General features: G+C 38.3%; 2 protein-coding genes and 2 pseudogenes across 3 annotated transcripts; 2 read left to right on the top strand and 2 right to left on the bottom strand.

The window, feature by feature from the left end:
* Positions 1-100,043: 100,043 nt before the first annotated feature.
* Positions 100,044-236,049, bottom strand: ZDHHC17 (zinc finger DHHC-type palmitoyltransferase 17). Of its 2 annotated transcripts, none has more exons than XM_060025291.1 (17): positions 235,957-236,029; positions 199,445-199,548; positions 193,756-193,878; positions 186,221-186,298; positions 185,483-185,627; positions 180,359-180,423; positions 179,548-179,710; positions 171,779-171,904; positions 152,124-152,266; positions 150,644-150,744; positions 143,512-143,636; positions 142,191-142,253; positions 138,484-138,577; positions 137,509-137,592; positions 136,129-136,286; positions 135,377-135,471; positions 100,044-100,119 (listed from the first exon to the last, which is right to left on the bottom strand). In XM_060025291.1, the coding sequence occupies exons 1-17, from the start codon at positions 236,017-236,019 to the stop codon at positions 100,104-100,106; spliced, it is 1,746 nt and encodes a 581-aa protein (XP_059881274.1). In that variant the 5' UTR covers positions 236,020-236,029; the 3' UTR covers positions 100,044-100,103. The 2 variants fall into 2 exon arrangements, with proteins under 2 accessions (XP_059881274.1, XP_059881273.1); XM_060025290.1 differs by lacking the exon at positions 100,044-100,119 and adding an exon at positions 128,060-132,687 and having other exon boundaries at positions 235,957-236,049.
* On the top strand, positions 106,513-124,953 carry CSRP2 (cysteine and glycine rich protein 2). The gene is made up of 6 exons (XM_060025289.1): positions 106,513-106,650; positions 116,677-116,789; positions 119,519-119,687; positions 123,173-123,302; positions 123,981-124,074; positions 124,647-124,953. The coding sequence occupies exons 2-6, from the start codon at positions 116,678-116,680 to the stop codon at positions 124,721-124,723; spliced, it is 582 nt and encodes a 193-aa protein (XP_059881272.1). The 5' UTR covers positions 106,513-106,650; position 116,677; the 3' UTR covers positions 124,724-124,953.
* LOC132433250 (small ribosomal subunit protein uS10-like) lies at positions 208,465-208,964 on the top strand (annotated as a pseudogene).
* A 16-nt stretch (positions 236,050-236,065) lies between the features above and the next one.
* Positions 236,066-283,801, bottom strand: LOC138414220 (tigger transposable element-derived protein 1-like; annotated as a pseudogene).
* Positions 283,802-288,358: the final 4,557 nt, after the last annotated feature.

The raw sequence follows: 288,358 nt of genomic DNA, 5'->3' as shown, positions 1-288,358 counted from the left end.
TGAGCGTTGGTGAACCCAGGTGTAAAGTGGAGATGATAATAACCACCTAAGGTTTTGTCAGGATTGGATGATATCATAACATAAAGTGCTCAGCACAATTAATAGATTCTATGACAATAATCATATCAAAATGCCATCCGATTGGGTGAGAAAGTTTCCACCAGCTGGTCAGAGCACGCTTGCTAAAAGACAGCGATATGGTGACATGTAGACAGTTCTTACTCTTCAGGCTGTCCTTCTTGTCTCCGGTTTAACTTACTCATCCTCCTTGCTCCAAGGGTAGTCTTTCAGATGTAACAGTAACATTAGGTAGGGTACCACTTTCTCTCACATTCCATCTAGATTTGATTTCCAGTCCTTGCCATTCTTCCTTTTGACCTATGACATTTCCTTTTTTTTTAATGCTATTTTACCAATTTAACTTAGACTAAGAGAGCAACAGTATTTCCCTGTTTCCAAGGTTGAATGCACTCGTTCCTCTGAGCCCCAAGTACTAATCACAGATATTCAATTCTAGGCTCACCTTGCCCGCTCATCGGTGGGAGGAAACTCAGATAAAGAAAGAATATCTTCACAGGCCAGCCCGGCCACTCCACGGAATGAAAAGAACGCCCAGATCCACTTACAACTGACAAGTAGCATTCATCACTGGAAAATAGCCCCACTGAAATTTTCTACATCAGCTGAGGCAATGACACCATCTGTGTGGGCTTGCGTCACGTGACAAAGGACGCATAGTTACCATCCACCCTCATTTATCCTGATGAGGTGAGAATCTTGGGATCTGCCCAAAAACCAGAGAGACAACCTCAAAGGGGCAGGTGGCCCCTCACTGAGGTGGCGGCTGCCATGAGGAGAATGTCCTGGGTCTTGAAAACCATCTTGTGTCTAAATTTCACTTCTTGCCGAAAGCTTGGGGCAAGGCGGTTGCATAGCAATCTGCGCCGCAGGCCAGGAGGGTTAGATCATTTATTTATCCCCTTTCCATTGCCTTCCACCCATCCCCTAAATCCCACTAGTGCTACAGCTCTTCAGGGTGTTTGGTTGTATGTCATTCTCCAAAGGGAAAATTCCCCTCCCTCTAAGTCTCACCCTTGCCATTTAATGATTTTTCTTTAAGATTTTTTTGATGAGGACCATTTTTAAAGTCTTTATTGAATTTGTTACAATACTGCTTCTGTTTTATGTTTTTTGGCCGCGAGGCATGCGGGATCTTAGCTCCCCGACCAGGGATCGAACCCTCACCCCCTGCACTGGAAGGTGAAGTCTTAACCACTGGACTGCCAGGGAAGTCCCCATTTAATGTTGTTTAAGCATTTCTACTTTGTCTTGTCTTAATATTTCTTGTAATGGACTACATTCAACAAATATGAGTGCTGATTATTCCTAAGACAATCTGCTCAGTCTATATTTCCAAGTTTCTAGTAAAATCCCTTTGGCTTCTCTTGGGTCCAGTCACCATGATCATAACCAGACTACCAAGTTCATAAAAATCTTCCATAACACATTAAGTTGCACTCTAGTGCACCATTTTTCAGTTGACTAAATTGGTGCTACTTGGCTACAGCTGTATGACCGTTACAGTATTTCCTGGAATAACATTTACTTTATTGCAAAATACTACAAACCACATTGTTTCACAGTAATATTCAGCTAGTATTTTAACTCCAGTATGTCTGGCACACCTAAACTTTTTCCTCCTTTTCTCCTGTTCTAATGTTCTTCAGTATCTGAGACAAATGGGCAAGTAGGAGTTATTCAAGAAGTGGATACAATTCTTTGGAAAATGTTATTTTTTTCCGAACCACAATTCAACCAGTGTTACTGGAATTTCTACCAATGTAGGAATTTAAGCAGCTGTATATATTCTCTCTCTCTCTTTTTTTTGATAGCAGTTTCTCAGTGCTATAGATTAGGAGTTGGCAAACTATAAGCCCCAGCAAATCCAGCCTGTAATCTGCTTTTGTAAGTGAAGTTTTACTGGAACATAGTCATGATCGCTTGTTTTGTATTGTTTGTGAATGCTTTCACGCTACAACGGAAGAGTTGATGGCCCACAAAGACTAAGATGTTTATCATCTGATCCTTTACAGAAAAAGTTTGCTGACTCCTACTGTAAATGAAACACTTAAGTGAATCAATTTGTATCTGTGAGGTTGGGGATGGGATGGAAGAGATGAATTCCACATGATCGGCAGGAAGGTTATATTTAGGATTTCCCCTCCATAAGGGGTTGAATAGCTTCCCCCCAAAATTCATGTCTATCCAGAACCTGTGAATGTGACCTTGTTTGGAAATAGGGTCTTTGCAGATGTAATCAAGTTAAGATGAGGTTATATTATGCATTAGGGTGGGCCCTAAATTCAGTGACTGGCATCCTTATAAGGAGACGGAGGTTCGGAGACACACATAAAAGAAGGCCATGTGCCAACAGAGGCATAGATTGAAGTGATACTATTATAGCCAAGGAACGCCAAGGATTGCCACAGCTACAAGAAGCCAGGAAGGGGAAAGGAAAGATTCTTTCCTAGAACCTTCAGAGGGAGAATGGCCCTGCTGACATCTTGATTTCACGTTTTTCGCCTCTGGAAATGCGAGAGAATAAATTTCTGTTGTTTTAAGCCACCTTGCTGACAGTAATTTGTTACAGCAGCCCCAGGAAATTAATACACCCTCTATTCGGGTTTCAGCTGTAAAGTCCTTTGACTAGCTTTCTCTTCACCATGAAAGGACGACCAAGCAGCTAATGCAAATGCAGGTCACAGGTGCACAGAAAATTTTACATACATGTAAAAATGACTTAAAATATTTTTTCAACTATGTAAGCTAGGACTGTGTTAGAGTAGAGATGAGAAAGTAAGGGAGTTAAATCAGATAACTAAGAAAGTATATGCTCTTACAGTGCTCACATTTTTCACTTTAGCCTGTAGAAAAAGATTATTACCTCTGTCAATTCTCAGAGCCACATATTAAACATTTTCTTTCCCTCTAATTTGAGCACTCTTTTTCCTATAGCCACATTGCTCACTCCCTCGTTTCCTTCAGGTCTCTGCTCAAGTGATACTTTATCAAAGCCTTCTCCTGCCACCTTACATAAAACACACACACACACACACACACACACACACACACACACACACACACACACACATCTTTGCTCAGTCTCTTTGTATCCTCTTCAACCTGACTTTTCTTCCAAGCACTTATATTCATTTATTGTCATCTCCCCTCACTAGACTATAAGCTCTGTGAGTTCAGGGACTTTGTTCTCCTTTGTTCACTTATGTATCTCCAATGTTTGTCTTTATGAAGCAGGAACATGGGGAGATAGGGAGAGTGGCCTGGGTTCAAATTTTGGAACTAGCATCTCCTAGCTGTGTGATCTTGGGTAAGTTTTTCATCTCTCTGAGCCTAACTGGCCTCACCTATAAAGCAGAAATCAGAAGACTGGTAACAATACATGCTGAACACATTGTAGCTTCTGATATAACATTATAGTCCATGTGGAAACACCAGACTTTAAGGTAGAGTAATTCCAGTCTTCATTCTCCATTTTCTGGAGCAAGTGGGGCACTAGTGGCTTCACAATTGAGACACATATGAAATTGACCTTTAAAAATAACTTTTCATACTCAGAATATGCAATATAACCAAAATGTCTTCAAAGTCGTAAGATACATAAGAATTGGTTTGCCATTTTATCTTTGAGAAGGATAAGAAAAAGAGACGACTGTTCAGTTAGTTTAAACTAAAAGGGGATATTTTAAAACTAGGTAAGAACGTGATATCCAAGATGAGGACTCAGAAGGGTCTATCTGCGAACCAGGAAGTCAGGAACCAAGGCATCTTCTCTCTTCTTTTCTGCTCTGCCCCTCCCTCCCTCTGCCTCCCTCTCTCCTTCTCCCTCATGCTAGCTTATTTAGAGCAACAGACTCACTTTTCTCTGTTTCTGCAGGCACACAACGGTGGCTGTAGTCCTGGCTCCACACAGTCCTGGCTCTCAGCTGACCTGCCCAGCAAGCATCTAGGGCCAAGTTTCAAAGTGTGATTTGCATCAGAATCTCATGGAGGTGCTGGTAGAATATGGACATTTCTGGGACCCACCAGAAGGGGAGCAACTGGACTCTTCCTTCTTCACAAGCGCTTCATGACCCTTATGCACCTGAAACTTGAGGGCCACAGAACTGAAATCTGTGTTCTAATTCTAAATCACAGGAGACAGAGACTGATTGGCCTAACTGAACATATGCACTGGTCTCTAGTCATCTATGGGCAGAAGGGGACAGAGTCACAGAATATGAGTGGCCGCAAAGGCCCATATCTGAAATAGGACGTCAGCCTCACAAATAGGAATGACTTTTGCAAAAGTTACATCTGCCTCTAAACACCCAGAAAGGACTTCCCTGATGGCGCAGTGGTTAAGAATCCACCTGCCAACGCAGGGCACATGGGTTCGAGCCCTGGTCCAGGAAGATCCCACATGCCGCGGAGCAACTAAGCCTGTGCACCTCAACTACTGAGCCTGCGCTCTAGAGCCCACGAGCCACAACTACTGAAGCTCGGGTGCCTAGAGCCTGTGCTCCGCAACAAGAGAAGCCACTGCAATGAGAAGCCCACACACCACAACCAAGAGTAGCCCCTGCTCACCACAACTAGAGAAAGCCCACATGCAGCAACAAAGACCCAATGCAGCCTAAAATAAATAAATTAATTAATTAAAAAAATAAACAAACACCCAGAAAGCTGGAGACTGGACCTTGGAATGCTGCTGTGTGAAAGGTTCACACATCCAGAAACTTACATGCTAGAAGCAATGGCCAAGAACCACAGGAAGAGGGTTTCTACCTTATTTCCACCTTTCAGATCTCTCTTGGGTGCATTAATTAGCAGAAACAAATTAACGTTCAGAACCCTAGCTGCAAGGGAGTCTAGAAAATGTAGTTTTATCTTTTCAACCTCTCCAACTGGAAGAAATGGAGGTTGAGTGAGCTAAAGTATAGTATCTAACATAAGTGACATCCTTTACTATTTTTGTACTTCTGTAGCATGGTAAGAATCAAGTCACCATTTTATCTTTAGATTTTCTTCTATTTAGATTGATGTTTAGATCCCCCCCATTTAGAAGAGGAAAACTAAAACACGTTCAAAAACAGTCTGACATCTTAGTAATAAAAGTACACTGTTAGGACTTTAAAGCAAATTTGGCCAATTTGCTTTAAAGTCATTGGATTAAACACATGCAATCCAAATGTCATAAAGAAACCTTCCAACCCCCAAACCCCAGTAAAACCAGTTTAAACCCCAACCCTAAATACCACAACTTGTGCCAGCATAGAGCCCACCCCCAAATTCTCATGCACTCCACATGGACTTAGGTTCCCAAAATCAGTTTGATCTTGGGGCTCCTGCTTCCACATATGGTCTCTCTGTTATGCACCTTTTTGATCCAGGTGAGGAATTTAACCCTTGCTAATTTCCGCAAGATTTCATTCACAAAATATTAAACAAGCAAATAGGTTTTACTACAATAACACAGCATTGCAAACAACTTTGAACAATAGGCACTGTAATTATTGAAAGATCCTCTGTCCACTCCAGTGCCATGAGGTTTAATGACCTTAGTCTCTACTTAGTTTCAACCATACTCCATCTCGTCAGCTGAGTCATCTGTTCTTTGGAGCAGGGGGGAAATCTCACCCAGAAGGCTTTAGTCTTATTAATTGACAGGAATAGTATTTATCTGCAAGTAAAGAAACAGAACTACAATGACCTAAACAAATAGGAGTTTATTTTTCTGATATAACAAGGTGTGCTACAGAGAGAGGCAGTCCAGGGCTAATATAATTTAGTCAGTGATTGCATACGTGTCCCAGGCTCTGCCAGTCTTTCTGCTCCACTATTATTAGACACTGTCATTTGTTCTCATGTATATGGCCTCCTGGTTACAAGATGCCTGCTGCGTTTTCAAGCATCAGGTTATTCTCTAAGTGATTCTAAGGCTCAAGTTCAGATACGTGTTAACTATGGTATTCATTATGTATTTTTAACTACATGAACCACACTATACACAAAATTTCAGAAACTAACACAGAATTAGATTTTTAGTATATAATTGCCTGAGCACATGCCAATGGATGTCCTGGTACAGAGATAAGACAATAAAAATATTTAAAATTATAAGAGCTCCTCTATCTTAAATGTCTCTGTGTTATGTACCAGATAGGCATTTTACATTTTATTTAATTGTCATGACTCATCATTTTACAGATAAAAAGACTGAGGTTAAGTGTTGTTAAATGAGTTGCAGAAGGTCACACAAATCCCACGCCTGGTGAGCCTAATTCCAAATTTCATGCTGTACCTCCAGGGCGTGGAGCCTGCCTTCTTTTTTCCACCAAAATCCGAAAGCACCCAAGCCACAGTCCCTGAGGACTTCCAATGCATGTTTGTGCCCTGCGATTTTTAAAATACATGAAAGAAATGAAATATATTTTATGAATGTTCTACTTTAAGATACGTTAGTGGTAGTGTGAAGGTCGTTATATTAACGACCTTAAAATACACCCACAACATTTACTTATGATGAGATAGGTTGTGGATCTAGTCTTTGACTACATTCTGTGGCCCAGATGTTACACCATACTATAACGGTGCCTCCATTACAAAATCCTCTGGAAAAAAGTTGTGTTTAAGAAAAATGTATGTTATGCAAAAGAGCTGGCTGTGTTTGCAGCTGTGTGAAAAATGACCCTTCTATAGGGCTCCAAAGGGCACAGGGCCAATGGAAAGAACACAGTCAATCAGAGCTAGACACAGTGTTTAGTTAGTATGGCATCTTCAGTACTCTTTCTACAACTTATCCATCCTCATGGATTTCCTTCCTTTGTTTTAAATATGGTAAGAGCTCTAGTTTTCCTCACTACTTCACTCCACCAAAACAAGGAAGGATCTATTAAGTGGGTATGTGCGTTTGTTACAGCTGACTAACGACACTTTGCTGAAACATATTCAAACTAAACATTACTTCATCTAGACATTTGCATTCTGTTTTTCACATTAAATTGCAGTGTGAAAGATTGCTGCTAGTAAAGGAAATTGGCATGTGCAAGTACACAAGGAAATATGCAGAGAGAATGAGCAGAGGGACAATTAAAATAGAGTAGATCTCTTCTGTTAAACCTGAAGGCAAACTTAATTAACTCCTGTTAAGGAGATTTGGGGATGAAAATAGGAGGAACTGGTAACCTCCTCTTTCTTCTCCTCCTTACGATACCGATTTCAAAACAGAAGGTACCAGAATATTGATCAGCATCAACATCTTTGTCATCGTCATCATCATCCTAGCACACTGTGTCCCTGCATCTGCAATATCATCTGATATCTGACACTCCTCTCACTCTGCCCTGACCCAGGTCCATCTCTGCAACACAGAAAGAGACAAGAGCTGCCCTTCTGTCCACCAATCATGTGCCAGGCCTGTGCTCAGTGTTTCACAGGCATGATCTCCTCACCTCTCCTATGAGACAGAATTAAGTATTTCCCAAAGGAAATTGGATTGTGTCAGAATTACTTGAGGTGCTTATTTAAAATGAAGATTCCTGGGCCCTGCACCAGTTTTATTGCATCACAACCTTCCAGCAATCTTATGCACACCAAATTTGGGGTATAGCTAGGTGCAATCACTAGCCCAGTTTTACAGCACAGAAGTATATAAAGAAGTTCAGTAACCTACTCACAGACACCTGGTTACTAAGTGGCAGGGGTCTGGCTCCATAGTCCCTGCCCTTAAACTCTAAGCAGTCTTTTTTTTTTAAAACATATTTATTGGAGTATAATTGCTTTACAATGGTGCGTTAGTTTCTGCTGTATAACAAAGTGAATCAGCTATACATATACATATATCCCCATATCTCCTCCCTCTTGCATCTCTCTCCCACCCTCCCTATCCCACCCTCTAGGTGGTCACAAAGCAACGAGCTTATCTCCCTTTGCTATGTGGCTGCTTCCCACTAGCTATCTATTTTACATTTGGTAGTGTATATATGTCCATGCCACTCTCTTACTTCATCCCAGCTAACCCTTCCCCTCCCCATGTCCTCAATACCATTCTCTGTCTGCGTCTTTATTCCTGTCCTGCCCCCAGGTTCTTCACAACCTTTTTTTTTTTTTTAGATTCCATATATATATGTGTTAGCATATGGTATTTGTTTTTCTCTTTCTGACTTACTTCACTCTGTGTGACAGACTCCAGGTCCATCCACCTCACTACAAATAACTCAATTTCATTTATTTTTATGGTTAATATTCCATTGTATATATGTGCCACATCTTCTTTATCCATTCATCTGTTGATGGACACGTAGGTTGCTTCCATGTCCTGGCTATTGTAAATAGAGCTGCAATGAATATTGTGGTACATGACTCATTTTGAAATATGGTTTTCTAAGGATATATGCCCAGTAGTTGGATTGCTGGGTCGTATGGTATTTCTGTTTTTAGTTTTTTAAGGAACCTCCATACTGTTCTCCGTAGTGGCTGTATCAACTTATATTGCCACCAACAGTGCAAGAGGGTTCCCTTTTCTCCACACCCTCTCCAGCATTTATTGTTTGTAGATTTTTTGATGATAGCCATTCTGACTGGTATGAGGTGATACCTCATTGTAGTTTTGATTTGCTTTTCTCTAATGATTAGTGATGATGTGTTTGTTGGCAATCTGTATATCTTCTTCGGAGAAATGTCTATTTAGGTCTTCTGCCCATTTCTGGATTGGGTTGATTGTTTTTTTGATATTGAGCTGCATGAGCTGCTTGTAAATTTTGGAGATTAATCCCTTGTCAGTTACTTCATTAGCAAATATTTTCTCCCATTCTGAGGGTTGTCTTTTCGTCTTGTTTATGGTTTCCTTTGCTTTGCAAAAGCTTTTAAATTTCATTAGGTCCCATTTGTTTATTTTCATTTTTATTTCCATTTCTCTAGGAGGTGGGTCCAAAAGGATCTTGCTGTGATTTATGTCATGGAGTGTTCTGCCTATGTTTTCCTCTAAGAGTTTTATAGTGTCCGGACTTACATTTAGGTGTTTAATCCATTTTGAGTTTATTTTTGTGTATGGTGTTAGGGCATGTTCTAATTTCATTCTTTTACATGTAGCTGTCCAGTTTTCCCAGCACCACTTATTGAAGAGGCTGTCTTTTCTCCACTGTATATTCTTGCCTCCTTTAACAAAAATAAGGTGACCATATGTGCATGTGTTTATCTCTGGCCTTTCTATACGGTTCCATTGATCTATATTTCTGTTTCTGTGCCAGTACCATACTGTCTTGATTACTGTAGCTTTGTAGTATACTCTGAAGTCAGGGAGCCAGATTCCTCCAGCTCCGTTTTTCTTTCTCAAGATTGCTTTGACTATTCGGGGTCTTTTGTGTTTCCATACAAATTGTGAAATTTTGTGTTCTGGTTCTGTGAAAAATGCTGTTGGTAGTTTGATAGGGATTGCAATCTGTAGATTGCTTTGGGTAGTAGAGTCATTTTCACATTGTTGATCTCTCCAGCTGCTTGTATCATCTTTAATTTCTTTCATAAGTGTCTTATAATTTTCTGCATACAGGTCTTTTGTCTCCTTAGGTAGGTTTATTCCTAGGTAGTCTATTCTTTTTGCTGCAGTGGTGAATGGGAGTGTTTCCTTAATTTCCCTTTCAGATTTTTCATCATTAGCGTACAGGAATGTAAGAGATTTCTGTGCATTAATATTGTATTCTGCTACTTTACCAAATTCATTGATTAGTTCTAGTAGTTTTCTGGTAGAGTCTTTAGGATTTTCTATGTATAGTATCATGTCATCTGCAACAGGGACAGCTTTACTTCTTTTCTGATTTGGATTCCTTTTATTTCTTTTTCTTCTCTGATTGCTGTGACTAAAACTTCCAAAACTATGTTGAATAAGAGTGGTGAGAGTGGGCAACCTTGTCTTGTTCCTGATCTTAGTGGAAATGGTTTCAGTTTTTCGCCATTGAGAACGAAGTTGGCTGTGGGTTTGTCACATATGGCCTTTATTATGTTGAAATAAGTTCCCTCTATGCCTACTTTCTGGAGGGTTTTTATCATAAATGGATGTTGAATTTTGTTGAAAGCTTTTTCTGCATCTATTGAGATGATCATATGGTTTTTCTCCTTCAGTTTGTTAATATGGTGTATCACATTGTTTGATTTGCGTATATTGAAGAATCCTTGCATTCCTGGGATAAACCCCACTTGATCATGGTGTATGATCCTTTTAATGTGCTGTTGGATTCTGTTTGCTAGTATTTTGTTGAGGATTTTTGCATCTATGTTCATCAGTGATATTGGCCTGTAGTTTTCTTTCTTTGTGGCATCTTTGTCTGGTTTTGGTATCAGGGTGACGGTGACCTCGTAGAATGAGTTTGGGAGCATTCCTCCCTCTGCTATATTTTGGAAGAGTTTGAGAAGGATAGGTTTTAACTGTTGTCTAAATGTTTGATAGAATTCATCTATGAAGTCATCTGGTCCTGCGCTTTTGTTTGTTGGAAGATTTTTAATCACATTCTTAATTTTAGTGCTTGTGATTGATTTGTTTATATTTTCTATTTCTCCCTGGTTCAATCTCGGAAGGTTGTGGTTTTCTAAGAATTTGTCCATTTCTTCCAGATTGTCCATTTTATTGGCATATAATTTCTTGTAGTAATCTCTCATGATCCTCTGTACTTCTGCAGTGTCAGTTGTTACTTCTCTGTTTTCATTTCTAAGCAGTCTTGCATCTAACACCACGTTACTAAAGATTCTGTGTATAGCAGGGGCTATCCTCTCAGACAGCTATCCCAGCACATTCAGGGTCAAGTTCTTCAGTGTTTGAGGATATGACAACTTCTATCAAATTGCCTGGGTTCAAATGTTGGCCCCATCCATTATCAGCTATGTCATCTTTTACTTAATTTTGCTGTATCTCAGTTCTTCTATCTACAAAATGGGAATAAAAGTACCTACTTCATAGGGTTCTTGTAAGGCTTAAACAAATTACTACACAGAAAATACTTAGAACAATGCCTAATATATTGTAAGTACTCAATGCATTGTGTGTAAGCATTTCCTGGCCAGACAGCACCTCTAAGTTGAGGCATATTTAATACCTTTTGGTTCACTTAATCTTTTTAGATTGTATCTAATTTTTTTTTTTAATTCTATAGCTCTGATCTAGCTGACTACTGGAAGGTGTTACTCTTACATTAATTCTACCCTTGTGTTTCTGACTAAGGGGATTATTTGATATTTTTAAACTTGGAAAAGCAGCCAGCTCAACGTTATTTTAGAGCATGGTTTATATTGAGATTTATGGATAAATATCACCATTCAGAAATAATTAATGCCTGCAAGAGCTTGACCTTTATGCTAGTATGTTGTAGACATTTTGGAAGAACTTGAAGACATCAAAATACACAAGATAGCCTATTTATCACTTGCTACCATTTCCCTAAAAGTGTGTCCAAAAAGGAAAAAAATAAGACCTCTGTTGGAATATATGGATGATGGATGTTCTTCTTCTTGGTGTCTTCACTGTATTTATTCTTCCATCGGACTCTTAGACTGAATAAACTGATGTAAACAAGATTAACTAGATTAGGAAACTGTTTGGTTAAAGTTTCAGCATGAGAAAAGTCACTAAACATTAAAGTGAAGTGTGTTAATTCTTTTAGGCAGAAGCACTTGAATTTAAAAAAAAAAAGAGAGAGAGAGTTTTGAGGTTAAGTTTCAACTAAAAATTATCTTTGCTAGTTCCTAAAGCCACCTGATTTTTCCACATTAGTAACAGTTTTCCTTCCGTATGGCTAGATTCTTACCTCAGAATCCAGTCATTCTTGATACTTTTACAATTTGTCCATAATTATTTAAAGTAAAATGCTTTTAAGATTACGCCAACTGAGCAACAATTGGTGAACTTTCCAATCTTGTGACCAAAATATCATATTCTCTTACTCACTAACCAACTCACTTTTGTGAAACTTTGCTGTGACCAATTTAAAATAATGGGTGGTGAAGGTAAGCTTTCAAGTTGAGTGAGTCTACTTCAATGAATAAACATCAGTTGAATCAAGAGCTACACTGTTTTTGTTGGAGTTAAGAGTGCTATGGTTGGCACTAACTGTATGGCAAGCAAGAATTGCCCAAGGAGAGGTTCCACAGTAGAGAGCTGGCCTCCAAGGACAAGCCCTGCACTTCTTTGCAGATCCCTGTTACTCTTTAAGCTGTCACCTCATACCACTTCACCAATTGGCTCATATGATCAGCATCAGTCAGTCAGATAACTTATCTTCCATTGGTTTGGGAAAAGGCACCTTACTTTATCTAGCCAATGAGAGGTAAGTAAATATTTGCACTGGGAGGATTTCTGGTAAAGGTTTATCTACTCCTTAAAAATAGAATTGGATGAGAAGATTCCTCTTCTTTTTCTAGATGTTGTCAAACCATGAAATTCTGAAGATGAAGCTAACAGAATCAGGCAGAGCCCAGAGGTTACAGAGAAGCAGAGGAAGAGCCAAAGCATTGATACAATGTGCCTGGAGCCCACTGTGACTCTGAATTTCTCATTGTAGAATACATTTACTATTATTTTAGCTAGTTTGAATAAGAGTTTACCATTACTTGAAGATGAAATCATCCTAAATACAGTCTCCTTAGTCCAGTGAATTGCTCCAGCTTTGGTTTGCTTATGCTCATCCTCTATCTCTGTGCTGGGGCAGGGAAACGTGAAGTACAACTGATGAATTGTTGAAGGTTCAGTGTGGTTTTGATCTGAGAGATAAAAACTCTGGGGGCACCTAGTCATCAGGAGGCTCCCACACTTATCTGAGTTTTAATATCAGAGAAAAATATCCCCAAGCTTCTGGTGGAGGGAGGGGAAAAGGAACCACTTTTTTTTTTTTTTTTTTTTTGCGGTACACAGGCCTCTCACTGTTGTGGATTCTCCCGTTGCGGAGCACAGGCTCCGGACATGCAGGCTCAGCGGCCATGGCTCACGGGCCCAGCCGCTCCGCGGCATGTGGGATCTTCCCGGACCGGGGCACGAACCCGCGTCCCCTGCATCGGCAGGCGGACTCTCAACCACTGCGCCACCAGGGAAGCCCAGGAACCACTTTTAAATACAACAGAGCACTCTATTCTTAACGAGTTCTGCCCTCAGGAGAAACTATATAACCTAAGCCCAAACTGTTGGAGTTTTATCAGAGCCTAACTGACTTGGGGGAAGGGAAATACACAGTTCCATCTCCCTCTAGCCTTCCACGTGGGAGAAGGGAAATATCCAACTCTAGCCATCCTGTCCCACCTAAAGGGGGCATGGGGAACAACAAAGAAATACCTGTGAGGTTCACAGTCCAGGGGCATAGCGTCACTAAAAGAATGCGATCTAATCATAGGACTGTAGAACACTTTCGCCCCGCCAACAACTCATTACCACATTACTAAAAACCTATTTACAGCAATTCCTTTTACCTGGTATAGTAAGTCCAGTTGTCAGGAAAAATTTACAAGGTATATAAAAAGGGGGAAAAAAACACAGTTTGAAGAGACAGAGCAAGCATCATAAGCAGACGCAGATATGGCAGGGATATTGGAGTTATCAGACCAGGAATTTAAAACAACTATGATTAATATGCTAAGGGCTCTAATGAATAAAGTAGACAGCATGTAGGAACAGATGGGCAATGTAAGCAGAGAGATGGAAATTCCAAGCAAGAACCAAAAAGAAATGCTAGAGGAAAAAACAAATCTAACAGAAATGAAAAAAGCCTTGGATAGCCTTATTAGTAGACTAGAAACAGCTGAGGAAAGGAACTCTGACCTTGAGGATATCTCAATAGAAACCTCCAAAACTGAAAAGCAAAAAAAAAAAAAAAAAAAGGACGAAAAATCCTCTCCAGAATATAGAAGATCATCTATGGGACAGCTTCAAAAGGTGTAACAAATGTGTAATAGGGATACCACAAGGAGAAGAATGAGGAACATCAGGAGAAATGTTTGAAACAATGGTGACTGAGGATTTCTCCAAATTAACATCAGACACAAAACCACAGATCCAGGAAGCTCAGAGAAGAAAAGACAGGATAAATGCCAAAACAAACAAACAAACTACACCGAGACATATCATATTCAAATTACAGAAAATCAATGATAAAGGAAAAAATCCTGAAAGAAGCCAGAGAGACAAAACATCTTACCTATAGAGGAGTAAAGATAAGAATAAAACATGACTTCTTCTTCAAAACCATTCAAGCAAGAAAAGAGTGGGATGAGATATTTAAAGTGTTAAGAGAAAAAACCCATCAACCTAGAATTCTGTACCTGCAAAATTGTCCTTTCAAAAGTGAAGAAGCGGGCTTCCCTGGTGGCACAGTGGTTGAGAGTCCGCCTGCCGATGCAGGGGACGTGGGTTTGTGCCCCGGTTCGGGAGGATCCCGCATGCCGCGGAGTGGCTGGGACCGTGAGCCACGGCTGCTGAGCCTGCGCGTCCGGAGCCTGCGCGTCCGGAGCCTGCGCGTCCGGAGCCTGCGCGTCCGGAGCCTGTGCTCCGCAGCGGGAGAGGCCACAGCAGTGAGAGGCCCGTGTACCGCAAAAAAAAAAAAAAAAAAAAAAAAAAAAAGTGAAGAAGCAATAAAAACTTTCTCAAACAAATAAAACTGAGGGAAATTTATCACCAGTAGACTTGCCTTGCAAGAAATGTTAAAAGAAGCTCTTTAGAGAGAAGGAAAACAATACAAGTCAGAAAACTGGGTCTACATAAAGAAAGGAATAAATGAAGGTAAAATAAAAACTTTTGGTTTTTGTATTTTTCACTGATATAACAAACAACAATTTGTTCAAAATAATGAAAGAAACAATGTATTTGATTATGTATGATTATGTGTACATATATGTATCCTGCATATATACACACATATACTTATGAAATGAATGACAGCAATGATACAAGAGATTGGAGGAAGGAATTAGAATTATTTTGTTATTAAAAGTTATTTACGCTACCTGTAAAATGATATTGTGTTATTTGAAAGTGACATTGCATACTGCAAATTGTAGGGCAATCACTAGAAAAAGTAAAAACAGAAGTATAACTGATATGCTAAGAAATGAGAGAAGATGGAATCATACAAAATGCTCATTAAAATTACAAAAGGCAGAAAAAGTGGAAGACAAAAATAGGAAGAATAAAGGCAACAAACAGAAAACGGTAACAGATAAGTACATATTAATCCAACTATATGAATGATTACCTTGACTGTTAATTGTCTAAATTCACCAATTAAAACACAGAGGTTATCAGAGTGGATCAAGAATATAAGATCCAACTATATGCTGTCTACAAGAAACACACCTTAAATATAAAGACACATACAGATTAAAAGTAAATGGATGGAGAAAGATACACCATGCTAACACTAATCAAAACAGAGCAAGAGTAGCTATACTAATTTCAGACAGAGCAGACTTCAGAAAGTTATCAAGGATAAGGAGGTTAATTCTCCAAGACAACATAACAATCTTTAACATGCATGTACCTAACGACAGAGCATAAAATACCATAAAGCAAAAACTAGAATTGCAAGGAGACATAGATTAATCTGCTACTATTGTTGGGGACTCCAACACCCCATTATCACAAATGGACAGATCTAGCAGGCAGAAGATAAGTAAGGACATAGCTGAACGTAACAACATTAATCAACTGGATATAATGGACATCTATAGACTACTTCATCCAAACCGCAGCAAAATACACATTCTTCTCAAGTTCACATATAGAACACTCACCAAGATAAACCACATTCTAGGCCATTAAACACACCTTAACAAATTTAAAATAATAAAAAATTTACAATGTCTGCTCTCAGACCACAATGGAATTAAACTAGAAATCAATAACAGAAAGATAGCTGGAAAATCCCCAAATACTTGGAAACTAAACAATATACTTCTAAATAATATATAGGTCCAAGTAGAAGTCTCAAGAGAAATTTTAAAATACTTTGAACTTAATGAAAAGGAAGACATCAAATGCTAGTGAGGGTGTGGAGCAGTAAGAACTCTCATTTATTGCTAATGAGAATGTAAAATGGTATCGTTACTTTGGAAGGCAGTTTGGCAGGTTTTTTTACAAAATTAAATGTACTCTTACCATATGATCCAGCAATCATGCTCCTTGGTAGTTACCCAAAGGAGCTGCAAACTTATGTTCATTCAAAAATCTGCACATGGATGTTTAAAGCAGCTTTATTTATAATTGCCAAAACTTGGAAACAACAAAGATTTCCTTCAGTAGATGAATGGGTAAACAGACTGTGGTACATCCAGACAACAGAATATTATTTAGCAATAAAGTAAATGAGGTATCAAGCCATTAAAAGACATAAAGGAAACTTAAATGCATACTACTGATTGAAAGAAACCAACCTGAAAAGGCTACATATTGTATGATTCCAACTATATGACATTCTGGAAAGCCAAAACTATAGACAGTAAAAAGGTCAGTGGTTTCCAGGGGCTGGAGGAGGGGTAATATGAACAGGTGGAGCATAGAGAATTTTCAGGGCAGTGAAAATACTCTGGCTGATGGTGGATACGTGTCATTATAGATGGTCCCTGACTTACCACATTTCAACCTAATGATTTTTCAACTTTATGGTGGTGTGAAAGCAATACACATTCAGTAGAAACCGTACTTCAAATTTTGAATTCTGACCTTGTCCTGGGTTAGCGATACAGTACTCTCTCCTGATGCTAGGCAGCAGTAGTGTGCCACAGCTCCCATTCAGCCATGTGATCAAGAGGGTAAACAACTTGATACAATGATTCTGTACACATATAACCATCCTGTTTTTCACTTTTAGTACAGTATTCAGTTAATTACATGAGATATTCAACATTTTATTGTAAAATAGGCTTCGTGTTAGATGATTTTGCCCAACAGTAGGCTAATGTCAGTGTTCTGAGCATGTTTAAGGTAGGCTAGGGTATGATGTTCAGTAGGTGTATTAAAAGCATTTTTGACTTACAATATTTGCAACTTACAATGGGCTTATCTGGACATAAACCCTGTAAGTCAAGGAAAATCTGTATATATTTGTCCAAACCCATGGAATGTACACCAAGAATGAACCATGAAGTAGACTATGGGCTTTGGGTGATATGATTTGTCAATGCAGGTTAATAAATTATAATAAATGTATCATTCTGGTGAGGGGTGTTTATAATGCAGAAGCTGTTCATGTGTGGGGACAGAAGATATATGGTAAATCTTTGTACCTTGCACCCAATTTTGCTGTGAATCTAAAACTGCTCTAAAAAAAGTCTGTTTTTTTAAACGAATGATGATGATATAGGTTCATAATCTCTTATCCATAATTACAAAATCAAAAGATCTCTAAAAACCAAACGTTTAAAAAGAATTTTTCCATGACACAATCTGACCTGAATTAACATGAGACTATTTATGATATACTTTATATGAATATTCATGTGTTTCACTACAGAAATACGAATGTATTTAATTTGGAAGTGCTGGCGAAATTGTGCAAGATACTGTATATCTCTCTTATTTCTATTTTAAACATCTAAAAAAAATTGAATTCCAAAATACATCTGATACCAAGCATTTCAGAGAAAGAATTATTGGCTTATAACGTAACTGGTATTTACTAGGAGCTATTCTAAGCATTTTGTGTTTGTTAAAGCAGTTCATATAATTAGTGTAATTGTGGTGTTTCCAAAACTAGGGCACCTCCAGAAAAACATGCAATCCAAGAGTACATGAAAAAAGAAAATGTTTCGTGTACACCAGTCTTTTGGAGAACTTTGATCACTCTCTCCATGTCACCTGGCAGAACTCAAATCTCAGGGATCCAACTTTAGAAATGATGTGCTGCCAATCCCCTCTTGCAGGTGGAGATGAATTTCAAAACCTTTAATCTACATATTAATTCATTGAAACTTAGAGAAGAAAGAAAAGAGCTCTTTCAATGTTAGGTCTTATTTTTTTGACAACAACTGGTGAAAAATAAGTGTGAAGGGGAAAAAATGAAGCAAACAAGAATGAAAATCTAAAATATATTTCCATTTACAGTAAAATCATTAGACAAATTTTACTCCATAGCTCTGACCAGTTACTTCTTGAGAAAATATATACTGGAGGTATGAAAATTACTTATGGAAATGAAATTTTTTATCTGATGAGAAGATTTCATTTTTCAACAGAGTACTGAATAAATATTTATTGGTTTCTAAGGATGAATGACTAAGGAAACTGCATTGAATTAATACTGTAATTCCTTTCTTTAGTTATCTACTTCCTGATGCACAGAACTAAATCAAATCAATGGGAAATTGATTTCATGCTGGGCTTGAATAGTAAAATATAACCAGTTAACCTAATATTCCATGTTACTTACTACACCTCCATTATATAGAAAAGAAAGGCTAAATAGGCCTCAGTTAGATGACATATCATCATATTACATTGATTACAAGCTTACAAGCTTGACTTCTACAGCACACGGCCTCCAATTTCAAGAACTATGCAAATGAAGCTAAATTAAAAAGCAACAAAAAGAACACTCCCCTTGCTAACACAATATAAAAAAAAAAAGGCAATTTATCATACCTGAGCGAAGAAGTGGTAACTGCCCTATTCACCTAATTCTTTGAACTTTTTCAAAAAAGTTCAAGGAGGAATGCATCTTTGTCATCTAGCCCTTAATAGTGGTTTACAGAAGTAAAGCATTTCTTGTCTGGGAATATCAGACTAGTTTATCCACAGGAATTATAATGAGAGATGCAGAATTTTCACTTAATATGTCTAGATGAAATCTCAAATAAAATGACAACTGACCCTATAGCTTCCATTTATTCACTAATTTAGCTGACTTGGTATAAACCTTACTTCCAGGTTCAATAAAGAATAAGATAAAGCATCAGAATAAGCTATGACTCCTGCTTATCTTCAAAGAGCAAAGAGCTTTTAGTCTATTGCAGAAGATAACAATATTATGTTGTTGAATTCAATTTTTCAAAATCATTGAGTCTTTGGAAAGCAATATTTGACCTATTATCTTAGTTGGAGTCCCCAGAAGCAGACCCTGAGGTGAGGGTTTGTGTGCAAGGAAGTGCTCCCAGAAGAAAATGGTAAGGAAGAGAGAGAGACACAACAAAGAAGAAAGTAAATCAAGAAGGTTTTAATTTCAGCAAATTCCTGGGAGAGCAGTTTCAGCCTGATTCCACATGATGTTTCTGGAGTATAAGTTACAGCCTCAGAGCTGTGGTACCTTAAGGCTAGGGGCCGGACTCTCATCTCCCAATGTGATCATTCATTAGCTAACCGTTACTTTAGGGAATCATAAATTCCCAGGCCCTTCCAGTTCTCTGTGTCTGTGGGCAAAGCTGCTGCAGTAGTCTGAGGACAGTCCTTTGAGGAAGAGTAGCAGCTGAGGAAGTTGAAAGCAAAAGCACATTAAAACTGGGAGAAGGTACACGGAAGAGGTAAAAGGAGTCTGAGGGTACCTGTGCAGAAAATGGCAATGTCCACTATCAAGATATGTGGGAAAAAATTTGAGAAAAGATTTCCTATGTAATTACCTCCCCCCACAAAAAACAAAACCCACATAGATTGAGTGAGATACAGGTGTTTCTTCCAGAAAGGTATCTAATGCAGGGATTTAGGTGTTTACCCCATTATTACAAGAACTAGAGGAGCAGCCATAGACTGGGAGTCCAGGAATGGTTCCCAGTAGGAAGGACCTAGAGGGAAAAAAGAACAGCTTCTATCTCAGCCACAGTTAGGAAGCTGACGAATCAAAACTGCTATTGCAGCTGTTGCTGGAGGAACACATCTCAGCTGCGCTCTAGGGAAGTGCTGCTGCAACTGTGGGTTCCAGAGCCACGCTGCCCCTGCTGGAGCCTTGCCAGAAAAATACATGAGTAAATGAATAAATGAATCAATCAAGTAGCAGTGAAAGCGTTTTCCATGATTTTTTTTAAATCACAAAAATGTATTACCTTGTAAGATTTTTACTTAAAATAAAATCAAATACTGGGAAAATAATGAACTATAAAATACAGAAACGTACATTGCTCTGCATGGGAAGTAAATAAGCAAATAAGTAGCTTTGTTTTATAACAATCTTCTTTTTTTTTTAATCTCCTTTACCTATTTCTCCTACCCCTTATCCCCCATCTCTGGCAACCACCAATCTCTTCTCTGTGTCTATGAGCTTGGGGTTTTGTTTGTTTGTTTTAAGAATCCACATATAAGAGAGTGCATATGGTATTTGTATTTCTCCGACTTTTTCCCTTAGCATAATGCTCTCAAGGTCCGTCCATATTGTTGCAAATGGCAAGATTTTGTTCATTTTTTATGACTGAATAATATTCCACTGTTTATATATATACATATATATATACACACACATAATGTGTATACATATATATATACCACATCTTCTTTATCCATTCATCTATTAATGGGCATTTAGGTTGCTTCCATATCTTGGCCATTGTATATAATGCTTCAGGGAATATGGGGGTGCAGGTATCTTTCTGAGTTAGTGTTTTCATTTTCTCATGATAAATACCTAGAAGTAAAATTTGTGAATCATACGATAGCTCTATTTTTAGTTTTTTGAGGAACCTCCATATGGTTTTCCATAGTGGCTATACAATTTACATTCCCACTAACAATGCACAAGAGTTCCATTTTCTCTGCATGCTTGCCAACACTTGTTATTTCTTGTCTTTTTGATAATAGCCATTCCAACATATGTGAGGTGATATCTTATTGTGGTTTTGATTTGCATTTCCCTGATAATTAATTATATTGAGCATCTTTTCATGTATCTGTTGGCCATCTGTATGTCTTCTTTGGAAAAATGTCTATTCAGACCTTCTGCCCATTTTTTAATTGGATTTTTTGTATTTTTGCATTGAGTAATATGAGTTCTTTGTGTATTTTGGATATTAGCCCCTTATCAGATGTATGATTTGCAAATATTTTCTTCCATTCAGTAGGTTGCCTTTCATTGTATTGATTGTTTGCTTTGCTGTGCAGAAGCTTTTTAGTTTGATGTAGTCCCACTTCTTTATTCTCGCTTTTGTTGCTTTGGGTGTCAGATTTTAAAAATCATCACCAAATCGCTTACTGCCTATGCTTTCTTGTAGGATTTTTATGGTTTCAGCTTTTTTTTCTTTCTAAGTGCTCTAAGACTATAGTTCTGAATGTACCATGGAATCCTCCTTGTAGAATGTGCATATCTTTCATGGTCTTCCTTATAGTAGTTGGATAGTTTTTCTCAACTTACGTTTCTCAAACTTAGTTCGTGAGGTCGTTCCTGGAAGTTTGTGTTAAAAGTGTAGTAACAACAGTTTCAATCTTTACCTATAGCAATCAAGCAATAAAATGATTATTCATTTCTTTGCATTTAAAACTGTACATTTTAAGAGCTTCCAAATATGTATATAATGAGCATGTGTAGCAACCAGTGGCAATCAGAGGAGCAAGTTTATCAATCAGCTGAGCACTGCTCACCACGAGAAAAGGTTTGAGCGCTGGGGGTTTTCTTCTGTTCCAATACCAGAACATGCTTCCAGGGTGTCCCCAGTTCATTGCTAGGTATCAAATGAGCCAGCTCTAAAACATTCATATGAAGGATTATTTTCATGAGAAGGTATTGGAAGTGAAAAGATTTTTAGAATTCTAGGAATATTATTGTTTTTAAATGTATCTTCTTCCAGATTGGGTTTAAATGACATACTATGTCATATTGTTTAGATCATCTTTTTAAATGCTTTTTAAAATTTTATTTCCATGAAGAAATTATATGTTAGTATTTAACATTTTCTTCTTATATTAAACAAACTGATGCCAAATTGACTACAGTTAGATAGGGCTAAATAGTATATATTCTATTAGATTGTACTACATTATAAGGTATTCATCTATGAATTTATGTTGTTTTTATTAAAATTATATACACACACAATAGAAACTTAAAAACCAAAAAATGCCCAGAAAAAAATTAACAAAATCCCATTATCTATAAATAACCACAAATAACATTTCAGTGAATATCTTTCTTAAGAGAAAAAGATAAGTTTACATAAATGAGATCCTGCTTAGAGCACTTTTCACCTTTTTTTTTTTCACTCAACAGTATGTCACAAACATCTCTGGGGCAATAAATATTGAGCTACGTCAAGTTTAATAACTGAAGAATAGTATTGCATTTATGTGCAATATGTTACTTCATCAGACCACTATTGGTGGATGTCTAGGATGTTTCCAATTTTTGTACATTAAAAACAGATTTATAAGAAACATTCACATGCCTGTATCTTTTCATTCTTATGTTATATCTGCGTCAGAGTCTGATTTTTATGCATTGCTAAACTGTGTTCCAGAATGGATTTGCAGCATCCTTCCTTCCATTCAATGCATAACCCTAAATGTGACTAAAAAAAACCTTTATTCCTTGAGGAATATAGAGAGACATTATTCTTTATTTTCTCTAAATCATTTCTCATTAAAATGAGAGTCTCTAAAAACTAAAATAAATAATTCCCACAAAATTTGTTCTCAACAAGTTTTAATTTTGTGGTAGTTGTAAAATGATGTATTTAGGTTTCAAGAAAAATAAAAATTGATTGCTTTCCCCACTAGCATTTAAAAGTTTTGTTACGTAGGAAAGATCTAAAATGCATTCACTCTGAGAATATCCATTTTTCTGTTATTAAAGCAACTGAAACATGAATGTAAAATATAGTGATTAATTTTAGAAAAATGTGCAAATCACCAGTTATTTTCAGGACAAGAGCTATTTTATTAAAGCAAGGAATAGGCATGAAATTACCATTTTTAGTGACAAAATTGAAAGTGATTCTGTCATCCCATCCAAGTTTAATTGAGACAAGAAGTTTGCTGTGCTTAAATACAGACCCTGAAACTTAATAGTTCGTACATGTTAGAAAGCCTAGTCCCAGAGCACTTGAAATGAGGAAGATCTTATTTGTGGGAAGAAGAAATAAGAAAACTTTATTTGCCCTCTAGGTATGAAACATAGATCTGTCTTCCATTTATATGACTGACTTAGAGGTAAAATCAATGATTGTCCCTCACTCCTGGACATGTACTAGTCAGTGTCTACCAGCTCTGATATCTGGTGTGTCTGGGGATCCATATTCTCTATGGAAACAGCACAGTCAGTGCTGGTGAGGTTTGCAATGTCTCTATTCCTTTTAAAGGCCAAGAGTGAACATGTGCAGTAATGACTATGCAAGGTTCATAGGAAGACTGCTGCTTTGGGAGAATAATTTTGCAAACAGGCATCAAAACCCTTAATTTATTTTCCTTTACTATGAAAAATTCATAAGCACCACCCCTCTCTCTTTGCTCTGTATATGCATGGTTTATGCTACATTTTCACTCTTTATTTTCCTACTTGAATTAAATCTCTATTATCATTCATTTACATCATTTCATTATATGTTTATTGAAAACCTACTAGAGGCTAGAAATGGTTCCAAACATTGAGGAAATAGTAGTCAATATAACAAATTCTCTTTCCTAAAGAAGCTTAAATTCTAGTTGGAGAGATAGACAATAATCAATTAAATGCGTAAATAAATATATGGTGATACCAGCTTCTCATGGAAAAATAAGTTAGGTAAGGGAGATAAAGGATAGCAAGCAGGGATGGCGGGGAGCGTTACGTCAGATACCATGGTCAAGGTGAGCCTCTCTGTAGAGGTTATATTTGAGCAGGGGCCAAGGAAATGAGGAGTGAGTCATGCCAATATATGGAGTAAGAGAGTAACATTCCAGGCAAAGTAAACACGAGGTAAGATGAGAAGATGTAGAAGAGTTTTCAAATAATTATTCTGACAGCTCTGTAGAGGGGCCATTGACTGGTATAAAGAAGATCATTGGATGAGCAGGATTGGAAGAAGAAATCAAGGGTTTGCTGTTAGATGTGTTGGATTGGAGACATCCAAGTGAAGATGTCAAGTAGGCAGTTTGATATACATTGTATGAAGTCCAGAAGAGACACCTAAAGATGTGTATCATAAAATGAATCATACTATCTCAGGATTAGATGATTTAAATATTGTCTATCCCAAACACCTATCAGATGCTTGAATCTCCCTAAAATATTCCTGCCCATTGATTATACAACCTAACTCAAACCTTTCCAGCAATGGGTAATTCATTATCCCCATGGCCATGAAGCAGCCCACTCCATGCCAAGACCGTTTGGACCAGCAGAAAATTCTTCTTGATAGTAAAAAAAATCAGTCTCTCTGTAAATTCTACTCACCAGTCCTAGCTCCATCCCTTTGATTCCTACAGAAAGTGTCTAGGCAAAGTAGTATCTAGCCAAATATAAAGGACTTTCAGCTCCTTGTAAGAAAGAACTATTCAACTTTTAGAGCTATCCTAAATTTAGATTCGGCATTTCATAAGGGGATAAAGTTACAGAGTGCCGTAATTTAGGGAGAAGTTGGATACAGATTCCAAGGATTCCTGCATCAACTAGAGTTTTGAGATCCTTTCTGAGGTTAATGTTCTAACTCTGATAAATTGTCTGTTTACAGTATGTCAAGTCAATATATCATAACCTATATTTAATGTTGGTTTGGGAGAATAGATCGCTCTCTATGAAAGTGCTGTGTGCCTGCTCAACAAATCTCAACTCCATATGTTGAACCCTATTTTTATCATTGATGCATTTGAAAGTCAGAAATATTATCAGTAGTCTGGTTCCCTCTAGAGACATAATCTCTTTAAGAGCTGTGTTCCAGTAACAGACATCTGGAGGGAGGAATAAATTCTCCAGCTTGGCTCCTATTTCAAAGTGGTCATTTTTACAGAAAGTAGGGGGAAGGATTCTACCTCCTATGGGGGCACCTTAGGGCCCTAAAGGGTTAAACTAAATCAAAAATAAACACACTTCGGGCTTCCCTGGTGGCGCAGTGGTTGAGAGTCTGCCTGCCGATGCAGGGGACACGGGTTCGTGCCCCGGTCTGGGAAGATCCCACGTGCCGCGGAGCGACTAGGCCCATGAGCCATGGCCGCTGAGCCTGCGCGTCCGGAGCCTGTGCTTCGCAACGGGAGAGGCCACAACAGTGAGAGGCCTGCGTACCGCAAAAAAAAAAAATAAATAAAAAAATAAACACACTTCAAATCGGACAAATGTAAAAATTGATAGAGCAAGTTAGACATTGCACATTTGCACTGACCTATTTCAGTTTTATGTCTAAGTTTAAACTTCAAGAGGTTTATGGTTCATGTCAAAATAACCTGTTGTTTCTTCCATAAATTTAACAGAATCAGTGGGAATAAAGTGTGAGAATTTCTATGCTTACCCAGAGTTATGAAATGTCACCAAACTCAGAAAATGGAATTCTATTTCAAAAGTACTGAAGTAGTGGACTTCAAATAAATGCTCCAACCTGCTCATTTTCAGAGTACTGTGAAATGCCTACATTCATTTTTTTATTCAGCAAACATTTCTAGAGTTTACTATGAGTCGTTACAGGGCCAGGCACTGAGAAATTCATTTTCTACCTCTTTGAAGGAAAAATAGGCTGCAGAATAGAAAAATAGTGTAAAAAAAAAAAATAGAGAAACTGTTGGCCTGATAATTACTGGATATCAACTTGGAAACATAAAAAGATCATTTCAGTAACTACATCCTGTGCAAGACAACCCAACCGTGGGAACAGAATATATTATTATGAAATAACTTTTGTTACTACTCTAACAAATGAAAGGTAAGCAGATTCTTCCCAGTGGTTTAAGTTCTGAAATATGCCGAGAGTTCTTTATCCTAAAGTTAACATTTTAGGCAACATTCACAAGGCACCTGTCGAGCTCATTATTTAAAAATGTAAATAAGTATTTACACACTCGTGTCACTACATTTTATCCTGGACTCATAAAACGCTCAGTTGGAAAAGTGCTTAGCCAGGTGATAAAATCATTTCACTTTTGTATCTGCACATAATTTCTTCCTCTTTAAATATAATTTTCACTGCTAAAATGGGGACGGGAGCAAAGGCTTATGGGAATCCTAAGGTGATGTTGCTCTCACAGTTTTGAAAGCAAAGCAGCTGTCACAGCAGAATTCCTCACCCCCGGACCACCCTAAATCTACAAGGCCTGGCAGGGCTTCAGAATGAACCACAATCCCTTTGGCGAATCAGAATTTCATGTGGCCCCAATAAATCACACCACTGCTCTGTGTGGAGGTACTTGACCTTTTTAAACTACCAATAACAGAAAGAGCTGGGATTTGTTTTTAATTTTTATTTTTAACCACAGAGAAAACAGAAACAATGAAAGACAATAGAAAGCATTTAAAGGAGGGTTTTGTTTATCCTGGTACTTCAAAAGAAGAACGTGAAAAAAACATTTCAAAGGCATCCTTGCCAGGAAGTCAACCTCTGTCCAGAAGGCAGAGGGAACAGGGCCTCTGTGTTGGTCCTTGTCAAAATATACTATCCTGTTTACAGAATCCCCATGAGGCCGAAGCCTGAATTATGTCCTCCCTGGGCCCCAACACACTCAACCCAAAAAGGGAAGAGGAAGGAATATCAATAATGGCTCTCTGGATTTGGGATTTTCTTTTTTTTTTTTTTTAAGAGCACCAGAACACTTTCTTCAAAAGAAATCGCACCAGGGAGTCCAAAATGAAAAACAAATAAAACGACAAAAGTAGAGGTGCTTTCCGCTTCAAAGGTGGGTGCTGAGAGGGGGGGCCTAGGTAGCTGATTTCACACTTGTTCCTGTTCTAATTGTGAATCATCTCTTAATGAATCATCATTATTTGAATTTAGATCATACAGACAGGCAAGCTTTCCTACATTTTGCTACATGTGACATCAAATCTAATCATTACCTGGTTAGTTCTGATCCTGATTTTGGCCCAGAGCCTGATAGATGTGTCCCCTGATTCAGTGAGCAAAAACTGAAGAAATTATAGTTATATTTTAAAAAAGGAAAACGACATGAACACACTGTGCTTAAGGTGGGAAAAAGGGCTCTTTTCCACTTGAACCCAACATCATTGGTTGATTCTGGAGCCATTAAGTTCATGACTTTTGGAATCATAATGCCTTGGTTCAAATCCAGCCTCTATATTTGTTATCTGTATAAAGCAGTTAACCCTTTCAAAGACTCTGTTATGGCCACTATAAAATGTGAATAATAATAGTGCCCACCTCACAGAGCTGTTATGAGTATTAAGCTCTCATAGTAAATTGAGTAAAGTTCTTAGCATATAGTATGTGCTCAGCAAATATTAGTTACTACTATTTGTGGAGGAGGATGCTGCATTCTGCCCTATGGGGATGGTACCAGTACAAGTAGTATCCCAGCTTCAGCACAGCAAACTGGTGTGGAGCTGGCTTTAGTGAATAATAGTCAACTTTGGCACATCAAAGACTCCAGCAACCAAAACTCTGGCAGCCATCTGGCCTACCACCCACCACCAGACCAGACTCTCTGGTTCTCACAGTAACAGGACACGGTGTCTGCTGGTGGTGGCTTGGTGGTGGACTCTAGTAGTAGTGAAGAACTTCTGCACACAGCTTTGAGGGTGCTAGAGGCCTCTTTCCTCAGGCAAGCCAAGGTCCCTGAGACAGTCAAGAGTTCAGCATGTTCAAAGAACAAAAAGATGAGCAGTGTAACTAGAGTGGAGTAAGCAGGGGAAGACAGAAGGAGGTGAAGCAAGAGAGGCAACAGGACCAGATCATGGCGGGAGGGGTGTGCCTTATAGGTTACCCTACAACTTTTGATTTTTAATCTGAAGGCGATGGAAAGCCACTGCAGGTATCTGAGAAGTGAAAAATCATCAGCTTGGTTGAAGTAAATGTCTTAGACAAGACTTGGAGCCAAGTGGTCCATCAGTTTTAAGAGACTAAGTAGCCATACAAGGCCAAATGAACTGGATATGCTTTGATCTTGGTAATCAAGCAAACTACACACAGGTCATTCATTGTGATCTCAAAGTCGATTTTTCAGGTATTTAATAGTATCCAAATGATTGTAGAAATCATTAGAAGTATCTGGATAACTGTCAAACTTCCTTTAGATGCTGTGTTATTACTGTATTATTTGCTGAATTATCGAACTGTGAAATACATATCAAGTCTAATTACCACAAAGTCTGAATCTGAACTCTGAAGCAATTGGAAGTTGGTGTTTGTGCCAGCCACGGGTCACTGAAAGTGCTAATCCACACTGGAATAGTCCAAATTTGATAAAACCAGAAACAAGGAAAAGCCTATAAATATCAGGAAACTTTCAGTGACAACCGCTCCCAAACCAGAGATTGTGTATACATAACTCAAGTTTACAACACTCAAGCCCTCTGCAAGGTTGGCTCCCTCACGCATAGCAAATAACCGCTCAATGGGTTTTATTTCAGTTTTAATGTAATGTGTCAGCGTTTCCTACTCTCTGGATCTAAAGCCAATCCCATCAATCATGTTTGAGGCCAGCTCTGTCATAAACACCCCAATGAGCTGAGGTAGTATTTTCCAAGAACCAGCAGTTACATGCCCCTTTACTCTCTCTGTTGTAGAAAATTTTCTAATATCTGGTCACCCCACCCAAGAGATGAGCTACAGAGTAAATGTTCAGCCAAGTAAATGTTCAGTATCTGGAATATTTACAGCACATGGTGTGTTGAAACATCAAGTGAAACTTCTATAAAAGTTCTTACATTAATTAGAATGTTGTTATTTCCTGATTGTGGTCCCTAACCAATAACAACGTGATTCATGGAATCACAGTTAAAAAAAATGGAATCTTTAATGTTATCTGGTCTATTGTCTTCACAGAGGAGGAAATTAAAGTCCTAAGAGGTTAAGGGATTTTTCTTAACCTCTTAACTCACTAAGCAAGTGAGTCGCAAAGCCACAACTACAGCTCATGCCCTATGACTCCTAGCTCAGGGTTTCTGCTACTTCATGATGCTTCCACCCAGGCTGAGTGAATTAGTTAATGTTCTATGGTAGCAAGCAACAGAAACTGTCTTGGGAAACATAAACGCAAAGGGAAGGATTAATTGAAAGGATATGGGGGAACCACAAATTGGAAGAAAGAGAAGAAAAATCAGTCTTGAACGAGACTAAATCAAGTGACTCCAGAAGGTCTTTGTAGTTGAAACTGCTGTCAATCATGCCCAGATTGTACCATTGGCATTCAGGAGCTCCAACAATAATATTTTCCAACCTGGCATAATTCCACTCAAGACTTAAAGCTGCATGAGACTCTGATATTATCACATGCCTACATCTAGGTGGTTCTTGAATGATAAGATAAAGGATCCGATAGAAGGAGCCTCTAGAAATCACTTTACAGTCCATAATGGCAGAGCAAATACCTGGGTTTACCACCAGACCAAGACACAATGGAGAGAATTAATTTCCCTAAATACAATCAGAGTGTAGGTAGGAAGAGGTATTGGTGCTGAGTCGTCAATAACTGACAAATGTCACTACAAGATGAAATAATACATGAGATCTTGCACAACTTGAAAAGGAAACTAAATTTTAGAAAGCAGAGACCTCCTAGAAAATTAGACAGTTGAGCAAAATATTTTTCTAAGTTGATAAAATTGTATATCAATTCAAGGAGTGACATGAATAGTTAAGGATTGATTTATTGGATGATACTGTGTTGAATGAGAAACATGGTTAGAACACTCAACTCAATTTCCATAACTCTTGGACATGAAAGGGAAGAAGTACTGATAAACTTATAGCCTCCATTAACTATTTCAACTACTGAAGAGAATTAAGTCATTCTTAATAGAGCAAGGCAGTAAATGTTTTGAAGATTTACTTACAAAATTAGTAAGAAATGACAATCTAGAAGTGAGTATGTGTGGGGTTATGATTGTGGGGTTAATCCATAAGACAAGTGGATTTGATCTCAGCGGCCAAGATACTTGTTTGTTAAAAATACCATTAATAAAATGTTACTATAATTGCATTCAGTAAATATTTATTGGGTCCCTACTTTATGGCAGACACTAATACAACTTTGAATAAAGCCTAATCCTTGTCTTCAAAAATATTATACACTTTTGGTGAACACACACACACAGAAATGAATTTCACCACTTGCATGGGTAAATGAGAGTTCAGCTTTTCAGCTACAGCCATCATTGCCCCTCTGGGGGTTAATGTTCATAGTCTCCACTGTGGCATTTCCAAAGGTATGGGGATTTTGAGATGGTGGTTGGCCCTCTTCAACCAGTTGATTAGGTATTGAGCAAAGTTTTGTGCAGATGGATATCACTCTGTCACTCTGTCAGATAATCAGTAAGTGGTGTGCTGATTCCTGACTCTTAGGGGGGACAGCCTCTCCCTCATCCCTGATTTTCCTTTAATGTCAAGAGCAGCACAACTAATGTAACACTGCTGGCTCTCCAGCCCAATTGTGTGAGAGAGGTAAGTATAATCATTTCTATATCTGATAAAAGTGGGAAGAACAAACTGGGCATGTTCATATCATCTCCCTTTTTCCTCTCTAGAGCAAACTTGCTTACCAGGATGAGCAGTGGGAGTGGCCAATAACTTCACGGGACACCCCATCACCTCCCGGAGAGAGGTCCTGCCCTTCCTGCAGCACTGCCAGCGAGGAGAGAAGGTGCATCTAGCTCATCTGGGGTTCTATAACACATACTCTACATCTTCAACCTAGGATTTATCAATAATAAGGGTGATGTTGTGGTTCTTGTTTGCCACTTCTTGGTTTTACTTCTGAATTTGTTTAGAGCTCAGGCATATCCCATCATCCCAGATCTCACCTGTCTCTGCCTCTCAGTAGGTTATATTCCCTCTATCTCCACCCCTCCCCCATACTAGGGGACCCCACACTAATGAGCAGGACAGCTAAGGTGACATAAAATCCACACTGGAATGAGACTGGACTTTCTCATACAGTTCCCTGGTGCTGGTGCCAAATAGCGCTCACTCTAGAGGATGGTCAGATGTGAGCAAGCTCTCTCTGGAGACTGTTGCAGGCCTATCTGTGTGAACCCTCCGGACCTGGTGTATCATCCTGGATCCCATCAATCTCTGCTCCCACTAGGCTCTCTTCCCTCCATCTCATCCCTGTCTCCCATACTCCAACTCAGGGAATCCTAGCTATGGGTTAATTCTTCTCTAAGTCATCACACCTTTATCAAATCTATTGTCTCTACATGGGTCCTTTCTACTTCCGTGATGCCCAGGCTCTAAAACTCAAAGGTCAAACATCGACTTCTTTTTTGTGTCTATGCATCTACTCTACCACCCCTGCCCTGAGGCAATGAACAAAAACTGCTCAGCTGGCTGAATGAGGTAAAGGGCAAGGGATAAGAGTAAAGATGCGAAACAAAAAGCTTATTCAGAAATATTATTCCACTCCACAGGTGACTAAGCAATTACAACTTGATGTTAAAAACAGGAGGACTGGGCTTCCCTGGTGGCGCAGTGGTTGAGAGTCCGCCTGCAGATGCAGGGGACACGGGTTCGTGCCCCGGTCTGGGATGATCCCACATGCCGCGGAGCGGCTACGCCCGTGAGCCGTGGCCGCTGAGCCTGCGTGTCCGGAGCCTGTGCTCCGCAACGGGAGAAGCCACAACAGAGAGTGGCCGCGAACCGCAAAAAAACAAAAAACAAAAAATAAACCAGGAGGACTAAGCACAGAGAACTATACATGGATACAAATGAAGACCAGATCATCCAGTAGGCTTTGGGGAAGACATGAAGAAAAACTTTGGGGAAAAGAGCACTCCAGGTCAAGGCTTGAAATTGTCAGAATAAAATCTGAGCTCTTACAAAGGTGTGTGTATTTGTGTGTATGTTTGTGCTGTAATGATTTTTAAATTTTGGTTGTTTACTTTTGGAAAATTCCAACATAAAGGTAGAAAAATACCATGAATCTCCAATACCAAGTGCATCACCAAGTTGCATTAATTATCAACTCATGGCCATTCTTATTTCATTTAAACCACCCATCTCCCCCCACCCAAATTATTTTGAAGCAAATTCTAGACATCTTAAAAGGTAAGGACTTATAACATTCAATCACAATGCACATTAAAATCACGGATATTTCTTTAATATTATTAAATAACCAGTTAATCAGCGTACAGATTTCCCCAATTGTATCCAAATCAGATTCCAAACAAGGAGGTTCATACATTGTTTTTGTCTGACATTAATGTTAAGTCTCTTTTCACCTATAGCTTCCCCCTCCTTTTTTTCTTGGCAATTCATTTGTCAAAGAAACCAGACTGTTTGTCCTGTAGAGTTTCTCACGTTCTGATTTTGATGAATAAATTCCTGTGTCATCTTTTTATACATTTCTCTATCCCGTCTACTCACTATAAACTGGTAGTTAGACTTAAAGCTTAATCTGATAAAACTTTGGATTTTTTTTGACCAAAAAATACATTACGGGTGATATTGTAAACTTCCAATAGGAGTCACATAATTTTCTATTGCCCCTCTGTGATGTTAATAACCATTGAAAATGATTACCTAGATTCATTATTTCATTAGGGCTTTTTATTTGTATTTTAAAGGTTTATAGCAAATTCCACAAAAAGGATTCATATTCCACTGTGATATGAGGGAGGGTATTTTGTGCTGTCATACAGTTTCTAACACTGTGGGGCTAGAGTCAAAAGAGTGGGGAAGAGGAGTCCTCAACAGCTTCACCAGCTACTGTGAAATAAAGCTTTATAATGTTTCAAAGTGCAGTAATAAATCTCACTTGACAGAAGGACTGTGATACCCAAAAATTGATGCTTACATTGAAAATAGATTTAAATGCAGTTTCTAGAGCAATTCTACCATGAAATAGAATTCTGGAATTCTGATTTCACTTCCCCTGTGCTCACCATTCAATCACTTTCCCTTAGATTCACTAAATAAGAATAAAAAACAATTTATTCCATTTGTATCCATTCACATTTTCTTCCTTCACTGACAGATTTCCCTCCCTCTAGTTGAAATTCTCCATGTCATAAATAAAAAATCATTTGGATTTATTTACAGACAGTCCTGCCAAGGATAAAAGATCACTAAACATGAAAAGCCAAGACAACACTACGAAACAAAAGCAGCATGTATTTCCATACCCAGGACATCTGCAAGTAGTTAAGGTGTGGTAATAATTCTTTTCCTTTATGCATCAATTGCTAAGCCACCTGTTAAGTTTTCAGTACTACTCACTTCACAATGCAGACTGAGAATTTACTCTAAATGAAGAATCGCTCCCAAGACTAACTCTTTTTAAAATAAGGCATGGCTAGATTCATTTCTTATCTAACAATCAGTAATGAAAAGCAATGTTTATTTCACATTTGTTTCATAAATCCCAATCAATCCTACAAAAAGAATTCTTACTTTCCTATATATCTAATTGAAGGCAAAAATTCAAATGAAATAATAATCATACATTTTAATCACCCAAGGAGTATTAGGGTGAATGTTGGGGGAGGGTGGGTTGGCAATTGTGAAAATAACAGATTTCCCCATCATAAATATGAACACCATATGAGGTGCCTAAACTCACAGCTTGGCATTATGTTACAAACCACCATTGCACTTACAATGTGTCACATTTCAAAGAAGCCTAGATATGTTTTCAAGTGTAATCTTTAACACTTTGAATTCCCTTTGATGTGAGTTCTATCAGGTTTTGTGCCTGTTTCTGAATATGTTTAATTAAAAACACAAATCATTTCAGCTCTTCATTTCAGAAATGGGCATAGAAAATAGTACCATGCCTGATCACTAACTAGTTGTTTATATCCTGCCTTACTCATGATGGATATAGACGGCTCTTAAGATACACAAAATACGGTGAGAAAAAAAGAAGCAAAGAGACAACAATGAAGACATAAAACGGAGGTGAAAATGAGGCTAGTCCACAAAAGGTGTGCCTGTATTCTTCCAGAGGGTACTGCCCATGCATGAAGAGACTTTCTAAGATTCAAGGACATCACTGAATGAAGGCAAGTGGGATTGACCTCATGTGGACATTGCCACTCAGGCCATAATCTTGTGGTAACTTTCTCCCAAATTATCATCAGTTCTATGACTTTAAAACTTTTAGGTTCAAAAACAAATAAGTCTTTAGATGACACATACAATAGAAAGCCACAATTTTATCCAGTTCAGATCATCAATTCCTCCAGATTTCTTTAGCAATATTTCCCTTATCCTGCAGCTAGTATAACTATAAAGATCATACAACTAACAAACATCATAGTATACCCTTTGAGCCTTTTGTAAAAAATTAATAAACAGAAACCTCAATCAAATAGTCCTGAGACCAGAACTGGGAGCTCTCATGCCCCAGGACGATAGCAGAGCCCAACAGGAAGAAGACAGACTCCTCTTCTTTCCTGACAAGGACTCAGCCAATGAAAATTCATGGACATTTTGTTTACTGTAGCCTTCCCAACTTCCTTGTTCCTTCTATAAACGTGTTCTCCTTCCCTTGCACGTGGCTATCCACAGTTGTAGACCCTGAATTGCAATTCTCTGCTGATCCTGAATGTACCAATCTTTGCTGGAGAAATATCTGGCAGTCTACTTGTTTTAGGTCAACACTTTCTAAGCCTTTTGAAGAGTTTCTAAAAATCAGAGTCTGGATTATTTAAACCATTTTCTCCTAATTTCAGCATGGAAAATTTTTTGCACCACATTCTAACTCCAATCAGTCTTGTAAAGAGTACTCCATAAACCATCCTACACTGTTGGCGGGAATGTAAATTGGTGCAGCCGCTGTGGAAGACAGTATAGAGCTTTCTTAAAAAACTAAAATTAAGGCTACCATATGATCCAGCAACCCCACTCCTGGGCATATATCCAGAGAAAACTCTCATTTGAAAAGATACATGCACCCCAATGATCATAGCAGCACTATTTACAATAGCCAAGACATGGAAGCAACCTAAATGTCTATCGACAGATGAATGGATAAAGATGTGGTATATATATACAATGGAATACTACTCGGTCATAAAAAATGAAATAATGCTATTTGCGTCAACATGGATGGATCTACAAATTATCATACTAAGTGAAGTAAGTCAGAAAGAGAAAGACAAATACCATATAATATCACTTATATGTGGAACCTAAAATATGATACAAATGAACTTATTTAGAAAACAGAAATAGACTCATAGACATAGAAAACAAACTTATGGTTACCAAAGGGGACTGGGGGGGGGAGGGGGGATAAATTAGGAGTTTGGGATTAGCAGATGCAAACTACTATATATGAAATAGATAAACAACAAGGTCGTACCATACAGTACAGGGAACTATACTCAATATCTTATAATAAACTATAATGGAAAAGAATGTGAACAAAAATTATATATGTGTGTGTGTGTATAACTGAATCACTTTGCTGTACACCAGAAACGGACACAACATTGTAAATCAAGTATACTTCAATTAAAAAAAAAAAAAGAATATTCCCTAAAGCCTAATGTGCCCTTGGCGGCTGAAAGTCATTCATCCACTCTTTTATTTATTCATAAATTCATCAATTTAACAGATATTTATTGAGCACTTTCTATGTTCCAGAAGTGGCACTAGGCAAAACGAAGTAGGATTGAACAGGATATATGTTCTGTCTTTAAGGAACAGGCAGATGTGAGGCCTGATCCCAACCCCCTTTCTTCGTATTCCCCTCCCCTATGGAGTTTCTCAGCTCCCAGGCTTCCTGAAGCTTGGTGTTGTCACTTGACATTGTTTAATGAGATATACAAAAATATCTGCTCAAATTTCCGGGAAAGCTTTCTTGATGAAATGGAAGACTTAGCTGAGCAGAGACTTTGGCTCTGCAAAGATCAGCTGTAAACCAATGCCAGCAGCTGGTTTCTTTCATCTTGACATACTGTATGTAAGAAAAACAACCTCTGTTTAAGGCACCCTGAGTCAAATTTGTGTTAATTGCAGCCTAAAGCATTCCTAACTAAATCAATGAACTCACAGTCTATTTGAAAAATTAGACACAGATAACCATAAAATATAAGACAAAAAGAAAAAAAAGGCTGTTAGAGAAGTTCCAGTAGAGTATTATTAGCTTTGAGGAATATAAGTCATTTCCTTCTAAGAAATAATTGAATAGAAAGAGATGAATGGGGAAAAAACGGGGAGGAAGGGGAAAAAACGGGGAGGAAGGGGAAAAAATGGGGAGGAAGAGAAAAAAAGGGAAGCTTTTTGCTTTTGCATGTATTTGTCCCAGCAAATCTACTTTAGAAATTATTTGAGGCAACGCTTCAATCAAACTCAGACAACAGAACAGTTATCCTGCAGACCTGGGTAACATGACAGTCAGGCTGGGACATTAGGGAGAGAGAGAAATTAGGAAGAATTAATATTTTTGGACAGAATTGGGATAGCTGCACTGTGAACCATAATTTGGGGAGAAGTGCACTTTTAGGAAGTTTTGATAGATGTTGAATGGGATTGCTCCTTTCTCTTTTAGATGCTCCATAATGATTTGTATTGTTTCTTAGGGCTTTTGGAAATGGATGTATGTTCTATTAACTGAAACACTGTACAAAGCAGAAACTTTAGGCAACTTAACAAGGGCCAGCATATTCAAGTTTCCCACGCATTATCATATTTAATCATTACAGCTACTCTATGAAAAAGCTAATTTCTTTTAAATATGAGGAACTGGGGCTCAAAGGACTAAGGTATTTGCCTCAGCTCTTATCTTCGGAAGGTTGCATAATGAAAATTGAATAGACTTTGCCCATTTCCAAAATCCTTTCTCTTTCTACTATACTTTGTGGCCTGGAGAAAAAAAAAAAAGGGAAGTCGAGAAAAATAGGAAGGAGGTAGATACAAACAGGGCTGAGAGAAAAAAATTCCTTACACAGGAATTTCCCTGAAATTCCATAGTAGATAACCAGAAGCCAAAAGGAAGGTTCGAAGGCAAAAAAAAAGTAAAACCAAAAAAACCCACAGAGTTTTTTTGTTAGGTGAAAGGTAGCTACACTGCTAACTATCTGGGTGAACTTGGAGGACATACTTAACGTCTCTGGCTCATTTGCAGCAACATGGATGGACCTAGAGATTGTCATACTAAGTGAAGTAAGCCAGACAGAGAAAGACAAATACCATATGATATTACTTATATGTCGAATCTAAAAAAGATGATACATATGAACTTATTTATAAAACAGAAATACACTCACAGATATAGAAAACAAACATATGGTTACCAAAGGGGGAAGGGGGGGAATGAATTGGGGATTTGGGATTAACATATACACACTGTTACATATAAAGTAGATAATGACAAGGACCTACTGTATTGCACAGGGAACTGGATTCAATGTGTTGTGATAACCTATAATGGAAAAGAATCTGAAAAAGAATATATATATATGTATGTATACGTATAACTGAATCGCTTTGTTATATACCTGAAACATTGTAAATCGACTGTACTTCAAAAACTAAACAAAACAAAATCTCTGGCTCTCAGTTTTCTCATCTGTAAGACCGGTCACTCTGAGGATTCAATGAGATAATGCATATAAAGTACTTTGCTATAGTGCCTGGTATGTTTAAGTTTCAAAGCTGTGAACTATTGCTTTTACCACGATTCCTCTATTTCTTTTTCCTGGTCCCAATCACTGCTCAGCTGCAAGTGAGAATTTGTCATTGTATTCCTCTTCTGTTAAGGTATGTTAAGTTTTCAGTACTACTCACTTCACAATGCAGACTGAGAATTTACTCTAAATGAAGAATCGCTCCCAAGACTAACTCTTTTTAAAATAAGGCATGGCTAGATTCATTTCTTATCTAACAATCAGTAATGGAAAGCAATGTTTATTTCACATTTGTTTCATAAATCCCAATCAATCCTGGAATTCTGAAACTAAAGAAGATTGGTTTCCAAGAGGTCAAAAAAGGAAACAAGAGGTGCCTACAAGCAATGGAAAAAAGTAATATCCGAAGAACATTCTGCAACATGAATGATCCTGGACCAACACCAAGATCAGCAGGACCTCACTCCACAGCCGATAAATACCGTTCACACCACTCTTATATGGAGCAAGGCTTCTGGAATGTCAAAGCAGCCGGTCTTCTGTGGCTGGAACGGAAGTTTTCATGGAGGGAGACTAAAAGCAAAACCAGAAGGTCACAAAGGAAGGGGCCTCCCACTCTCTAAGAAAGATGAAATCAGACTGTTTATCCCTTGATGTTAAAAACACAGAGTGAACTCAGTGTTTTTAAAAGCATTTGGACATGCCGTAATTTTTTTGCCTGCTGGTACACCTGAAACGTTTTCCTAAAAATTTCTAAGCTGGATTTCCCAAAAATGTCTAACACTTTTTTTCCCCCTAAAAATGCCTAAACTTGTAGCAGTTATAAAGAAACCCTGTCGGAATCCTAGGAATTGATTCTTAAAACTTTAATATAGCTGTAGGTAATGGTTTATAAACTGTTGAAGAGCCAGACCAAAAATGTCTACTAAGCAACCAAGGGGATCCAGGAGGGTAAACAGTTGAAGGCAGGTGCATAGCTTCATCTACACCAAGCTGGGAAAAGGGCCTTAAGAAGATAAATTAAGCCTGAGAGGAAATCCCCGGTGAGTGAAATATGAGACACAAAGGAATTTTGCAGTAGGAAACCCCTGAGAATAAGAACAGGCTCTTTGACTGAGTGTCTCTGGGTTCCAAATACGACTTGTGGGGAACAGACTACCCAATGATGGAAGAAGAAACAACTGGCCTTGTACAGCCTTTAATCTGTTCCACCTCTAGACCGTTGTCTCGTCTTTCAGTTTTACTTCTCTCCCTTGGTTTCAGTCTCTGAGTTTGGGACTCAGTGTGAACACAGCAGTTTATTAATGTACAAGTCTTTTAGATTTCAGATACATAATTTTAGCTGGGAAGGATTTGAGGAGGGTTGATCTGGTCCAGACTGGATCAACAGTCTCCTCACTTGGATACTACCAACACAGCGAGGAAAACCCCAGGAGTGCCACCCTCAGGCCATGGGACAGTTGTAGAACTGGGAAAACTGGCTGAAAAGGAAAGTAAGAGGAGGGGAAGGCAGAGAAAGAACAACAGAATAGAAATGCAGCGGGGAGTGGCAGCTACAATTGCCCTACGACTTTGTCATAGCACCTATGACGGAAAGTCTGGTCTTCTCCTGGCCTAGACTTTACCTAAGCCATTCCATATATGACTGGAAAGGAGAGATATAAAAGAACAGTGGTTGGAGGGAAACTCAGTCTACCCTTTTGTGAGCCTACACCCCCAAGCAGTGTTTTGGTAATAGGCAATCAAATCCTCCCAGACTCTCAGCTTAGGCAAATGGGACACGAGCTTTTCCCATATACCACCATAATCTCCTAAATGACACATGAGAATTATTATTTACTTAGTATTTTATAGTTTGCAAAGCAATAAAGTTTCCTGGTTAAGGCTTTGGAATCAGAGAGCCTGAGATCAAATCTTCTCTCTTACTGGTTGTGTGACACAGGGGTGCAAGTTAGTTCATTCATTCAGCCAGTATTTACTGAGCCATAATATGCCAACTAGAGACATAGCAATAAACACAGAAGTCTCTCCTTATCGCATGGAACCTATGTGCCAGTTGGGGAGAGAGACAATGAACAAATAAGTAACTGTATGAATATTAGACCATGATAGGTGCTAAAGGGAAACTATAAAGCAGAGTGCCTGCTGTATCTTAGAGTAGACTGAGCAGAGAGAAGGGTGGAAAAAGGTAGACCAGTCAGGAATCTATTGCAATATTCCAGGCAAGAAAGATGATGGCTTATATTAATCAACATCTCCATGTGTCTTCTCCCTCATCTACAAAATGGGTGTAGTAATGCTCACTGTTTGTGTTAGTCCGTGAGATGTTGCATTAACTTATGTAACAGATATAGCAAACACTCAACTATTCACTCTTACGTGGTCTTCTTCGAATTTCTCAATTAGCCCCCTTTGATGGACACAGAAACTGAAGCGTAGGAAATTTAAAGGACCCCTCTCAATATCTGGAAAGGATTACAGGCAGAACTTGAACATGGGACTTAAGCCTGTGTGCTTTACAGTGTGACATGTTTTGCTACTTTCAGAGGAGTGATTCACTCAACCTCATTCTAGCCAGTGTTTGCTCTGACTCTGTTCTTCAGATCAACCAGTCACCCAATATGGTCCTGAGGTAACCCTGGACCACAGAACACATAGCTCTGATGGATGGAAAGAGATGGGGGCGGTTCAGAGCATAGAGTCACTCCTAGTTAGAGCACGCCCACCCTGAGAATATAGGGAGGATTAACAGGAGATACCTTATGGATAAGGCAAAAGAAAAATAGAGAAAGAAGATTAAACATGGGCACACAGGAAAAGCAAAAGAAGAAAAAGAAAAGTCTACAGAGAGAGAAAATTAAATCCCAGAGGCAAATTTTACCGTTTTCAAAATCCTATTCAGGGCTGTCCCTACAGTCCTTTTTAGACCTTACAATTTTCTTGAATGACTTTGCTTTTGACCTGCCCCAAGTTTTCCACAACTCTCTTTAGCATCAATAAAATGCAGACAGCTAGGGTCAGTGGGAGGGATAGATTGGGAGTTTGGGATTGACATGTACACACTGCTATATTTAAAATAGATAACCAGGGACTTCCCTGGTGGCACAGTGGTTAAGAATCTGCCTGTCAATGCAGGGGACACGGGTTCGAGCCCCGGTCTGGGAAGATCCCACATGCTGCGGAACAGCTAAACCCGCGCACCACAACTACCGAGCCTGCACTCTAGAGCCCATGAGCCACAATTATTGAAGGCCGCACACCTAGAGCCCGTGCTCCGCAACAAGAGAAGCCACCACAATGAGAAGCCCGCGCACCGCAACGAAGAGTAGCCCTCGCTCTCAGCAACTAGAGAAAACCTATGCGCAGCAACAAAGACCCAACGCAGCCATAAATAAATAAATAAATTTAAATAAATAAATAAATAAAATAGATAACCAACAAGGACCTACTGTACAGCACAGGGAACTCTGCTCAGTATTCTGTAATAACCCAAATGGGAAAAGAATAGATACATGTGTATGTATAACTGAATCACTTTGCTGTACACCTGAAACACAACATTGTTAATCAACTATGTTCCAAAATAAAACTTTTAAAAAAGGAAAAAATACATTTAAAAAAATGCAGGCAGCCAATCATACTGAAAACCCATTACTGGGGCTGAAGAAACACAGAAGGAAAGTCCACCTAAAATTAAGGTCAATTGAAGAGCATGCCCATTGTAACCAGGAGCCAATTAAGAACAAAGAGGGATTTCTCCTTGGGATGAGTTATTCATGTTAATTTTATAGCAGAACAGGAGACATTCTTTTCCTGTCAAACCCCTCTTTCTTCAAGGGAAAGATGTCTCCTGTTCTTTTGCTTTAGTTGGTCCAAAAAAAAATCTAGACTAACAAAAATATTCTTAATATAAATGAGCCATCCTTGTGTTGTGAAATATCACAACATGAGTTTAGTTCCACCAGCCCCTATAGCATAGTGTCTTCACCACAAGTGTGCACCCTGCTCTTCATTGGAAAGCTTAATGTGTGCTTATATTCATTAACAAAGGTAATCCTGGCTTAATTAGCATCCAAATTTATATGTCCTGTAGAGATAAGCCCTCGGAAATTAACAAAAATGTCTTCTAATTTATGCAAATCACCATAATCAGATTTGTCGTTAATTTTATGTGCATTAAGTTTCTATTTAGAAAATGAAGAGAGCTTGGTTAAGGCCAGAACACACACAGATCCAAGCCAGAAAAAAAGAACTTTTCATTCCCAATAAAAATGCGGAGAATAGGGGGGATGCACACAGGGGTGAGACCTTTTATTAATTTGACAGCATAAGATGCTAACAAGGCCATCTTCAAGTTATTTCATTTCTTCTCTGGTTAAATGGACTCTGGAAGATAGAGTCAGAGACCTGGGGGTTGTAAAAACATCAAAGGATGAGCCAAAGAGCAAAGCCAGCTTTAGTAAGGGCAAGTTCATTTTTGTTGGACTGAGAAAATTAATGGAATGTCCCCTTTCCCCCTGCAAAAAAAAAAACCTTGACAGCTAAAGAAGTAAGAGTCATAGTAACTGACATTTAATCATTTTGACTTCATCTTTAATGGACTGTTAGATAATATCTTCCAAACCTTTGCCAATAAAACAGCAGTCGTGTTTTTTTGTTTTTAATGATTTGCTTTAGTAAATGTAATTAGGGGACTTAAGTAGGAAGCCCCAAACATCCAGCCCCATTTTCATTTTGGTAACAGAGGCAATGGTTCCCCAAAGTTCTTGCCTCTAAGCAGTTACATCTGCTCACCTAATTGACAATGCAGGAGGGAATTGTCGTAATTTGTTTTCTTTGGACTATATCAAAAATATTCATAACCACATGGTGTCAGGGACAGTAACTATATAAATCCATACCAGTTATTCTGATGAGAACTTATAATTTCAAATAACAGACTGCCTTTTTCCGTGCTGCTTACAGTACACTAATATCTGTAAATCTGATACGTATTCCCTTATGGTGTTTGTCTAAGCAGGTCTGGGAAACTGTATCTTTTCTATAGGGGAGACTCAACCGGAGTAAGTTAGAATGAACAGGCAAGAGGAGAAAAATACCTTCTGTTTGTTGAACCAGATTGACGCAAGTCAGCCATTCTATGTCTTGTTTTCAAAGAATATCAAATAAGAATTATCAAGAAAAAAATGCTCTCATTTTCGTTTCCACTTGATCAGTGAGTTTGTATTAACTTGACAGCCTACTCTACCAACTTTAAAAAATAATTAAATTTAGGTAAATAATGTTTCCAATCATTTGCACATGTAAATGTTAACTTTTTGATCCTGTTATTCTCATCTGTTTTATATTTTTAAAACGAGCAAATATAATTAAGCAGAGTTTGAGTAATTCGAAGCATACCCTAGCTGGAAAATCTTATTTCTCTGAATTGTAATGAAAGATATCAAGAGAATTATTTCAACCAAATCCAACCAATTTTCCCCAGGACTCTTTCACCGAACAGCTCCCAGAGGTGTTATTCACATCATTAGCTATGGGAATGGCACCCCCCTGAGTTGTGCAGTGCACAGCCTGTGCAGACCTACACTCTGTGGCTTGGGTTTTCCCTAGGCTGCTACTGTCAGATTGCAGACTTCATGAACCAGTTCCTGAGTCTTGACTACTCATTGTGCAAAGCAAAACTTCCATTCAGAGACTGCATGCCATCATAAAGTCAAATTAGTCATTTGTTCCATTTTGCCGTATCTTATATTACTGATCCCATTTCCCATCTATGAATAGGAATCATAACTGAAGGCAGTAGGTTTACCCATTAATATTTATTGAGAAACTGCTATATACTAAGCACTCTTATTTTAATTAATCCTCACAATAAATCTGTGTAATAACATTATCGCCATCTCCACAGGATGATTCAGTTAACAAATTAGAACATGGATTTAAATCCAGATCTCTTTAGTCCCAAAGCACATACTATTTCCCCTTCATAATTTTACCATGTTGCTATTATAAAAGCAGGCTTTGATAAATGGCTATGGGAAACTCCCCAAAATGTGATCAATTGTCATAAAGATGATGCTACAATGTAAAAGGGAGTTTTAAAGTACTGTCTAGACTTCTTAGGGGAAAAGGTGCTGCAGTTAACATGAAGAAGTATATGGAAAGTCCTCCCAATGGAGAGATTGCAAAAAAGGATAGAGTGAACTGAATGCAAATGATCCGGTGCAGAGGAGTAGAGGGGTGATAGAGCCATACAAAGCTAATGCAGACATGATGTGAGGAGTCAGGGATATGAGAAATACAGGTGAAAGGCACCAGCTATTAGACGAAACCATGACCAAGACCAGGGAATCAATGTCGGAGGCTCAGAGGCATTGAAATGAACGTTTAATAAATACACCAAGAACATTGCCTGGCTAAAAGCAAATGAAAGCAAACAGGATTTTGGGGGGTAGGGGGAGCATCCCAGAGGAGCACCAGCTGATTGAATCAGGACCTACAACCAGAGGTGATCCCAAAAGGAAGGTTCTGGTTCTTTAAGAAGAGTTTGGAGCATAGCTAGAGGTGGGGGAGAGAGGGCAGTCTTTCCTCAAGGATTATGCTGTGTGTTTTTAAAGGATAAACTAAGGCATACTCAAATTTTTTAGAGTTTATTGGAACAAAAATTGACTAGAATCTCAGTGCCAAACCACAAGTGGTTAGGAGAGCTCCACAGGCAGGAGCAGGGGAAAGCCTTAAACAGAGAAAATGTGGAAGCAAAGAAAGGAAATTATTTGATTGACTGTAGTTAAAGCCTAGTTGGCTGTTTGTAATTGGTTGTCCTTAGTGTTTTGATTTCATAACCTTGGGGCATTTACAGGCTTAGATTTTGGTTGCCTTTGGGGGCCCCTACGGCATTGGAGCACCTCAGTCTAATGGGCTCCTTGTTGAATTAATTTAACAGCATTCATCAAATCCTACTTCCTTTTCTCCTGGCTCACAGCTCGACTCCTTTCCCTAGTCCCTCTGGCAGTCACACGTGGCCTATATGGTTGAATTTGGCCAATGGAACGAGAGTGAGGTGACAGGTACCACATGGTGGATGAAATCGTTAAGATGCATGTCTGTCTTCTCCAGTCTCCTTCCCCACCTGTTGACTAAATGAAGACAGCAGCAATTTCTAGAAGTAGGTAGAGCCACAAGATGGAAGGAGCCTAGGTCCGCAGATGAGCACATGAAAGTCAATCAGCCATAAATACACACTGTAGTGTGATAAGAGCAAAAAATAAACTTGTGTCGTGAGCCACTGAGATTATAGAGTTTCTCTCTTATAACTGTTAAGAGGTCTCTTACTCTTACAATGGTAAGTTTAACTCTTACCCTGACTAATACAGGCTAACAAATTGCTTAGGATTAGGGCCTACAGGAAGGCTGTATAGATTGATAAATGAGTGATAAAAGTGCCTCTGAAACCATTTAATGCTTTAATAGTTTTCCTAGCTCATTGAGCCTCAACTCACTCAGTTATCCTAGTTTCACTCTGCACCAGGCATTGACGTAAGTGCTGGGGTCAATGCGACAAGATAGAGAAGTCCTTACCCTCATGAGGCTTTTATGCAAGACGTTCAGGTAGGAGGGCTGGAGATAGACGTTAATAAGTATCTAAAAAGTAATTCATTTCAGATAATTAAAAGTGCTACGAAGGAAATAAAATTGGGTGATTGGATGGAGGTGACAGGAGGGCTAGCTACTTCAGTTACGGTGGCCAGGAAGTCCTCTCTGGGAAGCAGTTTCTGAGATGAGAACTAAATGATGAAAACCAGCCAGTCACATAAAGATCACGGAAAAGAGGAAACAGCAAGAACAAAAGCCCTGAGGTGAGAACAAGCTTCATATGTTCCGTTAACAGAAAGAAAGCCAGTATCGCTACAGCACAGGGAAGGAGATGCAGAAGGTGAGGTGAACATGGCAAGTCACATGGGACCTTGCCGGCCGTGATCCAGAGTTGAGGTTTTCTTTTTAAACTTATTCTAAATACAACAGGAAGCAGTGAGAGGTTTTCTAATATTCTGAATTTTATACTCAGTGTAATGGAACTTAGCTTAGCTGTATATGATTATATGTATTGAACGTCTTACACTCTGTAGCAAAGTTTGTTGTACTTTGAATTGGATGAATGGGTAGAGACAAAGAAATATCCCTGATTTTAAGGGGAAAAAAAAAGTCCAGATGGAACCCCACCCCCCCCTTTATCCTGGGTGGTGGTAAAGTTGAATATGACATCTCCTAAAGATGGCAAGTTAACCCCACAGCAGACTTTGAATACATTTGCCATCATTGTCAATGCCTGTATTGCTTCTTGTGTTATTTAAAAAAAAATCACCAGTCAGATATTGGAAAATATGTATTGGTGGGGGGAATTTGTTCCCAGTCTTTCTCCAGGCCATCGTATAACTTACTTCATATCATTATTCTTTCCCCTGGAGTGTCATTAAAAGAACAACAACAATTCAGAAGCCTTGACATTTGTGTGGATGGATGTGAAATACCACAGTATGTTTTAAATTGCAAATAAAGAAACAAGATATTTTAGTCGAAAGGACAAATATGTTAGTGGCACTCTCCCTTCTAGCCAGTCTGATGATCTTGAATGCCAAGGTTCTAAGCTTCCCACAGATGGCTGTTAGGGTCAGTTGTCTGTAGGATTCATTCTTGTAATGAGAGAATTGTGATGTCGAAATTTATATGCACCAAGCCATGGTAAGGCCCTGCTAGCAAGAACAGAGAGTTTCCTTGTGTGCCAGGGACTGCCCTTGGTGGCTGTGCGTCAGGAAGCAAATTCAGCAGCACAGACTGTCCACCTGACGTGCCTTGCTGTGCAGCCTGGAAATCTGTCTTGCTGCTACCAAGCACCGGACAAAGCAACCAGAGGTGGGTCTCAGACTGTCCAGAGCACGGAGGATGATAACGAACATCTGAAATGGTTTTTTATATGCTAGAATTACCCATTTATACATATGTACATTTATACAATGTGCTTTGTACATTTATAACTGTGATTTTACTAGCAGCCTTATTGTGTGTCCAGCCTAACACACATGAGGTATCAGAATTCTTACCAGAATGTCTTCCTTATAAATTTTCCTAGGACTAACCAAAGTCTGAGAGAGATGTGAACCAACCCTTATCAAGAAAGGTACACCTTGCCTGCTCTACACCAATTCTCCATACGGTAGGATGGATCTGTTAATGTACTTTGAAGGATGAGCTCTCCTAGGAGGCTCTAAAATGTTTGTTGTGAAAGAAAGGATTATAAAACCACAAGATTCTTCAAAGCATGCCCCAATAAATATCCTGTGATACATTTTTCTTTTTGTCCTTTCCCAGTTAGATTCAAACTCAAACTTCTTTCAAATTTTTCCAATATTTGCTATTTTCCCTCTTTTGCTCTCTTCAGAATTAAATCACTGCAAAGAAATTTCCAACAGTTTAACCCAAGTTCTGCAGCAAATTACCCTTCAAGTCACAGAAAAGTGCTAAACCATTTGAAAAGATGCCATTACACTTCCAAGATATTTATCCTTGATACAATTTATATTTCCTGCAAAAATATGTATGGTGCCTATTGCTGCCTTCAGAAATATGAGTAATTTGATTAATATAAAAGGCTTTAAAGAATGAGTCTGGAAGTCTTGATTATTAATTACACCTAACACAAAGTTAATTCTCTCTAATGATTTATTAACCACTGCAGTTAGCCCAAAATGAGTTCCTGCAGAAATTGGGTAAAATTACATGGGATATTACTATTCTGCATAAATTAGATAAACTATCCCTAGGTTATATATGTGCCCAAGTAAATTACATCAAGAAAGCAGCAAGTAATGTAACTCATCACTCTTCCAACATGTGGTTTTGATTTTCATATTTTAATCGAAGGGAGATGATAGACAAGAAATTTTTTAAAAATTACACTGGGTTTTCATGTAAGTATATCTAGTAATTTATTTTATTGAGGATATGTAATTTCTTCTGTAACCTTCTAAACATTGTCTTCATTATCTATGAATACAAATTTTCTAGGATGAAAAATAGCCTTTTACACAAACATTTTTGTTTTCTCTAATTTTCTAATTGAAGAAAATGAAGTCTGATTCCATTGTTTACTAATTTTAAAGAACTGCTTTAAAACATATTAAGGTGGTATCTAAATTTTTATAGGGAAAATTAAAGATATTCTGCATGATTGTTTTCTTTTCATTAAAAAATGGTGAGCATAAAGTATCATACCATGTTAACGAAGTACGATGCACACACTATTCACATGCTACAGAATTTCATACTGAAAAATTTTTTCTGGTGTCAGAGACAATTCAAAGGAGTGCTAAAGATATGCTTCCTATAGTTCAAATATCATCAGGATTTAATATAAAAGTATCTATAAATTTTGTTTGTCTATAAATTCATTTAATGATTAAAAATGCATTTCACAGAAAAGAAGGAAGGCTCAGATTATTAAAAGGTATGAATAATAAGGTTCTGGGGTGACAATTAGATTTTAAACATACCAAGGCTAGAGTTCACTGTGAAGATAAAATAAATAAACTTGTTTTTGTCAATTATAAAGTCTCTATAAATGTTGATTATTTCCTGCCCAACAAAATTTATAGGATTCTTAGGAGGATTACAAACATAGTATTAAAAATGACCATCCCAGGGCTTCCCTGGTGGCGCAGTGGTTGAGAATCTGCCTGCTAATGCAGGGCACACGGGTTCGAGCCCTGGTCTGGGAAGATCCCACATGCCGCGGAGCAACTGGGCCCGTGAGCCACAACTGCTGAGCCTGCGCATCTGGAGCCTGTGCTCCGCAACAAGAGAGGCTGCGATAGTGAGAGGCCCGCGCACCGTGATAAAGAGTGGCTCCCACTTGCCACAATTAGAGAAAGCCCTCGCACAGAAATGAAGACCCAACACAGCAAAAATAAATAAATAAATAAACTCCTACCCCCAACATCATCTTTAAAAAAGAAAATGACCATCACTTTTCACTATGAAAGTGATGTATTTCTTTTTTATAAATTTATTTTATTTATTTTTGGCTGTGTTGGGTCTTCATTGCTGTGCATGCAGGCTTTCTCTAGTTGCAGTGAGTGGGGGCTACTCTTCGTTGCGGTGTGTGGGCTTCTCATTGCGGTGGCTTCTCTTGCTGCAGAGCACGGGCTCTAGGTGCACGGGCTTCAATAGTTGTGGCATGTGGGCTCAGTAGTTGTGGCTTGTGGGCTCTAGAGTGCAGGCTCAATAGTTGTGGCATATGGGCTTCAGTAGTTGTGGCACACGGGCTCAGTAGTTGTGGCTCGCGGGCTCTAGAGTGCAGGCTCTGTAGGTGTGGTGCATGGGCTCAGTTGTTCTGTGGCATGTGGGATCTTCCCAGACCAGGGCTCTAACCTGTGTCCCCTGCATTGGCAGGCGGATTCTTAACCACTGCGCCACCAGGAAAGTCCCAAAAGTGCTGTATTAACATTACTTGGCATTATACTTCCTTCCCAAATTATCATTTGGGAAGGAAGTGGAACGTGCCAATTAAAGTCTGGTGGAACTTTAATTGGAACGTGCCAATTAAAGTCTGGTGGCACTGACTTACTGTGTGGAAACCCACTTAAGCTCCCCAGGAGTCAGCTTCCACCCAGCAGTAAAATGAGAACCATTAGCTCTACCAGCCTTACAAATGTATTGTCACTTATCAAAAGAGACCATGAAGGTGAGTCCATTTTGAAAAAATCAATATTAAAATTAAATGGATTATGAATAATTGATGATTGTATTGGCCCTCTTGGATTGAAATAAATCTTTTCCACAGCTTGTTTTGTGTGGCCCAGAAGCTGTGAATGGTTTTCACATTTTTAATGTGTTGAAAGGAAGGAAGAAAGGAAGGAAGGAAGGGGGGAAGGGAGGAAGGGAGGAAGGGGGGAAGGGGGGAAGGGAGGAAGGGAGGAAGGGAGGAAGGGGGGAAGGGGGAAGGGAGGAAGGGGGGAAGGGAGGAAGGGGGAAGGGGGAAGGGGGAAGGGGGAAGGGAGGAAGGGAGGAAGGGAGGAAAGGGGGAAGGGAGGAAGGGGGAGGGGAGGAAGGGGGAGGGGAGGAAGGGGGAGGGGAGGAAGGGAGGAAGGAAGGGAGGAAGGAAGGAAGGAAGGGGGGAAGGGGGGAAGGAAGGAAAAAGGAAAGGAAAAATATGCTACAGAAGCTGCATGTGGTCTGCCTAAAATATATACTACCTGGCTCTTTATAGAAAATTTTGCAGTTTATGATCTAGTTACCACAATTACAGGCAAAGTTGTTTCTTGTCCCTCAATTTAATAAAGGTGCTAAATATATATTTCCATTGGTGGATATTTGGAATTTTAATTTTTAATACTTTACTGACATACACTTTGAATGCAATAAACTGCATATATTTAAAGTATATGATTTATGAGTTTTTGAATGAAACTGTCATCCCAAACAAGATAAATATTTAAATACTAAATATTTCTATCACCTCGAAAAGTTTGTTCATGCGTCTTTGAAATTAATCCCTCCCGCCACTCCTTTCCCCAGACAACTACTGATTTGCTTTCTGTTGTCATAGGTTGGTTTGAATTTTATATAAATAAAACCACAGTACATAAGCTTTTTCAACTGGCTTTCATGCAATATGATTTTGAGATTCATCTGTCTGTGGTGGGTATTTGTACTTTGTTCCATTTTAATGCTGAGTAGGATTCCACTGTATGGATGTACCAGTCTGTTCACCCATTCATTTTTTGATGGGCATTTTTTGGGGGTAAAAATACAAAAGCAAAATTTCTCAGTAATAATGGCAATTATATGCTTTACTTTACAAGAAACTGGCCAACTGTTTTGCAAAGTATTTGTACCACTTCAGATTCCCCCACAGCAATCCTTGCCGCACACCTTTAACGTTTGCTATTGTCATATTTTTCTAAAGCAATTCTAGCTGTGTAACGTTATCTCATTGAAGTGCTAGTTTGCATTTTCCTAATGACTAATGATAAAGACTCCCTCCTTGACCACACTCTAGTCAGGCTTCTCTGAGCCCTTTCTTGACTAGGCCTCTCCCTTGGTGTATAAAAACTGCAGAGTCCCCGCACAAATGATTTTCTCCACCCACACACACAGACACTCGAACCAACACTAGCCTAGTTTCTAACATCTCAAGCCCTTATCCGCTGGATGACCCCAGCCCCCACCTTAACATGGTGATAGGCAAATAGGCCCATGAGTCTTCTCTTACAGAAGTTTCTTTAGAAACTTTGCAACAACAAATCCTTTCTCTACCCTTTGAAATATAAATCTACCACCTAAAATTGTTTTCTCAAGGACCCAAGAGCCATTTCTTTGAAAGGCAAACTTTCAGGGGGATAACTCACATCTTGCTCCCGGTCCCTGTGGGAGGATTGGACCCAGCTTTACTGGGTTCCTTGGTCTAATGGACATCACCGCCTCCTGTCGTAAAGACGCAGAAGGCTGCTTCTCCTCCAGATGAGGGCTGATCAACAGAGCCAGATGACGTGGTCCTGTTCACTAACCTCCTCTTCGTGCTCTTTCTGAATTCCTACCTCCATGACCTGCTCAAGCCCCCACTGTTTGCCCTCCCTGCTCCTCCACGCTCCCTTGAAAACGCCCTACACCTCTGCACAAGTCAGTGTTGACTTCAGTTCACACTGGACTCTTCCCTACTGCAGTAGTATCGCTGGATAAGATCTGTCCCCACCGCTCTGAGTGTCTGGCTTTGTTTATCTTTGACACGAATAACATTATCTTTTTTCTTTTTCTTTTTTAGTGTTGAATATCTTTTGATGTGCTTATTGGTCACTCACATACCTTCTTTTGTGAAGTGCCCGTTCAGATCTTGGTCACTTATTATTGCCTTCTTATTACTGAGTTATAAGATTCTTTATATATTCTGAATGTAAGAATTCAGAATGTATATACATATATATGTATGTATGTACATATATAATGTACATATTTAATGTATATACATATATATGTATACACACATACACACACACATCAATAGATATAATAATTTCTGCCAGTCTGTGGGATGACTTTCATTTTCTTCATGGTATCTTTCAAAGAGTAAAAGTTTTCATTTTGATGAAATTTAATTTATACATTTTTCTTTTATGATTTTACGTTAGGATTCTCCACAGAAAACAAAACCAATAGGATGTGTGTATGTGTAGAGATATAGATTTATAGATAAAGTTATATAGAAGAGAAAGTGTCCTGATAATTCTATATATATCTATACACACATACGTCTTGTTGGTTCTATATCTATCTCTACATATCTATACATCTACATCTGTATATATGTATAGATATATCTCTATATCTAATATAATCTGTATATCTATAACTACATATCTACATAATACAGAGGTATAGATATATTTTATTTTAATTAACTCCCACAACTGTGGGGACTTGACGAGTCCAAAATCTGTAGGGTAGAAAGTAAAACAGAAGGTATCTTTAAAAAGCTTAATGGTTATACCAAGTCGGGTCAAAGTGAATTAACTGGATAACGAATTTATATATGTATAATCAGTCTAACTCTATGAAGGTCGTTTTCCTGGGAGCTGTACACACTGAAGTAAATGAGCCTTTGCTCCCTTGTCACCTGACCAAACTCACATTTGGCTGAAGAGTGACAGCCAAGTTGAGGCACAAAGGAGGTATAAAAGGGAGAGGGGCCGCAGGGCTCCGGTACTGAGTGGAGATGCTGTGAAGGCCTTGGAGAGAGGCAACAGGAAGTCAACAGGGAAAGAATGAGGAGGAAGCAGCTTTCTATCTGGTGGTATCCAGAGCCCATTCCATCACATAAACACCTCAAGCACATTAAGTACTGGCGCTCCATGAAAGCACTCGTTTCCTTACTTCAAGTAATATGAGAATAGGAAAAGTAAGTGGCTTCTGGGAAGAAATCCAAAAAGTACATTTCATAAGAGGGCTATTTTCTCAAATCATAACCTTAGATATTCCAGAAAAGGAATATTAATCAAAGATACATCCTTTTAAAAATACTTTAAAAGATTTGAGCTGCACAAATGTGGTAACATGGAAGGTTTTCCTCATTGAATGATGGGTAAATGTTCTACAGAGCAGAGTCATTCTGGGGGAAATGCAATTTAATTTAGTAAGAGAATTTTCTTCCAATACATTATTGGCTGTCAGCACAGACAGGCTGGACTAGGACACTTGGTCTTAAGGTTTTAGTCCTAGTTGTGCTATAGAGCAAGCTACTGAAGGAGGACAAAACATCTGACCCCCTCCCCAACCTCCTTTCTTAGCTAATCCCTCCACAAAGCACTTTCACATTTATTATCTTAATAAACTGAGAATACATAATAAAAGTAAAAATCTTGAAAGAAAGGTTTTTAACAAATTATAAAAAAAAGAAAACTTTGAAAGGTAGGTATTAGTATCCCCACTCTACTGATGAGAATTACTTTCGGATGAGTTAAGTGGTTTCTCAAAGTCACACAGCTAATGGCAAGCACAGGAGTAGAACTTAAGTCTCATTTCCAAGCGGTGTTTTACCATTACCTTATCTTTGTAACTAACTCACACATCCATCCAACCATTCATTAAACCTTATTAAACCTACTATATTCTAGGAATTATGCCAGGAGGTAGAAACACAAGGATGAATTAGACATAATCCTTGCCCCCCCCAGGGAGCTCACCATCTTACCAGGAAGAAGACGTACGACTAAATATCACTGGTTCTTACCCACGGGTACAATTTTAAGAACCAAGTGCCTTGCAAGGACATCTCCCAAATCATCAAGTATTTCTAAGACCCTCACAAGTCTCATGAATACATGTTTGTTTGGTTTTTTTTTTTTTGGCTGCACTGGGTCTTGGTTGCTGCGCGAGGGCTTTCTCTAATTGCAGCAAGCGGAGGCTACTCTTCGTTGCGGTGCGCGGGCTTCTCATTGTGGTGGCTTCTCTTGCTGTAGAGCTCAGGCCCTAGGCGTGCGGGCTTCAGTTGTTGTAGCACGCGGGCTCAGTAGTTGTAGCACGCGGGCTCTGTAGTTGTGGCTCGCGAGCTCTAGAGTGCAGGCTCAGTAGTCGTGGCGCAGAGGCTTAGTTGCTCCGCGGCATGTGGGATCTTCCCGGACCAGGGATCAAACCCGTGTCCCCTACATTGGCAAGAGGATTCTTAACCACTGCACCAACCAGGGAAGGCCCTCATGAATAAATTTTATTAGCTCCTGCAGATTTGAGAAATAGTGACCAATGGTCTATAAGGATATAAAGATATTGTTGGATGTGCATAGTATTGACCTGCATGGTTATCGTTATTTTAAAAAAATTTGAATTAGTTGCTAACTAATTTTACCTAAAAATATCGATTTTGAGCTTTCTTAAAAATGTAGAGATCCAGACCCCACATTCTCATGCAGCAGTGATAGGCTAGAACCGCATAGTAGTTGTCCCTGATTGACAAGGTAATCGGTCTCCAGTTTACCAAGGACCCACCTCTCTCGGTTCACTGACCTAACCTACTTTAGCATTTACTTTACCTGCCTGGTCATCAGCCAAACTTTCCTCTCCTCCAGCCCTGACCTTCTCAACTGGTTACTGCTGTATTAAAGTCTAAAAACTCTTAGTGAGTCCACAGAGTCCCACAAGAGATTTCTTCTGCAGGAGACTCTGGGGAAGATGCTGTGGTCAAATGGAGAGAACAGGCTCATTTTTGTGCCATGCTCTCTAGGAGGGATACAAAACACTACTGTTTCTGCAGAAAATCATCTTCCAATTTTTTACTTCCATCCTCTCAGATTCATATATAGGTCCACGGAGAACTGAGTGGAAGTGTGTATCAGTCAGGTCCAGTGGGAAAATAGCAGCCATCTTAGTGATTTTAACAGAATTTATAATAGGGAATTGGTTAAACAGGTATTGGAAGACCAAAAAGCAAAAGGGCACACCAAGGTAACAGAGTAGTAACTGCCAAAAACAGCCATTGTCCATAACCAGGGGAATAAACAAGAAAGGTTGGGATTTTTACAACCTAGGAGCTTGGAGGAGACCCTCAAAGCTGGGATTCGACCTTTGATGAAGGGTGCCGCCCCAATGCCCCTGGCACCTCTGAGGGCGATTGGTAATCAGATGTACCTGGTGAGATGCTATTACTTAGACACAGAATAGAGAACAAACTGGAACAATCTTTCTTGTCTACTTTTGCATCCCCATCTCCCTCTAGTGCTTTCTATTGGCAAAGCAGAATCCCAGCCCCAGCGTCAGGAAGAGTACAGAACACGGATTCGGAGGTGAAGAGGAAGAGCTAAGAATCAGCACACAGACATCAGGTCAAAATAACCTGCTTTGTAACAGCGGAGAATGTTTTATAGGACAACTTGTTATCCTTGGCTTTTCTGCCCTCAAGTTGAGTTTTCTCCCAGAACGGTCCGCAGTCCCTTATACAAACACATTTCTGGAAGATCCGCCTGCCCCATAGGGTTATCAGACATTCTGACTCCCAGAGTATGAACAGCGAAATCTCAGGTTGGAGAGCTTGCTACACAAATAATTATGTGCAATTAATATTAGTCAAAGGTATATACAGCATGCAGCAGTGAAAAAAAAAATCAAGGAAGAGGTGACATTTGACTAGCATCTTGAAGGACAGTTAGAGAGTTACCAGGAGGAGAGAGAAGAGTCTTGTGGATAAATGAAGCAACCTCATCTCCTTCTATATCCTCCCTCCTCTACTTCTCATCTCCTTCTATATCCTCCCAAAAGGATGTATTGCTGTGTTGCTGCCTATAGCCATCAAGCTGGATTGCACTGCCCTGCCTGTGCATATGCCTGGAATGCTCTCCCAGACTCTCCCTTGTCTGCCTCTTCATCCTCTTTTAAAACCCCACTTACGGACTTCCCTGGTGGCGCAGTGGTTGAGAGTCCGCCTGCCAATGCAGGGGACACGGGTTCGTGCCTCGGTCCCTAGGATCCACATTACCCAGGCCCCTTTGCTTCCTGACTTTAAATCAGCTTTGACCTATAGGGGGAACTGGTAGGAGCTCAGAGGTCAGAAGGAGAGAGAGGTTAGAGTATTTCTTCCCTATCCTTCCTTGCCTTTTCACCAAAGTGCCTCAACCTCACTGTTGGTCCCCTTACCCTGACTACACCTGTATAAATAGATACTCTTCTAAATTCTTGTTTTAGTCTCATTCGAGTGTTCCTTCTGTCTTTAGACACTGTCTTTTCTGCGCCTATTTTATACAGTTTGATTATGGCAGTTTGAGTATGTTTTAACATGTACCCAATTTATTATCTGACTGAAATACTCTTCTACTCTTATTCTCCAGTATTCTTCTATGTTTTCAATATTTTCTTGGAAATTTTAACATGTTCATTTTTCCACATGAGATAAAGTAATCTGGTCAGTTCAAAAAAATTGCACCTATGATTAAAATGTATTGAGTTTCGATGTCAGTTGGGTAGCGATCATCAGTCTTATGATGTGGGTTTTCCCACCACTGAACAGGGTACTGCTCCAGATGTTCAAATGTCGATTGCAAACCTCAACTCAATATACACAAAACTAATCACTGCCTTTTCAAAAATCTGTTTTTATTTTTAATTCTCTCTCACTTAATGGTATTCACACCATTGCACATGCTTAAACCTAATGTCATTTTCACTCACTCTTTCTTACACCCAATGGTCGCCAAGTCCTACACATACTAACTGGAAAATATCTATCAAATCCTTTCCTCAACCATCTCAAAACTGCAGAACCAAGTTCTCATCATCGCTTGAATGAACTGTCATTTATGTCCCTTAATTGGCCTCCAATCTCCAACCCTCCTTAAACCTATTTCTCACACTGCCTCCAGAATTAGAGTTCTAAAATACAGATGTGAAAATGTCATTCTTCTGCTGAAAATTTTCAATGGTTCAAATGTCATGAAGTCAAACATATTTCATATTCTTGCCCCAATTTATCTTTCTGGTTCCTTTTCTTCAATTCACCAACCCCTTCCAAAACATATACATACACACATACACACACACACACACATCATGCTCTAACCACACAGGTCTACTTGTAGTTTCCCAGACATCCTGCTTCGTGCCTTTGAAAATGCTGTATTCCTGCACTGCCCAATATGGTAGTCACTAGCTACATGTGGCTACAGAGCATGTGAAACGTGGCTAGTCCAAATTGAGATGTACTATGCATGTAAAATGCACACTGGGGGAATTCCCCGGCAGTCCAGTAGTCAGGACTCCGCACTTCCACTGCAGGGGCCTCGGTTTGATCCCTGGTCAGGGAAGATCCTGCAAGCTGCATGGCATGGTTAAACAAAACAAAACAAAACAAAACATGCACACTGGATTTCAAATGTTTTTTACCAAAAAGTAATGCAAATATCTCATTAATAATATTTTATTAAAAATTATTATACATTGATAATAAGTAGAAAATAGAGTGGCACTAATAATTTATTGGATATCCTGGGTTAAGATGTATTATTAAAATTAATTTTATCTGTTTCTTTGTACTTTCTTTATGTGGCTACGCATTGTTTTCTGTTGGACAGCACTGCACTACTCTGTTTTTCTCCTTCTGATAAAATCTTCTTTGTGCTTAAAATCTTACTTCAGATGTCACCTTCTTTGTGAAGGCTTCCCAGGTCCCCCACTCTAGGGAAAATTAATGATTTCCACCTATGTCCCCTAACCACTTTGTCCATACCTCTATCACAGCACTGACCTCACTATAATGTGATTGTTTATATGTCTGTCTTTACCATTTTTTCAAATCTTTGTATCATTTGTTTCCTTCCTCTCCAAATAGGCTTAGTGCTCAATTTGTGCTTGTTACCTTAGAGGAATAAATAGTTATATCACAAACGGACACTAAGGATCATCACTAAAAAGAATCACAAGATTTACCCTTAAGCTTAGTGCACATAAGACAGGAAAGGAAAATATTTTATATAATTCCAATAAGAGAAAGTTTTTGGTTTGTCGGGAAACCAAACATTTTCCCAGCACTAACTCTAGGAGGGATTTATTGCCTGAAACCTTATATGAGACATTGAACCACATAGTACGTCAGGTCTTTAATCAGGGGTCTACAGATAATACAGAAAAATTCCTTATATGGCTGTTTCTTATATCAACCATGCTGCAAGCAGACAACATAATATTATAGCTCTGCAGAAAGCAAGCATTTTATAGACTGGAGTAAGATGGTCCAAATTGAGTTCTCTGGTGATCTCACTTGATGAAAAGAAAGAATCCAGAGAATACAGCTGGGTTTTTAAAAATCCACTCTGACAATCTTTGTCTTTTACTTGGAATGTGAATTACAATTTATTAAAATTATTGATATTGTTGGGTTCAAATTTCTCATCATACGCTTTGTTTTCCATTTGTGCTATTTGTTCTTTGTTCCTTTATTCCTCACTTTTCTTCTCTTGAATTAAACAAGTATTTTTATTATTCCATTTTTCTCCTATATTAGCTCTTCAGTTATATAGTCTTTCATTTTTCCTTTAGTGATTATCTCATTAACAGATAAAACTTTAATTGTGCTTAAATATATGGTGTTGACAAGAGAAAATATTTAAACACAAAGGACATAGAGAAATTCAGAGAAAGGGGGTTGGAAAAGACAGAAATACATAGTAACCAGAAGAAAGCTGCTGCAGCTATATTAATATCATATAAAGATGATTTTAGGACAAAAATGTTACATAATGACAAAGAAACAATTCACTTAAAGATATAACAAACCTGAACATGTCAGTTAACAACATGGTTAAAATATATGTTTAAAATATGGACAAAATTAAAAGAAATTTATAAATCCTTAATCGTAATGGATGATTTTAGCATCCTTCTCTCAGCAATTTATACATAAAGCAAACCCAAAGTAGTAAGAATATCAAGAATTTAAACAAAATAATGATGAAGCTTGCTCTAATGGTAATATATGTATAAACCCTGAGCAGAGTATTTATAAAATCTGACGTTACAGTAAGTCACAAAGCAAATCTCAATACTACCCCAAAAATCAGCAAAATACTCACAAGTCATTAAAAATAGAACATATTAACAAAAAGATAACTTCCCAAAATACCCACATTTGGAAAAGTTAAACTATAATTGTAGGATTTCTGTGGATCAAGAAGTAAGCCAGGGGCAGAGACTGGGAGCAGCCGGAGCACAGGGTGCGGATACCTCAAGTCGGTGCCTGGCAGATCAGAGTCCGAAAGTTGGAGCCGGGGCCTGGAGCCGTGTGGCTAACAGGGCCTTGGTGCTCCGGCTGGGTGACAGGCCTGTGCTCTGAGGTGGGAGAGCCGAGTTCAGGACATTGGTCCACCACAGACCTCCCAACTCCACGTAATATCAAATGGTGAAAGCTCTCCCATAGATCTCCATCTCAACCCTAAGACCCAGCTCCACACAATGACCAGAAAGCTACCCTATGCCAAACAACTAGCAAGAGAGGAACACAACTCCACTCATTAGCAGAGAGGCTGCATAAAACCATAATAAGGTCAAAAACACACCAAAACACACCACTGGACATGGTCCTGCCACCAGAAAGACAAGAACCAGCCCCATCCACCAGAACACAGGTACCAGTTCCCTCCAACAGGAAGGCTACACAACCCACTGAACCAACCTTAGTCACTTGGGGCAGACACCAAAAACAATAGGAACTAAGAACCTGCAGCCTGCGAAAAGGAGACCTCAAATACAGTAAGTTAAGCAAAATGAGAAGACAGAGAAGTACACAGCAGATGAAACAGCAAGGCAAAAACACACCAGACCAAACAAATGAAGAGGAAATAGGCAGTCTACCTGAAAAAGAATTCAGAGTAATGATAGTAAAGATGATCTAAAATCTTGGAAATAGAATGGAGAAAATACAAGAAACATTTAACAAGGATCTACAAGAACTAAAGAGCAAACAAACAATGATGAACAACACAATAAATGAAATTAAAAATTCTCTAGAAGGGATCAATAGCAGAATAACTGAGGCAGAAGAACGAATAAGTGACCTGGAAGATAAAATCGTGGAAATAACTACTGCAGAGCAGAATAACAAAAAAGATTGAAAAGAATTGAGGACACTCTCAGAGACCTCTGGGACAACATTAAATGCACCAACATTCGAATTATAGGGGTCCCAGTACAAGAAGAGAAAAAAAGAGGGACTGAGAAAATATTTGAAGAGATTATAGTTGAAAAATTCCCTAATATGGGAAAGGAAATAGTCAAGCAAGTCCAGGAAGCACAGAGACTCCCATACAGGATAAATCCAAGGAGAAACATGTCAAGACACATACTAATCAAACTATCAAAAATTAAATACAAAGAAAAATATTAGAAGCAGCAAGGAAAAAACAACAAATAACATACAAGGGACTCTCCATAAGGTTAACAGCTGATCTTTCAGCAGAAACTCTGCAAGCCAGAAGGGAGTGGCAGGACATATTTAAAGTGATGAAAGGGAAAAACCTACAGCCAAGATTACTCAACCTAGCAAGGATCTCATTCAGATTTGACGGAGAAATTAAAATCTTTACAGACAAGCAAAATCTAAGAGAATTCAGCACCACCAAACCAGCTTTACAACAAATGCTAAAGGAACTTCTCTAGGCAGGAAACACAAGAGAAGGAAAAGACCTACAACAAGAAACCCCAAAAAATTAAGAATATGGTAATAGGAACATACATATCAATAATTACCTTAAATGTAAATGGATAAAATGCTCTAACCAAAAGACACAGACTGGCTGAACGGATACAAAAACAAGACATGTATACATGCTGTCTACAAGAGTCCCACTTCAGACCTAGGGACACATACAGACTGAAAATGAGGGGATGGAAAAAGATATTCCATACACATGGAAATCAAAAGAAAGCTGGAGTAGCCATTCTCATATCAGACAAAACAGACTTTAAAATAAAAACTATTACAAGAGACAAAGAAGGACACTACATAATTATCAAGGGATCAACCCAAGAAAAAGATATAACAATTGTAAATATTTATACAACAAACACAGGAGCACCTCAATACATAAGGCAAATGCTAACAGCCATAAGTGGGGAAATCGACAGTAATACAATCATAGTAGGGGACTTTAACACCCCACTTTTACCAATGTACAGATCATCCAAAATGAAAATAAATAAGGAAACACCAGCTTTAAATGATACAATAAATAAGATGGACTTAACTGATATTTGTAGGACATTCTATCCAAAAAAAACAGAATACACTTTCTTCTCAGGTGTTCATGGAACATTCCCCAGGATAGATCATATCTTGGGTCACAAATCAAGCCTTGGTAAATTTAAGAAAATTGAAATCGTATCAAGTATCTTTTCTGACCACAACGCTATGAGACTAGTTATCAATTACAGGAAGAAACCTGTAAAAAAAAACAAGCACGTGGAGGCTAAACAATACACTACTTAATAACCAACAGATCACTGAAGAAATCAAAGAGGATATCAAAAAATACCTAGAAACAAATGACAATGAAAACACGATGACCCAAAACCTATGGGATGCAGCAAAAGCAGTTCTAAGAGGGAAGTTTATAGCAATAAAATCCTACCTCAAGAAACAAGAAACATCCCAAATAAACAACCTAACCTTACACCTAAAGCAATTAGAGAAAGAAGACAAAAAAAAACACCCAAAGTTAGCAGAAGGAAATAAATCATAAAGATTAGATCAGAAATAAATGAAAAAGAAATGAAGGATACAATAGCAAAGATCAATAAAACTAAAAGCTGGTTCTTTGAGAAGATAAACAAAATTGATAAACAATTAGCAAGACTCATCAAGAGAGAGAACTCAAATAAACAGAATTAGAAATGAAAAAGGAGTAACAACTGACACTGCAGAAATACAAAGGATCACGAGAGATTACTACAAACAACTCTATGCCAATAAAATGATCAAACTGGAAGAAAGGGACAAATTCTTAGAAAGGCACAACCTTCCTAGACTGAACCAGGAAGAAGTAGAAAATATAAACAGACCAATCACAGGCACTGAAATTCAGACTGTGATTAAAAATCTTCCAACAAACAAAAGTCCATGACCAGATGCCTTCACAGGCCAATTCTATGAAACATTTAGAGAACAGCTAACGCCTATCCTTCTCAAACTCTTCCAAAATATAGCAAAGGGAGGAACACTCCCAAACTCATTCTACTATCACCCTGATATCAAAACCAGACAAAGATGTCACAAAGAAAGAAAACTACAGGCCAATATCACTGATGAACATAGATGTGAAAATCCTCAACAAAATACTAGCAAACAGAATCCAACAGCACATTAAAAGGATCATACACCATGATCAAGTGGGGTTTATCCCAGGAATGCAAGGATTCTTCAATAGATGCAAATCAATCAATGTGATACACTATATTAACAAATTGAAGGATAAAAACCATATGATCATCTCAATAGATGCAGAAAAAGCTTTTGACAAAATTCAACACCAATTTATGATAAAAACCCTCCAGAAAGCAGGCATAGAGGGAACTTACCTCAACGTAATAAAGGCCATATATGACAAACCCACAGCTAACATCATTCTCAATGGTGAAAAACTGAAACCATTTCCCCTAAGATCAGGAACAAGACAAGGTTGCCCACTCTCACCACTATTATTCAACATAGTTTTGGAAGTTTTAGTCACAGCAATCAGAGAAGAAAAGGAAATAAAAGGAATCCAAATTGGAAAAGAAGAAGTAAAACTGTCACTGTTTGCAGATGACATGATACTACACATAGAGAATGCTAAAGACTCTACCAGAAAACTACTAGAGCTAATCAATGAACTTGGTAAAGTAGCAGGATACAAAATTAATACACAGAAATCTCTTGCATTCCTATAATGATGAAAAATCTGAAAGAGAAATTAAGAAAACACTCCCATTCACCACTGCAACGAAAGGAAAAAAATACCCAGGAATAAACATACCTAATGAGACTGAAGACCTGTATGCACAAAACTATAAGACACTGATGAAAGAAATTAAAGATGATACAGAGAGATGGAGAGATATACCATGTTCTTAGATTAGCCAAAGCCGTCTTGAGACAGAAAAATGAAGCTGGAGGAATCAGGCTCCCTGACTTCAGACTATACTACAATGCTACAGTAATCAAGACAGTATGGTACTGGCACAAAAACAGAAATATAGATCAATGGAACAGTATAGAAAGGCCAGACATAAACCCACGCACATATGGTCACCTTATTTTTGATAAAGGAGGCAAGAATATACAATGGAGAAAAGACAGCCTCTTCAGTAAGTGGTGTGGGGAAAACTGAACAGGTACATGTAAAAGAATGAAATTAGAACACTCCCTAACACCACACACAAAAATAAACTCAAAATGGATTAAAGACCTAAATGTAAGGCCAGACACTATAAAACTCTTAGAGGAAAACATAGGCAGAACACTCTATGACATAAATCACAACAATATCCTTTTGGACCCACCTCCTAGAGATATGGAAATAAAAACAAAAATAAACAAATGGGACCTAATGAAACTTAAAAGCTTTTACACAGCAAAGGAAACCATAAACAAGACAAAAAGACAACTCTCAGAATGGGAGAAAATATTTGCAAATGAAGCAACTGCCAAAGGATTAATCTCCAAAATTTACAAGCAGCTCATGAAGTTCAATATCAAAAAAACAAACAACCCAATCCAAAAATGGGCAGAAGACCTAAATAGACATTTCTCCAAAGAAGATATACAGATTGCCAACAAACACATGAAAGAATGCTCAGCATCACTAATCATTAGAGAAATGCAAATCAAATCTACAATGAGGTATCACCTCACACCAGTCAGAATGGCCATCATCAAAAAATCTACAAACAATAAATGCTGGAGAGGGTGTGGAGAAAAGGGAACCTTCTTGCCTGTTGGTGGGAATGTAAATTGATACAGCCACTATGGAGAACAGTATGGAGGGTCCTCAAAAAACTAAAAATAGAACTACCATACAACCCAGCAATCCCACTACTGGGCATATACCCTGAGAAAACCATAATTCAAAAAGAGTCATGGGGGCTTCCCTGGTGGCGCAGTGGTTGAGAATCTGCCTGCTAATGCAGGGGACACGGGTTCCAGCCCTGGTCTGGGAAGATCCCACATGCCGCGGAGCAACTACACCCGTGAGCCACAACTGCTGAGCCCGCGCATCTGGAGCCTGTGCTCCGCAACAAGAGAGGCCGCGACAGTGAGAGGCCCGCGTACCGCGATGAAGAGTGGCCCCCGCTTGCCACAACTAGAGAAAGCCCTCGCACAGAAACGAAGACCCAACACAGCAAAAATAAATAAATTAATAAACTCCTACCCCCCCCCCCAAAAAAAGAGTCATGTACCACAATGTTCATTGCAGCACTATTTACAATAGCCAGGACAGAGAAGCAACCTAAGTGTCCATCAACAGATGACTGGATAAAGAAGATGTGGCACATATATACAATGGAATATTACTCAGCCATAAAAAGAAACAAAATTGAGTTATTTGTAGTGAGGTGGATGGACCTAGAGTCTGTCATACATAGTGAAGTAAGTCAGAAAGTGAAAAACAAATACCGTATGCTAACACATATATATGGAATCTAAAAAAAAACAAACAAAACTGGTTATGAAGAACCTAAGGGCAGGACAGGAATAAAGACACAGACTGGGAATGGACTCTAGGACAGGGAGTGGGAAGAGGAAGCTGGGACGAAGTGAGAGAGTGGCATGGACTTATATAAACTACCAAATGTAAAATAGATAGCTAGTGGGAAGCAGCCGCATAGCATAGGGAGATCAGCTCCATGCTTTGTGACTACCTAGAGGGGTGAGATATGGAGGGTGTGAGGGAGACCCAAGAGGGAGGAGATATGGAGATATATGTATATGTATAGCTGATTCACTTTGTTATAAAGCAGAAACTAATCCACCACTGTAAAGCAGTTATACTCCAATAAAGATGTTAAAAAATAAAAAGCCAAATGGAAATTAGAAAACATTTTAGAATTGAAAAACATGAAAATATTATGTATTAAAATCTATGGGATTCAGCTAAAGTAGTACTCAGAATGTTATCTACACTGTTAAATGCATAGACTAGAAACGACAAAGGACAGAAAATTAATTCTTTCAACACAGGTAATGGACAAAAAGGCACAAAAGAGAAGTTTTGGCCAAAAGAAAGGCCAAGAGAAGTACAAGAGATAGTAAGAATATAATTTATTAAAACTGGAAACAAAGAAATACCAGAGAATCACACACAAAAAACCAAAAGTCAGTAATTTTTGAAAAGCTAAGAAAACAGAAAAAAATTCCTGGCAAGTTTGATCAGGGCACCAAAAAAAAGGCACAAATATATTAGGAATAAAAAAAGGGATTCAGTATTCAGTAGACTTTTTTTTTTCTAACCATATGTATTAGTTTTAACCCTTTTTGGTCATAAAGGATCAAAAACCCAACATAAACTGACTTAAATAAATATTGAGTTTATTGGCTCATATTAAAGTCCAGAGATAGACATGGCTTTAGGTAAAGACTCATCAAGGGTTTAAATTATATTACCATGACCCAAATTCAACCCCATTTCTCTGTCTCTCAAGTCTACTCTCCTCCATGTTAGTGTCATTATTATCAAACACACTCTCCTCTCATATGGCAACACAGCTAGACCCAGTAGCCTCATAACTATACTCAGGAGCAAAAGGGGAAGGATCCCCTTCCCATTGTCTCAGTAGATGTATTGTTGCATTTTATTGGCTTTGATTGTCTCATGAGCCCATCCCTAATCCAGTAACTGTAGCCCAGGGAATGAGCTGCTCTGATTGGCTGAGCTGGAATCACATATCTCTACTGCAGTAGGCAGCATGATGGGTAGTACAGCAACCAAAATCAAGGTGCAGTTAGAGAAGCATGGTGAATGGCTGTGCTGGGGTAAAAAAAAAAAAAAAAAAACTGGATGTGAACTATACCACAACTTCATGTGGTATTTTAAATGCGACTCCAACCCTATGAGCTCACCAAGATGAATTAATTGCCAAATATCCCTTCATATAACAAAAAATTTAATCTGTTGCGCGCAGTGATTCAATACTACCCAATGCACCTGAATGCTATGGGCCATTCGCCAGAACTGACTATTCAGATTTGGGCACATTTGGTACCGATTTGTTCTTTTTGACAGATACTAGCCAACAGATTCAACAACTTCTCGGCATCCATTCCTAAATCACTTGGCTCCTTTCAGGTAGGTTTTTATCAACTGAGTATCTTGTCTTAAAAATACCCCAATGCTCTGTATAAAGCTTGTTCTTTATTCTTTTATTTAAGAAATATTTATTGGGTGCTGACTAGGCATTTCATTTCCTGCAAGGGAAACAAGAGCAAACAACAAAGACTCGTATCCCTGCCCTCATGGAGTTGACAGCAGTGAGCCTAAGAGTAGAATAAAATTTCAACTACTACACTGAAGTATAATGGTTCAAGAGCATGAGTTAATTTTATATCCTTTTTAAAGGATTTTGCACTGCAGATTTCACAGGCCATTAATTTGGCCAAGCAAGGAGAATATTTTGCTCTTGTGGAAATGTTCTCTGGGCACTGGGGAATGTATCACTAGCGTTTAGACGGGGCTTTAAGGTGAAAGGACAAGAGAAACTGGAACAATTTGTCCAGCCTGTCATCTAGACCCCATTCCCTGCCCAACTACAACCTGGCAGACTTTTAAGGGTCGGGGGTTTGGAGGAAGGGAGCAGAGTGTAACAGAAGAAAGGAGCAGAAGCATAAAAAGAGGAAGAGAAAGTTAGGAAAGAGTTGGGGGTGGGGAGAAGAATAATGATACAGGTTGAGTTGTGCCTTCCAGAGCACAAATAAATATTTGTCCATTAATTGTTGCCAGCACTTATTTACAGTTCTGGGAAAGATGCCTTCTCTGAATGATTCACTGACTTTATTTCAAGTGATCTTCAAAACTTTGAACAAAACCACTATTGACTGAAAACCCAGAAAACTAATTTTATACCATCCTGACTTAATTATGGCAAAGAATAACTGATTTCATATAAAAGTTCATGTTATATTCATGTCCTACCTCTTAGCTAAAACAGTTCAGTTTAGATTTCACTTACATACTTGGCTAACAAGAAAATGATATTTGATTGGAAAACAAAGGAAAGAAAATCAAAATGCAGATTTGAATGGGTGGAAACTATGCATTTTCAAACAACGAGAATAATTATGTATACAACATCATAAGCTAGTTTGCAACGAATGTAGGCAGGGATTGATGTAAAGTATTTCTATGAGTAAACAAAAGACCTCTTTCGAATAAAGACAATAGCATATGTAATTTACATTTATTGCTGAATAAAAATGTATTTCAAAAAGGATTTTTAACCAAGAAATTAAAGAGTATCATACCAATGTTAGGAGTAAAGTTTGAACAGCTTACCAAATAAAAAAAGTTAGAAAGTTCTATTTGAAAGCCAGGAGAAAGAACTAGGAAAACTGGTTAAGTCTGTGGTACCCAGCTGGACAGCTTTCCATATGCAAGGCTCTGTTGCCTCTGGAAATCAAAGAGCAAGTCACTCTTTTGCAGAAAATCTGCCAATGTTTCCCTTGTAAACACCAAAGTTCTGATAGTATCTTTTTTGTTCCTACTCGATTTGGCCTTGCTTCTCTACCTCATCTCCTATAATTCTGTCCTTGACCACTGCCCTCCAGTTGTGCTGGTTCCGAGCTGCTTCCAAACCACAGTCAGGCCTATATCACCCCAGGGCTTTTGTATTTGTCCTTGCCTTTGATTAGAACCCTCTTCTCTCAAGTTTCTACATGGTTCCCTCTGTCCTTCAAGTCTGTTCAAATGAGGCTATTCCTTTTTTTGGCCCTTTTTGGGGGGAATCTTAATTCCCTGACCTGGGATCGAACCCGTGCTGCCTGCTGTGGAAGAGCAGAGTCTTAATCACTGGACTGCCAGGCAAGGCCCCTTAAGTGAGGCCATTCCTAACACCCGATTTAAAATTACAGACATCAAAAAAGAAAAAAAAAAAAGGGCTTCCCTGGTGGTGCAGTGGTTTAGAGTCCGCCTGCCGATGCAGGGGACACGGGTTCGTGCCCCGGTCCGGGAAGATCCCACATGCCGCGGGGCAGCTGGGCCCGTGAACCATGGCCGCTGAGCCTGCGCGTCCGGAGCCTGTGCTCCGCAACGGGAGAGGCCACAACAGTGAGAGGCCCGCGTGCCGCAAAAAAAAAAAAAAAAAAAATTACAGACCTCCTCTCACATTCACAACTTCCTCCCCTGCTTGCTTTCTCTCCATAACACTCTTCATATGAGCACCGCCAAGGCACAAACTTGGGTGTTTGGTTTCCCATTATTCTGTGCCTGGCACAGAGTAAGCGCTCAATGAATATTTGTTGAATGAATGAATGTTGGTATCTGAAAATGGAGCTACCATCATGGTTAGAGGTCTAGTTAACCAGCGGGTGAGTAAAATTAGCCTAATCAAAAAAATCACATCTTCAAGCAGTGTACTAACTGTTAGAATCTCGGTTCTCTTGAAAGCAGAGCCTGAGACGAAGGCAGCCATGCAGATATTTTATTTGCCAAGTGATACCAGGCATCAGGAATGAGGCACAAAGGGGGTGAAATAAGTAAGAGTTCGTGAAATGGCAACAGAGGAAGGTCAATACACAGGGTTAATTGATAAAGGCGGGGTGATAGCCTCAAAGCAAGCAGTGTTAGCACACAGGCAAGGGGAAGTGGCATCCAAGACTGAGGCCCATAAACCTCGCAGAGGCAGTTCTGAGGAGAGTGGAGGGAGGCTGATGTGGGACAGGGTCACAAAGCCAGGCAGGGCAGTGGAGACTGTTGAGTTCTAACTTTGTAATCTCTGATTTCAGGGTTGGAGCAGCTGTTCAGAAAGGCCTAATCATCAGGGCTGTCCTCGTGGGCATGTCATCGGTGCCTTTACACAGGGCTGCACTTGGTTTAATGCTATGTTCTGCTGTCTTAAAATTCTTAATATTTGATCTGTGAACTTGTGTTCTGTAGAAAAGTCTGATGAGAAAATGGAGCGTGGGCATGAGCAGAGGAGAAACCTGCAAGCGGTCACGGTCCAGCAGCAGCCCCTGCACACAAGAGCTCAGATGCATGGCCATGGTTGGCAGCAGGCATGCAGAGCAGTCTCAGGGCAGTCCTGGGGGGCCACAGGGCCTGAGGAAGTGGCTGGGCAGGCACCTGGGCCTAGACTGACAATGCAACAGCTACAGCAGCTGCAGCAAAAGTGGCAGCAGCAATGTCAACAGCCACAGGAGAGAGAAGAGGCTTTGGATGTGAGACAGGCTGGGACCTGGGACCCTTTGCTGCAGGGCTTGTACCTGGACAAACGTCTCCTCCAGCAACAAAATACAAAGAAACTCTAAGGGACTAAAGCGAACTGTGTGCATGCACAGTTGGGGCAAATTATGGACAAAAGGTTACAAGAAGACCAAAATTCCCAACTGCCACTTCTGAAGAGCCAGGAGCAAAAACAGGGTGTTGGGAGCAAAAGCAGGGTACTGCGCATGCCCCCGGCACACACCACCACCAAAGGGGTGGGCAAATCACCTAAGCTAACCCTCCTCTGGCCAAATCCTGGACCCGCCCCTCCCCTCACCCCATATAAGGAACCAGCTTGCCCCCCTCCACCCCCCTCAGGGAGCGAACGAGCAAGGAAACATACTGTTTGTTCTCTCTCCCTCCTACTGCAGCAGGGGCCCCAAGAAAGCCTTACCTGAATTTCTTGTCTGGCATCTTAGCAATTTCTATTGATTAAGGAGGCCAAGAACCCTAGTCGGTGACAGATGGAGGGAGCACCAGGCCCTGCAATGGAGGCCAGCTTGCCCATCTGTCCCAGAGCCCATCCTTGCCATATCTGCACAAATATTAACTCTCCCTCTAGCTGGGGCACTGAGATCATAATTGCCTGCCCTCAGGTGGTAAATCTTGTGGGTAAATTATTACAAAATAAAAGTGTACACATGTACAGGGAAATAAAGCATATCAGGGAATTATTAGAATTCTTCAAAGAGTTTAGAAACTCTGGTCTGAAAACTGCAGTACTGCAAAGCAAATATCTACAGGCTTAGAAATGTAAATAAAATTTAAAAATTGTCACATTCAATGAGAAAGATCACTATTTTTTTATCAAGCTTTTGCTGAACTAAATATTAACAAGGAAAACAATTTTTATATTATATTTTGTTTTTGTAATCGAAGATACACCACAGAATTAATAAATGTTTTCAATGATACACAGATCATTAAGCCTTTTTTGGTTTCTTGGATGACCTCTACAAGTTATAGGAAATCCCAGAGGAAAACTTAAAATGCCATTGTATAAATTTACATTTAACACTAAATTCAGAATTATACAAAACTGATTTGTATAAAGTTAAATTTTTGAGAAATTGCTCTAAAGATTTTTCTTTTTTAGAAAAATCAGTACATCAGCCCCACATGTACTAAAATTTATATCAAGGTAACTTATCAGAAACTTATCCCACTGTTGTCACTTTCTATAAAATACTCTTAACGGCTCCAGTTGCATCAGCAGAAAGATCCTTCTCAAAATTACAAATAAAAATTATTTACAATCTTGCATTTGGCAAGAGTGACTAACATCACTTTAAAATACATTGATGTAAAAGGATAAATTTTGGTGATCTAATAAATGAATTTGCAGAGCAGTATGACAGAAAAATTGTATGATCAATCAAGATATCACATTAATAAAGTATTATTTTAGTATGTAAAATTATGACACCAAAAGATATTTTTTGCAATTTATAATTTTATGCCGTTACTCATGTATCACTATTACCCCTATTATGTTTTATAAATAATAAAATCCTTTGAAAGAAAACGTTATATTTTAGTATCTTTAATGGCACTTCCCCACCAATTTCTTTTGGCTGCGCTATGCGTCTTGTGGGATTTTATTGATAGTTCCCTGACCAGGTATCAAGCCCTGGGCCCTTGGTAGTGAGAACGCAGAGTCCTAACCGCTGGACCTCCAGGGAATTCCCACTTCCTCTATTTTTTGAGCAAAGCGTCCCACATTTTCATTTTGCACAGGACTGCACAAATAATGCGGCTGGCCCGTCCTGATAATAGTCATTTGAGGCTTCACCATTTGAATCTGAACATTAATTTGAAACAAAAGGAGATCCTTTCACTGTGAAGAAAATTAAAAGTATGGCGTGTAGACAGAGACTAGCATCTGGCAGTGGTCCTTTCTGATTATCTTTCCCATAGGAGAAGATGACTAACTGATGAGAAGGAGGGAGGAAAGAAAGTCTTTCGTTGAATATGCATCTTATGAAGCCAAACTCAACACCTTGAAGAAGAAACAGAACTGGTAGTTGAATTCAAGAATGCACGTGGAAAAACACATGAGTCCCTACCTAAAAACACATTGTTATATTGGCAAAACTAGAGTTAAATTCATAAAACAAAACAAAATCAGATGAAATGGCATACTTGAGAGTTAAATTAAATATCAACATAAACCAAGAGGCAGAATATATATTATAGTAATGAGGACTCTGATGAGAGAGTAGCCAATGTTTTAAATCAAAAAGGAGCTCCTAAGTGCTAAGATTCAAGGAAATTTTCCATATGGCTCAAGATGGAAAGGAGCTGGTAGCCGGCACAGAAGGAATACAGACTGTTATTTTCCTCAAATATTAAAATGCTAGCTGGTTGGCCATAATCATCACTCTTTTGTTATGTCAACATGCAGAAAGTTGGTTGATAGGCAAAGTGGGACTTTGTTAGGGTTCTTGGTCTGCCACTAATTATCTAGATGACACAGGGCAAATGTAGCCTCTCTTTTTCCTAATCTGAGAACTGGAGGAATTGTAGATAAGATAATCTTCCCACTCATAGGATTATAGAGATCATATATGTGAAAGTGATTTTGAAAAATAAAAAGTAGTAGTCAAAGCCTTAAATTACACATTCCAGCAGTTAGAAGAGCTGTTTTATGTCAAAAAACAAAACAAAAAAACCCCAATGGTTTTCCTATGATTTAAGAAAGACTGTAATTTCAGTGAAGTGAACATCAGTAGTATTATCTCCTTAAGCGTTCCTGAAAAAGTATCTATCAAATGCTGAATAGCAAAGATACCAATAATTACTGAGTTGTCCTCCTCAAATCTCTCCTAAACTGAACACGGTCATGATAAACAGCTAACATAGAAGTAGCTGACCAATGGAAAACTGCAGTGGTAAACAAACTCTGGATTAGAGTCCAAAATAAATACCAAATCTTTTAAAAATAGCTGCATGATTTCGTAAACACTAAAATACAAACACACAAAACTCTTCAAGTTATTTGGGTAAATTGTGATAAACGTGATAAAAATATCCTGAATTTTAAAATCAGATATGAACTTTCCCAACTTCTGTCTTCAGTCTTTAGCAAAGTTTCCCTCTAGAGAATCTATAGAATCTAAATGGAACTGTGGAAACTGTTTCTGCGACACAGTTATGTAGCCTTGTATATATTTCTATATCTTCAAAGATTCAGTTTAACCATTTGTAAAATAGGATAATAATTTCTCCTCTGCCCACTGCATGGTGCTTTAAAAGGGTGAAATGTCTTGAAAATGATGAGGATGTTTACAGGGAGACATATTTCTACCAGTTTTCACTATGATCCAAGGCTCTGGAATTTTATCTGGAAAAAGCCAGAGGTGGTGAGTAGGGAGGAATCTAAAGAATCCTTCATTTAAGGCCACAATCAATAATAAAAGGACAGAATCCTCTTTAGTGGACTTTGTTAGAAATGATGCAAAAAGGAACTAAAATTAATGAACCGGTAATCTCTAAGCAACCAACTCCTGGTTAGCAGGAATCTCTGTCCAGCCAAAAATTAAGTGTTACATTGCAGGGGGGAGGGAGGGATAAATTAGGAGTTTGGGATTAACAGAGACACATTACTATTTTATAAAATAGATAAACAACAAGGACATACTGTATAGCACAGGGAACTATATTCAAAATTTTGTTATAGCCTATAATGGAAAAGAATCTGAAGAGAATATATATATATATATATATATATATATATATATATATAAAACTGAATCACTTTGCTATACACCTGAAACTTACAACATTGTAAGTCAACTATATTTCAATTTTAAAACTATATTTTAAAAATGAACAAAGTGTTATATTGCATACATGAAACAGATTTATAGCAAATATATTGGAATATATTTATTCAAATAAAATGTTTTCTCCCTCAAAACAGCCACACTTATTTTTTTCAAAATAGACAACTCTCCCTTTCCCCAGTTCAAAACATTTTTAGATTTCTTTCACATTTTATTTGTAAACCCAAATGGTATTATAAAGAATTGGCACCCCCCCCAAAGAGTTTTGGTTCCTGCCAAAAACCACATGTGTCATTAAAGCCTGACATTTTCCTATCATTGGGGTTATTCAAAAGCAAGGGCCATAGGTCTTCAATCACAGGTTATCACAAAAGTCAGTTTTCAAACTGCTTTAGCAAAGGCAGCTTCAGCGTTAATACTTGTATAACTTTACCTATAGTTGTACAGGTAACTTCCTTGAAAGGACTGAGCGAGTTCTGGTTTTGTTCTATTGTTAATCGGTCACGTTACATCATAATAACACTTCATGCATTTGCATCTGTGTGCTCAAGTGTGCTGATATGTATCTGTATGCTTGTGTCTGTCAATCACAGCAGGCATTCTTTACTATCATTGAGACTGCTGACTTTTTACCTGGAGCAGTTCATAAAAATTTGACCCTCTAACCAATGCTTTATTAGAGTGAAAAACTAGTTTGACATACTGGTAATTACTCTTTATCTCATTACCCTGTTTTCATTTTCATCATACCACTGATTACTTATCTCAAATTAACCATATTTGTTTCTCAAATTATATTATTTGTTGCTTTTTCTCCCTGTTAGACTCTAAGCCCCACTTGAGTAGGGTCTTCTGGGTCCTGTTCAGCTCCAAAGCCTGGAATGTAATAATTGTTAATAAATATTGGGGGAGGGAGGGTTCCCAGGCCTGGGCTGAGATTTTATTCACTTCTCTGTGAAGGGCCTTGGCTGGTGGTTCAGTCTACACAATCAGAAACAGGTGAGGGAGGCAAGGATCTTGTAGGAATCCTTGCCAAGGATCTGCTCTTTCCTACCCAAACCCCTCCATCCCCACCTGATCATCTATGTCATTTCCTACACGACTCACATCTGCATACTTTGATAAATGTTCCCAATCTTAAAGTACTTTGCAAATACAACTTTAATCCAAAGATTCCAGCCATTGTCTTTGCCCTTTCTGCACAGAAATTATGGAGCTGCCCAGGAAACCCAAAGTTTTTGGTGTTTTATTTTGGGGCAGGTGCTACACTATCAGCCTGGCTCTGGCTCTGTCTTTGGCTCTCTGGCTCCTGCAGTGGCTGTGTGTGTGTTTATATATGTGTTTATATGTGTGTGTGTGTGTGTGTGTGTGTCTCCCCTCCCCCTCTGTCCACCCCTCTGTCCCCCTCTCTTTCCCTGTCCCTCTCCCTCCCCTTCCCCCATCCTCTTCCCCATCTCCTCCTCCTCCTTTACCCAAGAACCAGGGCTCAAAACCCCCTCCACCAAGGTCAGGGGTCACCCACAAAGACAAGGTACCCTGGCCCTCATATTCACTAAAGTCTGAAATGTAGATATTTGACATTATCTCCAAGTGAGCTTATACTTATAGTCATCTTTGGGGGTGGGGGTCATGTTAAAAACATGGTTTGTTAAATGTAAACATTTAAAATAAATGTGATCCTGTTTGGACATTTCTCCATTTTTAAAGTTATTGGGAGTCCCAAGAAATAGAACCGGCTTGGGCATTCTTAACCTCTAAAAAGGTCCTGAATATCACGAAGAACTCTGGCCTCTAGTTATTTGACCCTGAATATATTTTGGAACATTGGAGACCGAGTTTAACGATTTATAACATGAGATAATAATCCCTACCCCGCCCATTGCACCGTACTGTTAAAAGGACCAAATATAGAAATACCTGCAAAGCTATGAGGAGCTTCACGGTAGGGGGACGTCAGAACACGTGGGTGAGGATGTAGCACCTCCCCCAGCAGCTGTGCGACCTGGGTCGAGTCACCACCCCACGTAGTAAAAAGAATTGCACACCCAGCTCTGTTATTATCCCCACCAGCTATCCAATTCCAGGATGTTAAAAATGATAACTATTATCACCACTTCCTTTTCACCTTTGGTAGCTGCTGCTATGTTTACAACACAAGAGGCTAAAATAAACTGGCCTTTTTGAATATCAATTTTATTACATGGAATTAAGGGTTTACCATTAACAAACCTCAGGGAAGTGAACAGAGGGTGGAGCTGAAAGGAAAACAGCAGTAGATTCACTGAAAAATTGCGTTTTTGCAAGTCAGCAGCTAATGAATTAAAAAAAAAAGACTCGATGTTTCTAGCCACCGTGGATCACAGGTGACTGACTCATCTCAACTGTCTTCGGAACTAGTCAGCTGTAGCCAGTGTGTATTATTACATGTAATTAAAAGCATCTGACACAAAGGAAACGAAAATTGGAAGGGGGACGGTAAGGATGTCAGCCAGTGAATTTGGTGTACACGTGCTTCCAAATAAGCAATGAAGAAAAAAGGAACGTCTGCTTTGAGTTTGGTAGATAACAACTAGAATAAAGCAAGAGACAAAAGTATTTATAAAAATGGAACTCTAAAATTCCTCCATTCTTATCAAAACCTCTTTTAAGTACATTTCACCAGTTCCCCTCACATAGATACAAACTTGGTTTTCCTGGGTTCTCAACCCTTTGCTCACTTTTACACCCTGTCCCTCAACATAGCATTTTAAACTTTTTTTGAGCAGACATTAAATTTTATATACACATGACACTTAAAAAGGCCTGATTTCTAGCTTCTCAAAAAATTGGAAGAGCTGGCAACAATGGACACCCTATATTCTTTCTGTTCTCTCTCCCCCGCCCTCTGATCTCCCTCCCATTTCCCCCACTTCTCCCTGCCCACCCCCCTTCTCGCTCTCCTTTTCTGGAGTGGGGGCATTCTCTCCCCTCCTTTGCTGTTCTCTCCCCCCCTTTGCTGTTCTCTCTCCCACTTTCTCTCCCCCACTCCCTTGTTTTCTCGCCCTCTTTCCCACTCTCTCTTTAAAAACCCGACTCCATTTTATTTATTTAGATCTCCTGCCTGGCCCAATGACACTTGAGTTTTCTACCCCAGACCACAAGGGCAGTAGTGTCTTTGTTTGGATTTCCTTTATTTACACTACATTTTAAAAGGTTTTCCTGCTTCCGAGTATTTGTCTTAATGTCAATATAATATGACCACCTTAATAGTAAAAGACTAGAAAGACAGACAAACACGTCTCAGTGATAATAAATAGAGAAGGTACAAATAGCAAAGGCATTAGAATTGTGAACGGAAGAAATGTATACTAAGAAAAAAGTTAGGAAATTTCACCAGCAAACTCAGAAGTCCAAAATCCATTAAAATTAATCTGTAGTTAAGAGAACCTGATCTCATTAGGCTTCTAACCTTGAGGAACTAATTTTATAGTGATAGTGTATAATAAACTAGTTTTTTAAAAGATGTGCTTGTGTAATTGAGTATTACAGGCTGGGGCTATCACTACCACAAATGATGTCCCTGGATGCAGATCAGGAGCTCCTAAACTCAGAATCACCTTGGAAGCTTTAAAAAAAAAAAAAATACTGATGTTTGTCTAAATCCACTATAAGAGTTTAGGATTTAATTGGTGTGCAGTGTGCCCTGGACACTGGGATTTTTAAAAGTTCTCCAGATAGGCGCCTTTAAGATGGCGGAGGAGTAAGAAGTGGAGAACACCTTCCTCCCCACAAATACATCAGAACTACATCTACATGTGGAACAACTCCTACAGAAAACCTACGGAATGCTGGCAGAAGACCTGAGACTTCCCCAAAGGCAAGAAACTCCCCACATACCTGGGTAGGGCAAAAGAAAAAAGACAAAACAGACACAAAGAATAGGCACAGGACCTGCACCTCTGGGAGGGAGCTGTGAAGGAGGGAAAGTTTCCACACACTAGGAAGCCCCTTCGCGGGCGGAGACTGCGGGTGGCGGAGGGGGAAGCTTCAGAGCCGCGGAGGAGAGTGCAGCAACAGGGGTGCAGAGGGCAAAGCGGAGAGATTCCCGCACAGAGGATCGGTGCCAACCAGCACTCACCAGCCCGAGAGGCTTGTCTGCTCACCTGCCCGCGCAGGCGGGGGCTGGGAGCTGAGGCTCGGGCTTCAGATATCGGATCCCAGGGAGAGGACTGGGGTTGGCTGTGTGAACACAGCCTGAAGGGGGCTAGTGTGCCACAGCTAGCCGAGAGGTAGTCTGGGGAAAAGTCTAGAACTGCCTAAGAGGGAAGAGACCATTGTTTCAGGGTGCACGAGGAGAGGGGATTCAGAGCACCACCTAAACGAGCTCCAGGGGCAGGCGCTAGACGCAGCTATCAGCACAATCACCAGAGACGGGACTAAGATGCTCAGGCTGCTGCTGCTGCCACCAAGAAGCCTGTGTGCAGGCACAGGTCACTAGCCACACCTAGCCTCCTGGGAGCCTGTGTAGCCCGCCACTGCCAGGGTCCCGTGATCCAGGGACAACTTCCCTGGGAGAACACAAGGTGTGCCTCAGGCTGTTGCAATGTCAAGCCAGCCTCTGCCGCTGCAGGCCCGCCCCGCATTCCATACCCCTCCCTCCCCCTAGCTTGAGTGAGCCAGAGCCCCCTAATCAGCCGCTCCTTTAACCCCGTCCTGTCTGGGCAGAGAACAGACGCCCTCAGGCGACCTACATGCAGAGGTGGGGCCAAATCCAAAGCTGAACCCCAGGAGCTGTGCAAACAAAGAAGAGAAAGGGAAATTTCTCCCAGCAGCCTCAGGAGCAGCAGATTAAAGCTCCACAATCAACTTGAGGTACCCTGCATCTGTGGAATACATGAATAGACAACGAATCATCCCAAATTGAGGTAGTGGACTTTGAGAGCAACTATACACTTGGGGTTTGCTTTCTGCATCTAATTTGTTTCTGGTTTTATGTTTATCTTAGTTTAGTATTTAGAGCTTATCATTGGTAGATTTGTTTATTGATTTCGTTGCTTTCTTCATATATATATATATATATATATGTTTTTCCTTTTTCTCTTTTTGTGTGTATGTGTGTGCTTCTTTGTGTGATTTTATCTGTACAGCTTTGCTTTTATCATTTATCCTAGGGTCCTGTTTTTTTTTTTTAGTATAGTTTTTAGCGCATGTTATCATTGGTGGATTTGTCTTTTTGTTTGGTTGCTCTCTTCTTTCTTTCTATTACTTTTTTTTTTAATAATTCTTTTCTATTTTAATGATTTTATTTTTTCTTTCGCTCCTCTTTTATTTCTCCCTTTTCTTCTGAGCCGTGTGGCTGATGGGATCTTGGTATCTGGCCAGGTGTCAGACCTGAGCCCCTGAAGTGGGAGAGCTGAGCTCAGGACACTGGTCCACCAGAGACCTCCCAACCCCACATAATATCAAATGACAAAAACTCTCCCTGAGATCTCCATCTCAACACCAAGACCCAGCTCCACTCAACGACCAGCAAGCTACAGTGCTAGACACCCTATGCCAAACAACTAGCAAGACAGAAACACAACTCCATCCATTAGCAGAGAGGCTGCCTAATATCATAATAAGGTCACAGACACCCCAAAACATTCCACCAGACACTGTCCTGCCCACCAGAAAGACAAGACACACAGTCTCATCCACCAGAACACAGGTACCAGTTCCCCCCACCAGGAAGCCTACACAAACCACTGAAACAACCTTAGTCACTGAGGGCAGACATCAAAAACAACAGGAACTATGAACCTACAGCCTGCAAAAAGGAGACCCCAAACACAGTAAGTTAAGCAAAATGAGAAGACAGAGAAATACACAGCAGATGAAGGAGCAAGGTAAAAACCCACCAGACAAAACAAATGAAGAGGAAATAGGCAAGCTACCTGAAAAAGAATTTAGAATAATGATAGTAAAGATGATCAAAAATCTTGGAAATGGAATGGAGAAAATACAAAAAACGTTTAACAAGGAGCTACAAGAACTAAAGAGCAAACAAACAATGATGAACAACACAAGAAATGAAATTAAAAATACTCTAGAAGAAATCTATAGCAGAATAGCTGAGGCAGAAAAAAGGATAAGTGACCTGGAAGATAAAATAGTGGAAAGAACTACTGCAGAGCAGAAAAAAGAAAAAAGAATGAAAAGAATTGAGGACAGTCTCAAAGACCTCTGGAACAACATTAAATGCACCAACATTCAAATGATATGGGTCCCAGAACAAGAAGAGAAAAAAAAAAGGGACTGAGAAAATATTTGAAGAGATTATAGTTGAAAAATTCCCTAATATGGGAAAGAAAATAGTCAATCAAGTCCAGGAAGCACAGAGAGTCACACACAGGATAAATCCAAGGAGAAACATGCCAAGACACATATTAATCAAACTATCAAAAATTAAATACACAGAAAAGTATTAAAAGCAGCAAGGGAAAAGCAACAATTAACATACAAGGGAATCCCCATAAGGTTAACAGCTGATCTTTCAGCAGAAACTCTGCAAGCCAGAACGGAGTGGCAGGACATATTTAAAGTGATGAAAGGGAAAAACCTACAGCCAAGATTACTCAACCCAGCAAGGATCTCATTCAGATTTGATGGAGAAATTAAAACCTTTACAAAGAAGCAAAAGCTAAGAGAATTCAGCACCACCAAACCAGCTCTACAACAAATGCTAAAGGAACTTCTCTAGGCAGAAAACATATGAGAAGGAAAAGACCTCTGATAACAAACCCAAAACAATTAAGAAAATGGTAATAGGAACATACATACAGATAACATATTGATAATATACATATAGATATATGCTGTCTACAAGACACCCACTTCAGACCTAGGGACACATACAGACTGAAAGTGAGGACATGGAAAAAGATATTCCATGCAACTGGAAATCAAAAGAAAGCTGGAGTAGCAATTCTCATATTAGACAAAATAGACTTTAAAATGAAGACTATTACAAGAGACAAAGAAGGACACTATATAATGATCAAGGGATCAATCCAAGAAAAAGATATAACTGTTATAAATATTTATGCACCCAACATAGGAGCACCTCAATACATAAGGCAAATGCTAACAGCCATAAAAGGGGAAATCAACAGTAACACAATCATAGTAGGGGACTTTAACACCCCACTTTCACCAATGGACAGATCATCCAAAATGAAAATCAATAACGACACAAGCTTTAAATGATACATTAAACAATATGGACTTAATTGATATTTATAGGACATTCCATCCAAAAACAGCAGATTACATTTTCTTCTCAAGTGCTTATGTAACACTCTGCAGGATAGATCATATATTGGGTCACAAATCAAGCCTTGGTAAATATAATAAATTGAAATTGTATCAAGCATCTTTTCTGACCACAATGCTGTGAGACTAGATATCAATTACAGGGAAATATCGGTAAAAAATAAAGACACATGGAGGCTAAACAATACTAAAGAACCAAGAGATCAGATGAAGTAATAAAAGGGAAATAAAAAAATACCTAGAAAAAAATGACAATGAAAACAAGACGACCCAAAACCTACGGGATGCAGCAAAAGCAGTTCTAAGAGGGAAGTTTATAGCAATAAAATCCTACCTCAAGAAACAAGAAACATCTCAAATAAACAACCTAACCTTACACCTAAAGCAATTAGAGAAAGAAGAACAAAAAACGCCCAAAGTTAGCAGAAGGAAAGAAATCATAAAGATAAGATCAGAAATAAATGAAAAAGAAATGAAGGAAAACAAGAGCAAAGATCAATAAAACTAAACTATCTTCTTTGAGAAAATAAACAAAATTGATAAACCATTAGCCAGATTCATCAAGAAAAAAAGGGAGAAGACTCAAATCAATAGAATTAGAAATGAAAAAGGAGAAGTAACAACTGACACTGCAGAAACACAAAGGATCATGAGAGATTACTACAAGCAACACTATGCCAATAAAATGGATAACCTGGAAGAAATGGACAAATTCTTAGAAAAGCACAACCTTCCTAAACTGAACCAGGAAGAAATAGAAAATATAAACATCCAATCACAAGCACTGAAGTTGAGACTGTGATTAAAAATCTTCCAACAAACAAAAGCCCAGGACCAGATGGCTTCACAGGCGAATTCTATCAAACATTTAGAGAACAGCTAACATCTACCCTTCTCAAACTCTTCCAAAATACAGCAGAGGGGGGAACACTCCCAAACTCATTCTACGAGGCCACCATCACCCTGATACCAAAATCACACAAAGATGTCACAAAGAAAGAAAATTACAGGCCAATATCACTGATGAACACAGATGTGAAAATCCTCAACAACATACTAGCAAACAGAATCCAACAGCACATTAAAAGGATCATACACCATGATCAAGTGGGGTTTATCCCAGGAATGCAAGGATTCTTCAATAGATGCAAATCAATCAATGTGATACACCATATTAACAAACTGAAGAATAAAAACCATAAGATCATCTCAATAGATGCTGAAAAAAACTTTTGACAAAATTCAACACCAATTTATGAAAAGAACTCTGCAGAAAGTAGGCATAGAGGGAACTTACCTCAACGTAATAAAGGCCATATATGACAAACCCACAGCTAACATCGTTCTCAATGGTGAAAAACTGAAACCATTTCCACTAAGATCAGGAACAAGACAAGGTTGCCCACTCTCACCACTATTATTCAACATAGTTTTAGAAGTTTTAGCCACAGCAATCACAGAAGAAACAAACGGAATCCAAATCGGAAAAGAAGAAATAAAACTGTCACTGTTTGCAGATGACATGATACTATACATAGAGAATGCTAAAGACTCTACCAGAAAACTACTAGAGCTAATCAATGAACTTGGTAAAGTAGCAGGATACAAAATTAATACACAGAAATCTCTTGAATTCCTACACACTAATGATGAAAAACCTGAAAGAGAAATAAAGGAAACACTTCTATTTACCATTGCAACAAAAAGAATAAAATACCTAGGAATAAACCTACCTAAGGAGACAAAAGACCTGTATGCAGAAAACTATAAGACACTGATGAAAGAAATTAAAGATGATACAAACAGATCATCATGATTCTTGGATTGGAAGAATCAACATTGTGAAAATGACTATACTACCCAAAGCAATCTACAGATTCAATGCAATCCTTATCAAACTACCAATGGCATTTTTCACAGAACTAGAACAAAAACTTCCACAATTTGTATGGAAACAACAAGGACCCCAAATAGCCAAAGTAATCTTGAGACAGAAAAACGGAGCAGGAGGAATCAGGCTCCCTGGCTTCAGACTATACTACAAACCTACAGTAATCAAGACAGTATGGTATTGACACAAAAACAGAAACATAGATCAATGGAACAGGATAGAAAGCCCAGAGATAAACCCACACACATATGGTCACATTATCTTTGATAAAGAAGGCAAGAATATACAATGGAGAAAAAACAGCCTCTTCAATAAATGTGCTGGGAACACTGGACAGCTACATGTAAAAGAGTGAAATTAGAATACTCCTTAACACCATACACAAAATTAAACTCAAAATGGATTAAAGACCTTAAATGTAAGGCCAGACACTATAAAACTCTTAGAGGAAAACACAGGCAGAACATTCTATGACATAAATCACAGCAAGATCCTTTTTGACCCACCTCCCAGAGAAATGGAAATAAAAACAAAAATAAACATATGGGACCTAATGAAACTTAAAAGCTTTTACACAGCAAAGGAAACCATAAACAAAATGAAAAGAGAACGCTCGGAATGGGAGAAAATATTTGCAAATGAAGCAACTGACAAAGAATTAATCTCCAAAATATACAAGCAGCTCATGCAGCTCAATATGGAAAAAACAAACCACCCAATACCAAAATGGGCAGAAGACCTAAACAGACATTTCTCTGAAGAAGATATACAGATTGCCAACAAACACATGAAAGGATGCTCAGCATCACTAATCATTAGAGAAATTCAAATCAAAACTACAATGAGGTATCACCTCACATCAGTCAGAATGGCCATCATCAAAAAAATCTACAAACCATAAATGCTGGAGAGGGTGTGGAGAAAAGGGAACCCTCTTGCCCTGTTGGTGGGAATGTAATCTGATAGAGCCACTATGGAGAACAGTATGGAGGATCCTCAAAAAACTAAAAATAGAACTACCATACGACCCAGAAATCCCATTACTGTGCATATATCCTGAGAAAACTATAATTCAAAAAGAGTCATGTACCACAATGTTCAATGCAGCTCTATTTACAATAGCCAGGACAAGGAAGCAACCTAAGTGCCCATCAACAGATGAATGGATAAAGAAGATGTGGCACATATATACAATGGAATATTAGCCATAAAAAGAAACGAAATTGAGATATTTGTAGTGAGGTGGATGGACCTAGAATCTGTCATACAGAGTGAAGTGGCACATATATACAATGGGTACTACTCAGCCATAAAAAGAAATGAAATTGAGTTGTTTGTAGTGAGGTGGATGGACCTAGAATCTATCATACAGAGTGAAGTAAGTCAGAAGGAGAAAAACAAATACCATATGCTAACACATATATATGGAATCTTAAAAAAAAAAAATGTTCTGAAGAACCTAGGGGTAGGACAGGAATAAAGATGCAGATGCAGAGAATGGACTTGAGGACACCGGGAGGGAGAAGGGTAAGCTGGGACGAAGTGAGAGAGAGGCATGGACATATATACACTACCAAATGTAAAATAGATTGCTAATGGGAAGCAGCCACGTAGCACAGGGAGATCAGCTCGGTGCTTCGTGTCCACCTAGTGGGGTGGGATAGGGAGGGTGGGAGGGAGGCGCAAGAGGGAGGGGATATGGGGATATATGTATATGTATAGCTGATTCACTTTGTTATACAGCAGAAACTAACACACCATTGTAAAGCAATTATACTCCAATAAAGATATTAAAAAAGAAAAAGTTCTACAGGTGCTTCTAAAATGTGGGAAAATTTTAGAATTATTGCTGCAGATATTGCTTTGGCTATAATTAAATATTAGTGCTATTGCCTCGTAAAGTCAATCTTCGTTCTTGAAAGTAAGGAGAATCATCTGTATATCCCCATAGCTGGAGGGAGAGGGTCAGCAGGTAACTCCTCCAAAAGGTGCATCATGTCATTAAGCTCAGAATTTGAGAAAATAGCAGGCTAGAGGGCACGGCTTTTTACCCCAGAAGACTGATCTATCAAGGGAACTTCCACAGTCCTACTGATAGTCTGACAAGTTAATTCCTGGACTGAGCCTCAATATCCACATTTGTAAAATGGAAACAATAATTTCTCCCTTTGAAGGTTGTTCTAAAGATTAAATGAGATCATGTATATGAAGCAATAGTTGGTACTTAATAAATGGTAACTATTTTTAAAAATTCAATACTAGTGGGCTTCCCTGGTGGCGCACTGGTTGAGAGGCCGCCTACCGATGCAGGGGACACGGGTTCGTGCCCCGGTATGGGAGGATCCCACGTGCCGCGGAGCGGCTGTGCCCGTGAGCCATGGACGCTGAGCCTGCGCATCCGGAGCCTGTGCTCCGCAACGGGAGAGGCCACAGCGGTGAGAGGCCCGCGTACCGCAAAAAAAAAAAAAAAAAAAAAAAATCAATACTAGTGATTTTAGTTGTTCCTCAAAGCCATCACCAATAATTCTATTTAATATTAATCTCTCCTCCTTTACATTACAAAACACAGCAATTTCAAATGATTTTGTATTGTTCAATGACTTTGAATTATTTGAAAGAAAGGGATATTAAACACATCATTTATCAGCAATGATAAAGCCTGCTTGCTGCCCACACAATTGAAAACAACATATTAACTTGAGATATTTGACCCTAAAATTGTTAGAAGAAACTGGCCATGAATTGTCAAGTCGTATCCAGAAAACCAATGAGTCAGGAGTTGGGGAGAGAGCTGTAGAACGGCATTTTCCTTTTCAAAGGTAGGCTAACCCGTATTTTGTGTATTATGTTTTCATTGCAGCTGTAACAAATTACCACAAACTTGGTGGCTTACGCAACACAAATTCATTATCTTACAGTTCTGTATGTTATGAAAGGTAACAGTATGCCTCCCCCAAATATGCCACTTTGGCATACCGGTTATTTTGAGCTGTAGGCACATGAAAAACGACAAATGCTGAGAGCCTTTCTCTGAACTCCCCTTCTCTGCCTAAAGACAGAACCTCCAAAAGGAACTCAGTTGTCATAATTCCCCTCCCCAGGGGTTTCCTCAAACAGGGAAGAGACTAGCAGCTGCCATCATACCCAGACAAACTTTGTCACAAAATGTCCTATCTTCCATCTGTACTTCCAAAGCCCCTTTCATCTTTCATAAGAATCCTTTGCTCTCCCCTAGGAGGTATACACCCCCCTTCTCATTTCCCTATTAAGATGGTATTTAATCCTGAATTGTAAAGCTACCTCTATGAGTTACTCATTTTCCTGGGTATCTCCCGTGTATACCTGAGGTATACACGTTAATAAACTTCTGCTTGTTTTTCTCCTGTTAATGTCTCCTGTTAATACAGGAGGTATTTTCTCCTGTTAATGCAGGAGGTCTCAGGCAAGAGCTCTAAGATAGAGGGAAAATTATTTTCTCTTCCCTACAGTTAGAAATAGGACATGGATCCCACTGGGCTAAGAGCAGGGTGCTGGCAGGGTGCATTAATTTCTGGGGGCTCAAGGGGAGCATCCTTTACCTTGCCTTTTCCAGTTTCTTCAATCCGCTTTCCTTTGCTCTCGGCTCCCTTTCTGCATCTTCAAAGCTGACAATTTCTTCATGCTGCCAACTCTCTGGTTCTCCTTTCCAGAGCCAGAGCTCCCTCTGACTCTGTCTCTCCTGCCTCTCTCTTCCATTTTGAAGAACGCTTGTGATTAAAATGGGCCCACCTGGATAATCCTGGAGCCACTCCCTCTTTTAAGGCTAGCTGATTAGCAATTTATTCCATCTGCTCCCTAATTCCCCTTTGCCATGTGACATAACATATTCACATAGCAACACACTATGTGGAGAGAAGTCCAACTAGATTGCCAGGTAGGGTGCAATCAGTGATCATCTTATCTCTCAGCTCAGTCGAAATTGACTGTTATCCCAATTCCCAGGATTAGGATGTAGACCTCTTTGGGGGACATTATTCTGCCTATAACATTTTGAACTCACCCTGAGAAGCTAATTAGGACCAAGAGTTTGTAAGAAGTAGGTCCCGCTACAAGATGGTTACCGTAACAGTAACTGACCAAGTTGTTCACTCACAAGGCAACCAGGCCCCTTCTTCTCTATACTGATCCATGGCAGACATTGTTAGTCAACCAGGCATAATCATAACCTTAGGATCCTTCTCCACACAGCATAGTAGGTAATCACCAGTACAGTCAATCAGACTTGGCCAGCAAACTGAAATGTATTTTCCATACTAAATCTGAACAATTGTAGTGGAAAGAAACTTTCAGGGCCTTTTTTGGCATAAGGTACTGATCCAATGTTTTTAAATTGGCAGACAAAAGGAGTCCCAGCTGAGCTAAATAAAGAGATCATAATAAGACAGTAAAATAAGTGGAATAACTTATTCAATTCTTGACAGAAATCTGTGTTTCGGTGATACCTTGTAAAGCGCCCATATAGTAACTAAAAAAGTCTGCATTTATTACTGGTCCTGTCCACACAATGCAAAGCCTTCTCTTGAGATTTTTTTAAAATAATGAGTCATTTTTTTTCCTAAGAGGAATTTTGCTTACATAAATATTTAAATATGTTTATATGTAGGTATTTGAAAGCTTTTATTATTCTAAAATAAAACACCATGATCTTTTACAAGCAATCCATGATTGTGGTAGCAAATTTAGGAAAAACAAAGAAGAAACAAAAAAGAAAAACCACACAGAATTCTACCTGTCAGAAGTAAGTTTTGGCTCTCATTCTGCCAGATGTGTTTACATTCATTTATTCATTCAACATATTTTTATTGAGCCTTTGTGCCAGGCACTATTCTAGGCTTTGAGGGTATAGCATGAAAAAACAAACAACAGCAAAAAAAAAGACAGACCAAAATATATGCTGTCAATGAGCACAGTTATGTACCCCCCAAAAAAAAATTACACCAAAAATGATACTCTATTTTTCATATTGTTTTTAACTAGTTTTTTCTATATGCTAGTTTTTTTTAAGCATTCCTCTAATTTTGTCAGGCTTTTCTAGTTTTCCCAACAGTCCTGATTGCCCTGAGAGATAAGATGATCACTCTTTGCTATGGAATTGGCAGTCCAGTGTGACTTGTCTTTCCAAGGTTTGATGCTATGTGATCAGGGAGAAACCTCCCTCAAGAAGCATGGGAAGAACCATGAGCTAACTTTGTCATCAAAGGCTATTAAAATTATATGTAAGTTAATAAGTGTTTAAATGTAATGTTAAGAAGGCTGTTAAATATGTTCCAGACATCTGTGGGATCTCCATGTACGTCACTGGGAAGGGATAAACACATTAAATCACATCAGGTTACCCTTACCAAAAAAGCCAGATAAGAATTTAGAGAAATTATTAATACTTGCTAAAACAACTATTTACAATAGCCAAGACATGGAAGCAACCTAAATGTCCATCGACAGATGAATGGATAAAGAAAATATGGTATATATTGGGTTGGCCTAAAGTTCGTTCATAAGATGTTACGGAAAATCCTGAACAAACTTTGGCCAACCCAATATATGCAATGGAATACTACTCAGCCATAAAAAGAGAACGAAACAATGCCATTTGCAAAAACATGGAAAGACCCAGAGATTATCATACTAAGAAAAGAAAGTCAGAAAGAGAAAGATGAATACCATATGATATCACTTATATGTGGAATCTAAAAAAAACCAAAATACAATTGAACTTATTTACAAAACAGAAATAGACCCATAGATGCAGAAAACCAATTTATGGTTACCAGAGGGGAAAGAGGGGGAGGGATAAATTAGGAGTTTGGGGTTAACATATACACACTACCATATATAAAATAGACAACAAACAAGGACCTACTGTGCAGCACAAGGAACTATACTCAATATTTTGTAATAACCTCTAAAGGAAAATAATCTGAAAAAGAATACGAATATTCATATGTATGTATAACTGAATCACTTTGCTATATACCTGAAACTAACACAAGATTGTACATCAAGTATACTTCAAGGAAAATAAATAAATAACTAAAAAATACTTGCTAAAACAAATCAACATTTTATCCTTTTACTTCAGTACTTAATGAGCACCTATGAGATATGTGGTACAAACAATTACTATGTACTCATGGTATACTAGCTATTTAGGAAATATATAAAGTAATATTAAAATGATTTATACTGAGTTTAATAGTACTAATAAAATCCTATTATAGTAAATACGCTTATGAAGAAGGATTCTATAGAGCAGATATATAAATACCATAGCAGAATAACCACAACATCAGTGTGCTATTGATCTAATCTCAACACATTTTTCCTGTTATCCAGCAAATACTTTTTCAACTCTCTAAAAAAAAGTTACTTTACAGGTTCGTAATTGTTTCCTGTGGAGGAAAGAGTCAAGCTGGATGGTAGCTGAAAGTCACACATTTCTCTTGTCCTGATGTCAAAGAAGCACTTACTTCTTCCCATGTTGTATGAATTCTCAGTCCTCACTCTAGAAGTCAACATAAAGAAGGAAACGTTTCCTTCTTTCCGAGTTCAATCCTTTCGCCTTGTTAATTCACCACAAAATGAATATTGTTTCTTTCAGACATGTTTTCTAACCATGAGTTCATTAAGACTGAAGTTCTTGTTTTAAAACTTCTTCCGTTCTCTAGAGTTCATTAAAATGCGAGTTGACTCCTGTGATCTCCAAGAACATCGTGTATTAATTAGTTGATAAAATCAGCCTAAGAAATCTGAGATTCTTATGCATGACATACTCAACTGTGTGAATTTAAATGGGTCATTTCACTTAACAAGGGGAAAAAAAGGAGGAACAGATGAGAGAAAACTATCACGAACCAGCAAAGTTTTGTTCTCTATTGTTTTTTGTTTCTGAGGTTTGGGTTTGGTCTTGCTGGGGAAAGGCAAGTTTTCACTCATATCAGGAGCTGGCTCACCAGCACTTCCCTGACAAAAAGATGCCCAGGCAAAACCCATTTTCCTGGAATTTCAGCCTTTTCTCCCCATCACAGAAGATGGTTTAGGGAACTCACACCGTCCAGGTTTTTTCCAGAAAACTCCGTTTTCTTTGGTGAATCATATACTTAAACAGGTAGAGGAAATGATGAAAAAGTTTTCCTCCTGTTCTCAGGATACAGTCATTGCTTGTATGGGTCCATGAGTGGGGATTGGAATCACTTGTGGGCATTCTAGGGTCTTTAGTGGATATTTATGACTATGTCTTTTATTAGTTAGAATTTAAAACGATCTAGAAATATAGTTCACGTAGCTTGAATTTTTGCCTTAATTTTTAATATTGTAACTACCATAGTGACCAATTGTTTTCCTCCAGATACTGCAAATGTATAAACTACATGAAAATGATATGTTAACCCTCCTTTTTCCTTCTTTAAGTCTTATACACATGCTTATGCCTTCTTAGGTCAAAGAAGCGTAACAGTCTAGTAAGACAAAAGTCATCATTTCTTTTGATGGCATAAAATAGTGGAGAAGAAAGAATAGTAGTTATGACTGATTCATTCCTAGTTTTCCAAATCTGTCATAAGAATCAAGGTTTCACTTCATAGGCATTCAATATATATATCTGGGAAATCAATTTATAAAAACCGAGTAAACTGACCTTTCATGATGGGCCTTGTTCTGGTTTGGCTTCGTATTTTTTTCTTGTACTTATTCATTCATTCTGCCAACATTCAAGAAGCACCTAATATATTCCAAGCCTTGTGCATCAGGCTGGGAGCTCAAGACAAGCGAAACAAACAAAAATCCTGGCCCTCAAAGAGTTTAAAAGCTAGCAGGGAAACAAACAATAACCAGTCACAAAACAATCTGTTTATACAGGATGCACTTAATGGTTTATGCAACAAATATTCCACATACTGTACAAAGTGGTAGGAATAGAGTAGACAACAGCAACAACAACAAAAAGACACAGACCCTGTCTTTATGAAGTTTAGTCGTGGAGATAGGCCTGAATCAAATGTAACACAAGTCGAATGTTATATAATTTAGAACTCTTTCAATTCCAAGTGCCCAAAAACCCAGCTCACACTGGCATAAGCAAAAATAAAGGGTGTTTATTGATTCACGTAATGAAAAAGCAAGGGCCAGTTGAGGTGGGATTGGTGTAGGGGCTCAAACAATATCACTGGGACCTGGGACCTCTCCTTATTTCAGCCCTGTTTACCTGTGCTTTGGTTTCATTCTCACTCAAATCCAGTAGTAAAAGAAGAGTGTTTCTCTTCTGCCAACAAATATCCTGGGCATGAAGCTCACTGGTCCACAAAAGAACACATGCGCCTTTCCCAAACTCCTCCTGGTCAGGAGAATGGGGCGCCATGATGGGCCAGGCCTGCGTCACATGCTCAGCCTTAGACGTGGGGTGGACCAGTTCCGGGAGAAGCCTGTGCATCGCTGAGTGAAGGAGGCTCAGTTCCCAGAGGAAACTGGGGATGCCTTACCACAAGGAGGGGAAGTGGACATTGACAGCCAAAGTGCGCTAGCCACAGTCCACCTCAACTTCCCATGCTGTCCAGTCCCCATGTGCCCCCCCACTCCTGGAGACAAACACAGCAACCAAAATGCCACCAAAAGCAATTTCTATCCTTAATGGTGCCTCTCAAAGGTTGCCAAATGTGATTCAATTCACAGCCCACAGACACACATCCTGATACTCTCTTTTCCCTTTCCTCTCACTCTTTCTCTCATATCCAATATTGTCCCAGTGCCTCTCTGCAACCCTGTTATCCAGTCCCTACCCAGATTCCTCCCAACCCTAGCTCACACCCCTGCTGCCCTTCCCTCATTTTTTGTGCCTCAGCTTCTTTGGGATCCGCTTTCTCATCACCTCTAGTACTTTCCACCCCCCAGCGTGGATCTTCTAGGCTTACCCATCTCTCAAGTTTTCCCTCCACTGATTACCCCAACCTGCATAATAAAGTTCAGGAATTCCCTTAACAAGTAGGGGGTGGCTGGGTGGAAGGTACCACTTAGCTATGAAAGACTGGACTATTTTCATCTGAAGAGGTGGAAAATACAAACACTTCTAATGTCTTTTTTCTGTCTCTGCCATCCAAATGATCACACCCCATGGTATATAATTTCAAAATGTGACAAGAATCTGGGATGAGGGTAGAGGGGACAGTGGTGGACTTTTGAATTAAGATCTAAAGAAAATGAACTAAGTGAAGAGCTCAGGGGGTGAGAAGGTGTTCTGAGAAGGAGAGACATCACTGGACAAGATGAGCCTGGGTAAGGTAGGAACTGAAAAGCAGCAGGTTTGTTCAGAGCGAGGGGATCAGGACACGGGATGAGGCCAGGTAATCTCCGAGCAGCGACAGCGAAGCAGCAGACACCAGTGACCAAACAGGAGGGTCTGGCCCAAAAGGTCTGCAGAGTTTCCTTGAGTCTCAGGTAGACAAAGGAAAGTACTTTTAATAGTGTGGCTAAGCCCCAGGCTTGAGAGAAAGAAATCCCTGTCAAACGCTCCGTTCCTGGATTGCTACACTATGGTGATCTGAGTTATGTAAGTGCTCCGAGAAGAAAGAAAGAAAAGCGCCTTCAGCGCAGTGTCTCTTGGCTGAACTTCTTAGGCATCTTTCTGTGATATGCTTAAGTCAGAAAAGGAACCACTGCCAAGATCGTTTTGCTGTTATGATTAGTTCAAGTTTCTAATCTTTCACTGTACAGTTTTTGGAGAGAAATGTAATGCTAATGGGAGAGAAAAGTTAACTTGTTTATTTGTCTAAGAGTATAGGGGGAAAAAAACCTGGTTTATTTGCCCAAGTGTTTACAGAGATGGTTGGGTTTAGATCTATCATCTTGCAATTTGTGTTCTATATGACCCATCTGTTCTGTGGTCCTTTTTAAAAAAGATTTTTCTGCTTTCTTTTGGATTGAGTATTTTTATGGTTCCATTTTATTTCCTTTGATGGCTTGTTAAGGGTTACTTTAGGGTTTGTAGTATATGTCTATTACAGTCAACTTTCAAGTGATAAGGTACCACTTCACATATAGTATAAAAACCTTACCATAGGACACTTCGTTTTCCCACCTCCAGGCCTTCATGCTATTGTCATACATGTTACTTCTATTTACATTATAAACCCTACCATACATCATATACATTGCACTGTTTTCTTGTTAAACAGCTGATGATTTTTCAGACATATTTTTTAAAATAAGGAAAAAAAGGTCTTTTCTACTCACCTATGTACTATTTCTAGAGCTCTTCATTCCTTTAAGTAGCTCCAGATTTCTTTCTAGTATTTTCCTTCTGTCTGAAGAACTTTTCAAACATTTCTTTTGGTTCAAGTCTGCTGTGACAAATTCTTTCAGCTCTTGTGTGCCTGAAAGTAACTTTATTTAACCTTCATTTTTGAAAGATTTTTTTTTCTTCTTGCTAGTTTTTGAATTCTAGGTTGACAGATTTTTTCTCTCTATACTTTCAAGATATTGATCCACTGTCTTGTGGCTTGCATTGTTTTCCATACAAAATCTGATGTCATTCTTACATTTGTTTTCCCCTCTGCATAGATTGTGGTATTTTTCTCTCTGACTGCTTTTAAGATTTTTTCATTATCACTGGTTTTAAGCAATCTAATTATGATATGCCTTGGTGTAGTTTTCATGTTTCTTATTCTTAGAGTTTGTTGAATTTCTTGGATTTGTAGATTTATAGTTTTAAATGAAATTTGGAAAATTTCTGGTCATTATTTTAAAATATTCTTTCTGCCCTTCTCTTCCAGGGACTCTAAGTCATGTATTTGATCACTCAAAGTTGTCCTGAAGCTCACTAATGCTCTACTCATTTTTTCAGTCTTTTTTTTTTTCTGAGTTTCATTTTGGATACTTTGTTGCTATGTCTTTAAGTTATTTAATCTTTTATCCTGTGAGTCTAACAGATTGCAGTTTTCACCTTAGACATTATATCTTTTATCTCTAGAAGTTCAGTTTGGGCTTTTAAAATATTTTCCACATCTCCATTTAACATGCTCAAGCATTTCTCTACTTTGTCATGAACTTACGGAATATGGTTATAATTGTGTTAATGTCCTTCCTAATTTTATTATCTGTCATATTTGGATCTGTTTCTATTGACTGATTTTTTTCTTCTTCATTTTTGACTGTATTTTCCTGCTTCTTTGCATGCCTGGTAAATTTTGACTAGATACCAGTTATTGTGAATTTTCCTATCAATATTCTAGAGCTTTGTTCTGGGATTCAGTTGTCATTTGTAAATACAACTGACCCTTGAACAACCCAGGAGTTAGGGACACTGACCCGCTGCACTGTTGAAAATCCACCTATAACTTATAATTGGTCCTCTGTGTCCTAGGTTCCTCCACATTCTCTGGTTCTGCATCCTCAGGGTGAATCAACTACGGATCGTGTCATATTGTAGCATTTACTATTGAAAAAAATCCACACGAGTGGACTCATGCATTTCAAACCTCTGTTGTTCAAGGGTCAACTGTAGTTTGATCCTTTCAAGGTTTGCTTTTAAGCTTCATTAGTCAGGACCAGAGTAGCTTTTAGTTGAGGGCCACTACTGGGTCAATACCTTCTGAGTATTCTACTAATGCTCTGTGAATTAGAAGGTTCTTCCTCTCCGGCTGGTCGGAGCACAACCTGTTGTCAGCCCTGTGTGAGCTGTATGGATTGTTTCCTCTGTCCCATTTGGGTAGATCTTTCCCTTGCTTCAGGTAGTTTCCTCACACTCATGCTCTGATCAGTTTTCAACTGAAGACTTCAGGAGGACCATCTGCAGTTCTCTGGGTACTTCTTTCTGTGTAGTTTTCCCTTATCTGGTGTTCTACCATGAAAGTCCTAGCCACCTTGGTCTCCCTGGACCCCCAACTCCATCTCCATAACTCAAAGAGATAACCAGGCCCTACCTGGGGTCCCTCCCCTTCCTTCTACCCAGAAACTCTCTCTAGGTGCTAAGCTGGAGCAGCCATAGGGATCATTACATTTATTTTCCACTTCTCAGGGATGACTGTCCTGAGCTGCCTGATGTCCAATGTCTGAGAACTATTGTTTCAGATATTTTGTCCAGTTTTTCAATTTTTTTCAGGTAGGAGGATAAATCTGGTGCCTGTTACACCTTCTGAGCCAAAAGCAGAAGTTTTAAACTATATGAAACTGGTGGTTCTCAAACTTCAGTATGCATCAGCATTAACTGGTAAATGTTAAAACACAGATTGTTAACATGCAATTGCTGGACCCTCCCTAAGTAAGTGGGTGTGGGACCTGAGAATTTGCATTTCTAACAAATTCTCAGATAATGCTGAAGCCTCTGGTTCAGGGGGTCCCACTTTGAGAACGTCTGTGTTAAACTAGGCAGCTAAATATCTCAGATGATATTCATCTACAAATCAGCAATATGGTGTGAACAATATTGATAATCAAGACAAAACCTGTCAGTCATAGAAACTCAATCATAAGTACTTAACATAGTGTAGTTTGAATCCATTGGGAGACATATACAAGAAGAACTAAAGAGCTGTTCATGCCATCTTATCTGGGTAAATCCAGGAAATAAACTCTCTAGAAATCATGGAGACGAATCTTTCCCAAGGGATATTTCTTAGACCATTAGTACTCTGTGACTTGTTGATAGGTGTTTTGTGAAAGATTTTTATACTCAAATAAAGTTAGGAACCTTTAACATGTTAATGTATTTTATGAATCTTCGAAGGGGAAAATAAGAAGAAGTGTTTCCCAAACGTATTTGACCACAGAACAATTTATTTTGCAAAACATCTATTAGTAACTTTAATGCTCCTTGGAAGCCAGTTTGGGAAATACTGGAGCAGACCCTTTGCTTTGTAAGTTTATTATTTTCAACGTTAGCTATTTGTCAGAAGAAATTTGATTGCTGTAATAAGCTGTGGCTTTGCTGGAGCAAGGTGCCATTCCCAGGGCGTAAGTCACTCAGCTAATGAATGAACCCAGCCCACTGCCCACAGTCCATGCCTTAATGTGCCTTTGCTGCTCATCACGCAGTAGCTTTGGCAGCAATAAAAATGTGTTTGGGGGCTTCCCTGGTGGCGCAGTGGTTGAGAGTCCGCCTGCCGATGCAGGGGACACAGGTTCGTGCCCCGGTCCGGGAAGATCCCACATGCCGCGGAGCGGCTAGGCCTGTGAGCCATGGCCACTGAGCCTGCGCGTCTGGAGCCTGTGCTCCGCAACGGGAGAGGCCGCAACAGTGAGAGGCCCGTGTACCGCAAAAAAAAAAAAAAAGTGTTTGATTTGTGAAAATGGCCCTGAAAAAAAAAGTCAACTATTGGTTTTGGTGGTAGAAAGAAATTAAGAGAAGAAGAAAAAGGAGTTGATGGAGGTGGAGGTGATATTTAAAAGGGCATCTTAGCAAGAAAATAGAAGTTTGGGGATAAATTTTAAAGGCAGTCTCCTAACTTTGTCAGGGACTTGGCTCTATATGCAAATGAGCTCATCCTATAACCTACACGGAAACCATCAAAAGTGATTCATGAACTGCCTTAGTGAGAGAAAAAAGCTGGCAAGATAAAATGTTGCACAAGCAATCGCCGACCGAAGTGTAATTCAAGAGAAAGCCAAAAGCCTGGGCAGGTGTTTCTGTGAAGCCACAGGAGGCGAAGACACTCGTACAGTAAATAAAGTTGGCTTCTAGAATTTAAAGAGGAGTTTTTCCTTGCATGTTATGATGTTAATAAGGGGGGTATGGCCTTGGCTGACTATATTCCAAGGAAATGGAATATGTTTCATCCTAAGCTAAAGACCCTGTAGAAGAAAATACCTGAGAAATTTCATGCCTCAGGACCTACGGAAGGCTGTAGAGGAAAAGAGTGCTGCTAGTCACAATGATTCTTTTACAAGAACCTAAATTCATGTTCTCCAATTGCCCCTTTCACACTCAACTTAAGGATTTTCTCCATTAACTTAACGAATGTTACCCAGTATTTATTAAGCGCCAGGTGGTATGACAGTTATAGGGGTTATAAGTATAAAGAAGCCGCAGCCCTGCCTGCAAGGAACTCATGGGTGGAGGCCTTTTGAATTACTGACCCACCACAGCTGCGTTCCAGTAGACTCCCTCACTAAAAAGTCGACTCCATAAGGGCAGATATTTGATGTGCCTTTGTTTGTGGAATACACTTTAATTGATTAAATGAATATGCCTTATAATAAAGTTTGAAAACAACCTAGATGTTTAAATATAGAATATTGACTCAAGCAAAGAGTTAACACAGTGAAATACTAGGCAGCTATAAAAATAAGAATTAAATAACGTCAAAGGGGAAAACCAAATAGATAGAGTTATACCAATTAGTTATCTAAAGTATCCTGAACTTTGCCTTTTCTAGGTTTATGCTCCAGCTATTCCCTGGAATGGCTCTTCCCTGCCCACATCTGTAGATGCCCTACCTCTTTAAGGCTCAGTTGAAGCACCACATCTTCCCTGAGGTAGCAAGACTTCTGAATCGTTCCATTCTCAAAATTAACCTCCTAGAAGATGCTGGTAATTCTCACCCATATGCCTGTAGTTCCACCTTCAATGTTCACAGGTGGATTTCCGACTGCTAGTAGCGGTGTGTCTTTGGTTGAGGACCTTCTCCAAACCTGGAGAACACTTGTGTCCACTTGCTTGGCAGGTCAGAATGCTGGAGAAGTAACTCCCTCCAGAAAAGTCCCTGCTCCGAGACTGATGGAAGTTGGTTGTTTCAGTGAGCTTGGGCTGCCATAACAAAACGCCATAGACGGGGCGGCTTTTAAACCACAAATGTGTCTCTCATAGTTCTGGAGGAGCTGTGAGGTCCAGAATCAAGGCGTCTGCCACTTAGGTCCCTAGTGAGTCTCTCCTCCCAGCTGGCAGACCAGGAAGTCTTCTTGCTGTGTCCTTACATAGCAGGGGGAGAGAGAGAGAGAGAGAGAGAGAGAGAGAGAGAGACAAAGCCCTCTGGTGCCTCTTATCCTATCATGAGGACACTACCCTCCTGACCTCATCTAAACCTAATTGCTTCCTAATTTAGGCCCCATCTCCTAATACCATCACACTGGGGTTGAGACATCAACATAAGGATTTGAGGAGGACACAAAATTCAGTCCATAATATTGGTGAATAAGCATCTCAGCTCCTTTGCTCTGTGGGTGGAATAACTCTGAGGTTGTGTCCATATCATTTCCCAGTTTCCCCAGGGGATGAAGCTCCTATTCCCCACTGTGGCAACTGGTTTGATAATGTGTCTTCTGTCGGCCACCTTCTCTTATCTGTCTCACTTCTGCACTTACCTTCCTTCCTACACCTTCCAGAGAAAACTATCGGTTCTCGCATCCTTGCGTCAGGATCTGCTCCCCACCTGGGCTCCTGTATTGTAATGTGTCTCACATTATGCTCTTTACTGTGGGGCTTTGTGAATGTCTTGGCTCTTATAACTAAACTGCAAACTGTTTGAGAAGAGAAACCTTTAAATACTGTATCCCCCAGAGCCTAACAAAGTACCTTGCATATAGAAAGTGCTTTAAAAAGAAACTAGATTAACTACATTAATCAAATTGAGTATTTTTAGGAGAAAAGCACTATAGAAATCTAATACCTAAATAGTTCAGAGCATTCTCTGTGGCACTAAATAAATCAAATTATTTAAACCAGTTTTTATGAATCATAGTTATTGACTTAAAAATCTTATAAGCTATTGTTTCAAGTTCGAAGTTGGGCTTCAAGTTTTATACTGAATATATTTTAACATTTTCTGGTTGAAAAAGCTCAGCATCCATTGAGGGAATTAGAGGGGACATGATTTGAATTGGGTCCGTATTTTTCTTTTTTGGCTGTGCCACACGGCTTGCGGGATCTTAGTTCCCCGACCAGGGATCAAACCCGGGCCCCCTGCAGTGGAAGCTCAGAGTCCTAACCACTAGACCAACAGGAAATTCCCTGTATTTCTTTTTTAAAAATTATTTATTTTTGCCTTTATTGGGTCTTTGTTGCTGCGCACGGGCTTTCTCTAGTTGCGGGGAGCAGGGGCTACTCTTGTTGCAAAGCATGGACTCTAGGCACGCAGGCTCAGTAGTTGTGGCTCACGGGCTCTAGAGCGCAGGCTCGGTAGTTGCGGCGCACAGGGCTTAGTTGCTCCGCGGCATGTGGGATCTTCCTGGACCAGGGCTCGAACCCATGTCCCCTGCATTGGCAGGTGGATTCTTAACCACTGTGCCACCAGGGAAGCCCGTTCCTGTATTTCTTAACATAGCATTCAGAAACACACATGGTCTAGCCCCCACTGCCCTTTCTAGCTTTATCTTCCATTCTCTGTCATCATTCCTATATATACAGTTGTGTGATCTTCATGCAGAAGATTTGTAGTTGATTTATCTTTGCTTGTTAACAACACTGCATAATGCCACAGATCTCACTTCATAAGAAAAATTATCATTGTTTGAAAAATGGCAATGAAAGTTGTGATACGAGGAGAAAAAAACAACTCCAAATAATAATGCTTCTTGAGACCCCACTTTTCTTCCCTGTCATAATTATATTATCTTTGAGTCTTCATTAACAAATTTATTCAAATATCTAGGAATTTGATAACACGACCTGAATTTGAATAATGGTTTACACACCTTTCAAGTTATTTCCAAGGTCTAATTCCGTGGCCAGTATCTTGAAGACAGATATCTACAGGACACAAAAAGACAAGGGCACCGCGTCTACGTCATGTAGAATCATAGGAACATAAACAATAAGCATCATTCATTTAAGAAAAAATACAAGTAATATTCATTCACGGTAGAAATATCAGCCAATATAGAGAAATGAAAAGACGATAAGAACACAGTAATACTTCTGATCAAAGAAAAATATTACTAAAATTTTAGTGTATACGGCTTCAGACTTTTTTGTACAGTATTTTTAACATAGGTACTTAAAGGGCTCATGGTGTGCCCATGTTTTTCCCCTCTTTTTGCACTCAGCAATGTAACACACTGTGGCAGACACTACACACAGGCTCACTCAATACCCACTCATCTTCTAACATGGCCTCCATCCTCCGGAGGCTAGAAAGTCAAACACTTCCAAGACTCCCTTGAAGCTTGGCTTCCACAGGTAACTGAGTTTCACCATGCCCTGATGGAAGATACATTCCCTGAGCCAGATTTGGAAGGCAAATGAGTGACACGAGGTGATAGCCATGATCAGGGATGACAGATCTTCTGGTAGCTGAGGTAGAAAGTCTACTCTCAGGCTCTAAGATAATAGCCTAGGGGTGGGCATGGGCAGCAGTGGGACCTCCTTTCACACTGTGCCACACTGGAGTCAGCCACTGATCCTGGCTCTGTAGCATCATTTGCCTCCCTGCTCCTCTCGGGAACTCTGTTGTCTGCAACTAAGAACCCTAATAAATACATGTGAACACCTTTCCATGTCAAAAAATATCATATAATTGCTACTCGTAGAATCATAGAATTTTAGAGCTCCATGGGAACTTAGCAGTTAGCTAGAGTTAGGAAAACTACGCTCAAAGACGTTAAATAACTCACGTTTCCTCAGATGGACAGCGGTGGAGGTAACACCACATGCATATCTCCTTATTCCCACTGTGTGTAAGGAATTTATTCTGTGTTTGTGTCCCAATGAGGAGATGGGACAAAAATGGCTGTGCTCCAAGTTAAACTTTGGTGTTTTGTGTTGCGAACACATTCATCCGTCATCTGGCATGCTTTAGCCCAAAGACGATAGTCAAGAGTGTGATGCCTTTTTAATGTGCTGCTTCCTCTTCACATTCCATCTCCATTTCTACCCCACGCCCACCCCCCAGCACAGGCCCATCCCCAGACCTGCTCCGCTGGATGAAGACCAGCTGGCTTAGTCATGGTGCCACCTCTAAACACTGTAGCCTTCACTCCAGTCGGCGATGGTGTTGAGCGTCTCCTCAGACTACAGAGGTTTCTGTTTGGTTTGTTTGAATGAACACTTGTTCCCAAGGAGCTAGTGGTCTTTAGTGCTGTAAAACAGAGATACTTTTTTAAAAAAAACTCTTCTTAGGTGACAGAAAAGAATCATTGTTGAAAGGCCCCATTTGGGAATGGAAAGAGTGTGAGCTTTGGATCCAGACTGGATTTGAATCCCAGCTCTGCCACTTACTAGCTACATGGCTGTGGGAAAAGTTATTCAGTTTCTACAAGTCTCTCACTTTACTGAACTGGAAAATGGAAAGAAAGATAATGCCCTTACAAGCCTGTTCTTTGGACCAGAAGAAATATTCCTATAATGTTTGATGTACAAGGGACATTCAATAAATAGTTTCTGTTACTGAGTTGCAATATATGCTGTTGGCTTGAAGACCAGCCAACGGTGTATATGTTGGCTCTTCCCCACTTACGATTTTACAGCTGAATTTGGACAGAAGAGTAAGATCACTCCAGGGGAGCCCACTGCTATTTCACAGAGGACTCAGATGGCTGTGTAAGTCCATATAAACATATATATTTGAGCTCATACGCAGCCATTAACAGGTCAGTGGAGTTTGCTTCTGCTGCAGCCCTCCAAGTCTCCACTGAAGTGAACATAGGGACAGATAAATCAAAAGCTTGGGTCTTTGAACATAGGACATTATTTAAGGATTAGGAATGGGAATTAGGTATTCCCACAATCTTTTTGGAACAGTGTAAGTCAATAATGTTTAAAGTAAAATCTAAGTCAGCTTTCCTTATAAACATATAAGTACAGAATTTATAGGAGCTGTTTTTTTTAGGTTTTAACCTTTTTTCTATAGCTCAACACTTTGCTTATGACGTGAGAGCTGCAGGAACATGACAGTTTTTACTTTCTTTTACAAGAAGAGGTTCATTTTACAAATGACATTTAATTCCATATGTGAGGATTACAAAAAAATCCTGGCAGGCATATACTGTAAGTAATTAAGTGCCTGTCGATTATAGCATTGTGCATTGTTTCCAAAATCCTGTTAACTTTCCTTACATCATTTCCCAGAGAAGCATTACATATATATGATGTTTTAACTGGAAATTTTTATGAGGTTTTCTCTGAAGCTTTGTTCGATGATCAAAACACATATGGAAATATTGTTTAACTACATTTGAAATGAAATATACACCCAAATGATAATTCTTAAATCCCAAACTGGACTAATTTTCTTCTCAGTCTTTTTCTGAACAGAAGGGAAAAAACCAGAGTAATTTGATAAGCACTATTGCAGATTCTAAAATTTTTTTCTTGAGATTTAGCGGATAAATATACATTTACAATCTGTAGCAGGAAAAAAAATTATATAAAAGTTAGAATATATATATTTTTATTTTCCTGGAAGTATCTGGTGTTTCTTATCACACATGAGATAATAAAAAATTATTTAATGCATCCTCTAGTTTGCTCTGTTCCTCATATTACAGTTTTTTTGGGGAAAGAAATAAGTTTCCTAGTGGTTGTGGCTTTGAGAATTTATTCCCATCTCTCACCAAAACAGTATCTTAAGACAGAAGTTAACATTTGTGCAAAACTTCAGAATTGTGACCTTTCTTAGGAAATTCCATTTTGCGAGTGTACACACAATCATATATTTATCTGACATTGTCTCATAACCAAGAAGTCAAGTAGGGTAAGCACTGAAAGATGGTGACTGGTTTGGCAATCAGGGACTCTCTGATGACCGCAGTGAGAGGCCTGGTGTCTCTCATGAGGGTGCCGTCAAACTTGTAGCAAGGGTTGGAGTCATTTCAAGCTTGACAGGACCGTGGAATCTCCTTCCAAGCTCACTAATGTTTTTGTTGGCAAAAGGCTTCAACTCCCCGGGGGACTGTTGGCTGGAGGTCTCTGTTCCTCACCATGTGGGCCCTTCATAGGCTGCTTGAGTGTCCTCCTGATATGGCTGCTGGCTTCCCCAGAGCAAGTGATCCATCCGAGAGAGAGAGAGAGAGAGAGAGAGAGACAGACAGACAGACAGACAGACAGACAGAGAGAAAGAGAGACAGAGAGAGACAGAGAGAGACAGAGAGACAGAGCTGGAGAGGGAGAGAGAGAAGGGAGTCGGGGGAAAATAAGGAGGAAATCACAACGCCTTTTATGATTTAGTCTTAGAATCATACACTTTATTCTATTTTCTGGAAACCAGTCACACACTCAAGGAGAGGGGAATTAAATGCCGCAGGATGCAGGGAGGAGTATCAAAGAATTTGTGGACATAGTTTTAAACCATAACAATCAGTTGGGAGTCCTAGTGGCAAGTAACAGAAAACCCATTTCAAAAGGGAATAAACATCAGTGGGAATTCATTTGCTCCCCAAATGAAAAGATCCTGCAGGTAGACAAACTCTGTGAGTCATTTGTTCAGAGCTCTGGCTCCATTTCTCTGTCCTTTCTGTGCTGCATCCTTCTCAGGCTGGCTTCCTACCATCAAAAAATGACTGTAGCAACTCTAGACCTCATGTACACACACAGCACCTTCCAGACAGGAGAACACAGCTCCGGCTCAACATCCCAGCAGAGTTCAGAGACTCCCTCTGATTGGATGACTCCCCCATCCAAACCAGGGATTGGAAGGCCTAGATTGGCTCCAGGGCTCTACCCCAAATCAGGGCTGTAAAGGTGTTTCCCTAAAGGCATATGGACCCCCCCAAAACCTGGGCCTCTTAAGTACCTACTACAAAATTCAGGGAAGTTTCTCTCAGCTTTTTAAAATATGGGGTAGATAGCATTTTTGTAATCTGAAAGGAAAGGAAGCAGTAGAGACAGAGAAATTGAAGAGCAAAGGAATATAACAAAGAATGCCCAAATGAATCAGAAGCACAAGCAGAGTGAATATTCTTGGTAAGGGTTGGAGAACCACCTGTTCCCCTGAGGTCAGGGACAGCAAGTGTAAACATGGGAGAAAATATGGGCCATTCGAGGCAAAGAGGAGGAAGGCTGAGGGCAATGTTGGCTGGTGGCTGGGAATTCGAATGAAAGAGAAGGTGATGTCATCAACTGCAAAGAAGAGAGAAAAGTGGGATAGGGCATTTAAGGGGTTAAGATGGATGAAACGGACTGATTCGGAGGTTAAAGTTAATGGTATTTTTCATACTAGTAGAGCTAGAAAAACTCCGCTGTAATAAGCAAGCATAAGCAGAGCTAGAAAAGCCAGAAAGCTCCGGTAGAAAAGAAAACCTAAACAACACTGTAAGAGAAGATAAAGCACTGAAGACAAAGAGTACTCGTTAAAGAAAAGGTTAAGAAATAATGCAGGTTATAAGAAAGTGGGAGTTTGAAGCAAGTTAAAAAAAAGCAACTATGGCAAGTATAAAAAATGATACTTTAATCTACCTTTCAGGCTTTAAGCATATATAACTTATTCTATTCTCTGCCAGAAAATGCCTCACAGAGTATCAGGGTTGAGTCTGAGTAATTTTTAATTCCCACCACTGCTGCTAAATCTTTGCTAAGAAATAAGATGGGAACAGCTGCTTCTTTATTATTAAGCATGTACGTAAGCAAAATGAGAGAATTTATTTTTTCCTTTATTTAACGTATACTAAAAGATTCCTCTCCACCTAGTTGGCTTCTGGGAAGAAATCCTTGCCCTAAAATAAAATAAAGAAGCCCTGTGTTTATATTCACACTCATCTGGTTCAGAGTTTTGTTAAGAAAAAGTAGCATGAAATAAAAAGAATAAAAATATTTGAAAAATCTGACCTTGGAGCACAAGGTCACGAAGAAAGGCAACCTTGGTTCAGCTTGCCTTAGGACAGCAACGTTGACAAAGGACTTGGATTCAAAATTGGTTAATGGGTTCCAGAGACTGAAGGTGCTGTTACAAGTATAATGTGCGTTTCTTGGGAAAAAGAAACATCCTCTGGACATATTTAACCTTCAATTTTGCCTCTGATAATAAGGTTGAAGGAGTCAAACAGACTAGGACCATATGGAATTAAGAAAGGCTTATTCTTCTCCAGGAGCGCACATTTCTCCCACTAGCTCTTCCCCAGGCACGCAATTTACTTTCTACTGGCAGGCTCTTAACTGTTTTGGAAAACACGTAATACTTTGTTACTACCAAACCCTTCAGTAGTCAGCATAAGATGAATGCTCAGCAAAGACCAGTTTCTACTTCTTTCTCAAGTCAGAAGAGGACATCAAGATACGCTTGCTTAACATAACAATCATCATTTATGGAGTATTTACCAGGTGCCACGTGCTATACTTGGCATTTTACATACATCGTCTGATTTAATCCTCCCAACAATACTACAAGGTGTGTACTGTCATCATTTTACAGATAAAGAAACAGATACAAAGAAGTCAAGCATTAGGTCACGCTCACAGAGCTAGTAGGCGTCAGAGCTGTATGCTGAAACCACATCTGTTTGTTTCCAAAGTTCACACTCTTTCTTTTGCACCACTCTGTCTAAATAAACTGAAAGGATTTCCTAACATTTATAATGAAAAGAGTCAACAGTTTAAAGAAATGTTTAAAGAGAAATAAAATATTTTTTAACTGTGGGTAATTAGATACAAATATAGATTTATTCAAAATTAAATGCTGCACATTATCCCCAGACTCACTGTAAAATACACTCAGGCAAAGACATAGAGGGACAGATAGACAGATAGCAGAAATACTTTCAGGTCAGGAGCAAGCCCAACGTCAAATGCTAGGAGGTGGCTGTGCAATTTAGGGACAACATGAGCATGTCAGAAAGCAAACAGGTCAGGTCATGGAAGCATCAAAAAGAACCCAAGGGTGGGAGAGAAAGGACAACAGTGTGCTGAAAACCAGTGCGGCATCAAAATTCACCAATAGTTTCATTCAGTAGAAACACGACATAAACCAATGCAAGAAAAAGTAAGTACTGTAAGCAGCAGAGATAAAGGGAATGTCGAATCAGAAGGACAGAATTTTCATGCTGGCTCTTACATTAGCTGATGTCATGAAAACATGGACTGCCCATATTTAGCAAAGCTCACAGCAGGCAGGAATACTTCCAGACTCCTGCCACAATATCAGGAGATGTCAATCACCACTATGTGTTTTTGTACAGTACTGGGTGGACAGAGAATAAGGCTGCTCTTATAATGGGTTTATCCTGGATTGGCCCCAGCATATAAAATAAAACAATAATAATATTATAAGCCACTTCTGCAATTTATCATGCAGATATATACCAGGGCAGTGGTCCTCAACCAATGCCCTCTGCCCCCTCCCCAAGAGGGCATTTGGCACTGTCTGGAGACTTTTTGACTGTTACAGTGTGGAGGGAGGGATGCTATTGGCATCTAGTGGCTGTAGGCATCCTACAACACCCAGGACAGCCCCCATAGGTAAGAATTACCCAGCCCCAAAGGTCTACAGTGTGGAGTTTGAGAAGCTCTGCACTAGAGGAGGCTATTGCATTTGTGGCCTGAGGGAAAGCCTTGGTCACTGTCTTTCTTGAGTGTTCCACTTTCCCAAACATCAACTCTCAGGGATCCTCACTTCTGGCACAGAGGTCATCAGTCGGCCTAGAATGTGAACAAGATAAAGATGGCATTGTTTGTTTTTCTTTTCATCTAAAACAATAAATCAGCCTGTAGTTCAGGTATTAGGTCCCCTCGGCTGTCACTGCTGTCCCTGGGCTTTTCTGATACCGACAAATGTAATCCCAAGGCCCTTTGGCGCCCGGGTTTCTGGGTGTGTTTCTCCGCACCCCCTGCACCCCTTCGGCAGCGTGTGCAGCCATGCCCCCCGATGGTGGGAAAGGCAAAACACTTGAGTAATGAGGCTTTTTTGGTAACGTCGTTTATTTAATCTAGATGAGAAATTTTGCTCTTTAAGAACAGGAATGTTGCGGATTCCCAGAAGCTGGAAATCGGGCCAGCGGATACTTGTCCACTGGGGAAGTTAATCACGTTGAGTTTACTTATAAGGGAAAGGCAACGGACGGTGTGGTGGAAACTCCCGATCCGGCCGGTTTTCTACTGCTGGAAACTCGACCTTGGACTGTTCCCTCCTAAAGGAGAATTGGCAACCGCGGTCGGAAGGGCACGTAGCAGGGCGGCGAGGGCTGTTTCCCGACGGGACAGCCCCGCCGTCCGGCCTCTCTGCAGGGCGAGGAAGCCTCCTTTCCCGACTCCGGTTAACCACTTCTAGAAACTGCGGGCTCCCGTTGCGAGCGAGAGGAGTAAAGTCGGCGGGAGCGGTCCCGCTACGTGGGAAGATGCTGGCCGCGCGGGAAGCAGCAGGAAGAGGCGGGATTCTGCCTTTGTCTCTCTGTCTTTACCCCGGAGCCCGGCCGCGAGCAGCTCCCCCCTCCCGTCCTCCGAGCCGGTCCGGGAATCGGCCAGGCGCGGCGCGGCGCGGCGCGGCGCGGCGCGGCGCGGCGCCGCGAGGCGAGGCGGGGCGGGGCGCGGAGGAGTGGGGGCGGGGCACCCACTGGCCACGCCCACAGGGGGCTTGAAAAGGTACCGGCGCTCCCTGCGTCCTGGCTCCCGGACTCCCGCCGCGCTCTCACCGACTGCTTCTCGCTAGTTCTGCCCGCGGTGCGTGGTCCTGCTTGCGACTCGAGTGAGTAGGGAGGTGCGGGCGTCTCCGCCGACCCCGGGGGTGGGGGTTCCCTCAGCCTCCTGGGATGCGGAGGCCGCCCTGCCGGCGCCCCCTCTCATATCCTCCGATGTCCCCATCTTGGTCCCCATTTGGTCCCCCTAGCCATCCTCCTCACCCCTGCGCCCCGATCTCCACACACCTGCCCCGTTCCCCGTGGCCGCCTCAGCCCTGCTCTCGGATCCCGGGTCCGCTGCGCAGAGAAATAATCGTGCGCGACCTCCATCACGGTTTCTCTGGGAGAGAGAGGTGGGATCCAGAGTTTCGCGGGGCTGCTAATCCGCCTTTTAGTAGCCTAGGGCCCCCTCCTCCAGTGGCGCGTTCTCTCTTCGCAAAGGGGAGGGCGGGATCCGAGTCTCGGGGTCTCCTGTGCCCCGAGTGTGCTGCACGCCGAGGGCGACCTTCCCAGCTGGTTCGGAGCCCTGGGGGTGCTGAGGGGGCTCCCCCAGCCTGTCGAGCCCGAAATCCTTCCCCTGCTGCGGTACAGAGCTCCTGGTATCCCCATTGTTTGGTGGTCTCTGCCCACCGAGCGCTGAACCTTAAATGTTGAAGGCACAGCAGTGAAACGTCATATTGATCACTCCCAGCTTTTTCCGGAACTTTCTACCATTCAGGTACAAACCGGGAAAGCAAGAATGCTTGGTTGTAAATTCTGCAACAGGTCCTGCAAATCACGTCCTCGGTTCCAAAGCTCCACGTAGGCAGTTCCCGGTGGGGGGGGGGCAGGGTGGGTTTTCTGAGTCGGGAGACACCCACGTCTGGTCTGCCCTGCCCGCCCCCCCACACAGCCAGGACGTTTGTAGAACGATATTTCTTTAAATGGTTACCCCACATGTTCAACCTGTTTTATTTGCAGTCTGCAGACCAGACTTTTTCCTTTTCCTTTTCCTTTTCTAAATACTTTTTATTTTGGGTAGTTTTTTTAACTCGGCAGTAAAAATGGTCTCTTTAGTTCTTAACTTTTCTAGTTAACCTGTTTTAAAACTCTACTTATAAAAAATGCCAAGAATTCAAATAGGACAGCCACAGAGTTGGCTATAATTTGACTCAAATTTTCAGGAAAGATGGGCAGTGGATTCCTAAAGGGTGAGTTGCACATACGTTAAAAACTGCATACCAAACGAGAACAAATTTTATTAAGTCTTTCGTGGTCTCCCTCCACAGTCTCCTTGGTCATTGCCCTCTGAAGTTGACTGCCACTTATACTTTGCCAATATTTCTCAAGGTTCTTTTTACCCTGGATTCGTTTCCTTTGCTCTTTCAGAGTGAAGTTAGGTAGACACGGGGGGTCTGTATCCCATGAGTCTTTGAAATTCACAGTGCTTGGCTTGGGTGTCTTAAACACACCGTTGGACCAGAGCCAATGCTGGTTAATTGAATGAATGAATGAAGGAATGAGTAAGATTGCAATTGTAGAGAACAAAGATTTCATTGGACTCAAACAATAGAAATATTAGCAGATTTGATCTACAGTTTCTATCATGAGTTTTTTTAATGGATTCCTCCAAATGTATTCACGAATATTGATTGATACTGGTATATGCCAAATACTGGGCTGAAAGCAGTACTCATTGGAGGTCTGTCCTGATGAAATTGCCAACTCACTTGGATTTTGAGGAAACTGTATTTTATACTAAAATAGCAAGAATGTTGGCATAGATTAGAGGGGGCAGTAATAAATGAGCTTTAGAAGCCTGGGTCCAGCCTTGACGCCGCCACTAAATGTGGACATCTGGGCCTCTAATTTTTCTTCTCTGTCAAAAATCAGGTAAATCAGATGAGCGGGGGAGAGCAAGCCCACAGTGGGAGAGGAGGCATAGCATGGTGAGAAGGACAGGACTGACCAGTTGGGCCCAAATTCACATCCCAGCTTCAGCAGCCACTGGTTTGATGACCTTAGGCAAGTTATTTTACTCTCTGGTCTCAGTTACTTCATCTTGTAAAATGGGTGTAATAGCACATACCTTGCAGGGGTTCTCGGAAGGCATGCTGTTCCTTGTATAAAACCCAGCCCAGTTTGGGAGAGGTTCCTTGTAATTAGACTCTGTTCTGCTCTTTGTTGAATATAGGGGGAAACGGCTATCAGTGAAAGCCTCTTCCAGAAGATTGCTGACTCTGAACAGTATTGCCTAGGCCTTGCCTGGAGGCCAGCTTTCTTCCCTTTGCAGATATTCACAGGTTTCCTCAACTGTATCATTTCCTGGGCTGGTATTTGCGTGGCATCCCTTGTGTTCTATTGGGTGGGGTTCCCTACACTTGGGGTCTTGATTACCTAGGATGGTAATACCTAACTTTTTTGTGTCATGGAACTTTTTGGCAGTCTGGTGAAGCCTCTGGACCCCTTCTCAAACTGTTTTTGGTGCATAAAATAAAGTACATGGTACCAAGTTCAGCGATCCCCAGAATTTCAAGGAATCTGTGGACCCCAGGTTAAGAACCCTGACTGACTTACGGGAGTTTTCTCAAACTGGATTGTGGAGGAGCCAGGCACAAATTCTGATTATAAAAATTGTACATTTTAGTGTAAGTCTTAGAGGAAGAAGCAAAAGAAGTATATTGTGAGTCATTTGCAAAGGCTATCAGGTTCCTTGCTTTTTTGTTTGTACCAACAGTACTACTAATTGTCCTTGACTAATAAGAGGACACATACCATTTAATACATTAGGGGCACATGACTTCCCAGTTAGGTTTCATGGTGGCTTCTCCTCCAGAAGAGGAAAGCGAAGACAGAATCAAATCTGCATACCCCCCACAGCAGGACAGAAAATACCCAATTTAAAAGAACCTGTGCTAGAGCCACATCAGTCACTGCTGTGTTTGTGTTGCTAGCAGTGTTTTAGTTTTAGTGAAACATCAGTCAAATAAACTCAGTATAGTCTATTTGAGTTTCTCTGGTATTTTTAAGTTGAATTGGTAATTGTGTTTTGGTTTTACAGTTACGAGCCACTTAATAATCTACACCTCAGCTTTCCCACCCATGCAGCGAGGATAATGCCTACCTCAGCTGTTATGAGGATTAAGTTCATATAAGTAGACTACTTAACATAGGTATAGTAAGCTTTACGTAAGTACTTCTAATTACTGTTATTTATCATGTGGCAGGCATTATTCGAAGGGCTTTACATGTATTGTTCAATCTCAAAACTGCCTTACGATATAAATAAGCAGTATCTCCGTTTTTAAAATGAGAAAGCGAACAGATCAGATAACAGCCTAAGATCTTTTGGCAAATAAACAGTAGTCTTGGCATATAAGTCTCAGTCTGACTCCATGTAAAAATCACACAAACATTAAATTGCTTGAATAATTGAATAGCTCGTAGTTTGCACAGATTGTGGCTATCTGGGGCTGGCAGGTGGAGGTCAGAGTGCCCGAGCTGAGAGCGCAGTTGTGTTCTAACGTGTGATTTGACAGCCTCCAAATCTGGGTCAAGGTGTCCTCCGAGTTGAAGACATGAGTGGCAACAGGATACAGAATTACTAATGAATGGTGAGGGTGAGGTACACAAAGGACAGCTTATTAGATAGAAGGGAGGCTTCCCTCAGTAGGAGGATGGACTTCGGTTGGCAGAGAGGAGTGGTAGAGAGTACGTTTTGGTTGAAAGTAGCAGTTTGGGTATGCGATTAGCACATAGAGGACACTTGCTAACTGCTAGGTGGGTGGATGAAAACTGGCCAGAGAGGAAGGTGTTCCTGCGTGTAAGTTGATAGCTCAAGGATTGATCACGCTCAGGTGGTTTGAATGTTCTCGACCCTTCAATCAGATATGGGAGTTTGGGGGACAGCTTGTGGTTCTGGAGTCAGACATGAGTGGTTGAGCCTAGATCTGCATCTTTGGAGGTCAGTGACCTGAGCAAGTCACTTAACCGCTGAACGTTTGGTAACCATTAATCCGGCCCGCTAGCGCTCCTGAAGGAAAAGGAAACCAATATTTGTGGAGCACAGGCTTCTGCCAGGTACTTTACGAATGTTATCTCGTTAACCAACCATCCTACGGCAGAGCGCTCATCCATTTCCAAGTTATAGCTGAAGACGTGGAGGCTCAGATGTTAAGGAACTTGGCCATGATCACAGAGCTGGTAACTGACTTGCAAGCTTACATCTGTCTCATTCTGAGTTCACACTCTTTCTCTTATCCCTGGAATGTCTTAGAGGTGGTGCGTGCACTGCAGTTTCTATGGCAGACATTATTAACCCCAGTGATCTTTAATGTGGAACCTTGACTGGTCTCCAGAATCTTTTCCAACATAGTTCCAGGAATCCACTATCAATCAATCAATAAGATGAAACTGTTTTGGCGTCCCTCCATCAACAGACCATACAGACTTCCCAAAGCCCCTTCTACACGCTTCTGTGATTTGGGTTACTTTGCTGTTATTTGTTTACATACTTCTACCACCAAAGTAGAACTCCCTGAGAAACAGGCGCCCTTCCTTTACCCTTTTATCCTCAGCTCCCAACCCAGGATATGGCTTATAAGATGTTGAATTAATAGATTTATAGGAGAGCTTCATAAACAGTACAGCATTACAGTGTTTATTAGCTGCCCCTACCCTGGAAGAATTACTTGAGATTCAGAAATGAAGTCAGGAGTTAGCTGGGTGAGGGTGGGAGGGAGGGAGGTAAGTCAGTTTTCCTGATGTAGAGGGATTAGGGACATAATGAAGGAATGGATGGACTGAGATGGGTAGGAGAAGATAAGTATTGATAACAAAGACTGAACATTGCTAAATACTGATGATAAAGGCGGCCAATAATTGAATGCCAACTGTAAGCATTTTCTCATCTCATTTTCTTAACAACTCTGAAAGAAAGGTTGTAAGCATTTTCTCATCTCATTTTCTTAACAACTCTGAAAGAAAGGTTCTGCTACCCTTATTTTGCATATGAGGGAAATGAGACTGTGTGGACTCCAAAATCCATCTTCTTAGTTCATCCTGAGGCCGAGCTCTCTTGAAGACCAGCTTGAGGATTTACCTTTGGTAGAAGAAGCCAAATGGAACTTGGAGCCCATCACTAAGACACAGAGAGTCCTATCCTTGGCTCAGTGGTATTCACTCAGATAAGGGAAGTAGACTAAGCGGGTAGTTTGGGTTGCAGAAGAAAACCTTTCTAGAATGGGCATTGAGTGCAGCTTAATTTCCAATTAATTACAGCTCTCAAACTCTGGCCTCTTTAAAAATCATTGTAATTGGGGACAGTTACATATTCTTTAACAAGTGACCCCCTCTGGATGTGGCTCAAGATGAAACTGTTTTATAGTAGATTCTCTCCTTTTGGGAAGTTATAGCATAATAACAAAGATTCTGTATAATAACAAAGCCCTGCATGTAGTCATAAGATGTCAAATCTTCTGGAAGCATTTAGAATCTGGGTTTATAGACGGATTCACTCGGCATCAGACCAGTTAATTTAAATTACAAGCGGCGGCACATAGGCTCAAAATTCATGGGTTTGAGTCATTCAGATTCTAAAATAAGGCAGGCAGTCAGCGCAGCACAGGTGAGGAGAATGATCCCTGTGGTCACTGGTTATCTAGAGAATGACCTAACTTTACCGCAAGGTGACTCAGATGTAGACTACAGTGATTTTCTTCTTGGGCTAAGCCTTACTGATTCTGGGTGGTGTCTTAGACTGGGGAGAAGCCGCAAAGAGAAACTGCACATGGGTGTTTGGATGTAAACCAAGCTTTTTAATCCAACACAGTGGATAAATCCTAGTGCTGGAGCTCTTTCAGGCAATGAGCACCAAAGAACAAGACAAAAAAACTGAATTGGCCCATGTTTGGCCTCTTTTGCGAGGTGTATGTAACGTGGGGTTTTATTTCTCCTCTTACCATTTTGTAAATTAATGCATAGGATCGGGGAAAGGCATGCAGCCCAGATTGCTCAGTGCAAATCCAGTTTGCTGTGATTAATGTCAGCTGTTGTGGAGTAGTGCAGCCAAGGGCTTGTAGGAAAAATGAAGCTTTGGGTTTTTGTGTGTATGTTTTTTTTTTTTAATATATGCATAGCAATGCTAGGAGTGACAGAAATGGAAGATGGTCCCATTTCCCTCTGCCAAATTCAGCAGACACGCATAGGGGTTCACCCTAAAAGTGTAAATTTGAACTTCATTTCTTAGTCCCCGCAAGTGCAACTGTTGTTATACTTGCAGTGCATTGTAATGTTCCAGAGAAAGGTTTATGAGTGACTAATCAGATAACTTTTTCCTTTACTGTTTGTTGCTCTGAGCTGTGTTCTATAGATGCTAGTCAGTGGGTTTCCTATAGGAGTACCGATAGCAGGATGGACCGCATGAGATGCCCCTCCCATCCTCAAGCCACCAGTTATTGGATGTCTGCCAAGGCATTTATTTACTGTGTTTTATCTTCACAATATCTCTGTGAGGTACGGAGAGCTACCTTTCCCCCCTTTTTTGCAGATAAGAAAATTAAGCCCAACATTGCACAACCATTATAATAGTGAAGTTAACCCAGGTCTAAATCAGTGTCTTCCTCCATCTCTCCTTTCCTTCCTTCCTTCCCTCCTTCTTTCCTTCCATTACGAAATATTTCAGACATACAAGATAGAGAATAACATAAGGAACACCCAACTATCCACTATCCTGCTTAAAAAATAAAACGTAAACCCATCTGAAGCTTTCTGAGGATGCTCGACTACACCATTAGCCTGGCCCACAGAGAGCGTTATTCAGAAATCCTTAGGAAAGCCTTTAAACTGAGTGGAACTTTTAAAAAGGTAATGACTTGGAAATTTTACTGAGAATCCAAGAATGTGACGGAGAAGTAGGACAGTGCTACCTTTGTCTTTATAAGCATAAGATCAAATTGGGAAGAGTAAAGACAAGTTGAAAAAGGAAGGATTCCTTAAAATAATAGAAATGAAATATTTTGACATATGCCAAGCACTCTGGTTGATGGTGTGGGAGAAGATAGAGCTGTGGTCCCCACCCTCAAAGGAAGGAAGCTCTTAAAATGGCAAGCTGAAAAGGTATTGGATAGGTGTTTCCCGAAAAGATGACCTATTCACATTCGGCTGGCGTGGCAAGTACAGTAAGAATCAGACTTGACTTTACAAGGGGTGAATTCAACCCTGAATTACACAAGGAAAGGGAAGATATTCTTCCTTTTTTAAAAGTCCAAGTTGCTCTATCGTAGAGAGAGAGTAACACAGAGTGATGAGTTAGTTTTTATATATTTTTAAATGTTATTTAGAGACAACCGAGGATAGTGTTTGTCTTGATAGAAAGTCTGGCTCCTTATTGGTGATTGCTCCAAAGTAATTGTGATACGGGCTGGTGGTACGATGACCCTTTCCAACATGATGAGAAATGCCTTGATGATAAAAGTATTTTAAAAGCCAGCTGGGCTGTTGATGGTTGGGATCTGATTTTAAGTCACTGTGACGTCATTACCTGCAAGTCTGGGTTTGGTGTTTGGTTTCCTCAGAAATCATGGGATACTTCCAGCAGATGTCTGTTGTATCTGTGAGCATTCCAGAACACGGGTAGCTTTGGAGCCATGGGGCAAAGTCAATATCATTAACTGCCCTCCAAACTCAAGCCAGTGCAGGCGCTGAAGCCAAGTTTTGTGTCAGGTTCTATAGCCGGGCTCAAGTTTCACTGTGGATTTAAACAATGGAGCACCAGTCTCCAGGGACAGGAATAAGAGATTTATGCAACTACCAAAGAAAAGCTTGCAAATATATTCCATTGTTGCTGGATATCGATCCTATATGGATGCCTTCACAGGAGCCTGGTAACATTTGTGGACCCTAGAAATGACTCTGTTCCTGTCTGAACAAGGGAAACAGGCTTTTTGCAAGTTGAGGCCAACAACGTAGGGATAACTAGTCGTATCAGTCAGGTCTTTTCGTGTGTCGTTCCTGTTTGTTTCTAGGACCAGGGGCTCTATCTCCCAAGACTTAAAAAGGGGAATTTATTGGCTCATATAATTGAAGAGCACAGGATACAACAAGGCGCGGCTAAAGACTATCTAAACTAGTCTCTGTTTTCCTTTGTGCTGGCTTCCTTCTTAGGTTCTTTTCTTCCAGACAGCTGCTAACAACTCCACTCCTGCACTGGCACAGTTCTAAACCGAAGGCCGGGTTTAACTTCCATTGAACTGGCTTGGGGTCCTGTGCCCATTCCTAAACCAGTCGCCATGGCAGGAGGGGGAATGCACTCATCTGACTGCAGGGAGGCATCGCATGTCCAGCCCTGGAATTGAGGGTAGAGTCACACCCTCTAAACTAGTGCTTCTCCAACTATCTGTGGTAAAGGACCATTCTTTTTATTTTAATTTCCAAATACACACGGATTATCTGACTGTCCTCTGTCCAACAGGAGGAGCCCACTGATCATGCTCTTGATTGTTGTGGCATAAAATTGTAGAAAACTTTCTAAACGCTTTATCTGAATGTTGTCTCGAATTGGTAGCCAGCACAGTGGACAGTCACCAGGAGACCACATTTTAATAAGTACTTCTCTAAACCACGTGTGCCAAGAAAGAGGTGGTGGCTGCCCTTGAGAAAATCTGGGGGAAGTATTACCAGAAGAGGGGCCAGAGAAGGCTGTGCCCCAGAAGGGTGCCCAGCACAGTGGTTAATTCTGTAAATCTTTCCTGTGTAAAGGCCTCATCTTACTGTTTAGGGAGTCATTGTGTTCTCGATTGTCAAAACGGTGTAGGTTGGGCAAGTGGGATAGGAATTTTCTCCACCCTCCTTTTTATCTTAAGGACTGAAGATTCTTCAGCCTTTTGCTTAGCAGCTGTCCTTGTCCCTTTTTTTTTTCTAGCCAGACTTGAGTTAGTAAGGACTTCTCAGCCTTCTTAGCTAGCTGTTTACTAGAGAGGCAGCAGCTCATCCAAGGAGACGCAACAGACAAGGGCTGCAAATGGCACTCAGCAAAGGGAAGTCTGGAAATGATAGTGGGGATGAAAGGAATTCTTCTACTGTGTTTTTAGATACCACTCAGGGCAGGTCTAACATAACACGCTGTCTCTGCAGGACAACTTTCTGTACTGGCAAAGGTACTTGAGCACACTGTCCATTCAGAACTAGGCGTTTTAAACTGGGTCCAGGTAGACCAGTTCATTGCGAAGGAGGTTAGAACACGTTGCGCTACTTCACAGCAAGATAGCCAAGGTTTTAAACTTCCAGTTCTACCCCCAGGCCACATTGCTCAGAGGTTATTCGGACACAGTCAACAAACAATTCATTTTGCCAGGAAGGCAACTTGGTAGCCTATTCTGTGTGGACGGACAGGCCCACCAGAGAGGGAAAACCAACTGTCGGCTGGACTTCAGGACACTGGGATTCGTGAAGCACAGAAACTTAAATGATAGCCACCTGGATGGGTGTTCGTTGTGGTTACTCCCAGGCTCCAGCCATGCAGTTGTGCTAGTCAGAGAAACAAGTGTTTATGCTATAATCTCTCATAACTTGAGCAGAAAATATACAGCTTAATCTTGCTGGGCCACCCAGCACTTCCCTCCTCCCTAGAAGTGTGTCATAGCTCGTGTATGTTCTATGGTTAAGAATTTGGTGATGTTACAATGAATGAAACATGTAAAAACCTCCACCCAAGTGTAAGTTCTTCAGCTGGGCCTTAAACCAGTTCATTTCGACTGGAGGCTGGGCGTGGGCAGCGTCTGCCTTCCCACTCCCTAAGCTGCTTTCTCAACTCCCGGGGATGCTGGCGGCAGTTTGTTCTGTGCCTGGCGACCTGCACTGTTGTACTAAACGCAGGTCCTTTGTCCTGTAGGAGAAAAAAACCTGTGCACGACAAGCCCGTTTCCTAGTGAGGGCTGTGATTTGGGAGGTGAGACGAGGTTACTTTGGAGGAACGCAGGTCTTTTACAGATGTGGCCAGGGCAGGTTATAAAGAAACCAACGCTGTCTGCTGTCCCCTGGTGTAAAAAGCCCTGCAGGGGGCGTGTGAGACGTCTCGTACGGTAGGGGTCCGTTCTAACGATTCTGTCTTCCTGCAGGATGCCCGTCTGGGGAGGTGGCAACAAGTGCGGGGCCTGTGGGAGGACTGTGTACCACGCAGAGGAGGTGCAGTGCGATGGCCGGAGCTTCCACCGCTGCTGCTTCCTGTGCAGTGAGTCTCCCCCCGACCCCCACCCCGCGCTCGCGCGGACACAACTCGTGTGTCAGAAGCTTCAGTTCACCGATTTCAGGAAGAAACTGTGGTTTTGTTAACAAGGATGATTTTAGCAGCCCCGTGGTTTCTGCCTGTCTGTCCCCATGGACAGTGCAAGCGCTCAGCCTCACAGCAAGGACAGCAGGGGCGACCCAGACCCTTGGCCTCTGGGTCCCCGTAGCGCTTCGCCTCCACTTGGCACCCCCTGTACTTTATCTGTTGTCACGTCTGTCTCCCCCGCTTCACCGAGACCTCAGGGCTGTTTATAGTCTGGCACCCAGCACAGTTCCTGGCACATCCCAGGGGCTTGGCTCCGATTCCTGAACGAACGGCTCACTCCCCATCCGCCCCAGCTTTCTCATTCTGGCAGCGCTCCTTCTCTTTGAAATCTAACTGGCTGGTTTCTCGCCACACTGTTAGGTGAAATTCACATGTCTAGAAGTTCAAATTCTGTCTTCTCTGGTAGTGAATATTCAGAGTTATTTCTTGTTATTGATGTCCTAAATTTGAGGGAAAGGAACGTAGGATATGAAAATCCCACAGAAGCAGGTGGGGAATTACTGTTGTTTATAGAGAGAGAATTACCGGAGTGGCTGGTACAGACATGAGGCAGACCACGAACCAGCACGTGGGCGTCTGCTGCCAACGATGGTCAGTACCTGATAATGAGAGAAAGGGAACAGGAGAGAAGCCCCCTCTCCCCGGCAGATTCCTTCTCAGGACAACCAAGTCTCCAGTCTTAAAAAAGGAGAGTAGCCGCTTCAGGAAGCTCAACATTAATCAGCTTCTGATTCAAATGACAAAATTTTCTTGAACGAAGGATTTGTTACGTGAGGAACCCACCCGTCTGTGCAGCTCTCCGCTATATCTAGAGTACTGTGCAGTGAAAATTACTGTTAGAAACTGCCTATGTTAAAAAGAAGTCTGGTTACACTAAGGAATAATCTTCAGAAAGAGTTTCCCTCACAAATTTTAGTTGTCCTTCTCCTTCTAGGCACCAGCATTTAAGGTGTCTGGACCTTTTCATACAGCAACTGCTTTGCAGACGACCAGAAACAGACAACAGAGAGTTGCAGTTACGAAGAATACAAATACAGCATATGAATGTTTGCTATGTACGCCTCCATAATAGCTAGCATTTCTCAGATTTGGTTTAACCATTTCTTCTCTTAGAAGTTAATTTTTTTTAAAGGAATCCATATTTTTCAGCAGCTTTGTAACCAAGAGAGTATGTGAACAAAGAGGAAATGTAAATACTTGAGAAATTGTTCTTAAGTTTCCTCTAGGTTAAGCCAGGATGTCTACACCGTAATCAAGTCAGTGTTTATTAAATGTCAAGGTCTTTACTGGTCATCTTTATTACTCCTTCCTAATATGTGCCTCTGCTGACTAAAGCCTTTTAAGGAAATAATTCAGAGTAGTTTGCAGACCTTAGGAGAATTTTACTGCAGAGAATACAGACGAGGCCTAGGGGGAAAGGGGTGGTTCTCTAGTCAAAATCTCATTACATTTAAACTTGATCCGGTTAATAAATATGTGTTTAAAACCAGTTTTTCTATTTAATCTGTCTGTTAAGGGTGTTTGTTCTTCAGCAGTGTACAATTTTAGGTTAACTTTAAGCAGACATATTTCAGTACTTGAACCTCAACAGCAAGGTTCAAAGTAGATGATGTCATTTCTATTCTACCAGAGAAGACTTCAGTCTAAGATAATAAAAACTTCATCATTTAACTCTACTCTGAAGCAGCCAGCTAGTCGCCTTTCCCTGCCCTTCTTTCTGTCCTTCCTCTTTTTGTTTCTCCCTCTCTTTTAAATAAGGGGCGGGGGGAATCCCCTTTTCTACTGCACTAATCTTGGGTTTCCTGCTGCCCGATTGTGCTTCCAGTGAGCTCTCTCACAAGTCTTTTTTTTTCTCAAGCTTAATTGAAGTCTTAGAAAGTGAAATAATGTCTGGATAAAACATGATGACATTTGGCAGTTTTATGAAGTGGGATACGTGGAAATGTGGTAAGAAATCCATCAAGAAAGAATGTGCTCTCCTTTGGGACTGAAGGGAAAACAAATGCAGACTTTAAACCACTTGACGATTTTCAGACATACTTATCACTGCTGGAGAAGCCGGTGGCGAGATGAAAGAAGACACTTTTTCCCTTCTGGACTAGTGATGAAGACTAGAATTCTGGATTTAAAACCGTTTTTATCCCTGGGGGTGCTTTTGGGGGAGGAGGGGCTGCAGAGGCAGCTTGCCCAAGGCGCTCCTACCCTTTTGTTCTTTAATACTTGGATGAAGGGGATGAAAAAGATTGAGCGTTGAAGGTTGGGAGCAAGGGTCTTGGGTGCAAAGTGCTAGTTTTGTTCCTTTTGTTCGTGTAATTATAGACATCTTGGAAACTTCTCTCCCTCTTGTCTGGGGGGCAGATCCTACTAAAAAGTTTGAGGCTTCAGGATGTTAAAATTCTAACGTATTTCTGAAATGACCATCGTATCCATGGAGGAACGCAAATCGTCCTCACAGGTAGCGAGCCGTCCAGGTGCTCTCCAGTGGCTTTTGGGAACCAGAGAATAAACTAGGAATGTGAGAGAGCCTGTGCCTTTACCTTTTCTAGGCCCTGTGTCAGCCCCACCATTGTTCTAAGGAAAAAGGCAATCTTTGGCATATTTTTAAAGTCTAACTTTTTCCCCCTCAGTGGTTTGCAGGAAAAATTTAGATAGTACAACAGTGGCAATTCACGATGACGAGATCTACTGCAAATCCTGCTATGGAAAGAAGTACGGGCCGAAAGGCTACGGGTACGGCCAGGGCGCGGGCACACTCAACATGGACCGGGGCGAGAGGCTGGGCATCAAGCCCGAGAGGTGAGTCAAGACCACGTGACCTTCAGGAAGGCATGGTGGCAATTCATGTTGCTTGGTGAATGGGAATCTGGGAGTTTCCAGATTTTTAGGTTGAAAGAATCAAAGACAATGACTCAGATTTTCTAGTATAAACTAAGGACCCTTCTTTAAGCTTGAAATAATGGACAGTTTGGGACCTGGCAAAGTTCTTATTGATTATTCCAGTGATTTCCAGTCCCGATTTTTGGCATTATGAGGTGTTATCAAGGAGTTGTGATGTTCTCAAAAGCAAGTGGTTTAAATTTACTTCCGTTTCACAGCACTTCACAGACCAGACATCATGAAATCAAATGATGGAGAAATGTAGTATCGGAATCATGAGATGCATTTCTCATGTGCAATTAAGCAGTCAATGAAAATTCCTCAGTCAGCCCTTCCATGTAAGAATGTTTCCTCACCAAGAAATTACTTTTCTCTAGCTTACAATTCTTACTTAAAAATGAAAATTATTTCCTGTATTTGATTCTATGAGGTTAGTGTTACTAAATTTTAAAGGTTTCGGTACCAAAGTGCTAAATCTGCCAAACTTCACTTAGTAATTCATGTTGAGACATAATTTCTTCATGTGGAATTTAATTCCTGTTCTTGACTAATTCCCTCATTTGAACTTCACATTTTCCACATCCATTTTATATTGAAGAGGCCAAAACTGTGTAATACTCCAATAAGATGGCCTTTCCTTGGACAAGGCCATTAATTGTGCCCTTATTGTAGACTGGACACCATGCAATAATGTATGGTAACTCATGTAATCCTCACAACCCTGTAAGTAGGGTTTCCTATCTTAATCAAGAACAAAGTGAGACAGTGAGAATTAAGTGATTTGCCTAAAGTCACACTGCTAGTTAATTGTAGAGCCTGGAACTTAACCCAGTGTAACTCCAAAGCTTATGATCTTAAGCACAGTGCATTATGGTATGCCTGAAATAACGTCTGCTGAACATTTATGTTCATTCTATATAATCCTCACAGTAACTCTGAGTTGAGTTACTCTGTCCCTACCTTACAGATAGGACACTAAGGCTCAGCTCACACAGGTAAGTGGCAGAGCCGGGATTTGAACTTTTGTCCTTTTGGCCCGCATACTTGTGCGCTGTCCTGCATCGAGGCCCACCTCTCTGTTCTCCTGTTTCTTCCACACTCACTTTCTGAGCTGTGGTGCCTTGCTGGGCATCGGTTGTATGAGGGCTGACGCATTCATTGCTGCATGCCATCACTTGCAGGACCCCAGCTTACCTCTGACTTTGTTAAAGTTCATTGTTCTTGTTCTGCTCTCCCTTTCCAACTTGTTAAAATCTATTCTTGTTTCCCAAGATTTTATTTCAAACACATAAACCTGTACACATTCCCCCCAAACAAAACTCATCTATGACCCCAAAAGTAAGTCAGCAATTGTGGCCATGGGATTAAGTCACAAAGACCAATGGCCCCTCCTCTTTATCTCCTCCTGCTTCTCCATATTCTCCAATAATTAGCCAACCTTCTATGCTGGCCTGTGTTGATCTGTGTCCTTGCCTCTTCCCCTTCTTAGCCTGGCCACATGTTACTCATCCTGCAGGAGCAGGTGTAGGGATTTCCTTTTCCAGAAGCCCCTCTTAATGACAACTCTGGGAGTACCTGCAGTCTGGACTGCCCTTATGGCACGTGGTCATTGTGAAAGTTATGGGGACCAAACAGCTTTGGGGGGATCTCTTGAAGAGGCACCACTGAGTGGGCAGAAACATCTTCATTGAGGCAGACCTGCATTTTTTAGTTCAGGCTCACCAATTTACTAACTCTCTAGGCCTTCAGCAAGTTATTTAAATGTAAGCCCCTATTTCCTCATCTGTCATATGAGGTAGCAATTAACCATGGCTTCTGAGGTTGCTGGAAGGGAGGTGGGAGATAATCTATATAAAGTTCTTCTTAATATGATTGGCAGATTTGGAAATTTTTCTTGGAAAACTCCTAACTACAAGTGTTGGATATCATTGTGAATAGCTTTTAAAGATCACTTTTAAAAGTAAGTACAGGTGTCCCTTGGTTTCCATGGGGGACTGGTTCCAGGACACCCCACGGATATAAAATCTGAGCATGCAAGTGCTATGTAAATAGCTGCTGGCGTGTGGCAAATGCAGGTTTTGCTCTTTGGAACTTTCCAGAATTTTTTTCTCGAATATTTTTGATCCGAGGTTGGGTGAATCTGTGGATGCACAACTTGTGGATAAAGAGGGCTGACTATATATACAGTGGGTTGTGGAGATTTTTTAAAAAATATGCCCATATTAGGGACAATGGAAAATTCGGTCCTGTGAATTAGTACTGGGAATTGGTATTTGTTGCTTAGAATAAAATTTCCAGTGGACACATCAAACATGATTCAAGAAATGCTGTATATTAAACAACTTAGGTAGAAGTGTAGAAAACCATTAAATGACTAAAAAATGGATATAGTGGAGATGAAGATATTAAAGATACATGTAAAGTCTGAATAAACTGTTTTATGAAAAGGCAGTATTCCTAAATTAACACTTTAAATATGTATGTAACCTATTTAATAAAATATAACTAGGATAAAATTGTTTTCCTAGTAGGAAAAATTGACACTTAGCTACCCTTTGCAGAGTGCTAACTCTTGTCACATCTTATCTGCTCAACCTACTTGTAAGGCTTTAGGAAAGCCTTTAAATCTTTTCAGAGCCCAGAATGGTGTTCTACATGGTAGGTACATCTACATACTGAATGGAAAAAAATTACAGGAAGTGAGAGGAAAACAAGGTTTACCTAGTGACCTGTAAATACTGACAAAAACAGTACATTGTACAGAGAAAAAGTAAAGATAAACAGATCACAGAGTAATAGGCAAACTTTCTAAAATATTTTCCCATGAAAAATGTAATTTATTCATACTTTCCCCTAATATATTGGGGACTTAAGTAATCTGTAAAACATACTTAATTTTCCTAGTTACTGCCTAAGTCAGCTGACCTATGTGCAGAACTTAACTGCTTAAGTTACTACTGATTTTTTCTATCTTCTGTGAAGTAAAAAAGCTAGCTGTGATTCCAGTGGTAATATGAATAATAATAATAATGATATGAAGTGGGGTGAAAATATGTGCTATGGTAGGTTTTCATAAAACACAGCATAATTGTTTAGTGGAGAGGTTAGCACTGGGGATTCAATGAATTCTGGTGAGTTTAGATTCAGAGGGACAGACATTTAAGTTTGGAGCCTTGTCTGTCTTTTTGTAACAATAATGAGCCCATAAATAGGTTAAAATAATAACTGGCCAGCCCCTGAGATTTATTTCTTCCTCCTTCTTTCCCCTGTACTGGCCTGTGGAGGCCTCCAGCCAAGGGACAGTATAGCAATTAAGTCCCAGAGTGCCATTGTGCCTGCCTTGTAAGGCTTATAAGGGCCCTTTGGAAAATCTTGCCTAATTCCTTTTCTCCCCTTTCCACAAGTGTTCAACCTCACAGGCCTACGACAAATCCAAACACTTCTAAATTTGCTCAGAAGTACGGAGGTGCTGAGAAGTGTTCCAGATGTGGGGATTCTGTGTACGCTGCCGAGAAGATCATTGGAGCTGGAAAGGTAAAGTGCCGTCTTGAGCTAAGAGCCGCGGATGACTACTCTCCACTACCTTTCTCCCACAGGCCCCGCTGCAGCCCACTCAGGTGCTCTGCCTTATAAATAAATGCCTGAATTAAACTTTTTCTTAATCGAATTTCCATCTGAATCATTAATTTTTTGAAGTGATGCCGTTATTTGACAAATCACATCTGTGTTTAAAAGAACCTTGTTTTCATAGGGGGCGCTCCTGAAGGTGTTAACTGACAAGGGCAGACTTAACAAACCTGGACTCTGCAGGTTCTTCAGTGTAGTGAAAGGGAAAAAAAACCCAAAAAAGCAGTGACTTAGGGCACCTGATGCTAATTTGGTTTGAAGAAGTTGCTTAACCACTTCCCCTCTTTGAGCTGCAGTGTTCTCAACCGTAAAGGAGGCGGTCGTCAAAGGAGCACACAGGGCTTGCGGCGAGGTTTCAGACAGCTCTTAGGGAAACGGCCCTTCCGTGGCACAGCTCCCGGTCCGGTCCGTGTCTTCTGTGGATGAAGTCTGAACTCAGCCCTTTTGCAAGCAACCAAGAATGTAGAGGGTGCAGTTTCAACCTTCTGGTTGGGGCTGACCCACAGTAGTCAGGACCCTGTTTTGGGTTGATCTTCCTGAGCCACTGTGCCACAGCATCTAAACTTACTCATTCCTCTCTTCCAGCCCTGGCACAAAAACTGCTTCCGATGTGCCAAGTGTGGGAAGAGTCTTGAGTCAACGACTCTGACTGAGAAAGAAGGTGAAATCTATTGTAAAGGTAAAATTAACTTCAGTTATTGATGTCCATATGGGTATCTCACACTGGCTGTTAGTGAAGGAAATGTCACTAGCAGGGGGAAAAAAAAAGGACGAAAAGCACTCTGAAAATGGGGAAAAGCTGGGTATCTGAAAATAAAAGATCTAGAGATGCTTACAGATGACAGAAAAACCACAGAACATTTTTGATGATACAGTAAGTTAAGTTCCTGGTCATTTAAAACTCCCCTACAAATAAAAACAAACAATAGTCTTCTTTCAGCTTAATGTTTTAAGCAAAGCATATGAATATATGAAGGTCACAGACAAATATATAACTTGTCTGGCCCGATTTGCATACTTGTAACTCAGCTGGGACCACGAGCTGAACACTAGGGAACCAGAAGACTCGGACTCACCTTCGCAGCTTTAACGTAGTTACTACATGGCACACTTTACACCTTAAATAAGTTGAACTCTTCTTGGCATAGCCAACAGCTTTTTCAATTTACGGATGTCTGTTGATACATCAGTCTTAAGCAATGCTAGCAAAGCTTAATGGACTTGCACTAACTCTTCCCTTTTCTTTTGTAGGATGCTATGCGAAAAACTTTGGGCCCAAGGGATTTGGCTATGGCCAAGGGGCAGGAGCCCTTGTTCATGCTCAGTAGAGGCGCAAACCCAGAACCCAGATCACACACTGAGAAACTCCACATAATCTAGGCACAGATAATCTAACACTAAACTGCTGTGAAATTCTACCAGTACTTAAGTACTGTATGTTGCCCTGTACTTGGCTAGGCCAGCTGACTAGTAGGAAGAGAGCACTATATCTTTTCGCTTTATTCATCAGCATTTCAAGAACCATTTCTTCTACGTTTTAAATAAAATTTCAGCTTAATTTAGTGTTCAGTGTCTTTCAATTAACCTTTTGGAGGAGTGCTGTGATGTCGGTTAGTGGTAAATCATCTGGGTCCCCACCTTCATTTTTTTGGTTAAAGAGAGTCCACCTCATTAAGCGGTTGACTCACCAGGTTAATGTTTGCATTACAGCTGTTGCAAAAGGTGGCTCTCTCTAAGCTGGCAAGTGTGCCTCCAGAGTGAGGGTTGCTAGGCAACAGGCCCCACCATTCCGGCTCTTCAGAGCTGGCAATTAATTCAGCAGTGCAGAACTCCTGCCTGCCTGCCCCACTCTAGCTCAGTAGTTGCTCTTCTCTTGCTGGGAGCAGTTTCCTAAAGCATGGCTCCTGGACAACCTGCACTAGTCACCTGGGAGTATTACAAAGCAGATTCCTAGGCCCCAAAGAAGCAGAATCTCTAGGGGTGGAGCCGTCGAAGCCTTCCTAACAAGCTTCTCAGAAAGGTACGCTGACCCAGGGTAGGCACACTGTTAAAACACTTAAAAATTCTTTTGATTTATCTCGATCTAAAGATCATTATAAACAGCTACCTACAGACAACTACAGAATCTGAGGCTCAGTGTGACTTTTTAAAGACTCCCCACTCTCATCTGATAGTGAATTACTAATCCTAGAAACTGGGTTGAGGATTTGTGTTTTTCTCACAAATCTCAATTCTGCAAAATTAGCAAATGCTGCATTGTCCTGGCATATTCAGCTGGCTCAGGGAGAAAAGGAATATCAGACTATATAAGGTATATTTTCATTATTTCTCCAGAAACTTTTAGTTCATTACCAGACTCAATCCAACCCTTTATTTTTCAGTGGCAGGGTGTGATAATCAGTCTGTAATGTGTATTTGTAAAGTTGAACCAGCCTAATCTGTGAATACATCTTAATCTTATATGACCTCAAAAGAAAAAAAAAAAGCAGAAACGTGGTAGGAAAAGGTCAGTTGAGGGTATACCAGGTGAAAGAATTCATGGTTATTTATATCATAGCCTTGAATACTTCACATGTTCCATAAGGCAAGTTCCACCGTGGGAGAGGGGAGGGTCTTTTTGGTAAGCAGGCTGGGGAAGTTAACAATAAAGGGACTGGGCTGAACTGAAGAAGATTTACGGAGTAACTTGTGATTTTTTTCTGTGGTTGTTTTAAACACATGCACAAATTATTTGACATTCCAACAAAAGATGGAGTCTAATTCCCCTTTCTCTGAATAAGGGTCAACCTTAGTGACTCATTTTTAACTAACAGAGTATAATGGACCAGGCTAGGTTAGAAAAGACAACACAGCTCTTGCCTGCCTCTTTCTCTTGAGATGCTTACTCTTGGAACTCAGCCACCATGTTTTGAGGAAGCCCAGACTACATGGGGAGGCCACATGTAAGTATTAGAGCCATAACCTCAGCTAAGATCTTCCCCATCAGCCAGTATCAACTAACAGACATGTGAGTGAGTAAGCTTTCAGGCTATTCCAGTCCCCAGTTTTTGAACCATCCCAGCTGACACCCAGTGGAGTAAAGTGAGTTATGTTGAGTCCTAAATTGCAAATCTGTGAACAAAAATGCCTTTTTAACTACTAAATTTTTCAGTGCTGTAGATAAGCAGAATGTTGTAACTGTTCCCACACAGAGCCAACATTTCCCATCCAACTATGTTTCCCAAATTGTACTGGAGATGCTAATAGATATCTGATAGGAAAATATTCTACATGAAGTTGCCAGGTACCTGGTAATTTGAAATTTCTGCCTGATAAAGTTTAGACCCCCCTTTCAGAATTAAATTTATTCTTAAATTGGGAGCCATGGCAAAACAGCTACTCCAAAACTATAAAATTAGCTTCCAGTGGTTCTAGGAGTGGAAAAGGGAATTTGGCTTTGGGCAGGCTCTGTTCTCGGAGGAATCACTTTCATCATTTGGAGGTAAGTCAACAGAGTAGCCCCAAAGTAATCCAAATGTGATATTAAAGTGCTGCACGCTGCATTTGTTTTAAAAATGACCCACTTGGGATATTTTCAGCCCCTTGTGGTGGTTTGGTATATTTAGGGAGGACTGCTGGCAACTCTAGTTCTAAAAAGTCTTCACGATCAATTAAGTTCAGGGAGCATTACAGCCATCTATCTATGTTCCTGTAGATTCACACTGCATGCTAGCAGATTGAAGGCCTTGAGATCTTGTAGTTGAGGAGTCTGTTTTAACTTGAAGAAAGCCTTGCACTGAATTAGTTGTCCATGGAACCACTAACATCTCAAGGAGCACTGGGAAATGATGGCCTGGACCACTGGTTCTCAAACTTTTTGATCTCAGGAACTCTTTACATTCTTCAAGTTACTGAGGACCCCCAAAGAGCTTTTGTTTATGACAGTTACATCTATCATTACTTTCCATACTAGAAATTAAACAAAATTTTAAAAAAATGTATTAACTCAGACTTCCACTTATAGTCAAGTTGAAATAACAGGAACCCGATTTACCCTCTCACTTGAAACAATCAAAAACACAGACTAATTACATGAAAAAATATGGTTTTGAGAACGAATGACAATAGGCAACAAAGGAAAGTTATGGAGAAAATGAGGTCAGTCTTGGGATTTTCAGAGTTTCCAGGCTATAGTCTAAGGAGAGAGAATACAGAGGGAGCTGTAAGGCACCCCAAGTTGAGGACACAGAGCTGAGGGTCCAGAGAAACCAGAGCAGCTAGCTTTGGAGGGACTGGAGAGAGCTGCACAGAGAAAGAATCCCAGGAATTTGTAGAGCGCCATCCAACACCCCCCCCCCCAACCCCCCGGCCGCAAGTCTTCAGCTGTGTTCTGATTGCACATGCATGCGGGGTAACTACCCAAGATCCAAGATTACGGAAAAAAACACCTGAAAGATTTAGAGAGAATGGTGTCTGGTGCTCATATGGAGCTGGGGATAGTGCCTATTCTCACCAGTGAGATTGAGAAGTGTGACTCTTGGAGCTCTGGATGGAGACCTCAGTACATTACTGAGGTCTTGCCTTAGTAATGGGGAATAATTAACCCTGAACTGAAGACTGCTCTGGTCCTGCCTAACAAATCTTGCTTAACAGCAAAACCTGAAAGGATCAAAGTTTCCGAATAATTGCATCCCAGAACAAAGCTCTGGAATTTTTATAAGAATAACAAAATACCCAGCACTCAATTCATAGTGTCTGGCATCTAATCAAAAATTACCAGGCATGCAAAGAAGCAGGAAAATACAGTCCATAATGATGAATAAAAATCTATCAAAACCAACCCAGACCTGACATACATATGAAAATTAACAGGTAAGAATATTAAAACAGTCAATTATAACTGTACTCTCTATTTTCAGAGTTAAGTAGCGATACAGAAGATGTAAAAATGGTTCAAATAAAACATTGTAGGTGAAAACTATAATGTGGCAGATAAAAAATACTGAATAGTACTGATGACAGACAGCCTAGACAGTGCAGAAAAAAATGTAAGTGAACTTAAAGACATTAAAAACTATCCAAGATAAACACTGGGGGAAAAAAGGGCATTTTAAAAACTGAATTATCACTGAGCTATAGGACAATCTCAAGTGGCCTAATATATGTATAACTGGAGTTTGCTGAAAGGGGGGGAAGAAAAATATTTGAAGAAACAATGACTGAAAAATTTCCAAATTTGATGACAACTGTAAACCTACAGATCCAAGAAACAGCAGCAGCAGCAATGAGGCTTTCTAATGCTTTGGATGGAAATAATCCCTCTTTCTTACTTAGTACTAGAAACACTGCTGTCTATTAAAAAGTATTTTCCAATCCCAGTAAATATCTGATGACAGAGATATTCTGGTAAAATTTATCTGAGCAAAACATTCATACTCCAATTCAAAGGCAAAAAGAGTTTTCTAAGAGGCACATTTGGTTTCCTTGAGTTTATGACTTAGCTGACCTAGATCAAGGGACATTCTGAAGTTTCCACTTGGAATTACAGATTTTTCTATTTTAATAGTCACATAAAGATATTTAATAGAAAACTCTAATACCAAGAACTTTATGAAATTGAAGGTTTACTTTCTGACCTGAAGCTAATATTTCTTGTCCTGGTATGTACCACTTGCTTCCAATTATCTCTGTAAACTCTTAGAACCAGAAATCTACATCATAGGTACAATCTACCAATCTGGGAAGGACTGGGGAATCCAGACAAGAAGACAAAGAGGAGAAAAGTACCTAACTGGAATGAAAAGGGAGGGCTTACAGTAGAATTTCCTTTATTATTTATATTTGTTCAAAATATTGTTACTTGAGTTCTACACAGCTCTGAAGGCATTACTTTCAATACCGTAAAATAATTATGAAATGAAAATTAGTCCAATCTGAAAATATTTGTTTAATACCACTGCGTTCTCAATTAAACCATAAACAATCATGTGAACAACAGGAAAGGGTTCCTCCATAATTTTTGCTTTTTGAAATCCCAAATAAAGCTTTCTTAGTCATGCAGGGTTTCTCAAGTAACTGAGATCAATGCTTGGTAGGTTTCCTTTTCCACTATTTTACTACAGAGTCTTTAGACATACTTACATTTAAATCTTACAGATTCATACAGTCCTTGAGGATCCTAAGTAACTCCATGGAATACAAAATTCTTAAAGAAAAACATATTCTCTTATTTTAAAAAAATTCATTACAAACACAAACATACACACACAGAATTAGAGGTTGCTGGTTTTTGTTTTTTTTAAAGAATACTACCACTACCTTCTATTTTTGCCAATTTCTAGTCTTGCCACCTGATTCCTAGTTGACCCAGATATAAACATATAGAATAATCTTTTCATATCACAGGTACCACTACCTGTGTTTCATCAATTTCTTGAAGAGAACTGAGCAAAAAACCAAACACACATTTAAGAGTCAATATTTATTCTGATTAATATTTTACAAAATTTTGACAGATTTAATTTATGTAAGGAGAGCTAATTTATTAAACACTTTACAGGTTTTTCTTTCCACAGAGTAACACGTTAAGTAGCAAAATAATACTTGGCACAGTTATAAATAAAGAAAATATAAAATAAAAATATCCATAGCTTAAGTATAATAATGATGCTGTTTTATGCCTACTAATATTTCAAATAAATTCCTGGGAACAACAAAATAAGGAAAAAATTCCAAAGAAGTAATTCATGTTTAGAGCTGAGAAATAAGTTCCTATTTGCTAAAAGTATGCAATGAAGCTGATACGAACTATTCCCCAAAGGGTCACCTTCATACACAACTTTAGAACGGGGTTAAACTGGTTCCACACACAGACCTACAAAATAATTAGACGGTACACAGAGGCATGGTTGGCTCCTGACCATCAGACCATTTCTGAGTTATAAATTTCACTGGTACTATGAGATGGCTAGTACTAAAGCATTAACATTGCTAATATTTTCCATGTATACATCTAGAGTTTTGTTTTTTTCTGTCTAACTGAAAGACATCTCCTTTGCACTGGAAAGAATACTGTACCATAAAGAAAGTACATGGTAACAACACTCTCATCCAAACTCTGAGAAAACCACCATTGTATTTGACTGTTAATAAAAATGTATTCGATAAAAACTGCAACTGAGTCTTCACGTGAAGTGCCTCAAAATACAAAAAATTAAAATGAATTCTAGCCTTTTATAAATAACTTTGAATTTAAAAATTATCTAAAATTTCCCCCAATTAGTAGTCAAAACTAGCAGAGACATTTGTAAAGTTAACCAATTTTGTACATTCTATGACAAAATGGCACAATGCTATTGCCACCCCACACCCATCTCTTCCCTTTTCAAAAATAAAGTACGTATGCCAATTTTCTAATATTAAAACACTCAAGTACACTAAGAGTAATTTTTTTGATGTATGACTTATGCTCAAAGAAACTACTATATAAAAATGGTACTTGGAAATACTGAACATCAACTATATACATTTTCACTGCTCCTCTTACTAAGGCAAGGGGCGGGTATACCACTAGACTGCTTTAATACCTGTAATCTGCATTTTACAGAGAATACTAATTTTACCAAGCATCAGACATGCAGTGAACTTGCAGGGTATAATGCTTATTAACAGCGATATTGAACATCACTAGAAGCTCATTAATTATCTCCCTTTTCTTTTTGGTTGGATAAAATGAAATGAGCAGCTTTAAATACACTAACACATAGAGACACAAAGAGAAAACTATTTGATAAATTATTTATATGCAGATACGCAATCTTTACACTGGTCTAGGATCTGTCATTGGTCGGACCACCATTTTCCCACCCTCCCCCAGCCCATTCCCTCTCACAGGTTTCCCACAGGTTGCTCGAACCACAGTTTGCTACAGCGCTTAAGAGGACTAAACCTGTAAACAATAGTTATGGAAGCAGTGACCAACAGTTCACCATGAGAGTATGGAAATGCTGCAACAAAAATTGATCAGTGCATCATGTTTGACAATTCGAAAATCTGAAATTGTTTCAGACAGCATTAACAAATTTCAAAACATTCAATATTGGGAAAATTGAAACAATCTTAGGGATAAAATTCTTTCTGATAGGTCATTCTTTAAAAACCAGAATATACCATTAGCTTTTCTTTTATTCACATGTGCTGTATGTACAGAGATCATGCTCCATCTTTAGCTAGACTCCATTATTTTGTCTACACTTTATTTTGCAGTATAGCCATTTATTTCTATTATTGAGAATTTTGCATTAACTTATTTGTTCTGCCTTTTCTTGAAAATAGCTCAACCCTTAAAAAACTGGACTATGTGCACATCAAATTAAATTCTAATTTATGCTTTACTGGATAGTGTGTGCCAGTATACATACTATGAGGTGTATCATGCACTTAGTAGGGCTTTTAAGTTGAACAAAATAACATGACTTACTATACTCATGCAAGTGCTTTATTATCAGACCATAAAACCTTAGAGCAAGGTTACTAAAAATTATTTCACTGAACTAGAGATATATCAGCATTGCCAACAGCTGATAGCAATAAAATATTGTTAGCACATTTTTTGGTGAACATTATTTTCTTGTGTCTTTGAAGACACATTACAGTAGATCCCTAATAAAACAACATGATTTTCATCACAGTATTTACATGTACATTCTAACACGTACATAATACTAGTCTGAAGCAATTTAAGACAACTTTCTTGGAATTAAATGCAATACTAGATTGCATCATAAAATTTAGCTGTATACCATAAATTTAGTTTTAGCTAGAATCAAGCATTTCTGATCAGTATACCATGTCTGTCAACAGAATAAGTTCACTCTTTTTTCATGAAAAATGTTATGAGAACAAAACCAAAAAGTTGAGTATTTTGTGAATTCCCATATTAAGAACCATTAACATTCTTTTTAAGACCTTTATTCTTCCCAGAAGTGGCAGTGTGTTCTGTCCATGTTTACTTTTGTTAATAAAAGTGTTGAAAAAAAAGACTAAAATTCACAGTTAGCCCTACATATAGCATGCTGTTTGTTCAAAGGATGTGGATTCGAGTGTGAGAGAGACACGGACAGACACAATTTTCAGGCACCACTCAGCAATATGCTTCATAGGATAAAGATGCTGCTACACGAGCTGGTACCCAGATCCTGATATTTGGTCATATTCTATGGTATACTGCCTGGTCCAGTCCACAATAACAGGACGAAAGAGGCCACAGCATCGAAATTCAAAGAAGTCTATAATATTCCTTACACATCCATGGCTAAACACCACCCCCACCAAAAAAGAAAAAGAAAAAGAAAAAAAAGTCTATTAGTACAATAATTTAATAGGAGTTTAATATCATTTTAATGTTAAATATATTTTTTTCGAAACTTAAGAACTCAGGTTTCCTGCCAGAAAGAACCTGCTTATAACTCTACAAAATATGTACGCATTCATATTTCTTCACGGCTCTGATTTTTCTCTTTTGCTAATACAATGGGTTATACAATTATATATTAAAGTTATTCAAATTTGCATTTCTTTCATTCCTGTGTAATACGCAATTTTTGATAAAACCTTTCCTTGACTGGTGGCTCTTTGGCAAGGAGACAAACTATATCCAAAATTGAGAGAGTAAAAGACAAAATAATATCAATAGCATAAACTTGACAGTGTACCTAAGAATAGCAATTTAAAAAAAGAAATATTAAGGAAAGTTCCCAAAATTTTAGAACTTCAAGAATACCTTTGGAAAAGCAGTCAGTTTTACACCTTATACAATTATTGTGCCTATGGGAGAATTCTCAAAACTACTCAACCGACTCTATTATTTTTGCTTTTATTTAAAGGTTTACATGCTTTCCACAAACATGCAACAATTAATAGCACCACAAAAGCTTGATGGCAGTAGACAAGCAGCTTGAGTAAAACTCAAAGTTTTAAATATTTCTATTATTAGGAAACTACTGTTTCTTAACTTTGAAGTGAATGCAAATTAAAATATATATATATATATAAATAAAAGAATAGAACAGTCTCTTCAATAAATGGTGTTGGGAAAACTCGACAGCCGCATGCGAAAGAATTAAACTGGACCACTATCTTACACCATACACAAAAATTAACTCAAAATGGATTAGACTTGAATGTAAGAACTGAAACCAGAAAACACAGGTGGTAAGCTCCTTGACCTCAGTCTTGGTGATGAATTTGTGAATCTGACACCAAAAGCAAAGGCAACAAAAGCAAAAATAAATAAATGAGACTACATTAGACTAAAAAGGTTCTGAACAGCAAAGGAAACCCATCAACAAAATGAAAAGGCAACCTACTGAATGGGAGAAAATATTTGCAAATCATACATCTGATAAGGGGTTAATATCCAAAATCTATAAAGAACTCACACAACTCAATAGCAAAAAAGCAAACAATCCAACTAAAACATAGGCAGATGATCTGAATAGACATTTTTCTAAGGAAGCCATACAGATGGCCAACAGACACGAGAAGATGCTCAACGTCACTAATTTTTAGGGAAATGCAAATCAAAACCACAATGAGATATCACCTCATACCTGTTTGAATGGCTATTATCAAAAAGACAAGAAAAGCAAGTGTTGGTGAGGATGTGCAGAAAAGGGAATTCTTGTGCACTGTTGGTGGGAATGTAAATTGGTGCAGCCGCTGTGGAAAACAGTATGGAGGTTCCTCAAAACATTAAAAATAGAACTACCATATGATCCAGCAATTCCACTTCTGGGTATTTATCCAAAGAAAATGAAAACGCTAACTTGAAAAGATATCTGCACCCCATGTTCATTACCGCATTATTTACAACAGGCAAGATATGGAAACAACCTAAGTGTCCATCGACAGATGAATAGATTGAAATAATGCGACACACACACACACAATGAAATAAAATTCAGCCGTTGTAAAGAAGAAGGAAATATAGCCACTTGTGATAACATGGATGGACCGTGAGGGCATTATAAGTGAAATAAGTCAGACAAAGAAAGACAAATACCACATAATCTCACTTACATGGAATCTGAACAACCAAACTCAAGCTCACAGATACAGAGAACAGACTGGTAGAGGGCAGAGGCTGGGGGTGGGGCTGGGCGAAATAGGCGAGGGAGGTTCAAAATGTACAAACTTCTGGTTCTAAAATAAGTAAGCCCTGGGGATGCAGTGTACAGCATGGTGACTATAGTTAATATTGTACTTCATATTTGAAAATGGCTAAGAGAATAGATCTTAAAAGTTCTCATGACAAGAAAAAAAAATTTGCAATTATGTATGGTGACAGACATTAACTAGATTTTAGCGGTGATCATTTTGCAGTGTATACAAGTATCAAACCATTATGTTGTACACCTGAAACTAATATAATGTCATATGTCAATCATACTTCAATTAAAGAAAAGAAAACTAGTTGTGTGTGGAAATTTTTGTGTCATTCAGAGGGCAAATAAAGTAAGTAATTTGCACCAAAAAGTAGTTGCCCTAGAGTCTGGGAAATTTCCCTAAATAATGAATTCTAATCAACTGTATTTTTTAAAATCTTATTTCAATTTTCTGGATACATTCATTTTTGAATGAAAATTTATAAATTGATGGAAAGGTTAAAGAACAAATACTAAACGTTAGTAGGTCAATAAAGTTTGAATTGTATAATTAAGGAAAAAATGAATATCACAAATTTATATACAGTTAATGTGATAAATACTAAAGTTATGGTGAACTAACCAATGTTTCACCTGGCAGAAATCTTGGTATTTGGTATGTTTTATAAGCTATTTTACACATTGTTAAGTAAAATAAATATTCCCTGTTTCATATATTATTGCCATTCTTAAAGAAAATACTTCTCTTTGATGTACTCACTAGATATTTGCTGAGTTTAGTTAGTAAGGAACTTTATATGTCAAGAGAAAATATTAAATTCATAGATATGTACGTACTTGAATGGGCTTTCAATAGATGTTGTTGTGACTTTAAAGTGCTTGTATCTTCTGGCATTCATTCTTTCATTTGTAGTAATACCTAAACATGATATCTAAGAGGCAAGAGAAAGCAAACCATTAACTCTCTGGATATTTAATATAAAACAAGTTAATTCTCAAGAGGATCAGGATGGAGTCTGTTTCTGGCTTTCCATCAGGAGATCATCAAGCGGGTTTACACAGTACTATCTGACTCTGTGGGAAGTAGCTGGTTAAACAGGGAAAATATTTAAAAACAGGTCACCTGGCACTGTGTATGTGTAGGCATGGACATTATGTACATACTACCTCTCCATCAGCCCCTTTAAGAAGGAGCTTTTTTAAAAATCCTAATTAAAAAAACTCTTGAGTAAATACTGATATTTGTAGGTAATAAAATATTAAAACACACACAAAATTAATGGAACCATCAGTCTAAGCTCACACTTATATCCAACTGGATGTATGTAAACCAGGAAAGAGAAATAAAAAGTTTTGATGACAGTAGTAGTGAAAGTTAAAAGTTCATAAAATAAGAAGGGGGAGGAGAGGTGGAGAGAAAGAGTGAAGAAGAAAGGAACAGCAAACTGAAAATTTTAACTCTTGAAAAAATTTTAATTACTGAAAAGTAGGAATGGTTATAAAGAGAATACATTGTTATCTTTTAAGCTAGGAGTGAATTTTTAAGAGTTCTCTGCACACTAAAGAACAAATAATGCACTTGCACATACCTGATACATCTGACACATGAGTAATACAGCCACCCACATGAAATGAAAAACACTGTTCAGAAACATCCAAAACATCCAGGGTGAACATGTGGCAATTTGAGTAATATATGTCCAAAATCCATCCTTGGTATAACTGGTCTCACAGTGGAGTCCCCAGTCTAAAATCAGAGCAGAAGAACGCAAATTTACTCATAACCATCCAAGCACCTCGTGTGGACATTTGTGGTAGGCACCACTTAGAAAACACGATCCAAGAATTTAACTGATGACTTTCAATGCAAGTATTTTCATACTCTTAAATAATCCCCTTGTACATTAGTGAAAAAACATATCAAAAGCAGAAATAGAAAAAGCAGCAGGCAATCCTAAAAACAAACAAACCTGTACTGTAACGATAATACAGTTTTTATTTGATTGGTATTGCATACATACAATATGTAAAAAAACAATTCCTTTATACAAAGATAAGATGATACAGATATGTGAGACTTCTTTGGAGGGGAGGAACATAACACAAGATCACCTTGGTGAGGGGGACTTTTTCCAAAACAAAATCTACTCTATGAGAGCTGCTGCCATAAAGAACTGATGTTATTAGTAGGACTATGCTCTCTCTCTCAGGTGTGTTGGGCTGCCAGAAATTAGGTAAAGATCTCTGACAAAATCGTTCTCTCTGTTAATCCCTATTTGAGGAAGTAACCTCCTTTTTCATTAGGGCAATAACAGAGATTATTCTTAATATCTGTGGGAGTAGGAGGACTAGGAAATCATCCAAGACTTATTTTTAAGTCAGTATCTAATACATCTTTGTGCTAAATACCACCAAGCCCTGAAGGACAGTAACTAATATTTTCATTTAAATTCTTTCCAAATTATGTTCTCAGTGCAATAAAACCCCATCATTTCTTCTAAGATACTACACCCATATGATCACTGAATGACAACTTATTCTTAACCTTTTAAATATTCTCTAATAGGCAATAATTATACCTTACTCTTCAAAACATTTCAAGTTCTGTGCAAACTTAACTATATTTTCCCAGCTGTTTGGTAAGAAAGAGCAACTAGCACAATCACAAAATCTATAAACTACTAGAGTAAAGCAAGCATGTGATGTGAAAAATGTTGGTGTTTTTTACCCAGAAGCTTTTCAAAGCCTATTAAAAGATAATTAACTGATAATTCTGTTTCTTATACTCTATGTTGAACATGTTTGACAGTTCTATATCTATTTTTTCTCTATGCTTCATTGTAGTGAGGTGCCCCAAACCATAATTTTTAGTTAAAACACATTTGTCATTATCATATTTTTTGTTAATATGGTAAAGCATGAGTATGCAAACACGTGTTTTAAGAAGATAAAAAACTAATTGTACTCACAAGAAATACAACCATAAATCATCCAGCAGATCATAAAAAGCAAGAAGAATAGGTAGCCCATAAAGTATCTATGGTTGCCTGCACCTAAAGAACAAAACAGAAGCAATTTTTTTTAGCTAAGAAAAAACAACTGGAGATACACCTAGGGGTGAGGTAGGGGTGGCGAAATTCCATGAAAAGTGAGATACACCTTGGACAATAATCACATACATTATTTATTTTACAAAATGTTCTTCAAGAAAATAAATGTTTTAATAAAATTGTTAAAATAAAAGAATGCTTATAATGACACACAAAGATGTAGTGACTGCAATGATATTCATTCAAAAGAGTCTTAATGAACCAAATAAATCACAAGTTTGAGCTTTAATTCTACTATTTGCCTTGAGGTTTAAATAATCCTATTTTATCTTTAGTTTTATAAACTTTAAAATCCTACTTTTTAAAGGCTTCTCCCCAACATAGTCATACAATCTTTGTAATGTTTCCCTGCTGTCCTCTCATAAAATCTCCAGGGCCACGTCTCAGACCACTTAGTTCATTTCCTCAGACTATGCCATTCTTGAACACTGAGATATGTAGAGTTCTTATCTGTCATTCTTCTCTGCCTCTGTACATAACAACCTTTAAATATTTTTTATTGCCTTACTTTCTTTAGTTTAACTAAAAAACAACACAATCTGCCCCCTTATTGATTTCACTGTTATCCAATGGAGAAAATAGGAAAGAGTAGGCACCAGAGAGAATTGATAGAGAAATTATATCAATCTTTTCTAGACACTGATTTTATGATGTCTTTTCCCCTCTCTCTTACAACTGAGTTGATGTTTTGGCACTCAGAAAATAATTGGGGGAACGAGGGGTATTGTAGGGTGCTAGAATGAACCTTCTACACCTACTTTAATATTGTACTTCATTAGTTGCCTAGAGTAATTTAAATGAACAATATATTTAGAAATTACTCATAAAACTTACCTACACAATTGCCCACCCATGGGCAATGATGGTCGAATTTTGCAATACAGCGGTTGCACACACCACAATGTTTGGACCTCACTGGTTTCCGTATCTGTTAACAGGCATGTTAAAAGATTATGAAAGGCACTATACCTAAGAGAGGAAAGCCGAACATTTTATTTTCTCAAAATACAATATGAAAAAAACCCGGTATTTTTTGAAAAGGATTATACCAAGGTTTCCAAAGGAATAGAACCAAACAAAAATCACTTTTGTTTAATAAAATTTCAACTGCAACAACAAAGATGAAGAGGATAAGTCTACTCTAAAATATAAATTCCTAAGACAGGGCAGAACCATCAATTCACAAAAATAATTAAGAATCAAAGATCAATTTGCTGTTGCAATGAATGGTACTATATTTAATTCACAGCCCTCAAATTCCTCAAATATCATTCTTCAGGCTTCTTAATGAAAATGTATTGCAATTAATGGTCATAATACTGGCTGTTGCTTAATAAAATGAAATTGGTTCCTTAGTAAAAGGAAGGTCAATTTAGAAGTGAATAAAAGAGAGCTTTTAAAATTCGCATCATTAATAAAATGTTTCCCAAAGTTTACAAATCCAGCAAAAAATCCCAGTAAGTGTACACGTCTTTCTTTTAGTGAAAGAAATCTGAGATCTCAGATTAAGGTACAGCACTTCCTCTGCTGAACTGCACGACCTTATCTAAGAAAGTACAACATGCTTAAGAAGTTTAGGCAGTCCCTGTTTGTTTTAAAAAACATAAAATACATTCTTCAGGTCTTCACAGGCAATAAAAAACTCACGTTTATGATGTTTTAAGTGTTATGAAATGTTTTTCTCTACATTACTCTAAAGCAACCAAGTGAATACAAGAACTCATTGGCGATCTTCAAAGAGCTGCTAGTCCCAATGCTGGATACATGACAAGAGCTACAGTTATTAACCCTTGCTAGAAACAAATTTTGCAATATCCTTTATTGGTGTTTCAATAAAAGCACTAACATTTCCCCAACAGTTTGCATAAATTACACACTATTCTGAGGTACTAAGAAAAAGGCATAGGTGCACTATGCGGTTCTTACATGTATTAAAAAATCTGTGGACCCAAGAAAAGGCTAAGTCATTCTTCACCACAGATATGAGACTAAACCTATTAGCAGAAAGAAGTAGGATATATCAAACAAATTTTATCCTTACTTCCAACTCTCAGCTAAGTCTCCCCTCTGGGCAACAGCTGTCAATGAATTCTGCACAAAAACTGACACAAGCCTCCTAAACACAACAGTTGCCGTAGTTCACTTACAGAGCAATTCATTTTTAGAAAATTCTTATCTACATGTGTCTGTGTATTTTTCAAAGTAAAGATACCCATATAATGACAAATACCTCTGTCAATTTGAATCATTTTATAATAGAACAAGCTCTTTATTTTACAATAACAAATTATCTATCCAGAATTATGCAGCTTATGATAACATAATATATAATAAAATGTTTATGCTATGATGAGAGAAAGTCTTGTTCTTACCATCAGATATTTACTTAATAATGAAACTGTATTGAGCAACTCTATATAAAGAACCTGTTTGCTGACTGCAAGACTGATGCCCTCACAATGAAAAAAGAAATGGTTAGAAAATGTGTTTTCCACTTGGGATATTCTTTCTACAATCATAATTTGGCTATATCTGATAAAAATGGGGGTACTTTTAGACAGAAAAGATTATGTTTCAATAGATGTTAAATTCTAGTTTTGTTAATTGAGGTCAGTATTTACTGTCTAAAACTCTCTTCCCAAATGGCTCTTTGTTACTATGTTATGTTATTGTAAAGCTTAACTGAGTTATTAAGAAGATATCCTAAGCTTGTTTCTGAAGCTGATCACTGTAATCTATCTTTGGATGAAGATCAGGTGCCCCATGATCTATAACCAAGGGGTTATGCATACTGGAATAAGTACCATTTAAAGGACTGTCTCCAACCTAGATGAAAGGCTTCTTATCAGGTATTCTCAAGTACCTCATGCACAAGGAAACTGAAGAGAATCAACTCTTAAATTCATATTTCCCAATTAAGAAGGGCCTCTGCATTGAACTGTCTATAGAAAAGACTGCTGACCCCAAATGACAACCACACCAGGATAAGAAAACAACAGCAGTGGTAGGCAGCTGACCCAAGAATCTGTATCAGTCCTGAAGAACCATCCAACTAATTTAATTGAATTGTTTACCAAATGTTTGTCTTCCTATCAAAATGGAAAGTTATTGTTTTACTTCTGACCATACTTTTAACCCCAATGTTCAGGATGGAAAGAAAATTCTCTAGTGAAGTTGTCTAACTATTCATGACATGTACCACTGCTTGCTTTGAGTGTACTGCTAAAAGCACATATACAATGTTTGAATGACAATTTGGTATAATTGATTAAATGCGTAGCCTATAAAGTGTTAAAAAAAAAAAAAAACAACCTGTTTGCTATATGGCAAGGATATCAGCAATGTATACCTGACTTTGTGGAACAGAATTGTATTTTCACAGAATAGTAGAGTATAAAAATGTCCTAAATGTTAAGAATACAATTCTGTAAATTACCTATTGTAAAGCACAGAAACAAAAGCCTTTTTAAAGCATGCTTGAAAATACAAAAGAATCAGTCAGTACCCTAAAGTTGTTACCAAGAGTAAAGCAGTATATATTTTGAACATCCAAAATCATAACTGTTAGGTCAAAGAAACAAACAACCAAACAACTGTTTGGTTAAGTGAAACAACTTAAAAGAATCTGTAGAAGTAGAGCTTAGTTTCAAAAACTCATTCCAGAATCCTAAACTAAGTTAATTATTTTATTATTATTCAACTGTTAAGATATTAGTTCAGTTGTAGTGTATAACTTAAAAGTATAAAAGGGCATTTAGTTTCAAGCATGATTTGGGGATATTTCCATTTCCATGTAGAGAAATATGGTTTAACCACTGCGGCAGTCTGTATATTTTCCACAAGAACTAATTATAAAAATTAAGCAGAAAATCATTAAAACACAAAACAGTATTATTCTATAGAAATTAGATGTCTATAGTAATAAAACAATGTCAGTATCACTATATCTGATTCCATAAGTAAATGCCATTTAATTTCATATATAGCTTTATCTATGACCTGGTTGAATATGACAATGTTTAATATCAATGATAAAATAGTGCTCTAAGTTGAATAAACACTCTAATACAGACGGATAACTGCTCTAATTGAACCAGTTTAGAGGCCATGTTGTCTTAAAAGTTATCTAATAATTTCCCACTGTGACCTTTAAATATAAGAATAAATTTTCTTAAAATGTAATTAGGATAACAGTATATTAGGGAATCACAGTAAACTTTTGATTTTAAATACTTTTATTACTTAGTTTTTTATTTGTTGAATTACATTTTAAGAGAGAAAAAGAGAATAAGAATGAATACAAATGAATGGCACCACTGAATCAGAAGTGTAGTTAAGGTCTACATCGGGGGAATAAGGACATTGGAAAGGAGACATCTTTTCACCATCTTTCCTCCTGTACCATGATCTAAAAGGCATTTTGCAGGGGTGGGTCAAGAAATGTGCTCAGTGAAAGAAACTGTCCTGGTTTCCCAAACTCTCTATGCTATGCCACTGGTAGGGGAAGAGGAGAGAGGGAAGAATAAAGAAAAAAATATTACCAAACATGTACTGCAGAATATACTGAGGTCCAGACTTCCTGTCTCTGCAAGTTCAACTATTGTCTGTGAATTAAAAAAAAAAAATTATTCAAAACAGAACAATACCAACTATTGTGCCATCAATATGAGTATCAATACACACTACTAAATATAAAATAGATAACCAACAAAGACCAGCTGCATAGCACAGGGAACTATACTCAATACTTTGTAATAACCTATAAGGGAAAAGAATATGAAACAGAAAAAATATATATATGTATAACTGAATCACTGTGCTGTACACCTGAAAATAACACGACACTGAAAATCAACTATACTTCAATAAAAATAAATATATGAGCAAACTAATATATGAGCAAAATAATGAGCAAACACAATGCTCATTTTTAATTAACCAATGTTTTCAGCTAAAGATAATAAAATCTCTTCGCTTACTTCTGTTATTTCATTATAATATGAATACAGGAATTTTATTTCTTGGATATATGAAAAAGCAACCCTAAATTTAGTTATGGGAATATTTCTCTGAGAATAAAACTAAATGACCTATCCTAAGAACTAGTCTCTATAAGGTTTTGATGATTAAGGGATGAATGTAAACCTAAGTCCAATAAAGAACTGAATCTTCAGAACTGGATTATGACTAAGAAAACCTGGCAAATCAATAACCAGTAATGTCTAAAGAATACTGGAACATAAGGGTAGCACTCTTTATGCAGCCTAGAAAGGGGAAGATAAGACCGTAAGAACCTACTAGTGTTTTAATCCATGTGGATAGGAAATAATTCATCAGGATTTGTTCTGTTTTCAGAAACTGGATTAAACAGCTCTTAAAATGATCTAATTGCTTCTAATCCAATTCTCTACTTACCGTGACATCTTTGGATTATAAATTCAGTTTCCTACGTACCTCAGCTATAGATGAGGGGTGCCCTGGATCATATATACAAACATTTCAGTTATTAGAACAATATATCTACACTATCAACCAGTTTAGTGGCCTTCTAATTTACAGTCATTTAACAAACATTTACTGAATGCATATTTATTTGCTGAAGGTTTACAGAGATGTGTAAACTACTGTTATTTGTCCCTCAAAACAATCATAATCCTTATAAAGGAGAGAAAGATGAAATTTTAAAATGTCATGGAACTGTAAGGACTGGCATCACAAGAACACCAAAGGTGAGCACCAACTACACATAACCTCAGTTTGGTTTGAAATTTCTAGTTTCCTTTTTTGTACTCTATTATCTGCTAAAAATACTGATAATCTGGCAATAAAACACAAGTGACTAGTTAGATTGTATCTTGCTACCTTTTTCTTTTGTTCCTCTGTAGCTTTAATAATCCCTGGATCTGATTTCCAAGATTTTCCAAAATTGTAGAAAAGTGCAATACTATTGACAAGGAATGGAAGATGGATAAATAAAAAGTTGAGATGTACCTAAAGTTAAGGAATCTAAAGAAGCAATGAAAACTAGTTATTATTATAGGTAAACTTATAATCTGTAAAACTGTATCACACATACACACAAAAATCTCCAAAAAAATACAAGATGGTTTATTTATTACATCAAAATAGATTACATCTATACATGTTAGTTTACCTATTACATCAAAATAAATACATTTCCCATTCTGCTCATAAATAAGTATAAAAAATAAAAATGTGAATTTTTTATAAACTTTAAATCATGTAGGGTTATCTGACACTTTTGAAAAGTCAGTGAATACATTATTTTTAAATGATCATTATTTCTTTTGACAAAAATGAAGGGACCTCTCATGTTGAAAGTAATTAGCATATTATTAATATTTTATCTATATGCATTAAAATCTACCAAACACTTAGATATCATACCCATATATTTAAAAGATTGTTTTTACATTCTCTCCGTTGCCATTTTTGCCCACATTCAAGGTGGCCTTAATTTTAGAAAAGGTACTTATAAACCTGCTTAAAACAGAAACAGTTTCTATGTTTACATTTTTCTACCTAATGAAAATATAAGAAATGTACTAGGCACTTATAAGTGAAGAATCAAAGACTATTTTCAATAACACTGGGAGAAATAAAGCAATGTTGCTAGAGCAACACATTTTTGGGACACAAAACATACCATTTTCAAGATTTTACGTAGGTACAAAAGCTATCCACAGAATTTCCCACGAGAATGGTGCCTTCCCTGTACCAGAGAAGAAAGGAAAGGCCTCATCACCAAAGCCTGGGAAGGACACTGACAGACAGGGACCTGTGTTCACATACTGACTGCACTAACCCTTCTCTTCCACTAGTCTCCTCACACAGCTCCTAGTCACATCCCCATAACTGACTGCCCCTAGCTCAAACCCTCTGGCTTGTCATTTCTTCACAAATGTATCATTTCTTTGCTAAAAGGCATAAAGATTCCTACTCTGGTCACTTCTTCATTATTTATGAAGGCCCCCATGTACATGTAAAAAAAAAAAAAACCAAAAGATTTAATAAAATGTTAGGCTGGGAATTCCCTGGCGGTCCAGCGGTTAGGACTCCTCACTCTCACTGCCGAGGGCCTGGGTTCGATCCGTGGTCAGGAAACTAAGATCCCACAAGCCACAGGGTGCGGCCAAAAAAAAAAAAAAATAGATTTTATGTAGTACAAGTATCATACAAACATTCTGTTAAGACATTTGGACATTATCATATATACACACTCTACATTTCTTATGAAGCACAGGTAAGAAAGCACAGCTTCAGGCTTCCCTGATGGCGCTGTGGTTGAGAGTCTGCCTGCCGATGCAGGGGACACGGGTTCGTGCCCCGGTCCAGGAAGATCCCACATGCCGCGGAGCGGCTAGGCCCGTGAGCCATGGCTGCTGGGCCTGCGCGTCCCGAGCCTGTGCTCCACAACGGGAGAGGCCACAACAGTGAAAGGCCTACGTACCAAAAAAAAAAAAAAAAAAAAGAAAGAAAGAAAGAAAGAACAGCTTCATGAATGAAACAATCCTATATTTGTGTGGTAAATATGAAAACACTAAACAACTACTTAAAATACAAGAGGAAAGAAAGGAAGAAGAAAGAGTAGTTAATATCACCTGCCATATATAAAAGTGATTTCTCTTTCTCCAGTCCCCTATTTATTCCCAACTTTCACCATCCTTATTCCCCAAAATCCATGGGTACAGCCAGAAGAGAATAAACAGAAAGTCAAATTTTCAGCTCTTCCAACAGCAAAATTCGCTTAAGAATAAAGCTGGATAAATGTATGTGCAACGAATGCTGAACTGTGGCATTTTTCAGGGCAGTATCTTATTATAACAGTTTCAAAAAGTGCTAACATATAAGTATATATAGGTCAGGTTCTTACAGCCTGGATTAAATTTGCAGGGAGCTAACTAGCAGCTCAGTAAATGACTACAGGTTTGAAAGGGGTATTCAGGAATTAAATATCAGATGAACTTAAAGAATTTCTTTGCTTTTTTAAAGGGAAAGAGATTAGATATCTTCAAATGGTAGTTTAAACTTAGCTTTAGCAATAGATCAGTGCAGTTAATTTAAAACATTTAACAGAAATAATTTTTTGGTATGGCTGTTTTTTGTAAACCTTTTTTCCTAATGAAAGTTAGAAAACACTAAAAAGCATAAAGACAAAAACAATAACTCCACAACCCAGAGATAACTCCTTTTATTTTTGGTATTCGTGTATTTATTAACATTAATAAAATTTATCACTGACTACAAGCCATTTATTTAGGCTGCACAAAAACCCTATGATAAAGCCTGCTGCTATCCCCATGATAAAACTGAGGCAGAGGTTAATTAAGCAGTCTAAGATTAAAGAATGGATTAGAGGTGGAGCTGGTATTACGAGCTAGGCTCTTACTACCTATGCTATTCTGCCTCTCCAAAGTGCTCTGCAGTATACCCTGGGTCATTAAATATTATGGGAACAATATCTTTGGGTATGAACATTTTTATTGCTTGATATATATTTTTATACCATCAGATTATTTACAGAAAGATACACCAATTTACAACCCCACTAGCAATACATATTTGTTGATCACTATGTTTGCACTAGCATTGAGTAAAGGAAAAGAGCTGCGAATTTAGAAGCAAGAGAAGCACTATTTTATTCTTAATTTGTATTTGTTTTTATGCTTAAACATTCCTCCAATTAGAAATAAAACAAATACTTGTCATCAACGTTTTCATTTAAATGTTTATGGAATCTTCTTTTTCCATTTAACTCTTTAATCTACTTGGATGTTATTTTGATGCCTGCTGTGAACTACAGCTCTAACTTACCATAATACCCCCAAAATGAACCAAAAACAGTCAATCAAACCAACCAAGTGATCCACAAAATGCAAGCAACAACTTTGGAAAGAGGACAAGCCACACTATACCATAAAGTTCAAACTGGAGGTCAAGGAAAGAAGATGATTCTGGTGAGACAGGCCGCCTGGGGTAGTTCTTAATCCCACCTCCAACTGTATTAGTAGTATGGGAAATGTGGATGAAAAGACAAAGTCAGAATTCTTATCAATCCCACCCTGGACTTCTGCTATGGACTGAATCGTGTCTCCCCTCTTCCAAATTCATATGTTGAAGCCCTAACTTATAATGTGACTGTACCTGGAGATAGGCTCTTTAGGAGATAATTAGGTTAAATGAGGTCATAAGGGTGGGGCCCTAACCCAACAGGACTGTGGCTGTATAAGAAGAGGAAAGAAGAGATCTCTCTCACTCTCTTCCTGCCATGTGAGGACACAGGGAGAAGGTGACTGTCTGTAAGTCGGGAAGAGAGCCCTCACCTGAACACAACCGTGCAGGCATCCTGATCCAGAACTGTGAGAAAATTAATTTTTGTTGTTTAAGCCACCCACTCTAGGATATTCTGAAATAGCAAAGATCTAAATATCAGAAAGAAGTCATTTTTCTCTAAATTATTCTATAGCTTAAATAGAATTTCAATCAAAATTGCATTAGGCTTCCCACGGAACTTAAGGAGCTGATTTTTAAAAATTTAAGTAGAAGTGCGAAGGGCTAAAAAGAGGTAAGATATTCCTGAGAAACAAAAAGTTGGGAAACTTGGCCTACCAGATATCATGAGTTAAGAATAAAGCTACAGTAATATGATAATACAGTACTGGTAAGGCACACAGATCAATAAACCGAATAGAGTACAGGAAACTTGATAAATATCGAGGTTGATACTGCAACTGAGTGAGGAAAGAGTGTGTTGGAGCAATGAGTTCTCTAATGAGCAAAAAGGAAGACACTGACCTCTCCCGTCACATCATTCGTTACACACAGTAGTCAAACACATGTGAACTAAGAACTTTTGTAAGAGTATCTTTAATGACTTCACAGAAACCTGCACATGTGCACAAAAAAAAGATATACAAGCATACTTATAGCAGTATTGTTGGAATTCACAGGTGATGACTGGATACCTAAAGATAGGGATTAAAAAGCTTAGAAAATATGAGAAGGAAACTAGCAGAGATACATGTAAAACTGAAGAAGTCCTAAGAGTAAACTACAGGAAAAAATGCTCAAGAGGAAAATGCATAGGAAAGAATGGTGAAAATGATAATTCTGCACTGTTTTCATTTTTACATATGTAATGATCCAGGTTCCATAAGTTTCTCACATCCACCTTTGGTTTAAGAAGCTTAAGACCTGATTGAAAAATAATTATTTTTAGATATAAAATTCCTAATAAGTTATTTCAAAAGTGTTGCCAACACAATAAACAGTAGACTCTACTGTTTACCACAGTGAATTTTAGAGTTGTTTGATTATTATAAATGAAGTATGGTCAATGAACAAAATTTTCAAATAAATAAAAGCACAAGAAAATCACTCACAAATCTCACACCCAGAAATAACCACAGCTAAAATTACATGTACTCACTTCCGGCTCTTATCTTTTGCACGTTTTAAAATTAGAATCTCTCTGTAAATACAATTTAGTATTTTTTCATTTGTTATATTCTAAGTATGAGCCCATATCACTAAGTCTTAGAAAAGCATTTTAATGGCTATTTTATCCTGTACCATATGTCACATAACTGAAAAATCTTTCCTCCTATTCAGGTTGGACATTTGGGTTATTTCCATTTTTTCCCTATTATATTGTAAATGGTACTATGATAAATATCCTTGTAAATAAATCTTTGATCTTATCTCTTATTATTTACTTATAAATAATTAACAGATCAAAGGCCCTTTCTACAGGTTGCTAAATTGCTTTCTAAGAAGGTTTAGGAACTTAAAAATTATGTTCAGAGTAGAAAATAGGGCATTTGAAGACATGCTGTATCAGGTCAAAGAGCTGGGTTCTATATCAGACTCTCGATAATTACCTAGCTATGTAACTCTGAGCAAGACATACAACTTCTCTGAACCTCAATTTTTCCATCAGTTAGAAAATAGCATTACGATTTGTGTGATTTATTTTTTTAATCTCAAAGGATTGTTCTGAGAACCAAGTAAAACAACATATCTGAAAGAACTATAAACCAGAAAGTCACTAAACAAATATAACATGTATATGGGGTAATACTTATCTAATGAATAGTAAAAAAGAAAAATAATTTATTATAACAAATGGTTTACATCAATATAATACTCATTACCACCACAAAAGCACTTAAGTTGGGTAACATATTATGAGAACTAAAATAACTTTTATACAGTTGATCCTCATGCCTACGAGCTAGAATTTATTTGTAACTCCAAAATCAATATTGACAGTGCTTTTGCAGTCATTTGTATGTGCAAAGCAGCAAGAAATATGAGTTGCCCTATGCACACATTCCCCGCTGAGTTACATGAGGCAATACTCTGCCTTCTTGTTTAGCATTTGTGTGCTTCTTTTGGTGATTTTGCTGTTTAAAATGGTCTCCAAGCGCTTAAGTGCCATCTGATGTTCCTAGGCACAAGTCTTTATACACAGACTATATAAAACACTCTGGCATAAAGTTTTCATTATTTGGTACTTTACTAATTATCCTGTTTTTCTCTACTTACATCCAAACAGATTAATAAGAGTACAGCAACAGTCTAAAATTATTTTGAGATGTGAATCTGACTTTTTTTCTTGAACATAAAATTTACTGTCCAATTTAGGAAGCAAAGTTAGAAAATATGTCTGGAATACTGAAGTCATTTCAGAGGTCAGTGCTTTTTTATAAATTTAAAATAATGAGGTACTGAAAATGAGCAGATATGTTTTACACATTAAATGTTCCAATAAGATAGTTCTAATGCTTAATAAATCCCTGAAGAACAATTTTTATATCAAAGTATAATACAAGCCTAGAATGAGCTAGTGAAAACTGCCACATGGAAAATTTTCAGTAGACACTATGCTAAGAAAGTATTTAAAAGTACTATACTTTCTAAAGGTAATCCTACAATGCTGTGAAAATATAAGAATTAGAAGTGTAGTTACAATTCTGAGGCTCCATTTCACAAAGAAAATTAGCATATTTTGCTTTTGTCTAATACACAAGACAACTTAAAAAGAGTGCAATATTAAAACATGTAACACTGTGAAGTGAAACCAGCTATTAATTAATATTGTTCAGAACAGTTAAAAGTCACTGAATAATTCATACCATTTAAAATCTTATATACTTTTTATAGCAATGTCTTGAAAAATGATTAAGACATTTATGAAACATGTACCTTTATTATAATAAAACAGACTGTCTTACTGGTTGATTTTTTTCTATTAAAAATATCAAAAATTGACATTGTCCTTATTTCTTGAGATGTGAATCTGACTTCTTGAGATGTGAGATCTGAATCTCACACATACACACACATTTACAATTTCAAATTATATTACTTTTTAAAAGTATAGTACATTGAAATAATATGCTGAAGTTAGCAACATTTGAAGATACAGCATTACATGTTTTTCATGAAGCAAAAGAGAAAACTGTTACCTATCACAGCAAAATAGTAAGTTGTGATAATAATAAAATATTTAGAGAAAATAATTTGACACTAAAACATGGAAATCACAGTTCAGTAGAAAGGTTCAGAGTAAGTGTTATAGAATAAGACAAATATGTGTTTCTACCCTGCTTTATTAGAGACTAGCTGTGTGACCTTGGGCAAGAATAACTGCTTACCCTATTTAAGTCTAAATTGTCTCATCTATAAAATGGAGACAACAGTACTAACGTATAGGATGTATACTAAATGGAGCACAAAGTATTTAAGAAAATGCCCTTTAAAAAATCAATAAATGGTCACTATTATTATTATTACTGATATTATTAAAAGCAGCTTTGAAAAGCAATTTATTAAATATGAAACATTTAAAAACAATACATTAGTTCATACTTATTTTTCTAGGAATACTGTTTTACTGTAGCACGTCGTGAGTAGTTCAGCTCTTATGTTAAATTATTATTAAACTAAGACCTTTATAACCAAAGGATATCATTCCAAAACCAGAAGAACCACGTCACATACATCCAGAATTTGGTTGCCAAATATATTCCAAGGGGCAATGCACTATGCATCGAATGATCAAAAAAGGATCTGTAAAACACAAGAAGTTTTATCGAATTTGAACTCCATATTTCATTGTAAAAAAGAATATTTATTTATTTAAATGAAAATCACATATATTCTGTATAGTATACTCTTAACAAAACCCAGAAATCCAGGATGCTTAAGTATCCATACTGTTTTCATAATATTCAATAAGAAATGAGTGCACAGCTGAATGACTCAGCAAGAGTCTTAAGCTACTTTTAATTCATCAGAATTAAAATTATATTCTATGTACTTTTCAACTTTAGAATTTCACTGTATTCCTATTCTCTTAAATCAATAACTCACTTTAGTATATATAGTAACTCTATCACCCAGCATATTACCCACCAAAGACATAATTTGAACAAATGAGCACAAAGCAATCCCCAAGTTTTTCTCTATGTTTCATCATTACTTCTCCTTACCTACACATTCCCACTAAGCTTTCAGCACATCTTCTCAAAGAGAATGAACTGGCTAACTTGGAGGAATTAAAGGTCATTGTTTACAGAATTCAGGAAAAATAAATACTGATAAATTTTATTAAACATAAGCAGGATCAACCATCCATGTACACTAAGTAGGGAGTATTGGTGAATTCCTACCTACACTACCCCTTGGAGTGCCTAGAAACACTAAAATGAGATTAATTACCTAGAATTAAGCCTCTTCCTGAGAGTTACCACATTAGTGCATTACCAGCCATTCTCATCTCTCTCTGAATTATTTTCAGAACTCTCTTTTCAAATTCTGGTGAAAACAAGGTACTAAAGGAATAGAAATTAGGTGGGAAGTTCTGGATCATAAATGCCTGCCTAGTTTGCTGGATGGGCCACTTTAGGGGAATAGGATCTAGGGATAAGAAGAAAAGGGCATGATCACAATGTTTAAATAAAAAAGGAGAAAGAGAAAATTTTAAAACAAAACAAAACTGAGCGTTACTTCATATGCTTAGACTCTACCTTGTGCTAAAATCAAATCTTTCTTGCACACTGCCTATGATCAAAGAAAATATAATTCCTATGGAAAGGTAAGCTCAAGCATTATAGTTACCCAGAAATAAGCAATGTATATTACATTTAGAGTTCAACAAACTTGAGTCTACTTCTATTGAAATGTCTTAAAGCTGCATTTTAGCCTTAAAAATTATATGTTAGACCTTGTCACTGGAAGTACCTTTAGAGTCATTTTTAACAACAATGTTAAAAATGTTAAAGATTTCAGATATAAATCTGCCAAAAATTCTTTAACATTAAATTAAGATCAAACAAGTTATATAAAGGCAGTGTTCTAAATATACAAAACATTAATTTTATATAGCCAGGTCCAAACTATATTCTTACATGTCCAGTTAAAAATATAGCTAAAAACAACACACTTACTTTGAAAGAAACTGTACTGTAGCCCAAACGCCACCATACATTAGCCCTTTAATGAGCCAAGAATCAATATTTAGGTCTGCTATAAACCCAACCAGCCAAATAACTAGGAAAGGAGTTCCCAGCATTACTTTCTGCCGAAATTCCTGTACAGAAAAAAAAAGAGAGAAACTTTTGCATGTTTCAAGTAACCTCAATGTGAATCACTGTTACCTGTGTGAAAACATAGAACAGGGGTGAAATTATTCATTCAAATATATCTACTATGTACAGATACTATTTAAGGTGCTAGTCTCTGTTTTCTAGAAAGAGGTATTAAATAAACAATTTAAAAGTTCTTGGTTAAAACTGTAGAAAATGAGAATAGAAGTTATAGGACTGGGTCTAGATAGTCAGATATAGAAGACAGCAGTACCACCTGCCAACACGTGGACAGGCTAGAAAACAGTTCATGAAAATACCACCCCATTTTAACAAAAGCATTGATAACTAAGGAGACAAGGGCAACCAGAATGACTGAAGGTCCAACAGCTATATCAGATAAGGAAACCTGAGTATGCTTAGCCTGGAGAAGATATTAATAATACATATAAACAGTATATTAAAACCTTAAAGTAAGATAAAGAATAAAATCAATCTACAGGGTCCCAGAGACCACAGAATGGAGACGATGTGCCTCTGAACACATATCAAAGCAGAGTGCTTAATATTTCAGACATAGTACCACTTCACTTTTGTACTGGTCTGTTAGAAATACTCATAAGTATAAAACCTGCCTGCTTCCCTGGTATCTTCACAACAACACAAAGTCTACTGCCACTCCTACATAACAGTCCTTCACAAACTTACAAGAAGCTGTTAAGTCTCTCGAGTTACCTTAAGTGACAAAACTATATAAGATATTCCAGCTGTGATCCAACAAAGTTCAGAGTGTAAATATTACTCTCATCATTGAATATTTACCTTTCTGAAGGCCAAGAATATATTATATTATGCCTCTTTTACTTTTAGCACACCTTTCATGCCATTGGCTTCTACTGAAATAAATACTTTTTCATATAAATGACCATGTCTTCCCCAATTCAGCCACTGTAATTCATTTTCTGAACTAATTGTGTAATTTTAACTTAGACTTATAATTAAACATATTGACTTCAGAGTTTAATTTTATGCTGTAGTGAAATAACACCCTTCCAGTTTGTTTCTTCATCTCTATTATGTGTGAATTCCATATCAAGACATTAGAGAAAGTTTACAACTGGGAGGAGAGAGTGTATGACTAAGGGTGGGTATTGGTGGGAGAGAAGGTGGACATGTGTCATTTGAAAAAGTATTTTCTAAAATTATCTTTAACTTGGTTTGTTTTTAGTCAAGACACTTGTTCTCCCTTAGTGATGGCCATATTTTTCATTATTAATGGCCACACTTTTTCATTATTAAAAATTAAGACAATTTACATACAGTGAAATTCACCCTTTTTTGTGTACAGTTCTCTGAGTTTTGATGAATATACACAGTTGTGTAACAAGCATGAATATCAAGACACAGAACAGTCCCATCAAGCCCTGAAATACCTTCTGCCACCAGGCCCAAGCCCTGGCAACCACTAGTCTGATATCTGTCTTTTTACTTTTTCCTTTGCAGGAATGTCACATAAAAGGAGTCATACTGAATGCAGTCTTTTAAATCTGGCTTCTTTCACTTAGCAAATGCATTTGACATTCATCCATATTGTTACGTGTATTAGTAGTAAGTTCCTTTTTAATGCTGAGTATATTCCATTACAGGATGTGTCACAGTCTGGTTATCCATTCCCCAGCTGAGGCATTAAGCTTGTTTCCAGTTTCTGACTGTAAATAAAGACATCATAAGCTCTCACATATAATTTTTTGTGTGAATATAGGCTCATTTCACCTGGTTAAATACTGATGTGTGTGATTTCTGGATTTATTTCAAGCTGTCATTTAATATACGCATTATAATACTGTAAAGATGTAATGGTGATGCGCTGCATTTGTAGACATGAAAAATCTATTTTCTTGTATATTTCATTACAGAACGTTTCTAATATATAGTAAATTTGAAAGCATTTTATAGTGAATATCTGTATATCCACCACCCAGATTCTACAATTCAGTAATCTATTTTTTAATTAAACTTTTTATTTTGAAATAATTGTAGATTCACATGCAGTTTTTTTTTTTGTTGGTTTTTTTTTTTGCGGTACGTGGGCCTCTCACTGTTGTGGCCTCTCCCGTTGCGGAGCACAGGCTCCGGACACGCAGGCTCAGCGGCCATGGCTCACAGGCCTAGCCCCTCCACGGCATGTGGGATCTTCCCAGGCCGGGGCACGAACCCGTGTCCCCTGCATTGGCAGGCGGACTCTCAACCACTGCGCCACCAGGGAGGCCCCACGTGCAGTTTTTTAAATCCATTTTTTAAACTGATGTAGTTAATTTACAATGTTGTGTTAGCTTCAGGTGTACAGCAAAGTGACTCAGTCATACATATAAAAGAATATATATACATATCCTTTTACAGATTCTTTTCAATTATAGGCTATTACAAGACATTGAATACAGTTCCCTGTGCTATATAGTAGGTCCTTGCTGTTTATCTGTTTTATACTTAGTAGTGTGTATATGTTAATCCCAAACTCCTAATTTATCTCCCCCTACCCCCTGTTATCCCTTCTGGTAACAATAAGTTTGTTTTCTATGTCTGTGAGTCTATTTCTGTTTTGCAAATAAGTTCATTTATATCATTTTTTAAGATTCCACATATAAGTGATATCATATGATATTTGTCTCTGACTTACTTCACTTAATATGATTTCTAGGTCCATCCATGTTGCAGCAAATGGCATTATTTCATTCTTGTTTATGGCTGAGTAATATTCCATTGTATATATATACCACATCTTCTTTAGGTTGCTTCCATGTCTTGGCTATTGTAAACAGTGCTGCTATGAAAATTGGGGTGCACGTATCTTTTCAGATTAGAGTTTTATCCCGATATATGCCCAGGAGTGGGATTCTTGGATCACATGGTAATTCTATTTTCAGTTTTGTAAGGAACCTCCATACTGTTCTCCACAGTAGCTGCACCAATTTACATTCTCACCAACAGTGTAGGAGGGTTCCTTTTTCTCCATACCCTCTCCAGCATTTATTGTTTGTAGACTTTTTATTGATGGCCATTCTGGTGTGAGGTGATACCGCATTGTAGTTTTGATTTGCATTTCTCTAATAATTAGCTATGTTGAGCATCTTTTCACGTGCCTGATGGCCATGTGTATGTCTTATTTGGAGAAATGTCTATTTAGGTCTTCTGTCCATATTTTCATTGGGTTGTTTGTTTTTTTGATATTAAGCTGTGTGAGTTGTTTGTATATTTTGGAAATTAATCGCTTGTCGGTAGCATCACTTGCAAATATTTTCTCCAATTCTGCAGGTTGTCTTTTTTTGTTTATGGTTTCCTTTGCAAAAGCTTTTAAGCTTAATTAGGTCTTAATTGTTTATTTTTGTATTGCCACTACTCTAGGAGACAGAGCCAAAAAAATATTGCTATGATTTATGTCAAAGAGTGTTCGGCTTATGTTCTCCTCTAGGAGTACTATAGTATCCAGTTTTACATTTAGGTCTTTAATCCATTTTGAGTTTATTTTTTGATATGGTGTTAGAGAATGTTTGTTCTTTTTACCTGTAGGTATCCAGTTTTCCCAGCACCACTTACTGAAGAGACTGTCCTTTCTCCATTGTATATTCTTGCCTCCTTTGTCGTAGATTAATTGACCATAAGTGCATGGGTTTATTTCTGAGCTTTCTATCTTGTTCCATTGATCTATACAATCTGCTTTTGTGCCAATACCATACTGTTTTGATTACTGTAGCTGTTTTTCTTTTTTATACAGCAGGTTCTTATTAGTTATCCATATTTACATATTAGTGTATATATGTCAATCCCAATCTCCCAATTCATCACAGCACCAGCACCACCCGCCTCTGCCACTTTCCCCCTTGGTGTCCATACATTTGTTCCCTACATGTGTGTCTCAATTTCTACCCTGCAAACCAGTTCATCGTACCATTTCTCTAGGTTCCACATATATGTGTTAATATACAATATCTGTTTTTCTCTTTCTGACTTACTTCACTCTGTATGACAGTCCCTAGATTCATCCATGTCTCTACAAATGACCCAATTCGTTCTTTTTTATGGCTGAGTAATATTCAATTGTATATATTTACCACATCTTCTTTATCCATTCGTCTCTTGTTGGGCATTTAGGTTGCTTCCACAAACTGGCTGCTGTAAATACTGCTGCAATGAACAATGGGGTGCACGTGTCTTTTTGAATTATGGTTTTCTCTGGGTATACACTCAGTAGTGGGATTGCTGGGTCATATGGTAATTCTATTTTTAGTTTTTGAAGGAACCTCCATACTGTTCTCTATAGTGGTTTATCAATTTACATTCCCAAGAGGGTTCCCTTTTCTCCACACCCTCTCCAGCATTTGTTGTTTGTAGATTTTCTGATGATGGCCATTCTAACTGGGGTGAGGTGATACCTCATTGTAGTTTTGATTTGCATTTCTCTAATAATTAGTGATGTTGAGCAGCTATTCATGTGCTTCTTGGCCATCTGTATGTCTTCTTTGGAGAAATGTCTACTTAGGTCTTCTGCCCTTTTCTGATTGGGTTGTTTTTTTAATATTGAGCTGCATGAGCTGTTTATATATTTTGGAGATTAATGCTTTGTCCGTTTGCAAATATTTTCTCCCATTCTGAGGGATGTCTTTTCGTCTTGCTTGTAGTCTCTGTTGCTTTGCCAAAGCTTTTAAGTTTCATTAGGGCCCATTTGTTTATTTTTCTTTTTATTTCCATTACTCTAAGAGGTGGATCAACAAAGATCTTGCTGTGATTTATGTCAAAGAGTGTTCTTCCTATGTTTTCCTCTAAGAGTTTTATAGTGTCCAGTCTTACATTTAGGTCTCTAATACATTTTGAGTTTATTTTTGTGTATGGTGTTAGAGAGTGTTCTAATTTCTTTCTTTTACATGTAGCTGTCCAGTTTTCCAAGTACCACTTCTTGAAGAGACTGTCTTTTCTCCACTGTATATCCTTGCCTCCTTTGTCATAGATTAGTTGACCATAGTTGCATGGGTTTATCTCTGGGCTTTCTAACCTATTCCATTGACCTATATCTCTGTTTTTGTGCCAGTACCATATTGTCTTGATTACTGCAGCTTTGTAGTATAGTCTGAAGTCAGGGAGTCTAATTCCTCCAGCTCCGTTTTTTTCCCTCACGACTGCTTTGGTTATTCGGGGTCTTTTGTGTCTCCATACAAATTTTAAGATTTTTTCTTCTAGTTCTGTAAAAGTGCCATTGGTAATCTGATAGGGATTGCATTGAATCTGTAGATTGCTTTGGGTAGTAGAGTCATTTTCACAATGTTGATTCTTCCAATCCAAGAACACGGTATATCTCTCCATCTGTTTGTATCATCTTTAATTTCTTTCATAACTGTCTTATAGTTTTCTGCATACAGGTCTTCTGTCTCCCTAGGTAGATTTATTCCTAGGTATTTTATTCTTTTTGTTGCAGTGGTAAATGGGAGCGTTTCCTTAATTTCTCAACATTAGTGTATAGGAATGCAAGAGATTTCTGTGCATTAATTTTGTATCCTGCAACTTTACCTGATTCATTAATTACCTCTAGTAGTTTTCTGGTGGCATCTTTAGGATTCTCTATGTATAGTATCATGTCATCTGCAAACAGTGACAGTTTTACTTCTTTTCCAATTTGGATTCCTTTTATTTCTTTTTCTTCTCTGATTGCTGTGGCTAGGACTTCCATAACTATGTTGAATAATAGCCGTGAGAGCGGACATCCTTGTCTTGTTCCTGATCTCAAAGGAAATGCTTACAGTTTTTCACCATTGAGACAGGTATTTGATGTGGGTTTGTTGTATATGGCCTTTATTATGTTGAGGTTGGCTCCCTGTATGCCCACTTTCTGGAGAGTTTTTATCATAAATCGGTGTTGAATTTTGTCAAAAGCTTTTTCTGCATCTAGTGAGATAATCATATGGTTTTTATTCTTCAGTTTGTTAATATGGTGTGTCACATTGATTGATTTGCATATACTGAAGATTCCTTGCAATCCTGGGATAAACCCCACTTGATCATGGTGTATGATCCTTTTAATGTGTTGCTGGATTCTGTTTGTTAGTATTTTGTTGAGGATTTTTGCATCTATATTCATCAGTGATATTGGTCTGTAATTTTCTTTTTTTGTAGTATCTTTGTCTGGTCTTGGTATCAGGGTGATGATGGCCTCACAGAATGAGTTTGGGAGTGTTTCTTACTCTGCAAATTTTTGGAAGAGTTTGGGAAGGATGGATGTTAGCTCTTCTCTAAATGTTTCACAGAATTCACCTGTGAAGCCATCTGGTCCGGGCTTTTGTTTGTTGGAAGATTTTTAATCACAGTTTCAATTTCATTACTTGTGTTTGGTCTGTTCATATTTGCTTTTTCTTCCTGGTTCAGTCTTGGAAGGTTATACCTTTCTAAGAATTTGTCCATTTCTTCCAAGCTGTCCATTTTGTTGGCATAGAGCTGCTTGTAGTAGTCTCTTAGGATGCTTTGTATTTCTGTGGTGTCTGTTGTAAGTTCTCCTTTTTCCTTTCTAATTTTATTGATTTGAGTCCTCTCCCTCTTTTTCTTGATGAGTGTGGCTAATGGTTTATCAATTTTGCTTAACTTCTCAAAGAACCAGCTTTTAGTTTTATGGATCTTTGCTATTGTTTTGTTTCTATTCCATTTATTTCTGCTCTGATCTTTATGAATTCTTTCCCTCTACTAACTTTGGGTTTTGTTTGTTCTTCTTTCTCTAGTTCCTTTAGGTGTAACGTTAGATTGTTTATTTGAGATGTTTCTTGTTTCTTGAGCTAGGCTTGTATTGCTATAAACTTCCCTCTTAGAACTGCTTTTGCTGCATCCCAAGGGCTTTGGATCATCGTGTTTTCATTGTCATTTGTCTCTAGGTATTTTTTGATTTCCTCTTTGATTTCTTCAGCGATCTCTTGGTTATTTAGTAATGTATTGTTTAGCCTCCATGTGTTTGTGTTTTTTACGTTTTTTTTCCCCTCTAATTGACTTCTAATCTCATAGTGTTGTGGTCAGAAAAGATGCTTGATATGATTTCAATTTTCTTAAATTTACTGAGGCTTGATTTGTGACCCAAGATGTGATCTATTCTGGAGAATGTTCCGTGTGCACTTGAGAAGAAAGTGTAATCTGCTGTTTTGGGATGGAATGTCCTATAACTATCAATTAAATCTATCTGGTCTATTGTGTCATTTAAAGCTTCTATTTCCTTATTAATTTTCTGTTTGGATGATATGTCCATTGGTGTGAGGTGTTAAAGTCCCCCACTAGTGTTGTGTTACTGTTGATTCCCTCTTTTAGAGCTGTTAGCAGTTACCTTATGTATTGAGGTGCTCCTATGTTGGGTGCATATAATTGTTATATCTTCTTCTTGGATTGATCCCTTGATCATTATGTAGTGTCCTTCTTTCCCTCTTGTAACATTCTTTATTTTAAAGTTTATTTTACCTGATATGAGTACTGGTACTCCAGCTTTCTTTTGATTTCCATTTGCATGGAGTAGCTTTTTCCATCCCTTCACTTTCAGTCTGTATGTGTCCCTAGGTCTGAAGTGGGTCTCTTGTAGACAGCGTATATATGCGTCTTGTTTTTATATCCATTCAGTGACCCTGTGTCTTTTGGTTGGAGCATTTAATCCATTCACGTTTAAGGTAATTATCGATATTTATGTTCCTATGACCATTTTCTTAATTGTTTTGTGTTTGTTTTTGTAGGTCCTTTTCTTCTCTTGTGTTTCCCACTTAGAGAAGTTCCTTTAACATTTGTTGTAGAGTTGGTTTGGTGGTGCTGAATTCTCTTAGCTTTTGCTTGTCTGTAAAGCTTTTGATTTCTCCATCGAATCTGAATGAGATCCTTGCCGGGTAGAGTAATCTTGCTTGTAGGTTCTTCCCTTTCATCACTTTAAATATGTCATGCCACTCCCTTCTGGCTTGGAGAGTTTCTGCTGAGAAATCAGCTGTTAATCTTATGGGCGTTCCCTTGTATGTTATTTGCCATTTTTCCCTTGCTGCTTTCAATAATTTTTCTTTGTCTTTAATTTTTGCAAATTTGGTTACTATGTGTCTCAGCGTGTTTCTCCTTGGGTTTATCCTGTATGGGACTCTCTGTGCCTCCTGGACTTGGGTGGCTATTTCCTTTCTTATGTTAGGAAAGTTTTTGACTATAATCTTTTCAAATATTTTCTCCGGTCCTTTCTCTCTCTTCTCCTTCTGGGACCCCCCCATAATGCGAATTTGTTATGTTTAATGTTGTCCCAGAGGTCTCTTAGGCTGTCTTCATTTCTTTTCATTCTTTGTTCTTTATTCTCTTCTGCAGCAGTGAATTCCACCATTCTGTCTTCCAGTTCACTTATCCGTTCTTCTGCCTCAGTTATTCTGCTATTGATTCCTTCTAGTGTAGTTTTCATTTCAGTTATTGTATTGTTCATCTCTGTTTGTTTGTTCTTTAATTCTTCTAGATCTTTGTTAAACATTTCTTGCATCTTCTCGATCTTTGCCTCCATTCTTTTTCCGAGGTCCTGGATCATCTTCACTATCATTATTCTGAATTCTTTTTCTGGAAGGTTGCCTATCTCCAATTTATTTAGTTTTTTTCTGGGGTTTTATCTTGTTCCTTCATCTGGTACATAGCCCTCTGCCTTTTCATCTTGTCTCTCTTTCTGTGAATGTGGTTTTTGTTCCACAGGCTGCAGGATTGTAGTTCTTCTTGCTTCTGCTGTCTGCCCTCTAAGGCTTCTTGACTGGAATTTTCTTCTTTCAATTGTAATGGTGTAGTCATCGGAGAAAGGCAGAAGGCAGACTGGAACATCTAAGGCAGCAACACTAACATTTTTCTGGCCTTTTAAAAGTATTTACAAAGAGGCTTTCAGAAGATGCTTAGAACACATAACTGCAGTGCTGAAAAGACGAAGAAATCACAAAATTTTCTCTGCTTTTGCATCTGTTTTCTTAACTCCTGGGAATCACCAACGTTTGTCCAGTGTATTTCAGCTGTGATTTACTGAAGCCTCTCACCACAGCAATGGGTTAACCCCGAACTTTGTCTCAGAAGCTCTCTCTTTTCCCTTGTTGACGTTCCCGGCTTGGTTGGAATCTCCGATTACTGTAGCTTTGCAGTATAGTCTGAAGTCAGGGAGCATGATTCCTCCAGCTCCGTTTTTCTTTCTGAAGATTGTTTTGGCTATTCTGGGTCTTTTGTGGCTCCATACAAATTTAAAAATCTTTTGTTCTAGTTCTGTGAAAAATGCCATTGGTAATTTGATAGAGATTGTGTTGAAACTGTAGACTGCCTTGGATAGTATGGTCATTTTAACAATATTGATTCTTCCAATCCAAGAACATGGTATACCTTTCCATCTGTTTGTGACGTCTTCAATTTCTTTCATTAGCATCTTATAGTTTTTAGAGTACAGGTGTTTTGCCTCCTTAGGTAGGTTTACTCCTAGGTATTTTATTCTTTTTTGATGTGATGGTAAATGCGATTGTTCCTTTAATTTCTCTTTTTGATATTTCGTTGATAGTGCATAGAAATGAAATAGATTTCTGTATATTAATTTTGTATCCAGTAATCTTATTGAATTCACTGATGAGTGCTAGTAGTTCTCTGGTAATGTCTTTAGGGTTTTCTATGTATAGCATAATGTCATCTGAAAACAGTGACAACTTTACTTCTTCTTTTCCAATTTGGGTTCATTTTATTTCTTCTTCTTCTCTGATTGCTGTGGCTAGGAATTCCAAAACCACGTTGAATTAAAGTGGCAAGAGTGGGCATCCTTGTCTTGTTCCCAACCTTAGAAGGTATGCTTTCAGCTTTTCACCATTGAGTATGATGTTAGCTGTGGGTCATGCAGTTTTAATAAAAAATGTGGACAGATCCCAAGTACTCATTACCCAAAGTTCCCAAAAGGCTAATATCTTGCAAAAGCGTAGTATAATATCACAACCAGGATATTGACACTGACACAAATAAGATACAGAATATTTCCATCACTACAAGGAATATTTCCATCCTTTTATAGCAATTTCCCTCATATCCTACTCCTCACTGCCATATTAACCTCTGCCAACTACTAATGTGTTCTACATTTCCATAATTTTGTCATTTCAAGAATTTTATATAAATGGAATTATATAGTATGTAACCTAATAGGATTGGCTTTTCACTCATAATAGAATTCTCCAAATATTCATTGGGTTATTGTACGTACCATTAGTTCATTCCTTTTTATTGCTGAGGAATACTCCACGGCATGAATGTGTCAGTTTGTTTAATCATTCACCCACTGAAGGACGTTGGGGTTGTTTCTATTTTGGGTTATTATGAACAAAGCTGCTATAAACATTCACATACAAATTTTTGTGTGAATATAAGGTTCCATTTCTCTGGGATAAATGCTTAAGAGTACAGTTTCTGGGTTGTATGGTATTGCATGTTAAGCTTTTTTTTTTTTTTTTGCATTATGCGGGCCTCTCACTGTTCTGACCTCTCTCGCTGCGGAGCACAGGCTCCGGATGCGCAGGCTTAGCAGCCATGGCTCACGGGCCCAGCCGCTCCGCAGCATGTGGGATCCTCCCAGACCGGGGCACAAACCCATGTCCCCTGCATCGGCAGGCAGACTCTCAACCACTGCGCCACCAGGGAAGCCCACATGTTAAGCTTTTTAAAAGAAAATTCCAAACTGTTCTCCAGGTTGCTGTACTTTTTTACATATTCTTCAGCAACAGATGAGTTTCTCGGCATCCTCATCAGCAGTTGGTGTTGTTGCAACTTTTTATTTAGTTATTCTGACAGGTATAAAATAGTAAGTCACTGTGGTTTCAATTTGCATTTCCCTAATGACTAAAATGATGTTGAAGATCTTTTCACCTGCTTATCTGCCATTTTTATATATTTTTTGGTGAAAATATCTCTTGTTTAGCCTATTTACTAATTGTATTGATTTTGCACTGCTGAGTTTTGAAAGTTCTTAATACATTTTGGAAACTAGTCCTTTGTTGGAAATGTGGCTTGTAAATACTTTCTCCCAGTCTGTAGTATGCCTTTTCATTCTAATCACAGGGTCATTCATAGAATGTAAGTTTAAAATTTTGATCCAAATCCAAATGATCAATTTTTACCTTTATGGATCATACTTTTTGTGTCAAATCTCTTTGCCTAGCCCTAGATTTTTACAGTTTTACATTTTACATTTAAGTCTTGAACAGTTTTGAGTTAATTTTTTAATACAGTGTGAGGTTTGAGCAGAGGTTTATTTTTTTGCCTTTGCATGTCCAAATGCTCCAATATCAATTGGTGAAAAGGCTGTCTTTCCTCCATTGAATTGCTTTTACACATCTGTCAAATGCCAGTGGGCATACCTCTGTGGTTCTACTTCTGGGCTCTCTATTTTGTTCCACTGATCACTTTATTCCTCCAGCAATACTACACAGTCTTGATTACTGAAGCTATATAGTAGGTCTTAAAACTGCAAAGAGTGATTCCTCTTTTTCAAAATAGTTTTAGCTATTCTAAGTCTACTGTCTTTCCATATAAATTTTGGAATAATCTTGTATATACTAATAAAAAATTTTGCTGGAATTATTTAATTACATTAAACCTGTATATTAATTTGGGGACAACTGACATATTTATTTACTAAGTTGTCTTCCAGTTCATGAACACAGTATGTCTCTCCACTTATTTAGGTCATCCTTGATTTCCTTCATTGGCATTTAAAATGTTTCAGCATACAAGTACTTTACAACTATTTACAGAGCAACTCTCTAGGAAAATGACCTTTAGACTAGCAGAAAGGATTTTCCATAACTAAAGAAATAAAGACGGAACCACAATGAGATGGGTAGGAGGGGTGGAGACATGGTATAATCAGGGCTCACACCCCCAGGATCAGTGACCCACAAATGGAAGGAATATCACAATCGTGGAGGCCTTTCCTCTATGAGGGAGAAGGGGTCTGAGCCCCGTGTGGGACTCCTCAGTCAACGGGTCCTGCACCAGGAAGTAAAGCTCCCAGAATTCCTGGCTTTGGAAACCAGCAGCACCCATGTTCAGGAGAGCTGGAGGGCTACAGGAAACAGAGACTCTGCTCTTAAAGGACCCTGGAAAAATGTGAGATGCTCCAAGTCTCAGCACAAAGAGGCAGCAGTTAGAAGCCTGGAACAGATCCACTTGCTGATCTTGGAGAGTCCTCTGGAGAGGCAGGAGGCAAATGAGAGACCCCTGCTGATACAAAAGCTGGTAGCAGCCATTCTGGGAAACTTCTTCTACCCTAATAACACTAGGGTGGGCAAGCACCCTTTTAGAATCCTCCCTCTAGCCTATTAGTACCCAGAAACTGGCCCACCCTCCAGCTGGGTGGCACCATCCCTGAGCACTGCCCCCCCCACCATCTGGGGCCACCCAAACAGCCAATCAATCAGCATGCTATACTACATTAACAAACTGAAGAATAAAAACCATATGATTATCTCAGTAGATACATAAAAAGCTTTTGACAAAATTCAACATCCATTTATGATAAAAACTCTCAACAAAGTGGGTAAAAGGAAACATACCAAAACATAAAAAAGGCCATATATGACAAACCCACAGCTAACATCATACTCAGTGGTGAAAAGCTGAAAGCATTTCCTTTAAGATCAGGAACAACACAAGGATGCACACTCTTCTACTTTTATTCAACACAGTATTAGAAGTCCTAGCCACAGCAATGAGATAAGAAAAAGAAATAAAGGGAATCCAAATTGGAAAGGAAGAAGTAAAACTGTCACTGTTTGCAGATGACATGACACTAGATACAGAAAACCCAGAAGACACCACCAAAATACTACTAGAACTAATAAGTGAATTCAGTAAAGTTGCAGGATACAAAATTAATAAACTAAACTCTGTTGTAATAACAAACCATTAAAAAGAGAAATTAAGTAAACAATCCCATTTACAAGTGCATCAAAAAAAATACAATACCTAGGAATAAATCTAACCGAAGAGGTAAAAGATTTGTACTCTGAAAACTATAAGACATTGATGAAAGAAACTGAAGACGACACAACAAATGGTAAAACATACCATTCTCAAAGACTGGAAGAATTAATATTGTTAAAATGACCACACTACCCAAGGCAATCTACAGATTCAGTGTGGTCCCTATCAAAATACCAATGGCATTTTTCACAGAACTAAAACAAGTAATTCTACAATTTGTATGGAAACACGAAAGACCCTGAATAGCCAAAGCAATCTTGAGAAAGAACAAACTGAAGTATCACAATCTGTGATTTCAAACTATACTGCAAAGTTAACAGTAATCAAAACAGTATGACACTGGCACAAAAACAGACACACAGATCAATGGAACAGAATGGAGAGCCCAAAAATAAACCCATGCTTATATGATCAATTAATCTACAACAAAGGAAGCAAGAATATAAAATGAGGGGGAAAAACCCTTTTCATTAAATAGTGTTGGGAAAACTGGACAGCTACATGTAAAAGAATCACACTGGACTGGTTTCTCACATCACACACAAAAATAAACTCAAAATGGATTAAAGACTTAAATGTAAAACCTGAAACATAAAACTCCTAGAAGAAAACAGGAGCATGCTCTTTGACATCAGTCTCAGCAATATTTTTTTGGCTCTGCCTCCTCAATCAAGGGAAACAAAACCAAAAGTAAACAAATGGGATTGCATGAAACTAAAAAGTTTTTCCACAGTAAAGGAAACTAACAACAACAACAAACCAAAAGGGCAGCTCACTGAATGGGAGAAGATATCTGCATATGATGCACCTGATAAGGGGTTAATATCCAAAATATACAAAGAACTCATATAACTCAACATCAAAAAAACAAACAACTCAATTATAAAGTGGGCAGAGGACCTGGAATAGACATTTTTTCAAAGAAGATATACAAATAGCCAACAGACACATGAAAAAAAGATGCTCAACATCACTAATCAGGGAAATGCAAATCAAAACCAAAACAGGATACCACCTCAGACCTGTGAGAATGGCTATCATCAAAAAAGACAAGAAATAACAAATGTTGGCAAGGATGTGAAGAAAAGGGAATCCTTGTGCGCTATTGGTAGAACTGTAAATTGGTACAGGCACTCTGGAAAACAGTATGGAGGGTCTTCAAAAAATTAAAAATAGAACTGACACATGACCCGGCAATTTCACTTCTGGGTATTTACCCAAAGAAACAAAAAGACTAATTAGAAAATATATATACACCTCAATGTTCACTGCAGTATCATTTACAATAACCATGATATGGTAGCAACTTAAATGTCCATTGATAGAGATGAATAGATACAGAAAATGTGATCTATATACACAACAGAATATTACTCAGCCATAAAAAAGAATGAAATCTTGCCATTTGTGACAACATGAATGGATTGAGAGGTATTATGCTAGATGAAATAAGTCAGAGAAAGACAAATACCATATGGTCTCACTTATATGGGGAATAAAAAAACAAACAAACAAACCAAAAACAGACTCAGAGATACAAAGAACAGGTGGTTGCCAGAGGGGAGGGGGTTGGGGGTGAAAGAGATGAAGGGGATTAAGAGGTACAAACCTCCAGTTATAAAATAAATAAGCCATGGGATGTAATATATAGCATAAGGAATATGGTCAATAATATTGTAATAAATTTGTATAGGGACAAACGGTTACTAGACTCAATGTGGATCATTTCATAACGTATACAAATGTGAAATCACTGTGTAGTACATCTGAAACTGACATAATATTGAACATCAACTACATTTCAATTTTAAAAAGTTATGTTTACACTATACTGTAGTCTATTAAGCATGCAATAGCATTATGTCTAAAAAATCACTGTACACACTTTAAGTAAAAAATACTTTATTGCTAAAAAATGCTAACCATCATCTGAGCCTTCATCAAGTCATAATCTTTTTGCTGGTGGAGGGTTTGAAATATTGGGAGAATTACCAAAATGTGACATGGAGATACGAAGTAAGCAAATGCTGTTGGAAAGATGGCACCAACAAGAGTTACTAGATGCAGATTGCCACAAACCTTCACTTTGCAAAAACAAACAAACAAACAAAAACAAAATATCTGTGAAATGCAATAAAATGAGGTACGCCTGTAGTTTTCCTTTTTGTACTGTCTTCGCCTGCTTTTGGTATATGTCATTTCCATTCTGCTACTTGCCCATATAAGTAACTTGCCAATATTCCTGTATGTGAAGTGAGTTTCTTACAGACAGTATATAGTTGAGTCACACTTTGTAATCCACACTGCCAATATCTGTCTTTTAATTGGTATATTTAGACCATTTACAGTTACTTTAATTATTGATACGTTAGGGTTGAAATCTATAATTTTATTTTTTGTTTTTTTGTTTGTTCTGTGTCTTTGTTTCTGGTTTATTTTTCCTGACTTCTTGTGGGTTACTGAAAAGCTTTTTAGAATTTTATTTTATCTATGGTGTTTTTGAGTATATCTCTCTGAATAGCTCTTTTAGTGGGTACTCTAAGTATTATATAAATATAACTTATCACAGTATACTGGTGTCATCATTTTACCAATTCAAGTGAGATGTGGAAACCTTACCTCCATTAATGTCCCTCTACCCTCCCCTGTTCACATTATAAATTGTCTCAAATATGTTTTCTATATACATTTAGATCCACATCAAACAGTATTATAATTTTGCTTCAACTGTCAAACATAATTTGGAAGACGTAGGATAAGAAGGAAAGTCTACTGTATTTACCCATAATTTTGCTTACCATGATCTTATGTTCCAAGGTTCTTTCTTTTATCATTTTCCTTCTGTCTAAAGAACTTCTCTTAGCCATTTTTTTAGGGCAGGTCTGCTGGCCACAAATTCTCTTACTTTTCCTTTATCTGAAAATGTGTTGACTTCTCCTTCATTGCTGAAAGATATTTTCACTGGATAAAGGATTCTGGATTGAAAGTTCTTTCCATCCAGCACGTGAAAAATGTGGCAGCTCCTTCTGCCTCTACGGTTTCTGATGAGAAATCCAGTGTTCTTGAATAGTTTTACCCCTACTGGTAAGGGGACTTCAAGATTTTTATTTTGTAGTCTTTAGTTTCCAGAAGTTTGACTATGAGTGTTTGGTTTGGATTTGAGTTTATTCTGTTTAGGCTTTGCTCCACTTTTAATCTGCAGGTCTGTCTTTTGCCAAATTTGGGGGGTTTTGGGCCATCATATGTTTGAGTACTTTTTCAGCTCCACCCACTTTTCTGCTTCTGGTACTCCAATCATATCAGTGTTAGATATTCTGTTATAACCACAGGTCCCTAAAGTTCTGTTCTGTTTTGCTTGTTTTTCTCAGTTTATTTCCTTTTGTTGTTGAAAACAGGTAATTTTTATCGTCTATCTTCAAGGTCATTGATTCTTTCCTCTGTCTCCTCTCTTCTGCTGTTGAGCTCATCCACTGACTCTTTTTTATTTTGGCTATTATAATTTTCCGTTTTAAAATTTCCATTTGGTTCTTCTTTATTCTATTTCTATAGTTCTATTTCTTTGCTGAGACTCTATTTTTCAGTTGTTTCAAGCATGTTCGTAAGTATTCACTAAAGGCTTTTTATGATGATTGTTAAATTCTTTTGTCAGATAATTCCAACATCTCTGTCATCACACTGGCATTTACTGATCCTCTTTTCATTCAGTTAGATCTTCTCGATTCTTGGTTTGATATGTGATTTTTGTTTGAAACCTAGACATTTTGGGTATTATGAGACACTGGATCTTATTTAAACCTTTTCTTTTATGTGGATTCCTCTTATGTAGGCAGGGGGAGGGAAGTGAGACACCTTCTCATTACTGGCAGGTGAGGTGAAAGTCCAGGATTCCAAGGGGGCCTTCACTGACACCTGAGGAGGGGTTTCCTCATTATGGACAGGCAAAGGTGGGACTTTCAGCTCTCCACTATACCTCTACTGGTATCTCCTTGACTGGGAGGGTTACAAGTGCCTCATTACTGTTTCCTATGTGGTCTCCACTGATAACAGCAGGGGATGGGACCTCATTAACAGCCAGTGGGGATGAAAGTCCCAAGTCTCCACTCCACCTTCCCTGACACCACCCCAGGAGAGAAGTTGGGGCACATCATTATAGCCTGGTAAGGGCGAAGTCTAGGCCTTTGCTGTTGTGAGTCAGGGTGGAGCCATGTTTTTTCTGTTGTGTTTGGCTGTAGTAGAAAGTTATTTTCTAAAAGTTTCTATCGTGCTAAATAAGCTGCCTCTCTTGTGGTCCTGTGGCTAAAAAGCAGGTTTTTGGGGAGCATTTTTTTGTCTGTCCCATTCACGATTCTGGGTTGTTGGCTTTGTCAGTTCCTCTTCTGGGAAATATGAGGCAAAAAAAGAAAATGCAGGGAACTCACCACCATGTCATTCTTTGGATCCTTAGCTCCCTACCTGCTCTGCCACCTTGTCTCCATCTTCAGTCTTCCTATATTTGTTTTGTACATAATGTCCAGGTTTTTTAGTTGCACTTGGCAGGAAGGAATAGGGAAAAAAATATATCTACTCCATCTTCCCAGATTTATTCTCACATAATCAATAAACAACATTAAAAAGTAATACATGTGAGATTTCTACTGTTAACAAAAGGGATCGTGGGTTTCTAAATTCTGAGAAACACTGATTTAGAGATTTCCTTCTAACTCATTAATAAGCAAGTAACACTTATTTAACCATAAATCTGCCTAAAATCTTCTAATCTTAAAAATCAAACAGCTTTTAAATAGTTTTCTAAAATCAAGACTCCTTTCATATCTGTCTACTATCACTGTCCAAAAATATCTTTTTTTTCCTTTTGGGATGACTTATTTTTAGTAAAAAGCTATTGAGCCCTGGGTGTTTTCTTGTTTAGTTTTAAATACAGAACATACTTCACACACTAGCAAACCAAGTCATGTTCATAATTTAAATTTTTCTAATGTGAGATGGAAAGAGAACAGTCTACACAAATACTTAATTACACAAAGCCCCAATCCATCATATATTTTTATCTAGTGACCTTTTTAGAATGCATAATATATTTAAAGCTACTAATGCAAAAAAACAAAACCCAAAAAACCAGGAATACGCAATTTCTGATCACAATAATATACACAAATGTTAATAAAATTGTGCTAAACTTTTAATGAGGCAATCTTTTTAAAAGAAACCATATCCAAACACATAAGCCTGATATATAGTTCATTATTGCTATAATAAATAACTTTATATATTAATAAACATCTTGAATTTACAAAGTCATTTTCATCTGACAATACATTAAAAAAATACCCTTTAGCATATTTACACTAAGCAAAATGAACATATAAAGACAATGGGATTTTCCAGAGTAATAAAAGACATTTTTACTAGTAGCCTAGTTATTATGAGAAATTAGCCACTTTTTACTCTGTTGAGCAAAACTGCTCTAAATTCTAGAGGACAGAGCAACATCAAAGTAAATAAATAACTATTTTTAATATATCTAATAGTGAAATGAAAAGTTGACATGACATGCAAAAACTGCTCCTTAGTCTCAAATATGGGACTGAAAATAGACATGTTTATAAACTATAAATTCTTCTGAAGTCTAAGTAATGGACCAGTGAACTTTTCAGCTCATTAAGGAAGTCTGAACTCCTACAAATAAATGAGACATGCTTTCAATTCTATTTCCCTTTACCCAAAACTTATTTTGTTCCAGTAACAGATAGATCAACGTTAACTTTATACAAACAGTATTACCACTAGAGCAGCCTAAATAGGACATATATGATATCTAAGGCTTAATGCCATTCAAGTTGTGATTACTGACAAGTTAGCAAATACCCTGTCAATTATTTTGGTATACAAAAAAACTGTCAGCTAATTTTTCCTTTTAAGGAAATAAATTTTTAAGAAATACAGACCCGCCTTTCAGGAAAATGTTCTTAGTTTTGAAATCATACAATTAGGCAACTGAGCCAATAGTCATACAGTTAAAAACTGAAGGTTTTATGGAAGATCTAAAATGAACTTTCTAAAAAGAAGTGAATAATATGTTTCTCCCTCTCTAATAGAAGTTATGACATATTATAAAAGAATGAAAAGCTTAAATTAACTATAGCTAGAGTTGTGAGTAGTTTTTAAAAAGATATATATATATTAGGACTAAGATTTTTCACAATTTATTACTACACTAAAAAATACACTTGAACAGGAAAAACTTTTATTATCTATTACTTAACAAAGGCCAGCTGAATTAATGCATTAAAGCTTATGTTAGTAGCCTATGGAAATCTAAACAATTTCACATATACCATCTTTCTTAAACTTTGGTATCTACATTTATTTACTTGGGTGAAATAATGTTTTAAAAATTACACTGGCCAATGCCAAGATTAAAGGCTGTAAATGTAAATACTCATGCTAAGAAAATATGCTTATGAATCTTACTATATATTGAAAATCTGCAGTCATGAATTTACCTTATCAGCTTTCAACTTTCTAAGGAAAGATGGATTGTCATATCCCTTTGCTTGCCTTGCCTCTTGCAAATGGTTGATCATCCACACATTTTTTCTCTGCTTTGCCAAATCAAGTGCTGATTCACCCTGATAATATAAGCAGAAGAAATTCACGTTAAAAAAAATGAAAGGAAAAGCAGAATATTTTCGTTACGAACTTTTAAAGCACTTCCACAAAAATAAATTGACTGCAGTATTAGTTCATTAACATTGTTTTTACATTTGGCAAAGTCAATTACTAAAAGACTCTAAATCATATATTACTTATACCTTCCCATTCAAGGTACAATCAGAAAATGTATTTATACCTCTTATTCTATAGATTCTATATTTGCTTGCATTTTAACTTAGAGAGTAATCAAAAAGTAGGTATTTTAGCACCTGCTGGATCAGAGGCTACCATTAAGTTTATCCAGTTATTTCATATTCTTTAAGGGTTTCATTAGTAATAGTTACTGCTACAAACCATCCTGCTGTAATACCAAACTGCCAGAAATCTCTCAGTTTAATTTCAGTGATGAACGAAGTCTGAAGAAAAGAACAGGGAAGAAAAAGAAAAGTCAACTTCCACTTCTACTGTTATATTGGTATTCTTGATCATGTTAAATTCATTCACCCATCCAGAAATTTCCAAAGAGAACACGGGTAGTAACAAAAAATGGTTAATCTTACATTATAGACTTGTAGCTCCCTTTAACTGCAAGAAAAAGAATTCCAAAGAGTATAACAGAACTAAAATGTTTTAAAGGCAGTAAGAAACAAGAAATGAGTGTCCCCAATTCTAGATCTATGCTTCTTTTTGCCTTTATTAATTTAAAATCTTATTTCTCCTTTTGCAAGTTAGATACCTACATTTTTATTCTATTTAATATTCTCCACTCTTTATATTCTTCCTTAAACAGAAAAGTAAAATTAATAATTTTGTTTACCAAAATTTCAAGAATTATGGATGAATATTCAAAATTACTTTAAAAAAAGAAAAAAACATGTTAAAATTTTATTTTAAAAAACTGGATGAAAATAAAGAAATAAGGAGCCTTGGGTTCCTTACTTATGAGGGATAATTATTAATCAAGTATGGAGTACAATTTAATTTAAAAAAAAAACACTGAAAAATAAAAAGAACCAAACAACAAAATAAACACACCACTACCACCAAGAGCAACAACAATAACAACACAACAATAAAAACAAAAAGCCTAACCAATCCTTTAATAAAAAGATCAATAGTATTTAATAAGAAATGGGCTAATCTAGGTGGGTCTTCCACAAATAGGGATATTTGTTTTAAAATATCTCCTTACCTATTCCAAAATTCTATGTCACCTAGGTTGTCAGAACCAGCTAATTAATCCAAACTAAAAGATTACCTGAATAAAAGCAATCCCTTGGGTAACAACTCCCAGAGAATATCCTGCAGTTGCCTCGGTCCAGCTGAGCATCCCTTCCACTAGAGGGCCATGTGACACCTAAGGATTGCCTAGATAAAAAGATGGAGGGAGCTTTAAGCAATCTTTCAACTACTCCTCTAGTCATCTGACTACTTTTATACAGTTCTTTTATTCAGCTGGTAAAATAAACAAGCAATTAATTTAAAGAATTATACTAAAACCAGGGTTCCAAGTCAAGTCTATATTTAAACACTCCATGTGTCAGCCAAAATAGTAAATTATAATAACAACAGCAGTAATAACAAGAATCATGGAGTATTTATAGACTATGTAACTAACTGGTAATAAAAGAAATTCTTCAGGGGTTTGGTGTGATAAACATTATGGAACGTGGCAGGTGGAAGATCACTTTTTGCCTAAGTGAGGTGGAAATTCATTATGAAAACTAAGGAAAATTATTCCTTGGAGACCATCTAGGTGGGGTACTTAAGAGATATTTTCTGAAAATAGTTTCTTACCTCTTTTCAAGAAACCATATAAGCGTTTTTCAATATATTAATTAACAAAGCTCAGTAATTTTATATTTTGCACAAGCTAAAAGTTACGTCCTTTGATAACTTTAGAAAGAAAAATCATAAATGCGTAGGCAGCACTCGGATTAACTGCCCTCCCCAAACTCAGTTCATCTAAACTTATCAACCAAAAGCATGTGCAAGGGGGTGAAATATTCTTTAAATTCACAAATGAGATGCTACCATGAAAAGGGATTACTGCATAGGTCATTTTTCTTAAAGTCTTAGTATCCCAAATCACTCCCCCTCCTCACTGTTATTACTTCAGAAGATATGAATTTATTCTATGTAACCAGTATCTGGGGCCATGGTTTTTGAACTAATTTAAGTCATGTCTGATGAAAAGCCATTGACTCTCTCCCCAGAAAAGTGCTGATACTTTATTTATAACAATTTCAGAAGTCCATGGACCCACCCCCTAACCAAAATCCACTGCTGGGTCCCAGATTAAGAACCTCTAATCAAGGGTTTATGGCCATTCCTAATCCTTCTAAGGATCAAAGTAGTCATTTTAAAGTCACCTATCATTTAATATTTATTGTCTGTAAGATAAGTGCTTATTTTGATAAAATAATCATTTGTTTATATATTAAAAGAATTGAATCCCTTACTCAAATAACTAATTTACAAGGATATCAAGACAGATTTCTAAGAAACTTAAGCTTAATTTTATTTAGGAAATAGCTATTTTAGAAGAAATAGGGCCAATTAATAAATATTATAACTAAATATAATTTTTCATATTCTTTAAAGAATGTAACTTTTACTAGCTATTAAAGCCATATCCAGATTTACAGGCTCCATCTTGGTACAATTTATGGTTATCAACCAGATTTTCTTTCTCAAGACTTAAAATGAAAAATGGAAAAATACACAGCTATGAATCGACTTTATCAAATTCTAGGACAAAAAATCTAGGTTGGTTGTTTTTTATTTATTTATGAATTTTTCACTTTCAAAATTAAGTTTACTTAATTAGCTTGACATTCCACATAGCTAAAACGCACCACCTCAAATTATATATGACTAAAACAGAACCAATTTCTATTGCCTTCACTCCCAAAAAAGTCTGTTTCCTTCCATCTTCACAACTTCAATACATATCACAAGACACTCAGTTATTCAAACCAAAACCTAAGTCATCGATGTTTTTTTCTTTCACCTTCATTTCTAATCTACCTTTTCTTTTCTACTCTAAACTATCATTTCCAAATCCATTCATTTCACTCCATCACTACTTCTACAATCATAGGCTAAACTAACATCATCACTTGCCTGATTTATTATGAGAGCCTAACTGATCTTCATCTATGCCTTCCATTTTCTTTTCTTTTTTTTTTTTTTGCGGTACACGGGCCTCTCACTGTTGTGGCCTCTCCCGTTGTGGAGCACAGGCTCCGGACGCGCAGGCTCTGCGGCCACGGCTCACGGCCCCAGCCGATCTGCGGCATGTGGGATCTTCCCGGACTGGGGCACAAACCCGTGTCCCCTGCATCGGCAGGCAGACTCTCAACCACTGCGCCACCAGGGAAGCCCCTTTCCATTTTCTTAATTCTTCAATACATTCTTCAAATACCAAAGTAATTTTTAAAAAAATATTAAAAACACAAAGATTATATAACCATTCTACATAAATCCTTCCAACTATTTCTCCTGACTGAGAATACAATTAAAGTTCCTTATCATGGCCTTGTACCTGTCTCTCTCTCTCTGTGTCTCACTGCTTGGTCAAAGCTGTCATTTCTACACCTCTAACATGGTAAGCTTATTCCTGGCCTCGGGCCTTGCATGTGTAGGTTCCTCTACATCAGGGGTCCCCAACCCCCGGACCAGTACTGGTCTGTGGCCTGTTAGGAACCGGGCCGCACAGCAGGTAGTGAGCGGCAGGCAAGCGAGTCAAGTTTCATCTGTATTTACAGCCGCTCTCCATCGCTTGCATTACCGCCTGAGCTCCGCCTCCTGTCAGCATTATGGTGAGCTGTAGAATTATTTCATTATATATTACAATGTAATAATAAAAATAAAGTGCACAATAAACATAATGCGCTTGAATTACATTTATTGCCCCCCACCCCAGTCCGTGGAAAAATTGTCTTCCACAAAACTGTTCGCTGGTGCCAAAAAGGTTGGGGACCACTGTTCTATGTGGAAAGGTTTTTCCCATGTATCTTTGCATAACTGATCCCTTATCAGACAAGTCTGAAAGCAAATGTCATCTCAGAGGCATTCACAAATCACTCTCACCTGATGTGGCCCCCTTACCCCTCGTCATGACCACTTTTGCCTATGTGTATGTGTTTTTAATTTATTTATTGTCCATTTCCTCAATACAGTATAAGTTCTGAGAGAATAAGGACTTCATCTATCTTAAACACTGACTCCCCAGCATTAAACAAATATCTGTTGAATGAATGAATGGTTTCCACTAGAAGGTGATGACTAGACTTCAGTATATTAGGAATCAGCCAGATTCCAGTAGCAAAGGTATTTGATACTTATTTCGTCCTTTTAATTACATTAAAAGTACATTTTTAAACAAAAATCTACTTTTACACCAGTGTGGTTAAAAAAGATTATTTTTACTCTGAAAGTATAAATGTTCCCTGAGCAACTGAAGCAACTCCTTTAGACTTGATTTCCTTTAAAAACAATGTCACTCTAAATAAGTCAAACAGAGAAAAACAAATACCATATGATATCACTTATATGTGGGATCAAAAAAAAAATAAACAAACAACAACAACAACAAAACTCGAGCTCATAAATACAGAGAACAGATTGGTGATTGCCAGAGGTAGGCAGTGCACTGTGGGGAGTGAGGAAGATTAGTGAAGGGGGTCAAAGGTACAAACTTCCAGTTCTAAAAGAAATAAGTCACGAGGATGTAATGTACATAATGGCAACTATAGTTAATAATACTATAGTGCAGGTACTTCCCTGGTGGTCCAGTGGGTAAGACTCCATGCTCCCAATGCAGGGGGCCCTGGTTCAATCCCTGGTTGGGAAACTAAATGCCGCATGCATGCCGTAACTAGGAGTTCGCATGCCGCAATTAAGAGTCCGCATGCTGCAACTAAGAGTCCTCATGCCGCAACTAAGAAGCCTGCATGCTGCAACTAAGAGAGTCCGCATGCCGCAACTAAGAGGGTCTGTATGCCGCAATAAAGATCCTGCATGCCGTAACTAAGACCCGGTGCAGCCAAAATTTTTTAAAAATATTAAAAAAATAATACTATAGTGCATATTCAGAAGTTGCTAAGAGCAAAGCTTGAGGGTTTGCATCACAAGAAAAAAGAAAATTTTGTGACTGTGTATGATGATGGATGTTGACTAGACTTGTTGGTCATTTTGCAATGTGTACAGATGTCAAATCATTATGTTGTACACCTGAAAGTTGTATCATGTTATATACCAATTATACCTCATAAAAAGTTAAAAAAAAATGTTACTCCAGAGCTAGCAAGGAATTATATTTAAAATAACTCCTTTTTGTTAATGGCCAACCTTGATGATACAGTCAGATAAAATTAAAACATTAATAAAAAGAAAGTTAACAAAAAAAATAGATGTATTTCAGTAAAAGTTCTATAGGTACAATAATTAGCTCAATTATTTGACACGATAGACTCTGGAAGGTCGTCACATGAACTGTACTAGTTAAGGAAGCTGCATTCCAGTTTATCCCATCTTGGTACCAAATAATTCATGTGCTGAGCCTATAAAACATTAAAAATACAAGGTTTGAACCATTTAAATCAGTTCAACTATCTCCATTCTTACCATTACCTTTCTGTTGAAATTCATTATAGATTATTTCTTTTACTAAGACTAATCAAAAGTTTATATAATGGTTAATGTGGAGTACAAGTTGAAAAGACATTAAACTTACAAACCACACCTCAAATACTTAAAGTTCATGAATGAAGAGAAGTTATCTAAAATTTTATATGGTAAGAAAAGATATTTTTAAATGCTCTGAAAATATACACTACTAGTGTATATTTGAAACTACTACTAGTTTCAAATTCCAAAACTGTGCAGTCATCTTGTCATAATTCTTTGGTACAAATGTAATTTCAATATATTTATATGACTTTTGGCAAACTCTATGGAGACTCACTATTTGCTGTAGTGAAAACTGGTTCTATTTTTTCAAAAATATAACACTAAATACTAGAAATGTATTCCTGGGGCATGACTCACTTTAGGAATGGCTATCTAGTAGCTAAGAGATGAAAAAATAACACTCTAAAGCAATTCAGATAATAAAACATAAGGTCATCTCATTAATTTTTTTCTCATGGGGACATTGGTCAGGTTTAGTCAAACTCCTCCTTTCTTATACTTTAGGCCTTGGGGTCAGCCTAATTTACCAATCACAGTGTTAGGAACTTTTCAGAACTTCCTATTTAAAAATGTTTGGAAAAGCAAAAATTTCTCTCTATGATTTCAGAAGTGGCAGAGAGTTATGCTAGCATAGTCATGAAAACTAGCTTAGAGTTAAAGCTCAAGACTACACAAATCTTCAGTCAGTCAACAAATACTTAGAGCGCCCATCACACGTCAGGCACTATGGTAAGTTGACTTTCCTCTTTCCATACATTTACTAGCAGATACTAGACCATTCTGATCACTTTGGGTAAAAACACGAAGACTTGAAATTTTAAAAAAAGAAAATACATGGTTTTCTCAATTTCTTACAGTTTCCAATAAGATATTTGATATTTACTTTTAACTAATTAGACTCATTTATAAAAATTGGTTATAATCGCAAATAAATTTAAACTATTTTATTTTAGTAATTTAACCTTCTCTTCTTAGAGTAATCAGATAGAGGAAGAACTATTCATTGCAACATAAAAAGATGCCCTGATCCAGCAGGAGATAACCTACTTTTTGATTGGCATTTTAGATTATTATATGACTCGAACTCCTTTCATATTTAATTAGCACATATTCCTTACAAATTTAAGAAGTATGACTCAGAAAATACTACGGTCTATAGTCAAAATGAAAGAAAATTTGTCAATGGGCACAAAGATATTTATGAATGCACATTATTAAAAGATGATGTTTAAAACTTTAAAGTCATTTCACAGAAAGAGTCTGTTGCTGAAGACATGGTGGATTCTGAAGCTTTAAAAATGAGAATGGTTAACCAAAATTTAAGACTACCAATAGCATTTTCTTGCAGGTATTCATAAAATATTTATAAATTCCTAAATGCTCAGAGTGTAAATGTTAATTGTGCTTTGCTCTTAGATAATTTTGTATAATTTTTTGGTATATTTTTCCTGGATAGTCCAGCATTTGGGGGAGAGGAGTTCTCCTATAAACATCATGAAGGTGATTATCAAATTTAAAGGTCTTGAACTTTAAAAAAATGAGACAATCAATGACCAAGTCAAAAAATTACTAAAAGTTATTATGCATACTTGTGATATAAACTTGTGCTTCTCTGCAATGATCTTCTTAAAGAAACCAGAAAACTATTCAGCTATAAAAACAGATTATGTAATTTAATTTCCAAAAGTCAATAAGAATTCACTAATGAAAGGGTCACCAAAATCTGAAAATTACTCCAATACTAAAAAGACAAAAGTAAATAAACCAGTCTTTCAAAACGAATTCTTGCATGGAAGGGTTGAGCTTAAATGAGAAGTTTCTTCCATCTCTGAAAGTCTCTTAAAAAACCTATATTTTATTAAGGAATTCCCATCTTGGTAACCACATTTCACAAAGCACAATCAATACAGGCTAGTTTTACCTTGATATTCTGGGCATCGACATTAGCTCCAGCTTCCAGAAGAAGACTAATGACTGTGGTATTCCCTGCTAGTACTGCCCAATGCAGAGCAGTGTTTTTGTGATACTTGTCACCAAGGTTAACTGAAACATTGAATGTTAAAAGCAATCTAGTTGGATCCACACTGAAAAGGAAAAAAAAACACAACAACAACAACAACCCTAATTTCAATTATAGAAATCATTACAGATACTAAACTGATTGTGGTTGCATTCCATCTTGGAACACTTCTATTCTAACCTATTTTCAACAATTTTATAATGAGTAATGAGACAACATTCTTAATATGAAGTGTTAAATACATGCAACACCATATAACCTAAACTACTTCGAAGAGAGAGCACACTTCGTCCTGACATTTATTATTTTTCACCTAGGGATTAATGCCATTAATATCTATATAATTAAACAATTAAAAATTTAAATCTAGATTGCTCCAAAAATGATTTAAGGCAACTTACTAATTAGTATGTTAAAGTTGCCAATATGCAAATCACATAAAAATGAGTCACTTTTTAAAAAGAAGGTAACGTCCTCCATTCTTGGAAATTGTTAAAAGAAGAATACCTTAAGGATACTACAATTACCAACATAAAGGTAAACACAGAAACTCAAAACATCCAAAAAGGTAATTTATGTTATATACTATGTACTCATTATAAGAATTTTAAATATTAGTGAGTATAACATTAATTGCTTTTTCTCATCACTTATTTTACATTTTATTATGCTGAAAGTTATCTGAATAAGTATTTTATAAATGGTTACATACCTATGTGTTCTATAAGCTGCCCACATTAAAGGCGTCATCCCATTCTGATCCATCATATCTACATCCTGATAGAGTAAAAAGAAAGTCAGACAGTAAAAACTTTTAAGTTCCTGCCAAATTTACTGAGAAAAATATAATATACACATCACAGGAGAAGCCAGCGTAATAACAGTACTCAATCGAGGGTGATTTATGAAACTTTTTCTTTCTTAACTTTAAAATAAAACTATTATCACTGAATATTTTAATTAATGTGGATATAAGTATCTAATTGACATATATTAAGTGTATATTCAATATTTAATTAACTTCTATTTCTCGTTTTCCCTTTTAAGATGCTTCACTCAGCCTTTCAATGTTTTCATTTAAAGATCTTAACATACTCTTGATCTTTCACCCACAAAGGATCGATTAAATAAATGACTTATGTCTCTGAAAAACTTATTTATACTAATTCATGATAGGAGGGAATAATAAAACCCTGCTTATTCCTAGGCATTTTAAAACAAAGAATAAATTCAATAAACTTCAACAGATTCAAAAAAGTTTGTTTGCTTTTTATCACTATCACTACACATAAATATTTTTAGAATTAACTAATTCTACAAAGTTTGTGGTGAAAAAGCAAGGTAATAAAGCAATCCTCTGTCTTACTCCCCATGATTTTCACTTTTTTTAGCTCATTATTTTGGTCTTTACCTCCACATGTTTAAAATATGATACCTGAATTGCTACTTTTTGATTTTTCAGTTTTAGGCATTACCCTAAATATGCATATTTTCCATATCCTCAATATGTAAAATAGCAAATTCTCTCTTTCTTCTCACTGCCCCATCACAAATATGCACCTTTCCTATTCTTTCCTCTGAAAAGATCTACTGTAATTCTGGTTCTATAAATATTTGATATTTACATTACTATAAATATATATGAATACTATTCCCAACAAAGTATGTAGTAAACTATGATTACTTTCCTCTCCTACCCAACTTTTTTGCTTTCCTTGGTACTGCATTTTTTCTCCCTTTTGCTTAGTTTTCTTTTTCTTTCTTTTTAGCAAATTAGAATTAAAACTACTACCTGTTCAACCAAAACTCTTCTCAAGTTATCTAAATCTCCTTTCAAGACAGGCTGATGTATCAGGGATTCTATCAGTTTCACTTGCCTAAAATTCCTTCTCCTGATCCACTCCAATCTGCCTGAGGCACCTGTCTCATTAACTAGAACAGGACTTCTTTGAAGACAGAAATTATTTTAAATTCATCTTTGTATTCTCAGTGCCCAGAAGAGTAGATAATCAAAAAACATTTGTTAAATGAAAAGACATGTTTATCTATCTACTCTTCCAGACTTCGGAAAGGCATGGGCTTTAGAATAAGACAGACATGATTTTGAATTCCTAGCTCTACCACTTAATAACTATAAAACTGGCAAAATTACATTAATTCTCTGAAACTCAGCTTTCCCACCTACAAATGTGAATACAAATAATGGCTTCATAAGACCCCTGTGATGATTAAATGGAATAATGTGTGTAAAGCAAACTAATTCCATAGCCTGGAACACAACAGACATTCAATAAATATTAAGTTTCCTCTTCTTCCCTTCCCCATCTCCCATTCCTGGATTACATTAAACCAGCAGATCTTATCCAAGTTATGTTATCTAATTTACCAGTCAGTGGAGAGAGGACAGAGTTATAGTGAGTACACTATAAAACACTTCATAACTCTGTGTAGCAGTTCTCTGTAAGCTACTATTACTGATGGGAGTATGTCTCAAATATCCAAATGTATTGAGGCAGAAAAAATGCTGAGAACGACTACATTGACAAGTGACAACACATATCCTTGGACATCATCAGTTTTAGTCTCTTTCATGAAAACTGTAGTCAAATGTTATGCCTTATCACTACACATCTATTTCTAAATTTATTTTACGTGTTGTTGGGAACATCTCATGTAACCTCACTCAATAGTTACATTATACATGTTGATTTTTTTCCACTAAAAATCTTAAAAAAAAATCTTCTCTGAAGAAATGACATACTTCCTTGTTTCTTAGACGAGAGTTAAGTTCTGTCACTTATTTTACTTCCTTCACTGCCCTGGTTTGAAGAAAGCTCAACTAAATTTGATGTCCAATTAAAGCAAACATGTAAATTCTTATATTTAAGTTTCTTCTTCCTTTTTAGTTGTAAGTCTTTTCATATCCTTTTTAAAAAGTGACAGTATTTAAAATATTAATAAGTAAAATAAAAAATGTAAAATTATGCCACATCTGTAGAGTACTAAAAGAAAAATGAAATTCAACCTTTTCTTTCTTTGGGTCGGGATTTAAAACTTGGTACTTCTTTTCCAAGTTCAGCCTGGACGTATGAGTATTCTCTATTAGGAAGAATTAACAAGCCCAGATCAAAAGGTTATGGTAATTCCATGATCAACAGGGCTCCATTACTTAGCATTTTCCCCTTTTTTTCCCTGAAAATCATCCAAAAGAATTGGTAGTGAGCACTGAATATATTTAACAGTATAACTAACATGAAACAATTGTGAAGAATAGAATGACAAACTGAATGGAAATGTCACAAGCCCTAAGAATGTAAATTTGATAAAATTAACCAAAAATGGGGGGAAATGGAAAAAGGCTGAAAAGAAAGTATAATGAGTACCTAATCTGTAATAGCTATGAGTCAAAGGATATTATTTAAAGCTGAAAAATCAAGTAATAGAAATTTATCAGAACAAGTTAACACTAAGAAAAACAGTATAATTGACTAATGTCAATGTAAGACAGGGAAGAGAACGAAGAAATTAGAAATATACTAATTTTATTACTGCTTATAATTGGGAACTAATCAGAACTAATAAAAATTGAGCAAACATCTGATTAAAGTGAGGGAGAAAAAGAGAACTGTGTGACTGAGGAAAGAATTACCAAGCAGAAGAAAAGAGCAAGCACAAAGGCCCTAAGACAGAAGCTTATCAGAGCTGTTCAACGAACAGCAAGAAGACGGGTGTGGTTAAAGCAGTAGTGAGGGGGAGATGACAGAAGATGAAATCAGAGGTATCCGGGCTAGACCACACATGGTTCAATAGGCCAGAGAAGGACTTTGGTATCCATTTCAAGTATAATGTAATGCACATTAGAGTGGTTTTCTTTTACAATATTTTAGCATATAGATTGAAAAACAGTCTGGAAAAATATAAACTAAACTGTTAAAGGAAGTGATCTCAGTGGGGAGAGGAGGTAAAGGAAGAGGTGGGATTTCATTCTCTAAGTCATACTCTTCTATTATGTTTGAATATTTTACAATAAGTATGTGTTACTTTTCTAAGCAGAAAAAAAAACTCTTACTCATGAAAAAGAAAACTACTTGTCAGACATTTATTAACATTATCATGCATTTACTGCACAAGCGGTACTGTGACAAAAATCTCTGCCCTTGAAGAATTTTATAGCCTACATACTATGTCAGAGTTAAAATGATTACTGAAACATCCAAACTCCAAAATCAATAAGCTAACAAAAATAGTGAAAACTTTACACCACTTTTCCTACCCAGTTAAAAACTGGAAGAAAAAAAGTGAACATGTATTGTAAACTTATATCTGTAATACAGAAGGCCACTGAAGACAATGCCACGTGCAACAGCGCCATCTACTGCTTCAACTGCCAGTCTAGAAGGAACCGTAGGAGAACAAAGATGATCCCTTGTGGTAGCTGGTCTCCAAAGATGGCCCCTAATAAACCTCCCTTCCCAGTATTCACGCCCTTGTGCTCCCTCAATGAACATGCGCTGGCACTGTTACTTGCTTTAACTGACAGAATGGAGCAGAAATGCTGTTATGCCAGTTCAAAACGTCAGACAGCTTCTGCTCTTGCTCTTTTGGGCACTCTGAGCCACCATGTAGGAAGTCTGGCTTCCCTGCTAGAGAGACCACATGGAGGGGTATCTTGGAGAAGAAATTCTAAGACTGCATGGGGAAAAAGAGAGAGGCCTAGCTGTCAACTGAGCCCAGCCTTTTAGCCATTCCTATCAAGATATAAGGTATGCAAGTGAGCCATCCTCCAGCCCAGCTGAGCCCCCAGACGACTGCAGCCCCCTGCCATTATCACAAGAGGAACCACCCAGCCAAGCCCAGTCAACCCACAGAATTGTGAAATACAATGGTTGGTTGTGTTCTAAAGCCATTATATTTAGGGGGTAGTCTGTTTACACAGTAATGGATAATAAACTCCCCCTTCCAGCAATTAATTTAACCAGTCTATGCCTCTTTTCCTTAGCAATAGTGTACAACACACAACTGTCACTGGCTGTCACTGCCAACAGCAAATACCTTAAAGGATTCATAAAATAAATACTATTCAAATTCTAAATCTAATATTTTAAATTGAAATAACAAATATATGTTAATAGCACTGAATTAAAATCATTTGTCTTTCTCTTATGATAAGTTCCTTAGCTATAAAACTAATGTTTAAGTACAATGAGAGAAAACTCATGAAAGAAAAACTGAGTGACATTACTTTTAACAAAATACATGTTATTGAAACAAATGAAAATCATGGTACACAGAAACTGATAATATTTAATATGATTATAGTCACTACATATTCAGGAGAAATCAGGAAGAATCACTTAAATCATGAGAACTTTTCTGACATGTAAGAAGCAGTATTTTATATAGCAGAAACAGAGAAAATGACTTAAGGAATGTATCCCCCTTGAGAGGGACTTAATACAGAAAATAATCAGTAATATGTTCAAAAAAGTTTAAATGAATTCAGATGATATATTCAAAAGATGTAATTAAGGGAAAAAAATAGATACTTAAAATTTCTCCCTTACTTTCTGGAATTCATCTCTGTCACTACTGGAAATTAAAAAAACCCACCTTAATGGATCATTATCTAGATCATAACTGGTTTTCATATTTTTATGTTAACTACATTAAACAGCTCAATATCAAACTAACTATATATTTATTTATTCTCTTCATCCATCAGAAAGTACTATTTAAATATCACTAGACTGTTACACTTGTTAACACCAATAATATTAGGTATTTAAACCATGAAGAACGTTTGGTTAAAATCTACCCCATTGTGACTTTTTTTTACCTGTCCTTTTGCTATGAGATAAGCAACAATTGAGGTATGTCCAAACTGGGCAGCCAGATGAATACAGCTACATCCTTCTCCGTCAATTAATGAAGGATCTGCACCATATTTCATTAGTTGCACGACCATAGATAGATGGCCTTGTCTAAAACGTAAAAGAATAAACACTTAAATATATAAAGTTATTTCAAACAAGAAACTCTGGAAAGATCTTTTTTTAAAAAATAGGGTAATGGTGGAAAAGATTACACAAATCTTATTTTATGTTATTTTAAAATAGGTATATGTCAAGACACATTTAGGATTTTATGTTCTTAAGTCTTAACTGGTATAAACGGTTTTTGAAAATTTATAGATACTCATAACTTCTTTAAATATGTAATAAATAGTTACTATATTCTATTAATCCTATTCCAATATGACCTTAATTGTCCCATGAACTAGATACTTCTTTCACTGTAAACATATGTAGGCTGCAAAAGTATTCCAAAGTTTAACACCATCTTATAATTAACTGGATTAATATCAGCATGGTTAATTCCTTAAGGACACTTTGGACAATAAACTTTGCTTCCAATGCAGGTAACACTGGACAGCAATACATTAGCACATTATTGATATTAATTACTGGCATAACAAGTTCTCCCATTCACTTCCTCATATTCTTTTTAAAGCTACTTAGTTATAGATTGCTAAAGGAACCAAAGGGGAAAAAAAAATCCAGAATTAAATTTAAACCTTGTGGCCCAGTGCAATGGAGTTGAATTTAGGTCTCCTCCAAGTTGATCCACAATAGCACCTTTCGAAATATAGTATCTATAAGACAAAATTTTAAATAATTAAGACAACTTTCATTTTCAATTTTAAGAAACTGTATGAAAAATAAAGAAATGTTTTTCATTTTAGATCTCATGCTAGTTTATGCCTTGGACAATAAACAATCTTTTGTGAGTTTTTAAAATACATTAGCAGAATTTTACATCAAACATATCACTCTCTTTTGTTCCACAAGTAAAAGAAAAGTAATTTTTTAAATTACAATAAAGAATAGCAAAGCCAAATAACAATCATATAAAAAAGAAGGCAGTCAGAGAACCACAAAGATTTGGATCCTACAGCAGCATCAGGTAGAATTTTGGAATTACAACAGCTGTAGAGCAGGCCAGACACATAGCCTACCATGGGTAGAAGCTCAGCTTTTTAAGCTCAGCTTTACTTTCCTCACAAGATTACTATAGATTAAATCAAACAACATATGTGAAAGAGTTTTATACACTGTAAAGTATAACATAAACGTTCTTTATGATGCCTTATTTGTTATGTTTTTAAAGCTGAGTTGCTTTAAAAAGAAACAGCAACCTCATTTCTTACTATATTCATGTCATAACATCTTGATATTCTCTGAAATGAACAGGACCTAGCTGCTTATATAATGCTTGTTTTGGAACTGATCAATGCAATGAATCTTGAATACAAATGATTTCAAGGCATTTGATGGCAAATGTTTGACATATGTATATTATTGAGGTTCTTAAACTGTTCTAAGTGATTACTGCTTTAGATCACTAATGCATTCACTCTTAATGCTCATAGTTCCAAACATTTAATATATTCAGTACTTACAAGCTTGATTCAGATATTTTCTGCTTTATACATTTAAGTTGGTGCTTTTAAAGCATTATGCAATGAAGGGCCCAATTCCACTCTATCATACAGTTTGAAGTAACTTAAAATATTTCTAGACTAAAATATTTCCAGTCCAAAACATCAGACAGTCTGAACACAAACATTCAAATGCTCCTAAACTGTTTCTTAAGGTACCCAGTAGACATTAATGCAATAATTGAAAATGATTTTTTGAGCCCAAAGAGAAGTACAGCACAGCCAAAGAACAGCTTTGATAGGAAATATTTTCTTTAAAATTCCAACTAGAAAGTTTTCTTAAGCAATTTTATTACCTTCTCTATAGTTAATATATCTGTGTTCCTGAGACGTATTTTTACTCACATTTCAAATCCTTGCTAGGACTATGGCAATGAGTGATTTCCAAACTAGTTCTAAAGTACAACTTTTTTTTAACAAGGATAGGGGAAATTTTTTTTCTGCATGATAAAGAAGAGTAACTTCTATCACCTTTTCATTGTAAACCTCTGGAAGAAAAATACTATATTTTTATAACATGTTATTTTTTTGTAGCTTTAAGACCCTAGTTCAAACTATAAAATTCTGAGAAGATTGTATAATTCTTATTTTTAAACTCAAGCCTCCTTGCAATACTATAAGATGGTTATTATCAAGAAATGTACTTGCGGGTACTAATGATCCCTAGATTTTGAGAAGAGAATATCAATGAACAAGAGATAGCAACAAATACTTGAAAGATGAAAAGCAAAGCGCTAAAACCCAAATGTCTCCAGAGGAGAACACCAATGAGAAGCAAACCAGAATATGTTATAAAACCCTAGAAAGGCTAAGGGATTAAAGGCAATAGTCACCTCAAAAGAAAGTAATAAGAAGCTGGACTGTAAACAGAAACACTGGTTCAAAGTCAATATAAGCTGCTGAAAAATTGTTGTTTTCTAACTTATATTCTCACTGAAAGTGAGTGTGTATTTAGCATCACAATAGGCATTTTAGTGACATGGAAGCAATCAAGCAGCTGACAAAGCTAGACTAGTTTTCTTTGTGCACTGTCATCTTAAAATGTGACTACTTAAATTTTTAATATTATTATAGTGATAATTCAAACTCTTCTATTAAAGTTCAGATTCATTCTAATGTCTCTAAACTTCTCATGCTCCTGTTGATTTTAACATTCAGCCATTCAGTATTTGCCAAAAGGTGTATTCAGTGCATCTTTCCAGAGAAATTTAAGACTCAAGGAATTACATCACAGAAACACATGGGACACTGAAAACGTTGCAATGAAAGTTTACATGCTAAAGGGACATTTGGGAGGTTCCTAAGTCCCACAACTTCCAATCAGCTTTGTTATGTCTCTCCTAAATATGAATGGTCAAACATGACCAGATAGTTGAGGAAAGCTTCAAACATGGAAGGAGACCAAAATAAACAGAAGAAGCCCAAAATAGACAATATATAGAGAAGAGCTTAAAAAACTAAAGTTATAATAAATAGTCTCCAAAAAATAAGAGAAGATAATATACTCATGACATAAGAACAAAACATTTTTTTTAAGTGGGGTGGGGGGTAGAGATCAAGAGAGAATGCTTCAAATTGAAAATGCCATAGATAAAATTAGAAATTCAAAAGAAGGATTAGAAGATAAATTAAGAACATCTCCCTAAAGCACAATAGCTATAAAAGGACCATATCAATGCACAATAATGTAAACTTTCACAAAGTGGGGAATAAAGAATAAGAGCTTATATGTCGCCAGGGAAGAAGAATAAGCCACACACACACTGTGCTCTTAGAAATTATAAGCTACATATTTTTTAACAAAGCCCCATATTCATTAACAACACCTTGACTTGAAATCAAACAGAGACTACAAGCATTATTAGCTGTTGTTAACAAAGAATCTTGAAGTAACAGGAGACTGCTGAAGACCAAAGCCTGCACTAATCCTTTTTATTTCATTATATCAGGGTAAAATCTAAGAAATAGTTAAAAGACTTCCACTTGAAAACACTAGGAATATAAGACATCCAGGCCAGGTGAAGGTCTCCTCCTTTCCAAATTATACTTACTTTAATATCTTACCAGCATGAAAAGTGACCCAACTAACTCTGCTTGAAGCAAGCTCCTACAGTACGTCCTGATGGAACATAACTGTTACAAGGGACACTTCTCCATGGGTCTCTGGTGGCTCCCATATGTCTTGCTGAGTATATGAGAAGACTGCAAGGTCCTGACCACTCTACACAGGCCATTTCTGAGTTCTGTTTGCATCAAGCAACCTTGAGAGATGAGGTAACGTCTCCCTCTGGGACAAAGAGCGACTTTGCTTCCCATGTACTATAAAAGCAATGAATATCCACTGTGTGTGCTGCATTGACCATAACAAGCCACTCCCATAGGACCCAGGGAGCTATGCAAATATGATGTTCATGCTATTTGCTGTGCTATGAATAATAAAGTCCTTGGTCTCTACCTGAGTCATGTATCTTCTGCCAGCATCCATGAAATAGTAATACGCTGTAGCTTCTAAGAAGGGTGTAATTCTAGACTGAAAAGTAAAAAATTAATCTTGAGGCTATAAATACCAGTTAATATAGAAAACTGCATTTACTCACCATTATGTTTGTTTTAGGAAAGTAACTTGCTAAACTACGAATTGTAAGAAATTAAGTTTACCCCCCTGATTGGGAGATTGTGACTGACATATCTACAGTACTACGTACAAAATAGATAACTAATGAGAACATGCTATATAGCACAGGGAACTCTACTCAGTGCTCTGTGGTGACCTAAATGGGAAGGAAATCCAAAAAAGAGGGGATATATGTATACATAAGGCTGATTCACTTCACTGTACAGCAGAAACTAACACAACGTTGTAAAGCAACTATGCCCCAATTAAAAAAAAGAAATTAAGTTTACCCCTCTGAAGACATAATATACACAGACACTGTAGTTATTAACCCATTCTATAGTTAGTGACTTTATTCTGTAACCTCACTTGCCCATAAGTGGTGGAACAATCCATAAGGCAGGCAACATCAAGACTTTTTGTCTGTATTTCTCATTTTAGAGTTTCTTATTTATTTTTAAACACAAGACAAATGTGAATTTTTTGATCAACAGAATGAGATCAAATATATCTTAACTATAACACTTGAAGCAAAAAAATAATAAAGTAATGCGTTAAAATTCCGAGAAAACTAAGCTTAATCTAGAAGTCTACACTCAGCCAAACAACCAATAAGGTTTGAGGGCAGAAGAGATAGTAACTTCAAAAGATTTACCTCCCAAGCACTCTCTCTCAGAAAGTTTCTGAAAAACGAGCTCTACTAAAACCAGAGAGTAAACCAACAGAGAGAAAAACCTGAGATCCAGGAAACTGAAACCAACACTGGAGCAAAGGGATTTCCCAGAATGATTGCAAAGGGATTTCCCAGAATGATTGCAAAGGTAAGTCTCAAGACAATTGTTGTGCGCAGCTCTCAAGAGCAGTCTGGGCTGGAACAGAAAGATGGAGAAATTCAGGAATGATTTCATCCTACCTACTCCACCAAAAAAGGAACCAATAAATTATTTGATACTGTTTGCATACACAGATGGGTTTTACAGTTCTGTCTATGAGTATGGGAACAATTAGTTCCAATATACATAAAGTTAAACAAATGAAAAAAGAAAGCAACTATTACTTCTGACAAAAATAAAAATTCTACAGGAAAAAAACAGATATCATAGAACACTTCTGGGCTCATCAGTGATAATTTACATATGCACAACAATTTAAACTTTGCATAGTAATTTAACTAAAACTATAAAGAGGACAGAGGAAGAAGTATTAGTGGTGAGGTGTTCTAGGACATCTAGTTATCCCAAAAGAGAAAGTCAAAATATAATAACTGATAAATCAAGAAACAGCACAAAAACTGGCAATATTTATTAAAATTCAAAATTCATCCTCCTTACTTTCCTTCTCCTAAGAATTCTACAGATATATAAGAACATAAGCAAAATGGTATGTGAACAAGGTATTATTTACAACACTGTATAAAATAGTAAAAACACTAGAATCAATCTAAATGTTCACCAATAGGTAAACCATTAAATAAACTAAGTCAATACAATTAAACATTATACAGCTTTTTAAAAAGAATGATGTAGCTCTAGTTGCACTGATATGAAAAAATTTGAAGATACATAAATTAAATGAAAAGAGCAGAAAAGCATTTGCTATCATTTGTGTAAAGAAAATAACTTTCTAGATAAAAGTAACAACATAAAAATGTAATATACAAGAGTAAGTACTGAAGAAACAGCTAAAGTACTGAAGATAGTTACTTCTTAGGTACAGGACCCAGGGGGTGGGGGGGGGGGACTGCTGTTTCCATTGTAAGTTTTTAAGTACTATTTGATTTTTTAAAATTGTTTATGCACTATTTTGATTAAAGTAACAGTAATTTAAAAAAATACAGATACTACAGAAGGCTAGATAATTTGAACCAACCCTCCAATTAAAGAAAACTAAAAACAAGCTCAACAAAATAAAGAAATATTTCCTAAAAGCAAATATTTCCTAAGAAGATTATGAGCATTTACCTGGCTAAGATTCAGGAGATTAAAACTGGGAGAAATTAGAAAACTGCTTGGGCACCATCTACCCTAGAGACAATTTGCTGATACAGAAGAGTTGGCCAAGAGGCAAGCTAAGCAGACAAAAGCAAAATAAGGGCTGGGACCCCAAAAAGCTGCACTGTAGGAGTAATTAAGAAACAGAAGTAAACCTGGCTCTAGCATGGTCTTCAGCCACCTGAGTGATCCAGAAAATCTAAAGGCTTAAATTAAAGTTGGGCTTAGCAGAAACAAATGGTATCTTCTCATCTTAGGCCTCAAATTATTCAACAAATAAGTTTTTAAGCATAATGTCTATTATACATTCGAAGATAGTCAGGCACACAAAGGAATAATATAACAGATACAGACCCACACAGACTCCCAATGCTATCTTCTCAGACACAGATTATATAATAACTATATTTTCAAGTATAAGACAAGATGGAAAAGTACAGCAACAAATGAATCAAATAACGCAAGTTTAAAAAAAAATTAAAATTCTAGAACTAAAAAATAAACAAAATTGGAACTCAATGAATAGATTTAACAGCAGATTACACATAGAGAATAAATGAACTGGAAGATAAGTCAGAAGTTTCCAGAATGAAGCAGAGAAGAAAAGGACAGTACACACAGAAGAGAGGATAAGAGACACAGCATACAATGAAAAGGTCAAACATACATTTAACTGGTGTTCCAGGAGACCAAAAAGAGAATGGGGCAGAAGCAATGTTTGAAGAAATAATGGCTGAGATTTTCCAGAACTGATGAAAACATTAATCCACGGAATCAAGAATTTCTTGCAATCTTATTCAGGGTAAATAAAAGAAATCCACACCTAGAAACATCATCATGAAACTGCAGAAAACTAGAAACAAAGAAAAAAAATCTTAAAAGCGGCCAGAAAAAGAGAAAGAAAGAAAAAAAAGTCTTTAAAAGTGTAATACTTAGACTGACTTCTCAATAGTAACAGAAGCCAGAAAACAGTGGGATGATATTCTCAATGGGTAAAAAACAAAAATAAAATTAAAAGAGCAGCCAACCTAGATTTCTATACCATGTGAAAATTTCCTTCACAAATGAAGATGAAATAAAAACATTTTCTGACAAACAAAAACAGAACTTAGACATCAAGAGACCTATACTGCAGGCAGAGGAAAGGTTAGAAATACAAGAAGGGAAAAAAGGAGCAAATAAAATGGAAATACGCTCTCCGGAAGAAAGTGATTCATGGATTTCAATGTGTTAGTTATTACTTGTTTAATCTTTCTTTAGTACTCTAAGGGCAAATTCTTTTACCTGATATTAACATCCTATTTGTCTCTAGACTCTGTACGCTGTACTTAAAAGGCACACCTGCAAGCAGTTCATTTCGGATTCATGTCTCTATCTAAAAATCTTATATCCAAATTGCCAGAGACTATTTCAGCCAGATTTACTAACACTTCCTTATCATCCTGACTCCTGCTTATCTAACCACCTCTTATTATTACTGAACAAGCAGATGAACAGTAAGTAATAAAAATAATTTATACTGAGTATATAAAGTATTCTTCAGTTATGCTGGTGTGAAATTAGTTTATTATTACCTGCTATTATTAACTCCTCTCTTTCCTTTTGTAGCTTTTACCCGTAGAATTCATATTTAGAATGTAAGCTACAAGTTAGACTGCCTGAGTTAAAGTCCAGACTCCAATCTTTATCAGTTTTATGTCACTGGTAGCATATTTAACCTCTTTATGCTTCAGTTTCCACATCATTAGGACAGCAGTAAAAATTGTTATTTTTCACACAGGGTTACTTCAAGAATTAAGATTTAAGGAAATATACATGGAAAAGCACTCAGCATAGTATCTGTCACATAATAAGCATTCGATATATGTTAAAAACAATTTTTTTCAGGAAAAAAGGACACAGAATCTACATTTTAAAAGCTATGAATTTTAGAAATTATATATTTTATAATTATTTCTAATAATTTTATAGTAATAACTAATTACCTAAAATATAGAAATGCTTACTTGACTAAATCTATTCTGTTATTGATGGCAGCCCAATGGAGGAGTGTAACATTTTCTTTGTCTGGTTGCCGTACATCATAACCTGCTTCCACCAATTCTCGGCAGCGTTCATATATTCCATATCTTGAAAAGAAAGAAAACATGTGATTGTTACCACTATTTGACAAGAAATTTAAAGCTGAAAATAGCATTTCCAGAAGAAACTAATGCTCCATTTTGAAACCTGGAAATTAAAATGGCTTTCTCAATATAAAATGTTACTTTAAAGATATCAATATTCCAACAGTTTTTATTACTAACCCATTTTATAATTAAAAATTTTTCATCTATAAGAATGTAATAACTCATGAAGTGGAAGAGAAAAGGATAACGTAAATAAAATGTCTATCAGTTATTTATTTTTCTTAATATCACCACTTATTCTACAAAACACTTAAGGCAGCTTATAAAAATACATACAGCTATGTTAAAAAATATTAAATCATAAAGAAGCAGTAACAAAGAGTTTATCAATGATTTAGAACAGCATTGAGAAAAGGATGTCTTACAACCTCAGGATTCTTTATTTACAAATTTAGCCTCAAAATTCGTAAGGCAAATAAGAAAGGAAGTGTAGGGGTGGGAGCAGGGCAGGTGCAGGAGTCCTGTGCGTTCAAGCCAATGAGACAGAAGAGAAAGTCTACTGGGAGAATTCGAGGAAAGACGTTCACGCTTAATAAAGGAGAAAGGTGCACGCAAATAACTTGACCTTTACCTCCCTTCCTGTTTTTGGTCATTCTGTGGCAGCATATATATTTTTTAAAACTTTGTATTATGGAAATTTTCAAGCATAAGCAAAAATAAAAAGAACAGTATGACAAACCACTAAGAATCCATCATGGAGCCTCAAAAACCATCAACTTCATCCTAAACAAAATACTGGATCCTTGGAAATACGAGACACAAAAACAAATTAAATGAGCTTTGACTATATTTGTAATTTCTTAAAGTGGTCTCCAAAATGGGGAGGTATACCACAGGGTGAGGTTGGGGGAAAGGTGGCCTAATAAAGGAACATTAGAAGCCAATATTAAAACTGTATTCGTGTCTTAGCTAATAGAGAAAGAAATTAAGCTGCACTAATATTTAATGCAGCCTTCAATGCTGCCCTACAATGGCTCTGTACTACATGTGTACACGTACACACACACACACACACACACACACACACACACACACACGCACAAGGTAAATCAACCTAAGGGAAGAACAAGAGTTCCACAATTCACAGGAGATGACAGAAGTTCCTTCAGCTCTTTGTTCTTTGTCAGAAAATTGTCTACATGTGCCCAGTTAAGTGAACTAGGCATATTACCTTAAAGAGCAGAATCTACCTCACACTTTGAATGAGACAAGTGATGATAAAAATCTTTTTAACTATACTGAGAATCGCTGGTTACTTTCCTAACATTTGAAAGTGAGTATGCATTTTCCTTTTAACAAAAAAGACAAGTGTTTCAAATCTGCTGGCTTTTTTGGGGAGCGGGGCACAGGTAGCGATGGCAAAGAACTGTGACTGGTATGCTATCAACCATATACAGTTGACCCTTGGACAACATGGGGGTTACGGGCGCCAACCCTCCCGCAGTCAAAAATCCACATATAACTTTACGGCTGGCCCTCCATATCTGCAGTTCCGCATCTGTGGATTAGACAACTGCAGACTGTTTAATACCGTAGTATGTATTTGTTGAAAAAAATTCGCATTTAAGTGTATCCAAGCTGTTCAAACTTGTGCTGTTCAGTGGTCCACTGTATTCTTAAGAAAGGTAAAGATAGTCAGTCTGTTCCCCTTCAAGGCAAAGAGGGTATTTCAGACACAGTGAGAAACTTAACTACTTTCATTTCAGAAAAACACCTACTATAAAGAGAATATTTTTTTAAAATTGTATGTTTGGGGCTTCCCTGGTGGCGTAGTGGTTGAGAGTCCGCCTGCCGATGCAGGGGACACGGGTTCGTGCCCTGGTCCGGGAAGATCCCACATGCCGCGGAGCAGCTGGGCCTGTGAGCCATGGCCGCTGAGCCTGCGCGTCCGGAGCCTGTGCTCCGCAACGGGAGAATGTTTCTATCATTATACAATACAGTTTCTGAAAGATCTTATACAACAACTGTAAAAACATTCTTATGTGGGCATACTAAAAAATTCTGAAACAATTTTCTAACATGTGTGAACCCATTTGCTGTAATTACAAAAATGTCAAAACCTGATTACTTTGCAAGAACTATCATCAGAAAATGTACATTTACAAGGTAAAGTTTAGTAAAATCTTTACTTAGTGAATAGTACTGAAAAGTAATTACTGTAACTTAATAAATGCAGCATATGTTGTAATTCTTCCATTAGGGAATCATGTATCTTTGTGAGATTTATCTTTTTTCCAGCCAAATAATCATGAAAACAAAGTATCTAAATAAAATAAATTTAGGATCAGATTTCCATACCACTGTAACATAAAATATTAAACTATCTAAAATAATAATGAGGAAGCATATTTAATTATACTACTCTTACTGTAAATAAGGTTAATTAATGAAAGACGTTAAAGTAAGACCTAAAGAAATATATACCCTAATTTCCCCCAAAATTATCTGCAAATTTAATGAAATTCTAATTAAAACCCCAAATGAATATCTCATGAATGTCCCAAGTAGAACCCTAAAATTCATTTGTGAGAGTAAAAGACCAAGAATAGCTGAGACAATTTTGAAGACTAAGAAATAATTAAAACAATGTGGTACTATACAAGATTAAATGGAAGAAAAAAAGAGTATTTAGAAATGGACTGCAGAGTGACATCACCATCATGGTGGAAGAAGACATTCATCGTTTTGTGCCCCCTCCAACAATAATAATTCAGCCTCTACCCATGGACCTCTGTGGGCACTATGGGATCCAGCACCATCGGCCAAGAGAGCTGGGAGAGTCTCACCCACCCATGCATTGGGTACCAGGCATACAGACCTATTCCTAGCTGTGGACCCTGCAGTGGCCCACGAACTGGCTCCAGCCACCATCTGGTAGCCCCAGTCACCACTGTCTTTCACAGTCACCACAGATGACAGAGCCTTTCTGGAAGTGCAGGTTTCCAGAGAAGGTCCAGCACATTGTTACAGGAAAAAAATATGAGTTTGGATACACTGAAGAGGAGTACTTAATCATGAGCTGCATGACTAGGGGCGGGAAGGGGCTGGGAGAGTGGCAGATGGGACTCTTGGAGGACATTAAAGGGACACAGGTCTCACTAACTTCTTTGCAGACTCCATCAAAATACGTAAAGAACTTTTACAAACTAATTATAGAAAGACAAAAGAACTCAAAATAGGTATATTTAAAATGGTTAATTCACACAGGAAGAAACCCAAATGGCCAATAAACATAGAAAATATATTCAATATCATTTGTAATCAGAGAAAGGCCTATCAAAAGAGAGAAAAACCATTTCACAGCTCTCAAACTGACAATGACTAGTAAGTGTGACAAAACTAGAACTGAGCAAAAATGCAGTGGAAAAAGAACTCATTTCCTGCAGATGGGGGTATAAATTGGCACAGCCACTTTGGAAAACCATTTGGCAAGAACTGGTAAAGCTGAAAAAGAACACACTGAACAAGCCAGAAGTTCCACTTGAGTTGTCTACCCTAGAAGAACTTTTGTTTATGTGCACAGGGGAACAGGTAGTGAGACATTCACTGATGCGATGCTTGAAATAATGAAACAGTAGAAACGATTTAAAGTATACCTCGATAAGGAATGATAGAATACTACAAAGCAGTTAAACAGGACAGATTAGGTCCTTATTTACCAACACTGATAAATCACAAAAGCTATATAGTTTTTTTGTTTGTTTTTAAAAAGCAAACTGCAAAAGGATATGTAGTGTAGAATACAACTTATGTAAATTTTAAGCATACATTATAATAGCATATTTTGTTTACAGATGTTTGTAGACATGTACAAGAATGTTCATGAGAATGATTCACAGCAATTTCAAGAGAGGTTTCCTCGAGGAGATAAGGAAAAGAGCATGCTGAGCAACCTGCAGCAATTACAGCAAAATGTTAGCATCTGCTTAATCTGACAGTTATATTCTTCTCTATACTTATCTGTAGGATTGAAATGTTTTAAAATTTAAATAAATGTTTTAAAAGGTAGAAATTATAGACAGCACACATAGATACTTTTCAAGAAAAAGCGTAATTAGAAGGGTATTTGAGGAATAAAGAAAAGTGGTTGTTTTTTTTCTTAACATGAAAGATCCTGCAGTGTATTTGCTGATGGAAATCATGCATTAGGGTGAGACACGTTAATGACAAAGGAGAGAAAGAATATATTAATAGGAGCAAAGTCTCAAAAGGAAAAACGAATGTAGAGCAGTATAATTTGTTTGCTAAATACAGTTGGGACAATGTGCTTTGATTTTTGACTACATACAACATTCAGGAAAGTAGGGTGACAGTGGACTAAGGACTTCCAAAAATTTGCCTCTCCACAAAAGTAATGAAAAAACTGGCAGTATCAACGTTTTCAGAACTCTGGAAAAGTTAACAAAAGGCTTTCAGCAATCCAAGGGATCTTTAGTCAAGAAAAACAGCTGAATTTCAGGAAGAACAGAGGACTGTGGTGTTTTAAAATACCACAGTCCCATCCTCTGCTCCCCAGCAGCCTTGAAAAATAAGTTGTATTCCTGGTACTGATAGCAGAGTGAGCAGAATAGGAATGGAGTTCCTTCAAAGCCTCATTCTCAAAGAGGAGTCATTATTTCACCTATATGGTGGTTCCCTGGAAGAGTCTACTTGAAAGGCTTATCTATTAGACCTCACCCAAACTCATTAAAACCTCCTTTCTGGGATGTTTGTCAAATGTTTTAACTTAACAGTTGTTTGAGAGGATGGAAAGCAGTTGGGACAAACAACAGACAAATCAAAAAGCTTAAGCAAAAGCTGAGGAATGAGATATCCACAGGGGCTTGAAAAGCTCAGACATATTCTTGGGAAGCTAGAAGGCCATGCACATGTTCAACAAAGACTGGAGAAGGCCCTAAGCTCTCACTTCTGATTGACCTTGAGGTTCTTTGCAAGCAGAAAGTGAAGGCTAAGGCAGAGCTGTAAGCTGCCTGGCTGAGTGCTGAGTGTCTCAACTTGCACTTGCATGAAGAGTTCCTCGACAAAGATCAAGACTTACTGGTTCTAGGGATTTAAGAAGTCTCTGACCACTAACTAACCAAGTAGAGACTTCACTGGGCACACATGACAAAGATACAGACTTTATAGAATTAGTTCAGAAATGTTACAAACAACAACAAACCCTGGAGAACCTGATACCCAGAACTGCCATGTTACATTATTTGAACAGTCCAGTTTTCAACAAAAAATTACAAGACATGCAGAAGAGCAAAAAAGTATAACCCATGGGGAGCAGGGGGGAGCAATTAATAGAAACTGTCCCTGAAGAATCCCAGACATTGGACTTACCAGACAAAGACTTTAAATCAGCTATTTTAAATCTGTACAAAGAACTAAAGGAAAGTATGAAAACAATGTCTCACCAAGTACAGAATTATCAAATAGAGAATATCAAAAAGAGAAAGACATGTATATTTCCCTTAAAATACAGATGTCAAAAAGAAAACAACTGCAACAAAAAACTTACTGTGTAGCCTTAACTATGTCCCACGTGCTGTAATCATCAATATGAGTTTTCCGTCCAAGGGGTTCACCATATCCATGGCTATAATGGCTTTGAGGTTTGATTTCCTGTTGAAGAAAAAAAATTACATAGAGATAAGAATTGAGAAATGAAGTATGAAAATATTTCAGTATTTTACTATTGCTTTTGTGCTGTTTGAAGAATGTTTGTTATTTAAAAGATTAAGTTTAACCTTATGCTGAAGTCTGTACTCTTTGGAGAAAAAGCATGTTCAAACAGATCTACCCCTTACATACAGTCTCACAACAGAAAAGCTACAAAACTGTAAATCAGTGACAAATCAGTAACTGAAATTCATCTTTAGCTCCACAGAACTCTACTTCTTCATCAAATCAACTCTCATTCTCTCAGACCAATTTTTCTACTATTCCAGCATAACCCCCTAGCTCTAACACTCTACTTCAAAACTTCCATCACATGCCAAATAAAGACTAAGGTCCTAAAAAAGGAACCCAGGTATATTATTCTATTATTCTCAGATATCACCTTTTCTTATACTCCTTCATGCTGAGGGCTTGTTAAGGCATCTACTATTAGGTGAATAAAGAACAATAGGGCATTCTAATAAAATGTAAATCTGCTTGAGTAGTTCTAAAAATGTCAACACCTTAAAGAAACTAATGTTTATATAAAAATTTAATTAAATGGCTTTATAGAATATTACATCCATTTAAAACTTATATGCTATGTGCAATTTTCTATTTAAAATACAAAATTTGTTATGCATAGTCAGCTTCCTCAATATAGCACTAATATACAATTACTTCTTTTATATGAAAACAGAAAAATTGAGCATGTTTGGTTCTACTACCATCCGTTCAAATTTCTATGATTCTGATATTTTTCTCTTACAGGCACACACACATAAATGAAAGGATAAGGCATAACAAGATATTTGGAGAGAATTAAATCCTTACAACAATTCATTCTCTCTTGGCCACTGATATTTAATAATACAAATTTATGGTATTTCATTGGAGAAAAAGTCGATTATCTTTAGCTCACTCTAGCCATTTAATCTATGTGGAAAATTCCAAAACTGATTGGTTTGAACCATACATTTAGAAGACTATCAACAATATTACTGAATATTTTCAACAATAGGGAATTTAAAAGTTTCACAAAAGCAAATTCAGCTTAGTATATAACCTTTCCTTCTGAAAATGCCACCACCAATATTAAAATACCACCGTAATAATCATAAATCCACACTTGCAGAAGAAAGAAAATAGACAACAGACTTAAGCCGAGATTCACAACATATTACACATACTGTATATAATTTACTAAGTGATTTTTTTGAGAGATTGTTCTTGGACTCCATTAAAATAGAACTGGTTGGGCTTCCCTGGTGGCGCAGTGGTTGAGAGTCCGCCTAACGATGTAGGGGACACGGGTTCGTGCCCCGGTCCGGGAGGATCCCACATGCCGCGGGGCGGCTGGGCCCATGAGCCATGGCCGCTGAACCTGTGCTCCGCAGCGGGAGAGGCCACAGCAGTGAGAGGCCCGCGTACCGCAAAAAAAAAAAAAAAAAAAAAAAAAAAACAGAACTGGTTAAATATGAACACAAGCAGGTATAGTATATTGGGTGTATACAACACTCTGAATAATTGATGAAGCTAACCAATACATAAGATTTACCCAATTTAATTTTTTAAAACTGTTCTATTTAATTTCTCCACTGAACTCCAGTTTTCAACTTCTCTATGCTCTATATTCAGTGGAGCAAGTTAAAAGAAAGACATTTCTCAGATCAGTAGCACTTCCTTTTTTTCTAAATTTTTTCTGATATTATTCTCCCCTACCATAAGGAAAATAACCTTTTAAACTTTCAATTCTGACTTTTTCTATAGGTCCATAAGACATCTGAAGGAAAATAAAAACCCGGCCATAGTTTACAAGCAGAATGAAATAAAATGTCCAACAAAACATGTACTGAAAGTTTGCTATAAACAAAGTCCTCTACAATGTACTGGGACCCCAAGCCAGGACAGGATAAAGCTAGTGCAAAGTTTAAGAGAGTGCCAAAAAACTCAATAATCAAGATTTTTTAAATCTTTTAAAAATCAAAACAAAACAAATCCTAAACATAAAGATTTTAAATATAGACAGCACTAGTATTGCTCGTTTTCCTTTTGTGTCAGGCTCCACTGTGGCTTGAAGCAGTACTGCAAACCAATATGCAAATACCAAATATGGTTTCTTGCCCTCAAGGCCTTTACAGTCCAAAATGGAAGGACAAAGTAGATAAGAAACATAAGTCAAAGATTAGAAGCAAGAGCTAAGTTAAAACTTAAATAAAGATAACATGAGGGCCAAAAAGTAATAATATAACTTTAAAAACTATTTCAATATGAAAATCTGCTAGGGCAAACTGCTACTATTTTTTACTAAGGACAAATAGGTTGCTTTTAGAGACAAATAACAAATATTCATTAAATAAAAAAATAAATCTCTTTTTAAAGCTTACTACTGTAATGCTTTCATGTGAATTTAATTTTATTTTTATCCCTAGAGACCTGTTATTATATATAATGATTAAATTGTATTCTCAGTTTATCTACCGTCCATTTTGCCCCACTGACAGTGCCAAATGTGATCTTCCAATGTACTAGAAATCAGACTTTTTTTCCAATAACATTTAAAAATTAAATGCATTTGTTTTATCACAATTATATGGTTTTTATTTGTTTACTTCTACTTTTTAGTAAGGGAAATATGATTTTTTTTAAAGATGGCTTTACATATATCCTTAGAGTAATTTTCAAGAGGTACAGTTATTCCCACTAAAAAGGTAGAGGAAATGGTGTTTAAGCAAATCTCCAACCTGTTGTACTATTTTTTTTTAAATTAATAACACGGGGCTTCCCTGGTAGCGCAGTGGTTGAGAGCCCGCCTGCCAATGCAGGGGACACGGGTTCGTGTCCCAGTCCGGGAAGATCCCACATGCCGTGGAGCGGTTGGGCCCGTGAGCCATGGCTGCTGAGCCTACGCGTCTGGAGCCTGTGCTCCGCAACGGGAGAGGCCACAACAGTGAGAGGCCCGCGTACCGCAAAAAAAAAAAAAAATTAATAACACGGGCTTAAATTCTTTTTCTCACTTTTAATCACATTGGAAACTGATTCACCTCTAGAACTAGTACCCTGCCAATCTGACAAATGACAACACTCTCTATCAAGATAACCACCATTATCACTAGGCCTAGGAATAACAGTTGTGATTTTTAAACTTTAAAAACATAAAAAATACCGTGTTAATGTAAATAAATATATCCTATAAATGTATAGATTATATTAATTTTTTAATTATAAATTCGCTATTATACATCAGATAAATTTTCAACATATAAATATTTAATGACACTAAAATCCTATAATTTTTCCTTGATTTTAATGGGAACCAAGATGCAATTTAATTGATATCTCTGCCAAGGAAAGTAATACTAATTAAAAAATACATATGTAGGTCATTGTAACTTTTAAGAATGCAGTAATTCCATTAGAAGCAGCATGGTATAATAGAAAAAGTCCTTGACTGAGAGGCTAATGAATTGAAAGTCTGCCATTCTCTTACCTAGGCTACAACCCGGCAAGGCAATTAACTATGGTAGGATTCAGGTCCCTCATCTGTAAAAAGAGGGGGATGAATAAGATCAGCTTAGAGTTCTACCCAGGTGCCTCAAGGACCAACATCAGGGCATCAAAGAGCTTGATAGTTTTAGCTCCACTCAATTCACTCCCTTCTTAAACAAAGCACTTTGTTATTTAGCCTCTTTTTTAGATACTGGAGCTTTACATAATATTTCTTTAATAATAAAAAAAGATTTAGCTCCTTTTTAAAAGTTTAAAAACCACTAGATTAGAAGTCCTCCAAGATCCCTTCTAAGGCTAACATACAATGATTTTATATATTGGAATAAAGAAATTACAGCCACTGGAAGGATCCTTAAGGTACCTAAATTGACAGCCAAAGGTTTTTATAGCCCTAGGAGCTGCTGAACAGAACTAGAAGGAGAGAAAGCACCTCCAAAACCTGCTGCTCAAGTAGCAGACAGGAAGGAGAAGAGCTGGGACGAGCTCAGCTGCCATACACGGCTGCTAAGAGAAATCAATACGATAAAACTCAAACTTATACGGCAGATACAGGCAAACTCTGGATGGCATATCAAGATGATAGACTCCATAATACGTGTTTATTCACATGCCTGGATGGAATTATATAACCAATAAACTAGTGAGCAAGTGTCTGTGTGCAATCTAGTTAATACAATCTAGTTAACTTTTAAAAAATACTAGACCTATTAATCTTTAGTTTACATTCATTTAAAACAAAGAGGGGGCTTCCCTGCTTGCGCAGTGGTTGACAGTCCGCCTGCCGATGCAGGGTACATGGGTTCGTGTCCCCGTCCGGGAAGATCCCACATGCCGCGGAGCGGCTGGGCCCGTGAGCCATGGCCGCTGAGCCTGCGCATCCGGAGCCTGTGCTCCGCAACGGGAGAGGCCACAACAACAAAGAAGGAGGCAGCACTGATCAAAGAATCCTCTATGGCAGGGGTCTCCAAGCCCCGGGCTGCGGACTGCTACGGAACTGGGCCACACAGGAGGTGGAGAGCGGTGGGCGAGGGAGCGAAGCTCCATCTGCCGCCCCCATCGCTGCATTACTGCCTGAACCATCCCCGCACCAGGCCATGGAAAAACTGTCTTCCACGAAACCGGTCCCCGGTGCCAAAAAGGTTGGGGACCCCTGCTCTATGGCACAGTACTTTATTACCAACCAAATATAGATGTTTAATAAGAGCTCTATAAGAAAAGGTGCTCCAAGAATCGGTTCTATGGTAGAGTATATCTAAAAGAACAAACATGCAAGAGTAAGTTCAGGAATATTCAGAAAGAAGGGTAAGGGCAGGGACTTGCCCTGCCATTAATTATAATACATCAGAAAGCAAACTAAAGAAAAAATAGGAGTACTGCAGTGATAAATAGGGCAGTGGAATAGAGCTTTAAGAATGAGAATTAGAATCAGGAGGGAAAGACATATTATTCAGTAAATGGTATAAATGGACAACTGGCTAGCCATCTGGCATAAAAAAAAATTCAACAGGCTCCAACACAGAAGAGTGATGTGCTAGGTAGAAAGACGCTAACAAATACAGCCAAGGATATAGTTTCTTTAATGGCATATGATGCTGAAGCTTGTCTGAAAAAGCAGGGCCACACAAAGCAGAATTCAGAGCAGCATGCTCCCAGGTGGAAGCTTCCCAGGTCAGCAACACATCCCATGAGAACATACAGGTAGATGCCTCTACTATTCTCCTGGTGAGAGAACCATGCACCCTCCTGTTCTGGGGAGGCTTTGTGCCACTCTGGACTCTCCTGACTGTTCTGGAGACTCTGACCGTATGTCTGGTGCTCACCAGGTCTAAGTAACTTGTTCAAAACAGCTCTAGGACTTACCTGAATGTTTAATGAAAGACCAGTTAGAGTGAAGATCAATTTCCCAGGCTTCCTAGAGAAGTGACTACCCGGCAGGACCGGGCCTCAGTCAAGGACTCTTCCTATAAGATTCCCATCTCACTCCTTATATTAGATAACCTCCAGTCAGGTCAAAGATTTAAATATAAGAATATCAGTAATAACAGTCCTAATGTTTAAAAAAAAAAAAAGCTCTGAGAAAAGCATGAGTAACAACACATTGAAAAATGGGCAAAGAATATGAAGATAATTCAAAGAGGGCAAAATACAATGGCAAATATAGGTATGAAAAGATGCCATAATTCTCAATATAAATGCATTTCCAAACAGAGAGAGAGCACAAGTCAATTCAATAAAATCCTAGGGCACATACATGTTACCTACAAGACACATGTTACCTGCCTGCCTTTGGTGCATTAACCCATAAATATACACAGGTGAATTAGCAAACCAGTAGGGCTTAACCATATGACTGTAACTTGCACTGTGCAAATGTCTGCTGTCAGGTATCATTCTAACAGGTTGGACTCTAAATCAAGAAGCTAATTGTATTTAATTATATAATTTTGAGCTTCTCAAATTTAATTCCATTAAATGTATATGATGAAACTAAAACAATATAAAGTGTTGTTGACAAAAAGAAAGAAAAAAAGTCTCCATACATAACTGACTCATTTTTAAGTCCTAGCCAAAACTGATGAGCCAAATGTGAGACCTTCTTAAAACCTAGGTAGTAATGAACTAAATTCTAGGAATACCATAAGGATTTTTAAAAAGGAATATATAATGAGAGGACAGCATAAGCATTAAGCATATAACTAAATGAACAAAGAAAGATAAGGAAAAGCAGTAGCCACTACAAAATTATAAAATAACTTTCTTTTAAAATGGATTTAATTAATAGTGTCAGCAAAGGGCACTACACTCAAGACAGAATTTCTTACTAATCTATTTGATGTACCCTCTTTAAGGGAAGATTGGACAAAAATGATCTGGTGATATAATGGAAAGATTTCAAATCAATTTTTTCAGTAAGTAAGAAGTCTCTGCTATATTATATGCTCTGCTGTGGTCCCCAATCCCTGGCTAACAGTATGTGATTTTTGCTTTTAAAAAAGAGAGGCCAACTTGAGGCATAGGTAGGTTCTCTTTATGCTGTAGGACCACCACTGTCTCAATCCAAACTATCAAATTCACTTTGCTTGCTTCCAACAAATTTTAGACTAGGAAAATGTTCATCACCTTCTAGCTTCACTAAAAACTGGTTTCACTTCATTTCCTTCTAGTATTAATCTATATGTATATACATACTTGTAACAATATACATAAATCTGGCACACTTTTTTTCCTTCCACAGACATTTGATGAACAAATGCCTATATGTATATTTTTCTCCCTCTCCTTAAAAAAAAAAAAAGAAAAGAAAAAAAAAAACTTTATTTTTAGGATTATTTTTATTTAGGATAGTTTAAGATTTACAAAACCAGTACACAGTTCCCATATTCCACACACCCAATTTTCACTATTATTAACATCTAACATTAGTATGGTACATTTGTTGTTATTCAATCAATATTAATACATTATTAACTGAGATCTATACTTTATTCAGATTGCCTTAGTTTTTAGGTAATGTCCTTTTTCTGTTCCAGGATTCCATCCAGGGTATCGCATTACATTTAAGAGGTCATGGCTCCCCAGGCTCTTCTTCGCTATGACAATTCCTCAAACTTATTTTTGATGACTTTGACAGTTTTGAGAACTAGTCAGATATTTTGTAGAATGACCCTCAACTGGGATTTGTCAAGGGTTTTTTTCACTATTAGACTAGAGTATGTGTTTTTAGGAAGAAGTGTTATTTTTTAATTTAACCTAATTTTGCAAATTTCCTTCAATACTGCTATACAATCTTTATTTGCCCAAATATTTATATATCTTTAGTCTGTAATCACAGTATTCATATATTTTATATTCTTCCCTTTTACATTTCCTCTTAGAATGGCTATTATTAAAACGACAAGATATAACAGATGTTGGAGAGGATGTGAAAAAAAGGGAACCCTTGTACACTGTTGGTGGGACTGTAAATTGGAATAGTCACTATGGAAAATAGTATGGGGATTCCTCAAAACATTAAGAATAGAACTACCATATGACCTAGCTATTTCACTTCTGGGTATTTACCCAAAGAACACAAAAACACTAATTCAAAAAGACATCTGCACTCTTATGTTCACTGCAGCATTATTTACAATAGCTGAGACATGGAAACAACCTAGGTGTCCATCGATGGATAAAGGGATGAAGAAGATGTGGTATATTCGTACACGATGGAATACTACTCAGCCATAAAAAAGAATGAAATCCTGACATTTGCAACAACATGTATAGACCTTGAGGGTATTATGCCAAGTAAAATAAGTCAGAAGGAGAAAGACAAATACTGTATGATTTCACTCACGTGTGGAATCTAGAAAAATAAAACAAAATAAAACAAAAAAAACTCATAGATACAGAGAACAGATTAGTGTTTACCGAAGAGAAGGGGACTGGGGGGAGGTGAGCAAGGGGTGAAGGGGGTCAACTGTATGGTGATAGATTATAACTAGACGCCTGGTTTGTAGTGTATACAGATGTTGAATTACAATGCTGTACACCTTAAACTTATATAATAATTTTAAAAAACAAACCAAGAAAAAGGATAACTTAAAAAAAAAAAAAGAATAAATGGATGGATTTTTCCTCACTACAACAAAATACTTCCTTTAACTCATTTAACATTTCTTCTTTTTAACCCATTATTGACCAGGGGATTTTTGTAGAAACTAACGCCTGTGGCCTTAATACATTTCTGGTCAAAAATGTGTTAACTGGAGTAAATTCCTAGAGAGAGATTCTTAAAGGGTATGAATATTCTTATGGTTCTTGATACAATATCTAAATTGTTTTTTGCAAAGGGACTATATTTATAATCCCACCACCAATATCTGATTAACCATTTCTCCATAAACTCACTGACTCTAGGTGTTGTTTTTAAATTATCCCTTAATTTAAATAGAGTAGATAATACTTGAACTCTCAACCTTAAATATATTTTCCTATTCTATTTCATCTTTTGAGAATTACCTGTTCCTATCCTTTGGCCATTTTATTCTATTTTGGTCCTGAAATTTGTTTGTTTAATGTATTTGAATCTGATTTTATGTTTAGAGAAGATTAGATACTAACCTTTTCATACTGATCTAAACACTTCTGTTCCATTGTTAGAGCTGTTATCTATGCTTTTGATATATTTCAAGGATTATACTTTTATAATCACGTACATTTTTTCCCTTGGTCCTGACTTTTATATTTAAATACTACCATAGCACTTGGACGAAGACAGGGTCGCCGCTGCAGCGGAGCCTCGGGCCACCCACTCCTGCTCCTAACTTACCGCTGTTCGCTCTCGCCAAGGAACAAGTCAGTCAGGAAGCTGTGCCACAGCCATCCATGGCTTTTAAAGATACCGGAAAGACTCCAGTGGAGCCCGAGGTGGTGATTCACCGCATTAGAATCACCCTCACCAGCCACAACGTGAAGTCTTTGGAGAAGGGATGTGCTGACCTGATCAGACGTGCGAAGGAAAAGAATCTCAAAGCGAAAAGGACCAGTTCAGATGTCTACCAAGACTCTGAGAATAACTACAAGGAAAACTCCTTGTCGTGACGGTTCTAAGACTTGGGATTTTTTCCAGATGAGGATCCACAAGGGACTCATTGACCTGCACAGTCCTTCTGAGATTGTCAAGCAGATCACTTCCATCAGTATTGAGCCAGGAGTCGAGGCTGAAGTCACCAGTGCAGATGCTTAAATCAACATTTTTAATAAATTGATAATCAGTTGTTAAAAAAAAAATACTACCATAATCATTAGTGCTACCCATCAAATAGTTCCAGTTCTTTTCCCAAGCACATGGTAGTTTTGTACGTCCTTGGCCCCTGGAAAATTAAGTAAGTCCAAGTGATTGACTTTTTTCTTTTAACCAAGAGAATATGAATAAAAAAGACATGTTGCTGTCAGAGAATAGGTTTTAAGAGCCAGTATGCAATTCCTCACTCTCACTTCTCATCGGCCATGGAAACTGGCAATGTTCCAGAGAGCAGATAATCAATCAGTCTGGGTCCCAGAGCAGCCATAATGCATGTGTAGCAAACCACTGACACGTATGCCACTAAGAGGGTTGCTACTGCAGCAAGACCTAGCTTATCCTGACTACTATAACTCTGAGAGTTATTCTAGTAAGTAGTATGCAGACGGGGACCTATATAAATCATTTTCATTGCATTTTGGAGCTGGTTATAAGTAGTATATGGGAGTACTACTAATGTTCAGATTTACCTTGTATCTAGCCACATTGTTAAAATTATAATCTCTAATTTTTTATGATCTCTTTGAATAGTCTAAAAATACAATCAAATCTGAAAATAAGTGTTGTCTTTCCTTTCATGGCATTGGCAGAAACATCAAATGCAATTTTACAAAAAAATAATGACAGTACATCCTGTCATCCTGTCATTACTGTCATCCTGTAATGACAGTACATCAGCAGTCATACAAAATCGCATGGTCTGGCCCCACCTTACTTTTTCCAGCTTTAATATTCATCATTTCCTTCCAAGCATCATACATGTCTATTTATACCAGCCATTCCAAGTACAGTCATGTACTTTAAAAACCTCAGTACCATGTTGCTCATGTTAGCTATTCTACTCAGAAGGCACACCCCATCTCAGGTTTGAAAGACTTTTACTAATCCTTTAATTCACACTTCAAAAGTCACCATAGTCTTCCTTGTTTCCTTCAGGTAGAGTCAACTGTCCTGTTATCTGTATTCTCACTACTACGCAAACAAATTATTATAGTACTGTGTGATGGGATATGTGTTAGTTCCCTATTGATCCTGTAATAGATTTCTACAAGATTAGTGCCTTAAAAGGACACATATTTATTACATTATAGTTCTGGAGATCGGAAGATCAAAATCAAACATCAATATCACAAAGGGTCAGCAGAGCCATGCTCTCTAAAGAGGCTCTAGGGGAGAAGCCATTCCTTGCCTCTTCTAGCTCTGGTGGCTTCCGGCATACCTTGGCTTGTGGTGACATCAGTCCAATATTTGAGGCCAGCATCTTCAAATCTCCCTGGTCTGCTTCTTAAGGGCTATTCCTTCTGTATGTGTGTTCAAATCTCTGTCTGCCTCCCTCTTATAAGGATACGTGTAATTGCAATTAGGGTCCACCTGGATATCCAGAGTGACCTCCCCCATCACAAGACCCTTAATTTAATCATCCCTGTAAAGATTCTTTTTCCCTTATAAGGTAACACTTACAGGACAAGTTCCAGGGTTTAAGATTTGATATTTTTGGGAAGCCATTATTCTGCTTACCAGAAGATGGGAATAAAGGTGGAAAAGTGAGAAGTAAAGAGGCAAAGTTAATATTACATAGGCTAGGTGCTGTTTGTAGTTTTCTCTCAGCTATCAAACATCCTCAGTCATTGGCAGTATCTACTGTTGCCTCTCTCATGTGGGGCATTTTGAGAATTCTGCAATACTCTCTCCTTGACCAAACTGCAGTCAGACTCCTCTGATCATTCTTCTCAAATGGGCCTTGACCTTGCCTCCCATCCTTACTGGGACTGCATAGTCCAGCTTTAGCAAGAATCCTGCTAAGTCAGTTTACAGAATTTCCTGTCCTTGCTATCTGATCACCCTGGCTTGCCCTCAGCAAGAATCCTGTTAAGTTGGTTTAGCAAGAATCTCCCTATCCTTGATGTCTCCTCTTAGTATTTTCCCTCCACTGATCACCCCCACCTCATTCTGCCTGTTGGCTATAAATTTCCAATTGTCCTTGCTGTACTCAGAACTGAGCCCAGTTGTATACTGAGGGGCTCCTTTCCCCTATTGCAATGGTTCCTGGATGAAATCCATTTTTACCATTTTAACTACTGTCATCTCTGGTTTTCTTTGACAGAACCTCCCTCTGTAACATTCTCTGGCGCAGAAGAGACATTCTTCAGCTTACCTCTAAAAAGTCCTCAGCTCCTATGTCACTGGTATAACTTTGAGGTTGCTTCTGCCCAGCAGGCAATTCTCTTTGGTAAGTTTCTTTCAAGATGGCTGTAGCCTGTCTAGCCTCTAAAGTGTTTGGTTGGCCCAAAGGAAACACCTTTAATTCAACATCACTGGACACACAGAGGAAGTTGTGTGTCCTGGCTCTTCCACTGTACGGCTATTTTATATATCGCTTACCTTTACACCTCCCCAGTAAAGCAGCAGCTGCCCCCAGTCTCTGGGCCATCAGTAATTCCAGGGGACCCAAATCACACTTTTCCAAGAATTCTCTAACACTCCACTCAGACAGCATCCTAGGGAGGCCTAACTATTTTCCACAACCCAGCAGACATTCAGCCAGAGAAGTATTTTTCCTCCTGAAAAGTTCTCCAATCTTTCAGAGAAATTGTTTGCAACCCACATGGAAGACAATATAAACACTACAGCACTCCCTCTTGGGTTGATAACTCTTCCAAGAATCCTTTGCTCCCACTTAAGTCTCTCTTTATCTTGTACCGACTAGAGGTAATAGAGTTCCAGTACAAATCACAGCCACTTTCCAGCAGGTTCAGCACCTCTGCTTATACTGCAGGGCTCCTTTGTCAACTACTGTCCTCAATTTTGAGCTCCAAGAAAAATGCTTAGGTGACAAGAAAAAAATCCCACTTTACATCCTATTATACGAAACTGTATCTTAAAATACTTAGTATTTTTCACTTAACATTATGTTTTTGGGGATTTACCTGTGCTGAAACATGTAGTTCTTGTTTATTTAATGAAATTATTAGACAGTATTCCATTACATGAATAAACCACATACATTCCCCTACTAAGAGACTTTTTTGCTACTATAAATCATACTGCAATGAACAATCTTATACAGGTCTCATCTGTAAAAGTTCCTCTAGGGTAAGCACCTAGTATTGGAACTTCTGGATTAAGAGATTTTGAGTATCTTCTACTTTACTGTCATTAAAATACTTTCCAAGGTGGCAGTACCAACTTATACTCTCACTAGCAATGTATGAGTTTTTCACTATACTTAGATTTACCAGACTTAATTTTGGAGGAATCTGGTGGGTACTAAATTGTATCTTGTTTTGACCTGCATTTCCCAGAAGCAAATTGAAAAAAGTTAATTTAGGTAGATCAACTATATCAATGCTGCTGAAAAGTCAACAAGGATGAGGACCACAAGTTAACCACTGGATACAGCAATATAGATTTCGTGTTGCTTTGCCAAGGTAGAAGCACATGCCAGACTAGAACTGATTAAAGGAAAGATGGAAGGAAAGAAACTGGGAACAGCAAGTACAGGCAAATCTCTTGAGGAGTTTTGATACAAAGAGCAAAGAAATAGGGCAGTAGGCAGAAGAGAAGTGCAATCGAGGAAAACATGGTGTGGGTTTTGAGATTTTTTTTTCAGGATGGGAGAAATGACTGATAGTAGAAATGATCTGGTAGAGTCAAAAATTGATGAGGTAGGAGTGTGAGTAGAGAACTGCTGGAGAGATGCCTTCCGTGGGCATGAGAGGACAGAAATTAAGCATAATCAAACATAAACAGTATTTTTATGCTAAAAAACACAGAACACTGATGAAAGAAATCAAAGAAGATCTAAATAAATAGACAGACATACCATATTTATGGATTAGAAGAATAAAAATGGTTAAGATGTCAATTCTCCCCACACTGACAGATGAGTTTAATGCCATTCCTATCAAAATCCCAGCGAGACTTTTTCTGTATATAGACAAGGTTATTCTAAACTACATAATGATCAAGGGATCAATCCAAGAAGATATAACAATTATAAGTATTTATGCACCCAACACAGGAGCACCTCAATACATAAGGCAAATGCTAACAACCATAAAAGGGGAAATTGACATTAACACAATAATAGTGGGGGACTTTAACACCCCACTTACACCAATGGACAGATCATCCAAACAGAAAATAAATGAAGAAACACAAGATTTAAATGACACAATGGACCAGATATATTTAATTGATATTTATAGGACATTCCATCTGAAAGTAGCAGAATACACTTCCTTCTCAAGTCCACACAGAACACTCTCCAGGATAGATCACATCTTGGGTCACAAATCAAGCCTCGGAAAATTCAAGAAGACTGAAATCATATCAAGCATCTTTTCTGAGATTATAATCGCTATGAGATTAGAAATCAATTACAGGGGGAAAAAACTGTAAAAAACACAAATACATGGAGGCTAAACAGGGTGCTACTAAATAATCAAGAGATCACTGAAGAAATCAAAAAACACACAGAAAAATGACAAAAATACAAAATGACCCACAACCTATGGGATGCAGCAGAAGCAGTTTTAAGAGGGAAGTTTATAGCAATTCGATCCCACCTCAAGAAACAAGAAAAATCTCAAATTAACAATCTAATCTTACACCTAAAGCAAACAGAGAAAGAAGAACAAAGAAAACCCAAAGTCAGTAGTAGGAAAGAAATCATAAAGATCAGAGCAGAAGTAAATGAAATAGAAACAAAGAAAACAATAGCAAAGATCAATAAAAGTAAAAGTTAGTTCTTTGAGAAGATAAACAAAATCGATAAACCCTTAGCTAGAATTAACAAGAAAAAAAGGGAGAGGACGCAAATCAGTAAAATTAGAAATGAAAAAGGAGAGATCACAACTGACACCACAGAGATAAAACGGATTATAAGAGACTACTACAAGCTACTATATGCCAATAAAATGGACAACCTCGAAGAAATGTGCAAATTCTTGGAAAGGTACAATTTTCCAAGAATTAGAATATATAAACAGACCTGTCACAAGGAATGAAATTGAAACTGTAATTAAAAATCTTCCAACAAACAAAAGTCCAGAACCAGATGGCTTCACAGGCAAATTCTATCAAACATTTAGAGAAGAGCTAACACTATCCTCCTCAAACTCTTCCAAAAAATTACAGAGGGAGAAACACTCCCGAATTCGTTCTTCGAGGCCACCATCACCCTGATACCAAAACCAGACAAAGATATCACAAAAAAAGAAAATTACAGGGGACGGGCGGGGGCTGGGAGCTGAGGCTCGGGCTTTGGAGTTTAGATCCCAGGGAGAGGACTGGAGTTGGCCGAGTAAACACAGCCTTAAGGGGTTAGTGCACCACTGCTGGCTAGCCGGGAGGGAGTCGGGAAACGTCTGGAGATGCCGAAGAGACAAGAGACTTTTTCTTGCCGCTTTGTTTCCTGGTGTGAGAGGAGAGGGGATTAAGAGCACTGCTTAAAGGAGCTCCAGAGACCGGCTGGAGCCGCGGCTATCAGTGCTGACCCTAGAGACGGGCATGAGACGCTAAGGCTGCTGCTGCCGCCACCAAGAAGCCTGTGTGCGAGCACAGGTCACTATCTCCACGTCCCCTCCCCGGAGCCTGTGCAGCCCGCCACTGCCAGGGTCCCGTGATCCAGGGAAAACTTCCCCGGGAGAATGCACGGCGCACCTCAGGCTGGTGCAATGTCACGCTGGCCTCTGCAGCCGCAGGCTCGCCCCGCACTCCGTGCCCCTCCCTCCCCCCGGCCTGAGTGAGCCAGAGCCCCCGAATCAGCGGCTCCTTTAACCCTGTCCTGTCTGAGTGAAGAACAGACACCCTCAGGCGACCTACACGCAGAGGCGGGGCCAAATCTAAAGCTGAGCCCCGGGAGCTGTGGGAACAAAGAAGAGAAAGGGAAATCTCTCCCAGCAGCCTCAGGACCAGCGGATTAAAGCTCCACAATCAACTTGAGGTACCCTGCATCTGTGGAATACCTGAATGGACAACAAATCATCCCAAGTTAAGGAGGTGGACTTTGGTAGCAAGATAGATTATTTTTTCCCCTTTTCCTCTTTTTGTGAGTGTGTATGTGTATGCTTCTGTGTGAGATCTTGTCTGTATAGCTTTGCTTTCACCATTTGTCCTAGGGTTCTGTTCGTCCGTTTTTTTTTTTTTTGTTTTTTAACTTTTAAAAATTTTTTTCTTAATAATTATTTTTTATTTTAATAACTTTATTTTATTTTTATCCTTTTTTCTTTCCTTTTTTCCTTCTTCCTTCCTTCCTTCCTTTCCTTCCCTCCCTCCCTACCTGCCTCCCCCCACCCCTCTCTCTCTTTCTTTCTTTATATTTTTTCTCCCTTTTATTCTGAGCCATGTGGAGGACAGTCTCCTGGTCTTCCAGCCAGGAGTCAGGGCTGTGCAACTAAGGTGAGAGCCAACTTCAGGACACTGGTCCACAAGAGACGCCCCAGCTCCACGTAATATCAAACGGCAAAAATCTCCCAGAGATCTCCATCTCAACACCAAGACCCAGCTTCACTCAACGACCAGCAAGCTACAGTGCTAGATATCTACCCTATACCAAACAACTAGCAAGAAAAGTACACAGCCCCATCCATTAGCAGAGAGGCTGCCTAAATGATAATAAGGCCACAGACACCCCAAAACACACCATCAGACGTACACCTGCCCACCAGAAAGACAAGATCCAGCCTCATTCACCAGAACACAGGCACTAGTCCCCACCAGGAAGCCTACACAACCCACTGAACCAACCTTAGCCACTGGGGACAGACACCAAAAACAACGGGAACTACGAACTGCAGCCTGCAAAAAGGAGACCCCAAACACAGTAAGATAAGCAAAATGAAAAGACAGAAAAACACACAGCAGATAAAGGAGCAAGTTAAAACCCACCAGACCTAACAAATGAAGAGGAAACAGACAGTCTACCTGAAAGAGAATTCAGAATAATGATAGTAAAGATGATCCAAAATCTTGGAAATAGAATAGAGAAAATGCAAGAAACATTTAACAAGGACCTAGAAGAACTAAAGAGGAAAGAAGCAATGATGAACAACACAATAAATGAAATTAAAAATACTCTAGAAGGGATCAATAGCAGAATAACTGAGGCAGAAGAACGGATAAGTGACCTGGAAGATAAAATAGTGGAAATAATTACTGAACAGCAGAATAAAGAAAAAAGAATGAAAAGAACTAAGGACAGTCTCAGAGACCTCTGGGACAACATTAAACGCACCAACATTCGAATTATAGGGGTCCCAGAAGAAGAAGAGAAAAAGAAAGGGACTGAGAAAATATTTGAAGAGATTATAGTTGAAAACTTCCCTAATATGAGAAAGGAAATAGTTAATAAAGTCCAGGAAGCATAAGAGTCCCATACAGGATAAATCCAAGGAGAAACACGCCAAGACACATATTAATCAAACTATCAAAAATTAAATACAAAGAAAACATATTAAAAGCAGCAAGAGAAAAACAACAAATAACACACAAGGGAATCCCCATAAGGTTAACAGCTGATCTTTCAGCAGAAACACTGCAAGCCAGAAGGCAGTGTCAGGACATATTTAAAGTGATGAAGGGGAAAAACCTACAACCAAGATTACTCTACCCAGCAGGGATCTCATTCAGATTTGATGGAGAAATTAAAACCTTTACAAACAAGGAAAAGCTGGGAGTTCAGCACCACCAAACCAGCTTTACAATAAATGCTAAAGGAACTTCTCTAGGCAAGAAACACAAGAGAAGGAAAAGACCTACAATAACAAACCCCAAACAATTAAGAAAATGGGAATAGGAACATACATATCGATAATTACCTTAAATGTAAATGGATTAAATGCTCCCCCCAAAAGACACAGACTGGCTGAATGTATACAAAAACAAGATCCATATGCTGTCTATAAGAGACCCACTTCAGACCTAGGGACACATACAGACTGAAAGTGAGGGGATGGAAAAAGATATTCCATGCAAATGAAAATCAAAAGAAAGCTGGAGTAGCAATTCTCATATCAGACAAAATAGACTTTAAAATAGAGACGATTACAAGAGACAAAGAAACACTACATAATGATCAAGAGATTGATCCAAGAAGAAGATATAACAATTGTAAATATTTATGCACCCAACATAAGAGCACCTCAATACATAAGGCAAATGCTAACAGCCATAAAAGGGGAACTCGACAGTAACACGATCATAGTAGGGGACTTTAACACCTCACTTTCACCAATGGACAGATCATCCAAAATGAAAATAAATAAGGAAACACAAGCTTTAAATAATACATTAAACAAGATAAACTTAATTGATATTTATAGGATATTCCATCCAAAAACAACAGAATACACATTTTTCTCAAGTGCTCATGGAACATTCTCCAGGATAGATCATATCTTGGGTCACAAATCAAGCCTTGGTAAATTTAAGAAAATTGAAATTGTATCAAGTATCTTTTCCGACCACAACACTATGAGACTAGATATCAATTACAGGAAAAGATCTATAAAAAATGCAAACACATGGAGGCTAAACAATACACTACTTAATAATGAAGTGATCACTGAAGAAATCAAAGAGGAAATCAAAAAATACCTAGAAACAAATAACAAATGAGACACGACGACCCAAAACCTATAGGATGCAGCAAAAGCAGTTCTAAGAGGGAAGTTTATAGGAATACAATCCTACCTTAAGAAACAAGAAACATCTCAAATAAACAACCTAACCTTGCACCGAAAGCAATTAGAGAAAGAAGAACAAAAAAACCCCAAACTTAGCAGAAGGAAACATATCATACAGATCAGAATAGAAATAAGTGAAAAAGAAATGAAGGAAACGATAGCAAAGATCAATAAAACTAAAAGCTGGTTCTTTGAGAAGATAAACAAAATTGATAAACCATTAGCCAGACTCATCAAGAAAAAACGGGAGAAGACTCAAATCAATAGAATTAGAAATGAAAAAGGAGAAGTAACAACTGACACTGCAGAAATACAAAGGATCATGAGAGATTACTACAAGCAACCCTATGCCAATAAAATGGACAACCTGGAAGAAATCAACAAATTCTTAGAAATGCACAACCTGCCAAGATTGAACCAGGAAGAAATAGAAAATATGAAGAGCCCAATCACAAGCACTGAAAATGAAACTGTGATTAAAAATCTTCCAACAAACAAAAACCCAGGACCACATGGCTTCACAGGCGAATTCTATCAAACACTTAGAGAAGAGCTAACACCTATCCTTCTCAAACTCTTCCAAAATATAGCAGAGGGAGGAACACTCCCAAACTCATTCTACGAGGCCACCATCACCCTAATACCAAAACCAGAAAAAGAAGTCACAAAGAAAGAAAACTACAGGCCAATATCACTGATGAATATAGATGCAAAAATCCTCAACCAAATACTAGCAAACAGAATCCAACAGCACACTAAAAGGCTCATACACCATGATCAAGTGGGGTTTATTCCAGGAATGCAAGGATTCTTCAATATACGCAAATAAATCAAAGTGATACACTATGCTAACAAACTGAAGGAGAAAAACCATATGATCATCTCAATAGATGCAGAAAAAGCTTTCGACAAAATTCAACACCCATTATGATAAAAACCCTGCAGAAAGTAGGCATAGAGGGAACTTTCCGCAACATAATATAGGCCATATATGACAAACCCACAGCCAACATCGTCCTCAATGGTGAAAAACTGAAACCATTCCCACTAAGATCAGGAACAAGACAAGGTTCTCCACTCTCACCACTCTTATTCAACACAGTTTTGGAAGTTTTAGCCACAGCAATCAGAGAAGAAAAAGAAATAACAGGAATCCAAATCGGAAAAGAAGTAAAACTGTCACTGTGTGCAGATGACATGATACTATACATAGAGAATCCTAAAGATGCTACCAGAAAACTACTAGAGCTAATCCATGAATTTGGTAAAGTAGCAGGATACAAAATTAATGCACAGAAATCTCTGGCATTCTTACACACTAGTGATGAAAATTCTGAAAGACAAATTAAGAAAACACTCCCATTTACCATTGCAACAAGAAGAATAAAGTATCTAGGAATAAACCTACCTAAGGAGACAAGAGACCAGTATGCAGAAAATTATGACACTGATGAAAGAAATTAATGATGATACAAATAGATGGAGAAATATACCATGTTCTTGGATTGCAAGAATCAACATTGTGAAAATGACTATACTACCCAAAGCAATCTACAGATTCAGTGCAATCCCTATCAAACTACCACTGGCATTTTTCACAGAACAAGAACAAAAAATTTCACAATTTGTATGGAGACACAAAAGACCCCGAATAACCAAAGCAATTTTGAGAATGAAAAATGGAGCTGGAGGAATCAGGCTCCCTGACTTCAGACTCTACTACAAAGCTACAGTAATCAAGACAGTATGGTACTGGCACAAAAACAGATATATAGATCAATGGAACACGACAGAAAGCCCAGATATAAACCCATGCACGTATGGTCCCCTTATCTTTGATAAAGGAGGCAGGAATATACAGTGGAAAAAAGACAGCCTCTTCAGTAAGTCGACAGGTACATGAACACTCCCTAACACCATACATAAAAATAAGCTCAAAATGGATTAAAGACCTAAATGTAAGTACAGACACTATCAAACTCTTAGAGGAAAACATAAGCAGAACACTCTATGACGTAAATCACAGCAAGATCCTTTTGGACCCACCTCCTAGAGAAATGGAAATAAAAACAAAAATAAACAAATGGGAACTAATGAAACTTCAAAGCTTTTTCACAGCAAAGGAAACCATAAACAAGACCAAAAGACAACTGTTAGAATGGGAGAAAATATTTGCAAATGAAGCAACTGACAAAGGATTAATTTCCAAAATTTACAAGCAGCTCATGCAGCTCAGTAACAAAAAAACAAACAACTCAATCCAAAAATGGGCTGAAGACCTAAATAGACATTTCTCCAAAGAAGATATACAGACTGCCAACAAACACATGAAAGAATGCTCAACATCATTAATTATTAGAGAAATGCAAATCAAAACTACAATGAGATATCATCTCACACCAGTCAGAATGGGCATCATCAAAAAATCTAGAAACAATAAACGCTGGAGAAGGTGTGGAGAAAAGGGAACACTCCTGCACTGTTGGTGGGAATGTGAATTGGTACAGCCACTATGGAGAACAGTATGGAGGTTCCTTAAAAAACTACAAATAGGACTACCATATGAACCAGCAATCCCAATACTGGGCATGCACCCTGAGAAAACCATAATTCAAAAAGAGTCATGTACCAAAATGTTCATTGCAGCTCTATTTACAATAGCCCGGAGATGGAAACAACCTAAGTGCCCATCATCAGATGAATGGATAAAGAAGATGTGGCACATATATACAATGGAATATTACTCAGCCATAAAAAGAAACGAAATTGAGCTATTTGTAATGAGGTGGATAGACCTAGAGTCTGTCATACAGAGTAAAGTAAGTCAGAAAGAGAAAGAAAAATACCATATGCTAACACATATATATGGAATTTAAGAAAAAAAAATCTCATGAAGAACCTAGGGGTAAGACAGGAATAAAGACACAGACCTACTAGAGAACGGACTTGAGGATATGGGGAGGGGAAAGGGTGAGCTGTGACAAAGCGAGAAAGAGGCATGGACATATATACACTACCAAATGTAAGGTAGATAGCTAATGGGAAGCAGCCGCATAGCACAAGGAGATCGCTCTGTGCTTTGTGACCACCTGGAGGGGTGGGATAGGGAGGGTGGGAAGGAGGGAGACACAAGAGGGAAGAGATATGGGAACATATGTATATGTATAACTGATTCACTTTGTTATAAAGCAGAAACTAACACACCATTGTGAAGCAATTATACCCCAATAAAGATGTTAAGAAAAAAAAAAGACCACGAGACAACCCTCAGAATGGGAGAAAATATTTGCAAATGAAGCAACTGACAAAGGATTAATCTCCAAAATTTACAAGCAGCTCATGCAGCTCAATAACAAAAAAACAAACAACCCAATCCAAAAATGGGCTGAAGACCTAAATAGACATTTCTCCAAAGAAGATATACAGATTGCCAACAAACACATGAAAGAATGCTCAACATCATTAATCATTAGAGAAATGCAAATCAAAACTACAATGAGATATCATCTCACACCGGTCAGAATGGCCATCATCAAAAAATCTAGAAACAATAAATGTTGGAGAGGGTGTGGAGAAAAGGGAACACTCTTGCACTGTTGGTGGGAATGTAAATTGATACAGCAACTATGAAGAACAGTATGGAGGTTCCTTAAAAAACTACAAATAGAACTACCATACAACCCAGCAATACCACTACTGGGCATATACCCTGAGAAAACCATAATTCAAAAAGAGTCATGTACCAAAATGTTCATTGCAGCTCTATATACAATAGCCCGAAGATGGAAACAACCTAAGTGCCCATCATCGGATGAATGGATAAAGAAGATGTGGCACATATATACAATGGAATATTACTCAGCCAGAAAAAGAAAGGAAATTGAGTTATTTGTAGTGAGGTGGATGGACCTGGGGTCTGTCATACAGAGTGAAGTAAGTCAGAAAGAGAAAAACAAATACCGTATGCTAACACATACATATGGAATCTAAGAAAAAAAAAAAAGGTCATGAAGAACCTAGGGTTAAGACAGGAATAAAGATACAGACCTAAAAAAAAAAAAAAAAGATACAGACCTACTAGAGCATGGACTTGAGGATATGGGGAGGGGGAAGGGTAAGCTGTGACAAAGTGAAAGAGTGGCATGGACATATATACACTACCAAACATAAAATAGATAGCTAGTGGGAAGTAGCCACATAGCACAGGGAGATCAGCTAGGTGGTTTGTGACCACCTAGAGGGGTGGGATAGGGAGGGTGGGAGGGAGGGAGATGCAAGAGGGAAGAGATATGGGAACATATGTATAACTGATTCACTTTGTTATAAAGCAGAAACTAACACACCATTGTAAAGCAATTATACTCCAAAAAAGATTTAAAAAAAAAAGAAAATTAAAGACTGATATCAATGATGAACATAGACCCAAAATTCCTCAACAAAATACAAGCAAACAGAATCCAACAACACATTGAAAAGATTATACACCATGATCAAGTGGGATTTGTCCCAGGAATGGATGGATTCTTCAGTATACACAAATCAATTAATGTGATACACCACATTAACAAATTGAAGAATAAAAACCATATGATCATCTCAATAGATGCAGAAAAAGCTTCTGACAAATTCAACACCCATTTATGATAAAAACTCTCCAGAAAGTGGGCATAGAGGGAACCTACCTCAACATAATAAAGGCCATACATGACAAACCCACAGCAAACATCATTCTCAATGGTGAAAAAACTGAAAGCATTTCCTCTAAGATCAGGAACAAGACAAGGATGTCCACTCTCGTCACTCTTATTCAACATAGTTTGGAAGTCCTAGCCATGGCAATCAGAGAAGAAAAAAATAAAAGGAATACAAATTGGAAAAGAAGAAGTAAATCTGTCACTGTTTGCAGATGAAATGATACTATACACACAATATCCTAAAGATGCCACCAGAAAACTACTAGAGCTAATCAATGAATCTGGTAAAGTTACAGGATACAAAATTAATGCACAGAAATCTCTTACATTCCTATACACTAACAACGAAAGATCAGAAAGAGAAATTAGGGAAACAATCCCCTTTACCACTGCAACAAAAAGAGTAAAATACCTAGACTAAGCCTACGTAAGGAGGCAAAAGACCTGTACTCCGAAAACTATAAAACCCTGATGAAAGAAGTCAAAGATGACACAAAGAGATGGAAAGATATACCATGTTCTTGGAATGGAAGAATCAATACTGTGAAAATGACTATACTATCCTAAGCAATCTACAGAGTCAATGCAATCTCTATCAAATTGACAATTGCATTCTTCACAGAAGGAGAACAAAAAATTTTACAATTTGTATGGAAACACAAAGGACCCTGAATAGCCAAAGCAATCTTGAGAAAGAAAAATGGAGCTGGAGGAATCAGGCTCCCTGACTTCAAACTATACTACAAAGCTACAATAATCAAGACAGTATGGTACTGGCACAACAACAGCAATATAGATCAATGGTACAGGACAGAAAGCCCAGAGGTAAACCCATGTACATATGGTCACCTAATTTATGACAAAGGAGGCAAGAACATAAAATGGAGAAAAGACAGCCTCTTCAATAAGTGGTGCTGGGAACACTAGACAGCTACATGTAAAAGAATGAAATTAGAACACTCCCTAACACCATACACAAAAATAAACTCAAAATGGATTAAAGACCTAAATGTAAGAATGGATACTATAAAACTCTTAGAGGAAAACATAGGAAAAACACTCTTTGACATAGACCACAGCAAGATCTTTTTTGACCCACCTCCTACAGTAATGAAAATAAAAACAAAAATAAACAAATGAAACCCAATGAAACTTAAAAGCTTTTGCACAGCAAAGGAAACCATAAACAAGATGAAAAGACAACCCTCAGAATGGGAGAAAATATTTGCAAACGAAGCAACAGACAAAGGATTAATCTCCAAAATATACAAACAGCTCATGGAGCTCAATGTCAGAAAAAACAACCCAATCAAAAAATGGGCAGGGCTTCCCTGGTGGCACAGTGGTTAAGAATCTGCCTGCCAATGCAGGGGACACAGGTTCAAGCTCTGGTCTGGGAAGATCCCACATGCTGCAGAGCAACTAAGCCCATGCACCACAACTACTGAGCCTGCACTGTAGAGCCTGCAAGCCACAACTACTGAGCCTGTGTGCCACAACTAGTGAAGCCTGTGCTCCTAGAGCCCGAGCTCCACAAGAGAAGCCACCGCAATGAGAAGCCCGCACACTGCAACAAAGAGTAGCCCCCACTCACCATAACTAGAGAAAGCCCGTGCACAGCAACAAAGACGCAATGCAGCCAAAAATAAATTAATAAAATAAATAAATTTATTTTAAAACAAAATGGGTGGAAGACCTAAACAGACATCTCTCCAAGGAGGACAGACAAATGGCCAAGGGGCATATAAATGGATGCTCAACATCACTAATTATTAGAGAAATGGAAATGAAAACTACCATGAGGTATCACCTCACACCAGTCAGAAGGGCCATCATCAAAAGATCTACAAACAATAAATGCTGGTGAGGATGTGAAGAAAAGAGAACCCTCTTGTACTGTTGATGGGAATGTAAATTGATACAGCCACTATGGAGAACAGTATGGAGGTTCCTTAAAAAACTAAAAAGAGAACTACCATATGACCCAGCAATCCCACTACTGGGCATATACCCTGAGAAAACCATAACTCAAAAGGACATATGTACCCCAATGTTCATTGCAGCACTATTTACAATAGCCAGGACATGAAAACAACCTAAATATCCAATGACAGATGAATGGATAAAGAAGATGTGGTACATATATACAATGGAATATTACTCAGCCATAAAAAGAAATGAAATTGGGTCATTTGTAGAGATGTGGATGGACCTAGAGTTTATCATACAGAGTGAAGTAAGCCAGAAAGAGAAAAATAAGTATCATATATTAACACATATATGTGGAGTCTAGAAAAATGGTACAGATGAACCTATTTGCAGGGCAGGAATAGAGACACAGAGGTAGAGAACGGACATGTGGACACGGGGAGGAAAGGGAGTGTGGGACGAATTGGGAGATTAGGACTGCATATATACACTACCATGTGTAAAATAGATAGCTAGTGGGAACATGCTATAAAGCACAGGAAGCTCACCTCGGTGCTCTCTGACGACCTAGATGGGTGGGGTGGGGGGTGGGAGAGAGGTCCAAGAGGGAGGGGATATAGGTATACATACAGCTGATTCACTTTATTGTACAGCAAAAACTAACACAACATTGTAAAGCAGTTATACTCCAATAAAAATATTATTTTAAATAAACACTAAAAATAAATAAAATTTATATGCGAAAGCAACTAAAACAGGCAAAATAATTTAAAAAAAAAAGAATTGTAGGAAGGAGTCTACTCAATTTCAAGACCTATTATATAGCTCCAACAATCAAGATTGTGTCGTACTGGCTGAGAGACAGACACACAGATCAATGAAACAGAAGATAGAACCCAGAAATAAAAACATACAAATATGCTCACCTGATTTTGACAACATGTAAAAGCAATTCAATGGAGGAACGATAAGCTTTTCAACAAATAGTGCTGGAGTAGTTGGACATTTAAAGGGGGAGAAAAAATGAAGTTCAACCTAATTCTCACAATTTATACAAAAAGTAATTCAAAACTGATCCTGAACTTAAACTTAAATGTTACATGTAAAACCATAAACTGTTTAAAAAAGAAAAAGGCAAAAAAACTCTTGGATCTATAGCTAGGCAAAGAGATCTTAAACTTGACATAAAAAGCACAATCCATAAAAGAAAAAATTTATAAACTGAAATTCATCAAAATTTAAATTTATGCTCTGAGAAAGACCCTGTTATGAGGATGAACAGACAAGCTACAGACTGGGAGAAAATATTTGCAAACCACAACAAAAGACTAGTGTCTAGGGTATTAAAAACAAAAATGAAAACAGAAACTTCTCAAAACTCAACAGTAAAATTAACAATCCATTTTTTTAAAGTTGGCAAAAGATACTGTTATGGGCTGAATTGTGTCCCCCCAAATCCATCTGTTGAAGCCCTAACTTCTAGTACCTCAGAATGTGAACGTATTTGGAGCTAGGCCCTTTACAGAGGGAATCAAGTTAAAATGAAGTCATCAGGGTGGGCCCTAATCCAGTGTGACTGGTGTCCTTAGAGGAAGAGAAAATTTGGACACACAGACACTAGAGATGCATATACACAATGGAAAAACCATGTTGAGGACACAGCAAGAGGGCTGCCATCTGTTAAGCAGAGTAAGACCTCAGAAGAAACCAAACCTGCCATCACGTTGTTCTTGGATTCCTAGCCTCCAGAACTGTGAGAAAATAAATTTCCATTATTTAAGCCACTCCATATGTGGTCTTTTGTTATGGCAGCCCTGGCAAACTAATACAGACACAAAGAGACATTTAACCCAGGAGGATATATAGATGGCAAATAAACACATGAAAACAAAGTCAGCATCATTAGCCATTAGGGAAATGTAAATTAATAACACAATGACTTATCATCACATACCTATTAAAATGGGCTAAGGAGATGCAGAGAGATCAGATTACTCATATACAGCTGGTTGTAAAGTAAAATGTACAGCCACTCCAGAAAACAGCTTGATAGTTTCTTAAAAATATTAACACACAACTATCATATGACCCACTAACTGCACTCCTGGGCATTTATCCTACAGAAACGAAAACTTATGTTTACACAAAGACCTTTACACAAATATTTAAAGCAGCTTTATTTATAATAACCAAGAATCGGAAACAACACAGATGTCCATCAATGGGTAAATAGTTAAATAAACTGTGGTACATCCAACGTACTACCTAGTAATAATAAGGAATGAACTACTGATACATGCTAACACCTGGATGAATCTCCAAAGTATTATGCTGAATGAAAAAAAGCCAGTCCCACAGGGATACACTCAACATGATTCCAGTTAAATAACATTCTTAAAATTACAAAATTATAGAAATGGGAGAATAGATTGGTATGGGTATACAAAGGCAATATGAAAGATCTCTGTGGTGATAGAAATATTCTGTAACTTCACTGATTCAATATCAATCTCCTGGATGTGGTATTATAATTTTGCAAGGTGTTACCATTGGGAAAATATGGGTAAAGGGTACACAGGATCTCTCTGCATTTTTTCTTACAACTACATGAGAATCTACAATTATCTCCATATAAAAGATTTTAATTCAAAGAAAGTCATCAACTTAAACATTTAAAATATGTGCAACTTATAAACACAATATGTCTCAATAAAAATAGTTATGTAGTAAAAAATACTTTTAAAAGACATAAATTTTTTAAAAACTGTCCAGACCAGTGTTATCCCATAACTTTCTGCAATTACTGATATATTCTATATTTCTGTGCTGTCTAAAACAGTAGTCACTAGCCACACATGGCTAATAAACACTTAAAATGTGACTAATATGACTGAAAACTCAATTTTTTATTTTATTCATTTTAATCAATTTAAATTTAAATAGCCACATGTCATTGGTGGCTACCATATTGGACAAGGCAGGTCTAGACATTACAAAGAACGGGAAAGATCATCATACGCTAAGATGAAACTATGGCCAAAGTGTATTCAGAAAAAATGTAAATTGTATAACATTGTATGATACCATTTATGTGACAAAAACAAGGAAATAAATGTATATAAGCGTGTATATGAAATATACATTTATATATGCTTTTACCTTCTAATACATAGCCTTCTGTACTATTTAAATTTTTTTGACAATAATTCCGTGCTACTTTCTTTTAAAAGCCAAAAGCCCATGCTGGAATTTAAATTTCTGATACCTTGAAAATTCATATACTATCCAACAATACAAAATAAATCACATGTTAGGATATTTCAGAAAGTTTAAGTTTTTATTTGGTCTGCTAGATTCTAGTTTGTCAATTTTTTTCCCCAAGTGTGGCCTTTTTTTGGACTTAGTAACATACAATTACCCACAGGAAAAAGGAGACAAATAAGGAAAAAACAAGTATAAATAATGGGAACTTATGAAATCAAGTTAATTAACTTCTTACATAAACAGCTGTAAGATCTGGATATTTATATCAAGTGTTCTATCAGAAAGCAAAATTTCCTTAGAAAATAATGTCTACAATTTATTCATGATCATAGTTACAGAATTATGAATGAAGATTAATGAGTATTTATAATCACAGTGAAGGGAGATAAAATCTCCAAGGTAGAAACATTTAACAATCTGTTAAAATTCTCTCTCATAACCTTGAACAGCAGAAAGAAAGGAAAGATTATAAAACAGACGATGGCTAACTCTATGTGTCAAGTGCCGTTCTAAACTTTATGTAGAGGCAGGATGCCTCAGAATCAAAGATGCTGTTGATTGTAAGATGCACATAGTACTGTAGTATTTACTACTGAAAAATATCCGTGCATAAGTGGATCCACACAGTTCAAACATGTGTTGTTCAAAGATCAACTGTACATGACATTATGGTAAAGGGAAAACTATGGAGACAGCAAAAAGATCAGTGGTTGCCAGAGTTAGCAGAGAGGGAGGGATGAGTAGGCGGAACACAAAGGATTTTTAGGGTAGTGAAACTATTCTGTATGATACTGTAATAGTGGATACATGTCATTATATCTTTGTCAAAACCCATATTAAAACCCAAAAGTGAACCCTAAGGTAAAGTACAGACTTTGGGTGATAATGATGTGTCAACACAGGTTCATCAACTGTAACAAATGTGCCACCTCCGGGGCAAGTTGTTGACACAGGGTATACGGGAATTCTCTGTACTTTCTGCTCAATGTTGCTGTGAACCTCAAACTACTCTAAAAAATAGTCTATTAAAAATATTTTTTCCAATAAATGAGGACTTTTGCCATCACAGCTAACTATTCAATCAACTCTGTATCATCACTATCACAATACAAAATGGGCAACTGGATTCAAGCAGTTTGAACCTGGATTCTAATTCAATTCTGCCACTTACCAAGCAAGTTACTTACCCTCTCTATGCCTCAATCCTCTCATTTGTAAAAAAGGTATTAAGAAAGGTGTGAGAATTAAATGAATGAATATATAAGCAAAACTGTTTAGGACAGTGGCTAGTTCAGTTATAATTCGGTAACTGTTAGCAATTACCATTGTGATTATCCATCAGATTGAGAAGATAACATGAAAAGCACACAATACAATGCCTCATACCTTAAACGTAAAATTAGCTACTTTCCTCCTCCTTGTGTTAAAAAAAAAAAAAAGTAATAAAACTTTTCCCACACATCAAGTGCGTATCAGAGAGGGGAGGATGAAGTATGGTATTATCAGAATCACCTCTGAAAGTTTTTCAAAACATACATACCACAAACCCAAATACTAAATTAGAAACTGTGAGAGGTGTATATGGAAACACGTGTATTCTAACGAAGTTCTCCATAAGGTTCTAATACACACACACACACACACACACACACACACACACACACATTCTTACTTTACCCAACCCATCTACCATGCAAATCTAGTTCTGATGAAATTATTGCACACCAGTGGTTAATGGGATTTAATGCACTGAAATATCATATATTTTAAAATAAATTTCTTGGAGTTCCTATGTATTATCTAGATCAGGGCTGGCAAATAGAGTCCACAGTTCAAATCTGGCCCAGCACCTGACTTTACATATAAAGTTTTATTGAAACACAGCACACCCATTCATTTCCATATTGTCTACAGCTGCTTTCATACAACCACCACAGAGCTGAGTAGTTGCTACAGAGACTACATGGCCCACAAACTGGAACATTCTTACTATCTGGCCTTTACAGAGGAAGTTTCCCAATCTTGGTCTAGATTATTCATGCAGCATGCTATTCAGTAGCTCAACTAGAATATTTACTGTTAACAATGAGTGCAGTGTAATTACAGCATCTCAAAGTACGTAAAAAACTAGAAGACTGGAACAAAGCAAACAAACAGTTCTTCACACTAAGAGTACAGAGGACAGAAACAGTTTCCTTGCTAGCATTCCTGCTTTAAGGAAACTGTTCCTCCTCCAACTGCAAGCAAGATGGCTTGGCAAAGTTCAGATCCTCTCCTGTGGTCATAGGAGTGGACACACTGCCTCTTTCCAATGTGGAATAAGGAAAGACAAGCAGTCCCTCTCTAATGGTCAGCTGAGATTTGAGATATCAACGCTGGCATCCACGTCACCACTACACAGAGGAAAGAAGCTACTCTGCATTAGCAGAAAATGAAGCTGAAGGGCAGAGATGAGGAGAGAGAAGATTGTCTTGGTGACATTCTCAGCTCAGGTTCCAATTATCCTTGAGTCCAACTGCACTCCTGCCATCCTGAGTTTGGGTTATGTGGACCAGTAAATTCCCTTTTTTGCCCAAGTAGATTTTTAAAAGGTTGGTGACATCTGCAATCCAAGGATTCTAACTAACACGACAAGCAACTTCCTCAGCTCACAAAAGGGTTTGTTCATTCATTCATTCGTTCATTTATTTTAATGATAATGGGAATAGTTTTGGTCACCAGTTTTGTTCATCCTTCATTAAATCCTTCATAAATTAACAGAAGTTCATAATACACATACACACACACACACATACACACACACATACATTTTAAAAAACTGAATGAGGGTACAGTAACATCTCAATCAGTAATTAACAGTATTTTTCACTTGATTTTTCCTAGTATAAAACAACTGATAAAAAACACAGGTTATCTGACATATATACAAAGAAACCCCTTCAGGTACATTTAGCCCTATCATTTCCATCTCCTCAACAATAATTATCAGTAATCAGAAAGATAAGCCTAGGACACTATAATATTCTGAGTTATCAAAGAAAGATTCTATCATATTTAGTATGTATTAACCCTAGAAAGTAGAGTAATTCATTTGGAAAATTTTCAACACCATTTGAGACAAAAATCAAAAATATTCTGTTAGCCGTCTATAATTCAGGAAATTAAGTTCTTCATAATATCTCATTTAAAGAAGGCTCAAGTTTCACTCTACTTTTAAATTAGCTGCCTGTAGCTCTATTTTAAGGAGAATTTAACAGAAGATATCATCCTACAAATGGATAATTATTGCACTGGGTGAGAATTTTACTTGCATATTTTATAAATATAATACTGCCTTGAATCAACTTTGTAAATTCCAAAGCTCAAACTATTTGATATTTTATTCTTGAATTACCTATCTGTAATAGAATCTAATCATAAAATAATATTAGAAATAGATGATGCTTTGAAAGAGAATTTCACATAACCCTGATTTTGAAATAACATCTTTCTGGATTATGTGGCTGTTAGGAGTTCTGTTAAAATCACACTACATCAAGACACTTTAAATGACTAACCAACCCTAACTACCCTAACACACCCTTAGGATACTCTCTAGAGGAAAGGAGGTCCACAATGCATTTTAAATTTTTAACAAAATACACACACACGTTCATCTATCCTGAGGGATCTGAAGGCCTCCAATTCACCTTTTGTTATTTTACAATGCCTTATGCTGTATTCCTCATTACTCTATGGCCTATCAAAGCATCAAGGCCATACTGAGATGCTCAACAAACACTCCTCATATCAAAGCACACATCTTTAAGAACATTAAATAGTGCAAAAAAGGCTTATAATAAAGAGTACTCTGCCTGTCCTCTCCTCAAACCCCAATTTTCGTTATCTTAGCTACCTAGACAGTTGCCTCAATATCTAATATATGTATACTACTATTGCTTGAGGTATTAATAACTAATCATAACATTAATAGCTAACATGTATTGTGTTACTAAGTGCCAGACACAGAACTTTATATATATTCTCTCATTTCATCTTCACGACAGCTTCATGAGGTAGGAGCTATTATATTCCCGTTTTAGTCTGGAAAATTGGAACACAGCTCAATAACTTGCCCAGAGTCACAAAGCTAGTAAGTACAAAACTAGGATCTGAACTCAAGCAGCCAAACACCAGCATTCTCACTTTTAACCTGCATCCTCTTATATTTACCCACTCCACAGTCCCCTCTTAATAAATACTTTTGGGATAGGTCTCACAAATTAAATAAAAATAGGGATCGAAACAAAACAAAGATGTCAAAACAGTAAAGTGGCATTTCTCACAATCAAATATAATTTTTTGGTTCTACACGTCAGTAATTTTCAACTTTGGCTTTGCCACAGTCCATGAGGTCACCGATTAGTTGCATTTTCATTTTTATATATTGACTCAGTAGTTACTATGCTTAGGGTATAGTATTTTTAAATCTAAATTACAAGTATATGGACTATAGCATTTTTGCTGAATAAAAAAGGCATCAGATCCTAAAGACTGACAGAAAGACATGTTTTGAAGGGAAAGAGTGTGCCAGCAATCTATCAGAAAAAGAAAAGTAATTTTCAAAGTAACTTTCCATCTGCTTTATGAAAACAAATGAGTTAATTTATATATCTGTACACATGTGTATCTCTATATAATCGGGCAAAAAAATTTAGTAATGGAAAAAGGCAAAATCACTTTCACTGAAGAAAAGTTTCAAAAAATAGATTCTGTAAAATCTGTAAAGACAGGAGATGTAGTAGTTCTTCAGTTTAATATTTTAAACAAAGAAAAAATGAGACATGAACATGGACAAATTTCATGTGAAGCAAAAAAGTTACCATTAAAAAAAAAAATGAGACATTAGAGAAAAGCAGTAGTTTGAAATTGAGAAAAAAAGGAAGCAAGCAAGAGATGAAAGCCCCAGGTAATCTAGGCAATCCAGTTCAAAGCTCTGAGTCAGACCTTGCTGAGACAGAGAGCCCTTATAATAATACTCTGGCTGAAGGGAGTATTGTGGCCTCATTCTATGAAAGAGCAGAGAAGACTTACTGAGGACATACTAGTGAGTGAAACGGAAGGCTGGTGACAGCAAGCCAGCTGGACCTGTAGACCAACATATGGTCTTTATCTCTCCTGAAGTTTTACTTCTAACCATTCTAGATAACAGAAATCCAAACCTACTTACAGGCTACACTTCTCATTTCAGCACTTATTTGTATTCTGATATCTTTCCAACTGGATCATTAACTTCTGGAGAGCAGAAGCTATTCTATTTATTCTATTTTCATCCATATAACCTAGTACAGTGCTATGCATCTAGCAGATAGATGCTCAAGCCTATCAATCTTGAAAAATCACAACATACAACAGAGCATTAGAGTTTAAAGAAATCTGAAGAGAGCGTCCAGTCTAGCCTCTTTATCTTAAAAGCAAAGAAACTAAGTGTAGTTTAAATGTCCGCTAGCCTAAAATGGAAGAGCTGGGATTAGCACCCTAATCCCCTGATAATCAGTTTATCTTTTTCCAAATAGCCTCTAATTTCTTCCATTAAAATAAAACAATCTTATTTCATCAGAAAACAAAGTCAACAGCATCAGTACTCACTATATGTCAGAGCCCTTTACATTTGCTTGGCAGTCTACATGCCTAGGTCTGTGATGACTGCTTTACAAACATTATTCTAGTTAATACAACGACTCTAAGAGGTAGGTACTATTATCCTAATTTCACAAAAGCGTAAAATGTAATTTGACCATGATGATAGTAAGTGGCAGAACCTAGATTCTCCATTTGTCACCAGAGTCTTGGCTCTTGACCAGTATCCTATACTGTTTCTCACTGTATTTACCACAAATATACTGAAGTCTCAAGATAAACAAATGTTTAAGTGACTGACTAAATGAATGGATTATTTAATTAATTGAAAAGTAAGGTTCTCTCATAGCAAATATCTCTAAAAAGAAGGGTTTGTTGTTAATCTAATTACATAATTCCCTAAGAAAGGTTTTAACTGTGAGCAGTCTGCATACTAACAGGAGATTTAAGGATAGCTAATTTCTTTATCCCACAAATAATTCATCTATTCAACAAATAGTGAGAAACTATTTTTGTGACACAATGTTAAATTTGAACATAAAAAGTAAAATAAACTTGTTCCTACAAGATCCTATTCCACTAAATTAAAACCCACACAAGTTTCTACACCAGTCATCAAAATCAAAATAAATATATAACACCGCCCTCCTTTTGGTGGAGAAAGGAGTAACATTAACTGAGCACCTACAATGTGCCAGTTCTTAAACCTCAACAAAGAGTCTCACCTAATCCCTTAAAGCCAAGTGAACTAGGCAGCATCTCCATTTTCTGATGAACAAATTGAGGCTTTAAGAGATTAAGAACCTGTCTCAGGTTACTTGGCTAATTACTACAAATCCAGAATTGGAACCCAAGTTTGACCAAAAGTCTATGTTCTCTCCAAAAACGAGTAAAAGGTACTATTATTTGCTCACCAACGCAAAAAAGGTTTGCTAGGTTTCTTTCCAAGGGAGTAGGAAGACACCACTTACTTTAACAACAAAAATGAATATATTACCTCACTTAATCCTTAGCTTATTAGTTATTATTATTTCATCCCATTATTACAAATCATGAAGCCAAAACTCAGGGAAGTAGCTTGCCCAAGAATGCACAGCAAGAAAGCAGCAGAACTATACCAGGTCTGTACCAGGTGTGAATGCAAAACTAACCACAGCAAAAATTCAGAAAGACCTTAGGCCTGGTAGTTATGAGCTTAAGACTCAAAACACCTAAACTAAGTGGACCTTGTGTTTGTCAAGCAAAAAGGAATGGTAGATATCATCTACTTCAACTTCCACTTTCAATGATGAGGAAGTTGATTTTCTAGTAATAGTCTATGAAATGGCAACCTGAAGACTGGTCTCTAAATTCCAAGCCTACAGGCCATTACATTATACCAAGCAATTTCTGGATTTGTTGCCTGTTGAAATTATTCCTAAAGTACCAAACAATGAACTATTTCACAAAGCAAAGGTTTACGAAGAGAGAAGATTTATGTTATAGAATCAATATTTAAGTATTTAAAATACTTTCACAGGAGTAGATGAATAGAAATATTCCTTAGCAACATTTTCAATGCATCATCTGAAAACTTTGTCTATTTCTTGATATATTTTTAGGGCCTAAAGTGTGAACTAAAAGAGAGATGTCTCCGATGCCAATTCTGAGAATTTTTTTTTACCACTTTGGTCAAGAAAAAAAAAAAAGTTTAGTTTTACTGTAGAACTCTGTTTGTCAGAAATCCAAAGTAGCCTTTTCATTGAGAGTGGCCCAGGTATATTCCTAAGGAACTGTGCCACTGTTTTTGATAAGTCAAAGTGATGAATGAGAAGGTGATGAGTATTAACATATAACATGGGTAAGTGCTTGTATTTATATTATACTAAGTAATATAAGCATGCTATAATCCCAACTCCAGAAATAAACAGAATCATTCTAATGCAAGATAACCAGGTAGAGACTTCCATGTTTGTTCACCCTACAACACAAAGATTGTCTTCAACCCTTAAGCTCATAAAAACTACAGGAGTTCTTCAGCAAGCTTTGCTGCTGCCCTCCGCACATCACTGTGGATCATTAAAAACCGGAATGCATCAAGAATTGCTTCCAGGCCTGAACTAACACTAGCTCAGCTACAAACTAACAGAATGCTACTGATCTTGGAGAGGGGCACTGTTTACTTACAGGTGAAGATACTCATGTGATGGGAAACGTGTTGCACTGTCCTCCTCTGGCTCCCGGCCCCCCCCCCCGAAAAAACACGGTACTTTGACAAGCTAATGTGAGCGTGGGTCTATTCCCAAAAGTTTTGACCTCTCTTTTTAATCGCTTAAGGACAAACGCTCAAAGAAGGACATCCGACACAAGGGGCCCCGAGGTGCTGCCTACTGCATCACGGGAAGGACATCACTTTGGCCAAAAAACTGTGTTCGTCCCCTACACTCCCCCACAGTGAGCCAAATGGGAGAAACAGATAACCGTCATTCACTCTGGCGAAGGAAATGAGAAGAAATCAAAACCAGACGCGCTTCCTTCTCGCCCCGAGAGGCTTGGAGCAGGACTAGAGCTTATCATGCGGTTCCAAACAAGCACCAGGCCCCCGCCGCCACTGCACCCGCGAGTAGCGCGGCGACAGAGTAGAACCGTCAACATCTCCACCTCTGTCCTCCAGGCACAGCCAGGGACGGCGTCCCAGAGCCCGCCCCGGCCGGGCCCGCCCCGCTATCTCCTCCCCCGTTATCCGCTCACAGCCGCGCTCGGGCCTGGATTTGCCTCCCCGCCCTCCCCAACTTCCGCGTGTTCCACTACCCCGAACACGCAGGCCACCGCCCCCTGCGAGTCCGGGGGAGAAAGATTGGAGGATCGAAGGGCTAGGAATGGGCTCGGCGCCGTTTCTCACCTCTGGATGGAGAAGGGGCACGCAGCCCGCTTCGGTCTCGTACTCATCCGGGCCGTCCGCCATCTTGGTGTTAAATCCCTCCTCCCGCTGCATGCCGGGAGAAAGCGTTTCACCCTCGCAGGGTTCGGGCAAGGCGGAGGGCGAGCGCGAGGGCGAGCTCGAGCCCCGCCGGAGGCAACGCGGCCGCCTCCTCCTCCTCCTTCCCTTCCCCCCGTGACGCCCCCTCTGCCCCCTCCCCCCTCGGGGAGCACGGGTCCCTGCGCGCGTGCGCGCGTGCCGGCCCGGCCCGGCCCGAGCGGGAGCGCGCTCTGCTGCACTGCGCCGGGGCAGGCGGGCGGAAGGCTCTGGGCGTGGGCGCTGCCACTCGCAAGCGGGCCCGCGCCCCAGGCAGCTGTGCGCCTCTGGCTACCCCGGGGAGGCGGCTGCTGGGCAACCGGGTAGTTAACGTGAGAAACCAAGCGGCGGCACGGGAACGAAAGCAGGGCTCCGGAGAGGCGCAGCCGAGATTCGGGATCCCCGGCAGTCGGGGCGGCCAAGCCCGCAAACCCCACTGTCCCGATACGAGACCCCCGGGACCGCTTCTCAGAGACCCGGAGTGGAACCATCACTTCGCTCCAGGTACTAGGTTTTGGGCTCTCAGGCTTGAATCCAGATGTGCATCGCTCCAGAAGACGAAACACGCACCCCTTTCTCCGCATTCAAAAAGGTCATCCCGCAATTTATGCCTCCGGGGGGCGCCCGGGAAAACACGGATAAAGCTTGGGATTTCCTCCTGGAGAAGCCTGTTAAAAATGATCGCAACCTGCCCTCATTGGTCTTGAATTAAGAGTAACCACGTTAAGAATGTACGCCCTCAAAGCCCGCACGCCCCCATCTGCTACATTTTAATGTAATCCAGGAATTCAGAACTGAAATCATTTAAGCTGAATTCGCTGAAATGAGAACCAGATAAAATGACTAAAGCCATTATTAAACGGATATTAGGGCTGCATGGGGGGTGGAGGGGATTGCTTTCTAGAAATGTGCTGATGGGACTGTTATAGAAAGCATTTATCTTTGTTTTTAGCTATTAAAAATCGAAAATCCAAACTGCTCAGAGGACGATGTAGCAAAAATCGTGGAACATCTAGTAGAGATCCTGATACTAACCTGTCTCGTGTTAAAGCCAAACTGGAAGAAGCCTGCAATCCGATAACATCAGATTTATTTGTAAATCAAGAGGAAGGGCACTCCAGAGGAAGCTTGGATACCACTGGAAAAGGGAGGAGAAAGAGTCTTTTGTAAAGTTTAGGTTCCCGCCAAAGGACTCTGTAGGTCTAGGGAGAGCGGGGATCAGTTCTGGATTGGATGCTGTTTCTGAGGCGGGATTAGGAAAAGAGGATTAACCAGGGATTGGATGCTGTCGTGAGGAGAGGGCCCGTTCAGTAATTGGGTAGTCTAGTAATAAACGAAAATAGTAAAGTGGGTCTGGGCATCACTGGCAAGAGAACAGTATCACTCAAAGAGGGGTGGGTATGGCATTTGACAGATGCTGCATCGCAGGGGGGGAAAAAATAGCTTCCCTGTTAACTTTGTGGCTGGCTATGTCTGTGTTCCAGCACTTTTGCTTTCTCTCAGACTGAAATGAGAAAAAGCATTTTTCTCAGACTGAAATGAGAAAAAGCAACATTTTCATTCTTTTGGTCCTGGCCCAAACCAAGAATTTTGGTTTTAACTCTTCCACCCAGTATGCAGAACTAGTCAGAATTAGGGTTCTGCCTTTGGAGCTCCAAACTGCTTTCAGACACCTTTTAACATGGACAGAAATAATTTTCACTTCAACAATTCAGTCTTCATCTTGCCCCTCCTTACCCTATGTCACTGGTGTAGATAAAATCAAATTAGAGAATTAAGGGGAATATGTGGAATTTGACATGTGTTTAATTTAGGGATGTGGTGCTGTTACCGACCCGTGTCCTTGGACCCTTTAATCAATAGAAATTGATAAGAGGCCAGATGAGAAATTCAGGTAAGGCTTTACTGGGACTTGTGCTGCATGCAGCACGAGGGAATGAAACCAAGTAACAGGCGCCCTTGCTTGCTCCAAGGAGGGCAGGCTGGTTCCTTCAATGGGATGACTGGTAGGGACCTATTGGTGGGTTGGGCTGGAGGTGGGGTGCTTAGGTGGTCTGGCCAGCCCCTTGGTGCTACTGCGTGCAGGGATTTGGGGAAATACCATGCCTTTGCTCCCCATACCTCCAAAACGGCAGCTAGTTTATGACCTTTTTGAATCTTATTGTTGATAATTGCCCTAACTGTGCATGCGTGTAGTTATTTTTAGTCCCTTATAGTTTCTTTGTCATCTGCCTTCTTTTAACCAGCTGTTGATTTGTGTGTGTGTGTGTGTGTGTGTGTGTGTGGTTGTACATATAGATCAAGTAACACCCTAGTGGATGCTCATTTAACTTGCCCTGAGACACACCATTGTCTATTAGTCATTATAACAGAGCCCTGCGGGTGAAGATATTCTGGTTGCCATTCTGGCCTTGCATTATCACAATTATGTACACTTCCTTCTGTTGGTCAAGTACTACCATCTGGCCTCTGCTATTTTGTGTTCTTATCAATCGAATTAATATTAAGGAGCCCAGTCCCATAGCATCATCTCTTACTGTCACCTACAGTGGATAAATACCACTGAGCTTCTCAAAGATGCCAGTGGTACCCTCACCACTGTATTTCTTACTGCCTTGGAGATAGGTGTGTCCACTGGGCTCTTACAAGAGACATAGTCAGATGGTGGGTTCTCAGGTATAATATTATACATTTGTTCTTACATTCTAACCTCCCAGAGCCTTCTGACACCTTCCTCAAGGAAGTCAAGGCGCTTCTAGAATCTCTCCTTCATTTGCTATAGGACTTCATCCTATGTAAGCTTTAAGAGCCTTCTGACACCTTCCTCAAGGAAGTCAAGGCACTTCTAGAATCTCTCCTTCATTTGCTATAGGACTTCATCCTATCTAAGCTTTAAGGAGCCATCCCAGCAATATATTAGAACTAGCTCCATGTGTCCTTGCTATGTCATGAAACTCCAGGTGTTTTTCAATGTTAGTTAATTCTCTTCTGTCCACATTTGCCTTCACTGGTCCAACACTTTCAGGATTCACTCCTCAGTTCCTTCAGGTAAATAAATATTAACCAGGTCTTACAGACCTTTGTTTATGTGTCTATTGCTTCATACAGGTTTTTGCAGGGGCTCCAGAAAAGGTAGGCTATTCTTAAGCAGAGCAGAGGAAGCTACTTGTACCAACACAGATTTCAGAAGACATTTTGACATTTCTCAGGCTTGTTCATCTAAATGCTACTGTTGCAAGTCTCAGGTTTCCATTTATTCCCTTTTAGGTCCCTGCCTTTGGCATAGAAGACTTCTCAAGACAGTATTTCAGTCTCCTTTGTAGCTATGCTACCTTACAACTCAATCCTGGGTCTGATTATGAGCACAGTTTGCTCTGTGGATACAAAAGATAAACACCTCTTTAAATACTGCCTTGGATGCTTTCTGATTTTCACAGCCTGCCTAGACTTGAAAGTTGGTAACTTGAGCCTGTCCCTTCTTTTTTTTTCTTTCTTTCTTTTTTCTTTTTCTTTTTTTTTAAGTTTTCATGAGCCCTTAACAAAAATAAGCCAATCCACAGGTCTTATAATTACCATTGCCTTCCAACTGTTCAAGGGCTATCCTTAGTTCATAAGCAAATGCTTGACCTTCTACCTATAATTCATCCCAGTCATCTACCAGTAAAAGTCTTAGTGACGCTGATTCAGGCCAGGGGTTATCACCACCCACACTTCCACCAAAAGTGCAAGTGTCTGACTGGCGAGGGATTCAGTTCCAGAATTCTTTTCTGGGTGTCTGCTTTCTAGGTCTACTCCTGAGATCAAATGTCTTATCTTGGGTTCCCTCGAAAGGTAGAGTCTGAGACAAGGGTTTAGATGCAGTTGGTTTGCTTTGGAAGTAATTCCAAGAGACAGGAGTGTGAGTATGGAGAAGAATGGTAAATAGAAGGAAAGAAAGCCAATCCAAGCATGCATTTTTGAGCTGGTCACCACTGTGGGTACCAGGAGCTTTGTCCTGATGAGAGCCTTTGAAGAGCTGTGTAATTGTGCCTCAAAATTGTCAGAACTGACTGACACAGAATCAGTTGATGATTGATTCACTGGCTCTACCCCTCAGTGGTTTCTCCAGTGAGTGTCAGCTCCTTCCACTTCCCAGTCTGTGCCTGTGCCAGAATAGCTGGATGGGCTTCTGCAGGCATCCCAGGTGGTGGTGGCAGAGAATTCCTACTGCAAAGTAGGAGATGCTCCATGCAATTGAGGCAAGGCTGTGGCAGAGCATAGTTGGCTGCAACAGCAATGGTTGGAGCAAAAAGGTAAGCCAAGAAAATATGAAGAATGAATAAAAGATGTCTACGCACATGTACATCTGACTTGTGATAATCAGACTACGTCAAAGTTATTTCTCTGTGTGCCTGTCACCACTCCTAGATGCTAAGTACTTTAAAAATAGGGACATGGAATAAATTGGCATTATGTGTCTCCTGAAATGATGCATTGAGAAGAAGACAATGTCGCTTCTGTGGTATTCTTACCAAAAGTCATATCCTGAATCTAATTGTGAATAAACGTCTGACAAACCCAAACTGAGGGACATTCTACAAAATTTATGGCCTGTACTCCTAAAAAAATGTCAATGTCATGAAAGACAAAAGAAGAGTGAGGAATTATTCCAAATTAAATAAAAATTGAATGCAACATATGATCCAGAATTTTGTTTTCCTATAGCAGACACTTATTAGAACTATTGCCAAAATTTGAATACAATCCATATAGTAGACAGTCCTTTTGCATCAATGCTAATTTCCTTATTTTGATCATTGTTCTATGGTTATATAAAAGAATGTTCTTGTTTTTAGGAAATATATGCTGAAGTATCATTCTCCAAGAGAAATGATAATAAAATGTAAATATTTGAGGAAACTGAGTGAAGGATTTGTAGAAATTCTTTATTCACTTATTGCAACAAAGGTCTGAAATTATGTCAAAATAAAAAAATTTAATTTTAAACAAAATAAATGGATATATATTTATTCACATATATGTATATATGTGTATATATGTGCATGTGTAATTAATTAATTAATTATCAAGCACCTGGCACAATGCCTGCTGTCATATAGTAGGTTTTCAGTAAATGTTGTAGAAATCAGGAGAGGAGTGCTCTGAAACAAACCAAGGACAGGTTTCTAGGTGATCTAGCATTTCCTTTTCCCATGATGATAATTCAGGGCACTGTGTTTAGGATTTGAGCTCTTTCACCCTAAGCTATCATATAATTTCCAAATACAAACTGTACTTTAAAAGTGTACCTTGATTTAACATTTAAGGAGGAAGTTATACTGATTCTCTACAATCTTTTTTAGAGGACAGAATCAGAAAGAATACTTCCTAACTCAACCAAGTGGGATTTATCCCAGCCACACAGGCTGATTCAATGGAAATCAATTAACATAATCCATCACATCAATAGGCTAAAAAAGAAAAATAAAATGATCATATCAATAGATGCGGAAGAAGCATTTGACAAAATCTAATACCCATTCATCATAAAAACTCTCAGTAAATTAGGAATAAATGGGAACATTCTCAACTTGATTTTAAAAATGAAAAATATCTACAGCTAACATCACACTTAGTGGTGAGAAACTAGAAGCTTTCCCACTAAAATCAGGAATAAGGCAAGGATATTCCCTCTCATTGCTCCTTTTCAGCACCATACTGGAAGTACTAGTTAATGCCATAAGAGAAGAAAATTTAATAAAAGGTATACAGATTGAGAAGGAAGAAATTAAACTGTCTTTGTTTGCAGATGGCATGATCATCTATGTAGAAAATCTAAGAGATGTGACAAAAAAAATCCTGGAGCTAATAATTGATTATAGCAAGTTTGCAGGATACAAGATTAATACACATATGTCCATTGCTTTCCTGTATACTAGCAGTGAACAAGTGGAATTTGAAATTAAGAACACATGCAATTTACAAAAATGAAATAACTGGTACAAATCTAACAAAATATGTACAGGATCTGTATGAGGAAAACTGCAAAACTCTTAAGAACCAAATTAAAGAACTAAATAAATGGAGAGGTATTCCATGTTCATAGATAGGAAGAGTCAATATTGTTCTTCCCAGCTTGATATATAAATCCAATGCAATCCCAATCAAAATCCCAGAAAGTTATTTTGTGGATATTGACAAAATGATTCTAAAGTATATATGGAGAGGCAAAAAAATAGAATAGTCAACACAATATTGAAAGAAAATAACAAAGGTCAAGGATGACACTACCCAATTTAAGACTAACTATACAGCTATAGTAATCAGGACAGGGTGTTATTGGTGAAAGACTAGACAAATAGATCAATGGAACAAAATAGAAAGCCCAGAAATAGACCCTGGTATAGATAGTGAACTTATCTGACAAATGAGATAAGGCATTACAATAGACCAAAGATAGTGTTTTCAACAAATGGTGCTGGAACAACTGGACATCCACATGCACACAAAAAAAGTGACTCTAGACATAGACCTTAAACCCTTCACAAAGATTAACTCAAAATGGATGACAGATCTAAATGCAAACTATAAAAACTTCTAGAAGATACTATAGGAAAAAACCTAGATGACCTTGCTTATGGTGATGACTTTCTAGATACAACACCAAAGGGATGATCCATGAAAGAAATAATGGATAAGCTAGCCTTATTAAAACTTAAAAACTTCTGCTCTGCAAAAAACAATGTCACAAGCATGAGAGTACAATCCACAGACTGGGAGAAAATATTTGCAAAAGACACATCTGTTAAAGGACTGTTATCCAAATAATACAAAGAACGCTTAAAATTCAACAATAAGAAAACAAACAACCTGATTAAAAATAGGCCACAGTCTGAACAGACACATTACCAGAGAAGATATACAGATGACAAATAAGCTTATGAAAAGCTGCTCCACAACACATGTCATCAGGGAAATGCAAATTAAAACAACGAGACTCCACTATGTACCTATTAAAAAGGTCAAAATCTGGAACACTGACAACAATGCTGGCCATGATGTGGAGGAGCAGCAGGAACTCTCATGCATTGCTGGTGGGAATGCAAAATGGGACAGCCACTTTGGAAGGCAGTTTGGCAGCTTCATCTGAAATGAACTATACTCATACCATAAGATCCAGCAATCATGCTTGTTGGTAGTTACCCAAAGGAGTTGAAAATTTATGTCCACACATAAAAACCTGCACATGGATGTTTATAGAAGCTTTATTCTTTACTGCCCAAACTTGGAAGGAACCAAGGTGTCCTTCAGTAGGTGAATGGACAAATTGTGGTACATACAGACAATGGAGTATTATTCAGGGTTAAAAAAAAATAAGCCAACAAGCCATTAAACAACATGGAGGAAACTTAAATGCATATTACTCAGTGAAAGAAGCCTTTTTTTTTTTTTTTTTTTTTTTTTTTGCGGTACGCGGGCCTCTCAACTGTTGTGGCCTCTCCCGTTGCGGAGCACAGGCTCGCGACGTGCAGGCTCAGCGGCCATGGCTCACGGGCCCAGCCGCTCCGTGGCATGTGGGATCTTCCCAGACCGGGGCACGAACCCGTGTCCCCCGCATCGGCAGGCGGACTCCCAACCACCACGCCACCAGGGAAGCCCAAAGAAGCCAATTTTAAAAGGCTACTTATTGGCAACTATACTGCAATAAAAATTAATTTTAAAATAATAAAATAAAAAATAAAGGCTACATATTGTATGATTCTAAATATATGACATTCTGGAAAAGGCAAAACTACGGAGACAATAAAAAGATCGGTGGTTGTCCAGGGTTGGGGGGTGGGTACAGGTGAGGAAAGAGTAGGCAAAGCCCAGGGAATGTTTAGGGCATTGAAAATTCTCTATGATACTATAATGGAGGATACATGTCATTAACATTTGTCCAAACCCATAGAATGTACAACACCAACAATGAACTGTACTGTAAACTATGGACTTTGGCTGATAATGATGTGTCAATGTAGGTTCATTAATTGTAACAAATGTACCACTCTAATGGGGAATGTTGGTAATGGGGGAGGCTACGCATGTGTGAAGGCAGGGGGTACATGAGAAATCTGTGTACCTTTCCCTCAATTTTGCTGTGAACCTAAAATTGCTCTTTAAATATGAAAAAAAATGTGCATTGAGTCAATGAACAATTAGGATTAGGTAGCCATTAATAAAAATATAAAGATTACATTCTTGGGCAAGTACAAATGAAATAAATGAAATATGAAATGTGACTTTGTGAAAAGGTAAAAAATTACATATATTCCGGAATTTACTATAGTGGTTATATGTAGAAAGAGAACAAAAATAGTCCAAGAAAAGAAGGAATTAGTTTAAGTAAAGGGGATAAAGATGAATTCTCTGGAAATGACCTTAATAATAAATTTTTATAGAATGAAAAGAAGGGCTTCCCTGGCGGCGCAGTGGTTGAGAGTCCGCCTGCCGATGCAGGGGACATGGGTTTGTGCCCCGGTCCGGGAAGATCCCACATGCCGCGGAGCAGCTGGGCCCGTGAGCCATGGCCGCTGAGCCTGTGCATCCGGAGCCTGGGCTCCGCAATGGGAGAGGCCACAACAGTGAGAGGCCCGCGTACCGCAAAAAAAAAAAAAAAAAGAAAAAAAAAGAAAAAAATAGGGATGATGTCTTATCCATCTTTATATTCTCAGCCATCTCTTCTACCTTGTAGGGAGAGCCCGCCTGAGAAGGAGCCCAAGCAGAGAAAAGCAGGCAAGAGCTGGAGGATAAGGCACAGCCCTTTAGAATCAGCCGTGAACTCACTGACACTAGAACATTGTTAATCTCTCAACTTTCTTTTACATAAACCGGTGAATTCTCCTTTAGCCTGAACTAGTTTGAGTCAGGCTCCTGCACTTGCAACCAAAAACAACCACCACCAAACAAACTAAAACTAAAGCAGTTGGTTTGTCCTACTCAGGGGCTTCCCTATGTTGGAGATCTACTTACCTTGAATTGAAACAAAGATAAATAGGTCCTTTGCTTAATCTTTGTGTGGCAAACAGTATTTGAATTCACACCAGTGCTGGTGACTTTCTCCTTTGCATTTGACTACTGCTCCTGTTTCTTTCCCAGCTGCACTTGAGATCTGGGCCAACCCCAGCTTTTTAATTTCACACATGGCATAATCATGTAGTTTCTTACCTCCTTCTTACATAACCTTGGAAAGCTGTTTTCTGTGCTGTTGGCACTGAGCCAGCCCATCCTCTATGACTTTTATATTTTTGAGCCTCATGGTTACAATAAAACATGTCATTGTGCAGCTTTTTAAAGAGTATGTGAATGTCTGAGACTATTATTCCCGGGTATGGCGAATGCAAGTAGACACAGATGGACTGGAGAGCTTTTCCCCAAAGTAAAAACCATTATTTCATTATACATGACCCTGGTACCAACATAATTCTAATTTTAATTATAAGCTTTAAAATTTTCAGAGTTTCTTAATATGAAATGCAAAAACATGTACTCTTTCTTAGAAATTATCTGCAATATAAAAATCCAGTCACAAAAAGAATATAACTCAGAGAAGAAGAAATATGAATGGTTAATAAATGTATGAGAAGTGCTAGATCTCATCCATGATTAAAGAAATGCATATCAAAATAACAATGCTATACCATGTTTCACTAACAGAATGGCAAAGATTTAAAACAGATGCTCTCAGACACATGCTGTTGGTAAGAACACAGGCTGGCATAACCTTTTTGGATGGCATTTTTGTGGTATCTATGTAAATATCAAGTACATCTAATCTTTGGCCCAGCAATTCCATTTCTAGAAAGTTGCCTTCCAGATACATCACATAAGCATGCAAAAATATACATTACAAAGTCACTTATTGTAACAATGTTTGTAATAGTGAAAATCTAAAATCATTTAAATTGTATTTCAATAGATAAACAGTTAAATGCATTACAGTACATCTGTACTGTGAAATATCTGGATGACATGGACAGATTGTTACATGGAAAAAGCTAAATATAAGAGTGTGTGTGCATGTGTGTGTGTGTGTGTGTGTGTGCGCGTGTGTGTGTGTGTATACACAGTCATAAGCTCATTTGTGGGGAACAACTGTACATGGTTAAATCTGCAATGACACATATCAAACGGTGTGACTTCTGGGAAGTGGAATTTGAGAGCAAAAATTAGGATAATTTCTTTTTATTTCTTAACTCTATTTGCACAACAAGCATACACTACTTTTTATACTAAAATATATTTTTAAATCCAGTCACAATTTTGCATTACTACACAATCCAAAAAACAACAAAAAATACAGTTAAACTCTGTTATAAAATTAAACAGTAATTAAACCATGCCTCTGTGCCAGTCATAGTAGGTGGTATTTTAGGATGATAAGCAATTGAAGTATGAGAGGAAAGTAAATAAAAGTGTGTAAAACTGAAATTTAAAGGTCAGTCACTTTTTAATCTACACAGATAATATAAGTACTAATACAAATGAACTACTGAATTCAATTTTATGAGAGCAAGTTTATTGCATGGAATTATATTTTCAGTAGCCAACAGTGAAGTTACTGCTATCGCTTGTCCTCAAGTTCATGTGTCCTCCTACTGCCCTGCCATTGCCATGTCCGGTAGGGCAGTAGGAATTATTTTGCAGGATCAGGGTTGTGGAATTTTCCCTACTTCCTATCCCTGCCCTAGAGAAAGCCAAGTGTTTTGGAATTATGGCCAGGGGCTCTGATATTTTGGTATGCCTATAGAGGAAGGCACCAAGCGTTATAGTTGGGGGGCAGTTGTTCTTCCCCTGCTTTGTAAGCAGAGATATGAGAAGTTTAGGAGTTGCTAGAATTTGCCTATGAATAGAAGATTGAACTAAGTGTCCCCAGCTACACCCCTGGGAGGAAACTGGGTAGATAACACAGGAAAGAAAAGGAAGGAAACACTGAGATACTGAGACAAGGTTGCTAGACCAACCATATCATGGCCTTGCTAAATGGGGCTGGATTTAACAATTTTGTATTAAAGTGTTTCCGTATCTGTTTTCCTATCATGCTAAAAGCACCTGGGTACAACTGGAACAATGATTGGCACATAGTAGGTACTTACTAAATATAGATTTGAATAAATAAATGAATCAATGAATAAACATCCAAGACAGAAGAAAGACTCATTAGAGAGTGGCTTCATTAGAGAGCTCCCTAAAGGTAAGGGAGGAAAAAACAGGTGACGAATGAGAGGGAATGGCAGAAAAGCATGCCGGGAAGAATTAGAAAGGGAATCTTGAGCTCTCTCAATAGTGCGGTATACTTGGGAGGCCTTATTATCCTTGCATAACATAGGATAACCCAGAGAAATACACAAGCCAACTTAATAGCTTAAAGCTAAGATAGAATGCCCAGATTTTCGCCAAATAAGAAGGTTCCCAGTGTTTGCAGTAAAGGAGAAATTTGGAGAGTTCCACCCTTGGTAAAACTCCCTTAGAGTTTGTGTAAAATAACTCATGTGATTTGTCTGCTCAGATTCTATTATTCCATACCAATTATGGATTCTATATCATCTGCTATCGCAAACCACTGAGCCCCACCTCAACTCCAGAGGCAAATCATATCTAGGAAACTTCAGGACATCCAGGCACTTTCTGGCACACCCAGGAGCAGTATTACTGCTGTGCTACTACTAAAAATATTAATACTCCTATTACCACCATACCATCCCCACCATGATCACCATCATTATCTGAGTGAAATCATACAATAATAAATCATAACCCTAAAACATGTCTGGGATCCTAACCAATCAGAATGGCATCTCTTCCTTTCCTCCTCTGGGCGGGGTAACCAGGACAGAGGTGGGCAGAGAAAGGGGAAATATTCCCTATAGTTATATCTCTATCTCTGTAGCTATGTCTGTATGATAAGAAATATACTAGGAAAACTTTGAGATTTGAGAGGAGACCTTCAGGAACCAGATAGGTTCTGGAGCTTCAGAAATTCAAACTGGGACTCAGTACCTTCAGGATTTTTTTTCTTGTTCACTCCATCTCTCATGTTTACTTACTTCTGCTTGGATTCGTTCTCTCATTTAACAGATGGGCTATTTCCACTGGCAGAAAAACATATCTGCCAGGAGTCTTGGGCTAATATCATCCCAGTTATCTTTCCCAGAAGAGGATATCTCTTTCCAGCTTCATTTTGAATATTTCCAGGGAAAACTCTGAGTGACTTGAGCCATTTACGTATCCCTGGACCAATCATTTTGGTCAAGAGGATAGTTTACTCTGATTGGTCCTGCCTGTGTTGCATGTCCACCTTTAGGCCAGGGAACAGGATCCTGTGATTGGCAGCTTCCCAAAACCATATGGGATACACAGTTGGGGGGTGATGCCTTGGACCTGAAGAAGGGGAAGACATTATTGAAAAAAGGGAAAAGAGATGCTTCAGAGGTCCACAAAAGATAGATAAAAAATAACTAGTTAGCTAGATGGGAAACTAGCTAGTTAGATGACTATATAGATGACATTTACATGTATTAGTGATCATTATAGGATCTAATATTTGTTCTCACTTTTTTCCAAAAGATGTATTTCTTTACTATTTTCTCCTGTTCAATTATTCAAATGTATTATAAAATTGTTGTCATATAACAAAAAAAGAAAAGAAAAACCTGCTGATATCTTAATTAGAACTGATGACACCTAGACATTTTTCCATTAGACTTGCCATCCAAGTGTATAGCATAGTTTTCCACTTATTCAATCTTCTAAAAAAAATTTGTAGATCATTTATATAATGTAGGTGGGAGATTATTAGCATAATAGCGGACATCAGAACAGTCTTTGATTAGGAAAATACCTTAATAAAGTGAAGGTAGTGCCGCCACTCTCTGTCCCTGAACGGCACATCTCCAGGGAACCCCATTTACATGAACTACAATGTAAGCAACCCTGGAGTTATGCAATGAAGCAGATCTGGGATGAATGTGAGAGTGGACAGGAGCCAAAGCGATGAGAAGAGTGTTTAAACTTCTCTGCATGAGAACATTTTGATTTAGCTCAAATTTTGATTGAGAGAGAGAACAGAAAAGAAGAGAAAAAAGGATGAGAAAGGTGGCAGGACAAAGAGAGAAGCTTATGTGATGGTGGAAGGATGAGTGGTACATGAGTGAGGAAGCCAGTGAGAAAACCTTGACAGCAGTATAAAGAAGGGCCATTTCAGAACAGGAATGGTCTACAAACAATTTTCAGTTGTTTGAAGTGGGATATGCAGGCTGCTGTCTTCAGTAAAATTTCTGCTACTTGATACAATCTTTTTCTACAAGATAATTTTGGAATGGGTAAGCATATGTATGGGTCTTGCTTTTGTATCCATTCAGCCAGTCTATGTCTTTTGCTTGGAGCATTTAATCCATTTTCATTTAAGGTAATTATCGATATGTATCTTCCTATTACCATTTTCTTAATTGTTTTGGGTTTGTTTTTGTAGGCGTTTTCCTTCTCTTGTGTTCCCTACCTATAGAAGTTCCTTTAGCATTTGTCGTAAAGCTGGTTTTGTGGTGCTGAATTCTCTTAACTTTTGCTTGTCTGTAAAGATTTTAATTTCTCCATCAAATCTGAATGAGATCCTTGCTGGGTTGTATAATCTTGGTTGTACGTTTTTCCTTTTATCACTTTAAATATGTCCTGCCACTCCCTTCTGGCTTGCAGAGTTTCTGCTGAAAAATCAGCTGTTAACCTTATGGGGATTCCTTTGTATGTTATTTGTTGCGTTTCCCTTGCTGCTTTTCATAATTTTTCTTTGTCCTTAATTTTTGATAGTTTGATTAATATGTGTCTCTGTGTGTTTCTCTTTGGGTTTATCCTGTATGGTACTCTCTGTGCTTCCTGGACTTGATTGAGGAAGTTTCCCTGTTAGGGAAGTTTTCGACTATAATCTCTTCAAATATTTTCTCAGACCCTTTCTTTTTCTCTTCTTCTTCTGGGACCCCTATAATTCGAATGTTGGTGCATTTAATGTTGTCCCAGAGGTCTCTGAAACTGTCCTCAATTATTTTCATTCTTTTATCTTTATTCTGCTCCCTGGCAGTTATTTCCACCATTTTATGTTGCAGCTCACTTATCTGTTGTTCTGCCTCAGTTAATCTGCTTTTGATTCCTTCTAGAGTATTTTTAATTTCAGTACTTGTGTTGTTCATCACTCTTTGTTTGCTCTTTAGTTCTGCTAGATCCTTGTTAAATGTTTCTTGTATTTTCTCCATTCTGTTTCTGAGATTTTGGATATCTTTACTATCATTACTCTGAATTCTTTTTCAGGTAGGTTGCCTATTTCATCTTCATTTATTTGGTCTTGTTGGTTTTTACCTTGCTCCTTTGTCTGTAACATATTTGTTTGTTGTTTTCACCTCTTTGCTGAAATTCTCCTTTTGTTCACACATGCTGTTGACTTTTTCCATTATATATATAATTATGCACACACACTATATGTGTGTGTATAATCTTGTATGTATGTACCTAATCTGTGTACCAGAGGCCTCTCTGGTTGGCTTATTTTAAGATGACAACCCACTTGCTATCAGTGAGAAAGAATAGCACTTAAGCCTAAAGACATCCAATTGGGTCACCGCATGTCTAGAAAAAGTGCTTTGACTCAAATATGAGGGAAATATCTTATTTTCAAATAAGAAAAAAACAAAGTCTGTTTTCTTTTATTGGTAGATATCATCATGAGATTATAGAGAGGCATTCTGAAATCATGTTTAAGTGGAAGAGTTTGAATTCAGGCAAACTGGGGTTAAATTCCTAGCTCTGTTGTTTATAAGCTCTTCAGTCTTATGCAGGTTAGGAACTCCTCTAAGTCACAGTTCCTTATCTGTAAAACGTGCATAATTTTAAAAATACCTTCTGCATAGAGTTTCTGTGAGGTTTAAATGTGATCAAACATGGACAGTAATCAGTACAGGAGCTAGCACGTAGAGGCCCTCAGTTAACACAAGCCATTTTCTTTCCCTTACACATTGCCTCACCCCCACCTCCTCCCCTCCAGGCTGAAATGCAGAAGAACAGAGAACCAGTTTTGTCCTGGTCATTGATATATCTCTAGCATCCATCCTATCTCAGGCACTCAATAAATATTTGTTGAAAGAACAAACTAATAAAGCTCTTCTCTGAGTTAGGTAATCCAAAACATGGGGCTCACCAGGGATCAGACTTGCCTTAAACAATATTTTCATAAGCCATCTAGAAAAGGGAGTGTTTTGTCAAATCTATTAGGCTTCAGTAGACTCTAAAAATGGTAGTGAAATTCCTGGCTCATACATACGTGCTTCAGAGAAAATTTTCAAGGCTATCATGGGGGCAAAGGAGTGGCAAAGTAACATTATTGACCCATAGAAGTGGTAGTTTTTGAACATTTTCTTCATTCCATGAATGAGGACTGAGAATCACTAAGTTCTTGCTTAAAGATATGAGATCAATGTACTGCTTTAGCCAAAAATGGAAAGGAAAATGTCATCAGGAAAATCAACAAAGTGTACATTAGTTTATCTCTGTGCGTAGCAAGGTTCATCCTTGTCTGAAAAGCAAGTCTAATTCTGCGATAACAAACGCTGAAGAATCAGGGAGACACTATTTCTTGAAACTAACCCACCAACGTAGAATAATTAGAAGTATGTCTCTGTTTCATAAGGGTTTCTAGGAAGCATTTGAAGGAATGTAGAGCATATGCTCACTGGTAAAGGAGTTAGTCATTTTATAAAATGCTTAAAAATCACTTTATTTTTAGAATGTTCCCTTTTGTCATTGACATGTTAATGTACTGTAATTTGAAATGTTTGCATGTCGAGTGAGCAGAGCACAAGCACTTCACAGCAGTGAGAATAATTGCTACTTAAATGTGTTATAAATCAATATATAATGCAAGGATGCACAATAATGGCTCACACCATTTACTGTACTTTAATGGTAATAAAACACAGTTTAAAAAACACTAGAGGTGCTGAGTGGAATACTCATTTTAAGTATATTCTCTAGTTCTTGTATTCATTAACTATTTGCTAATGAATTAACTAATTTTTTAACTCACACCAGTGAAATTCATGATTTTAAAGATGTGTATGTATAAACTTCACACTTTTTAGAGCATTTCAGGGAGAATATAATTTGCTCTGTAGAAATACGAATCAAAATTTGTGATCAAAAAGGAATCAAAAGAAAGACTGAACCATATTGTTTCTAAATGTAAACATCTCTGTATATTTTAAAAGCAACAATTTTACACACAGTTGAAATCTTTCTAATACAATGATCAAGTACAAAAATTCTATAAGTAAAAGAGTTTCTTTAATATCTGAGACCTGATCAGAACAAGAAAGTTCCGAAATTAGAGGAGAAAAGAAGACAGAATGTTAGGTGAAGTGATTTTTCTTGATTTCTAAGTCCAAAGCTTACTAGTTTATAGAAAAGATTTAGAAAATGTTTGAAATAGGGACTTCTATGGTAGCGCAGTGGTTAAGACTCCATGCTCCCAATGCAGGGGGCCTGGGTTCCATCCCTGCCCAAGGAACTATATCCCCCATGCATTCTGCAACTAAGGAGCCCACCTGCCACAACTAAGATCCAGCGCAACCAAATAAATACATAAATATTAAAAAAAGAAAGAAAGAAAATGTTTGAAATAAATAAACCTTTTCTCAGGATGGACTTTTCTTTCTTTTCCCTGTCTCCTCCTGGAGTCTGGCACATTAGACTGTGAAAAGCTAAAAAGACAAATACCCTTTTATAAATAACGTGGAAGGTGTTAATCTAGATAATGCAGTTTGATTATTCTGCAGATAACCTCTAAAGGCACCCAGCATGCAGTGTTCTCTGGCCTCCATCCAGCACCTTTGGTCCAACTGCTCAATGATGTCACTAAGGAAGGCTCCAGCTCTTTTCACCTTTTTGCTCTCATGTTTGATATGTCATAATGTCTTCCTCATGGTAACAAAATAGCTGCCTCAGTTCCAAACATCCCAATCTCAAACAACAAAGTAAAAAAGCAAGCAAGAAAGAAGAGCTGAGCACTTCTCCAATGTATCTCTCTTTTTATGAAGAAGGAAAATCTTTTCTAGAAGCACCCTAACTAACTTTTCTTCTTTTTTCTCAATGACCACAACTGTGTCACATGCCTCCCTTAAACCAATCAGAACAAAAAGGAATGGATATTCCCACTGAGTTAGAACACTCACAAGTTGTCCCCTGGGACTAAGGAGGGACCCACTTTCCCTGAGTATACTGCTACCAAATCTCTGAACAAAACTGGATTTCTGTTAGGAAGGAATAAAGGCAAGATGGTTGTTTAGTCAGTAACCAATAGTGCCCATTACAACACAAAGACAGGTATTCACAACCGAATGCTGATTTATTCATTTACACTTAAAAGTATTATTGTCAGGAGAACTGAGCCCTTGAGTTCTCTGGCCAACGTATTCTTTCCTTACAGAAAACAAAAATTTCAAGTGAAGTTAAGTTATCATGAGACAGCTACTAGGTGAGTACAGAATCAGAGGAATAGTTATTTCTCTATGCTCAGGTTAACTCCTCTGCCTGCAGTGTCTTTTCCCTTTTTTAACTCCCACGTACTTTTAAAAGTTCAACTTAAGCATCATCCCCTTTAGAAAGATTTCTTTGTTACCCCCACTTTCTCCACCTGCACTTCCCACCCCCAAGCTGAAATGCATGCCTCTCTTCTGTATCACCATGGCATACTGTGCATAGCTGTATCATTACTCCTACTCTATTGTATTGTACTTACCAATTTATGTGTCCTCTTCTCTAAATGTGAGTTTAGAGAAGCAGAAACTGGGCTGGCTTGTTTTTAGAGATGTAGTGGTTAGCACAGAGCTTAGAATGTGGATATCGAGAGAGAGATTTGTGGTAGGCAGAATAATCGCCACCCCACAAAGATGTCCAAATCCTAATCCCTGAAACTTGTTGTGATGGTTAATTTTATGTGTCAAATTCAAGAGTATTTTTGAATGATTTTAACATTTACATGCATGAATACAGATTGCCTTCCATAATGTGGGTGCATCTCATCCAATCAGCTGAAGGTTTGAATAGAGCAAAAAGACTAGCCTTTCCGAGCAAGAGAAAATTCTTCAACAGACTGCCTTCAGACTTTATCTGCACCATCCACTCTCCTGGGTCTTGAGCCTATTGGCCCATACTGCAGATTTTGGACATGCCAGCCTCCAAAATCACATGAGCCAACTCCTTATCATAAGGTATATATCCCTATCTATCTATCTATCATCTATCTATCTCTATAGATAGATATATAGGTATATATCTCCTATTGGTCTGTTTCTCTGGAGAACCCTGACTAATACACCTGTGAATATATTATCTTACATGGCAAAAGGGAGTTTGCACATGTGATTAAATGAAGGATCTTGAGATGGGAATATTATAAGATTATCTGGGATTATCCAGTAGGCCCAATGTAATCACAGGGTCTTTATAAGAAAGAGGCAGAAGTGTTACAGTCAGAGAAGAAGATGTACTGACAGAAGCAGAGGTCCAACTGATGTAATTGCTAGCTGGAGGCCACAAACCAAGGACAGTTTCTAGAAGCTGGGAAAAAAACAATCTTCCCCTAGAGCTTCAGAAGGAATTCAGCTCTGTCTACACCTTGATTTTAGCCCAGTGAGCTCCATTTTGGACCTCTGACCTTCATAACTATAAGATAATAAATTTATACTGTTTTAAGTCAGTGAGTCTGTGGTAATTTGTTAACAGCAGCATAGGAAACTAATACAGTGATAAAGAAATTGGGGGGGTGTTAAAAAAATGACCTAAGTATTTAATGCATTAAGCTATTATAATAATAACTAGCATTTAATAATTGCTTGCTATAGCCTAGGCATTTTTACACATTCAATCTTGATCCAAATAATCAAACCAAGATCAAGATATTATTATACTTATTTACAGATAAGAAAACCAAAGTTCAGAAAGATTGAATAATTTTACGAAAGTACCATGCCGATAACTGATATAAATGTATTGGAAATCAAGGCACATTCCTCTAAATCCCAGGGCTCCCAAGGTATCCTGAGACATGCAACTGTACAATAGACTAAGAGAGCACCAAAGATGGCTTCAGAGCCTTTTAGCCTCCCCCAATCTGCTTCAGAACCCCTAAAGCAACTTAAATAACAGTAAAATTGAAGTGAAAACAGTGTGCTTCTTTGCAAATGGAGTTTCAAGACAGGTGTCTGCCTTCTTACAGCGGAGGGAGTACTCTCTTTAAGTCTCTCCCACAGGGAACGTTGGAGCCGCTTGCAGTCAGTCCACAGTTGAGTCCTGTATGTAGGCTCCCACTCTCCACGGACTGAGACAGACAAAGTACTGGGGACCTGGCTTGCTTTATCATCATATTTTTGTCTGCTTATTAATTCCTCTCTTTTGAAAATATTGATGCAATCAGTTAGACCCTAAACAGGGTTCCCTAGGCAATAAATCTGTCTTTTATGATTTTGCACATCTGTAAGAGCATTCATTTCTTATAGATTTTATGTTTATGATTAACTGAAACTCTATTTCCAAGTTTATGAGTTTCACCTCACCATTGCCCCCATGTGTTGCTAATAATAGTGCTAATAATAGTGAACATTTATGTCAGTGCACACTTATTTAGAAAATCTTTTTAATGAGCAAACACTTATAAAGTCCTTGCATTGTAAAATACCAATTGAAATAATTCATAAACTTTAGAAAATGTTCTAAAAATGTAAATAGATTCATCCCCAGGTTTATTCTGAGTTGTGTCTTAATATAGAAAAGCCACTGGGAAATATTTAACACAATAATAATGATTACTTTTCTATACTTATGGATAAAATTGAAGACTCTGTTTCCTTCCTTTGCTTTTGTTTTTTAAAGAAAAGTCAAACTTTCATTATTTTTTAATTTTGGAGAATATTAAAAATTTTTATAGCTGACATTTAAAAGAATTGACTGAATGTAATTATTTGTATAATTGATAGGTACTCTTTTGGAACATGTTAATTAGAAAAGATTTCTAATATGGAGAGAACATTTCTAATACGGATAATTTGGAGTTTGTATAAACCAGTGTTCATGGTCTCATTGCTACTACCTATGACTTCACGTTCAGAGCATTTTTTTTTAATTTGAGAATTAAATATAAAACCACACAAAGAGTTTACTTAGTGTACATGCATAAAATATAGGTATCTTTGCCAGTCTTTTTGTAAGTATGTTAATTAATTTACTCCTAAATCTCAAGTAGAATCATAAGGAAGACTGTAATTAAGAAAAGTTCCCAGGGCTTCCCTGGTGGTGCAGTGGTTGAGAGTCCGCTTGCCGATGCAGGGGACACGGGTTCGTGCCCCGGTCCGGGAGAATCCCACATGCCGTGGAGCGGCTGGGCCCGTGAGCCATGGCCGCTGAGCCTGCGCGTCCGGAGCCTGTGCTCCGCAACGGGAGAGGCCACAACAGTGAGAGGCCCGCGTACCGCAAAAAAAAAAAAAAAAAGAAAGAAAAGTTCCCTTCTTACTATTTGCTGACTTCTAATCACAAATACAATTTACAGTAGTAAATTTTTTGGAAGAAATTAATACAGTCGAGATTTCTTTAAAATGCCCGTTTGGAATAAATGTCACATCAAAAACCTACCGTGTGTAAAACTTCAAAAAAAACAAATAAAAGCTGAAATCCTTTTGATGAGCTTTTCATTTTCTCTCTGCCAAGCCTGTCTTCAACCCTGACTCCTCCCTTTCCTTAATTTTGCACTTCCTTTTTTTTTCATAAATTTATTTATTTTTGGCTGCGTTGGGTCTTCGTTGCTGCGCGGGCTTTCTCTAGTTGCGGCGAGTGGGGGCTACTCTTCGTTGTGGTGCACGGGCTTCTCATTGTGGTGGCTTCTCATTGTGGTGGCTTCCCTTTGTTGTGGAGCACGGGCTCTGGGCGCACGGGCTTCAGTAGTTGTGGCACATGGGCTCAGTAGTTGTGGCGCACGGGCTTAGGTGCTCCGCGGCATGTGGGAATCTTCCCAGACCTGGGCTCGAACCCGTGTCCCCTACATTGGCAGGCGGATTCTTAACCACTGTGCCACCAGGGAAGCCCTGCACTTCCTTTTATGAAACCAATCACTGGGTCATTTTGTCACCCATCCCAGCCCCTGAGAGCTAAAGGATCCTTGCCTTGATTTATCTCCGTGTCTGTTTCAAAAGCACATGGTATCTGACAGAGATGTTCCACAGCTGTGCTTTAAGACATAAGCAGTGTTCAACCACCCTGAAGTGGCTCTGACTTGACCACAGGAACACATGCAAGGATGAGACCTGGAGGTGTTGAAAGTCACCTTTGCTTCATCACCATGCTAAGATCTCTGCCAAAGGCAAAGATCTGTGTACTCTGGTAGGTGCAGTTCCTGCCGTGTGCAGAGATGCATGGAAGACTGAACACACCCCAGCTGCCCTCAGCTGCCCCTGGAAATCTCTGCCCCTTTCCTAGAACCCTGATAACTTGTCAGCCTCCTACCTCTTAAAATTCCCTTACTCCACTCCCCTCGGGGAAAAAGTGTTTTTATAGCATGAGCTCTCTCTTCTTCATTCCTTGATGAATGAATAAAGTTTCTGCTCTGATATACTGAAACAGTTTCCTTCGATTGGCATTTTCGACTCCAATCAAAGGACCCACTGAGGGGTCACCGACCCGTTGGTGATCGGTAACGCTGTTAATTCCATATCCTTGTTACTGAATGTTTCTACCTATAGGTCTCCATCTCTAGTGCAGCTCTCTTAGTTTTGGCCACCTTCATCTCTTTGCTTGGCTTACTGCTGCAGCCTCCTAACCACAGTCATCCTCTACGATTTCGACAGACCAATTATTCTTCGTAAAATGAAAAGCTAGCTGTGCCACTCTGCTGTATAATCCTTCAACAGCTTTTCGTTGTTCTCAGAATAGAGTTCAAACCTCAAAGGTTGGGACATGAGGCCTTAGGTGACTTGGACCCTGCTTAGGTCTTCATCTCTATAGTCACTTAACAATAAGAACTTGAAGAGCAAAGAATGCAGCTTTTTTTTTTTTCCTTAATCTTTATGTTCTCATTGCCAGCTCAGTGCCTGGTAGAGAGTAGATGCTCAATTAATATTTGTTAAGGAGTTTCTGGCCTGGTTCTGTAGTTTGAAACATATGTTCTCAATCTATTGACGCTTATACGAAGTGGACAAGTTTCCTGAATTCTCCATCAGCTCTTTCAGACCCATCTTTATTCTTGTTTCCCAAACTTTCACTAGCATTTGCTTTCTCACACTATGTCACGATGCTTTCTTGACTTTTGTACTTAATAATATTAGACCATAATCAAGGGTTACTTCCCAGAGTACTGCCTAAGGAAACCCCTCCCCATCATCAACTGAAAAACCAACTTTCCTCATGTTGCATGAGCAGAGTGTATATAAAAATTAGTATATTTTTCTAATAATTAGTGATGTTGAACATTTTTTCATGTGCCTCTTGGCCATCTGTATGTTTTCTTTGGAGAAATGTCTATTTAGGTTTTCTGCTCATTTTTTGATTGGGTTGCTTGTTTTGATGATATTAAGCCACACGAGCTGTTTGTAAATTTTGGAGACTAATCCGTTGTCGGTCAAATCATTTGCAAATATTTTATTCCATTCTGTGAGTTGTCTTTCATTTTGTTTATGGTTTCCTTTGCTGTGCAAAAGCTTTTGAGTTTAATTAGCTCCCATTTATTTTTGTTTTTATTTCCATTACTCTGGGAGATGGATCACTAATTATTAGAGAAATGCCAATCAAAACTACCATGAGATATCACCTCACACCGGTAAGAATGGCTACCATCAAAAAATCCACAAACAATAAAGTGTGGGGGGAGGGATAGTTAGGGAGTTTGGGATTGACATGTACACACTGCTATATTTCAAATGGACAACCAACAAGGACCTACTGTATAGCACAGGGAACTCTGCTCAGTATTCTGTAATGACTTAGTTGGGAAAAGAATCTGAAAAGGGATAGATAAATGTATATGTATAACTGAATCACTTCTTTGTACACCTGAAACTAACACAGCATTGTTAATCAACTATACTCCAATATACAATAAAAAGTTTTAAAAAATTAGTATATTTTATTTTCAATCAACTTTGCTATTTAATTCAATTTTGCTATCCTGATATAAAGAAATAGGATTTTAAGTATATTTGCAAACCCCCAAAAAGTTATTTTAACATTTAGCTTCTGCATAAATAAGCTCATAAATACTATTAAATCAGGGAGCATTTTTAGTTTTAAGTCAAGCTTTCCTAGTCATTTTGGTTTTAGCTCTGAGCTACTTAGTTAACCATTCAGCTGTTCCCTAAACCTCTCATCACTAACCATTCTCCTTTTCCTACTTCTATAAGTAGTCCAAGAAATATACCAATTATGAATCTGATAGTACTCAATTTTATCATGCAACAAATTTCATTACTTAACATTGGGATTCACTGGATGAAAGGTGGAGATTAACATAATTTAAGTGATGAGATAAACATGTTAAGCCATTAATGTAGAGAAATTATATAATTAGTATCTTTGACTATATTATCATTAAATGATTATTACATTTTAAATAATTAATACATACTTCTATCCATCTACTCATCTGTTTTTTGCTGAAAATTTCTTCTTGAATCATTTCAAATTATTTCTTGAGAATCTACTATGTGCCAGGTTCTGTTCAAGGCAGTGGAGATACAGGGCCTGGTTCCTAGTAGGCAGGATCTCTACCCTGATGGAGTTTATATTCAATGGGTAGAGACAGACAGGGAACAAGGAAACAAAGTGTACAAAAATATAGTTTCAGAAGTTGCTAGCTACTATAAAATAAATACAGTATGATAATGTGATAGAAAGGTAGAGGGGGAGAGGCCAACTTTAGCTAGGGTGATTCAGGAAATAAAGGCTGTCAATGTTGAGATCTCAAAAATGAGAAAGAGCTAGAAAGATCTGGAGGAACAGTGGTCTGCACAGGAGAGACAAGTACAAGGGCCCTGACATGGGAATAAACATGCATATTTCAGAAAAAGAAAAGACCAGTATGACATTTTATTTATTGAATCTGCGCCTGGGCAAGGGATAATGATGGCTTGAACTAGAGTTTTCACATTGAAGGTATTAAGTGGTTGAATTTGGTATGTATTCTGGAGTTCCAACCAACAAGACTTATGTGGTGGTATGAGGACAGGAGAGGTGCTTAGGTTTTCGACTTAAATAACTGAGTAAATGGTAATGCCATTTCCTGAAATGGAGAATATGAAAGGGAGTTCTCTTCGGAATTTATTTGTTCTATTTGGAATTCAAGAACTATATAATACATTCAAGAAGAATTCTCAAGTAGGAAGTTGAATATATGAATATGGAACTCAGGAGAGGCCAGGGGTAGAGTTTACACCAAACATTTCTCTGCTGCCAGCTATTTTGTTCTGTACCAACTTAAAGTTCATGAGAACTGTGGCCAACTGCATCAATATGATATAGCTGGAAGGCCTAAGAACTGAGACCACCTGTGTCAACATGACTTAGTTATTTGTTCCAGGAAACTTTGCCCAGAGAAGATAAAACCACAAGTCAATCAACAACTTCACTGTTTGCTTCAGGAAATCACTGCAAATCAGTTTATCTGAGACAACAGTCTCCCTTATCAAACCATGGTTTGTTTATCAAGACTCACTTCAAGACTCTCACCTCACTATGTCCACCAACCCTAAAGTGTTATTTCACAAACTTGCCCAATCTCAATCTCTCCCCACTTTGAAATACCTGCCATAATACCCTTGAGCCCAGACCTCCCAAATTCTATATAATTTTTCTCTGATTCCTCCCTCTTGATTCTGCTAAGACACTGTTCTCCCTGACTGCAGTGACTTCAAATGAACTGAGTTTTGTTTTGTTAACAGTTTGATTGTATTTTGGAGTTCAAGATTCTTTACTGTTTTTGCTCTCCTGCCTTTAGAGTAAGTGTTAGTCCTATAAATAACTGTTTACCCACCTACTCTGAGACTCACAATTAGTAAAATGAGATTTTTGAAGTTAGGAGGACCTTAGACATTTATTCTAATCAATTTATTTTACAAACAGGAAAACTGAAGCCCGAGCAATTGGGACTTACCTAGTGACACAAAATGTAGCTAATAGATCTAAGACTTATAACTCCCAGCCTGGCAGTCTTCATGGAAGAACACACAAGCTCATGTTGAGCAAGATGAAATAAACTTTTTATTTTTTAAATTTTATTATGTACAAACTTCCTATCAGGGGAGAGAGCAATTTGGCTGCTTTGTTTTCTTTTTTTATTATTAATTTTTATTGGAGTATGGTTGCTTTACAATGTTGTGTTAGCCTCCACTGCACACCAAAATGAATCAGCCATACACAATGCTTTTGTACCACTTGCCTAGCTGGCTTAGACACCAAGTGCACGCACTCATAAAGATATTAGTAAATCTTAATTTACATTTACCAAAAATTCAGATTTTGAAAGTTTATTAATTAGCAAAAAGATATGGAAACATCAGCTTCCAAATCATACAATTACGGATGTAGCTGCAGTTTTCTTCTAATCTAAATATAGAAGAAAAGAACAAAGACAAAAACAAACATACACACACACACACACACACACACACACACAAACCCAACTCACCTAGTCAACTATATATCCTTCTCAAAGGGCAGGATTTGACAGGTAAAACATTCAAGAAATTAGTGTCTTTGAAGAAGCTGAAATATACAAATTTGTTATGGGTACACTTTCCCAATTTTGACTGAAATCTGGTAAACACTGTGGAAACTCTCAAACATTTTCCATCATAATATTGTATCAATGCAATGGATACTGATGGCATTCTCTTCTCCTTATCCCTTTATTTCAGAAATTGTCTCTGCCCACTTCATCCATGTTATGTCAGTAGGAGCTGCCCCATAATGACTCCATGCCTCTATGGCTTCATGACTCCATGCCTTTGCCATAATTGATTGGACACCTGGACTGTGTAGGGCCAATGGACCAGTGGACTGGAGACTAAGAGAGTTAAGTTCACCTCTTAGTGCCTGGATTGTAAACTTATAAAACTCAGGAGTTGCTGTTAGCTGTGTTCTGCATTTGCCCCAAAGAGCAAAGGAGGCCACATTTCTGCTTGGGTGTTCTGTAGTGTCTCTGAGCCCAAGTATTAAGTGTGGGTAAAGATATTCAAGCTAATATTCACTTATCCACCCTAATTACAAAATTAATACCAGACACTTAAAAAGAATTAAAAAAAAGGAGGAAATGAGACAGAAACGCTGCCAAATACCTGCTCCATCCTTCATGCCCTGGAACCAAGGCAGTAAGTGATCATTTGTACATTTTCCATGTGCCAGGCACGATTCTAAGCACTTTATATGCATTGTCCTATTTAGTCCTTACTACAAAGCTGTGAGAAAAGTACTTTTACTATCCTCATTTTATAGGTAAGAAAAGGGAGATATAGAATGTTGAGTGATAGGACCAGTGCTCAAACCTAAGCAGTCTGACTCTAGAACCTGGAATCATAAACATGAGGTTATGCTGCCCTTCCATAAGAAAAACATGGTCAACTTTGTATTGTAAATAGCTTTCCCTGGGGAGATAGACAATAAATAAATAAAGTAAAATGTATGGAATGTCAGATGATGTTGACAAGTACTATGGAGAAATGAAAAGCAAAGGATAGGACAGGGAGGGCCAGAGAGTAGAGCTTGGGGGCAGTTATAATTTACATAAGGGGGTCAGGGAAGGCTTCAGTGAGAAATGATGTTTGAACAAAGGCCTGAAAGAAGGCAGAGAGCAAGCCCTGCAGATGTGTGAGCACAGAGCCTCCAGGCAGAGAGATCAGGAGTGCAAAGATCTCTAAGTGAGAGTGTGCCTAGCATATTCAAAGGCGAGCAAGGAGGTAGGAGTGGTCAGGAAGTGGAAGTGGGCCAAGAGGTCCAGATTCTGCTGGGTGGTCAGGGGAAGATTACATATGGCCTGAGAGCCCCTCTAAAGGCTCTGACTTTAACTCTGAAAGAGATGGACAGTCATTGCAGGGTTTTGAGCAAAGGAGTCACATGATCTGACTTGTGTTTTATAAAGATTGTCCTTTGTTGAGAATAGACTGTAAGGGCTAAGTGCAATAGTAAAGAGCTTAGTTGGGAAGACATAATCCAGGCAAGAGACAATGGCAGCTTGAAACAGGGTGGTGGCAGTGGTAGTGTTGAGACGGGTTGGGAGTCTTGACACACTTTGAAATTAGAGCCAATAAGATTTGCTGATGGACTGAATGTAAGAGAAAGGGGTGAGGGTGAGGATGAAGGATGACTCTAGATTTGACCTGAGCAATGTGAAAGATGAAGTTTCTGAAATGGAGCAGGACCCTGTGGGGCTCCTGGGCACAGAAGACTTTCTGTGTCCCCTGTTTCTTGTTTTTAGGGAATAGGCTTCAGCCTCCATGACCTTCCCTGAGTTCCAAAGGGCAGGTTCAAACAGTTGCTAATCAGGGAAGGGAGGGGATGCAGAGACAAGGGAGGAGGAGCCAGGAAACAATCGTGCAGCCTGATCCTAACCAGCAACCCAGCCCTTGAACCGTTGCTGTAAAACCCCTCACCAAATCCCCTGGGGTGGGGACACACAGTTTTGAGGGCATGAACTCTCTGTGTCCCTCTTTGCCTGGCAAAGCAATAAAGCTATTCTTTTCTACTTCACCCAAAACTCTGTCTCTGAGATCTGATTCAGCACCGGTGCAGAGAGTTTTTGGCATCGTTTCCTTCTGCCAAGATTGGTAAATCTGTGGGAGGAATAGGTTTAGAAGGTGGTAGGATAAGATCAGAATCTCAGTTTTGGACATTTAGATTTCCAAGGCGAGATATGGAGGAGGCAGTTAGATATGCAAATCTGGAGTTCAAGGGAGTAGCCTAGGTTGGAGAAATAAGTTTAGGAGTCTTCAGTGAAGGGACTCTACATAAAGCCTTGAGACTAGGTGAAATCACCCAATGTTACCCGAAAACTGGGTTTGCCTCTTGGTGGGTGTTGAGCCAAAAGACACAACCAAGCCAAAGATTGGTAGAAGGAAGGATTTATTACTTGCAGCAAGTAAGGAGAAGGATCCTTCCCAAAGTGTCTCCCTAAACAGTAAAATTTGGGAAGTTTTAAGCCAACGTTACATGCATATTCATGAAAGTGCTTGAGCAGAGGAGAATTCAGCATAGAATTGGGGCAAAGGTCAACAGTTTTAGTTGATTGATGCCAGGAGAGTCAGAAAAGTTCAACATCATAATCCCTTGCGTTCCAGTTGACCTGGTGGTTGAGTCCCTGCGGGGTTTTAAAGTCTGCAAAACAGCTTAAAAAAGTTCTTAAGGCTAATCTTTACCATTGAAACAGAACTGGGAGTTTACAACTGATTTTTCATTTTTGCTATTGTTATTTCTCTTGCCTGATAACAGTCATTTTTTTGTTCATTCCCTTAAAATGATTATTATTGAGACCTGTTTAAGGGCAAGCACTGTAGCCAGGCTTAGATCACAAAATGGTTTAGGCCAAAAGTGGCTTCACTTATGTCAAGAAATACATGCTAGGTTCTCTTTCTTCAGGGACCCCCTACCTTATCTGCTTACACTAAGAGTGAGTATACATAGAGAAGAAATCTGAGAACTGATGGAATCTGGGATATTCCACCTGAAAGAGGGCATTAAAACTAAGAAAGTTAAAAAAAATTGCAAGAGATTATAGGGAGAGACCACATTATTTTTCAAAGGTATAGAGCTTCAAGGTTGACACCTGCATAGCTGGGGCGGTTCTCCCTACCAGGATGAGGCACTTTTATAAACACAGAAACAGGGACTGTTGTGGTTGTACAGACATCTGCACTGTTTCATTCCAACTTCCTCCTCCAGGATTTAAACAAAAAAGAAGAAAGAAAGAATTCAATAAAATACTGAAACCACTGACAGGAACATCTGTGGCTGGAACAGTTTTGGTTGCATAAATAAGGCCATGAGATAGAGTCTTTGTCTTTCCCATAAGTAAATATCACTTGGACTTAACACTATCAATTAAGCAAATTACAGCAAGAAGGGACTGGAAAGCGTTCACTCTCTATGATCTTCTTCAGAATGGTTTCAGTATAGGACTGACGTATGCAAGATACATATATATTGATGTGGGGTGCAGAAGATGGATTTAAATGGGTAATTAGAAAGTGAGAAAGTGGAACTAGAAAATATAGACTTCATCTTTGCAGCATAGCACAGGGACATCGGCTCGGTGCTTTGTGATGACCTAGAGGGGTGGTATAGGGAGGGTGGGAGGGAGGCTCAAGAGGGAGGGGATATGGGGACATGTGTATGCATATGGCTGATTTGCTTTGCTGTGCAACAGAAACTAACACAGTATTGTGAAGCAATTATACTCCAATAAAGATCTATTAAAAACAAAAAGCTTATCTATGTGTTAAGAATAATTTTCAAGAAAAGGTAAAATCAAGACTCTCAAATAGATGTAAAGTGAAGACATGTCAAAGATTATTTTTACATATTTTTAATGAGGAAATTATAAAAATGTTACAACCAATTTGAAATCAGAGAACCACAAATTTATACGGAATAAAAGAATATTGAAGTGAATTTAACAAATGACTGCAAAACTGGCTTTTTCCATAGGGATGGGGGAGGGTACTTGGGAAGAGATTGGTTGTCTGTCCACCAGAGAGAAGTTATTTGCTGATCTATAGACAAGAATTAGTCACACAGCAAGGTTATACAGAGGCTAGGAAACCAAGTCAAGAAACTCCACCAGGGTTCACCTAAAGTACTCATAAATTTGAAGACCTTCCCCTGAGACTGGAGGATAAGAAGGATGGAAAGTACAGATATAGAAAAGTAGTGGTTTTGGAAAAAACTAGAGGTAGTTGACATACGATGGCCTCAGTCTTAATAATGAAATCACGATGTCATTGTTATTAAAAATCGTACATCATTTAGAAGGCAGAGAATTTGGTATAAAACAGCAATTGAACTCTTTTAACTCTGAGTTTCCTGGTAGCAAAGGCAAACATGGAAATGTAGCAATAATGTAATTCCGACTGGCACACAAAAGAAGAATGCAAGTTTTTCTGGAAAGATGGGTTTGACTGCTGAGGGTAAGGAGATTGTGAGCTATATGAGGAAAGAGGGGGAAGCTTTGGAAGTCCCTAAGCAGAATGGGAGATGGAATTCACTAAGGACAAAGAAAAGTTTTAAACTGTGCTGTGGGACTGCAGGGGTTAGAGACATACGTGCAGCTGGAGTAACTTTGGAATATAAATCAACTCCTCGGAGAAAACCAGACCACTGCAATTAAGTGAATATCACAATAAAGTGAGTCACACAAATCTTTTGGTTTCCCAATGCATATAAAAGTTATGTTTACACTATGCTGTAGGCCATTAAGTGTGCAATAGCATTATGTCTAAAAGAAGAATGTATATACCTGAATTAAAAAATACTTTATTGCTAAAAAAATGCTAACCAACATCTGAACCTTTAGCTAGTCTTGATCTTTTTGCTGGTGGAAGGTCTTGCCTGGATGTTGCTGGCGGCTGACTGATCAGAGCGGTGGCCGCTGAAGGGTGGGGAGACAATTTCTTGAAATAAGACAAGTATGAGGTTTGCCACATGCATTGGCTCTTCCTTTCATGAATGATTTCTCTGTAGCATCAATGCTGTTTGATAGCAGTTTACCCACAGTAGAACTTCTTTCAAAATTAAGAGTCAATCCTCTCACACCCTGCCACTGTTTTATCAAATAAGTTTATGTAATATTCTAAATCTTTTGTTGTCATGTCTACAATCATCACAGAATCTTGACCAGAGTAAATTCTATCTGAAAAAACCACTTTCTTTGCTCATGCATAAGAAGCAACTTCTCACCCATTAAAGTTTTATCATGAGGTTGCAACAATTCGGTCCCATCTTCAGGCTCCACTTCTAATTCTAGTTCTCCTGCTATTTCCACCACATCTACAGTTACTTCCTTCACTGAAGTCTTGAACCCCTCAAAGTCATCCATGAGGGTTGGAATCAACTTCTTGCAAATTCCTGTTAATGTTGATATTTTGACCTCTTCCATGAATCACAAATGTTCTTAATGGCTTCTAGAATGCTGAATCCTTTCTGGAAGTTTTTCAATTTACTTTGCCCAGATCTATCAGAGGAATCACTATCTATGGCAACTAGAGCCTGAGGAAATTCATTTCTTAAAGAGTAAGACTTGAAAGTTGAACTTACTCCTTGATTCATGGGTTGCAAAATGGATGTTGTATTAGTAGTCATGAAAACAACGTTAATCTCACTGTATATCTCCATCAGAGCTCTTGGGTGACCAGGTGCATTGTCAGTAAGCAGTAATATTTTGAAAGGAATCTTTTTTCTGAGCAGTAGGTCTCAAGAGTGGGCTTAAAATATTCAGTAAATCATGTTGTAAACAGATGTGCTATCATCCAGGCTTTGTTGTTCCATTTATGGAGCCCAGTTAGAGTAGATTCAGCATAATTCTTAAGGGCCCTAGGATTTGGGGAATGGTAAATGAGCATTGGCTTCAACTTGAAGTCACCAGCTGCATTAGCCTCAGCCTGTCCTTTGATGCTTTGATGCCAGGCATTGACTTCTCCTCTCTAGCTATGAAAGTCCTAAATGGCATCATCTTCCAATATAAGACTGTTTTGTCTACACTGAAAATATATTGTTTAGTGTAACCACCTTCATGAATGATCTTAGCTAGATGTTCTGGATAACTTGCTGCAACTTCTACATCAGCACTTCCTGCTTCACCTTGCACTTTTACGTTGTGGAGGTGGTGTCTTTCCTTAAACCTCAAGAATCAACCTCTGCTAGCTTCAAGCTTTTCTTAGGCAGCTTCATCACCTCTCTGACTTCATAGAATTGAAGAGAGTTAGTGACTTGTTCTGGATTAGGCTTTGGCTTAAGGAAATGTTGTGGCTGATTTATCTTTTTTATCCAGACCACTAAAACTTTCTCCATATCAGCAGTAAGACTGTTTCCCTTTCTTATTATTTGTAAGTTCACTGGAGCAGCACTTTTAATTTCTTTCAAGAACTTTTCCTTTGCATTCACAAGTTGGCTAACTGTTAGGTGCAAGAGGCCCAGCTTTCAGCCTGTCTTGGCTTTCACCACGCCTTCCTCACTAAGCTTAATCATTTCTAACTTTTGATTTAAAGTGAGAGATGTGTATACCTCTTCCTGTCACTTGAACATTAGAGGCAGTTGTGGGGTTATTATTGGCCTAATTTCAATATTGTTGTGTCTCATGGAAGAGGGAGGCCTGAGGAGAGGGAGAGAGATGGGGGAACAGCCAGTTGGTGGAGCAGTCAGAATATACACAACATTTATTAAATTTGCCATCTTATATGGGCACGGTTTTTGGCACTCCCCAAAACAATTACAATAGCAACATCAAAGATCACTGATAACAGATCACCATAACAAATATAATAATAATGAAAAAGTTTGAAATGTTGTCAGATTACCAAAATGTGACACAGAGACAAGAAGTGAGCAAGTGTTGTTGAAAAAAATGGTTTCAATGGACTTGCTTGCCACAAACCTTCAATCTATAAAAAATGCATTATCTGCAAAGTGCAATAAAGTGAAGCACAATAAAAGCAAAGTGCAATAAAATGAGGTACGCCTGTAGCTGTATGGACACCTAGATTTATCAAAGCAATATAGTGAGGATACAGAGCCAGGCCATAAAGGGAAAAGGTACAATCAGAGTCTGGAGGAATTCATTTGTAGGCTCCCTTATGCTCTCACAAGGGATCACACAGGTCATGCTCTTCTCCCAACAAAGAAAATGCAGCAATGTGTGTGCAATGTTTCTGCCTGGGGAAGCCTATTAAAGATTCATCGCCCAGAGATTTTATGGGGAGCTGGTCACACAGGTACCCTCTGCCTAGTACCTACTAAAATTCCAGTTTCCATGGAGGAAAGCAGGTGTTCAGCATAAGCATATTATTTGTACAAACAGTCTAGGTATAGTGAGCCACTCTTATCAATTAGGGAAAGTTTTATATCAGTGTAGGGAAATGTTTACCACCCAAGTTCCCAGATTCCATCCAAGGGCCAATCTTTCAAGCTGGCCTATATAAGGATAGTTGTCTCAGGCCTGCCATGTTAACTCTTTTCTGCATAGTGAGAAAACAAGAGAGCTGGAAAGAGGTGCCCAAGACAGAGACCACTATTTCTTGCAATCTAACATTGGCAGTGACATTCCATCACCTCTGTTACATTCTGTTTGTTAGAAGCTAGTTATTACATTCAGCCCACACTCAAGGGGAGAGAATTTCATACAGGTGTGAATACCAGTAGCTAGAGATCATTGAGAACCATCTTAGAGGCTGCCTACCACACTGGCTTACTTTTTATTCCTTTAACACCCCCAGGATTATTTCTGCCTCAGAGCCTTTAAATGTAATGCTTCCCATTTCTGGTTATTTTCTTCCCCCACTTCATTCAGGTTTCAGTTTAAATGTTCCTTCCTGAGGGTCACCTTCCCTTTATCAATTTAAAGCAGCACACACTCCTTCCTAACAATTTTCATCCTTTTATCCTATGTTTTTCTTTATAACAGTTACTATTATCTGCAATTATGTATTTATTTGTTGACACAGTTGTGCAAATTGCATGACAGTAATAATCTTGTCTGTTTCGTTCACTGTTTATACAAAGATATAGGAATACCTGGCACACAATAAATGCTTAAAATTCATTAAATGAATAAATGAGCAGAATTCCAGATTACCCAAAAGTTCTATTTTTCAGTGGAAATAAATATGATTTATACATCAGTCTCTTATGAGTTTGTTTAGTTTGAGTCTACATCCAAGAGCATGATCAATTTCAGCTATGTGCAATATTATGTTCCTAGAGTTGAGGACCAATCCTGGACCAAACTACCTCACTGAGACAATGCCACCCTAGAGATCTGTCCAATCCCTGAGCTGGTACTTTTCTTTTGTCAATAAGCTCATGATGTACCTCCTCCACAAATATTTACTAAGGGTCCACCTGTGCCCAGCACTATGCCTGAAAATAATCCAGTTGTGAACAAGACAACTTCTGCCTTCAAGAAGCTTAGAGTCTAGTAAAGAGTCTTGGATTAATCAAGATGTAATTCAGAATATAAATAGACCATTTCAAAAAGATATATCAATAAAGGCAATATTAAATATAGCTCTTAAATGTGAAGCAAAATCACTAAAACTGCATTATGACATTCAATACTTAGATGAAATTAATAACCCACTATTGGTAACTGCTACTAATAGCGACATTTATTGTGTATTCTCTGCTAGTCACCATGCTGTGAGGATAGGTGTAGAATCTAAATCAACCATGGTTCTTAATAGCTAGTAACCAAAGCTAACTAAATGGGTTACACTATGAAAGAATTTAAATCAAGGGCTATTGGTTGCTCATGGAATTGCCTGAAAACTTGAAGAATCAAGCTTTCAGCTAAATTTCTAGGAGTAATATCACAGAATTGGACTGATGAGAAACTGCTGTCACTGTTACAAAGCACTAGAGGCTGTAGTTTGCACTGAGGCCACTTCCACACTGGAGCCAGTTTTCATGCAGCCCATGCTGCCCACACCAACGTCACTGCTGTATCAGAACCCTGACTGGTGGTCACTGCTGCAAACACTGCCGCTGCTGCTGTGCCTCTAGAGAGATCTCCCAGCCCCTTCCCGCCTGTGCTGTTAGCTCCTGCACCAAAACTTAACAACAGCTGAATGAAGAAACCCAAGGTTACATGCTTATGCTCTCAGGGCAGGGAAACCCAGGATACCAAGTACCGAGTACTTCCAACACTTAAAGGGTGAGGCCTTCTTTGTTCTACCCAAAACACATAAACAGGAACGTCTATAACAGAAAGAGTTTAGATGCTGAGAAGCCTGAAAGAATGACAGAATTTCATTCAATCCTCACAATAATGCTGGACATGGGTATTATTTTCCAAATATCAGAGTTGAGGATACACCTTACCCAAGGTCACACAGTTAATGAGTGGCAATGCTGGGGCTAAAACTCAGGTATGTTTGGCTCCAAGGCCATATTCTTAACCAAAACTCTATGCTCCCACTTCTCTGGAGGAGTAGTTATTTCCTGGAAGTGTTCTTAAAAAAAAAAAAAAAATGAGACTGGTTTGCTTTACATAAACAGAATATTCCATTGGTAACTCCAAATGTAATCATCTCTTAAGCCTTGTACTTATTAGCAATAAAAATTCCCCGAACAGGGAGTTCCCTGGTGGGCCAGTGGTAAAGAATCAGCCTTGCAATGCAAGGGATGCGGGTTTGATCCCTGGTCAGGGAACTAAGATCCCACATGCCGCGGGGCGACTAAGCCTGCGCACCACAACTACTGAGCTCGAGTGCCTCAACTAGAGCCCACATGCCGCAAACTACAGAGCCCACGTGCTCTGGAGGCTGCGCACCACAACTAGAGAGAGAAAAAACCCACACACCACAACTAGAGAGAAGCACGCGCCCCAATGACAGTTCCTGCATGCCTCAACGAAGATCCCGCGTGCCTCAAACTAAGACCCGACACAGCCAAAAATAAATAAAATAAAAAAATAATAAATACATCTTTAAAAAAATTCCCTAAACATATGTTATCTTCTTGTATGTGATGGTAATGTCACTGACAAACCACAGTACATATTTCTTTGCAATTAATTTCTAGTAGTGATGACAGATTCTTACTGGATTATATACATAGGATTATCCACACTCCACTACGGCAAAAGGCATTTGTAAAACCAATAGTTGATGCTACTACAATTATGATTACAATGTAGCCATGATTTGTGACCTACATTGTGTTTGAGCTTATAGCTTAATGTTACCCTTTAAGCAACTCAGTTTCTCGGTTAGAGCAATCTAATGTAACCTAGTGCCTTTGTATACCAGGCACTGGGCTGCATCAGGGATTCTGCGAGGAACAAGCTACAGAAGTTACAGTCTAGGAAGGGGACATGGGTCAGCATGGATAGACACCTCCACCTGAGCTCAGGCCCTTTTCATGTCTTGCCCAGTACAGTAGTCTGTAGCACCTGTTTCCTGGACTTTTGCTGCCCATTTTTCAGGGAGCAACAACTCGAATGAACTTTTAAAAACTTAAGTCTTATTACACTCCCCTCCTCCTGCCTTGGTCCCTAACATGGTTTCCAATTGCCCTTTGAACAACACCCAAATGCCTTACCATGGCTATAGGGACCTAGGTGGTCCAGCCCCTGCCTACTTCTCCAAACTCAACAAATGCTCTCTCATCAGTTACTTGAGACCAGGCACGGTGGTCCACTTCCTGATCCTTGAAGCGCAAAACATAGGGTTGCCCCTGCCATTCCCTCTAACGGGAATGTTCTGTCCTCCTGACTTGCCTGTGGGTGCCTCTCCTTCTTGTCATATGATTGAGGTCTCTGGTCATATACTGTCTCTTCAGAGAGGCCTTCTCTGGCCCGTCACCACCATAGCATCACCAACAACCTTGTTCCTTTTTTTTTTTTTTAATATTCATTTATTTATTTGGTTGTGCTGGGTCTTTTTTTTTTTTTAAGTCTTTATTGAATTTGTTACAATACTGCTTCTGTTTTATGTTTTGGTGTTTTGGTTTTTTGGCCGTGAGGCATGTGGGATCTTAGCTCCCTGACCAGGGATCGAACCTGCAACCTCTGCATTGGAAGGCGAAGTCTCAACCACTGGACTGTCAGGGAAGTCCCTGCACTGGGTCTTAGTTGCGGCAGGTGGGCTCCTTAGTTGCAGCAGGTGGGCTCCTTAGTTGCGGCATGCAAACTAGTAGTCATGTCACACATGTGGGATGTAGTTTCCTGAGCAGGGATCGAACCCGGGCCCCGTGCATTGGGAGCACGGAGTCTTAGCCGCTGTGCCATCAGGGAAGTCCCAACACTCCTGTTTCTGATAACTCTGTTCTACTTTCTTTGTAGCATGTTCCACTTTTTGAAATTATGTGTTAATTTGTTCACTTATTTTGTTTTAGTCAACTAGAAAATAAGCTCTGTGGTGAGGACCTTACGCGTCTTCTTCACAAATGCAGTCTGTCCTCTGCATCTGTTGGTTTTGCATGGCAGATACAGAGTACTGACTGCAATCGTTATTCCATGCCATTTTGTACAAGGAATTTGAGCATCGCAGATTTTGATATCCGCAGAGGCTCCTGGAGCCAATCTCCCACGGACACCAAGGGACGGCTGTATTTCCTGGGTGTATAGAATGGTGCCTGACTCATCATATGCACTCAAAAAATATTTTTCGAATAGATGAAACATGGACTGCAGTAATCTCTTCCTTCCCTGCCTTCAATATTCCTCAACCTGATCCATCCACCATACTCCACTAAAGTTTTTCTAAAGCATTAAAGTTGATCACATTGCTTCCCCTATGAATGGCCTATAATAACTTAAACAATGAGGTAAGAACTACTGAAAATGGCTTGGGAGATAGTTTTTATATGGTATTATTATTATTATTATTATTTTGCGGTACGCGGGCCTTTGCGGTACGTTGTGGCCTCTCCCGTTGCGGAGCACAGGCTCCAGACGCACAGGCTCAGCGGCCATGGCTCACGGGCCCAGCCGCTCCGCGGCATGTGGGATCTTCCCGGATCGGGGCACGAACCCGCATCCCCTGCATCAGCAGGCGGACTCTCAACCACTGCGCCACCAGGGAAGCCCTATGGTATTATTTATACATATATGAGTGTGAGTGTGTGTGTGTGTGTGTGTATACTATAGTACTTTATTAAACTTATTTACTTTCATGTCCTTCTTATCTCTACTAACCTAGTAAGTACCTCATGGGAAGGAACTTTGTCGGATTTATCTTTGTTTCTAGAGAACTCAATGGAATACCCAATACTAATGAACTTATCGATGAAATTCACTCATTCATTCATCAATTCATTTCAACATTCAAGAAATAGTTGTTAAACTACAGGCTCCACTATGAATTAGCTCTATGCTCTTTTCACTGGAGATATAGCAGTGAATCAAAGTCCCTGTTCTCATGAAGTTTATATTCTGGTAGGGAGACTGGCCATAAAACAATATATAAGTAAATATATATTATATAATATAATGTTGGGTAGTGCTAAGTGCCTTGAATGAAATGAAATTCACATATTCTGAGGGAATTTTCCTTTACAAAACAATCAGATCTCACATGAAAAATGGAACTTGCTGGCTTTACAGGCCATGAGAGGAGGGAAAAGACCATGGACTAAAATAAGATTGACAAGTCCCCAGTATAGGAAGGACAGATAGATATCCTGAAAGCAAATTCCAACCATCACCACAGTAGAGAAGCCCTGGACTAGCAACAATGTAGGGATTCTTAAGGTAAACTGAGACCCCCCCAAAAGGGAACTTGTGTGGTGCCAGGTCAGTAACATCCCTGGATCCCAGCAAAACATCACAAGTCCTCTCTGAAGAAAAGCATCCCCAGTGTATACCCTCATATTAACTCACAATAATATGACATGAATATTATGACTCAGCATGAGTAAGAGTCAGCTGAAACTACAAACACATTAGACCCAAGGACTATATATATTGAATATAAGACATAGAACATAAAAGCTATATATGAAATATTGAAGAAATAAGAAAGGAATCACAAAATTAAGCAAGAAATAAGACTATAAAAGTTATTTGAAAAAAGAACCAAGTAGACATGAAACATATAATTGTTGCAATAAAAACTCAATGAATGAGTTAACTAGCAGATTACACATAGCAGGAAAATATTTAGTAAACTGGAAGATAGATTTGAAAAATGCAGCATAGGAGATGTAAAAAATGAGAGGGTAGGAAATATACAATGTAGAATAGGAAAGTCTGATTGAAAGTTCAGAAGATGAGAATAAAGAGAATAAAGGAAGTTGATATTTTAAGAGATAATGGCTGAGAAGTTTCCAGAAAATGAAAGATATAATTGTACAGATAGAGAATGCACAGTGTAAAGTAAACAGGATAAAGTAAAAATCCATATGTAACAAAACAACAATATCAAGGACAAAAAGAATATCTTAAAAGCACTAAGAGGCAAAAGATAGATAACCTACAAATAAATGACAATTAAACTGACAGCAGACATCTCAACAATTAAACAAAAGCCAAAACACAACAGAATAAGATCTTTGGAACATTGTGAGAAAATGATTACTACCTTAGAAATATGCACCCAGAAAAACTATCCTTCAAGAATGAGGCTGAAATAAAGACAAAGATAATAAAAACTGGGAGAGGATTTATTTCCAACAGACCTACACCAAAGGAATTTTTAAAGGATATTCTTTAGAAAGAAGATCCCAGAAGGAAAATCTGGGATGCAAGTTGGAAAGGCAAACAAAGAAACTATTAATATCTAGATAAATCTAGTATTGTCTGTAAAAAACAAATATTATCAAATATGTAGAGTTTTTATTTTTAAGGGCAAAAGTGAACAAAAAAATCATGAAAGTCAGAAGGGAGGTGATCAGAGTTATGTTGTTCTAAGATTCTTGCATTTCCCCAAATGTTAACCTTCTACATACTCATAGCATGATGATCAAAACAAAGAAATTAACAATGATACACTACTAACCTGATATACAGATGTTATTCAATTTTCACCAATTATCCTGGTAATTTCTTTTCTAGTCCAGGATCACACATTGCATGGGTGGGCGTGCAACTGCTTCAACCAATAAAATATCACGGAAATGATGCTATGCAACAACTGGAAGGAACATAGATTCCACCTCTCAATGGAAAGTGTTAAAGAATTTATAGCCATATATATATATATATATATATGTGTGTGTGTGTGTGTGTGTGTATATGGTGTTTTTTTGGCCATGTCATGCAGCTCATGGGATCTTAGCTCCCTGACTAGGGATTGAACCCACGCCCTCGGCAGTGGAAGCGTGGAGTCCTAACCACTGGACCACCATGGAATTCCCACAACCATATTTTTAAACTACCCCAAAGAAGAAGGACCAAGAATAGCTAAGACACTCCTGAAAAAAGAATAACCAACTGGGGAAATTTTTATTATCAGATATCAAGATTATTATAAAACCATCAATTAAGACAAAGTGCTATTGGTGTAGGAATAGACAACCAATGGAATAAAATGAAGATCCTGGAATTATACCCATGCATGTATATGTTCTTGACATATTACAAGGGTGGTATTGTAGTTCAGTGAGAAATGGACAAAATCTTCAATGAGCTGTACTGAGATGATTGGTAATCCAAATGGCAGAAATGTTATGGGATCACAACACATATACAAGTCGATTATAGATTAAAAACTTTGAGGGTGAAGGGCACAACCTTAGAGTGTTTAAGGCATTGGATAAAAATATTCTCATGGCATCTCAGTCCCTGTCTCTTCAGCAGAGGGCCGTCTGCATTGCAGTCCTTAAGTTTTCCTGAGTCATCCATATATTCTTATAATAAACCCCACTACCTTTTTGTTTTTGCTACACCTGGCTGTACATGGTTTCTGCCACTGACACAAGGTGTTTAAGGTGAACTGGCAAAAAGGAGAGGCCAAACATTTATCCAGCACTTATTTCATGCCCTGCATCATCTAAGTGCCTCATGTACATTAACTCATTTGATTCTCACAAACAAGCCAATGAGATAGTCACTGATTATCCTCTTACAGATGGACATAGGGAAGAGGCAAGAGAAGTTCAGAAACTTACTCAAGTTCACAGGGTTAATAAGTAGCAGAGATAAGATTTTAATCTGGGTGTTCTGGCTCCAGATCCTAACAAAGGAACTGGAATTTGAACTCAGGTTTTCTGGTTCCATATTCGTAACCTCCATGTAGTGCTGTGAAGACCAGAGTACGTATAACAATCATTTTCTTTGCTCCATTGTTTTATCTGTGGCCAGGCCAGCCCCAGCTCCTGAGGTACTGCAGAGCCTCACAGAGGGATCCTCTTCTGGCACAGACTTGGCAAAGGCAGTTCTGGGACCAGATCCCGCCTCTGCTGTGTGCACATCTGGGCTCATAAATTCCAGCACCAAACTCGGAAGAGAGACCATTTTTCCCTGCCTCCTCCTCTGCCTCAAACACCCACAGTAGAGTTCACTGCAGAGGGCAGGAGACACAATTTGCTTCCTGTCTGTGTCCGGTCTCTCCCACTACCAGAGAGACAGATGGCTTTAGGTCTGGAAGTCACAATTAAGTGGCTTTAGGCAATTTGGTTCAAGGAAATCACTATTGGTTGAGTTCTTGCCACAAGTTAGGCACTCTGCAAGGTGTGGCAGAGGAAGGTGGGTTCGATCCCTGGTCGATCCCTGGGTTTGATCCCTGGTCAGGGAGTTCTTGCCACAAGTTAGGCACTCTGCAAGGTGTGTAACCTCTGGATTTTGCATATCCTATAAAAAACAAGATTCTTTTCATCTGCCACCTTCGGAGGCTCTATTTTTTTCAGGGGCCACCTCCCAGGCTTTACTTGTGATCTTGTACCCTGCAGTTGGTGTGGGCTGTCCTAAGAATCTGTCCCTGAGAGAGCTACCTGAAGACCAGCTGAGACATTGTTTGTTTTGGTTTGTTTCTAAGCGACATATATGGAGTTTTTGAATGTAGTAAAAATTCTGAATGTGAACTAACAGTTCCTAGAAATTGTTTATAATTTCACTTTTGGCGGGGAGGGGGCAGTCAGTGAGTGAGCAGAACTAGAAAAGACCTCCTGCTTCTCTAGTTCCTACAGCGCATAAGCATCTGAAATGTGTTCATGTTCTTTTATTGAAGAAACAGCCATCCACTCCTCTCACCTTCCTACCAGACCAAATGTTGCGGTAACATTTGTTCTGCCTGAGGATAATCTCCAAAAGTGGCTCCTTTCCAACAAAATTTTAAAGGTAACATGTTAATCTGACAAAGGGGCCACTTCTGTATCACTCTGGCCTCCTCCACCACACTTAGAACAATACCTTGGCCACAACGGGCCATCTCATGCAGCAGGTCATCACAGCTTTAGAGCAGATGTGTTGAGAAATTAGTTATCATATGCAGTTGAGTTGCACAGCCTAGGATGTTTAATCCCTGCACCTGGGCTACTTTAAAATTTAAAAGAGAGGCATTAAGAAAAAAATATCCAAAACTTAGAAGTAAGGCAAAGGAAAGGTGGCATGTCTTTTCAATGTTAAACATTTTAACAGGGCCATCCAACAGTTATTTAAGTATCTAAGGGAATACAGCTTTGCTCTGCTCACCATCTGGTATTGATTAAAATCCCAGATTTTGTGAAGCTGGATCTTAACTTGTAGATTTTTTTTCCTCTAGGAGAGATGTAAATGATTTCTGTCTAGTGGAAGGATTATCTCATATTTATGATTTTATTTTATTATTAACCAGTTTTATATTTAACCTACCAAATCTTATTCCAAAATGTTTTTTCCTAATGTCTTTAAATACCCATTTACTCAAATGGTCTTTGAATCAGCTTTACCATCTTACTGATTCCTTCATTAACGATTTGAATAAATCTTTGACACATGTCTATTCTATGTATGAAAGACGAATTTTTAAATTTTTGAAAATTATACTTTGCCCAAGAAACTAAAGAGATGGAAGGCTTTTTTTTCTGACAGGAGTATTGGGTCTGGTTTGGGGAGCACAGCTTGGACTCCCATCATTTCCTATACAAATCACAGGGCTCCAGGTCCAAGCACTATGTGTCATCACTGCCTGAGCTGGCTAAAAAGTCCCACCCAGCTGGGAGAATGCTACCCAGGTCAGTAGTGCACCTGGAGGAGAGTGAAGGTGCAGGGGCGAGAGGCAGTGGAAGCAGCAGCAGCCTACAACCCCCAGAGATTAGAGCAGAGGGGAGAGGGAGGGACCAAAAGGGAAAAGGAAGCAGAGAAAGAATGGAGAAGAAGGAGAAAGAAGACAAGGTAGGGAAACAAAATAAGTTTCCCAGGGCCAACAAAGGCCTAGGGGTGGTACAAATGACTGGAATCCAAGCTCTCTGAAGGGAATTGAGAAACCCTGAAAATAAGCATCATAAGGACTCAATAAGAGAAAATATCCTGTTCTTTTAGGTGAGCCAACCAAGGTAAGGAGAAGCATAAAAGAAATGTATTTCGAGTATGACTGATCAAGACTCAGAAGACAGAAGTCATGGTGAAAGGAATATCAGAAATCCGTGAGTAGCTGAACATGAACTCACGTGTTTTGGGAATCCAGATATAATTTTATCCACAGCATGCACATTAATTAGTAAGCTCCTTTTGAGCACTCTTTCCCCTCCCCACTACAGCAGTTTGAAATAGCTCAAAAGCTTCACGGAAAAATTACGTTTTCAAAACAAAACAAAACCTGAGTAAGAGTAAACTATACCAGCTATCTAGTCACTATATCGACACTAAGACAAGACCACCTAGAGGGGTGGGATAGGGCCGGTGGGAGGGAGGGAGAGGCAAGACGGAAGAGATATGGGAACATATGTATATGTATAACTGATTCACTTTGTCATAAAGCAGAAACTAACACACCATTGTAAAGCAATTACTCCAATAAAGAAGTAAAAAAAAAGAAGAGGTGATGGACATCTGGGTTTACTTGCCTGGGGGCAGGGGAGGGAAGAGGGCAGAAGGCATCAGAAGGTGAAGCGAACACTGCACTCGGGCCTCCTGAGCACATTCTCCCAAAGTGACTTATTTTCACCAGTGATTAGGATGCCAAAAATCCCTTCTTAGACTGTGATGGAAAATTGTTGGAATAAGCCTTGTCAACATAAGGAGAAAAAGAGTCAGTGGGAGGAGCCCTTTTTATTATGCTCACCACCCGCCACCCCAAGTGTCAGCAATTCCTTCTCCCTCTGATGATGGACCTTTATTAAGTCTCTGCTTACTAAAGGGTAAAAAAGGAAACTGTATATGAAAGAATTGACACCACAAAAGAAATGTTTATTGGCTTAAACAGACCAAGAAAAAAACTAAGGTATCAAACCCACCAAAAAAATCGAACAGTGCTTCAAAGGCATTGTTTAATTACAATTAAGTTAGTAAAAGGATGGAAATCAAACCTGGGCAGAAGGACCTTTGTCTACAGAGGAATGCCCTTGCTATCACTGAATTCAATACCCAGGTAATAAAATTTCCGTCCAGTAAACATTTTTCTACATAGGAAGCAGCTCTAATTCTATTTGAGGAATATAGATGGGTGATGAAATTCAGAGACCATTATCTCTTCTGCTGATTTAAAAGATTCAGATTCCCCCATCTGGTAAAGCATCCAGCACAGTCCTTCATAATCCTCAGGGGTGGGGGAGAGAGGTGGGGAAGCAAAGCTTCAAAACAGGTAAAGCTGCTTTCATGAATTGTTGCCATGAAGGGAATTATGTATTCAGCTCTAAATGCTGAAATCATTAATACAGTGCTTTTCTTCCTCACTAGGAATGAGACAAACCAACAATTTAAATCATTATTTACTTCTTTTCCAGCTAAGGGTCCTCGTTGTCCTGATCAGCTAAGTGAAGCATGGAATATCACCTTGGAAGGAATATGTGGCAGAAGTGCTAGTGGTTAAATGCCCACAGATGCTGGGCTCTGAGAGCTCACAGCTGATTGCATAGTCACCATTTGTAATTTACTGCTGGCATCTGTTGCCATTTGGCACAATGCTAATGGGCTACCCCTGGGAGTTAGAGCTGATGCTCTCTGGATAACTCACTTTTCAAATCACCTAAGTAAAGTAATTTTTAGTTGCCAGCATGAATTATGCCACCAGTGAAAGCCATGAATTCATGTTGTTAAAACAATGCAGATTACTCTAACTTCTATATCATTCAGATCAGTGTCAGGCTGCTGTCAAGAGCCAGATACCTACAGCTTTGGCTACAAAGACAGCAGGTAATCATCTCAGTGGGGAGCTAAGTCAGCACCACCCACCCAAAGGGTCCATTAGCATAAAAAAAAGGATTTTGAAATATGCTTGTGTCACGCCTCCCTGGCCTTTATGGGCTCACCTAAGCCAACTATTTGTTTTCTTATTATGCCTGGACACTCCCATTTAATGGTGTAAACTTTGCTTCCCTTTTTTCTTCTCACCCAATACAGGAGAGGCTTTCTATTTCCCTTTCTTACCCGACAGGAACTGTCCACATATCACATCCTTCTCGTTTGCCACACGCGTGCGCATGCGCTTGCGCTTTCCTATGGTTAGAATGGCAAAGGGGCTGTCTACAGGGAAGGCAACCAGGATTACGGAAAAGGGAGAACACATCAGAAGGAATTTCTTAAATCTTTATTGCACTAAGTGTTCCTCTTCTGGACAACTGTTCTGTGCTCAAATAGCAAAGAGATGGGCTTCGGGGTTTCTAATGAAACTTGTAATTTACAGCTAGGTTAGGAGGGAGGAGTTGTGTCTCAGAGGTAATGTCAAAAAATGAGGAGTGCGGGCTTCCCTGGTGGCGCAGTGGTTGAGAGTCCGTGGGCCGATGCAGGGAACACGGGTTCGTGCTCCGGTCTGGGAGGATTCCACATGCCGCGGAAAGGCTAGGCCCCTGAGCCATGGCCGCTGAGCCTGCGTCCAGAGCCTGTGCTCCGCAACGGGAGAGGCCACAACGGTGAGAGGCCCGCGTACCGCAAAAAAAAAAAAAAAAATGGGGAGTGTAATATAATATGTACCTTGTCCTTCCTTAACTTGGTGTTGGAAGATGTCCCACTTTGAAGCCAAGTGGAACTCAGACATCTCAGGGCTCTTCTGGTGAACCACAGGGGTGCGGCTTCAAGAACTTGCAAGAGTGAAGGGGGAGCCCTCTAGAGAGAAGCACTCCCTGAGAAAGGGAAGAGACATCAAAGCTGTGGGGGGGGCAATTTTGAGTATTATGTGGTGTCTTTGCCATCAGATAAGGCCCCACAGACTCACATTCCACCCAGGGTGTGGGAATGGCTAGCAGAGAGTAACTCTAAGTGAAAACGTTTCGTTCACAAAGATAACGTGAGATAACTGCCCTGTATTGGTAGGCTCCTAAAAGAAGGAAGGGAGAATTCCACACGCTGTTGGCATGGCCAGGGCTTCCCTGTACTGGGCGCATCGACTGTGAGGAGGCAGGAATGCCCAGCGAGCACAGCCACGGAAGTGACTGCAGTGTCTTGCAGACCAGTTCTATCTAGAGAAGGAGGTTGACGTGCTCAGTGGAGAAGGGTTGGGGTAAGAGGATGGAAACAAAATGACCTTTGCTGTAGGTTAACTGACCAGCCTTGTTTGAGGAACATGTGGGAGAGACACCCTGGGGACCTTCATAAATACTTGGGCTGGGGAGGGCCCTTTGCAGATCTCAGAACACTGAGATCCTGTATTAGCAGGCGAGAGCGAGAGCCAGTGAAACCAGGGTGACATTCGATTCTTGTCCTAAGTAAGGTTTTACTTACTGAGGGTCTAACCAGGTAAACAGACACTTAACTATTCCTGCTTCAAAGGACAGAGACCAGTGTTACCCCGGGGCCAGCTCCTGAAGCGCTGTGGCACCAGGAGTAGCAAAACTGGAATGTGCTGAAGCTTTGGGGAGCTGCTGACCCGCCAAAGATGTCACTGAGAATATTGCCAGGCCTACTGGTAATATTATCACTCCACTGAAGGAAGTAAACTACAGTTATTAGTTTACAAACAATTTTTGTTGAAAAATTCTTTTAACATTTAATTTCTATAGCTCTTTATAGGCTTATTCCTTTGAGACTTGGTTCATCCTTGGTGTTCAGCATGGGCATCTTCAAAGAGCTCATATCTGGATCAGTTCTCCATTCTTGTTTATGCATGGCATTTTGTGTATGCTTAAGTTAAAATCTTATTGTGGGGACTTCCCTGGTGACGCAGTGGTTAAGAATCTGCCTGCCAGTGCAGGGGACATGGGTTCGAGCCGTGGTCTGGGAAGATCCCACATACCGCGGAGCAACTAAGCCCATGTGCCACAACTACTGAGCCTGTGCTCCAGAGCCTGCAAGACACAACTACGGAAGCCCACAAGCCACAACTACTGAAGCCCGCACGCCTAGAGCCCATGCTCCGCAACAAAGAGAAGCCACTGCAATGAGAAGCCCACGCAAAGAAGGGCAGCCCCCACTTGCTGCACCTAGAGAAAGCCCGTGTGCAGCAACGAAGACCCAACGCAGCCAAAAATAAATAAATAAAATTTTTTTAAAATCTTATTTTGTATTGAAATAATTGGCATATATTCTTGTGTCCCTCCGTGAGGCTATAAGTTCCTCAAGGACAGGGATCACATCAGATATTTACATTATTTGAACTGAACTCTTCATAGCCTTCATCATTGAAAGAGTAAGCTCTTATCACTGCCCTCCCCTTGACAAAAAGATCTCAGATCAAATTTTTTATGAATATTCTACCATGGCTAAGACTGGCAGTTGTCATCCAAAATGTATTTTTCTCTTCGTCGAGAGTAAGAAAAATCTTAGGTTGGCACAGACAACCCCATAAAAACTACATTTCCCAGATTCCTTTGCAACTAGGTGTGTAGTCATGTAATAAAATTTTGGCCATTAGGATGTGAGCTAACTGTTGAGCGTGATTCCCAGTTTGTGCCAGGAAAGGGGAGGAGAGAACATTCTTTCCTCCATCTCCGGTATCAGGGATATGGTTATGATGATGAACCATCTCTGCTCTTAAAGACAAAGCTCACCCTCTAGATATGGTTGAAAAAACAGCTAAAAGAAGCCTAGGACCTGACAATGCAGTCATCATAACAGCCCTGTACTGCTCATGCCTGAACTATTATGTGAGAGAGAAATAAACTTCTATATCGTTCAAATCATTGAATATACGAGGATACCACTTTATTTGGTGTGTGGTATACATAAAAATATTTATTCCTCCTTTTATTGATCAGATCTTGCAAATGCTCTTGGCACAGAATAATAGGAACAAGTTTAATATCAAACAACAAATAACCACATTGTCAGTAGCTGGTATGTGAAATTGGCAGGATCTCTTGTATAAACTATCAAATTTCTAATGTTTTAAATCTTTTCATTTGTCTGTAGTTGTGAAATGAGGGAAGAACCTTCCCTTTCAGCATTCCACAGCCCATGCACCTACCACTCAGATATCTAACTCAAAGAGAGCTAAAGTCAGATTCTCTTATTTCCTGTCTGATGCCCTGGGGTCACTCAAGTGTGGCTGCCTTCCTATCCCAACACACACTTACTCTTAAATTAACATATTACATGCTGAATCTGATAAACTGTAATGGGAAGCAAACTGTGCGTTCTTTCCTAGTCACCTCTTGCTCTCTTCTCTCATTTTATCTTTCTCTCCTGACTCCTTCATCCTCTATCTCCCCCATTACAATTGCTTCCCACCACCAGCCACAACCACTGCCTTAGGCAGAAAGAGTTGCTCACAATATTCATGAGAGACTTTGGTACCCCCAGTGAGTTCTGAGGCCCCTGCTTACCCAAGACACTTTCCATACACTGAGTGGTACTGCCTGGGGGTCCCGATAAGCCTGGCCACTATGCTAGCCAAGTGGGCTGAGGCAGAGTTGTTGGGCCCTTAAAGACCAGAATGACCCTATTCTAAGGTAATAAGAAATTTGTAAAGATGAGGGACACGTTTGATAGAAAGTCCTTTACAGAGAGCAGAAAGTCAAATGACTAGTTCTAATGGAAGAGGTGACATAGGAAAGAGACAACAGAGTTCAAGGATCAAAAAAAGAATGAAAACAATTCAAGTTGGAGTTGGCATCAGAGTTCACAAGTCTCAGACCACTACAAGTTGTTTGCTGTAATGTGATAAAATCTATATTTTGTTGTTTTGGGTTTTGAACCTAAGGTAGAGAGAACTGATTTACTCGTGGCATGCTGCCAACATCAGTCTGGGCAAGGGTTCCCTCTTATTTGGTTTTGTTTTCTTTTATCTTCTTCATTCTTGATTCCCACCTCCATTTCCCTCTCCATTGTAGGGACCCATTAGAATATATAAGCAATATATATCCTTGGATATAGAACACAGAATGCAAATTGGGAGTTAGGCTCAGGCAAGGCCTGTCACCACAACTTGGTTGGAATTAGTGTTCACAAGTCTCAGACCATTTCAGGTTATTTGCTGGAATGTGGTAAAATGTAATCTATACTGTGTTGTTTTGGATTTCAGGTGGGGAAAGTTGAGATACTCATGACATTGCTACCATCATCAGTCTTTGCAAGGGCCCTCTCTTATTTACTTTTGTTTAATTTTCCTCCTTCATCCTTGATTCTCACCCTTATTCCCCTCTCCATCATAAGGACCCATCCTACTATAAGCAAAATACACCCTTCTGCCATTCAGTAGGTGGCCTTTTTGTTTTGTTGATAGCTTCCTTTGCTGTACAAAAGCTTTTTAGTTTGATATAGTCCCATTTATTTATTTTGCTTTTGTTTCCCTTGCCTGAGGAGACATACCAAAAAAAAAAAAAAAGAAAGAAAATTACTAAGATAGATGTCAAAGAGTGTACTGCTTGTTTTCTTCTACAAGTTTTATGGTTTCAGGTCTTACATTTAAGTCTTTAAACCATTTCAAACTTATTTTTGTGCATGGTATAAGAAAGTAGTCCAGTTTGGTTCTTTTGCATGTAGCTGTCCAGTTTTCCCAACATGATTCGTTGAAGAAGCTGTCTTTTCCCCATTGTATATTCTTGCCTCTTTTGTTGTAGATTAATTGCCCACATAAGAGTGGGTTCATTTCTGGGCTCTCTGGTTTGTTCCATTGATCTATGTGTCTGTTTTTGTGCCAGTACCATACTGGTTTGATTACTGTAGCTTTGCAGTAAGTTTGAAATTGGGGAGTGTGACACCTCCATTTTGTTCTTCTTTCTCAAAATTGTTTTGGTTATTCAAGGTCTTTTGTGTTTAAAACTGCCATTGATGGGCTTCCCTGCTGGTGCAGTGGTTGAGAGTCTGCCTACTGATGCGGGGGACACGGGTTGGTGCCCCGGTCCGGGAAGATCCCACATGCCGCGGAGCAGCTGGGTCCGTGAGCCATGGCCACTGAGCCTGTGCATCTGGAGCCTGTGCTCCACAACGGGAGAGGCCACAACAGTGAGAGGCCCATGTATCGCAAAATAAATAAATAAATAAAATAAAAATGCCATTGAAAGCCCGCACACTGCAATGAAGAGTAGCCCCTGCTCACCGCAACTAGAGAAAGCCCACGCATAGCAACAATGACCCAGTGCAGCCAAAAATAAATAAATAAATTCATTTGAAAAAATGCCATTGATATTTAATAGGGATTGCATTGAATCTGTAGATTGCCTTGGGTAGTATGGTCATTTTAGCAATATTAATTCTTCCAATCCATGAGCACATTATATCTTTCCATGTGGTTGTGCCCTTTCAACTTCTTTCATCAGTACCTTGTAGTTTCCTGAGTATCAGTCTTTACCTCCTCAGATTTATTTCTAGGTATTTTTTTCTTTTTGATGTAATTATAAATGGGATTGTTTTCTTAATTTCTTTTTCTGATAGTTAACTGTTGATGTATAGAAATGCATTGGGTTTCTGTATATTAATTTTGTATTCTGCAACTTTACCAAGTTCATTGATGAGTTCTAGTAGGTTTTTGGTGGTTTCTTTAGGATTTTCTATATGTAGTATTATGTTGTCTGCAAACAGTGACAATTTTAATTCTTCCTTTCCAATCTGAATTCCTTTTATTTCTTTTCTTTACCTGATTGTGGTGGAAGTCCTAGCCACAGTGGAAGTGGAAGTCCTAGCTGATAGCCCTCAGGTTCTCCTGAAAGTAAGCCCCACTGGCCTTCAAATCCAAATGCTCTGGGGGCCCATCTTCCTGGTGCAGGACACTGCAAAATGGGGAGCCCAGTGTGGGACTCAGACCCCTCACTCCTTGGGGAGAACCTCTGCAATTGTAATCAATAATTGCTCTGTAAAGAGCTGTAATTTTGGTTTGCCCATGGGAGGAGGTGAGCTCGGGTCTTCCTACTCTGCCATCTTGGCCATTCCTCTGGTTGTTTCAAACATCGTTTTCCAATTTTTGATCTGTATATGAACTTTGCCTATTATATCTTTTAAAAAAGAGTTCTTAATTTTAATATATTTTCCATCCATTTCTTTTTTTAATCTTAGAGTTTGTGTTTCTGAGTGTTGGTTTAAGAAGTTCCTCCACACCCCAAAGCTAGAAGAATAATCTACATGTTTCTTTCTCCTTTTCCATTAGCCTTTTTAGATTTGCTTTTTCCATTTAAGACTTTAATCCAACTGGATTTCACCCTTGTATATGGTATAAACATGCATTCTCAGTGGGGGTAATGGCACTCCTAAGAAAGTGAAATTGGTTCTTAGGGGGTAAGAAAACCCTTGGATAGTACAATTGTTTATAGCCCTTCAAGGGCCATAAACAGATATATTCTATATCCAGGGTATTAAAATTTTATTGGGAAAGGAAGAAAATTAGGAAAAAATTTTACCTAAAAATTTTTCTTCAAAGGATAGTAATGAAAAAACTGGTTGAGAAACACTGGTATAGGCTAAGAATCCAGCATTACTTTTCTCCATAACATATTTCCCTAATCTATTAAATAATTTATCAATTCTTTCTCTACATGCATGTATCAGTTGTCTGATACCTGGCAGTGAGGTTCCCCCCTTTCACTGCCCTTTTTCAAAATTGCTTTAATTATTCATAATATATTTAGTCATCTTACACATGTTAGAATAAATATGTTTAATTCATTTTTTTAAAGTTCTACTGGAATTTTAATTGGGATTGAATTTATTGATTAATTTTAGAGAACTGACATCTTTACACTGTTGCCTTCCATTTCATGAGTGTGGTATAACACTCCATTTATTTAGGCTTTTGTACCCTTAAAACTTTTCTCCATAGAGATCTTGTACAGTGTTTATTTGGTTAAATTCAGTTGATAGTTTTGAATGGCATTATGAATGACATCACAGAATCTGTTCTATTTTTAGTTGACTATTGCTGATGCAGAGGAACACTAATGATTTTTGTGAGCGGATCTTGTTGTATCTGGCATTCTTACTGAATTCTCTTATGAGCTCTAAGCCTTTCTGTTGATTCAGTTGGGATTATCTTATCTGAAAAGAAAGAAAGAGAGGAGGAAGGAGAGAAGGAAAGGCAGAAGGGAGGAAGGAAGAAAGGAAGGAAAAGGATAA

Source organism: Delphinus delphis, chromosome 11 (assembly GCF_949987515.2).
Source record: "Delphinus delphis chromosome 11, mDelDel1.2, whole genome shotgun sequence".
Classification (NCBI taxonomy): Eukaryota; Metazoa; Chordata; class Mammalia; order Artiodactyla; family Delphinidae; genus Delphinus; species Delphinus delphis.
This window is presented reverse-complemented; position numbering and strand designations above follow the sequence as displayed.

What these genes read in the sequence shown, in the direction of transcription:
- CSRP2 (XM_060025289.1), top strand. Translation starts at nt 116,678, where the DNA reads ATGCCCGTCTGGGGAGGTGGCAACAAGTGCGGGGCCTGTGGGAGGACT. An exon ending in CTGGGCATCAAGCCCGAGAG is followed by an intron (nt 119,688 to 123,172) that starts GTGAGTCAAGAC and finishes CCTTTCCACAAG; the next exon opens with TGTTCAACCTCACAGGCCTA. An exon ending in AGATCATTGGAGCTGGAAAG is followed by an intron (nt 123,303 to 123,980) that starts GTAAAGTGCCGT and finishes CCTCTCTTCCAG; the next exon opens with CCCTGGCACAAAAACTGCTT.
- ZDHHC17 (XM_060025290.1), bottom strand. Translation starts at nt 236,049, where the DNA reads ATGCAGCGGGAGGAGGGATTTAACACCAAGATGGCGGACGGCCCGGAT. An exon ending in TGCCCCTTCTCCATCCAGAG is followed by an intron (nt 199,549 to 235,956) that starts GTGAGAAACGGC and finishes TTTCTTCAACAG; the next exon opens with GAAATCAAACCTCAAAGCCA. An exon ending in GTTCTTCTGGTTTTGGAATG is followed by an intron (nt 143,637 to 150,643) that starts ATATCCTTTGGT and finishes AACTTTAGGTAC; the next exon opens with ATCTCAACTTTTTATTTATC.